This window comes from Coffea arabica, chromosome 7c, assembly GCF_036785885.1.
Source record: "Coffea arabica cultivar ET-39 chromosome 7c, Coffea Arabica ET-39 HiFi, whole genome shotgun sequence".
Classification (NCBI taxonomy): Eukaryota; Viridiplantae; Streptophyta; class Magnoliopsida; order Gentianales; family Rubiaceae; genus Coffea; species Coffea arabica.
Genome location: NC_092322.1, coordinates 110,105 through 392,981, shown reverse-complemented (window position 1 = coordinate 392,981; position 282,877 = coordinate 110,105). Strand labels below are relative to the sequence as shown.

At 35.5% G+C, this 282,877-nt stretch overlaps 28 protein-coding genes, 7 long non-coding RNA genes and 1 other non-coding gene across 51 annotated transcripts; 21 read left to right on the top strand and 15 right to left on the bottom strand.

Moving 5' to 3' along the window:
* Window positions 1-14,190: 14,190 nt before the first annotated feature.
* Window positions 14,191-17,053, top strand: LOC113714657 (protein CutA, chloroplastic-like). The gene is made up of 6 exons (XM_072056878.1): window positions 14,191-14,482; window positions 14,589-14,698; window positions 15,400-15,462; window positions 16,275-16,306; window positions 16,447-16,541; window positions 16,809-17,053. The coding sequence occupies exons 1-6, from the start codon at window positions 14,313-14,315 to the stop codon at window positions 16,888-16,890; spliced, it is 552 nt and encodes a 183-aa protein (XP_071912979.1). The 5' UTR covers window positions 14,191-14,312; the 3' UTR covers window positions 16,891-17,053.
* Window positions 17,054-17,861: 808 nt separating this feature from the next.
* Window positions 17,862-21,127, bottom strand: LOC113714656 (14-3-3 protein 10). Its single transcript, XM_072056877.1, has 4 exons — window positions 20,530-21,127; window positions 19,114-19,236; window positions 18,293-18,409; window positions 17,862-18,177 (listed from the first exon to the last, which is right to left on the bottom strand). Exons 1-4 carry the CDS (start codon window positions 21,037-21,039, stop codon window positions 18,157-18,159), a joined length of 771 nt encoding a protein of 256 aa, XP_071912978.1. The 5' UTR covers window positions 21,040-21,127; the 3' UTR covers window positions 17,862-18,156.
* Window positions 21,128-21,851: 724 nt separating this feature from the next.
* On the top strand, window positions 21,852-25,069 carry LOC113713440 (uncharacterized). Its single transcript, XM_027237166.2, has 2 exons — window positions 21,852-22,007; window positions 22,638-25,069. The coding sequence occupies exon 2, from the start codon at window positions 22,711-22,713 to the stop codon at window positions 24,250-24,252; it is 1,542 nt and encodes a 513-aa protein (XP_027092967.2). The 5' UTR covers window positions 21,852-22,007; window positions 22,638-22,710; the 3' UTR covers window positions 24,253-25,069.
* Window positions 25,070-26,200: 1,131 nt separating this feature from the next.
* On the bottom strand, window positions 26,201-30,880 carry LOC113714280 (uncharacterized). Its single transcript, XM_072057229.1, has 5 exons — window positions 30,269-30,880; window positions 30,107-30,184; window positions 29,824-29,899; window positions 26,666-26,739; window positions 26,201-26,573 (listed from the first exon to the last, which is right to left on the bottom strand). The coding sequence occupies exons 1-5, from the start codon at window positions 30,455-30,457 to the stop codon at window positions 26,502-26,504; spliced, it is 489 nt and encodes a 162-aa protein (XP_071913330.1). The 5' UTR covers window positions 30,458-30,880; the 3' UTR covers window positions 26,201-26,501.
* A 3,807-nt stretch (window positions 30,881-34,687) lies between these two features.
* On the top strand, window positions 34,688-41,163 carry LOC113714593 (glucose-6-phosphate isomerase 1, chloroplastic). Of its 2 annotated transcripts, none has more exons than XM_027238514.2 (14): window positions 34,688-35,413; window positions 36,188-36,307; window positions 36,783-36,881; window positions 36,974-37,057; window positions 37,346-37,489; window positions 37,589-37,654; window positions 37,818-37,886; window positions 37,987-38,094; window positions 39,352-39,404; window positions 39,500-39,638; window positions 39,796-39,952; window positions 40,126-40,204; window positions 40,669-40,735; window positions 40,849-41,163. In XM_027238514.2, exons 1-14 carry the CDS (start codon window positions 34,856-34,858, stop codon window positions 40,981-40,983), a joined length of 1,878 nt encoding a protein of 625 aa, XP_027094315.2. In that variant the 5' UTR covers window positions 34,688-34,855; the 3' UTR covers window positions 40,984-41,163. The 2 variants fall into 2 exon arrangements, with proteins under 2 accessions (XP_027094315.2, XP_071912977.1); XM_072056876.1 differs by having other exon boundaries at window positions 35,243-35,408.
* Window positions 41,164-49,437: 8,274 nt separating this feature from the next.
* On the top strand, window positions 49,438-51,505 carry LOC140004411 (uncharacterized). The gene is made up of 3 exons (XM_072056840.1): window positions 49,438-49,737; window positions 49,850-49,922; window positions 50,780-51,505. Exons 2-3 carry the CDS (start codon window positions 49,875-49,877, stop codon window positions 51,503-51,505), a joined length of 774 nt encoding a protein of 257 aa, XP_071912941.1. The 5' UTR covers window positions 49,438-49,737; window positions 49,850-49,874.
* A 1,593-nt stretch (window positions 51,506-53,098) lies between these two features.
* On the top strand, window positions 53,099-56,253 carry LOC113713605 (transcription factor bHLH25-like). The gene is made up of 5 exons (XM_027237361.2): window positions 53,099-53,360; window positions 53,559-53,883; window positions 53,985-54,130; window positions 54,755-55,120; window positions 55,717-56,253. Exons 2-5 carry the CDS (start codon window positions 53,565-53,567, stop codon window positions 55,792-55,794), a joined length of 909 nt encoding a protein of 302 aa, XP_027093162.1. The 5' UTR covers window positions 53,099-53,360; window positions 53,559-53,564; the 3' UTR covers window positions 55,795-56,253.
* A 1,246-nt stretch (window positions 56,254-57,499) lies between these two features.
* Window positions 57,500-68,151, top strand: LOC113714916 (uncharacterized). Of its 3 annotated transcripts, XM_072056872.1 has the most exons (14): window positions 57,501-57,848; window positions 59,401-59,485; window positions 59,574-59,644; window positions 61,485-61,599; window positions 61,751-61,830; window positions 63,370-63,454; window positions 63,537-63,617; window positions 64,988-65,082; window positions 65,253-65,303; window positions 66,221-66,301; window positions 66,381-66,440; window positions 67,154-67,226; window positions 67,313-67,390; window positions 67,798-68,151. In XM_072056872.1, exons 1-14 carry the CDS (start codon window positions 57,685-57,687, stop codon window positions 67,825-67,827), a joined length of 1,149 nt encoding a protein of 382 aa, XP_071912973.1. In that variant the 5' UTR covers window positions 57,501-57,684; the 3' UTR covers window positions 67,828-68,151. The 3 variants fall into 3 exon arrangements, with proteins under 3 accessions (XP_071912974.1, XP_071912973.1, XP_027094860.1); XM_027239059.2 differs by lacking the exon at window positions 66,381-66,440 and having other exon boundaries at window positions 57,502-57,848; XM_072056873.1 differs by lacking the exons at window positions 67,154-67,226; window positions 67,313-67,390; window positions 67,798-68,151 and adding an exon at window positions 66,556-66,814 and having other exon boundaries at window positions 57,500-57,848.
* Window positions 68,152-85,721: 17,570 nt separating this feature from the next.
* On the bottom strand, window positions 85,722-88,603 carry LOC113713885 (pentatricopeptide repeat-containing protein At3g12770-like). The gene has a single exon (XM_027237691.2). The coding sequence runs from the start codon at window positions 88,008-88,010 to the stop codon at window positions 85,980-85,982; it is 2,031 nt and encodes a 676-aa protein (XP_027093492.1). The 5' UTR covers window positions 88,011-88,603; the 3' UTR covers window positions 85,722-85,979.
* A 13,172-nt stretch (window positions 88,604-101,775) lies between these two features.
* LOC113697568 (uncharacterized) lies at window positions 101,776-103,066 on the top strand. The gene is made up of 2 exons (XR_011817787.1): window positions 101,776-102,739; window positions 102,827-103,066. It is a non-coding gene; the product is annotated as an uncharacterized lncRNA (long non-coding RNA).
* Window positions 103,067-108,973: 5,907 nt separating this feature from the next.
* On the top strand, window positions 108,974-111,567 carry LOC113697530 (uncharacterized). Its single transcript, XM_027217195.2, has one exon. It carries the CDS (start codon window positions 109,610-109,612, stop codon window positions 111,269-111,271), a length of 1,662 nt encoding a protein of 553 aa, XP_027072996.1. The 5' UTR covers window positions 108,974-109,609; the 3' UTR covers window positions 111,272-111,567.
* A 730-nt stretch (window positions 111,568-112,297) lies between these two features.
* Window positions 112,298-120,274, bottom strand: LOC113697539 (probable cytokinin riboside 5'-monophosphate phosphoribohydrolase LOGL1). The gene is made up of 7 exons (XM_027217206.2): window positions 119,769-120,274; window positions 119,540-119,637; window positions 119,350-119,380; window positions 119,107-119,206; window positions 118,680-118,750; window positions 113,256-113,399; window positions 112,298-112,491 (listed from the first exon to the last, which is right to left on the bottom strand). The coding sequence occupies exons 1-7, from the start codon at window positions 119,862-119,864 to the stop codon at window positions 112,414-112,416; spliced, it is 618 nt and encodes a 205-aa protein (XP_027073007.1). The 5' UTR covers window positions 119,865-120,274; the 3' UTR covers window positions 112,298-112,413.
* A 5,708-nt stretch (window positions 120,275-125,982) lies between these two features.
* Window positions 125,983-131,627, bottom strand: LOC113697546 (probable cytokinin riboside 5'-monophosphate phosphoribohydrolase LOGL1). 2 transcript variants are annotated; one of them, XM_027217218.2, is made up of 6 exons: window positions 131,115-131,625; window positions 130,886-130,983; window positions 130,696-130,726; window positions 130,453-130,552; window positions 130,026-130,096; window positions 125,983-126,755 (listed from the first exon to the last, which is right to left on the bottom strand). In XM_027217218.2, exons 1-6 carry the CDS (start codon window positions 131,208-131,210, stop codon window positions 126,687-126,689), a joined length of 465 nt encoding a protein of 154 aa, XP_027073019.1. In that variant the 5' UTR covers window positions 131,211-131,625; the 3' UTR covers window positions 125,983-126,686. The 2 variants fall into 2 exon arrangements, with proteins under 2 accessions (XP_027073019.1, XP_071913865.1); XM_072057764.1 differs by lacking the exon at window positions 125,983-126,755 and adding an exon at window positions 126,784-126,852 and having other exon boundaries at window positions 131,115-131,627.
* LOC113697562 (uncharacterized) lies at window positions 126,558-132,328 on the top strand. Of its 2 annotated transcripts, none has more exons than XR_003449895.2 (2): window positions 126,558-126,698; window positions 132,063-132,328. It is a non-coding gene; the product is annotated as an uncharacterized lncRNA (long non-coding RNA). The 2 variants fall into 2 exon arrangements; XR_011817789.1 differs by having other exon boundaries at window positions 126,559-126,698; window positions 132,033-132,328.
* A 4,708-nt stretch (window positions 132,329-137,036) lies between these two features.
* LOC140010279 (uncharacterized) lies at window positions 137,037-137,638 on the bottom strand. The gene is made up of 2 exons (XR_011817583.1): window positions 137,563-137,638; window positions 137,037-137,329 (listed from the first exon to the last, which is right to left on the bottom strand). It is a non-coding gene; the product is annotated as an uncharacterized lncRNA (long non-coding RNA).
* A 3,052-nt stretch (window positions 137,639-140,690) lies between these two features.
* Window positions 140,691-149,989, top strand: LOC140010314 (uncharacterized). Of its 2 annotated transcripts, none has more exons than XR_011817602.1 (3): window positions 140,691-141,115; window positions 144,534-148,868; window positions 149,415-149,989. It is a non-coding gene; the product is annotated as an uncharacterized lncRNA (long non-coding RNA). The 2 variants fall into 2 exon arrangements; XR_011817601.1 differs by having other exon boundaries at window positions 140,745-141,115; window positions 148,237-148,868.
* On the bottom strand, window positions 147,968-149,717 carry LOC113697518 (transcription repressor MYB5-like). The gene is made up of 2 exons (XM_027217185.2): window positions 149,401-149,717; window positions 147,968-148,938 (listed from the first exon to the last, which is right to left on the bottom strand). The coding sequence occupies exons 1-2, from the start codon at window positions 149,715-149,717 to the stop codon at window positions 148,233-148,235; spliced, it is 1,023 nt and encodes a 340-aa protein (XP_027072986.1). The 3' UTR covers window positions 147,968-148,232.
* Window positions 149,990-151,768: 1,779 nt separating the features above from the next.
* LOC140010313 (uncharacterized) lies at window positions 151,769-153,707 on the top strand. 2 transcript variants are annotated; one of them, XR_011817600.1, is made up of 4 exons: window positions 151,769-151,945; window positions 152,364-152,507; window positions 152,817-152,887; window positions 153,124-153,707. It is a non-coding gene; the product is annotated as an uncharacterized lncRNA (long non-coding RNA). The 2 variants fall into 2 exon arrangements; XR_011817599.1 differs by lacking the exon at window positions 151,769-151,945 and having other exon boundaries at window positions 151,976-152,507.
* A 1,084-nt stretch (window positions 153,708-154,791) lies between these two features.
* On the bottom strand, window positions 154,792-155,753 carry LOC113706728 (copper transporter 5-like). Its single transcript, XM_027228681.2, has one exon. The coding sequence runs from the start codon at window positions 155,395-155,397 to the stop codon at window positions 154,930-154,932; it is 468 nt and encodes a 155-aa protein (XP_027084482.2). The 5' UTR covers window positions 155,398-155,753; the 3' UTR covers window positions 154,792-154,929.
* Window positions 155,754-161,750: 5,997 nt separating this feature from the next.
* On the bottom strand, window positions 161,751-162,756 carry LOC113706924 (uncharacterized). The gene is made up of 2 exons (XR_011817598.1): window positions 162,011-162,756; window positions 161,751-161,881 (listed from the first exon to the last, which is right to left on the bottom strand). It is a non-coding gene; the product is annotated as an uncharacterized lncRNA (long non-coding RNA).
* A 15,129-nt stretch (window positions 162,757-177,885) lies between these two features.
* LOC113706826 (polyadenylate-binding protein-interacting protein 7) lies at window positions 177,886-184,130 on the top strand. The gene is made up of 6 exons (XM_027228852.2): window positions 177,886-178,205; window positions 179,050-179,946; window positions 180,893-181,343; window positions 181,438-181,508; window positions 182,607-182,731; window positions 183,411-184,130. Exons 2-6 carry the CDS (start codon window positions 179,164-179,166, stop codon window positions 183,700-183,702), a joined length of 1,722 nt encoding a protein of 573 aa, XP_027084653.2. The 5' UTR covers window positions 177,886-178,205; window positions 179,050-179,163; the 3' UTR covers window positions 183,703-184,130.
* Window positions 184,131-185,462: 1,332 nt separating this feature from the next.
* Window positions 185,463-186,755, top strand: LOC113706464 (uncharacterized). The gene has a single exon (XM_027228368.2). The coding sequence runs from the start codon at window positions 185,463-185,465 to the stop codon at window positions 186,753-186,755; it is 1,293 nt and encodes a 430-aa protein (XP_027084169.2).
* Window positions 186,756-187,803: 1,048 nt separating this feature from the next.
* LOC113707491 (uncharacterized) lies at window positions 187,804-190,824 on the bottom strand. The gene is made up of 3 exons (XM_027229853.2): window positions 190,519-190,824; window positions 189,286-189,517; window positions 187,804-188,365 (listed from the first exon to the last, which is right to left on the bottom strand). Exons 1-3 carry the CDS (start codon window positions 190,674-190,676, stop codon window positions 188,063-188,065), a joined length of 693 nt encoding a protein of 230 aa, XP_027085654.1. The 5' UTR covers window positions 190,677-190,824; the 3' UTR covers window positions 187,804-188,062.
* Window positions 190,825-191,665: 841 nt separating this feature from the next.
* Window positions 191,666-198,094, top strand: LOC113705482 (protein OVEREXPRESSOR OF CATIONIC PEROXIDASE 3-like). 4 transcript variants are annotated; one of them, XM_027227346.2, is made up of 6 exons: window positions 191,666-192,061; window positions 193,064-193,474; window positions 193,873-194,181; window positions 195,315-195,424; window positions 195,830-195,871; window positions 195,992-198,094. In XM_027227346.2, the coding sequence occupies exons 1-5, from the start codon at window positions 191,681-191,683 to the stop codon at window positions 195,831-195,833; spliced, it is 1,215 nt and encodes a 404-aa protein (XP_027083147.2). In that variant the 5' UTR covers window positions 191,666-191,680; the 3' UTR covers window positions 195,834-195,871; window positions 195,992-198,094. The 4 variants fall into 4 exon arrangements, with proteins under 4 accessions (XP_027083147.2, XP_027083145.2, XP_027083146.2 ...); XM_027227344.2 differs by having other exon boundaries at window positions 195,749-195,871; XM_027227345.2 differs by having other exon boundaries at window positions 195,830-198,094.
* Window positions 198,095-202,006: 3,912 nt separating this feature from the next.
* LOC140010311 (rRNA biogenesis protein RRP5-like) lies at window positions 202,007-207,038 on the top strand. The gene is made up of 7 exons (XM_072056870.1): window positions 202,007-202,400; window positions 202,545-202,721; window positions 205,210-205,306; window positions 205,383-205,538; window positions 205,633-205,863; window positions 206,009-206,092; window positions 206,211-207,038. The coding sequence occupies exons 1-7, from the start codon at window positions 202,063-202,065 to the stop codon at window positions 206,316-206,318; spliced, it is 1,191 nt and encodes a 396-aa protein (XP_071912971.1). The 5' UTR covers window positions 202,007-202,062; the 3' UTR covers window positions 206,319-207,038.
* LOC113697589 (strigolactone esterase D14-like) lies at window positions 207,032-208,346 on the bottom strand. The gene is made up of 2 exons (XM_027217268.2): window positions 207,791-208,346; window positions 207,032-207,613 (listed from the first exon to the last, which is right to left on the bottom strand). Exons 1-2 carry the CDS (start codon window positions 208,180-208,182, stop codon window positions 207,181-207,183), a joined length of 825 nt encoding a protein of 274 aa, XP_027073069.1. The 5' UTR covers window positions 208,183-208,346; the 3' UTR covers window positions 207,032-207,180.
* A 1,881-nt stretch (window positions 208,347-210,227) lies between these two features.
* LOC113694549 (uncharacterized) lies at window positions 210,228-223,216 on the bottom strand. Of its 3 annotated transcripts, XM_027213383.2 has the most exons (15): window positions 222,497-223,216; window positions 221,626-221,763; window positions 221,458-221,537; window positions 221,210-221,293; window positions 221,037-221,124; window positions 220,776-220,921; window positions 218,595-220,605; window positions 217,462-217,772; window positions 216,714-217,029; window positions 216,463-216,618; window positions 215,283-215,424; window positions 214,868-214,944; window positions 212,941-213,080; window positions 211,326-211,434; window positions 210,228-210,865 (listed from the first exon to the last, which is right to left on the bottom strand). In XM_027213383.2, the coding sequence occupies exons 1-15, from the start codon at window positions 222,695-222,697 to the stop codon at window positions 210,668-210,670; spliced, it is 4,197 nt and encodes a 1,398-aa protein (XP_027069184.1). In that variant the 5' UTR covers window positions 222,698-223,216; the 3' UTR covers window positions 210,228-210,667. The 3 variants fall into 3 exon arrangements, 2 of the variants coding, with proteins under 2 accessions (XP_027069184.1, XP_071912970.1); XR_003449416.2 differs by lacking the exons at window positions 210,228-210,865; window positions 211,326-211,434 and having other exon boundaries at window positions 212,942-213,080; window positions 215,252-215,424; window positions 222,497-223,117; XM_072056869.1 differs by lacking the exons at window positions 210,228-210,865; window positions 211,326-211,434; window positions 214,868-214,944 and having other exon boundaries at window positions 212,942-213,080; window positions 222,497-223,117.
* A 1,373-nt stretch (window positions 223,217-224,589) lies between these two features.
* LOC113694668 (uncharacterized) lies at window positions 224,590-226,639 on the top strand. Of its 4 annotated transcripts, none has more exons than XR_011817922.1 (3): window positions 224,590-225,242; window positions 225,591-225,609; window positions 226,094-226,639. XR_011817922.1 is itself a non-coding variant. In XM_027213522.2 (3 exons), the coding sequence occupies exons 1-3, from the start codon at window positions 225,122-225,124 to the stop codon at window positions 226,349-226,351; spliced, it is 378 nt and encodes a 125-aa protein (XP_027069323.1). In that variant the 5' UTR covers window positions 224,648-225,121; the 3' UTR covers window positions 226,352-226,639. The 4 variants fall into 4 exon arrangements, 1 of the variants encoding a protein (XP_027069323.1); XR_011817920.1 differs by having other exon boundaries at window positions 225,997-226,639; XR_011817921.1 differs by having other exon boundaries at window positions 225,992-226,639.
* Window positions 226,640-239,310: 12,671 nt separating this feature from the next.
* On the top strand, window positions 239,311-243,468 carry LOC113695390 (IQ domain-containing protein IQM6). The gene is made up of 9 exons (XM_027214471.2): window positions 239,311-239,655; window positions 240,260-240,787; window positions 241,099-241,210; window positions 241,295-241,360; window positions 241,450-241,538; window positions 241,624-241,711; window positions 241,892-242,131; window positions 242,213-242,314; window positions 242,519-243,468. The coding sequence occupies exons 2-9, from the start codon at window positions 240,315-240,317 to the stop codon at window positions 243,185-243,187; spliced, it is 1,839 nt and encodes a 612-aa protein (XP_027070272.1). The 5' UTR covers window positions 239,311-239,655; window positions 240,260-240,314; the 3' UTR covers window positions 243,188-243,468.
* Window positions 243,469-244,564: 1,096 nt separating this feature from the next.
* Window positions 244,565-250,158, bottom strand: LOC113694749 (homogentisate solanesyltransferase, chloroplastic). Its single transcript, XM_027213614.2, has 10 exons — window positions 249,659-250,158; window positions 249,026-249,150; window positions 248,796-248,942; window positions 248,341-248,566; window positions 247,866-247,939; window positions 247,484-247,576; window positions 247,008-247,125; window positions 246,765-246,827; window positions 245,842-245,874; window positions 244,565-245,038 (listed from the first exon to the last, which is right to left on the bottom strand). The coding sequence occupies exons 1-10, from the start codon at window positions 249,908-249,910 to the stop codon at window positions 244,964-244,966; spliced, it is 1,206 nt and encodes a 401-aa protein (XP_027069415.1). The 5' UTR covers window positions 249,911-250,158; the 3' UTR covers window positions 244,565-244,963.
* A 1,291-nt stretch (window positions 250,159-251,449) lies between these two features.
* Window positions 251,450-252,844, top strand: LOC113695077 (small ribosomal subunit protein eS28x). The gene is made up of 2 exons (XM_027214037.2): window positions 251,450-251,586; window positions 252,415-252,844. Exon 2 carries the CDS (start codon window positions 252,416-252,418, stop codon window positions 252,611-252,613), a length of 198 nt encoding a protein of 65 aa, XP_027069838.1. The 5' UTR covers window positions 251,450-251,586; window position 252,415; the 3' UTR covers window positions 252,614-252,844.
* A 4,606-nt stretch (window positions 252,845-257,450) lies between these two features.
* Window positions 257,451-260,123, top strand: LOC113697242 (small ribosomal subunit protein uS7-like). Its single transcript, XM_027216783.2, has 5 exons — window positions 257,451-257,702; window positions 257,823-257,957; window positions 259,127-259,398; window positions 259,627-259,830; window positions 259,924-260,123. Exons 2-5 carry the CDS (start codon window positions 257,853-257,855, stop codon window positions 259,976-259,978), a joined length of 636 nt encoding a protein of 211 aa, XP_027072584.1. The 5' UTR covers window positions 257,451-257,702; window positions 257,823-257,852; the 3' UTR covers window positions 259,979-260,123.
* Window positions 260,124-264,899: 4,776 nt separating this feature from the next.
* Window positions 264,900-266,003, top strand: LOC113697244 (ethylene-responsive transcription factor ERN1-like). Its single transcript, XM_027216786.2, has one exon. It carries the CDS (start codon window positions 265,033-265,035, stop codon window positions 265,948-265,950), a length of 918 nt encoding a protein of 305 aa, XP_027072587.1. The 5' UTR covers window positions 264,900-265,032; the 3' UTR covers window positions 265,951-266,003.
* A 426-nt stretch (window positions 266,004-266,429) lies between these two features.
* Window positions 266,430-270,045, bottom strand: LOC113697243 (tubulin alpha-5 chain). The gene is made up of 5 exons (XM_027216785.2): window positions 269,815-270,045; window positions 268,664-268,878; window positions 268,371-268,570; window positions 267,359-267,867; window positions 266,430-266,990 (listed from the first exon to the last, which is right to left on the bottom strand). The coding sequence occupies exons 1-5, from the start codon at window positions 269,925-269,927 to the stop codon at window positions 266,675-266,677; spliced, it is 1,353 nt and encodes a 450-aa protein (XP_027072586.1). The 5' UTR covers window positions 269,928-270,045; the 3' UTR covers window positions 266,430-266,674.
* Window positions 270,046-274,314: 4,269 nt separating this feature from the next.
* LOC140010310 (uncharacterized) lies at window positions 274,315-276,557 on the bottom strand. Its single transcript, XR_011817597.1, has 2 exons — window positions 276,434-276,557; window positions 274,315-274,860 (listed from the first exon to the last, which is right to left on the bottom strand). It is a non-coding gene; the product is annotated as an uncharacterized lncRNA (long non-coding RNA).
* On the top strand, window positions 274,481-274,552 carry TRNAT-GGU (transfer RNA threonine (anticodon GGU)). The gene has a single exon. It is a non-coding gene; the product is annotated as a tRNA-Thr (tRNA).
* Window positions 276,558-282,877: the final 6,320 nt, after the last annotated feature.

Below are 282,877 nucleotides of genomic sequence, written 5' to 3'. Positions count from 1 at the left end.
AATAAAATAATTGAGGGAAGGAGATTGCGATAATCAAAGTGGCAAAACAAGACAGAAATTGGCTAGTTATCATTATTAAGAAATCTAATTGTTATTTTTGTATTGGTCATTAAGGAACGCAAAAGAAAGGAGAAAAAAACGTCGATTGACAAAAAAAATAATTTATAAAATAGGATTTATCTGTATCAATTCCAACTAAATATTGAACTTAAAAAGAAGATTAATTTCTTTATACCGAAATAGTTTGATATATGAGATGAATATATTATTTCGATTTGTTACTTGTTTAATTTTAGTTGCGTGGATTTGCACACGTATAAAAAATCACGAAAAAAGTTTCCGTTTATGGTTGTTCCGCCCGCTTTAGCTTGAATAAACCTTCTGATGAAACTTCACACTTAAGTTATGTTATAGGAAAAAAGATTCTTGCATTTTTCCCTCTTGTTGAAAAAGCATCTATTTTTCCACGCATTTCTCAAAATACTTCAATTGGTACACGCAAGAAATAGGCCAATTCAGCAGCCTTTTGTTCAATTTCTCGTGGAGTCAAATTTTCATCAGTACGAGTTAAGGGAATGGTCCCCTGGCCTCGAATTTCCATATAAAGGACACGGCGTGCAAAAATACCCTCTTTAACTTCTATTCGAATGGACTGAATATCTTTTATAAGGAATCGGAGGAATATGCGACGATTTTTTCCAGGAAATCCCCAACGAAAAATACACACTATGCCTTCCTTTCTATCGAATCGATCATAACCATTGCCTACATTCCAGGAAATTGTGCACCACAAATAGGAGCTAATAAAGAGACCCGCGATTCCGTAGAAAGACATGACGATCCCTTGTGGAAAAAAAACGATTTGCTGAGAGGGAAAAAAAGATATCAAATTTCTACCAAGATAACTGGAAATTCCAACCAATAAGAATCCTACTGAACCTACAAAAAGGATAAAGGCCCAGCAGAAATTACTTATTTTTCGAGACCCCTTTATAAGTTCTATCCATATATGCTCTGATCGCAAACTCATACTTGATCCGATTACATTTTATTAGAATTGAGAGAATACTTCAAATTTTTTTGACTTTACTTTTTTTGTTTCCGAAGTAACTCTCATCAACTAGCACTAGTTTGGTGTGAACCTTTAGGAGTAATTCATCAAATTGATTAAATCTAAAATAATAGCATACTCTTCATATGATCCCACTATACATACAGATCCGCTGACTTTCTATTTCAGCCATCCGGCGATCCTGATCGATTTGAAAACAGCTAGAATTCATTTAACCATATATCGTGTTTATGCAGACATAAGAGTTCTTTCCTTTATGTTCGGCAAAAATTACATGTTATACCATATTCTACTAAATATATGTCCGTGCTATGATACAAATCTAAGTTTTGAAAAAATGGAAGATATTGGGTCCCATCGGATCTAAATAATCTTATTTTTTTGAACATGAAGAGATAAAGAAGCCATTGCAATTGCCGGAAATACTAGGCCTACTAAAGGCACAAAAATAGAGGGAAAGCTGAAAGTTATCATAGAATGGGTGCCTCGATTTATTATTTGTACCTGTTATTATTATTTATAAATAAAGATATCTTATAATAATTATAATTAAGAATTTGAATTCTTATGAATTTTAAATTTATATTTTATTATTAATTTAATTCAATTTTAAATTCTTAGTATAGATCTAAGTATCTATATATCTATATTTAAATATCTAAGTAAATATATAGAATAAACGCAAGGAGTGTAGAAGGAAATAAATGAATTTATTTATCTTTTTTATCTTTTGAATCTTTTCTTTTTATTCTACACGAAAGGGAAAGGTATGTATGATAATCTATTTTTTCTTTTCTTTGTCTTTTATTCTTGTATTCTAATTTAATAAAGAAAGAGTTTGTTACACATTATCGAAAGATTCGTTAGAATCCGAACCAACAGAGATTTTTAGCTAAATAAGGGATTTTGGGGAAATGGAAATAGAGAAAAATAAAAAAAAAACTCTTTTTTTTTTATATTTTATTTGATACGTAAGATAAAAATAAGAAATTCGTTTTGTTTGCCTAATTTGAAGAATTCAATCTTTTTTTTTAATATAGACTTCTTAATAAAAAATTGAATTAAGAATCAGAAATAAGAAATATAAGTAAAAAAGAATTATCCACAACTTTTGATTCGTTCTACAATTTGAACTTATGCCACCAAAGAAAATTCCATTCTTATTTCCTTTGATTCCGATAAACTAACTACTCGTTTATTACAAATAACAAATAATTGTTGAACTTAGTGCTCTGTTTCATTTTGATTCAAAGGAACGAAAGCATGGAACTTAAATAACTCACTAAGAACGCTTTTTAAAAGATTACGCGGTACGATTAGGTCGAATAAACCCTTCTGGAATAAATATTCAGCGGCTTGTGAACCTTCAGGTACTGTTGTATTCAATGTTTGTTCAATTACTCTTTTACCTGCAAATGCAATATAGGCGTTGGGTTCGGCAATAATGATATCACCCAACATACCAAAACTGGCTGTTACTCCGCCAGTAGTAGGAGATGTAAGGATTGATACATAAAATAACTTTTTATTTGATTGATAATCATATAAAGCAGACGAAATTTTAGCCATTTGCATCAAGCTCAAACTTCCTTCTTGCATGCGTGCCCCCCCCGAAGCACATACTATAATAAGAGGTAGCAACTCTTTGGTAGCGTATTCAATCAAACGGGTTATTTTTTCCCCAACTACGGATCCCATACTACCCCCCATAAACTGAAAATCCATAACCCCAACTGCTACGGGAATGCCGTTTAGTTGGCCTATGCCTGTTTGAACAGCCTCGGTTAATCCTGTCTTCTTTTGATAAGAATCAATACGATCTTTATAAGGTTCCTCCTCCGAATGAAATTCAATGGGATCCAGAGAGGCCATGTCTTCATCCATAGGATCCCAAGTACCAGGATCGATCGAAAGTTCGATTCTTTCTGAACTATTCATTTTCAAATGATATCCACATTGTTCACAAATATTCATTTTTGATTTCAAAAATTTCTTATAATTTAATCCATAACAATTTTCACATTGAACCCACAAATGCCTATATTTTTGAGTTACATCGAGATCATTAGAACTTTCTATTATAGTAAAATCGCTCCCCTTCACGTGGGTTTGTATATCCGAAACCTCTCCTTCACTATTATTTCTACTTTCACCACAAATGGAACTATAGATGTAACTATCGCTGTAATTATCCCCTCCACTTACAATGGAAGTCTCAATCCAAATTTGAGACTGAAGATAACTGTCAATGCAACTATTAATATGATTATTCCAACTATATTGAGTATCATACATGTAATGATTATAGTAGGTATCTTCGCTCGTAGATCCATTATTCAGATAACTAGAATTCCAATAAGTATTTTTTAGTTCACTCCGAAACGAATGATTGTTGTCAATCTCAAAAATTTGATTTTCAATATCAAAATATATGGAAAAATTGTCTCCATTACTATCCTTAACTTAAAAAGATTGGGCCGAGTTTAATTGAAATTTAACTAAGAGAAAAAAGGTAATTACAAATCTTTCTCTTTATCCAATTTATCCATCGCTTCAAAATTAAATCGGATTTCCTTCCATACCTCACAAGCAGCAGCTAGTTCAGGACTCCATTTACTAGCCTCGCGGATAATTTCATTACCCTCAGCAGCAAGATCACGCCCTTCATTACGAGCTTTTACACATGCTTCTAGAGCTACTCGATTCGCTACAGCACCTGGCGCATTACCCCAAGGGTGTCCTAAAGTTCCTCCACCGAACTGTAGTACAGAATCATCCCCAAAAATCTCGGTCAGAGCAGGCATATGCCAAACGTGAATACCTCCTGAAGCCACGGGTATAACACATAGAACAATCAAAACTTGGTGCCATTTTCCTCAAAAAACTTGTCTTTTTTCTAATGATGAAAAAAATAATATTAGTTTTTTATTTTTATTTTTTTATCACTTCTTATATATGCCCTTTGGTCACCTGTCCACAAAAGACTCAATCTTGATTTTCTCAAGCTTGGATAGCTACAACCAGAAAAAGGGATGGAACAGTTTTCTGTTTTACAAACAATGTACAGTGTATCAAGAAGAAATGAATGAAGAATGTAATCAAGAAATGAACATTTGATAACAAAATACTTGGACAGTAACAGAAGGGCCGCTTTCTTTGGGTTGGAGAGGAAGGAGGAGGGGGGCTGCTGGTGGTGATGGTTTTGGAGGAGGAGGAGGAGGGACAGGGAGGGATGAAGGGAGAAAACAGAGGCTGGGTTTTGGCCGGATCACAATGAAATGAGGCTAGCAAAATATAGGCAAATTGGGGCGGAAAGTTAGTAAGATTTGGAGAGAAGTGTCGAGCTTAAAAAAAAAAAGAAAAAGAAAAAGAAAAAAGCAAAGAAAATGAAAACAGAGTGACAGCCAGAGAGGAGTGATCAGTGCTGTGATGTTGTCCTAATAAAATGTGTGTAACAGTAGAGGGTGTACGCGTGTATATATGATGATGCCTAAAATGCATGGAATGCTTTTTACACAATTATCAATTAAGGGAAAATGATGGAGATAAAGGGAAAATACTTATGGGATTTTATATATTTCTTTTCTAATAATTGCTACGTGAGTATAATTGAATGGTTACGTTGGGACACCCTCTTATCCAATGTGTTACATTGAGACACACACACACACCTTGGGTCCAAAGGCAAAATACTCGCGAGAATTTTGAACTTGTTTATTAATAACTGTGGCGCGATAATAATTGATCGATTACGTTGAGACACACCTTCGTCAAAAACCCTAAACCTAACGCTTATTTTTTTTGAAATGAATTGGAGCAGCGTGATTGCACTTAATTAATTATCTTTCTCTTTACGAGTTATATATATACACGTAAAACTCTCTATATTGAGAAAGCTGTATTATCTTTTATTTTACACTTTTTTATTATTTTTTTGGCAACTTTTATTTTACACTTTCAGGAATGCTATCTATTGCGCATTTCATTAGCAAAACAATGCAACATAAAAATAAAAAAATAAAAAAAAATTTCGTGTACATGCATCCTAGATTAGATTTGTGCCTGTTAATTTGCAATGAATTTCAGAGAATGTTGCTTCCTTGGTTGCTTTTTGAGTGTATATACATTATTGAATTTGGTAAAGAAAGTGAGTACTTGGGGTACAAAAAATTCTAATGGCTAGATAGACCACTAAATTTTTGACTAAAAGAAGCAAGGACAAATGAGCGAATTTACAACCAGAAAATTGGCTTTCTTTGAATGAGGATATTATTCACTTAATAGTTCGTTAGAATGTAGGAAAAATTCTTTGGATCCCCAAGAAGGCAAGGATGAAAATGACGTGTGTTTATTATTATTATTTATATATATATATTTTTTGTTTTTACTGCTGATTGATAAAGGACTTTTTTTGGCATTTGATTGTGGTCCAGGGATAATTTTGTGAATTCGGGAAGAAAGAGAGCGACCAATCGGGAATGATTTTGTCTTTTGCTCCTGGGGTACTGACACGTGGGCTCTCTGAGTCTCCTTAGTTGTGTGCTTTCACTTAGACAACGCAATTATGAGCGTACAATGTACTACAATTAGTCCTTTCCCTCTGCTCTTCATTACTCGCTACTGCTAGTAGGTATTTCCCGCTATTTTTGACAAAAAGTAATAAATAATGAAAAGAACAAAAGTCAATTGCAAAAACTACTAATGCTTATGTCTAGAAGTATGCCTTCAAGAATTATTTCTCACGTAAGAGTCGGAAAAATTGTTCAAAGCGTGTCTTATATTTCGTTAAATAAATTTTTTTATCGTTCATTTTTAAAATTATACTAACTTTACATTTTTTTACAAAATTAAGGCAATAAATTTTAGTTTCAATCTAGATTTTCAATTACATTTTATCCTGCATTCATCACGTGACCGATATATGATTATTTTTTTAGTGGTAAAAATGTTAGATCCCATTTGTAATTAAACAAATAATTTGATTTATATTCAATTTTGTCCTTAAAAAAGGATAATTTGACCTAAAATATATTCATTTTTTGCCAATAAAAAAAATGGGACCTGAATATACTAAAGTGATTGTACGTGGATTATGTGGTGATTTTTAGGATAAATAGTGATCGAAAATTTAGGTAAGAACCAAATTTCGCAAACTTAAATTTGTAAAAGATGCAAAGTTAACACTTTAAAAGTGAATGATAAAAAAAATTTGTTTGACAAATTGTGAAGGAAGTTTTAAACGATTTTCTCATAAAAATATGTGAATGCCTGTGAATACATATTTTTGTGTTTATACAACTCTTTTATTCTCAATTTATTTTTGATGAATACATGCTCATTGACGACTTTTCAAGTAATGAGACCAATGTAATCTTTTTCTCATTTAGCAAGGAAGAAAACCAAGTTGGCCTCGAGAGTTACCCTCATGGCTTTTGAGGTTAATTTGGAATTAGGTTTAACTACTAATTCTTAAAATTTCTAATAAAAAGAAAAAAGATGCAGGGGAGGTATCCGGGGTTTGTGGGTATTAGTTAACATCTAGTAGCAGCTTCCCTGCTAGCTTTTCCGTAGTCCCACATCGATGTAAGGGGGGGGGGGGGGGTTTGGGGGTTGGATAGATAAGTTCCCAAGTTGACCTCAGGAGTTACCATCGTGGCTTTTGAGGTTAATTTGGAATTAAGTTTAGCTACTAATTCTTAAAATTTCTAATAAAAAAAGAAGAAAAGTTTTACAACGTGAATTAAAAAGCACGGATGTTCCCATTTATGAAAATCCTTTTCACATAAAATGGTAGTAATTAATATCCTCATAACCAACAAAAATTTCAATGGCCTAACATTCTTGACTAGAATAGAATCGACTGCATTTTCTTGTTTCACAAGTGACAACGTTCATCATGATACCATTAATTTGACACCAATGTTACTGGTCCAATGTACTCTCATACTTGGCTATCTCCATCTCCAAATATTGTCATTGCATTTATAATTCTAATCTTTTATATTTGTGAATGTATCATTTCATGGCGGAAGAACAGCTATTTACCATGGATGAAAATACACATGGAATCAGACTAAAAAGTGTCTGGCTTACCTAATTCTACTGCCACATAAAGTCTCATCCTTGACCTCATCATGATTGAATGTAACATCTTTTAGCTGAACCAAATCAACTCGCAACTCTAGTTGTTGAAATTGGTAGACTAGCATATTGATTAACATCAAGTAGCATTTTTGTACTTTTCCCTCCTCTATTCTTCACATTTGATTGTAACTTTGCTAGGTGGTCAGTCAGCGGACTCAATCTAAAGTTAGTGAGAGATAACACATAAGTTAACAGGGAAAAGAAAAAAAAAACTAGATAGAACCGTAAGAAATTTTTTCTCAATATTATTAATAAACTATAGTTAGAAATAATTCAGGACGATTTACTTGACAAAAAAAAGCTACGCTAGTAACAGAAAATATATAGAATATCTGACAGATATATGATATACTCTATCCCAGAAAAAAAAGAAGAAAAAGATCCTTTTTTTCTTTTCTCTCTTTTCATTCTTTTGGAGCTTTGAAAAAAAATTATGGAATATCAACTAGATAATAATGTGTTTATATGGTCATATCTAAAGATATATCATTGCCGATGACCCCAAAGCTTCAAGTTAATGATGAAACATGAGAAAATCTCCAGAGTGTCATCTGCAGCATTGGATGAAATTAAAGGGTTACTGACCAAGGCATCACAAAAAGAAATGGCCTTTTGCTTTTGATTGCTTTTGGGAGCGTCTGAGTTGGGCCTCTGCCAATGTGATATCAAAAAGTACAAATTTTTTCCTATTATTCAGCGATGACTGTTTGATTAGGACAGTTTTGATTCCAAACTCGGTGTAAATTCTGGATTATGTGGGATAACAGTAATTAGTTAGAGGAATAATGATGGATGTATTATTGAAGTTTTAAATGTGGAATACTACTGCTTCTTGATATGTATATATATATATATATATATATATATATATATATATGTAGAGTTTTAATTAGAAACCAGTAGTAATAATTTCCCGTAATGTTGAATCTATATATTACTACATAGATAGGTAATCTAACTTCGATTGTATCTGATAGCAAGTAATTGGGGAAATTTTTGAGAGATTAAAGTAAACTGATACCCCTATTAATTAATTAAAGCTACAATTTTGGAGTAGGATAGACGGTAAGAAGAAGATGGCTCCCCCTCCTTAGGTTACCTTCTTGAACTTAAACCTCCTTAGGTTGACAGATTGTAATCCCTTTTAATTTTATGTATAGGCCCTTAATTTTTATTACATTTTTTGTCTTAATGATTTTTTAAAAAGAAGGCAAGTTGGACTGCTGCATGACTTAAATTAGACGCACAAGAAGGGCAAGAATTCTTGAGCATTTAATTCTTGTTTTGATGATCGAGCTGATTAATGTGCTTTGGCTGTTGGCTAGAGGAGGGCCGGGCCATCACAAGTCATTTCATGAAATGCAACACGACAGACTCCAAAAATCAATGCCCCTGATCAAGAAGTCGGTTGATTCCGTATTTCCAGACAAAAATTTGGTCCAAGACCATCTTGTTGATAATCGGTCACTCAATTTTCCAGCAGCAGCAATCATAATGATCTCAATGCAGTACTACACGTTAATTTAATCTGATTTAATTTTGATCAACACCAGTTCATATGATGATAAGTTGTTGCTTACTTTGAATTGACCAAAATTTTTTTTTGTTTTCTAGCAGCATTGTTCATGGTAATAATTGGTTAATTCAACGGTAAAATTGCATGATTTGGACCACAATCTCACTGGGCAATGCGTTATTAACTTAGGATGCTTCATGTTTTTGAACAAACAACGCATTCTCTCTCAGACATGCTTACAAGGGATTCCCTAAAGAGACTTTAGGACACAAATTTCAAACCCTTTTTCCTCAAATTCTTTGAAACTGTCTCTTTTTTCCACACTTTTGAATTCACCTTTTCGTATCTCTCTCTTTTTTTCTTTCACAGTTTTCTCACCTGATGAAATTCTTCGCTGTCCCTTTTGTCTTTGAACCAAGTCGAGTATTAAGGTCATATGGGATCATGTCAGGTTTTGCATGCAGCAATGGGAGTCTCAATCTCAATGCCAAATTGCCAATGGCTGATGGGTTTTTTTTTTTTTTTTTTTTTTTAAATTATAAGAGGAATAAAGAGAGAGAGAGAGAAGCAGGAGTGAGTAAGAGAGGGGCCTGAAAGATGGTCTCTCTCTATCTGTTGAAGACTTTTTTAACTTTGGTCTAAAAGATGGTCTATTCTTACTGTTTGAGATCCGAGCTCTCCAGAGTGTCATTCGCACCCCCATGACTTATTTTTTTTTAACCTATCCTCATGCTTCAAATTGTCTTCCTTTATTCTACTAATCTTTCTTTCTTCCTTTCTTTTTTTTTTTTTTACTGCTCCAAAACCCAAGAAGTAATGTCATAGTTTATTATAGCATTGAATAGACGAGTCTCTATGTCTATGGCCATCTTCCTCTCTTTCTCATCAGCCTTGGTGTGTGCCTATCTAGTGTGGGGTTTCTGGGGATAAGGGGACGGTGCATGTGTTTTTGTTCTTGTCTCAAGTATGATCCCATCCGTATGATTTATCTCTGTGTCGTTGCTTGAGCATTTATATGTGCAAAAATGATTTTTTCCTAACGTATGTCTCATTTTACAATGGATTACATGAATACACTGTGGACCACATGGTTAGCTTTTGATTTTATTCTAAACGAGTCAAGTCAAGTCGTGTTAAATTTTAGCCAAATCAAACTGAATTCAATTCAATTTTCAATCTATTCTCAGACTCGACTCAATAGCTTGACTTAAATCGACTTGAGTTCGACTTAATTGGCTTGACTTCTACACAAGCTTTTATTGAGTTTGCTCGTGAGCGCCTTAGAACTAACTTGGTTCGTTTGTACGTAGTTTTAGTTCTAGTGCAGTTATCTGATAGATACCATTGTATCCTAGCAGCATCTTTTAGAACTCCGGTTTTAGATGTAGAGGAAAAATCACAAAGCTAGCTAACATTTGAAGAAACCAAAGGTTTTATCCATATCAATCTATCAACTTGCAGGGAATAAGAAATTGTTTTCCATTCAATTGTGAGTAGACATCAGCTGGGACTTGTTTTTTAATAAATTAACCATCAGATTACTTTTTCGAAAATTCAATATAGATGTAAAGGGCTGATATAAGCAGCATGTAATCTCCCTATACATGTTGCAAGGTTACGTTATGAAAAAAAAAAATGCACCATTGGTAATTAAGGCATAGCGTCGAAGTCTTTAAAAGCTAGCGTTTAGGTGAGTAGAAGTGATGAGGATTATTCAAGAATCGAAGTCAATTTGTTTAATAAAAAGAAGATAACAATGAACTTCTATGAAATGGTTCAACCAATTGTTTTGATCGTGGAATATCATTGAGAAATAGAAATCCGTGTTATCAAAGGATTTCCCGTGATTATTTCTAGTAATATGTAATGAGTCGGCCATCCACTTTGGTATCTTATTGAACAAAAATGATGATATTGTTCCTTCATGGATCCTTAAAATGATAATCGATACAACCGAACTACGGGCAATTAGTTCTTTTTGCAAATTGGAATCCCTAAAAGAAGTCTACGGGATCATATGAATACTTATCCCCATCGCATTTTCAATATCATTTAGATCAGAGAAGAGCGCCTGTGGTGGGAGCTAAAGAATTTCTTGCTGTTTACTGGCAACTAATTTATCAAGGGTAGGAACGAAGACAATTTTGAGTTATTAACAATGAGGAAAAGGCTGCTTGTTTCTTAGGCCAATAAAAGAGAGAGCTGGGAGACAGACTATATACATATATGAACAAAAACTAGTACGTGCCTATAGTGTAGAATTTCTCCTTTTGATTTTTGCTTAAATCACAAGAAACAAAGTAGAGTCACTCGTCATTTAACAAGATTAATGTAAAGATTCTGCTGTGCTAATATATATAGCTGCTGCAACAAGGAAGCCAACCAGATGAAAACACGGATGTATTCTTCATTACTGGAAAAAGCTAACTACTATTGCTTAACGTACGTGCATTCAGTCGTGTCGTGTATGCAGAAACAAGCAGATGCTGTATTTTCTTCTCTCAATTTTCACTCATTTTGCTGTATCATATATATGGTCAGAAGTCAGAACCACTACTGAAGAATTACATACTAAAAAGGCAAGAGCTGGGTGCAGATCATCAGCATTTGAGAGAGATTAATTTACTTAGTTGGAGTCTAATGCCAACACTGCCTGCAGGTTGTGGCTAGTAGGCCATTTTGGCCCTGTATTTCCAGGCATGTGCAGCTAGTCCAACACTGTGGTCCGCCACCACAACCGTCCCGAACATCCGCCGTATCTCCTGTGTCTCCACCACTGGGTTCCCCTCCAAACCCCAACCCCAAAAAAATTACTATAGTTTGCAGTGCCCATGTCATCTAATCTTACCACCTCATTGGTGCTCACATTCAAGTTTTTGCGTTGTATATTAGTCAATTGGGATGGGGTTGGCAAAAATTTTGTCTTACACCAACTAAAATCAATCTCTACATGCCTATAGTGTATGTATATAAGCATTTTGTATTTTCTATATCAATATACAGAGAGATTTTACATGACTAGATTTTTTTCTTACATTCTAAAACCATAAGCACTATTGCATTTTTTTAGTTTCTTGGCTAGTGATTGTGATTTAAAATAGCAGTGGCAAAAAGGTGGAAATACTAGCATTAGAATTACAAAAGTATTTTGCCTTTTTTTTTTGGTGGGGTGGGTGGGGAAGGGGGTACTAAGGGACCACAGGCCCTTTGGGGAAGACTGGAGGGAAAAGAAAGAGAGATGAGCAATGTGCAAAAAATTAAGGAACCGTTGTCCCTGTTGGAAGTGTTGATGCTGAAGGCTACAAAAATTTGCGATGGTCAAATCATCGAAATCAAAATGCTCTGCTCTCTCTCTCTCTGATAATCAAAGTACCAATCAGTACAGATTAATTATTTTAAAGGGGAGTTGCTTTGGCTGGGAGTATTCAGCCCCTTGCTAAGAATTAGGGATGTGTGTACACGTGAGTTCAGAATCTTCAGATTCTGAAGGGTGGTCCAACTACCTCTCTCTCTTTTTTTCTTCTTCTTCTTTTTTTTTTTGTCTCTCTTATTTTTTATTGAATAAAAATTACAATTCCGTTTAGATGCATAACAATTACAAATAGTACCTACCGATCTAGAATTATAATATCTAAATGAAATAATATTTAAGGTAATTCTGCAAGATTGAACTGTATCCTTATTGGGAGATTGTTTCGATCCATTTGATGAGATCACAAAGGCTCAAAATTAATTAAGTATTTACATTAGTCCCTAATGAGAACGCTTGCTTAGCTTGAGACTAGGGTTGTAATCAATTCGAGTCGAGCTCGAGTATCGCCATACTCGAACTTGACTCGACATACAGATAGGGTGCTTGAGCTCGAGCTCGAATGAGTAGTATTATTGGAGCTCGAGCTCGAGCTCGAGTTTGAAGCTTGCTCGCTGTACTTGAACTCGACTCGCATGGGCTCGAATCCATGCGAGCCTTATCGAGCTTGGTCGAGCTCGATTTATTAAATTTCATTTTCTCGATAATTTTTGAGCAAAAAGACATTATTACCCTTTTCAAATTTTTGTATGACGTGAAACATTTCGTAAATTCGACAATTCTTTTGGGTATAAGGGTAATTTTATAATAATAATATATTAAATAATTAAAATTTAAATGCTCGATAAGGCTCGTCGAGCCTTCAAGCATCACTTCTGGATGCTCGAACTCGACTCGATAGCCTTATCGAACTGCTTGAACTCGGTCAAACCGAGTTCGAGTCAAGTTTTTGACCGAGCTCGCGAGCAGTCCGGTTCGATTACAGCCCTACTTGAGAGTTTCTCTCTTAAATTGATTGATTTAGCCAGTTGAAATTTATTTTATATCTCAAGATTTACTAGCACCACAAAAAATATTAACAAATAGAGGGCCCAACGCAACAAAATTTAGCCCATATGGATAGCCAGTGATTCAGCATCAGCCAGTTGACTGCTGGGCTGCTGGCATTGCTCAAAGGCCCATTAGTCATCTCAACTTCAAACTATCCAATTAATTACAAGAGTGGAATTTGCAATTTATAGAGCTATAGTTATGAGTGCTGTAGATGGTCTAACAAGAAGAACGGAAGTGAGATGAATTTTCAACTTGCTTGGACTGGAGAACTTGTTAATAATTTTCAACGTGCTGTAAATATTTGTACAACATCTCTTATTCATAGAATTGAGCCCCGCCTTTACAAAAATTGCTACAAAATTATTTATCTTTGAAACGGGATCCACAAAATTGCGTCCGCCTTCGTACAAATAGAGTCCAAATTATTTATCTTCGAAACTTGAATTCAACACTTCTCACTTATAAAAAAAAATGTAGGAAAAAAATATTTGAAGCGAGATTTAAGATAGTAGATACTTTAGCCCCTCATAGCCATGGAGAAAAAGAAAAAAAATTGGACTCTTAGTATCTACATTTTATGGGCTTAGAGCCCATGCCTCTTCCGGTATGGCTCTAAAGGCTGGACCCTATCATTGATGCAAAGCGTAGTGTGTATCATCTTTAAGCCTAGAGGCTAATTTGGGAGTGAGAAAGAAAAGAAAGTTGAATTTTCTTTGTTTGGCAGATTTTTTAGGAAAGAAGAGAAAGGATATGGACAAATGAAATGCAGGGTTACAGTTAAAGAAAAAACTGTGTCTATATTCTTATTGCAGAAAACAGCTTTGATGTTTCTGTAATAAAAGTATTGATATAAGATAGAATGATTTTGAATCCAAATTTTTTTTTCTCATTAGCGACTTCTTAAATCTCATTCCTTCCTAGTTAAAAGGAAAAAAAAAAAGCTTTCAATTTGAGCTTGAAGAAAAATTACATTCTCATTTTTGTATTTCAGCCCAAATGCTGAATCATGCGAAAACAAGCCAGAGCACTAAGGTACCTTCTTCAAGAAGGCCCAAAACCCATTTTCCTCAGCAAAGCAACATACCTTTCTTTCATTTTTAGCCTGAATAATGGAACAAATTCCTTTCCACCCCCAACCTCGTCGGTTGGGAATAAATCATCCACTAAGGAAACAGTAGTTGGTGGTACTATAAAGCCCCACCAAATTCCAATCTTAAATGGCATTAAAGCTCTCATCTTTAGTATCACCTTCAGTAGTTCGTCGCCGATTACCACTAGTAGGTGCTTTCTGTGTCCTAAGCTTCGGTCTTTCCAATCTCTGCCCCTCTTTTAATCCCTCCTCTAAAACGGGTTGTGCTCAATCCCTCCACTTTCTCCCAATCTTGGGGTAATTTCTCTATTGTACATTTTTATGTATATTCTTGCTCAATTTTGATTTCTTGGCACTTTTGGGTGAAATTAATTACCGTTTTTTTTTAAAACTATATTTGCAGATCAAAAGTTGATAGTAGTGTTCATAGTACAAATAGGATAAGGATGGAAGCAAGCAGCAAAACTGTTCCCAGCATTGTTGTCTATGTCACTGTTCCAAATAAAGAAGCTGGTAAGTGGGGTTATTGTTGTTTTGCTGTATTGGTTTTTTATCCATATGTTTGTGATATTATGTATTTGTTAAATAGTTGACTGTATCTAAAGTTTTGGACTAGTGAGCCTGAATGTGGCTATCTTAATAAATTCTGCTATTAGTTCATACTTTTGGGTTTTGTTGATTTTGTACCGTATGGATGCATGATTCGGTTTGTACATCAGTTCGAACATATAAATTAATCGATGTTTTAAGTGTTGATACAAATTTTCAGGGCATCATCCTGTTGATAAGCTTTGTGATTGCTTAAACGAAACATGTTTATGCCTTTCTGGTTGTGTTCGGGAACTGGTAAGGCTGATCAGAGGAGAAGATTTTGATGTGGGATTTTTTTTTTTTTTTAAACAAAATTATGGGTTAGGACTAGGGGAATCAAATAGCAATGAAGGGCACAAACTTTAAGTAGTATAGATCTTGAATAACAGCTGTTTGAAATTTGTACATTCTTCTCTCCTGATTTTCTTAGGCGCTTGCGAGGATAAATACCATAATATTTAGAAAAATTGCTCTATCATACTTGAATGTGGACATATGACCATTTCCTCACCATTTGCTGCTCATCATGCTGTATCCTGGTTTGCAGGCTTCTGCGAGTAATGCATTAGAGTACCAAAACAACTTGTTAAATGGTAAATCTGTGCCTGTGCTTATTGATGCAGGTAAGAAACTGGCAGAAAGCATAGTTAAAGAAAAGCTTGCAGCCTGTGTAAACCGAGTTCCAGGTATGCGCTTTTCCCTCTTGCTTTAGATGTTGAACTTATTATTCTTTTTTCTCTTCGCCCTTTTTTGGTGTTCAACTAGGTTGCTGAATTACCTACCCTTCTAATCATTTACAAGTATGCAGACAGTGTGATATTTGATGGTAAAAGCCTACGATTGATGTTCTTGGCAAGTACTTTGATTTTTTCAATTGCAGCCTTCTAAGCTCAATAGGTTCTGCTATAAAATTGCTAGAAAGAATTTGAAAAATTAATTGAAGCATTCCTCGTGTCAAAATAAGTTTTGAACATCTATCTCATCTTTTTTTGTTTTTTGGTTATTAATTTCTATCTCATTTGATCTGTCAAATCTGTTCATTGCATTCTTTTATGACGTTACACATTATTTTACAATGTCAGGCTCCTGTGCTCCTCAGTTAACGTCACAGGGGTTGTCAAAATTTTCACTGCTTCGAGAATTCTTAATCTTGTCTGGGTCTGGTGTTCTTTGTTGAAGGATTGAGCAAAACCTGTTGCTCTTTCACAAATTTCTTTGATAGCGGTTGCATGTCATAGTTGCACTAGTATATTTCTAATATGTCATTCGTACGTTATTTAGTGGCATTGGCATATCAATGATAATCTGGGGCAAAGCATGTCACAGATGGAGTCTGAAATTAAGGGAATGGCCTCCTTGGCTACCAAAATATGAAAGTAAATTGCACCTGATGCCTGAGTGAAATAAATTGAGCACTTCAATTAACTCCTCAACATAAATAGTGAATTAACTCTTCAAAAGTTCCTGCCCCTAAATATCATTTCTCTGTGGTTTGCAGGAATAGAGTCTGTTTATGAGTGGAAAGGGGAGGTAAGATCTCTAATTGTCAAATACTTTAAAAAAATGATAAACATTGATACATAAGTTTCAGCTATCGAAAATCTTTTTGGTTCTTAATATATGTGAAGAGATTTTCTTTCAAGTTTTGCCCTTTGTACTGTTGATTGCAGGTGCAGACAGATCCTGAAGAGTTGCTAATAATTAAGACTAGGGAGTCACTTTTGGATGCTCTGACACAGCATGTCAAGGCGAATCACGAATACGAGTAAGAGTTGCTTCTTCAAATTTTTTGTATATTTTAACATGCAATGACACTTAAATAGTTTAATTGATCAAGAACTTGTAGTTACTGATATGCTGCAAGACGTGTGTGTTGGTTACCAAATGCGGTAAAAGTAAAGGCTATTCTAGTTTTAACAGTATATACTATCATTGAGATGGCAACATGCAAGCAAGTTTATGGCTTCATAAGAACTGGGATTTTTTAAATTTTATTTTAGCTTCTGTTCTTTGTCTGCATGTGTTCTGGTAGGTTGCCAGAAGTGATCGCCTTGCCCATAACCGGTGGCAACCTCCAATATCTTGAATGGATAAAGAATAGCACAAGGGACTGAACTGGTGAAAGCCAAGACTATATACAGGAATATGCATCGTTTCTTGGAATAAATAAATTCCCTTTTGGTTGTATATATAGCACTTTGTGCATACTGTCGCATGAGCAGTGGATGTTTATGTTGCCTTTTACTAATAGATTGGATTGGATATTGTTTGCCTGAACCACTGTACGTTTGACGCATCCATGACCTGTTTTTCAACTCCAGGAAAAAGGGAAGGATAACAAAAAAACATGACACGAGCAGCAGCCAATATTCTCTCTCTCTCTGCTGTTTTAGCACTAGAAAGTAGATTTATTCTGATAAAACTTACAAGTAAATTAGCAATGTAGCTGTGGTTTTCTGCTTCGAGGGTGAGTGATTTAACTACTGGATTCTGGCAACGCTTTCCCGAAACTAGCAGCCCAGCCCTACTTCCCCAATTTATAATGCTGAGATTAGCAACTATTGCTTTCAATAGGACTGGAATTACTTTGATTTGAATTTCACAGATATAGTTTAACCCAAAAAACCAAAAAATCCTCCCTCCAAACAACAAAAAACCAAAAAAAAAAAGAAAAAGAAAACGAAGAAAAAACCACATAACCGCCGCGCCCAACCCCAATCCAGATGGGAAAAGGAAAAAAAACCGGAAGTCACGTAGAGAAACAATCAGGTTACTTTGAAACAAATTCATTTACTAGACATAGACATGAAAATGATTAAACATGGAGAAAAGAATATGAACCAAAGGAAGACGAGAAAGTCATCCAACTATGGGCATCAAGGGGAAGTCATCCAAAACAAATGGCAAGCGTGCATCCGTGGGATAGGAAAGCAAATGCCGGGTGGCTCTTGATCACTACGTGTTAATTGATAAACAAAAGATCCCAGGAATGATGATATGTTAAATCTGGATGCCAAGCTCAACCTAATTGCAGAGTTCATTCAGTTTCATCAAACTGCAGACTACTTTAGTCGTGTTCATTCAGTTCCATCAACCACCTGATGATATTTGTATAGCAAAACCGTAGAAGCCAAAGGAAGACATGCAAGAGCCAAGACTGACCCCAAAAAATTTAAAGACAGCAGCAGTATTGGCAACTATCACTGGCATTAGTTCCATCACAAATCATTCTATAATCAACTAGGATTGGTCTGAATTAAAAGATATCATGTCATAGCTTGACACCCTGCTTCTTAGACAACACTCCATTAGTCAGCACAAACAAATGACACTTGAAGCCCACCTCCTTGAGGGGAGGTTGACGAACTGTTGCATAAAGATCAGGGCTCATCCAACTGATCCTGCATGAAGACCAGCACACATGTAAGTACCATTTTTAAAAGAGGATACAAAGGTGATCAATTATTCACTCTGGGCCCATGCAATGGGGAACCTACAGCGATACTCGTACAATACCTGAGCATCTGACGTCCAGAGAGTTAGGTTATCCCTCAGTAGTTGCATGATCAGGGTGCTGTCCTTGTAAGATTCTTCACCCAACGTGTCCAGCTCAGCTATGGCTTCCTCAAATGCCTTTACGGGAGCATGTAGAAGGACCGGATTAATAAATTCTACCAAACTTAAAAAAGATCACTAATCATGCAGGCAGCTCCGTTTTATAAATGGAAAAATGTACAACATGGTATAACATGCAGCAAAAATTCCAAAGGAAATTTTAATCCAATGCCTCACCCAATTAGCCAACCAAAGGTTTTCCTCTAAAAGGAAGTTCGGTCAATAAACCATCTACTTATTATACTCTCCTTCCTAAACTTTAGGGACTTCTAGACACTGGACCTTGCAATTTGCAGTCTACACATGCTTAAGTGGAAGCATGTCCACTCATCTAGATCTAGAAAGGTTGTTTCCTTCAAAAGCTATTTTCCTTTTTCCCTTTGTGTATCCATATTTAATCAAGAATACTCACAACATCAAAAGAATCAATCAAAACCAACAAAACATACACTCATATCTGATCAAATAGCAGTACAAATGGCAATTGCAGCGCAAACCAGAAAAGCATTTAAATCTATCACGAGCAATTCCAATAACCAAGTTCATCGATATTTAGCATCTTTTCCAGAAGACATCGTCAATCTAGCTTCTAACCAGTCATGTACATGAAATCAAAATTTCACATACCATGCAGTTGCAGATTACAACTGGACACAAGTGATACATGGGAAGCACGTGTCAATCAAATATACTTTTTCCAGGAAGAAGATGCAGGAGATTACCTGTTTCGCCATACTACAAGCTTTGTCTGATGAGTTAAGAATTTCATAGTAGAACACTGAGAAATTGAGTGCTAGCCCCAGCCTAATAGGATGAGTGGGGGGAAGATCTGCCAGTGCAATTTCCTTCAAATGCAAGAGAAAGAATAACATGTTACAGAATTGAAACAGCACCCTCATCACAGCACTCAAAATGCAGCCATTCAATAAACGACAGGTACGCCTACTCAAGCAAGCTTTCATCTTGTCATTCAAACTACAGCACTCATTGTTGTCAAACCAAAATATTTAACACATCACAAAGTAGTTCTTTAATACAAAAATCCACAGTCTATTAGCCACCATTCCAAATGCATACCTCTTACACACATATATATATATATATATAAATAGATATCACAAAAATAACCATTTATCTGCATTCATTACCAACTTCAATATTTACAAACTGTATTCCATTTAAAACTTCCAAAAGAAGAACAAGTATCCTCACTTAGAAGAATGCATGATGTAAGAGACTGCTAGACATGGAAAGCACTCAAATTAAAAGTGAGTCCAGCACTCCTCTTGGAAATGGTTAATCAGTACCAACACAGACAATGACTTCTGCATGTATTTTCCATATGCTCACAAAGGAGAAAATCAAAGCAATACAAGAAAAAACGAAACAGTAGCTATACTTGTATTGAGAAATATCCTGGTGAATTCCCTAGCCTATTTGACTACCCAACAACTTGTCCTATACCACTTTCCTTGGCAGTTCTAAAATTCTTTTCCATTTGCTTTTTATCTCTTTAAAATTAACCTGGGCTAACTAACCGACTCAACAGCCAAAATCAGTCTCTTCTAGAAGAGTAACTGGATATACATGGTAAAGCATGCAAAAAGCCAACGGCGTCATAAGCATCCATGGGCTATTCTAACATCGCAAACACAACCACAAATTACCAAGCTACTTGCTCAAACTCTTATTTTAAACGACTCAAATAGAGCTCTCCAAAATGCAATATACATTTTGAAATGGGAAATCCAACAATATTCCACCTCAACGTACTGTAATGAAGGAGACTCAACAACCTTGTATCACTACTAAATTTATCAGGCACTAAAAGTACATAGTCGCAGCCAGTAATTCCAGCACAGAACCTTAGTAACAAAGCCAACAGCTAACTCTCCAAATAGCTAAAGGACAAAATTAGAAGTGATACATGTACCGTGCATATAGATCGACATAGGTGCCTTAATATCAAACTGTCTGGCAAATCTGAGCTCAAAATCCTAAAGATGATTGCAAAAGATTAAACTAAGTAGTCATAGCCAGAAATATATCGAATTTCAGTCAAACTCTAAAATTACTTACCACTTGAGAATTAAATACAACTGTATACGAAAAAAGAATGTACAAACGTTCAAGTATACCTGAGCAGCCTTGTAAGCATTCATAGTATCATCAGCAGCCTCCTTACGCTCATCTCCAACCTTAAACTCGGCCAAGTAGCGATGATAATCCCCCTTCATCTTCAAGTAAAACACCTTAGACTCACTAGAGGAAGCGGAAGGCACCAGATTTGAGTCCAGAAGCTTCAAAATCCCGGCACAAATTTGACTCAGCTCATTCTCAACCTTAGATCTGTACTCCTTGACCAAAACAACGTGGTCTTCGTTCTTCCTGGATTCTTCCTTCTGCTCAATCGACGAAACGATCCTCCACGCGGCGCGGAGGGAGCCGATCACGTTCTTGTACGCCACCGACAGCAGGTTGCGCTCCTCCACCGTGAGTTCGGCGCTAGGGGTGGCGCTGAGAACTAGCTTGTCCATGAACTGTACCATCTCCTCGTAGCGTTCAGCTTGCTCCGCTAGCTTCGCCATGTAGACGTACTGCTCTCGCGTGAGGTTGTCCGGGACGCCGGCGGCGAGTAAGGTGGCCATTTCCAGTTAGAGAGAGAATTTAGAGCAAGGAAGTGTGTGGGGGTAGTGAGAGAAAGTGCGGAAATTAATGTGCAGTGTATTCCGAGTCTGCGGTGAATATTTGGATATTTATCATGTTGTTGACAACGTGGAAATAGGATGGCTGCCGGGTGGCGGGCTGTTTAGGGCGTGTTTGTTTTTCACGTAATATAAGGTTTTTCAATTCTTTTTTATAATACTACTAATTTATTACTAGTAAGTTTTTTATAATACAAAATTTGGTTAAGCAAATAATTATCCTAACACTGACAATAACAGTCAAACAAGACTTAATGTTGTGTTGTGTTCTATAATATACAAATAAATAGATTAAATTTGACTTTTTTTATTGTCTAATTCAGCTTTGATGAGTTTAAACAACTAGACGATTTATAATTAAAATTTATAGTTCACAATAAACTCAATAACACGTTGGAACAAAATTAAATATCTTATATGTACCATTATCAATATCTGCAATAGTAAAAATATTTCTTCTTCAAAATTGATATGTACTACATTCTTTTAAAGTTCTAAGCTTCCAACATATTAGGCTTCCCTAATTAGTAATGCTATATGAGTTCCATTTTGCCTTAAAAAGATTTGAGTAAATCTTATATATATTGAACGTGTATACATTATCACTGTTGAAGTCATGACATGTGCGTAAAAGTTGAATTTCAAATTCAAATTACGCACAGTTATTATTCAGTCAATGAAGACGAGTTTATTCACTGACTGTCAGTGCAGGAAAAGATTAATCCTGTAAACTTTCTGCAGTAATAAACAGTAAAACCTAAATAGTATGCATTTGACAAACGCTGCCTTTCTGGTTGCTACGTTGGAAGCACATAGCAGTTCCAGCTTTCCACCAGGCGCCGTCGTTTACGCTTGTAAACAAAATCAGACGCCTTGGGGCCTCCATCATCCAGCCATGTCTCTGCTTTATGGTACCGTTTTCTTCGTAGCCTTCTTTTTTTTGAATATAAGTTAAGTTAATTTATCAGATTTGGTGTCAAATAATCTGCATAGGGTTTTGGCGTATGGTTCAGTTGATATGGGCCATGAATTTGCTGGCAACAATAAATAATTAGGCATTGATAGTTCATTATGTCTTAGAATTATGGTGTTTCATTGTTTACATCGTATTAGCTGGCTGGAGATTGAAAGAAGAATAATTTAAGATCAATGATTTATTTTACCCCTCTGGCAATTGTTCAGATAATAGTACTAGTTATTGTTGATTGGCTAGAGTTATGCAACTTAAAAGAGATTCAAAGAAGAATAATTTAAGATCAATAATTCATGTTACCTCTCTGGCAATTGTTCAGATAATAATGGTTGTTTGGAATAGGCTAGAATTCTGCAATTTAAATAGGAAAAACAGTGGCAAGCAAATACTGGTTGTGCAGTATTTAGATTGTAATTTTTTTTTTGTTGGGGTGATTTTTTGGTACTTGATATTTCTGAGGAGAAAGAAATTGAATCCGAGGAACGATAAGAGTAATGGAAATAAGAAAGAGAATTGATTATTAGCTACTTTGGCACTGTGTTCGCCTAATTAGCAATTTCTCATACAGGTGGTGTGCAAATGGATGTTTGATTCTCAGCAACTATGAACTTCTGCAAGACATTTAAAACTTTGTGGATTCAATGAAACTTGTTCAAAAGGGTCGTTCTTTTTCCTCTACTTCCGAGTCATTATCATCTCCAATTCGATGGATCTCTCCTCTCCAATCTGTCAAAAACACTACCGAGAAACTGGATTCTCCTGTCGAGGCCTCAGACACTGTTGTAGGAGTGTCAAGAAAAAGCAAGTTCATATCACACGCGTCTACCGTTGACTTGATAAAACGTCAGAAAGATCCAGAACATGCTCTAGAAATTTTTAATAGGGCAGCAGAGCAGAAGGGTTTTAGTCACAACAATTCCACTTATGCTGTTATTCTCCATAAGCTTGCACAGTGCAAGAGATTCAGGGCTGTTGACAGAGTGCTTCATCAAATGACTTATGAAACTTGCAAGTTCAATGAGGGCATATTCATTAATCTCATGAAGCATTTTTCAAAGTCCTCTATGCCTGATAAGGTACTACATATGTTCTATGCAATTGAACCAATTGCTCGTGAAAAGCCTTCTTTGAAAGCCATCAGTACATGTCTTAATTTACTGGTTGACGAGAACCAGATTGATCTGGCAAGGACATTTCTCTTGGATGCTCAGAAGAACCTCCACTTAGAGCCCAACTCGTGCATTTTCAACATCCTGGTTAAATATCACTGCAAGAAGGGGGACATTGAATCTGCATTTGAAGTGGTGAAACAGATGAGGTCGGCTGAAATATCTTATCCTGACTTGATCACCTATTCAACTCTTATGGATGGTCTTTGTAGTTGTGGAAGGTTGGAAGAAGCTGTTCAATTGTTTGAGGAAATGGTTTCGAAAGATCAGATATTACCGGATGCTTTAACTTACAATGTTTTGATAAATGGCTTCTCTCGTGCAGGAAAAGCTGATAGAGCTAAGAAGATAATGGACTTCATGAAGAAAAATGGGTGCAACCCAAATGTATTTAATTACTCCTCTCTCATGAATGGTTTTTGTAAGGAAGGAAGGTTGGACGATGCCAAGGAGGTATTTAATGAGATGAAGGCTGCTGAGCTGAAGCCTGATACGGTTGGCTATACAACCTTAATAGATTGTTTATGTAGGGCTGATAGAGTTGATGAAGCTGTTGAGTTACTCAAAGAGATGAAAGGAACTGAGTCCAAAGCTGATGCAGTGACATATAATATTATACTTGGAGGACTTTGCCGAGGAAACAGATTTGATGAGGGGCTCGATCTGATTGAGAGGTTGCCTTATCAGGGTGTCAGTCTAAACAAGGCAAGTTATAGGATTGTGTTGAACTCCTTATGCAAGGAAAGTGAACTGGATAGGGCAACAGAACTTGTTGGCTTGATGCTTGTCAGGGGGTTTCTGCCACATTTTGCCACCTCAAATGAGTTTCTGGTTTCTCTGTGCGAGGCTGGAAAAGCAGCCAATGCTGTTGTTGTATTATTTGGGTTGGTTGAGATGGGCTTCAAACCAGAGCCTCATACATGGGCTCTGTTAGTTGATGTGTTTTGCAGGGAGAGAAAACTATTGCCTACATTTCAATTACTTGATGAATTAGTCAGCAAGGTTGGCCATTGAAGTGCATCTGGGTCTTGAGGCAAAAAAAATGGTGCAGATGGGGGTTAAAATGAAAAAGAAGAGGATAGGGTACTATACCAGCATAACATTGTGAATTCAGCGTATCATTTTTGAATCCCAAGATGTTGCAACTTCAGCTTCAAATAATAATAACATCTTGGTAATTTCATGGTAAAAGTGCTGGTACTTCCATGCTTGTACTGCTTTGGGGAAAAAATGCAAGAATATCAGTCTTTTGCTAGAATTTGAGAAAGAATCAAGTATTCATTTTACTGCAGGAATTGAAGGATCAACATATTCTTATTTATGTCTGGCAGAGGCAGATTTTGGAAAGAATAGAGAGTGATGAAGAGTATAACATTGCAACTTCCAAGTCAAAAGCATATGCCGTTTGCTTCTCAACAACGACGCTACTACTATGTTTGAGTTGCTTGGTTGGACAGTGTTCTTTGCCTTTTGACGTCCATATTTGCTTTTTGAAGTGACTGAGATTCTCAGGATAGAACATCTGGTTCTCTGATAGACAAGCCACATTTTATATGTTAACCTCAAGCTGGTCATTCCATATTTGTGGGGCTCCTGGCCTTAGAATTTCTAACGAGATTACAACCGCAATAGTTTCCCTGGCTAAGAATGCAGGACTAGGATTCATCAAACCACTTGATGGAGATAGTGCAACTCTGAACCAGATGTTGCAGCTGTCTTGGTTTATTAAAATGAAAGCTGTTTTTGTAGTACTTCATAACATTTGGCTACAGACTATGGTTGATAAGATTTTGTTTGTCTTGCTCGTAACTGAGTGAGCTTGTTTTTTTAACGCTTCCTATTGCTCTTAACCTATACACCTATTTGCTTTCTCAAGACCCTGAAAAGGTTTTCCCAAAATGGATAGATGAAAACTAAGATCGATTTCTCTTTTTCGGTCATGTTTCCATCCTGTGATCAACGAAGTTAGTTGTTAATTAATCCAATGCCTTCAGGTGTTTCCGAGTGTTGATGATTCAAACGGGACAAGTGCAGCTTTCAGAAGAAATTGCGGGGCAGTTTGAAGGAATAATTCCTTGAATTTGAATCCCGAAAGGGGGGTATTGGCAAAGGTCTCTGGTAGCCTGTCAAAATTCTAAAAACGCACAATGGACATGGTTCCATCAAAGAACAAAAAGTTTTGTTGTGTCTTTGGAAAGACATGCTAAGTTCTCTGTGCTGAAGTTATTCCCTACTCTTCTCGATGGTAAAAACCACTGAATAAAGGTTTAATCACGACATAAAATCACCCCAGACGGGAGACTCCTTGAAAAATGAATATTTGCCTCCTACTTGTGGTCTTCTCGCTGCAGTCCACAGCATAAACGAAGTGTTGAAAATGAGAAGAACGAAAATAAAACTAGAATATAGGAGGACAAACAGGAATGAGAAATGTCATTAATGCACAGCGTCAAATACACCAAATCACTTTCCATCAGTCTTCAATACCTCGGTTAGAGGTGTAAACGAACTTAGTTAAGAATGAATTTGAAATTTTGTTTAATTTTAGTTTGTTTATTTGTCGAACCGAATTTGAACGACTTTTTTTAATCAAATTTGAATATTATTGAACATAAAGCGCTGTTCATGTTTGGCTTGACTAGTTGGTGAACCAAACTCAAACTGACTGTTACCAAGCCGAATTCAATTTGAATATCAAATAATTTGATTCATTTTTCAACTCCCCAACCTCAACTCCCCATCATATATGCTGTCCCCGATAATTGACAAAGCTTGTTCGCGTTTTTTTCTCCTTCTCTCTTTTCTTCTCTTCTTTTTTGTGCTGGGGTTGGGAGGGGGAGGGGGAGGGGTGGTGGTGTGTTGGTGGTGTTGGAGGAGGGATTATAATAAAGCAACAGCTCTTGGCAAAGATAATTCATAAGATTTTTCTGAACAATATTTTCAGACAAGGCAATCATCAGACTGGCAAAATGAGAGACCAAATATGCCCCATTTTTCATTTTCAATCAGCCAGCCAAGAATATTGATATTTATAATACACCGCAATATCTTGGCAGTTACAGGGCTACTGAAATTTTGCACCAGAACCACCGAAGGCATGAAAGATTCTGAAGGAATCTGTACATAAGAGCACAAGATATTCAATCATCCTAGTTGGTTTAAGCAGCAATATCCAACAGCAGGCCTTCAGCAGCCCCACTGGCATCCTGCTGGATTAAAAAGGATCGCCTGATGCATCTCTATGCATATTACTGAATTCAGTTTCACCACATTGAACACTTCATGCCAAGCCCATTGCATGTCAAAATCAGACCCTTGTAACGATTAAGATACTCCTGCATTCATTTCGAATAAAGGATAAGCACGGAATAAATTGAACATATATCAGAACAAGAAAAAACCTCAAAAACAAAATTCAGATACTTACTACTATGTTGTAGTCATAGGCACGTAGCATTCCCTTCTGATCATATTCTTGACGTTTGACAGGATCACTCAAAACTGTATCACATAAAGCGACCACTCAACATCCATGATAAAATTATTGTAAGACTGGCCTAGATTACAGAAAGCTTTACTTTTCAGAGATAGAAGTCCATAGTTACATAAGCAGATACTGAATAACTGACGCTAGACAATAGAATCATATATCTATAACACTGCTACAATATAATATCATGCAGTGAAGATTCAGAATGGGGTAGAGCTTAGAGATGCATGAGAAATATGAGAGCAGCGCTATTCTGGTTGCACTTCTTTTCCCTCTTCTGAAGGAGTAAAAGACATTCATCGTTGATGTAAATAGGCCAGAAGCCACGCATTGTTGAGAGTGGGCAATTACCACCCCTCAACTTAGTGAAAATTGTTTTTAGGCTTGCAAGTTTAGAAATTTTTAAAATTGCTTGCCATCCCCCCCCCCCTCTCCTTTTTTTCTAAAATCTATAGAATTCTCTTTCCTAAGTGCATCGCCCCCCAAATCTATAAAATTCTCTTTCTAGTGCATTTGCCCCCTTCCCCTAAAAACAAAATAATTACAAATTTCATAATTGTTACCCTTCATTTGAGCACAAGTTAAATTCGACAACATATTTTTCATAGGGAAAAAATATTTGTTTTATGTGGACTTTCATTGACTTTAACTCATAATTGCTACATTCCATGTGCTGCTGGAGATTGACCCCTAACCCTCGGGCCGTGACTCCGCCATTGCCAAGAGCAATAATAAAATCTCATTTATCTGGATATACTTGTTTAAATAACATATCCAAAATCCTTTTCTCAACTCCTCAAGGATGACATCTCAATGCAGTTTCTCCAGTTAGCTTGATAGTAGGATTACACATTTTTAGCAGTAGTTGTTGCACCTCACTTTGCCTAATTTTTCCTCCTCTCATATGCTTGTAACTAGTAAATGAGGAATGAAGTTCCTTACATGCTCTAACTGTTTTCCATTTGGGTCATACACACTCTAAACCTGACATATTATTCATATATTGCCTAATTTCTAAATGTTTTCTGTGCATTTTTCTAATCTCGTCTTCTGATATTTCACTGAAAAGTCTTAACTTGTCAAACAGAAGCACAGCTACATCACTACATTAGGTTATAGTCCCACAAAAGCTAAATCAAACTCATTCAGTCCAACAGGTACGCAGCTCTTATGTGATACATGAGACGCAGGCCTCTTAGTAATGTCATCTCAACTTGATCATTTGAGGTGCATCATTCTTTTATCATCAAAAAGATACACAAGGGTACAGCACTTGCATCAACTCCTCATGACATAAGACAAGTACCCCCCCCCCCCCCCCCCAAAAAAAAAAAGGGGAAAACCCATAAAAAATCCACCAAAAAACAAAAAAGTGCACATCGTTGGCTTGTTGCAGGAGAGGAAAGGTGGAAGAAGCTCAGAGTATATCTCTATCTTGATTTGACTAGATGCGAACACAATCATTGTCAACAGTGAACTGCTGGAAATACATAGATCTCTAGAGAACCCTAAATCGAGATGAATTCTTCTCAACTAACACAAAAGTACATTAACTGGTCATGGCATCTACTAATGATCCTTAGCACAAACTAAATTTGAAAAGAGAACTCAAAACTCAGCAACTAAGAAACTGTAAGAGAGAAATATGCTGCCACCACTCCTCAATAATTCAAAAGCTATTAGAAAGAAAAAATTCAAGAGATAAAAAGGAGGAGAAGAACAACATGATATGCATAATTTTAGCCATCTCAGTCACAGAAAAGGACCATGATTTTGCAGCAAGCCCAGGCAATACAAAACTTTCAATGGTTGCCAAGAGGCAGCATCCGAAATTTCATGCAGATAAAAAAAAAACTCCAAGTCAAGGAGTCAAACAGGAAAATATTACAGTCACAAACTATAAGCAGAAAGATCTTGTCTAATTCAGAAATTAATGGCCCCTGGTGTTCTTCTTTTAATTACAGCCTCTGGCCCTGTGTCAAATACATAATTGCTCTACAGCTCCTTAAATATCAAAATTTTGTTTCAGATTTGCATGTCACTAACGCATCAACATAGACATCTCCAAAAATAATTGCACATGGATGAGCTGAAATTTATATATGCTTTCCTGCATCTATGTTGAAACTATCAGGAAAAAAAAAAAAAGATAGATAAATTGTCTCCACAGCAGGTAAGTTTCGAGAGGTTCCACAATTCTCAACACATTCCTACAGCACTCAGCTCATAGCTATGACATCATATGCCACAACAATGTAGCTCTCTCTTGCTCTTTTTCACAATCTTGGTGTTACTACTGCATTAAAGGAATGGTTTCTTGGTTAAATGCATAAAAGATATTAAACAGCCTAACAATTATTTCCGCACTGAGGAAACATTAGGTAGTACTTTCCATGGATTCACTGATAGATTTTTCTAATACTGTATTTCTTAGTTCTGTTCATGTGTTCAATGTTCAGAACCACGAGCATTGTATCCAATTTTGTCATATCAAACCAAAATACCCAAGCCTGCGTACAGCCTTCATCCAAAAGATACCTCATTATAAAATGAATACTTGTAGTGTTAATGCCAATCAAACTTGGCATGAAGCAAGGAAATTTTCAGATACGATCTGACTTCTCTACTAGTAAACATAAATGATCATCTCGCATGCAAGTTACGCCTTGAGGAAGCCAGAATCTGGCCTCACCAACTTCTGCATCAACCATTAATTGCATTCGCAAGCAACACTTTTAGCAAAATGTCATCCCAAAATGAACTGATATCCATGTGTGGAAAGCACCATATGAACAGCCATAACGTTTCCATCTCAAAAAAATCAAATTAACAGAGCATCACTCGAGCTCGTTAGTAAATTGTAATTAAGAAAACTGACAAAGTAAAGTATTTCAACCAAAATTGTGGCCGTTGTAAGGGCTAAATTGATGAAATTACAATGCATTAACGAAACAACAAACCACACAAAACTGGAAACTGAAAATTTTATCTGCACTACAAGAAACAAATACCAAAAAAGAACCACAAGACGTCAAATTTAAACCAAACTAAAATAAAAGAAAATTCAAACCATAAGAAAAAGAATAAAATTTTACCTTGATAAGCCTCATTTATCTCCTGAAATATAGAAGTAGCACAATCCTGGTCTTTTTGCTTATCCGGATGCCATTTCTGTCCGCATAAAAATTAAAATAAATAAATAAAATAATAACAATAATGAAAAAGCAAAACCCACCTCAAAATCAAGAACAATAAACATCACAACAGAAAAGCTGGACCTCTTTTAATTAGCTGGAGGGAAAATTGTTCCTGGTAAAGGGAAAATTTTTTCCAAAAGAAAATGACAAGGTAACGCAAAAAAAAAAAAAAAGTGCTAACCAAAGCTAAACGGATATAATTGGATCGAATAGCTTCTTCCGTGGCATCATAATCAACTTCCAATATCCTATAATAATCCTGCAACATATACCATTCTGTAAGATTAAAAACATAGACCCAAATCAAGTAGGAATTTTGAATAATGTTGGTCGTGCAACAAACCTTAGGCTTAGCTAAAACTGACAAAAAATCGAAATTGAGATGGGATTGTTTTTCCTCCCGTTGTTGTTGCTCCTCGGATTCCGATGATGTCGATTCTGCTTCTTCAGCAGTTTGCTGCTGGGGCTGGGATTGTTGCTGTTGCTGTTGTCGTTGCAAATAGTTATGGTTATCCCACTCGTCCCACATCATTTCTTCCTTTTTTTCCCCTAACCCAATGGCAAGAAGTTCTCTTTTTTGGATAATAAAGGGAGGAAAGGTTTATACTAACTATATAACTTTCTTTATTATAGTAGTCTATAGCAGAGGAGAAGGGAGGTGATGAAGAAGGAATGACCTGTTGTCTATCGTTGCTGCAGGTTAAAGCAATGGTGGTGGGATTTACCTGATACGGTTTCAAGTCAATTTTGAAGAAAAAGGGAATTTTTTTTTTTTTTTTGGAGGAAAAGGGAATTGATGTGGGCTAGGATTTGATTATATTCACGAAACTTTAGCCGCCATCGTTTAGTATTGTCTTTCATTTTCTGTGAAACAAAACTGAGAAATTCATCGTCATTCTTCTTTGTACCCAGTTGCCAACATCTATGCTGTAATTTGTCTCATTCCACCGACCATAGAAAGAAAAGAAATTTGACAAACCTTTTTCAAGCAAATGTTTCACAATAAAAATAAAAATAAAAATCTAGTAGTACTACTTCTCTTTGTGGTGGAAAAGTAGGGGAAGAAAAAAATCTACTACTTGACTAAATATATGGTGGCACCTTACTTGGTACTCCCTCCGTTCCATTGTTGATGTCATATTTCCACTTTTTACTAGTCCCAAAATTTGAGTCACTTTGAAAAAGTCAAATCACTTTTACAATTATTTTTCAGTTATACCCTTCTATTGACAAGTCAAGATTGCACTAAATAATTCTGGTGGACCCAACCACAACACATCATCGGAAGCTATACTCGTCTGATTGTCTTTGCCTAGAGCTGTAAACGAACCGAATCGAACCGAGTATCTCATGTTTGAGCTCTGTTCGTTAAGCAGTTCGAACAACGTTCGTGTTCGTTCGTTAATTTTCGAACTCCAAACCTGTATTCGTGTTCGGTTCATTAAGTAAAATTCGTGTTCGAGTTCGAGTTCGAGTTCGGCTCGTTTAACATAAACGAGCCGTTCGCAAACATGTTCGAAATGCTCGAATCCAATTTATTTTATGCCGTAAATATGCCGTGCAAATTATTAATCATTCTCAAAAATAATTAAAGCACTAAGTGACTAAATTCTATTATTCAGTAACTATATAACTAACATTAACATAAAAGCAACAAATAAAACAAAGAAATTTGCTCTCCAAATATAAAAGTCCAGCCATAAAATTAATTCTAAAATTTGTCAAATGATAATTATGTCTATGTTCGCGAACGTTCGTTGAAACTCGCAAACATGTTCGTGTTCGCAAACGTTCGTTTAGCATGTTCGCGAACGTTCATTAAAACTCGCGAACATGCTCATGTTCGCTCGATTATTAATCGAACAAAAAAATTCGTTCGAACTCGATTCGTTTAAAATTTCGAACGAGCCTTTCACGAACACGAACGAGCAAACAGCTCGGTTTGTTTAACAGCTCTATTTGCCTTTTAGTCAAAGTGACTTAATGGCAAGTGGTCCCACCAATTTGTTGTTTCACTCCACAAACTGCAAAGGGTACGCTTAGAAGAGTCAGATAAGCCTGTCCCGTAATGCTACTGTACATAAAAAGTGCGTTTCCCAAAAAGGTGGGACGGAGGGAGTATTTAACAAAGATAGTTAATTGGATAGTTACTTGGTAGCAGTATTTACCAAAGATAGTTAATTGGATAAGTTTTATTGTCCAAAAAAAAAAAATTACTACTCCTGTTGAGTATGAGTAAATCTTGTATGCACTGATAGTATATATAATATTATCGTTAAATTCATCACATCTATACAAATATTGAATTTTAAATTTAAATTTTATATAATTATCATTTATCCAACACTGACAGTGTACACTGTTAGTATAAGAAAAGATTAATCCATTGACTGTAGACCTACTAATAAAAATATGACTTCCAAGAATTTTTGTTGGATGATTTCAAACATTTTCAACTTCAATAATTCCCCATACTCTACCCTTTCAATAACATATCATTGTTGGAATATCCAAAAAAAAAAGAATAAAAGAAAATTTAAAATAAAGTGGACGACAAACTAGTAAAGTTTTCAATTCTACACTTCACCTGGGAAAAAAAAAAAAAAAAGCTCTACAATTCAACTGAACATTTTATTGGATAATTGTGGGATTTTTTTATATGCATACGCTACAATTTGATAGGGCAATTTGAGACGTGCGCAGAAGTGCTGCGTGTATGAATTTTAAGCCTCTCACGTGGCAAAAGGACAAGAAAAAGATCCCAAAAAAGGGCGAAAAATGACTAAACAAAGCAACGTTGGTTGGGCTGGATTTCCAACTTCCCTGCTTTAAATCCTTTGGAAAAACCTATGATGAATGGGCTCAGTCGAGATTGCTTGCTAATGGGATGAAAGCCTTTTCGCATAAATCCATGACACTGAACAGAGGGCTAGTTTGGGATCGTCCGATGAAGCCTTTTTTTATTCTTTGGGTTAGGTACACTTTCATGTTGAGGGAAGATATCTACCATTCCATCTATATTTTTGTGGCTTAATTGTAAGGGTGCAAACGAATCGAGCGGCTCGATTCGAGCTCGATCAATATCGAGCTCGAGTCGAGCTCGAGCTCAAAACATTAAGCTCGTGAGTATATATATATATTTTTTTTATTTTTATTTTTAATAGTAAAATTACATAAATATCCTTAATATTTTATTATTTATTAAGAAAAAATATTATTTTATTTATTTTTTTAAAAATAAAATAATTATTTTTTATTTTTTTCGAGCTCGAGCTTGAAAATTACCAGCTCGTCGAGTTCGAGCTCGAGTTCGAGTTCGATGAAATTAAGTTAAGGCTCGACTCGATAAGGCCAAAGTTCGACTCGGCTCGACTCGTTTGCACCCCTACTTAATTGCCAATTAATCCACTTTTTTTACACCTTATTTACACACACTGATTTGTTTGCATCATCAACACATTTTTCAATCACTTTTTTATTTCACATACGTCATATTAAAAAAATATTACAGTACTTTTTCATAAAATTATCTCAAAGAATTTACAATCCAAACAAACACCTCATTGTAAGCATCAGACAACTTCTTCGTGTCCTTTTTTTTGTCAGAAAGAGCCATGTGACTTGATTTGATAGTATGCAAGTCTCTCATGACATGAACTACTGAAAGTAGTAATAGTTTCTTTCCATAAAAAAGGATTCATTTCACATCTTTTTCCAATGAGATTGGAATGAGATGTATATAGCATGCTTTCAATTATGCCTTTTTAACCACACAAGTTATCTGGAGGAAGTTTGTAATCGCTTTGCCATGCGCAAATAGAAATAGTAGCAAATATCAATGCAGACATCAATAATATGCCCAACCACCGAGTGGGTGCTTCACTTTCTTCTTGGCCACTTTTCCCCTACAAAATCAACTCACAAGTCTCAAAGCACTCATCTTAGCATGAAACGATTGCACAATGTGCCCAATTTTAAACAACTTTCTGTTCAATTGCTGCTTTTCACAAAATTTTTGGGTAAGTATGACCAGAATGCAAAGCAAAGGGCCAAACTTGAAAGAGTATCCTTCTCAGAAGCTTTACATCATTTGAGCTGTACAAAAGGAAAAAAGAGCATGAGATTCCTCATGTTCTTGACTGTTGCCAAGCCTATTGCTTGTAAGCGTTTTTTAACATCCAGAATTTCGAGTACTGTTCTCTGTCCTTTCGAATAATTTTACGTAAAAATGCAAACGAATCAAATCGCTCGCGAATGCTCGCAATATGCTTGAATCAAATATATGCCAGGGCAACTCCCACCACAACTCCTTGTAGAACACAGACATTCCTCGTAAAAGACAAAACCCAAAATTAAGAATAACTCCAAATCCTTCAGAAACAAAAAAAGGAAAAAAAAAATCCACCTACCTTATTTTGAATTTCACAAAAAAGAAAACTGAAAAAAGTCGATAAATTTCCACCGTTTGTGTATCCTTGAAAAGGTCGCACCACACATGCTGTCAAGCCATAACTTAAATATCTCTGCCATAGCCAGCCTAAAATATGGCAAAAATCCGAAAAAAAAATCGAAGTTTTGTGAGATGTGAGAAGGAACTGTGACGACCGAGTATCAAGAAATATTCAAATCCTGCCTGCCTGCTGTGTTTGTGTCACCCTCCTCCAGGTTAAAAAATCAGCCCACGAGCCCCACGAGAAGCACCAACCAATCAAAGCCCCAAACTTCAATTGCTGATGCTCTTTGATGGTCAAATACCGTAAAAAAAGCAGGCAACATAACACAGAAGAAAAATCTACTACTTTCTACTGCCATTGTACTGTACTGCTTTTCTCCTCTCAAATTCAACTCTTTCCAATGTCCTAAAAGCTCGCCGAGCCATACTTTGGTTTTCATCCTATTTCTTCCAAAACCTTTGATCAATCAATCAATCATGGCTTCCTCACTCTCGGGCATCTGTTTCAACCCGCCAAAACCCACTCAAAACCCACCTTCTCAAACCCCTTCCCCATTCCAAAAATTCAATCTTTCCTTCCAAAACAAGCCCGCAACTACCAGATTCTCAGTCCAGGCGGTGGCGCGTGAAGTCCAACCGCCAATCGCGAACTCCAATAATGACGCCGTTCCGAAGTCCTCTTCCTCATCTTTATCTTCAAAATCAGCAGTTTCTCTGGAGAAAGATCAGAGGGCCTTGTGGAAGAGGTACGTAGACTGGATGTACCAGCACAAGGAGCTCGGGCTGTACTTGGACATCAGTCGGGTCGCTTTTACTGATGAATTTGTGGAAGAAATGGAGCCCAGAATGCAGAAGGCGTTTAAGGATATGCAGGAGCTGGAAAAAGGGGCGATTGCTAACCCTGATGAAGGGAGGATGGTGGGTCATTATTGGTTGAGGAGCCCTAAGCTTGCACCTAATAGTTTTCTGAGGCTGCAGATTGAGAATACTCTGGAAGCTGTTTTCCAGTTTGCAAATGATGTCATCAGCGGTAAGGTCAGTTTATAAAGTTTCGTGCTTTTCTCAATCTTTCCTTCCTTTTCCAGTGATCTTGATTTGGGTTTGAGGTGAATTTTTTGCACATTTTCATTTTGGAAAGTTATGATTTTTAAATGATTGCAGAAAATAGCATAACCTTCATTTAAGGCCTGTCTGATGATGGGGCATGAATGCAAAAGCTGCAAACATTATGTGCTGATTTCGTTTGTAATGTGCGTATTCTTATTATATTTTGTGCTAAATAAGTACATAAAAGAAGTATGATATTCTGTTTAAACTCTGGATATCTAGAGGTTAGGCATCTTAAACCCCATCAACACCTTTCTTTAGAAACTCCGGTGGTAACAAATAAACTTAATGCTATAGAGGCAATACCGGAGTTTTCGGATTTCTGACGTTGTACTGGACTCTTATAAAAATGATCTTTTATTTCTCCCTCTTTTAAATGTTGGGAGAATTTGACGTACCTTACTGCTTGTGCATTTCAGGAAAACGGCAGAAGTTAACGGTTGGGAGTTTATTGTAACATGTAAATTATCCCTCAAACAGATGGTGCTTTTTATTTTCTAATTCTTGATGTGTTTCTGCATGTGGGTAACTCATGCTAAAAATATTTTAATTAAGATTATTTTGATCCTATTCTGGCTTTTAGGTATGAGATATGTATGTAGTAACTTTTATACTGATCATATGATAATCCCCAAACAAAGTTGAATGTTACTACACTTAAATTTTTTTTTTTCATCTAATAGTTTAAAGTTTAAACTGCAGATAAAGCCTCCTGCTCCAGCTGAAAGATTTACACAAATACTTTCTGTGGGAATTGGTGGTTCGGCTCTTGGACCTCAATTTGTTGCTGAGGCTCTGGCACCGGATAATCCTCCACTCAAGGTATTTGATAAAATGTGTTTTAAACATTTGAGAGTGATTCCCCCTGGCCCATCTTTGTTGGGTGTTTTTTTTTGTTGTCTGTGTGTGTGAGACAGAAAGGGGGGAGGTGGATCTAATTAATAGCGATTTTTGTAAATTGAGCATTCGTTTTATTCAATCAATATAAACTAATTATAAACATGTACATTTGTTGCTTCTCCAAATGATTCTTTCTCACAAGGAAAGCATCTTCATTTAGTTTGAGTTTTGTTAATGTCGTAGGAGATTCCAGTCAAATTTCTATGTATTTGGTGATTGGTCACGAAATTATCCTGTTTTGGTAGAGGACCTTATGATCCTTTATTGTAGAAACCTTCCTTTAAGTGCCTGGTGGTACCTGTTAAAGAACTTACTTGTTAAGTCCTAGCTAGATGATACTTTATCTTCGACTCTACTCTTTTGTGGACCTGATCAATTTTTTTCATCCTTCTGGCAGATAAGGTTCATAGACAATACAGATCCAGCTGGCATTGATCACCAGATTGCGCAGCTTGGTCCTGAGCTAGCAACCACACTTGTTATTGTGATCTCAAAGGTGCTCACTGACGTCATCCTTTAGCTTTCTGGATTAGTTTTATATTCTGTATGACTTAGATGATTTATTTTCTTTCCTTTATTTTACTCAAGAGTGGTGGCACTCCAGAAACAAGAAATGGATTGCTGGAAGTACAGAAGGCTTTCCGTGAAGCTGGCCTGGAGTTTGCGAAACAGGTCTTGATCTCAGGTTCTTGTTTCTACTTCTATTCGTTTTATGTCCTGGAGCACTTCTCTACCTCATTGGCAAAAAGCCAAAATTAAGAACAATTATGTGCATGAAGCACCAGCTACGAGTTTCTTGGCTGATTCTCTAAGCATGTTGCTGCTATGATCGAATGGTTTCCTTGTGCATGGTGAAATTTTTATCTGATAACTTCTGCACAACAATTCCATGGAGCAGTGTATAGCTTCAAAATTGTTCCACAACATAATGATACTTTGCTTTCTAACTTTTGGTTACAGGGTGTTGCAATTACTCAAGAGAATTCATTACTTGACAATACTGCAAGAATTGAGGGTTGGTTGGCTAGATTCCCCATGTTTGACTGGGTTGGTGGTCGAACTTCTGAGATGTCTGCTGTTGGATTGCTTCCAGCTGCACTACAGGTTTATACTTTTTCTCCATTTTAATTTTAAATATTGCAGCTTTACAAAGTAGTGCTTTTATATTTCAGAAAGAATTAATTACTGTTGTTATCACTCCAGGGAATTGACATTAAGGAAATGCTTGCTGGTGCTGCATTGATGGATGAAGCAAATAGGACCACTGTGGTAAGTTCTACTGCTAAGCCTGAATGAGGTTGTCTTCTCATGTTTCTTTGCCAAACTAATACTGTGACAGTCATATTCAAAAAATTATTGAAGCTTAGAATTCTGAGTTCTAGGTATATGTTCTTTAATATACACTTGATGCTCACAACTGTATGTTTTATAGGTAAAAAATAACCCAGCTGCATTGCTAGCTTTGTGTTGGTATTGGGCTACTGATGGCATTGGGTCAAAGGTTTGACTGGCTTTGGCTTCATTAGTTAGCATTAGACCTCAAGTTGGTTGTGTTTTTCATGAACTTGTCTGATGTTTTCCACGTGTTATAATGCCTACAGGACATGGTTGTCCTTCCTTACAAGGACAGTCTATTATTGTTTAGTAGATATCTGCAGCAGCTGGTCATGGAATCTCTTGGAAAAGAGTTTGATCTTGATGGAAATCGGGTAGGTGTGAAGCTACTAGTTTGGTATCCTGTATGTAGAGGACTCTTGTTTTATTGGTGATGCAGCTGCTTATTCAAGTTCATTTACTGATTGCCTAAAGAAATATTTGAATATACTGGATCCTATTATTTTTTAGTGGTTTTCTCTGTGTTAAGGTTTAGAGGAAATTTGTGTTTTAGGATCTGTTGGCTGACCTTGAAAGTTATGAAGGTCACTTGAAAAGGAGTGGATCTTTGACTATTTTAACATTAACCAACACCAACTGCTCGCTCCCCACCCCCAACAAAAGGGAAAAAAATTTGTGCTACCCATCAACTCAAGTATTTATGTTGAAAATCAAAATATTGTTAGAATACATAGACTAGCTAGTGGGATCTGTTGGCTGACCTTGAAAGTTATGAATGTCACTTGAAAGGGAGTAGATCTTTGACTATTTTAACATTAACCAAACAAAAAAAAAAAGGCAAAAGGGAGGAAAAATTTATTTGTGCCACCCATCAACTCAAGAATTTATGCTGAAAAGTAAAATATTGTTAGAATACATAGACTAGCTAGTGGGATATAAATATTACCTTGATTACCCTTTGGCTCATCATTTTTTGGTTATCTCCTTGCTCTTTTTTGCTTCGCTCAAAGACAATGTAGAGATCTCTTTAATTAGCAAAACTGTTGAGTTCTTTTCCCTTGCCTCTTTCTGTATATAAGATTTGAGATAAATCTCATACTTCATAGTGGGAGCAATCCTTATCCCCCACCACCACCACCACCAACAACAACAAAAGAAGAAGGAAAAAAAATGGAAAAAAGAAAAACCAAGCTAGTTTTTTCTCTTAGGACATATTGTCTGAACAAAGTTTTAACCTTTTTCTGTTTGATATAAAACTTTTGATTTCCTTGTGATCATGGTGCTTTGATTAATTGCCACGAAAAAGCTAGAAAATGAGTGTATAGCATGGTCCAGAGGCCTTGTAAACTTGACACCTGATCACTCACCTTATGAACCATTCTGAAGAGAGAGATACATGGGTAATCATCTCAATATGGGGAATTGTCATCTCAAATTTTATGTTCCTTAGACAAATCAATCTGCAAATGAAGTCAAAAGTAGGTGGGCTCGAGCTTTATATTATGTTTCCCACGAAGTATTTCCTTTGTTTGGGTGCATTCATTCATCATGTCAAGTTTCCTACAAATTGGAAGTTCTAAGTCTTGACATGCTCTTCCTTGAAAGTTGCTTTTTGCTTCTTGATTGCTCAGGTGAATCAAGGGATCAGTGTCTATGGAAACAAAGGGAGCACAGATCAGCACGCGTAGGTTTCATCCTAGCATTGGTGATTTATAGTTTAAGACTTTTTAAGATTTCTTCCACTTGGTCATGATAAATCCATCATATTTTCATTTGCAGCTACATTCAACAGCTGAGGGAGGGTGTACATAACTTCTTTGTGACTTTCATTGAAGTGTTACGTGACAGACCCCCTGGTCATGATTGGGAACTCGAACCAGGGGTTACCTGTGGTGACTACCTGTTTGGGATGTTGCATGTTGGTTCTCTTTCCCTTCTACATGCTTTGTGCTGTATGAGATTAGTGCCGATAAGTTTTCTGTATTGGAAAGTAATTGATGGAGGCTTCTTAAAATTGTTGAGATGCTTTATGTTCTTGTTATAATGCAAATCGAAACTGGATCTCACTCTTACAGGGAACAAGGTCAGCTCTGTATGCAAATGATAGGGAGTCTATTAGTGTTACTGTTCAAGAAGTGACGCCTAGATCTGTTGGGGCTTTAGTAGCGCTTTATGAAAGAGCTGTTGGGATATACGCCTCACTTGTCAACATCAATGCTTACCATCAACCCGGTAACATATTTTTCTTTGAAAAGAATAGAAGCAACTTCAGATTCTCTTTTGACTGAACTGTAGATTTTCTTCCAACTTTAGTCTTGTATATGGGATCAAACTTTCACTGTTTGCTCCTTATCCTGTCTTTTTTTATTTTTTGTGGTTACTGACAGTTCTTCTATGAATATTAGGTGTCGAAGCAGGCAAAAAAGCAGCAGGAGAAGTTCTAGCTCTTCAAAAGCGTGTCCTTGCTGTACTTAATGAAGCAAGGTACGCTTAAACATTCTCATATGATGAAGCCCCAAAGCATTATACTTGCAGTTTCAGAGATTAAGGTTCTCTAATTTTGTTGTGGACACATTTTTGGGAAAGAATGCAGAATTGGTTAGCTACAAACATCCTTTCCATCTTGTGTCTGGAACGTAAGGTCTGGCTTTTTTGATATAACAATGTGCAATATAACATTACAAAATACAGCTGAGTTCAAAGATCTGCAGAAATCCTAATGTTCCAGGGTTGAGTGAATTATTGTGGTAGAAAAATAAGTGACAATTGCCAGAAAAAAAGGACCCTATCCCACCAGGTTTTTGTGGGCGTGGCATATGGTGTCTGAATAATACATTGACGCATAAAATTGCCAGAGTTTTGTGAAGGCTAATGAACATCTTCCATTTGACTGTTGTATTTATGTTCGCTGAATTACTTTGGTCACTAACTAGGCTAATATTTTTCAGCTGTAAAGAGCCCGTTGAACCTTTAACACTTGAAGAAGTTGCAGACCGTTGTCATGCTTCAGAAGATGTACTCCCCTTTATCTCCCTCATCAGTTTCTTCCCATGGAGGCTAATATGTTATTGGTTTATCTTTGCATTTACATTTTCTTTGACTGTTTTCTCCGTCCCTGTTGTCTGCAGATTGAAATGATCTTCAAGATAATTGCTCATATGGCTGCCAACGACAGAGCCATCATTGCTGAAGGCAGTTGTGGTTCACCTCGGAGCATCAAAGTATTCTTGGGCGAGTGTAATGTCGATGAGTTGTACGCATAAACACACAAATAAAAGCCTCATGTTTTCTTGTCTGTTGAGTCTCACATAAAATAGGTCCCATCAAATTGGTTCTGACCACAGTTTTTTTGATGGTTTTTGATTACTGAAGATGCTCTACTGGCTTTGTCAACAAATAAAAATATCTGTCAATGGAAACTAGGATTGAAAAATCTGCTCAGAGACCCTCGTGTTTGTAGTTGTATTTTTTTTTTTTTTTTTTTGTATTCATAACTGGGGAAAAGATTCTGGTGGCCGTTTATAGCACTGCCAAGGCATGGAATGTTGAAATTGGAACAAGAAGTGACTGAAGTTGGTGAATGTACTAGTGATCAGGGTTGTCCAAGTAAGGTTGTTGGTTGTTTTGTGTACAGAAGCTGCATTAACGCTTACCCTGGATAGTTCCAAATTTACATTCCAGAGGGCAACGGAGCAAAATCAAGAGCCAATTCTTGATAGTGAAAAAGGAAAAAAAGAAAAGGATTCGAGATAATGACGAAAATGTTGTTATAGCGCCGGTGTTTGGCGATGTCTCAACTAGCTAAAATGGCCCTTAAATTTCTTAGGCTTGGCAAAAAATTGCCCTTAAATTTCTTGGATTTGGTAATTTGTGAGGACAAGGTGTCAGCTAGTTGACTAAAACCAGAAGAAAAGGCAGGGAACTGAAGGAAGTAAGGCAAGAAGCGAGTGCAATGGCCAAGCTTGCTCTTGTGAAGGCAGAATCAAACTTTGCCACCCTTTCCATTTTCTAGCTCAATAAAGAGAATAAAACAGAATGCCAACATCAATCCTCAGTTTATCTTATCAAATTTGGGTCGCCATATTTGATGAAAATGACAGATTAAAAGAAAGCAACCCCAGCTCTGGAGCACTTTGTGGTCACAATCTTGAAATTTTTCTGTAGTCTGTCTGATAGTAGTCACATGGGCCTTTGAACGACTAAATATCAAATCTGACAGACAGCTGCTGCCAAGCCATCCATGCTAAGTTCAAATTTGTTGGTAGTATTTCGTTGGCAACATGTACCACCTACCTTGTTGGTGACAGATTTTTAGTAATCAAACTGAACCATAGCCAACCCCATTGATGAACGAATCTCGCTCACTCGCCATGGATGTGAGGGTTATGCTCGTGGACGATTCCTAAGAATTCTCACACGCAATTTATGATTTTAGAGACATGTCTTGACTCGTAAATGCGAGTAGCAAATTTCCCAAAATGGAAAACCAATTATGCCAAACGGTTGGACTTGTCTGATGCTGCGATGATGATGGCCGTGTTCCTAGTTTGAAGCTCAAATTTTGTAATGATGATTGAGAAAGCTTTAATTTGAAAACCATCAAACAAAAACACATCATTCTCCAGTCTTTTCTTAGCTAAAGTGATGGCCACCTTAAACATTCGACCTTGCAGGTATTTTAGCTTTATAGGTTTTGATTGAATATAACTACAACAGTGAGAGTTGGAGATTGTGGGGCTTCTAAGTCGATCGGGTAGCATATAAAAGTCGATCGATCATGGAGTCGTGTGATTGATCTTCATTATAATAATAATAATAATAATAATTATTATTATTATTCTTCTTCTTCTTTAGAAAACTAGGGTATTTGGTGTCTGTGGAGAAGGAGGTTTTTTGGTTGAACAAACAATAATAGTACATTATGAGAAGAAATAAAACTTAGTAAAAAAATATAAACGATATAATCAATCAATTCACACAGCGTTACAATAAAACTGTGTCAAATTGAAGATCGTTGATAATGCAGAAAGGCAAAACAACACAGAAAACTAACCTTATTTCAGAATTCCCATCGAGAGCTCTTACTTGCTGTTGCTCCAAACTTATAAGATTATAACTAACCCAAACCAATTGGAGTTAGGTAACGCAATAAGAGTCGCTAATTGTAGGTACTAAGAACACACCGACAAAATTAAGGGAGGAACTAAAAAATTGGGGGGGGGTAAAATCTAACCTCACACTGAACCACCAGGAGTAGCTGGGACTGAAGAGCATTCTGAGCTGATTAGCATGAAGTCAAGTAGAATTATCCTAATCCTAGAATGCGAACAGGGAGAAATTGATAATCAAACGCTTAGGCATTGACATACCAACGGTTCAACAATTGAGTTGAGTGTAATTAATGACGAAATAATAGGTAATTTCAGAGTTGAGTTCGAATGGAAGAAAAAACGATAAGACAAATCGTTGTAAACAAAGGCAAAAAGGGAAAACTTAACTCTTGAAAGTGAAAGGGTATTAAACTGACCAATGTTTGTGGCTCATAAATGCAGATTATAAATGATAGAAAAATGGGTTCTTACCATTGATAGAGAAATCGTTGGCTCATTTCCTAAATCCAATTGCCATTCAAACGTTTCAGACAAAGCAACATTTGAAACGGTTATCTGTGGCTGAAAAGGGAAATTATTGGTAGCAAAGGGATATTCCGGTAATTACACCAACACACAAGCATATATGGGTTGTACAAAATGCAAAAACAGTTGCACACTAATTACACATTCCATCAATAACCAGATGACTCATCAATGACAATTTTAAATGTATTAAAATGGGGTTATTTCAGTAAACATACTCAAATACATGCTTCCTTAACTTGAATCTAAAGTTTTTAAACTAATACACAACATTTCATATTCCCAGAAAGCGTCCACCTATGCGATGAAATTCAACCTACTTTTTGACCAAAACTCAATCTTATATAGTATAAGGATGCAAAATATTTATAGAGTTAGCTTAGATGCAAATATCCAAAAATACAAAATTTATTACTGGACTACGTAGCGATGAATCCAAATTGGCGGAGGAGAATTAGTACTCCGCTCCACTCCACATGTATAATTTGGCTTCTGGTAGATTTGTTCCTTAAATTTATTGCCAGGAACCTAATCTCTGATTCGTTACACCAACCATGTCACCCACCTCTCGGATCTTATATAATTTAATATGTTGTGTATGGATAGCGGATTATTTGAAAAAAAATTATTTGAAAGAATACTGAAATACTTTTTATGATGTAATATATGTGAGACAAAAATATAATTGGACATTATATTTATAATGCAAGCGGAATAATATTTTTTAAAAAATTTTGTTTTTTGCAAGTCATGCTTACCCAACAGATGGTATTAAGTTTTGATGCCCCAAGTGTTACTAGTACAGAGTATTACTCAATCACCAACTGCACTATATATTTTGTGTCTATTATTCTCTCTCGCAATTACACACATATGTTTCTTTCTTTTTTCTTTTTTCTTTTTTTATAACCAAGTAACTCCAACTGCAAAAACTTCCCTTCTTTTTCAAGCGATTGATACCTTTAAATCCATATTATCTCTACTGCAAGCAAGATTGTAAAAGCTGCATTCATGTTTGGGCATTATATTTACTGCATTTATCTTATTTCAAGCGAGTTTTTTTTTTTTTTTGTATTTTATTCCATTAGTAGACGGATATATAAGTCACTTTAATTGTCATAAATTTCATTTATTTCTAGTTAGATTTAAATTTGTTTTTTTTTTGGTACACGTGCAACAGTAGTTTCAAATTGCAATGGATTTACTTCGAGTTTCTAACTCTTGTTAACAGTTTCTTATTTACTAAGGTTCCGTTTGATAAAACTGAATCTAAATTCTGAATTCTGAAATCTGAATACTGAAACAATTAATTTGCTGAATTTTAAACACTAAAAAGAAATATAAAATGTCTGAATATTAATGTTAAACCTGTTTGATAAACCTTTATAACTGAATGATTAACAAGTTAAATTTGACAATTTTGCCCTTATATCTTTTCATCTAAAAAAAGAATAGAACCTATGATTTAATTAGTTTAAAATTGTCAGGTATGAAAATGCCAAACTTCGAGTTTTTTTTTTTGTTTTATTCCATTACTAGACCGAGATATAAGTCACTTTAATTGTCATAAATTTTATTTATTTCTAGTTATATTTTAAAAAAAAATTTGTACACGTGCAACAGTATCAAATTGCAATGGATTTACTTCGAGTTTCTAACTCTTGTTAACAGTCTCTTACTTACTAACTAACTAAATAAAGTTCTCTATATGATTCAAACAAAAAAAATATATTCCTCAATTTTTTGGGCAAATCTTTCTCAGGTTGTATAATTAGTGAACCTTTAATTGAGCATTTGACAAATTTTGACCAAAGTTAACAAAAGCAACTTTAATTTGAATACACTCGTACGTTCATCGTCCAGTTTAATCTCAGAGCTAATCTGTCCCATCTGGACATACATAATTATAAGCTGAACAGCTTATGAGCACCATAGATGAGACCATTTATTTTTGTTAGTTGATGTAACTCTCTATCTTTGGTACCTTATTTATTTATTTTATCTTTTTGGATACTTGAAGTTTTATTTTATTGGGTTTGCCTTCTGCAAAAAAAAAAAAAAAAAAAGAACTTAGTTTTGAAGTTTTTAGTAAAATCAGTAGTAGTTTTGTAAAAGGAGTGGATCATCCAATGATGAAGAGAGAATAGAACAACCATACCCTCCCTCCCTCCCTATTCAACTATTGGATTACTTGAACAAATATTCGTTCTTGTTCTTTTGTTCACAACGTCACGTCGACAAGGACAACATGCAATACTATTTTAGGCCCAGGCATCAATCTATCGAGCTGAAGCAGCCTCTTCTGACTACGTAGAGCTGTATCGTTTGGAAGGATCATACATACATATTTCTTTTCTGGTCTCAGCAATTGAATTTGGTACTTACAAAGTTTGCATGATCTATGAAACATCACGAAGCACCTGATTCAGATTGAAAACATCTGATGTTATGCGTATTTGTAGTCAATTACAGTGCAAGAAAATATGCCATAGCAGCAATGCCTTAGGCTGGGCTTGTACAACATTCTTGACTTCTCAAAAACCATTAACAACTTTGGTTAGACACCAAAAGCACATTCTACACAGAGTCTCTATATGTTGACAGGAAATACTGAAGTACTTTCCGGTTTCGATTGCAATTTTCTGGAGGTTTTGTAAAAAAAAAAAAAAAAAGTATTATTTGATATATGTAACGTAAAAGATGATTGAAAAATTTATTCATGGAAAACGTAGAAATTTTGTGATGGAAAATGGCTTTCTGTCAATCATAGGGTTTCATCATTAATTGATAATGATGATTGACACAATCTCGTGTTATTTTCTTCCTGCTGATTACTAGTTCTGTATATAGTGTGAAATCATCCTAAAAAATCCTACTTTCATTCCCGATAATTTAACTAAATGGGCTTCTTATTTGTGTCGAACGAGAAAAAAATGAAGCTGAGCAGCAAAACACGGGTACATATTAATAACGCAGAGTAATCCTAATAGGGTAGGGAATGACCTCGCCCGTCTGATGACGTTTAAGGACTTTGCCTGTTTCACTCCATAAATAAAGAACAGAGAGTAGTAATCCTAGCTATTACAGTCCATCAGGGTGCTGTCTTATATTCTATGAGGAAGACAAATCCCTCTCGAACATTCGAACATGAGGAAAGATAGGACCATGGCATGCTTGTAGACGAATCTTTTATCCTACTTTTGCAGTCTCTCCTGCATTTAATTCTGAAACTTTTTAGGGCCGCTTGAATGTGATATGCCCTGTCATTGCAAATTTGAGCTGAGTTTTGATCTTATCTTCACTTAGACATGGCATCTACCTAAGATACAGCGAGTGATTTCGTGGAAAGCACAGGCATCATAAGCTAAGCTAACTTACAAGTACAACTCTCTTGGACTCTAGCAGCTAGCTTGGTTTTCAATGGCAGCGGAAGAAAAGGATATACAGTATACAGTGGCAGCGGCCTTGCATGACTCACTAAAACTTATCCATCTTGGACTCTAGCAAGGGAACAGAGGTGGGACAGCAGAGTGGAATCAGATCGCAAGACCTTGATAGAGCAGTTGCAAACAAAGATTAAAAAGCGTGCGGTCCTGGAGAACGTGCTCAAGGATATCTTCATTCTCAGTTCTTTCTTTGTTTCGTGTTCTTTCACTTTTTTTGTATCTAAAAAAATGTAAATGGGTGGCTGGGTGTGTTTTTGTGTAGGCAATAACCAAAAGATTAGCAAATTTTGCAACAGATCTGAGGGCTGACTTAGCAAGGAAAATCCATTTCCCTGTTTGCCTAACTAGGAAGGACTGATACTTGGGATGGTTATCCCACTTTTGTAAAACTCAGTACTTTTGTGAATCAATGCAGTGTGCTATCTTTCCCTGTTTGATGCTTATTTGATTCCTAACTCAGAATTTTTTTTTTAAAAAAAAAAAAAAAGAAGAAAAGAGCACTTTGTCAATCTTGGATATATGGTGCACTTCAAACAAATCGGAGATGTAGACCAATTAGTGGCTTTCTTCCATTTTTATTGCGGTTTAATAGTTAATTTTTTTTTTCCAAACGATAAAAGACGGTTTAATAGTTAATTGGTTGTCATCTTTGTGAAAAGCACCTCTTATATTATTGCCTTGTTTGGCAGACAAGTTTTTTGCCAAGTTTATCTGTTACACAAGTTTTTTAAAAATTTTAGCTACAGCAACCTCAAAAAACTTTTCAAAATTTTTAAACTATACACTTCAAAATATTAAAAAAAAAAACACATTTCAAAAATTTTTTTAAAAAACTTCTACAGTAAGTTACAGTAAAATTTTAGATAAACATCTAAAAAACTCACGTGCCAAACAGAGACGTTAACTTTCTAGGCAGCCTTGTTGATACGGAATGATGGATTGAAGAACCTAGGTTCCTCATTCCATATCAGTTTTACACCCAAAATATCCTATAAAATCATCTGGAATGATTTTTCCTTTCACCATTAATCAAACTTAGACAAACGACAATCTCACTTAATTATGCTTATTTTGCTCCAAATTAACGCATTCAATTATGCACTATTTCAAAAAAAAAAAAAATATATATATATGTATATATATGCTCATCAAATCTTGTTAATTTCTCATATTGGTTTATATAAAAAAAAGGTTTTCCTTTTCTTTGTTGAAAAGGTTTCTTGATTTTGACGGAATTCGAAGGGCCAGACCTATGAAGAGTGGCTAATTTGTATGGGACCATGTCACTAGAGTTAGCAAATTTCTAAATGGCAATCTATTAGACAAGACAAACATTAAAGGTCGGTCCAGTCTCACTTACAACCAAAACATTTACGGATAACTTTTTTTTTAATACACCCTATCAATGTATAATTTTCTTTTACACTAGTAGGTTTAAATCATGGCACGTAACATGAATTCAAATTTAAACATGCACATTTTCTTGGGTTACGATTTCTCTCCGTTTATTTATATCTAAATTTATATAAAATCATGTAATTGTTTCATTAATTTTTTTTAATCTCTAGATCAACATACTAAAAAATAATATTTTTTTTTGAAAACATTTTGATATTAAATTTACACGAAACATTTGAACGGTGAAAACGGGTTAAAATTATGAAAAATTTGCAATGATTAATCAGGTGACAAAACTTGGTCAATTCAATACCATATTTTATGCATAACTAATACAAGTAATGAAATGTATTATAAATGGCGTTGATTTTCAAAAACAATTTTTAAATTAAATTTATTGGGGTGTAATGGAGAGGAGTCTTGTCATATTTTCTTTGCGCTAATAAGTTTATATCAATGTCACGTAACATAAGTTCAAATTTAAATATGCACACATGATATACATACATAGCTACCAGTATAAAAAATTACTAAACTGTCAATGTATAAAAATTAATTCAGTTTCTATTACATAACAATCACCATTAAATTTATTGGGGTGTAATGTACCTTTTTTATTTGAAGGTAAGTAGAAGGTTTTAAATTCAGAATTTTCTACTTATAAATCTCTCTCCAAAATCTTAACTTATGTAGAATGGGGTAAAAATTCAAGAATTAAAAAGGGGCTCAAAAAATAAAAGAATATAATAGCCAAATGCAGCAAAAGTGCCAAATAGCAAGGGCCCACCAACCCATGTGACCGAGACTCTTGTACTAACTACTAAGCAAGCAAAGATGTCCCTTCCCACTACAACGTTCGACTCCTTTCTGTTTTCACTTAATACTATAAAAATAATAAAAAACAACATATTGTTTTGAATTTAGGCTTAAAACCCGGACCCCACTTCCCCCCCCCCCCCACATCCGCCACGTCGGTCCTCGTACTGTTACTTTTTCGTTAATTACGTGCTCTTAATTCGCGGAAGAATTCTCAGTTGCCTGACCTCTTTAATTTTTCTGATAAAATAATCAAACATCGGTTATTCTCGGCGGTCCACGTTATTACAAACCAATTAAACGACATCGTACACGACAAAACTCCCTAATAAACAAATAAAAAAAAAAAAAATATTTCCCTTTTTTTTTTTTTTTTTTTTTTCTCTCTCAAGTATTCTATTTAAACGCAGGGAAGAAGCAGAATTCACTACTATTACTAATTAGCAGCAGCAGAAAACCAGGAGTCTTCCCGGACTCAGAGCTTTTGGACTTTTCTTCTTTCTTTATAAGTAAGTGAAGAAGTGAAGAGTGAGTGATATCCGGAATAGGGCCATTTTTGGGAAGTTCACTCAGCTTCCAAATCTTCTCTTCGATCCACATTTCCCTTTCTTCAAGTAGATTTTTCAGTCTCTGGATTCAAATTTTCTTGAGTTCATACATATAAATCTAGTAGTGTCTCTGTGTGTGTGTGTGATTTGTGAGAGAGACTTGTGTTGTTTATGTAAGTAAAGCTTTGTTCGTAAGTACTGATGTTTCTTCATGTTTTATAAGGACACATGGTTGATTTGATGTTTTTTTTCTTTTCTTTTATTTTTTCCCCTTTTTTGGTTCAGTCCAGGTGAGGAGGAGGAAGTGAAGATGTTTACAGAAGGACTTGACGACCATGCCGTGAAGTGGGTTAGAGAGGTTAGCTTCCTTCAAAACAATCTGGCATTTTGTTTCGACAAATTTAATGATCATCAAAAATTTACTTTTTTTTTTTTTTTCTGGTAATGAGTTTGTTGGCTTTTCCCTTTGTACTCTAATGGTTATCTGGGCTTTTGAGGCATCAACACAATGGTTTTGATTGTTTCTTATGGGTAATGTGAAGTGGAATAATTATTATTTGTTGGAACTTTTACGATTCTGGATTTTTTCAGAATTCGAATTCAAATTCAAAATATCAGGGTCTGTGGGAATATCTTTTTTGACTAAAGTGTACTTGTTATTGTTTTTTAGCTGGAAACCGAGTGCCTCATTACACTGTTTGATGAATTATTTGTAAAACAAAAGCAATGAATTATTTGTAAAGCTGAAAATTGGAGAAGAAGCAAGTACCTGCATTTTTGTTATCATTAGTAAAATTCTTCTATTTCTTTCTTTCTTTTCCTTTTTTTTTTGGGAGTAATTTTTGGGGAACACGAAGTGATTCTCAAAGTTTTGTTGCATTTCTGAATTTTCTGAAATTCAAATCCAAAGTTAGTCTCTTTGTAATTCTTTCACCTGTGTGGTTATAATTCACAGTCACATGAAAAAAAGTGCCTTATTATGACAATTTATGCATTCTAATTGTCGAGAAAACAAAAGCAACAGAGTCTAACTGGAAATTTAAGGAAGAAACAATGTGAGAGAATAGCGTATTGGATTAAAACTTGCAAGAATGTTGATTTTCATTAGCTGTTCTGCACAAAGAAAGTAAATGTGGATGGAAATGAATAAGATTGTTGAGCCAATTGTTGAATAAGTAATGTTGGTTTTGAAGCATCTGTCTCTTTAAATTTCAGGGTTCTGGTAATCATAGGGCTGAAGTCCCTTTATCAGTCACAAACCAAAGGCCCAAAATAGATCCTCTCTCGAGTATAAGAAATGGAGGCAGGGGTGTTGGGTTACCTCCACCGGCTTTCCGGAGTGGTCAACTATCCGGAGTCATTCCAACTTCCAGAGTTATCCCTGGGGATATAGATGACAGTAGGTCAGCTTCTGATAATGACATGAGCACGGATTCGGAAGAGGAGATCTATGGTGGAAGATATTCCCTTGACTCATCACCACAGGATGATAGAGTTCCCAGAAGCACCACAGCTCCAAAGTATTACAATCCTGTGTCAAGGCGTGCCCCTCAGTATGCCAGTGATGCCCTCTATTCGGATGATCTTACTTCATCAAGAGATTCCCTAGGGAGAGGGCAGGGATATGTGGGTGATAGATTGATGAGGGGTGCTAATAGATATTCTGTTGGAAACGGTCTTTATACAGAGGATGAATCTTCTGATTCTGCTGCAAGCTCTGAATTCTCCACCACTCAATTAGGGAGCAATAATGGGACTGTCCCACCCACTAGGACTTATGTGTCACAAGGCTACGGGTCCAGTGCTTCTTCAAAAGTGAAGATGGATAGTACGAGACAGAAGGTACTTAACGTGAATTTTATCTCTTTGCAATATTTTCATATTCCTGCCACATTTTGGAACTTTAGGTTATTAGCTTGGTCAATAAAGAATAAGAGGTGAAAAGTGTATGCAGATCATTTTGCTTCATCTTAACCTTTCCTTGTTTGTATTGGTTATCTTCCTCAGTTGATGGGGAGGAAACATTTTAGAGCTGTGATCTCCATGTCTTTTACATTTTATTTTGGAAAAAATTTCTGAAAGCATTAAGAGGAAAATTTATTAATCGATCTTGGAATTAGGGAAACATGTCATGGCAACAAAGTAGATCTAAATTTCTGTTGTCTCTACTGACCTATCATGTCCTAAGAAACTATAAAAGATCTCATGTTGTCCATGGTTATTCTTGATTATAGTTTTTCAATCAGCAAGATGTGGATTATTGAGCTTCAAGCTAAAATGCATAGTTTTGGAACCTGAGAATCAGTCTGCTGTCAATGACCGTGGCATAAACTTGAGTTTCTTCCTTGATTATGTGAGATTCATCCTTTGACTTAGTTGGAGCAATTGGCTTATACTTGTTTTTTTTTTTTTTTCATTTTTTATATCAAATATGAACTTTGGAACCTGGTCATGTCCACCACGCTATCACACAACTTTCATTCCTGTGATTCTATAATTCTTGCCTACACATTCCATTATTTTTTCGAGTAATTTTACAAACCTCTCCTAAGGTTTATAACAATTTCAGGCAGCACCCCCTAAATTTAGAAAATTACACATAACCTCCCCTCATTGTGTAAAATGACAAAATAACCTTCATTCATTATTGAATTTAAAGTCTCCATGAAGAGAACTGATGTATTTTAAATTAACTTTAATAAATCCGTCGAAAAAAAAGAAAAGATAAAGAAGAATAAGAGTAATAAAATTTTGTGTTATCATAGACACCCATAACACCCAAACCCGATCTTACTCCATATAGTAGTAAATTGAGAGTAAATAGAAACTTTAGTTTCCTCTGTATGTAGATTCTTATTGAATTAGTAGCCTTTTTTTCGTTGGTCATGCAAGTATCAACATTTTTTTTATGGGATAGGAACAAACTTCTAAAAGAACTTTTTAAAAGCGTGTGAGTAATATTTTGAGTTTAACATCACCAAGGAAATTTGTTTTTGTGGAGGATAATCACCTAATGGCATTTTAGAATTATCAATGGGGATTTTTCACTTACATCAGCAAAGTGAGTCCTCAAGTATTTTTTAAGGGAAGTTTCTATAATTGTTTAAACCTAAAGGGTACTGTCTGTAATCATATAGTTGGTACAAATTCTATAAAGGGTGCATGATCATCAAATGCTGAAGATCTAGAGAATCCACATTATTCCCATTTGAACACCAGAAAATGGGAGGCAAAAGTACTGAAAGGTACAAAATATATATATTGGTACATAAAACTTCTGTAGTTCAAAAAGAAGTGGTAGACTAACAAATTGAAAGTGCAATAATAAAAGTTTGTGAGAATGGAAGAAAGAATTGATTGTTCTGTTGAATGAACTTTCTTTGATAAAGAAAGATTGAAATTATACACAACTCTTAGGTGATCAATGGAAGCAATTCCTGCATTCTTGCATTAAAAAAATTCCAATTTGCTCACGTGTGGGTGCATAAAGAGGAGCCTCCATATTAACAGTGCCTCAAAAAGGAGGACCTGCAGTTGAAGTCCCTACGTCCACACCTGCAAGAAAGTAAAGATTTCGAACCCCTTTCTGGACCAGTTGACAAAAGGCAAAAATTCTTTTGACAAAAGATATCGAACCCCTTTCATAGTCTTCCATGGAGGTAAGTTTCCAAGCAGCATCTTTTCCACTTCTTTCTAAATAGACCTGCTAGGGGGAGTTGAGCGAGGAGAGTCGTTGACTGTTTTCCATTAGTTTGCTAAACTGAGAAGCAAAAGCATTAGTTGATCTTCATTACTGGTAAGCTCCCAATTACCTGACCTAAGGTGGCTGTTTCTTCATTATGGTTGCAAAATTGTTTCCTATATCATTTATTTCTCAAAAATTTCGGTCAAAAAAATGAAAACAATTTTTTTTTTGTGTGTTAATTATAAGTACATCCTTATATTAACCTGCTGTTTCTTGATCAATTTTTTCTTGTAATTTGATAATTCATAGGGCAGCATGGACATGGCCGGCTTCAACAATCAATATATAATCAACTCATGGCCAGATGAACAAGTCGATGATGGATTTTTCGGCATCAAACCTTTTCTTTCCGAGGTTTTCCCCGCAATACCATATTGTAATTCAGAAAGTATTCCGATTCAGATGCCTCAGACTTGCATGAAACAGAAATTCAAGCAGCTTAACGACACCAATTTGAGCCCTTCACACCCTACTGTTGAATCAAGCCAAAAGGGCTCATCTCCATTCTCTACAACTCAATTTATTTCTTTTGGAAAATCAAGTCCATACTCATCAGATGGTGAGAAATTATACGGTAATTATCCTTGTACAACTACAATGAGTTATCGTGAAGTGTTGTATGAAAGTATGAACTCGACGAATAACCCCTCTGATGAGAACCCTGTCATGTCTCAGAAGATGATATTGTTTACAATAGCAGAAGCCCCATAAGGAGAACGCCAATTCAAGCTCAATATCATGTTGCGGCAGAAAGGAAGCGAAGAGAAAAGTTGAGTGACCTCTTCATAGCTCTTTCAAAACTTGTTCCAGGCCTCAAAAAGGTATTCTTAGCTTAAATTTGGTGCATGAAATTTGTCAGTTTGTACATCTGCTCTTTTTTTTTTTGTCCTTCAGTTTACTCAAGAGTGGCTTGATAGATGATCAAACCAGTAAATTTAGCCGCCATCAGAAATACTAAAATTTCAAAACCCCATGAACATGGTATTATCCTGTCAATTGTCATGACTGATGACTGTTACCTTGATAAGGCCATGTAAGTAAAGTGGAACAGACATAAGGCCTTGTTTTGCCTCTACTACTGGAGCTGTAATTCTTCCTCATGTTTTATCTCAACAAATTTCCAGGCCTCAACCTTAGCTAAACAGCCGGTGGGGGATACCATTAGCACATGCATCTTGTATGAATCTTGTATGAACCTTTGTGTTAAGATTTGTAGATTGTTTTGTATGCTTCAAGAAGCTGAAGCCACATTTTAATCATTTGAAAACAGCATATATGGCTAAATTTGATTTTTGAAAGTTAATCTAGTAAATTGATCCCCTGATGGCATGAACTACTGATAACATTTTGACGATATCGAACAAGAAGTTTATTAGCAAATGTTAGTTTATTTGGTGAAATAACATCATTTTATGCATCAAATTCATTTTGTTTCAATTCATCAGCTGGACAAAACTTCTGTCCTTGAAGATGCAACCAAGCACATTGAAGAGCTTCAAGAACGTTTAAAGACTCTAGAGGAAGGGGAAAAGAACAACTCCACAGCACCTAATACCATGGTAGAAAGATGTATCATCTCTACATGCAGTGATAATACTTCTTCCTTCAAAGGCACCACGCTTGAACAAATCCCCGAGATCAAGGTCAAGATCCAAGGCAAAAGCGTGCTTATAAAAATCCTATGCGAGAAAAAATACTATGGATCCATATCAAGTATGTCAACCGAACTCGAGAAGCTACATCTTACCATCCTGGATACCAGAATCTTAAGATTTGGTTCTTGTACACTTGACATCACTCTTAAGGCTCAGGTACTTTCTACATCCTTACTTGAATCCTTTTATGGAACTAATTCTTCGAGGAATTCTAAACTACATGGTTTGCATGCTAGTGTTCTTTCTTCTTTAGTCCTTAATATCCTTGGTTTTCAAGTGAAACATACATTGGATTTAATCCAATCAATCTCTTCTCCTCATCCCCATCCCCCCCCCCCCCCCCCCCGCGGCGCGGGGGGAGGTATTATGAGATGTTTCACTTTAATCATGCAAAGATTTATATGGTAGCATACTTTTTCTCATTTTTTGTTGATAAATAAATAGTTTGCTGCTCATATTATTTTGGATTGTCTAGTTTTCCATCCGTGGTTTGTAATAATTGTCAATTAGCTATGTCTGCATTGGAAACGGAGTGTGATAGCCAATTGGTCCTCCAAAATTGCCAAAGCTAAAAGTTTGAAAATTTATTATTCAAATTTCTTTGGAAAATGAGTCTTTGTTGCTATAAACTTTTCAGGAATTTTATTATCAATTCATTACTTGCAGAAATTAACCTACCAAATAAAATCCTGTTTTCTGCGATACCATGCAATAACCTCATGCATGAATCATCTCTACTTTCATTTTTGCAGATGGACAGTGCATTCTCCGTAACAGTGGAGGACATCATAGAGCATCTTCAACTTGGCATATTCCAGTTGCAATCGTGACGCTAAACAGGACCATTCATGAAGAATATATTCACTTTAAATTCTCCTAATATTTTTTTTTAATTTCACCATATAGTCTGTCTATAGATCAAGGCCATTTTGCTCATCAGTCACTTGATATTCATGGTGCTTGCAGATGGGTTTTTCAGTTTCTTAAACTTGTTAATTACCATCCCTTTTTGCATGGTTGATCTTAATTTGACCATGTTCAATTTCCCACATGTTCTAAATCTATGGATTAGACCGAGTGAAAATGAGCCTTTTTGGACGTTATAGCGAGTGCTTGACCTTTTTGAAAATTTCCTCCCTCGTGTGTCGTGATTCATGCCTTACCATTAGATTAGACAAAACAATACGTGTTTTCAAATGACTTCTAGAAGGCTTCTTCAGCTGTCGCTGTAATATACTAGCATTTTCTGCAGCTTATTATCTACAATTGATGTAGTGGAATTCTTCCAATTTGATATGATATTCACTGTAACAATTATTACACTTGCACGTATACATATCTCACACATATTGATACCTTAAAGAATTGCGCAGCATTCAGAATTTATTATTGTGAAAATTGTTGAAAACGTCTCTCACGTTTCGTCAAAATAAATTTTTTCGTTCTTCACTTTTAAAATATTAATTTTATGTCCTTTACAAATTTAACTTAGCAAAATTTGGCCCACAATTTAAATTTTCGACCAATTTTTAAACTGAAATCATCACGTGACCCATATGCAATCTTTTTTTTTTTTTAAATACAACTGCCAAATTCCATATTTTTAGTAGTAAAAATGAATATGGATTGGATCATATCCCATTTTTTAAGAAAAAATGAATATAATTCACATCAGATTCTACTTTTTTAGGTGTAAAAATGAATATGGATTGGGTCACTTGCTTGCTTAACAAAAAATGGGATCTAATATTTTTTTCTCCTAAAAAAAACGACCATGTGGGATCACGTGATAAATTCAAGCTAAAAGATGATTGAAAATCTATGTTGGGATCAAAATTTAATCACTTGATTTTATAAGGGACGTAAAGTTACCATTTTAGAAGTGAAAAATGAAAAAATTAATTTGACAAATTGTGATGAACGTTTCGAATGATTTTTCTCTTTATTATTCAATACACATGCATTAGTCCAACCCTTTAGAAATGATGGAAAATGCTACCTATTGGGAACTATAATTGAAAAAAGAAAGACACAAGTGTTGTATATACAATTTCATTTCTTTATTGTGCTACTATATATGACAAGATTTTCACATCCAACTATTTATAATAACAATTTATGGGAAGACATATTGATGGAATGTGAATCTATTGTCAGACGAAGCTGGACTTTAGGTTCTAGATTGGCTGTTTTCACAAGATAATTTTCAAACCATTTTCACATTCTTTCATTTGAAATTCGAGAGTATTTCTTAATCTATTCACTAAATCACAAAAATATGAGAGAGTTTCTTTGGATTGGAGATTATTTAAAAGAAAGATTCATTTACTGATATATTTTTTTGATGTAATGTATTTGAAATAAAAAGTTTCTTGATAAAAAAATATGGTGAAAAATGTACTTAGAAAATCATTAGAAACATTTTTCTTTGAATAATTCCTATCAAACAAACCTCTGCACCCTCAACCAGTTTAGCCCACCGAAATCCATGCTTGTATTTTATAAATAAATTAATCCCGGTCTGGGCTGAGACCTTCTTGAAAAATCTAGAACCGTATTGGGCCTTAACTCCACGACAAATCCATAAATGAACCGACCAACTCAAACACACTGGTGAATTTTTGTGGCCTTTTCCTGTTCTTTCCTTCCAAATAATACTTAGTAACTGAAAAATCAAAAAAAAAAAAAAAAGTGAAAAAGTGATCAGTCTTGACATTTTGATGATGGAGTCATCGGCGCCGTCCAACTTAGCTCCCTTGTCGGAGGAGTCGCCGCCGGCAGAAACCTCCGCCAGAGATTGCAGCAATAATCCTCCTGATCATAACAATATTAACGATGAAGTTCCTTCCGCGTTCTCTTCCGTTCCTGCTCGTCCTCCAATTCAGTCAGTTCTCTCGCTCTATTTTCATTTCAGTTTATTCTAGTCTTACGCATGCAAATTTGCTGTCTTACATGCTTTTCTAAATTCGTTCAGGCTGGATTATGATTTTGATTGAGGATTTTGTTAGTTTAGTTTAAATGCTTGATCATGATTTTAAAATTGAGCTTTCTGTTTTTTCATTTTGAAAATTTTTTGAATTGTTAGGTTTCTGCGTTGTGATCAGTATAGTTTAGATTTCTATTTTTATGCTAGTTCTGAAGAAAGTTTGATATATTTTTGGCTACAGAGACTTCAAATTTGTTTTCGACTGGTTTGAGGTTTCTCTTGGCAATAATCTTTGCTGCCGCGGTAGTTGAACATAGTTTTCGGGGAAGGAAGACGAGATAAAACATATTTGTGATTGAATAATATTTTCTGCTTTAAAGACTTGATTTTGTGACAAAAGTAGACATAATAACTTGTTAATTAAGGACTGGCTTGAAAAGCCTTAAAATCTTGCAAACTTCATAAACATGTTGCTGATCGAGTTAGACTAGATTGCCATCTCTGTTATAACACTTATGTGGCAATGATGAATTAATAACTACAGATGATTGAGTGTTAATTGAAGAAAAAGTTGAGAAGTTTATGTTAAGGGGGATGATGAAGATAGGATATAGGGTGACATTAGGAGAAAAACACCAAAAATTTCTTATTTACTAATTTTAAATATTCTAGTTATGTGCCTAAGAAGATTGGACTGACAGTATTTAGTTGCCATGTATTAAAATCTACTCCCTCTATCAAATTGTTAATTTAATGGTTTGATTTCTGGGATATCTGGGAGTTTGTTCATTTCCTAAAATGGCAATATAATTAATTCCACCTCTTATTGCTAGCCTACTGTTTCACTATATTTTCTGTGACTTGTGGACCAGTCAACTGTGAAATGTTGAAGCATTAACAATCTGATTACCTCTATGTGAGATAAACTACTCTGTGTTTATTACATTATGAAGTTCTACTTATGGTTATATTGTGCAGAAGCTCTCTCTCTCTCTCTCTCCCTCTCGATGGATGTTCTTGTGATCTGCAAATCTGCAGTTGTCCAAGATATTAAGAAGTTTGAAGGGAACAAAGAGAAAGAGGAAACAGTTTAAGTGGATTGTCTATGAGAAGAAGAATGAATTTCTTTTCCTGAAGAAACAAATGACATTTTTGGGCTTTGTTAAAAGTTAAATCATTCCATTTTATTTTAGAAGGTGGGTAACCAGAGATGATGGTGCCTACTTCAACAGGTAATGGTTTCTTGGGGTTGGACGACCTAAAAGTAGTCGACCTAAAAGTGAGTAGTGACTATTGCCATAGAGGTGTACAAACAAAATATATGCTTGAGAGAACCTAAAACCGATTGATGAGTCCCAAAACTTATGAACCAAATGAGCGGTAGCTGTTGAGTTTGTTAATGAGTTTGTAATGGCAAGAATGTCGAATAGATTTGCATAATGTTTCTCTTTCCTGCCCAGCATTTGAACATCCAATTCTGGATCCAAAGTTTTTTGATCTTTTGCTGCAGGACATCTTCTCAAAAATATGCACCTCTAGATTGGGCTGGATATTTTGACCGTGAGGATGACGTTTCCATTCCTGGTTCCAATGATGTCAGTGGTTTTGCTAAACTGTTCTTTAGCTGTTCATTCTCTTTTTTAATTTTGTGAGATCATCATCTGTGTCTTTATGTTTTTTCAGGTCTTTCATGTCTACTTGGCAGGAACACAAGGACCAGTTATCTTTTGTTTGCATGGAGGTGGTTATACTGGGTATGTTTGATTTGATTTTTGTCCAGAATGTTGCCTTTTGCTCTCTCTCTCTGGTGCCTTATTGCTTTTCTGTTAATGTTTTCACTTCTTGATACTATTGCTTTGTTACAAGGGTTCTTCGCTGATATGTGACCCAAATTAGTACATATATGATTTAGCGTGTTGTAGTGGCAAAAACTGCTCAAAATATGAATGGACATGCTGTCTCGAAAAAGCAATACCAGAATTACTCAAGTCTTTTGGTGGAGTAAGAAGTCTCTACAGTTAAAACACAATTTTTAAAAAAATAAAAATAAAAAATAGTGAAATCTGGTCGATCATGTGAAGTAACAGAACATTATGCAGCATTGGTATTATAAGGGACAGAATATCTATGGCTATAGGTTTCCCAACTTCTTCCAAACTGATTCATTAATAGGTTGCTTTATTCATAGAAAATAAAGAAGTAACAGACAACTTTTAGTCCTTTAGATTAGCAGTAATTTTTACCAATGCTGTGTGGAGTTTAGTAATCATTATTAGAGTAAATCAAGAGAGAAAGCCAATTCACAGCTCATTCACTTTTGTCGTCCCTGGCGGATCGAGCCAACTGATGGATGGTTCACCTCTGCCCCCAATGCTTGTTTGGATGCTTCTCCCACATAATAAGCACAGAGCTTGGAGTTTTCCAAGAGGTTATCTTGTATGGCAAACATTTCCTGGTTGATATTTGAGTCTGATGCTGAATGCCATTTAATTTCTGAAGAAAAAGGCTTAAGGAAACACCATTGCTGTAATTGAATAAGAGATTGAGATCCCTTGAAAGGAATACAAATAGATCAGTCAAGTCAATAAGTGCAGATTTAAATCCAAACAATTCACAGTATTCAACAAGAAAATGACTTGGAATCAAGACATCAAACAACAGGAATCTCTTGGTAATTGGATTTAAATTAAATGTTTGTTCATAGGTGCATTTGAGAAGCAACATTTTAGATTGTAATGCTAGATTTCCATCTGCTTTTTATGGTGTTTCTTATTGAGGCAAAATCTTTGGAATTAGATTGTATTTCCATTTCATTGTTTACTAATACCCATATAATAGATGTGAAACATATGGACAAATAACTGCAATGAATTACTTCCGGTCTAAAGCTCTTTGCACTCTATTTAATTAAGCAGATTATCCCAGCCATGGGGATATGCATCCTTTACCCAATATGTGTTGGTTCATGTAAAGCGTTTGAATATTATGTTGTGATGATCCTATTTTGATCATGTCCAATCTCCATTTGACAAAAGGTCCAGTTCTGGCTTACATTGTGGAGTGTGTAATTCAGTGGAAAAAGTTTTGACTATCTCCTTTACCTTATTGTGTATCAATCTTACATCAATAACCGTACATATGTATTGCCTAAATGGCAATTTAAGACATGTTTCTTGAACTACATATGTGAATGCTATGTTTGTCATTAAACATTTGCAAAGATTGATCTAAGATTTTGTGCTGTTAAGTTACCTAATTAAATGTCTCACCTTTAGCCACTAATTTAGAGAAGATTCTCTAATCTTAGGCAATGCATAAATTGAAAAATGTCAATTGTATGAGAATTTAGTTTCATTACATGCTATTGGCTGACTTTTCTATGTTCTAAAAACTTTATACAAGTGGTATGCCAACAAATCAAAAATTGGAAGTTGAAAGACCTAAAGTTCTCCAAAACGTCCCTGTAATTGTAATTGCTGGAATTTTTTGTTAGCGTGGTTACTGACAACAGTATTTCCTTTACCTTGTTTAACTTTTTTCCTGTGTTTCCATTGCGAGAGTATATAGATATATTTTTTTATTTTATTTTCCCAGGCTTTCATTTGCACTGTCTGCAAGTAAAATTAAGGAGAAAGTTCGTGTTGTAGCTATGGACTTCAGAGGACATGGAAAGTCATCCACAGAAAATGAGTTAGATTTGTCTATTGAGGTATAGTCACATGCTTTCAGAAACCAGGATTGAGGATTTTCTCCTTCATCAATGCACGTTATGTTTATAATGAGTTAGGGGGAAATACTGTTTCCAGGCAAATTGTTGGGTCCTTGATTGCTTGCATTGAAGTTGTTTATAATGATTACAGACTCTGTGCAGTGATGTATTAGCTGTGTTGAAGACAATGTATGGAGATTCTCCTCCCGCAATTGTGCTTGTTGGCCACAGGTTATGACCTCTCTCACTAAATTAGTAACTCTATGAATTTGCGTTCTCCTATTAATGTGCCTATGTCTATCTGCTTGGTGTGGAGAGATTGATTGGAAGAAGTTGAATTTATAAACGGGGGTACTAAATAAGGGTATTTATTTACTTATTACGGGGAAAGAAATTTGAAGGAATCTAATCATCAAAAAGAGTGATCAATAAAGAAAAAAAGAAAATGTGTACAGTCTAAATTGATAGCTCTATTTGACTTTCTGATATTCTTATGTCTAACTTAACCAGCCCTTCTATTCCATTTGATTCTTGAATGAGTATTCTCATTTGCAATAAAAGATTCTCTACAAATCTAAGTACCCCCAGCAAAGGCATTTTCTACGCTTTTTTAGCTTCCTAGGAACAGAAAAGCTGATACAATCCATCCAGTTTGAACTTCTTTAGGGGCTACCATCTTGGTCGAGACTGCACAGTGTCTATGATCCCCCTCTCATCCATTTCTATTTTACTTAGCTAACAAAAGGAAGGCAAGAAGGTATTATAGGCGAATTCTTTGTTGTCTCTTAAGAATCGAAGGCAAAAGATTATTCTATTCATGTATAATGAGATTAAAGATAGCAGTAAAAGTATTTTATATTGTTTTTGTTGGATATTGTTGTGAATTGAAACTCATGTTTCTTAAGACCCTCTTTTATTGAAAAAAATTCATCCCTCCCTCATTTGTGTTTTAGGAAGCGTTGTCTGTTATTAATCTGCTGAGGATTTGGCTTTGAATGCCTCGTACAATCTGTTGAAAGCTTAACTTCTTATTAGGAATTGGCATTATGAGAACTACTTGAGCTCTTATTGAAGTTTGTGGGTGCAAAAGCCTGGGGGTATGTGAACCTGCCTTGTCAGGCAATTTCATGAGGTCTTTCTTCTCTTTCTCTTGTGGATGAAGTGCTTTTTATACCTAGAGATTATTACTCGTGCAATTATTGGACAAGGAAAGTATATGTGCCATGAGATAACGTGCAGAGGGGATGAATTGATTTTCTTATGATGAAATAGTTACCACTATTTGGCTCGTGGAGAAGAGGAAATGTTGGTGCAGGGGAGACCTTGATTTTTTGGCTCGATAACAAATTTAGATATAGTTAACAGGTTTGTGAAATTAAGAAAAAATATATGCCACAAGGTCACATGCAGAGAGTGGTAGGTGTTGGATTTATTGCTCTCGTTGCAGGGTCTTAAGTGTTTGAGTAGTTTCAGTGTGTGAAGAGGTATTACCACTTAGGGCAGGTCTAGAAATGAAGTTCTAAGTTTGTGGAGGACATTTTCTTTTGTCATTTGGCTTAGATCAGAAAATTTGCTTCTAGCAGCTGAACTCTGTGGTGGATTGATGTTGCAGATTTTTATCTTAATTATTTTTTATTGTTTAGAGTTGATAACTTTTTACATGTTCAAAGATGCATATGTAGGCATGTGAACTGTTTTTAAGATGAATTTCCCAACCCTATTGGGATCCTCAAGTTTTGAAATGTTTTTTCCTCTTGAAATATGGTACAGCATGGGAGGGTCCGTTGCGGTTCATGTTGCTGCAAGGAAACAGCTACCTACCTTGTGTGGACTTGTTGTAGTGGATGTTGTTGAGGTTGTTTTTTGTGATGCATATTTTTCATCCAAGACACCAAGTTTTAATCTACTCTTTTCACAAAAGTTTCCTACAATCCCAGGGTACAGCAATGGCCTCATTGATTCATATGCAGAAAATTCTTACAAACAGAATGCAGCATTTTCCTACCATTGAGAAAGCGGTACCTGATCCCTTGCTTTTCCTGTCTTCTTTTATCTTCCAATTGTTTCCAGTACATAATAAAAGTTTTTGCTGGTCAATAACTCCTTGCGTTTCCATGTTGATTTACTCTTTTGGGCATTTGTGCACCAACTTCATCAGATGGAATATGATGCTATATGAATTTTTCTTTTTTAGTACAGTTAAGAAAGGTTGAAAACTTAAAAACTACATAATAATCTATAATAGTAAAAGTTGTTCTTCTCATGGTGGCGAAGGGAATTAGGAGATGCTATCATGTGATTGACTTCTTCATGAGCTCTGTTTCCAGACAAAGTATAGGATTTTTTGTTTTGTCTCCAACCCGAAAATAAAATAAGATAAAGTAAAATAAAAAGAAGAAGAAAACAAAATTTTTTTTAAAAATTAGAAGAAAAGGAAAGAAATCAGTAAATTTATGTATTATTCTTCATTCAAGTCAGACTAGAATCCTGATTTGGAGAGAATGGTGAATGAAAAATGTAATTTCCTCATGGATCCACTTTATTTTGTAATTCTGGGGTGAAGAAGATATTCTGCTGATGGATCATCAACTGCTCTGTTATTTCATGAACTGATAAAGAAAAAGCATTATAGATGAGTACATTAGAAGTTGTAGATTTAATCAGTTACATCTTATTGATCAGCAGGGCTCATATAGATCAAGGATGTTGTTTGTTATGTATAACCTAATACAATGGCATGCAATTAGATATTCTGTTGCTATACCAATTTCCTGAATCAATGTATAAGATATGGAGGTTTAAAGTTGCTTGAGGCCAAATCCTTTTATAATGGCAATGAATACTTTAAGTGCGGCCATCTGGGTTTTGCAAAATTTCTCTTTGCATATTGGGTCTTTAAAGTTGAATATCAGTGCGAATTCTTGTTTGCTGCTTGTTTTTCCACTATTTGCTCTTTTGTTAAAGAGAGAGTTTTGATTGCTTGTTGTGAGTATATGGTATGAGGAGCTAAATCATGTAATGTCCACCATTGTTTGATGACAGATGGTCTGTTTTTTCCATATGCATATGGTTTATCTAAACTAATTTCAGGTGCTGGGTCACAATATTCTCCTTACTTTGATTGACATATTCTTGATGGTCTTGTTTCACCACCATTTTCAACTTCGTAATGAAAGCTCTTAGCATCAAGTGTGTGCTTCTAATTTGTCTGTACAATTTTATTTGATAGAATCATGTTGCTTATGTTGTCCTTAAATAGTTAAATTTGTTAACTGCCTGCATCTCCAGTACAGCATTTTGGTTTGGTTCAGATGATTATCTTGTATATCAACTTGTGACTTTTATAGTTTGGTTGTTGTAATGACTAGAAGTTTGAACTTCTTGATAGATTGAATGGAGTGTCAAAGGAGGCTCTTTAAGAAATATAGAGTCAGCACGAGTATCAATTCCTAGTACTCTAATTTACGATGATTCAAAGAGATGGTAAGTGTGCTTGTCATAGTTAGGGTTTTCCCACTTGTTTTCCATTTGATTTGCCTATTCGTTGACAACTAGAATAGGCATTTGTCTACTGAAATGAATGTGTTGTGTACTACTCTATGTTGCTTTTTGTTGTTTCACTTAAAATCTTTTGAACATCTGTTGTGGTGCAGTTATACCTACAGGGCGAAACTGGAGGAAACAGAACAACATTGGAGAGGCTGGTACGTTATTGCTTAGAGGATTTAAGGGGGCTATGTGTGAGAAGAAAAGTCATTCAATTACAGAAAGTGACACTAGGAACTAACTGATATCTTTTTTTTTCTCTCTTTTTTCTTTTTCTCCTCTTTTTTTTAGCATGTGAAAGCAATTTTTAGTTACATATTACATACTTTTCTTTCTCTTAATAGTTTGCTGCTTGGTGATATTTGTATGCTGTGTGAATCACATATCATCCTCTATGAGCATCATTTTGCGACTGCTCTTCCACATTGTTAGGGCTATTTCTTCTGTTGATTTATGCCATCATACTCTTACATTTCTGCTTTTCCTTTTTCCCTGATCTTAGATTTTGAAGTCAGCTATCATGTTAAGGTCATGCTTAAGTTAGTTATTTCATGCATCTTTTTGCAATTAAATTATTGTTATTCCATAAGGAAATATTTAAAGAGTTCTTTTTATGGCTCATTGTGTGATTTTCTATATCACCAGATTGCCAATGCTAGTGTACATGATGGCTTCAAATTTTAATGCTAGAGCGGCTTATTTGCAGATTGTTTGTAGCCTCATAACAATGGGCTAATAGAACATATAGGCACCACATTCTATTATTCTAGATCAGTAATTCTAGATGCATGACCTTCACGTTCTTGTATAAAGAATAAGATCACTATGGAAATCCTAAGCCTGCAGCCCCTATGCTAACCTTTTCAGCTGTTTAATTTCATTTCAGAACAAAAAATGTGATGTAAGGATCTTGGTTTTTGCAATTTTTAATTTCCTGTATAATTTTTCACAGCTCTCTCTCTCTCTCTCTCTCTCTCTCTCTCTCTCTTTATACTTTGTTTATCTATTTATTTTTGTCTTAGTATCGAATAGAAAGGCTACATGAACGACAAACTGTATCGTCCTTATGTTTCAGGTATGAAGGCCTTTCAGAAAAATTTTTATCAAGCCCTGTACCAAAACTCTTGCTTCTGGCTGGGACAGATAGGCTGGACAGGTTTTTTCTGTTTAAGTCAACAACATTTACAAGATTTAGAGCTGTGCATGATGTTTTGACTTGGGTTACTTCCAAACAGCTCTTTAGAGTTGCATTGTTACGTTCTACTGCCCAAATTCAGAATATCATTCTCCAAAATGTAGGTTTCTAAGAATCTATGGTTGTTTTGTGTCAACTAGCTCTCTGCTTGTTGACTTCCCTGTCTTCTTGCTATTATTTAATATTCCATCTCTCTCTTTGATTTTGGACTGTAGCAAGAAGAAAAGGCAACTGGTTTCCAGTTCAATAAAGGATGGCCTTGTGCGCCCGAATGTCAACTAAATTTTTGATAAGTTGAATTTTTTCGTGGACCACATAAGATTTACCAAATATTGCTTGCCTGTTTACCCATTCCTGAATGCTGTTAACTGTGACCAAGAATATTGGCACTTTTCTTATCCAACAGTGCAACAACCAACCTTGTCTTGCTTGCTCATTCAGCATTCAGTGTGCAAACTGTCAATTTTAGTAAAATTCAGCTTTATTTGAAGAGTCTCTATTCACTTCTTTTCTTCTTAATTGAGGAAAATTGGACATTGCGTGCTAGGATAATTAGTCTTCACTTTAATTGAGATAAAAAGAGATGTATTAAATAGAACAAAGTACATTGCACAAGAAACTTTATATGCATATGGACTATGACCTTAAGCTTGGGTGCCAGGTTGCAGTGTCTTAAATTCTCCATTCCTGCAGAGTATGAAATATACTCCAACTATGCCTTTCATAGCTGTAGACTGTAATCCGAACTGTCTAATGGTAAATCAAAAGCATAAACTTGTTCAGTGTGCTGATACGTTTCGTGTCTCATGTCAGAGCTCTCACAATAGGCCAAATGCAAGGCAAGTTTCAGATGGTGGTAGTTAGACATACAGGCCATGCTATACAGGTATGCTAACTATTTGTGGGAATCTTTTCATTATCTTTCAATTTAATTCTAGATAATCATGGATATTAGTACTTTGAATGCTGCAGGAAGATGTACCTGATGAATTTGCTGATTTTATACTTAATTTTGTTTCTCGGAATCGGATAGGTCCTCGAGGAATTGAGGTTGGTATTCTTATGGAGATGATTCATTAGGAGTTGCATAGAATTTACAAACTGAAGCATGTTAAGTGTTTCTTTGTTAATGTCATTTTTACTTGCAAGAGTACATCCTTATTTCCTGTTATTGTCCAAAAAGATTTGTGATATGCTCAAAGAAGGCGTGGACAAATAGCAAGCAAAGCAGCTCATTCATTCTTTTGTGTTATATATTATATCACTTATTACGGCTCATTTTATCCGGTGAATGACATGCCAACATGATCACGTGTCAGAAGGATAGAGAAAACTTGGAAACAAACCTACATTAGTGATACCAGCAAATAGACGAAGTAGCATGCATCTTTTCTTTGTAGACATTTTCTTGCTTCGGTGGATAGCATACTAACGGTTTGTCAAATCTTTTATTGCAGATTCCAGGAATAAAAAGTTGGAGATCGTAGTCAAATGCAATAAACAACCAAAGCATTTTAGGAGAAGCGCCACCATGATGGTGCTACGGCTGTCAGGTTGCGATTGTACTGGTTGTGTATGTAATGCTTTTGCTAAAAATTTCCAAGAGTCATGTCATGAAGACTTGCTGAAAGTGATTTTAGCTTCCTGAGGTATCACATTGTTAGATTACTGGAAAACAAAGTAGGGTAATGTTAAACTTGCAGGATTATATCCATTGCTGCTTGTTCACTTTAATGACCAAAAAGTTCAAACTCGAATGAAATATCAGTTGAGATTTTTTTGCTCAACTGGTGAGAACATCGTTTTCTTTATTTTGTATTAGTGTGAAATAACCCGTTGTCCCATTTTTTTTTTTTTTTATCAGAATCTTAATATCTTGAGGCCTTCCTCGGAATTTGAACCCTAAGTATAATCCGATGGTAATTGTCAAAACCCTACTTCTGAACCAGAGCCACTTCCACCATTCTTCTTTATTTCGGACCATACTCTTCAAGAAGGCATTACTATTTCTAGATCATCGCTACAGATAGAAGACTACATCAATTTGTTGCTCTCGATTTCTCCGCGAAACTGCCATGGATACTCTTAACAGCCCTGCATTGTTTCAATCACCTCTCACCATTCAGCATATTGCGGCTTAACCAGCTCCGGAACGGTCTTGAGTCTCTTGACTGATTGATGTTAGGATCTAAGCACAGAACAAATAACTATTGACATATTAAGTATAGATTAATTTAATGACGAACAAGTCACAAGTATGAAAGATAACAAAACATACAATATTTAACGTTGTTCGGTTCTATCATTGAACCTACGTTCATGGAGAGAAATTTGTTCTTTATTATAAGAGGAAAACTCTAAATAAGAATACAACTTGAATTAAAAATCGATTCTTGTATACCATCTCTCATCTCCTAAGAACCCTCTCTCACCACCCATGTATAAGGTTACATCTCACCTTTTGTGTGCTCTTATGTGTCTCTTGTATGGTATGTCAACCCACTTATTTATATATAATATTATTTGGCCAAAAAATCAAATAACAACGGGAAACCAATTCTAATTTCTAAACTTACACATAATAGTAAATAGGGATAATTTCGGAAGCCTCCCCTGAGGTCTTGGATAATTTCAAACAGCTCCCCTTTGGTTTCAGAAATTACACCAACATCCCTTACATTCACTGTTTGTGCTTCAAAATAGGCCCAATAGGCTATCATTTCTCTCAAATACCCTAAACTATCCTTTTTACCCAAAAAATTAAAAAGAAAAGAACAAGAGCTTTGCTGAATGTTGATTGCATCCGTTGATTGCCTTCTTCCAAATTAGACTATCATGAAAGTCATGAAATCTTTTCTACCAAAAAAATAAAAGACAAAAATAAGGAATTTTGAAGATTGTGTTCTTTTAAGCAACACTATTAGGAAAATCAAGCAACCACCCCAATTTGAATCAAAACAAATTACAACAACTGTGGGAACCCAAAAAATCATAATCCAATTTATTTCTCGCAACCTGAACAAATCCCGCCACTTGTTGCCAAATTTGATAAAACTCAACCTCAAATTTTACCCAAAACAACAATTCATCAACAATCAACCCCACATTCAAATCCCCTTGCCTCTTTCTCTCATTGCAGCCATTTTTTTTCAGCAAATCATTGTCTAAAACCCAATATCCATCTCTCAAACTTTTGATATTTGACATCACCAAGTTTTTTCACCCATAATCAACCAAACTCGAATAAAATAGATGCAAAATAATCAAACCCACTACACTTAGAATAGGAGAAAAAAGAGAGATGAGCCTAGTCACATTTGCAAAAGACAAGGGGAGATGTAGGGGAAATCAAAAAAGGAGAAGGGAAGGGAATGGAACAAAGCACAAGTAAGGGGTTGATGGACACAAATTGGTCTTGAAGTATAGGGGAAAAGTTGGGGGAGAAAGTGGTTATAGGAAGATGGGCATGGGGAAAGTGAGCAAAGGTAGAATGCAGAAGTATAAAAGCCTAAAACAGAAAATTAGTTGATTTTTTTGTCTTCACTTGGATTTTTGAGCTTCTTTTTTCCCAAAAAAAAAAAAGTCTTTTAAGTATCCTATTAGGGGTAGTAGAGTACTTTTGCACCAATAGAGGAGATATGTGTAATTTTAAAATATTGAGGGGAGCATCCTAAGATTATTAAGAACCTCAAGGGAGGTTTCTGAAATTATCCCTAGTAAATAACTTCTAATTCTAAACTAAATAGGAAATTCCTTGGTTATTACTTCAAGTAACTAAAATCAATTAGAAAACTAGTTACTTTTATACAAAATAAGAAATCTAACTAAAAGAAATTAAGTCAATTTTCTAACAAATCTCCACCTTAGTGAATTTTTTTTTTTAGCAATCATTTGCCTTCAATTACCAAATAATATGGTACCGAACTATACACCCGAATCAATACAGTTCTGATACCAAATTGATTCAATCGGCAAATGAACATGTGTAGTTATTCCAAATCTAACCTCCAATTGACTCGTGAGAAAATGCCTTAATTCACCATCTCCCTTTACAGGATTTTTTCTCACCACCACTTGCAATTCGGAATCCCCTTCTGCGAGCTCTAACCCTAATCATTGACGCAATCAAGTGGTAAAATTACCATACTTTTTCGCATTCTCAAGATTGTCTCGCCACGTGTGGTTTCCAAGACTCCACCTAAAACAAAAATCTCGTAACTGTCAGAGTTTTCTGGCACATGAAAATTAGATCTCTTTGTTTCTTTGGAATGCGTATCACATCACTCAAAGAATATAACCAAAATCTAAAATCTACCCGGATGAAATATCAACCATATGAGAAAGTCTCCACTGATTCACGTTCAAAATCAACATTGGACTCCACCTTTTCCTAACCCTTGAATCATCTGCCTAGATTCACCGATAAGTGTCTCCATGCTTTTTGACTTTCCATCCTTCACCATCAATGCTTTTTGTCAAACCATTAAAATAAGAATACCACTCATTAAATTGTTTAATTAGTAATAGTTACCAATCCACTTGATCTCAATGGTTAACTAGGATCCAATTTTGAACAACTAAATTCCTGATCCAACCATTCAGTTTGTTGGGATCCAAGTGCTTGTGAGCAGTCTAATCTAGCAACCAAACTCTGATATCACTTGTTAGGATTCAAGCACGGAACAAACAACTATTGAGATATCAAGTATACAACAATTTAATGACAAACAAGCCACAAGCATGAAAGATAAACAACACACAATATTTAACGTGGTTCGACTCCACCATTGAGCCTACGTTCACGGAGAGAAACCCGTTCTTTATTATGAGAGGAAAATCCCATACAAGAATACAATTTAAATTCAAATCCAACCCTTGTATACCATCTCTCATCTCCCAAAAACCGTCTCTCACCGCCCATGTATAAAGCTACATGTCACCCTTGTGTTCCTTTGTGTGTTTCTTATACATTATGCCAATCCACCTATTTATAAATAATATTATTTGGCCAAAAAATCAAATAATAACAGGAAATCAATTCTAATTTCTAGACTTACACATAATAGGAATAACTTCTAATTATAAACTAAATAGAAAATTTTTTGACTACTATTTCAAGTAACTAAAATCAATTAGGAAATTAGTTATTTCCACACAAAATAAGAAATATGTCTAAAAAAAATTAAACTAATTTTCTAACAGTTGATATACAGTCATGTTAAAGCACCGATTGGTGGTCTGCTGCCAATTGTCAAGGTCTAGTTACGAGATTCTCGAATAATTGAATTAATATATTATCCGCCATATCGAGCTTAATACTAACCATGTTTTGTAGAAATGAAATCAGAGAAGAATAAGGGCAATTGAGAAGAATTATAGTACATGGATAAGAAAAGTGATATCCTTGCATCCTGATAAGTGCATAGTTTACGTGTTTTTAGTGTGTTTTATTAGTTAGTTTTGGTGTGTTTTAATTAGTTTTATAGTTAATTAACTAAAATTCTAGTGAAAATATGCATTTAGGGGTTTAAGTGTTAAAAATTGCATTTCTATGGATTTTTATGGTGAAAACTTCATATTTTTGTACATTTAATGATTCAATCATCAAATGACATAAATTGAGACAAGAATTGGATGATTGATGATGGTTTTAAGTGATAAAAAGATAATATGAAGTGCAAGAGATGAAATGCAATCAAGTTCTAAAGAAAAGGAGTTTCACAGCTTTGATATCTTGTGGTATTTTGGCAATATCTTGAGCGACAATGATCGGATTGAGGTGATTCTTATACCATTTTGAAGCTAAGAGATAGATCTACATTTGGTTTGGAGACATTGAAGTCCATTTCGGTGGTTTTCATAGTCAAAAGGTCGAAATACTGAAGTACATTTTCTATGGTCAAAGCTGAAACAAGTTTCTGACCAGTCAAGGGTAATTTAGTCATTTATCAGTCCACGGATCTCCAAATTAGGTGATTCTTGATGCATTGGAAAGCTAACTCAAAGAGCTACAACTTTTATGTTTTACATAAGAGCTAGTTCAGCTTCTAACATCGAGAAACTATTAGTTGAAGTGGATCAAAAACAGAGCAAGTGATCCGAATCCGAATCCAATATGATCCGAGCCCTCATCTGATCTTCTGGACAAGTGGATCCGAGACCAGAGGATCCGAGCTCGGATCCACTGTAGCAGGTCTCGGATCCCAACGAACAGTGAAGGTAAAAAATGAAGAAAAATGCGATCCGATGGGTAATTTGAGCGATCCGAGCTCGGATTTAGCCCTCGGATCACTACTTTCGGCGTACCAACTTGTGTTCTGTTCACACAAGATTTTTGACCAACCTTTCCTGCAAGATTATCGGTGGAAACAGCCCAAGACAGCTTCAAAAGAAGCTTTACAACTCCATTTTAGCTTGTTTATGGGATCAATACATGATTAAACACTTCTCCATTACAAGAAATTCCTCTATAAATATAAGCCTTGAAGAACATATTCATAACTTTAGGAGACTAGAAAAACTCCACAAAAATGTAGTTCTCACTAGTTTTTCTTAGTTCAATTAGTTTAGTAGTTGAGTATAGAGTAGTATAGTTCATCCTACTTGTTTATTAGCTAGGCAAAGATGAAGATGGAGATGAAGAAGGCAAGGGAAGAGCTCATGTGACAAGGGTTATTTTTCTTTCCAACTCTTTATCTTTTGTACTTGATTTTAAGTTTAGTTAATATACAAGTACTGGATTTTGTGTTTATGATGTGTTTTTAAAGTTTATGCCTTGGGTTTGGTTGAACTTCCTATAATTGTTAGTGTTTATTATTTGGCTATTTGATTGCTAGTATTTGGCAAGTTATTTAGCACTTTAGCTTTTTAAATCATGATTAATCTGGTACCATTAATCTTGATTATCTAAGGTATTGTTTTTGCAATGAAAATTGAAATTCAACATTGGTTCAAGAGGTGCTAAACATAGGTAATACACTCACGAGAGTAGAGGTACACCTATGTGGTTTTGGTGATTAATTTCATGTAATTTCAATGAAGCAATGAACTTGTACCTAATTTTATAACCATGAGAATAGGTATGGATTAGTTATGAATATAATTGATTCACTGCGAAAGTAGGATTTAGTGCTCTTTCCAGGTTCCAAAGCAATAACCCATTAGATTTAACAATCCCATTCTTTTGACAGATTTGAACTTGCCCACTGAACCCTTGAAAAAATGATCTTTAAGAACTGGATTTTATATCCACAACATCCAGAATGTTCTTTTACAAGTAATGCCCAAAATCTATAGTCAAATCTTGGGTAAAAGTTGCCTTAAATTCGTTGCTTAAACCCATAAGAATCAAGTTTCCAAATCTGCTTAGAAACCAGACAGATTAGGAAATCAGTTTTTTTTCTTCTTCCAACTTAGAGAAAACTCAAGAAATGTTTTCAAAAATTACCCAAACTTTTATAGTCTGATCTTTTACATGTTAGGAGGATTTTGGTTCAAAAATCTTGCAAAATTATGTTTAAGAAAACATTTTCTTGACATACAAGCTAGCCTCATGCAAAAACTGCCAACACATGACTAGTTCTGATTCAGAAATCAAAAGATTCTCCTAAACTTTGAATTTTGGTCTGAAATGTTATACACAAATCCTACACATATGGCCCCATAACATATCAAAATTTCATCAAAAACCACAGCCTCTAAGGCCATGAACGAATTTTATATTTTTGCCACTACAATCTGTCAAAACTTGACGACTATTCCTGTTTAGTTTAAATACTCAAATCTTTTCAATTGAACTCCTTACAACCACGTATTAAATCACAAGTCATGATAGCTGGAATGAGACTCATAGTCCACACATTTTCTCCTCCGACAAAGTACTCAAATTACGTAACTATTTACTAAGTTCATAAAACAAGTGTTTTACCTCTTCAGCACACATGTACCTTCTTGGTATGTGCACCTCCTTTGCTTTCAAGTTTTCTTGAACTCCAGCTGTCTCTCTTACTCCTTTTTCCTCTCAGTTGGTTGCCGAAAAATGCAAGAAGGACGGCTCCTCATTACTCTAGGTGTACTTATATAGGCAAATCCTAATCACAATCCCCTTTTTTTCCATAGATATTTACATGAAATACTCCCTTCGTACCTATTTCAAATTATCCTGTTCATAAATTAATTTTCAAATAGTCACAAAATACCGTAACTAAAAAGGTTCGGATTCCCTTTCTATGAATTTCAAAAGAAATCCGTTGAGTCCCAGATTTTATAGTTGATGGACTTTTAATTCAATTAAACAAAATTTTTCCTTAATTCCAAGAATTACTTTATGGAAGGAAAAAAATTACGGGATATTATATTCTACCCCCCTTATACAAAATTTTGTTCTCAAAACTTAAGTACCTTATGTGAACAGAAAGGGATAATCCCTCCTTATCTCATCCTCAAGTTCCCACGTAGCTTTCATTTCATCATGATTTGACCACTGCATCTTAACAAATGAAATTGTCTTGTTTCTCATGATCCACTCCTTATGGTCTACAATTCTTATGGGACATTCCTTAGAAGTTAAGTCTGAATCCACAATTATCTCCGGTTGGTCTTTTAACACGTGTCCTGAATCCGCTACTTACCTCCTTAACTGCGCTACGTGAAACACATTATGCACATGCAACAGTGAAGGTGGCAAGGCCAACCTGTAAGCCAAATCTCTAACCTTATCTAAGATTTCATATGGTCCAATGAATCTAGGGCTTAATTTCCCACATTTATGAAATCTCACTACTCCTTTCATAGGAGATACACAAAGATATACCTTATCATCATTCTCAAAGTCCAAGAGACATCTCTTAGAGTCTGCCCAACTTTTACTACGGTGTTGCATAACCTTTAACCTTTGCTGAATAATCTTAATTTTTTTAACTGTTTGCTATATTAACTCCGGGCAAACTACCAACTTTTTCCCAATTTCATCCCAATACAATGGTGATCTACATTTTCTCACGTATAAGGCTTCAAATGGGGCTATTCCGATACTACTATGGTAACTATTGTTATAGAAAAATTTCATGAATTTAACCAATTTATCCCAATTCTCCTTAAAATCCAATACACAGGCCTTTAATATATCCTCCAAGGTCTGTATGGTACGCTCCGATTGCCCATCAATCTAAGGATGAAATGCTGTACTTAAATGTAATTTTGTCCCTATCGTTTATTGATAAGCGGTCCAGAATCGGGAAGTAAATCTTAGATCACGGTCTGATACTATGCTCACAGGTACTCCATGAAAACACGTTATATTCTTCACGTACATTTCTATCAATCTTTCCATAGTTGCCGTATTCTTCATAGGTAAGAAATGTGCGGATTTCATCAGCCTATCCATTGTAACCTATATAGTGTCATTTTCAAGTTTAGTTTTAGGCAATCCCACGATGAAATCCATGGTTATATGTTCTCATTTCCATTGAGGAATTTCTAACAGTTTCAACAATCTTGCGGGACATTGATGCTTCACTTTTACTTGTTGACAAACTAGACACTTAGCCACAAACTCCGCAATATTTCTCTTCATGCCTTTCTACCAGAAGTTCTTTTTAAGATCCTTATATATCTTATTTCCTCAAGGACGAATGGAGTACTTGCTATTATGAGCCTACTTCATTATCTCATATTTTAACTTCTCATTTTGAGGCAGACATAACCTCCCTCTTATTCTCAAACTCCCGTCCTCGTACACTTAGAAGTCTAAAGGTAATTTTTCTCTCATCTTCCGAAATCCATCATCCTCCTTTTGTGCATCCTTAATTTGACTTAGCAATATCGGTTGTGCCATTAGAACTGACAAAGCCTTCTTAGTTGAGTCTTCCACTTCCAAATTCAGCTCATCTAGTTGTTTGTTCAAAACAGAGATCCTCGTAGTCATAGGCTTCCTACTCAAAGCATTGGCTACCCTATTAGCCTTTCGAGGATGATAGTTTATGGTAAGATCATAATCTTTAATCAGTTTTAACCACCTTTGTTATCTTATATTGAACTCTTTTTGAGTAAATAACTACTTTGAACTCTTATGATTTGTGAAAATTTCACAACGTTCGTCATACAGGTAGTGTCTCCAAATCTTCAATGCAAATACTATGGCTGCTAATTCTAAGTTGTGTGTACGATAATTCTGCTTATAGGGTTTCAATTGCCTTGAAACATAGGCAATCACTCTCCCGTTTTGCATTAATACACAACCTAATTCATTCTTAGAAGCATCACTATAAATCATCAAACCATGCCTTCTCGAGAGTAATGCCAGAACAAGTGCACATACTAATCTTCTCTTGAGCTCTTGGAAACTCTCCTCACATTCAAGTGTCCAAGTAAACTTGGCTCTCTTTTGTGTCAATCTACTCAAAGGAGTTGCTATTGTAGAAAATTCTTCCATAAATTTTCTATAATAGCAAGCAAGGCCTAAAAAGCTCCTCACTTCTGTCACATTAGTAGGCCTTGGCCAATCCATAACTGCTTCCACCTTCTTAGGATCGACCGATACCTCTTGTTCTGAAATCACATATCCTAAAAGCCAAAACTTACGTTTGTTGAACTTAGCATAGAGTTTTTTCTTCTTTAAGATGTCTAAAACTTCCCTCAGGTGCTGTTCATGAACATTTTCTGTTGCAGAGTAGATCAATATATTGTCAATAAACACCACTGTAAATCAATCCAATTGGGACCTAAAACTCTATTCATTAGGTCCACGAAAGCAGCTGTAGTATTGGTCAACCCAAAAGGCATGACAAAAAACTCATAGTGTCCATATCTTGTTCTAAAGACAGTTTTCGCTATGTCTTCTTCCTTAATTTTCAATTGATGGTATCCAGATCTCAAATCAACCTTTGAAAAAACTCTAACACCCTTTAACTGGTCAAATAGGTCATCAATTCTAGAGAGAGAGTATTTATTCTTAATAGTCAATACACAACCATAAGGTCCCATCCTTTTTCTTTATGAACAATGCTGGTGCCCCTCAAAGTGATACAATTGGCCGAATAAACTTCTTATCTAATAACTCTTATAATTGTTCCTTTAATTCCTTCAATTTTGCTGGGGCTATCCTATATGGAGTTTTTAAGATTGACTCAGCTTCAAGTATCAAATCAATTTCAGATTCAATCTCTCAATCAGGTGGGATCTTAGGTAAATCTTCATGAAACATGTCGTGAAATTCTCTCACTATAGGGATTTTATCCAAAGGTAGTACTTCACTAATGCTATCAATCACATATGCTAAGTATCCCTTTGCCCCTTTCCTTAAGACTCTAATTGCTTGTATGGATGTTAATAAGTATTCATTGGGCTTATTTTTATCCTTCCTAACATTCCCTTCATAGACAAATTCTTCTTCTCCCGGTAGTGTGAATTCACCCTCTTATGTCCACAATCTATTTGTGCGAAATTCTTTGCTAACCAATCCATACTAAGAATTACATTAAAGTCATTCATACCAATTTTTACTAGGTCAACGTCAAACTTCTTACCTCCCATGTCAATCTGACATCTCTTATATCTTATATGAGAAACTAAAATTTTATCCCCAGGTGTAGAGACACGATAGGGGTCATCCAACCACTCCGGTACCATATTAAGCAACTTCACAAATTTTTTTTACACAAAAGAATGAGATACACCACAATCAAACAGTACGTAAGTAGGTACAAAGTTTATAGAAAGCGCACTTGTGACCACATCATCAATCCCATCGATATCCATGTCAATCATTGCATGTACTCTCGCATTAGGTTTTGGTCTATCATCACTGGCTTTAGATCCTTTTGTCACATCCCTTGGGGGGTTTTGAACAATCCTTAGTACGATAACCCAGTTGTTCGCAATTGAAGCAGGCTCCTGTCTTCCAACGACACTCGCTTGGGTGACATCTATGATAGTAGACACATTCCGGAGCTAGAGGAGGGTTATTTCTAGCAACCTTGCCCATTGCCTTGTCCGATCCAGAAGTATCTTTGGTATTCACCTTAACCCTCTTGACAAGTTTAAACACTCTTTTTTGTCTTGGATTGTTTGGATTTTCCATGAAATCAATAGGTCTTGGGCGTTTAGCCTTCTCCACCTCCTTAATTCTTGCTATCTCAGTTTCAACTCTCAAACTAGCCGCATACATAGCACTATAACTTGGAGTAGCTGCATTCACCATCCCCATCTGAACTTCACTCAGTAAGCCATTTTCATATCTCAATATCTTCAACGATTTGTTAGCTATAATGGTAGGAGAGAATCTACCTAGAGTCGCAAATTTATGGGCATACTCCACTACTGACATTCCAAGGGTTTGTCTTAAATTTTCAAATTGCTGCATCCTCTGCATCCTAATCGCAAGTGGAAAGAAATGTGCCATAAATTGGTCCCTAAAGTGAGTCTAAGTGATGGGTGAGATAATAGTTGGCTCTATTGCGGTTCACCATTTGCTCGCATCTCCTACTAGGAAAGGCTTAATCATCAAATGTTTCACTCCTTCTGACACATTAAGAAGTGTAAAATTGTTTTCAACTTCCTCTATCCATTATTCAGCCTTATCTAGGTCCAGTGCTCCATCAAAAGTAGGCACATGAACCTTTTTCATGCGCTCATAATAGACATGGGTGTCCATAGGTCCCTGAGCATTAAAGCTTCCTTGCCGGTTACCGTTCCCTTGCAAGTTGACATTCACATTCACTTGGTTTTGAACTATGGTAGTATAGTTAGTTATAACTTGCACGAGCTCCGGGGGCATGTTTAATTGCACATTTGTTATGGCATTACCTGTTGAATTGGAGCCTTGACCCTGAGGGGACGTTTGTTGATTATTGTTGTTCTGATTTTGCGATCTTCTTCTAGGCGGCATATTCCTACACACATACTTTTGTTACGTACTCTTAAATTTTATAGTAAAAGAATATTATTATTATTATTGTTGTTGTTGTTGTTGATTTTTTTTTTATAAAGCTTAATCAAGAGGAGAAAAGGAAAGAAGAAAAAAAATATAGCATTACAACCATTCAACAATAAAGAAATCAAAATTACAGTTAAATTAATCAAATGAAATTTATCTCAATTTAACCAAGAGATCGGGTGGCAATAAGCCTTATTCACAACTAAGTAAGGGTCAAACTAATACTCTTCGATTAGGGTTAAAATTCACCACTAAACATATAAACTAGCAAGGATGTTTGCTCAACTTAAAAAAAAAAATCACTACTAGTATTTATTCCTCTTCATCTTGCACCACTAGCTCTTTCTTAGAATCCCTTTCCGCTTCATCATCATTTTCATTCTTATGACCCTGAGCTACATTGACTGGAGGGGATGAAATGCACTCCAAAAGCATCCGCAACATTCTCTCCACATGAATCCATCGCTTTTCTTGAGCTGCCATATTTGGGTCAATCTCATCCTGAAATCCTCTCATCTCCCTTCTCACCATTTGCTTAACCTTCATAACCTCTAGGCAGCCCCTTTTCCACAAATTCCTTCATCCTCTACTTCCACCAACTTGCGTTTCAAATCCTTGTTTTCATCTTGAAGCTGGCAGTGAATCTCCACTTGCCTATTGTATTCATTTGCTAGCCTTTGAATCTCCTCCCTTTCACAAACTCTTTGTTCCACCATTTCACTGAGAAATTCCACCGAAATCGACATCTTCTTATCTTCCTATACCAAAAAGTTGCTAATTAATGGCTTACACTTATTGGCTTAATTTGTAGTAGTAACTAATACGATAACATTGTAGATCTTGAACCTAGGGTTTTGATACCACTTAATGTCATACCCCAAATCGACCACTTGATTTGGAATGCAACGCGCCATGAATCTCAAAGAGTAAACCCCCCCTCAAGTCTCATACTTTACTATTTAACCTTGCAAACAACACCTGAGATAGATGATTTAAAAAAAAAATCCAATAAAACTACGCTCAACATCAACTAGCATAAGGAGTAAACGTATCATGAAAATAAAAGTAAAAATTGTCCACTTGTAGACTAATGCCACATATTAAAATCCCTCAGACATGACTAGAAAATAAAAAAAAATCTCCACTTCTAAACTTATAAGCTTAACCACTATATCAACATCCAACCATTGATCATCTATTCTTCCTCTTTTTCCACAAACACTAACTCATATTCTCCATCGTTGTCTGCAAAATAGGGTGAGAAGGAGGGGTGAGCTTTTGCATGCTTAGCAAGTACTACCTCTTATCCCTGCCGGATCATACACGTTACATATACATATAATTTAGCACACACACAACACAATTCATACTTTATATTCATAACTCCAACTGTTACAAAAGAACTATAGGGTCGTATTCAAATTTGCAAACACGGTTATGCATCAAATTCAAATTCATAACAATCACCAAATAAAAGCTTTAACTTAATTAGAGGATCATTCCTTTATCGGTTTCTGTGTACGCAGCCTAGTATTTAACCTGCACTAGAGAAAGGTCATAGTTTGAATTTGAATTCATAATCATAATGGTTGGATTTGGTCCTGCTGAGTGTAGTCATGATTATAATTAAGTGGGTCCATTACATTAGTATCATTTTATTTCATAACACATTTCATAATGAGCATATCACGATAAAGGTTCCATTCAAAATAGCACATATGATCCGAATTTTTGTATAGTAAAATAACATTCCAATTCATAAAATGTTTGTTGTCACAACTATAAGGATAGTGTGAAGTACTCACCTCAAATTCGAACTAATTTCTTTTACTCTTCCATCCCTTGAGTTAGCTCTTATGTGTGACCCTAATAGTATACAAAAGTATCATCCAACTATTTATAAATAAACATTCTTAATTTGTGTGGACTGAATTGGTCTTATTCGGCGATACTTATAGCTTCTACTTCATCTTATGAAAAATTTCAGATTTAACTAGTTGCTAGTGTCTTGGTCCTAACTTCAGATATACGCATTGTAATCAGAAACCAAAAACACCTCTGTAAACTAGATTCGAAACCCTACCACTTCTGTGAAGACCGCTTCCCTAAATTCGCTAATTTGCCTTGGTAAAATTCGCTCGTCATCTCCGGTTACTCCACCTGACAGATTTTCTGTTCATAATCTATCCCTGGAAAAATTCCTAATCTTTAAGTTAAACAATTAAAACCTCTGCCTTATTACTTGTGATGTTTAAACCAGCCTTTACCTGATATAAGTCTTCCCAAGAGTTAAAGTTTTAGTGCTCTTTCTAGGTTCCAAAGCAATAACCCATTAGATTTAACAATCCCATTCTTTTGACAGATTTGAACTTGCCCACTGAACCCTTGCAAAAATGATCTTTAAGAACTGGATTTTATGTCCACAACATCCAGAATGTTCTTTTACAAGTAATGCCCAAAATCTATAGTCAAATCTTGGGTGAAAGTTGCCTTAAATTCGTTGCTTAAACCCATAAGAATCAAGTTTCCAAATCTGTTTAGAAACCTAACAGATTAGGAAACCAGTTTTTTTTTCTTCTTCCAACTTAGAGAAAACTCAAGAAACGTTTTCAAAAATTACCCAAACTTTTATAGTCTGATCTTTTACATGTTAGGAGGATTCTGGTTCAAGATTCTTGCAAAAAATTATGCTTATGAAAACGTTTTCTTGACATACAACCCAACCTCATGCAAAAACTGCCAAAGCATGACCAACTCTGATTCAGAAATCAAAAGACCCTCCTAAACTTCGAATTTTGGTCTGAAATTTTATATACAAACCCTAAACATATAGGCCCATAACATATCAAAATTCTATCAAAAAGCACAGCCTCTAAGGCCACGAACAAATTCCATATTATTGCCACTACAATCTGTCAAAACCTGACGGCTATTCCTGTTTAGTTTAGACACTCAAATCGTTTCAATTTAACTCCTTACAACCACGTATTAAATCACAAGTCATGATAGCTGGAATGAGACTCATAGTCCACACGTTTTCTTCCTCCAACAAAGTATTCAAATCACGTAACTATTTACTAAGTTCATTAGACAAGTGTTTTACCTCTTCAGCACACGTACATCCTCCTGATATGTGCACCTCCTTTGTTCCCAAGTTTTCTTGAACTCCAGCCATCTCTCTCACTCCCTTTTCCTTTCTATTGGTTGCTTAAAAATGCAAGAAGGACGGCTCCTCATTACCCTAGATGTACTTATATAGGCAAACCCTAATCACAATCCCCTTTGAACTAGGTTTCCTCTCCCCCCCTTTTTTCCACAGAATTATTTATATGAAATACTCCATTCCTACCTATTCCAAATTATCTTGTTCATAAATTAATTTTCAGATAGTCACAAAATACCGTAACTAATAAGGTTCGGATTGCCTTCCTACGAATTTCGAAAGAAATCCGCTAAGTCCCGGATTTTATAGTTGATGGACTTTTAATTTAATTAAACAAATTTTTCCCTTAATCCCAAGAATTACTTTATGGAAGGAAAAAAAATTACGGGATATTATATTTTTAGTCAGATTTCTAGTCCCTCAAACTCCTTTCCAAAACTTTCCTTTTAATTTGTCTAAAATATACCAAATCCAAAGCAGTCCCTTTTGGATCGCCATAACCAAGAGTCTTTAGAATCCAGATTCCATCACATGCGATGTTGTTTCAAACTAAATCCCTATCCTCTAACCAATCCCCTTGCCTTTCCACAACTCAAATTGATCTCATGCTGCACATTGTAAAATTGCCTCCAACCAAAGTTTGTCCAACCACAAAGACTGATGCATGTATATAGCGGCTATTGTGTGGGAATTGGGTTTGGTTCTAAAAAATAGGCAGCATCTGTGAGATGGGTTTCTTAGGATTTGGGGCAAGGACGGTCATCAGGCGAACCGTCCCTGAGCAGTTCACGGCCAAGATTTAACAAAAAAAAATGTGTACGGCTTAGATCTCATCTTTTACTTCATTTTTAACAACATGTGTGGGATCCACAAATTTTTTTTTTAAATTACACGTTGTTGAAAGTAAGTTATACCATGTACAAATAGATACGCCGTATGCAAAATGCACATAACCTTCAGGAACCGTTGCATCTATAACCGTTCCTGCCCCTGGTCCAGTTTCTTACTTCACTGGTTTGCAATTGGTAGTTGCCAAAAAAAAAATCTATTGAATTCTGTAATTCATTGACATAGATATGTTTATATGCAAAGGCAGTACATTTCTGAAATAGGTTGGGGGAAGGGAACAGGTAGATAAGGGTTTTTTTTTTTTGGCCATCGATATTTCAATATTGCCCTTTTTTCTTTTTATTTCCTAAATGAGTTTTTTTGCTCCTTCCCTTTTTTTTTTTTTTTTTAAGAAATGCGATTCAAATTCAGATAGCACATCAAAGCTGGAGGGGGCATGTTGAGCTTTTGTACTACTTTTTTAATAATTGGAATTAACAGTCGTTTGTCAACTAACGGGAGAGTGTTGTTTGTTACTTATAAATTGTGAAGTCAAAGGGGAGAAGTGTTATTTCTCAAAGTTCAGGGGATCTATTTGTAGTTTGGTCAAACTACAAGGGAGGTAGATGTAATTAACCCTTATTAGAAATTTCAAATTATAAAGCATTTTTGTCGAAACACTTTACGCACAAAGGTCCGCACAAATATCGCTGTTAAGAATTGTAACTTAAAACGTCAAAAAACTCCTTGAGCAAAGTTCCATTTACTAATCTAACTTTGTCACGTAAGCAAAGTTCCATTTGCTCTCTATCTCATAAATGCCTTCCAAGGCCATTCCCAAGTCTAACTCTGCTTTATTTTTCAGTTTTCTTGTTACTCTCCAAATGTTGGATCCTTTCTTACTTTTCTTTTCCTCCAAATCTTTATCTTCTTGTTTTTGTTTTCTTGTCCTTTTTACAAACTCTTAAAACAACCAAACCGGCTAATTCAACATCACCTTAAGAGACTCTAATTTTAGACTAATAATAAACTACCTATCACACTTTTGATTTATGTTAATTTATACCCAAAATTTTTATTTTTGATCTTTTTTGTATATTTTGGATAATTAACTACCCAGTTTTAATAAGTGTACAAAAAGATAGCAAAATTAAAAACTTAAGTATAAATCAACATAAATAAAAAATGTGAGAGGTAGTCTATTATTAGTCTGAAATTGGAATCTTTTAAGGTGATAATGAATTTTAGCCAGTTAGGTTGTTTTAAGAACTTGTAAACAAAAAAAAAAGAAAAAAAAGAAAGAGACATAAAAACAGAAAAAAGGAAATAAGGAGCGTTTAACTGAAAATAAAAGAACGGTAGGGAGAATTAAGAAACTAGGAGTTTTAAGGAATTAATGAGATACAAATTAAGTGAGACTTTGCTCATGTGGTGAGACTATATTGGTAAATCCTATTTAATGGGTTGTCAGGATCATCCTCTCCCTTTCCAATATGAAGTGAGCTAATTATGCACGATAAAGTAATGGGGTTATCAAACACCCTTTTGTTTTTTTTTTTTTTTTTTTTTTGCCGACAGAGAGGTATCCTGACCTGGCCAAAATCATTTGAACCGGCTAGACTACTCTTTCCAGGTTGTGAGAGTCTGCCCTAAGGATCACAGCACTAAAACACCCGAGAGTCGAACCTGAGACCCACTCCTAAAGAGGAGACTACGGAAACCGTCTGAGCTGCCGGGGGGCTTGGGGTTATCAAACACCCGGAAATAGCATATTTAATAAAAAAAAATGAAAACAAAAGCATCATTTCCATACAGGATTTCTTTTTTGTCATCAACGAGAATTGTACAATTTGAACCATTAAAACCCTTCCTCTACTTATTTGATGGTTTCAACTTTCAAACAAACAAAACTGAGGACTGGTCGAATCGAAGGAATGTGCTTAGAACAAATCATAGGACTGAAGTATTTACGAAGAACACAGGGATGAGTTTAAACCAATCAAGAAACTTTATTCCTAAAACTATTACTAGGATATATTAGGATCGAGTTCTTTGTCATATTTTATTTTCAGTTTTCTTATCCCGAAAGACCCAGATCAGTCTCAAGGCTGCAACTTATAAATTCCACCCCATTCTTTTTTTACTTATCTTTTCACTTGATCTTGCGACGTATGCACCATACTTATTTATCTTTCCCTTGATCTTGCAATGTGCAACCTGCGGAAGAGTCATCTTTATGTATTTTAACAGCAGCCTTATTGGTGAGACTCAGTCGTTAGGGGTTTTTGTTCGTATAATCATCAGAACTCCTTAAAAATCTGACGCACAACTTCAGAAGTTTCTCTGTTCTTTGTCTAGATATATAGTCGTTCAAGTTTCTTGTGTTTTTCTTTTGATCTCTACGTTGCAAAATATCAAATTTATCCTAAGAACTTAATTAGACCAGTACACAAATGGAAAAAAAATGGACTTTATAACCTCCAGTCATCTATTTGTTTACAGATAAAAATTAAATTATGTACTCTTTTCAGGTGAAGCATCTTTGGAGCTGTGATCTGGTTTGCGTCAATCAATTAGACTTTGCCTGGTAAACTGTCTAATTTGAGTATGGTCTAAGTCCTTTAGGACCATCAATGCCTTAGCTCATGACCATTTAGGTGCATTCTGACCCTCAAGGATCCTAAACTACAAGAGTTGTAAAATCCGTCAACGAATCACCAACAGTCCATACAAGAACAACATCCATCCTTGAAATGATGAAAGCAACCTGGATCTCTTAATACAATTTCAACCCCCGCTTCTTTTGAAATAGCCTTGACAAAACTATGGCAATTTTGACAGACGCGCCCATTTTTATTCACGCGAATTGTTTGCCCTGCTACTCTATTGATAAGACCAAATGAGACAGCCAAGAGTTCACTATGTCCAATGGGATCACATTCTCTTTCTCCGTACACATCATGGAGACTAAAATCTGCACTCTGAAATCCTTCTGCTTTTACCCTCTTCTGTAAATTCTGTAGTTCAGAGTACACACTTTCTGATCGTGGGTGAGATGCATCCCCTGTCCTGAAGACATGAATCTTGTTTTTGAACTCAATCCAACTATACGCTTTTCTAGGCCTCAAATCCATATCCTTAATTGTCTCAGTATATTTATCTGCCATGTCCCAATTTTTGTGATGTGTGTACCAGTTCGATAACAGAACATAATTCTCTGCATTAAGAGGCTCCAAGTCACAAAGCTGCTCAATAACTGCTTTTCCTCTAATGGGGTTCCGCTGTACCCTGCACCCATCAAGTAATGCTCTTAACACTTCCCCTTGCCTTGAGATTTTCCTCTCCTCAATAAACGCCTTCACATCATCAAAGAGACCAGCACGGGCTAGAAGTGCAACGATCAAGGCACAATGTGCAACCTTAGGCGATCTAATGCAGTTAAAGTAATACCGACCTTCTTCAACCATGCGGGCAGAGTAACAAGCATAGAGGACTGCAGCCAAAGTCATCTGATCTGCTTCTAGTCTTGAGTTCTCCACCATTTCGTGATACAAATCCATCCCAACCTTTCCTTGTCCATGTAAACTATGACCCAAGATCATAATGGTCCATGAAATAACATCCCGGTCTTTCATTGCAGCAAATACTCTTGAAGCATACTCAATGGACCCTGATTTGACGTACATGTCCATCAGAGCATTCAGGACAGTTACGTTCATGTCAATCCCATTCCTTATCAGATGGCCATGAATTTCCTTACCATTCTTATTTGCAGCCACTCGAGCACAACCTGGAAGAACACTAGAAATTGCAAAGGCATCAGCTTTTATCCCATCACCAATCATTAACCGAAACAACTTGAGGCCCTCATTGAACCCTCCCTTTTTCACATACCCATTAATCATCGCAGTCCAAGAAATGGCATCTTTGCACCTCAGCCCATCAAACACTGCCCGCGCATCTCTGATACTACCACATTCAATGTACATTTTCACTAGAGCATTCCCTACCAAAATATCGATATCCAACCCAAAATCCTTAGCAATCTGATGAATACGCCTCCCATCACGCAACGATTTCAACATCCCACAAGCAGTAATAACAGTAACCAGTGCAACAGCATCAACAATTTTACCACCATGATCTATCATTTCGTTAAACAAGTCAATCGCCAGTTCAGGCTTATTCCTTTTCACATACATGCCAGCCAGCAAAGTCCACGCTACAGCATTATTTCTGTCGAAATTGGCAGTCTTAAAATACCATTTTGCAGCGTGGACGCCCTCCAGCTGACCATACAAATCAACTATGGCCGATGTGACATATGCATCAGAAACGAACCCAAACTTTATAACATGGCAATGAAGCTGTTTGCCCAATGACAAGTTACCTAAAAGCCGCGAAGCTGCAAGAACCCGAGGCAGAGTATGGCGGTCAGGCCCGACGCCAAGCAAAAGCATTCGCTGGTAAGTGGAAGTGACTTGTCTTGGGTCCCCATTCGTTAAATGAGTCTGGATAACGTTGTTCCATGCGAAAGTATCCCACAGAGGAATTTCATCAAACAGTTTGTGGGTCTGAGTTTTGGTAAGCTTAGAACAAGCAACTGAGCTGCATTTGCAGCGACTGACATGCGTTTCGTTTGGAATGATGGGAAAAAGCTGGTTTAGGGGTGGATTCGCAGGTGATGTTGAGGAGAAGAGATAGTTTGTTCGGGTTGATGTTGATGGAAATGCGATCACATCCATTATTGAATGTTATCTCAGCTGCAGGACTCAAATTTTGTGGGTTACATGTGTAAAGTGAAGTCCCTTTGGGACATCCGATAAAATTGGAACGATTCAAATTGCATAAGGTTATCTGAATACAAAGGCTCGGTCGATGCATCTTATGTGGCTTAGCAAATTGTCCGGTTACGGGATGTTATAACTTGTAACTGCCTAGAAGGGTTTGCTTGGCATCAAGCCAAGTGCAACCCATTACTATTAGTTTTTTTTTTTTTTTTTTTTTCCGGCTTGAGATATCTCAACCTTTCGGCCAAACTAATCCTCTGAAATTGTGTAGAATCTTATTCTAAAAATACACAATGAGATAACATACGAGAGTCGATCCTGTGACCTGCTAGTAAAGATTAGACTACGAAATCAGTCAGACTACCCGCAAGAAGTCATTACTATTAGTTTCTTACTAGTGTTACATGTAAAATTTAGAAATAAATAAATCTTTACATGAATTTTCTACCCTTGTTTCATTAATTTCATCGGTATCTTGGTTATTATGCGGTATAGCTATGGCTGATTATATTGGCAACATATTTTTAAGGTAGCTGGAGAGAAAATCGGTGTTTGCTATATAAGAAGAAACTAGTAGTCGAGTGATATGAGTGGTACGGGATTAACAGAGTAGAACGTGTGATTGTTAGATTGAGGTTGTTAGTTTGTCATGATCAATGGAGCAGTTATAGTAGATGTATTAATCACAACCCAATCATGTTGAGCTGTCCAAATCCACCCATTATTAATAAGTGAATTTAGCTATGCAATGAATTTTGAATGAGTTTAAATGAATATCTAATTAGACCCATTTAATTGATGGATAGTAGCAGGTTGATTTGGCTCATTTATTTATATCTACTAGGGAGGGATAGCCCGCGCGACGCGCGGGAATTTGGTGCTTGTGATTCAAGATAATTAATAATTATTGTTTAATATTTTGTAGTATCGGAACTAAAGTATAATGATTTTATCATGTAATTTTAATAGAAAAATCACAAGTTACATAGTGAGTCAATAAAAATAATGTGCAATAAGACATTCTTATCGTTATACTATTTAAGAATCCGTTGTGATCAAAGGCTATGTTTGAATTTCAACTGCAAAGATAAGGGTAGTTTGAAAATGTAAGAATGTTTGAAATGCAATTGAACAGTATCCAAAGGTCTCTTCTAAAACTTATCTAAGATGATAAAACATTTTAAAGTATCAATTGGACCCTTCATCTCTCAAATCTATATATGTTCGTGAAAGATCCCTCAAGCAATGTTTCTGATTTCTCCCTCGACTTAATCTCAACCTGAATTATCAAGTCAAGTTTATCCATCAATCACTTTGCGTCCAATCTAATCTAAAATAATTTTATTTTTTACTAACTATTTATATAATTTGGTGCGTATAATACGATTTAATCACATGTTTCTTACAGAGATAATAATGCCCAAAAATGATAGATAGATAAAAAACTTAAGTGGTCTTTTTCAAAGTTTTGTAGAAACTATTCAGATTTGGTGTTTTTGGCTAGGGGCATTTTTTGTAATCTTATAAATAAGTTCAAATATGCATAAATTATTAAAGATCTGAATTGAAACTATCTTAATTATAAAAAATTGGTGCAAATAATATTTTCTAAATTTGAAATTGTAGAAAATGGTAAGTAAAATCAGAAGAAATTCCTCATATGAATGTTTGAAGTGCAATTGAAAAGTATCCAAATGTCTCTTCTTATCCAAGATGATAAAACATTTTAAAGTATCAATTGGACCTTTCATCTCTCGAATCTATATCTGTTCGTGAAATATCTTTCAAGCAATGTTTCTGATTTCTCCCTCGACTTAAGCTCAATCTAAATTATCAAGTCAAGTTTATCCATCAATTACTTTGCGTCCAATCTAATTTAAAATAATTTTATTTTTTACTAACTATTTATATAATTTGGTGGGTATGATACGACTTAATTACATGTTTCTTACAGAGATAATAATGCCCAAAAATGATAGATAGATAAGAAACTTAAGTGATCTTTTTCAAAGTTTTATAGAAACTATTCAGATTTGGTATTTTTGGCTAGGGTCATTTCTTTATAATCTCATAAATAAGTTCAAATCTGCATAATTGTTAAAGATCTGAATTGAAACTATCTTGATTATAAAAAATTGGTGCAAATAATATTTTCTAAATTTGAAATTATAGAAAATGGTAAGTAAAATCATAAGAAATTCCTCATATGAATTCGAATTGCAAACTATAGGTAGAAACTGCTTAATGATATTTTCCATTGTTTACTTGTATAAGTATTCAATATTACATCTCTACTTAATTGACTCGTTTGAACTATGGATAATAGTTGCTTCAATCAAATCAAGAAACATTATTTATCATTGTACAACATACAATTATGAGTAAATGAATTAATACAATGCAATCAAAATGGTGCTGTACCTAAAGCATTTAAACTCATCAAGTTCCACTACAAATTCTTTTACATAGCATAAAAAAGCAAATTTTTTGTATTTGAAACTATATAAACAATATAATACAAGAACGAGGTCATAACATGGAAAGCAAATAGAGTGCAAATGACATCTTAGTACTATGTAGCATGATTAATTTTCTTTTTTAGTTTCAATGAAGTACAAAATTCTAAGTTAATAAATTTTACAATCATAAAATTTCCAATTAAAATAAACACAAGTTGAATTCCAAATCATATTACATGAAAAAATAACTACTTGAACCATAACTATTGGAATGTAGTCAACAGATCCCTGAAGTCAAGAATAATAGGAGAAAGTTCATGAGAAATAAGGTTATTTGACTTAAATAAAGATATAATACCTTGGGTGAGGAGGAGAAGATGATAAAATTACTTTTCTGATTATTTTAGAAAGTGACAACATTATCTCAAATTGTACTTTGACCAGAGACAGAATCTCTGGAATCTACTAAGAAAAACAATACAATTAGTCAGTTTTTGGAATTAGAAGTATCAAAAGGCAAACTATATGAAATTCTTGAATAAATCAATCATCATGAAAAAAAAAAACTACAATCGAAGAAGACAAACCCAAATAACTCATCTCAATTTAAAGGAAAAACTATGCATTCCACGAAATATTTAATAGCCATAATAAAATCAAAGAGGTGAAATCGAAAAAGAAGAAAGGGTATCAGCTAAACATGAGGACATAAATATGATAATAATTGTTCAAATAATAATTAAGTTAATTAATTGTAATTAAAATCCAATTATGTAAACATCCAATTAATTCCTTAACGGATGAGAAAGGTTTCAGGAAATTGGAAGGCTTAAATGTTAGTATAATAAATGATTAAAAGGACTTTTATGTAATTCTATCAAAATACAAGTTTTATTCAGTTGTACTTGATACTCAACTTGGCACCAAACATTGTAACATACCAAACCTGCCCCTAACCTTAAATGTCTGAAAGGTTATATAAGTAATTATAGTGAAATTAAAGTTATAATGACTTGTACTCAATGTTCCAATTACTCTTTAAACACTCTCACATTCCCAAAATAGCCTCACCCCTGCGGTTGAAATCTAGTCCTAAACTCGTTCTTATATAGTATAAGGATTTAGAAATAATTATACATTTAAACTTAATTTTCAGTGGGTATTAAGCAAATAAGTTTGAATTTTCAGTGGGTATTAAGCAAATAAGTTTGAATTAAGCAAATAAGTATCAATAAAATGACCCAATCATGACTCGCTGAAACCCATATGACTCACCTATTTTGACATCTTTAACTTTTATAACAAGGGTATATTTGAAAGTACATAAAAAAGTAATAAGGAAATGTAAAATGGGTACAGTAACTTTATTATTATAGGGATAACTACTCTAAATCAATTATAATTAGGAAAACAACACTACAAGAAGTATATGAAAATTTGTAAATTATATCATCAAAAGTTCATTAATATAAATCTTGGCTTCTTCTATCAACCAAAAGAGAAAAAGAAGAAAAAACCTGCAACTTGTGATGTTTCGAACAGAGTAAGCATGATAATATTCAATGACAGCATAACACTAAGCATTTAGTTTAAGAGCTTAAAACCATTAAAAATGTAAACGACTATATGTAAATTAAATTAACTGAACAATAATTTTTCTTTTTCTTTTCTTTGGACCTTCAATTGGTTATCAATTATGTTTCGAATGAAATAGATATTTTACAAAATTGTCTGAATTATTCAATAAAATTATCAATGTAGATGAACATAAATATAAATATATTAAAACTTTATTAGCAAAATATTTGATTTAATATGAATGAAAGATGAGAAAAAAAATTAAAAAACGTGAAGTTTTTTGAAAAATCCATATGAATATCTTTTTGTTAATAACCTCCACTTGTTAATTTAATCATAATTCCTAACAATAATTGGTTGAAGTCTACATCGAAAGTTATGTAGCAATTTGTGGAATAGTGAAATTATCCCAAATAATATTTCGCTTGTGTGGCGACCCCACTTCCCCCTAAGGCGAACCAAAGGATTGGCGGGCCGTCTGTCCAACTCTCACCAGGACTCACGCAAGCATTTAACCCAAATCCTTTCGAAGAATAACCTAATCTATTACAAAACAATTCTCCCGAAGAAAGCCGTCACTACAACCACATTAACTTCAGAGATAGTAGTAATTTAACGTAGCCAATCGACGGCTTCTAAAAATCTCACGCGTTACGAACTGCGCAATAGAATCGTACCGTCCTGACTAAGTAAAAATTCATACAACAAAATACAACAATCAAGCCAAGCATCCAAATTAAGTTTTACACATTTTCCAGCTTCAAGTGACAATCCAAAATAAAAAGTACATTATCCAAATTAACGCATTACAGCCCACAAATGTAGTCATAGTATTCATATACATTCCAAAAGGAAAACATGAGCAAGTTTCAAAACTTTCAACTTCCAGAACCTGTTAAGGAAAACAAATAAACGTGGGGTGAGCTAAATCTCAGTGGTGCCCCAAAACATGCATCTAAATAAACAAATAGCAAGAATCAATATTGACTAAGGTAAACAAGTAGGAAAGCGGATAACAACACAAGGTAGGATACAGGGGCTCTCAGGAGCCATTTTCCTCGCTTGATCACCATTCATCGTAGTTGACCCTCCGTCAACTCTCACTACTTATAGTCCATGTAGATCCTCTCATTTTTACTCCTAACCCGTCACCGTACGTACCCCTGTCCCGGGCCCGGACACCAACTAAGGAAGCAGTATACTCGAGATATACCCTTAGAAAATTTGGAGCAGTATACTTGAGTATACTCTCAGGAAATTAGTCGAGGGATTCACCCAACGACGTTATTGCAGTTGGATTCAGGAGTCGAGGATTCACCCAACGACGCAACTACATTTAGATTCGATGATTCACGAGAAAAATTGTTTCACGTAAGTCACCATTTGAACGGCTAGTGCGATAAAGTACACACTGCTCACTTCGATGGATCAAAAACCATTTTTTTGCTAATATCACATATCAAGTCAAGAAAGCACTTAAATCAGGTAGGAATAGAACAAGCAGGGACACTCACCAAGAGTGAAGTTACTGATCAAGCTGGGAATCAAAATCTGCGTCCTCGCTAAATCCTAAAATACCAAATTTTAACTATAAGTGGGCTATACTAGTTCTAGGATTACATAGGAAAAATTATTCGTAGTATAGCTAGTTTATTTTCTTGGAATAATTCAACAAACCATGTAGTATTAAAACTAGTAAAATACTTAGTAAAATTTCTTTAATATTACTTTTCTTGCAAAAGTGTTACTAAAACTAATTTTTTTACGTGAAATAATGTTTCTTGCTGAACAAGTTTTCTGAACGTTTAGTTAAAATCGCTAAAATCTCGTATTTTGGAAATTTCCTCTAGAAAACTAGCAAGGAACAGGTCTTAAAGAAAGGAAAGGAAATGAAACAAGACTTAGGGTTTTAAAAGCTAGAAAAATTATTTTCTATAACTATCAAGGCTAGTTTAAGCTAAAGAAAAATTGTCGGTTGGCAAAATTTAAGGCAAAATACTAATTACTGAATTTTATCGTTTGATACTAGCGGAAAATTTTTTTTTTTGATTAACTTGATCAAAATTGCTCTAGTTCACAGGGTCGAAACGATTTTCACAATTTCGATCCCATTTCGAAATCCCATTATGGTTCAAATTTGCCAGCAAATCAAAATCACATTTTAATAGTTAGGGATTCGTCAATCATTAGCCTTGGGTTTTCAATAGATTCACTTCTGATCAAAATTGAATAAATGACCAAGGTTTCGTCAATCATTAGCTCTTGGTTTTGGCAAGTTCATATCACCTCACAGTTGAAGCAAAATAAATATAAAGTCTTCAAGTAATTCTAGCAATTAATTTCATCACACTTTGACACTTGTATAAAATCATTCAAATGGCCAAGGGTTTCATCAATCATTAGCCCTGAGCATCCAGCAATCCAAGTGTTTCACATCCGTGTATCTTATAAAACTTTAAAACAACATATTCCAGGTATTTCCAACCATTATGTTTCAAAGAAATTTTCAAAACCAAGCTAAAATTCCAACTCAACCTTCGGCTATCGTAAAGAAAAATTCCAGCATTTATATTCCAACATTCTTGGTTCAGTCTTCCAATATATTGAATATTTCATCGCTAAGCAACTTACACAGTTTAAAATACACATCTCCCACGCATTTCTAAACCATTACATTCCAAGGAAGAAATAAAATAAAATTCCAGAACCCATTAAAATTTCCAAAAACAACTGAAAATTCCTGCTCAAACCTCTCGGCTATCAAGACTTTTCCAGCACTTCGAGGTTTATAAATCCAACTTTTCCTTGGCTAAAACATGGTTTTAGGTTCTCAAATTTGCCATGCATCAACTTATCTAACCAATTAACATTTCCAGTTCAGAATTGAGTTCAAACAACAGTCATAAACCTCAAAATTTGCCAGTTCAAAGCTTGCGGCAGTTCACAAAGTTTTCCAGCAATTAGATGTTCTTAATCCAGTTTTTTCCTCGGCTAAATCAAAGTGTTAAGGCTCCAATTCAACATGCCATCACTTAACTAGTTAATTAACATATCTAGCTCAGTAATTAAATTCGATTAACAACAAAAGTCATCCAAAATTTCCAGAAATCTTCCAACAAGCCTCGGATGATCATATATGTAGCATATTTCTATTTCATTTTATTTTTCTAATTTAAACCCATTAATTAACTACATGCAGAGCTTAGTTATATTGTAATTAACTAGTTAATCACAGTTAGAGGCTCAAAACAGCAAAATTATACCAAATGAAGCTGCATTATTCAAGTCAAGCTCTCGGCAGTCTCAAATTCTTACGCATAACAGATTTTTCTTTCCTAAACTACTCATCCGGCTGTCTAAACTCAACATGCAAGGTTATATCTAGCTTAAACCTCTTGTTTTTGGTTGGTTAAACACATAATTAAGCTAAGATTGTCACAGGGAAGGAAAAATAAAGCTGCATCTTCAACTCAGCTTCTCGGCAGAAACATTTACTTCCAAAACAGATTTTTCTAAACTTTGATTTCATCATCTGACTGCACAAACAACACATGCATGCCCCTAGATGGCTCAATCTACCTCTGATCAACCCAAATAGTCCAGAAAATTACCTCAGAACAACTCAGCTCACGCACAAGAAACCTGAAAAAATTTCTGTTCTCCATCTCAGCTCTCGGCTCGCTCGTGACTGGAGATTGGTTTGGATTTCAGTGGCCGCGACTAGTGGAGATTGAAGCTGGATTGCAGCTGGTTGATGATGCAGAAATGGATGGAGTTCCCACGGTATCTCTCCCTCTCTTCCTCCTAGCTCGCGGGCAGAAATGGAAGATGTTGCAGCTCGCGGATTGCAGTTCTCAAGGTTTTTTTTTTTTTTGCTCTCGGATGAAGCTGTTTCCTCACTCTCTCTGTCAATACTCACGATGAAGGTGGAGTGCGGTGGTGGTCTGTGATACAGAAATGAAGAGGAAGAAAGATGGGTGCCTCGGTTTTGAGAAGGAGGTTGAGTGTTTAGATGGTAGAAAATTCTATTGGCCGGATGGTGCGGTGCTTATGATGCTGTCCGAGGGATTGTTTGGTTTTGCATGGAAATGTTGTGGTTGTATGGGGCATTTTAGTATTTTCACTTTCTTCCTAACCTCTACTTAAATTCTCAATTCTAACTTAATTCCAAAAATCATCCCCAAGTGTGATTTGAACGCCTAATTATATACCAATCTTGCAGGACTTCAACTATCGTAATGAAAACTAAAAACTTTAACATTTTATGCTAAGGCGATAAAATTATTCTAACTCCAAAGGTATTAATTTAGTCAAGCAAAACCAAGAAATTTCATAACTTAGAAAAATTATATTATTTCTCACATAAAATTGTTTTTACGTACTTATTTGTAAACAAGTAAAAGTAATGTTAGAAATTATTAAGGAATAAAAGAAATGCAAATGAAATATGCACTGGCTTATATATATTTTCAGGGTTCTCACATCCTCCCCTCCTTACAAAGAATTTTGTTCTCAAAATTCACACTTTCTAAGGAAATATATTAGGGTACTTTTTCTGCATTTCTTCTTCTAATTCCCAAGTTGCTTCCTCAAGTCCATGATTTCTCCATAGAATCTTCACCAGAGGAATTTTCTTATTTCTCAACTCCTTTACTTTTCTTTCCAAAATCTTGACTGGTCCTTCTTCATACGTTAATGTCTCATCCACCTCAATTCCCTCCAGTGGCAACACATGACTTGGGTCGGAATAATATTTCTTAAGCATGGAAACGTAAAATACATCGTGAACCTTAGCCATGCTTGCAGGTAACTTCAGCTGATATGCTATATTTCCAACTCGCTTCAAAATTTCAAAAGGTCCGATATACCTTGGCTTTAGCTTCTTACCTTTCTTAGACACTACTCCGCCAAGGGTTTAATTCTTAAGAAGATCTTGTCTCCTACTTCGAATTCCAAATCTTTCCTCCTTGTGTCGGCGTAGCTCTTTTGTCTACTCTGAGCGGTTTGAAGCTTTTCTCTAATTAGTTTCACTTTCTCCTGGGCTTCTTCTATCCAAGGTATCGCTGTTGGATCTACAATCTTTTTCTCTCCTATTTCATCCCAATGAATCGGAGAACTACACCTTCTCCCATACAAAGTTTCATAAGGTGCCATTTGAATCGAAGCCTGATAACTGTTATTATATGCGAATTCTACTAAGGCCATATATTGAATCCATTTACCTCCAAAATCCAATATACACGATCTCAGCAGATCCTCCAAAGTTTGAATTGTCCTTTCCGACTGCCCGTCGGTTTGGGAATGGTACGCAGTACTAAATTTCAACTTGGTCCCCAACGATTTTTGAAATTTCTGCCAGAAACGAGAAACAAACCTTGGATCTCGATCAGATACGATACTTACAGGGATACCATGTAATCTTAGGATCTCTTTTGTGTACAACTTGACCAGTTTTTCAAAGAAAAACTCATGCTTACGGGTAGGAAATGTGCAGATTTAGTGAGTCGGTCAACTATTACCCAAATTGCATCAAACCCTTTTTGACTTCTAGACAATCCCGTTACAAAATCCATTGTTATATGTTCCCATTTCCATTCAGGGATTTCTAACGGTTGCAATAAACTAGAGGGTTTCTGATGCTCAGCTTTTACTTGTTAGCAGATTAGACATTTCTGTACAAACTCTGCCACGTCCTTTTTCAATCCGTCCCACCAGTATAACCCTTTTACATCATGATACATCTTGTTTACTCTTGGGTAGATAGTATACCTCGATCGATGTGATTTTTCTAAAATTTCCTTCCTAAGTTTTTCGTCTGCCGGAACTACAATTCGATCTCGAAACCTCAACACGCCTTCAGACCCTAACTTAAAATCTAGGTTTTCCCCTTTTTGCACTTTCTCCAAATTCTTCTGAATCATAGGGTCCGTTTTCTGGGCCTCCTTAATATGCTCTAGTACTGGTGATTTCAAAGACAAATTTCCAAATAATATCTTTAGTTTCTCCAAGCGAGGGTTTCACCCACTTACTTCTTCTAACATGTCCCATTCTTTAACCATTAACCCTACTACTTGGGCCTTCCTACTTAGAGCGTCAGCTACCACGTTAGCTTTTCCTGGGTGGTAGTTAATCGAACAGTCATAATCTTCCAAAAATTCTACCCATCGCCTTTGTCTCAAATTCAGTTTCTTTTGGGAGAACAAGTACTTGAGGCTCTTATGGTCCGTATAAACCTCAAAAGTCACGCCATACAAGTAATGTCTCCATTTCTTTAAGGTGAAAATCACTGCTGCTAACTCTAGGTCATGAGTTGGGTAGTTTTGTTCGTGAGGCTTCAGTCTCCTGGAAGCGTAGGCAACCACTTTACCATTTTGCATTAAAACACATCCTAGACCTTCTCCAGAAGCATCGGAGTACACGGCATAACCTTCTCCTCCGTCAGGTAACACCAAAACAGGAGCGGATGTTAAACGCTTCTTTCATTCCTGAAAACTTAACTCGCACTTCGGAGTCCAAATGAACCTATTCCCTTTCTTGGTTAGCTCGGTCATGGGTCCAGCAATTTTCGAAAAATCCTTAATAAATCGCCTATAATAACCTGCTAATCCCAAGAAACTTCTAACTTCAGTTGGGGTTTCTGGCTGTTTCCAATTCATAACGGCCTCAACTTTTGCCGGATCCACGGCAATTCCCTCCTTAGAAACTTTATGCCCTAGAAAAGATATTTCCTCCAATCAAAATTCGCACTTACTGAACTTGGCATATAACTTATGCTCTCTTAGAATCTGCAAAACTATCTCCAAGTGCTTAACATGTTCCTCTCGTGTCTTAGAGTATATCAAGATATCATCGATGAACACTACTACAAACTGATCCAGGTACTTCTTAAAGACTCTCTGCATAAGATCCATGAATGCCGCTAGTGCATTAGTTAATCCAAAAGGCATGACTGCGAACTCAAAGTATCCATATCTTGTGCTAAAAGCAGTTTTGGGTATATCCTCCTTCTTAATCTTCAACTGATAATACCCTTGCCTCAAATCCAGTTTAGAGAAAACTACTGACCCTTGTAGTTGGTCGAACAAACTATCTATCAACGGTAGAGGGTATTTATTCTTAATTGTAACCTCATTTAACCCTCGGTAATCAATACAAAGTTTCAAATTCCCGTCCTTCTTCTTGACAAATAGAACGGGTGCTCCCCAGGGTGAGACACTCTCTTTCACAAAACCTTTTTCCAACAAATCCTGCAGTAGAATTTTCAACTTCTTTAGCTCGACAGGAGCTATTCGTTACGGAGTCTTAGAAATCGGAGCCGTTCCTGGCACCAAATCAATTTTGAACTCCACTTCTCTCTCTAGCGGTAAAATCTTTAGTTCTTCGGGAAAACATCCGGAAATTCTCGCACCACTGGTACCTCTTCTAACTTCACTTGATCGCTGGGAGCATTAATCAAGAAGGCTAAGAAACCTTGCGCTCCTTTAGACAAAATTTTCCTCGCCCGTATTCCTGAAATCATAGCAGAGGATGCTAACCTACCTTTAACATCTAACCTCAGGGTTGTTTCTCCAGGTATACAGAATTCTACCACTTTCGCTCGGCAATCAAGCTTAGCATGATACTGGCCTAGGAAATCCATTCCTATGATAACATCGTACCCTTTTATGTCCAGACTTATTAGATCCACCAGCATTTTACGCTCTCCAATCCAGAATTCACAATTCTTATAGGCTAAGTTAGTGATTATCTTCTTATTACCCATTGGTGTCCTAACTTCAAGGTCAAAGGGTAATCTAACGGGTTTCACGTCAATTCCGGACATAAATGTTGGATTCACAAATGAATGAGTTGCACCGGGGTCAATTAACACTTTAGCTAATCGATGAAAAATGGGGAGAGTACCTTCCACGACTTCCGAGGAATCAAGTACAGGTTGGTCATCTATAGCATACACTCTGACAGGAACAGTTGGCCGGCTCCCTCCAGAAGTGTTTGGTCTAACGTTCGGATTAGTCCCTTCCTGCACTTTTGGACATCCAGAAATCTGGTGCTCATTACTTCCGCACCTCAAGCACTTTCCTTGCTTCTTCCAGCGACCGTCTATAGTATGGCCAGGTTTCTTACAATAGGCACAAGTCACCTGAGAAATTATTGCTCGACCTCCTTGCGAGATATTCCTAAGTTGTCCCCTTCCATTCGATCCTCCTCTAGCTCCATTATTTTTTTCCCTGCATTCCTTGTCCCGGTTCCTCTTGCTGGTGCGCCTCGTGGTGCTCCAGGACTAGTCATTCCGCTGGTTCCTCGGCCCACTTTGGCCGGTGGAGCATTTCCATACGTCGGCTCTCGACTACTACTAGGAGCAAATCTTTTCTTGACCTGAAAAGATTTCACTTGGGCTCTAGCTATTTCAACTCTCTGGACTCTCTCTACGGCATCTGCAAAAGTGTCTATCTTCACGGCAGCTAAACCTTCCTGTATTTCCACATTCAGTCCTTGCACAAACCTTCTGACATGCCTAAGCTCTGTAGCTATCAATTTCTGAGCAAAACGGGATAATTTTGTGAACTGGACTTCATATTCGGCGACACTCAGCGCCCCTTGCTTATATTTTATGAAGTCATCCTCTTTTTTCTCTTGAATGAAAGGTGGAAGAAATTTGGCATTGAACTCCCTTGTGAAGTTCGCCTAAGTTCTTGGAGTATGATTCCTGTCCCAGTTACCCCTCACCAGGTTCCACCAGGAGCGAGCGGCTCCCTCAAACTGGAATGCGGCAAAAGTCACTTGTCGCTCTTCTGTATAGTTTAAAACTGCGAAGATGTCGGAGATTCTCTCCCACCATTCCTTAGCTACCTCCGGTTCGGGTCCTCCGTAGAATTTAGGAGGTCCAAACTTCAGAAACCTCTCCAGTGCCCGATCCTCGGAATCGGCTGGGCCTCCTTGGCGGTGCACTGGTCCAAAGGCTTGGTGTTCAGTCAAACGCTCTAAGACGTCAGTGATACGGTTAATTGCGGTGGCCACTCGATCTCCGGCCACACCCTCTTACCCTTGGTCTTGGTTGACCTCGGGTTCTCTATCACCACCCGCTTCCGGGTGTTGTCTAGTGGGTCTCCCACGGCTCCTTCCTATCACTTGGCGATCCATTGCCTAATTACGCCCATTACGGAAGGATAAGACAATTGGGCGAAGATGTTATTTATTTATGATTAGTATTATTCTTTTTGTGATTAAAATCATTATGAAATGGAGGAAAAGGAAAATAAAACATTTAAAATATATTTCTACGGAAAAGTCATACAAATAACGGGTTGGGACATTCCCAAAAGTAAGACACATAAGCTAGCAAAAATACATACAGATAATCCCTTAAACAAAAATTAGGGATATGGTGCCTCGAAAGCAAGTCATCCACCTAAACAAAATTTGATGACTCAACAAATGTCCCACTATCCTAACCCTGCATATCTAATATAATTAAGTCGATCCTAGCCTAACCCTCAGCAGGGCTATCAGGTGCAACGTCCTCAGCCGGATCCTCCTCCGGTTCCTCCTCCGGATCTTTCTCTGCGCCTGCCTGCTCGTTACCCTGAAGGTAACTAGTGGCTTCGTCCATTAGCATATCGGCATCAGCCCTGATGCCGGCACTCCTATCACGGAGAAATGTGAGACGATTACTGATCACTTGTTGTTGGCAATGATTACATGACTATGGATAGAGGCTTGGACCACTTGCACTATTGGCAATGATTACATGGCTACTGAATAGGGTAGATTGCAAGTACCTTGTATTCTGCTTGAATGAGGAAATAAATAGTCAACCTTTCCATTCTGAAATACATGGTGCAGTTTTTTGTCGGTGCATTGCTTTCAAGATATGGACCTATTAGTTTCATCCACAGGTTGTTGTCTTGCCCTTTCCTATTCAAAACTCTGATTACTTCTCTTTGTTTAATGTTCCTGTCAAATGCTTCGCTTGGGGTCATACCTGGTTGTGATGCAAATTTCGATAGGCATTTATACTACTCTGATCAGAGATGTTTTCATCTTTAATTTTTGTATTTATTTATTTTTTTTGTTTTATTATGTAAATTGGATTAACTGATTGTGAGCAGAGAATGTCTGGTGCTTTAATGGTCCCACAATTAGGATTTAGAATTGGACCTAGAGATGGTACAGGACAAGTGTATTATGCGAAGCAGTTAGTAGGTAGCAAGCGTGTTCATTTTGGTTTTGGCTCCCGAGCAAGAATTTGCTTGAATAATGTGTGTTATGGAAGTTAATAACTGAGTGTAGTGGTCTAGATGTTGAAAATGAAGAAATGTCAGACATGTAACTCCTTGGCATATATTGTTGATTGGACGTGTTTATTTGATTACCATACAGAAACAGATTAATGTCTTAACAACTTGGCTGAATCTTTTCTTTTTGAACAGGTTAAAGTGCTTACCATCTGCGAATCGAGAAACAAGGATAAACTGGATGGTAATCCTAAGATGATTTTGCTTCTTTTGTTTTTTTTTATTTCAAATTTTTTGTTTGAGTTACCATGTTTGGTCCCTTCAAATTTACTGTGCAATGCTCTGTCAATGGGTTCAAGAAGTGGACTAAGACATGCGAGAGGCACACAAACTACACTGAAGATCAGCTTTTGTAAGTGGTTCCTTATGCTTTTCACACATTAATGAATTTTATTGCTAGCTATGATGATCTAATGATCCCAACAAACTTTGTGCACAGGTGGAACCAGCTGAAGATTGATGGGGTGTTCGTGGCTATGATTGAAGGGTCTAATTTCATTGGAAAGTTTGGCAGCTACTGCAAGTTCTTTCTACTTGTTAGGGAAGAGAATCTTTTAGTTTGTGCACATGAGGATCTTTTAGTTTGTCCACAAGAGAATCTTTCAAGTTTGTACTTGTTAGGAATTTGCTATGTTAGTACTTGTTACTGACTTTTAGTTCAATAAATTATATTTGAGCATTGATTTTTGCTTTTAGATTACTATATGCATTCTGTTCTTTGGGATAATTTTACAAGTCCTTTGGGTTTCTGATTGACGGAATGTATAGCAGGGAGCACTACCTGCAGGTTGCTTCTATATCAAAAAAAAGAAAAAAAAATCCTGACAATTAAAAGTGTCAGCATAGAATTTGATATTGTAATGTTGTACTATAGCTATCCTGACACTTTCGATTATCAAGAAAAGGAATTTTCGTTGGCAGATGAGATGTTATAACAACACAGTTTTCCTGACACATTTGAATATTACATACCTATCCCTACATTGGAAGGGACGACACTCGTCCTAGGTGTGAGGAAAAGTAAAGTGTCAGGTTAAATTATCTATACTGACACCTTTAAATACCGTTAAAGGGCATTTTTGTTGTAGTGCTAGCGGGAACCACAGAGGTAATTGATTGGTAATATTGAAGTTAGTCATTGTTTCTTAATTATTTCTTTTCTATAATATCTACCTATCGTTGTCTAATTGTCCATTTATAGCACTCATATAAGGGATAACTATATGCAGAATCCATCCACAAGTAAGCCAGTGAAGAAGGTACTTTTGGTGTTCCTATGTATTCCAGTTAGCCCGGGCAATAGCAGATTGATATTTACCTCACCAAGGAATTTTGACGTCTGGATAGATCGTATTGTTCCGCACTGGATATTTCATGTGAACCAAAATCTAATTATAGATTCAGATTTATCTCTTCTCCATGTGGAGGTACTCCCTGGAACCTTTCCTCTTCTCTTTTCTACAACAGGGGTCCTTGTGCGTGTCCAAATCTTCAGTCATGGTAATTTGAACATCAGAATGTCAAGGTTGCAACTCTATATTGAAACTAGTTTTGTATCCATTCGTTGAATGGGAATTGTCTAAAAATAATAAATTATTCAGTGTAGTTTATAAAAATATTTGCATAAAATACAAACTTATTGTATAATCTATTATAACTTTTCTTAAATACATTTTTACTCAAAAAAAGTCTTATAATGTAAATTTAAACATCTAATTCAGTGATTAATAATTCAAAAAAAAAAAATTCGACAGTATGATGACATTCAAAAACTTGAAAATAGGGAAGATCAAATCTTGGTTGATCTTCTGTAAACAAAAGAATGGCCAACCCGTTACCAAAACATCAATTTTGGTACTTAATATAAATGGCTTAAAAGTTAATGTGAAAAGAAAAGAAACTGAATGAAATATTAATAAAAGATAAGAATTCAGAATCAATCAAGTCATAGGAACACAGCAACCTTCTAAATCTGTTCATGGCTAATAGAAACCAAAACGAAAACATAAGATGTATTTTGCTATTAAGTCAAAAACATAAAAAATCTAAATAGTCTGATATATATTGCATGACGTGAACTGCTGTATGACAATGAACTTGATGCCTTGCCATTTATGTAATCAGTGACACCTTCTTGTTCTTTAGAAGCTTTCTACCAAAATCTAAAAAAAAAAAAAAAAACATTGAAAACTGCACAAAATTTTTTTAACCCCAGAAACCTAGAAAATAAAAAAAAATTTAATACGTTGTTGAAGATAATTAATAAATTGTCAAAGGCAATTAAAAAATCGTGTGAAAACACATAGTTTAAAAGGCCACTTTTAAATCACTAACCAAAAAAGCAATATGTGTTCTACTTGAATTAAAGAGTGAATCCATAAATTGAAATAACAAATTAATTACAAAAACCTTGCCAGAAATAAAAAACAAACTGTAACTTTTGAAGACTTAGAAAATTCAAATTCAATGACCTAACTATGAAGAAGGTGTAGGAAATTACAGACCACATACAGCGAACATAAACAAAGTCCAACTGCGGTCCTTGCATTGAAGAAAAAAAAAACTTTCCAAAAAAATTGTGGAAAAGTGTAAACATCTGCACTGCTTGATAAAGTGATGAGTAATAGATCAAGAACCATTTATATGAGTAAAAATGTAGAGCATCTTCAATAGCGATAATCTGATAAAGATAATCTAATATTTGAATTGATATTTCGAACTTTTGAGTTGAAAATGAAAGAGAGTTAAAAACATAATTCAAAATTATTTATACTAATCCCCAGGAAATTTAGGCTTGACGATTAGGGTTAAGGAAAAAAAAGGTGAGAGAATGGAAGAGAATTATGGAAGGATTATCTAGAATTGTAAAGTCAAGAGAAAAAAGAGGGATAGAATAGCGTAGGTTATTAGGGGATTAACTCATAAAGCGCGTTGCACCTACTTGTTATGTCGATAAACCACGTAGGAAAGAGATAAAGTAAAAGGATAAGGATGAGAATACGAATTTATATATATATATATATATATATATATATATATATATATATATATATATATATATGATTTTCAATTCTCCAAAGAAAATCTAGAGCATAAGGGCCATTATGATGAAATGAGAACGTGCATGGTGGCAAATACATATGAGTTGTGTATTCTGGAGTACATGATTACTAGAATATTACGTTTTAGCCATATTGGAAGATTTTGGAGGCTGCATAGCACTATCAGAAGCTTTTAGGACCAATGATCCTACTTTTGACACATTATGCTGAACAGTCTTAACAATTATGCCGGACAATATTAACAACTAAAGGAACTCAGTCTCTAGAAAATTACCTTTGTGTTCAATGTGAACTTTTAAATGCACACCAACTTAACCAGTTTAAGCACCAAAAACAAAAAATTAAATTATCATTTTGGTGTTAGCGTATTCAAAGAACTGTAATTAAGAGATGATAGCCACACACAAATTTTGATCAAGCAACTGTAGTGTGATACTGCATAATATTCACTTGGTGTTTTTTTTTTTCAAGCATGAGGCTGCAAGGCCAGAACTGCAGGACTTGAACGGTGACAATAAATTGGATGGCCACAAACATTATCCTTTGCATTGACACAAATAAAACATATCCAGAATTGAAAAGAAAAGGAAAATATGATAGAGTTCATAGCTAGGGTTTCTGTGCAGACCATCCACCATTTAAGGTTTCCTTAGCTTGGGTATCATGACCTCTACCATATTTCTATCTGGAAACATGTCAAACTTTGTAAATCTTCACGAAAAGTAGTAGCCTGATTTACTAATTATTTTGTTCATTATATTCTTTAGGAGCGGAAATTAAAGGAATTTGGGTCCTTAAACTGGCATAAAGCTTACTTTGTTCCTACAAAGGCAGATGCCCTTGTGGTGGGCTTCAGAAGGTGGTTAAACAAGTATAGCAACGGTGAAATTGACTGGGGAACAAAGTACACTGGAGCTCTCCCACCCACTCCACCAAGGGAGCAGCTTATGGACAGGTACATCACTTCCATTTTGAGTGAAATATTGGCCTTTGCTTCTTTTTATTTGTGTTGATAGAAACAGTAGAGATGATCACTCTTCCATACAGAAACTTCAAAATAAGTTTCTGTAACCCCAACGTTCCATGTCATGCTACATGCAAAATACAAGAAGCTTATATAGGTAAAAAGCTCTAACAAATTCTTAAATTTCAACTTTATTTCATTCCTAATCCAGTCTTTGATCTGTTCCCCCCCCCCCCCCCCCCCCCCCCAAAAAAAAAAAAAAAAAAAAAAAAAACCGCTGTACTGTCTCTCTGGAGGACCAAAGTTTGGCAGCTAGGATGGTTGTAAGACAGAAAGAAACTATATGTTGAAAGGAACTATGGAGCCAATCCTAAGACCAATTGGTCAGGAATCAAGAATGCTTTCGATTGCTTGGTTGAAAGACCAAGTGTTCTTTCTTTCTTTATTTACTAGATAACATACATGTTCTTATCTTCAGAATACGTGACGTACAATAGACTTAAAAAAGTTAACGCGACAGGGCATATTTTTCATGATTACATGTTGGCCTATTCCTTCAGGTACTGGAGTCACACAGTCAGCTGCAGGAGTTGCAATCTAGCATATAAAGGGCTCAATGCACTAGAGATTGTGTTGCAAGTATTCTCTCTTGCTTCAATTGGAATTGTTGCTGCTGCAAGACAGGGTGCACTATCCGCAGCAGCAACAAGCACTCTGGTCTCAGTGGCTATTATCAGCTTTTTGGTTTCCAAGTGGTTATCCCACTTTGTTTACAAAAACTTCCATTTTCATGACTATGATCACGCATCGCGCTGAGATACATGTGTCAGCCACTTAACCAGAGTTTTAGATGAAACAGATGACAGGAAAAATATTCATCAGTGTCTTTGTACGTGTATCACTAAGAAGCAGTTAAAAAATGTGGGAAAATGCAGAAAGTTATGTATGCACTCTTTTATACTATATGTTAAAAACCAAAAACAATTTACTTTAAAACTCTGGGAGACTAAAAATGTATAAGTTACAAATGCTATAAGTTACAATTTACTTTAAAATGCCATAAGTTACTAAAAGGTGTATTTTATACTACTATAAGTTACAATTTACTTTAAAATTATGGGACCATTTCTACATGTTTTCCTAAAATGGGAAAGAAGCCGCTAATAAGTTCTAACAATACTGAGACAAAAGCATAGTCATAAATTAAATTAAATGCCCAATTCACATTAAAGTGCAATGGAAAGATTGAAAAATATTCACCACCTATTGTTCCTGGTCATTTCATCATGTTACTTAAAATTATGGGATAATTGCATAAACCTCCTTTGAGGTTTTTTACACTAGCATTCACCTTCTCTATGATTTTTGCACTAACCTCCCCTAGGAGAAAATTGGACCTATTACTAACAATAAATTGTATAATTTTACTTTTATACCCTAACTAATTGCAGAAACTTAATGAAAGGATTTTAGAAAAGAAATTTTATTTTTTGTCAACAAATTGAGTGACTAATTAAACTAAATTAATTGTGAGTTTTAGCATTATTAGCCATTGTAAGCAAACCTAAGGAATGGTGCCAATTGAGGGAAGAAAACGACGTAAATGTTTCTATATTATGCTCTTTAAACCAATCAATTTAAGTCTAATTTTATACAACTGCATAGAGGAAGGCCAGTAAGCAATTCTAGAACTTTTACTAAAGTAAGTATAAAGAGAACTTGCACAAATATATCTGCTCAAGTCATTTCTATTTCAAAACCTCCTCTAGTTCAGCCTACTACTACTTCTCAAGTTGCTACATCTCTTTCCATTAATACAGTTATAACATTATAATTTGGAAATATCAGCAGCAGCAGCAGTTTTAATACGTGGTTCTAATGCACTTACTGCAATTTTCATTTACTAAAAACGACTTCATCTTATTAGTATGCACTTCTAATTACTTGTAACTAGACTTATCTCATGCTCAATAACTTTTAGTGATGCTTAAGTATGTTGTTAATTAGCTAATTATTCAGCGATATATATATTTTTTATATATGATTGGTGCTGACAACATAAGCAGGTGTGTTACTCCTAGAAATAGCTATTCATATTACTAATAGAGAGTTTTAAAAGTAATATGTATTCTTTATAAACTTTGCTGCAAGAATTTGGATATATAATCATTTAACTAGCTGCGTAGTATCCACCGTTGCTTCATGTATTGTTGGTAAATTTTATTCAATTGCACTTAGACCCCTTGAATTTTGTTAATTCTTAATAGTTTTTCATATTTTGTCATTCCTCTATTAATATAACTTGGAAAGCAGCATGAAAGGCAAATCTGGTATAAATTTCTCATCTCACTCCTTAAAAAAAATTTTTAATGGTAACTTTTCTGTTATGGACTGAATTTGCAACACAAACCTTAAGTTTAAGGGTGGTAAGTGCTATTTTCTAAACTATAAGGGAGGTGAGTGCTAATATCAGAAATCTCAGGGGAGGTTTCTGCAATTATCCCTAAAATTATATCATAAGAGGGCGCCCACAAAAATGTTTGTCTAGTTTTGACACCTGTGCCTGACAGTTCTACACTTTTCCTACTAGTTACTTATACTCTTTACTGAAGGAAAGGTCCCACTGCCATAAAACCTTTTTGAAGTATTCTCCAGGTTAGATCAGAGAAGGTTATTGTTAATTTAATTTTCAAGATCCTATCTTCTCACCAACGATTCTGGAAGTTTAGTTCCTGATTAGTGCTAATCACACCTCAATCTAGCTTCCTCTGTTTTCCTTCACATCTCGTCCTCTCTCAGTGCCCATCACAGAGCTCGCTCTCAACTTCAAGATCCCAATCCTTTCCTTCATGTTACTCAAATCTCCAAAAAAAAGAGCTTGAAATATCAGATTAACAGAAAACCTTGCCGTTTCTCCCTCACTTCCTCAGTTCCTGCATTCTGCAAAATTATTCATCTTGTTGCTCACTATAATTGTCAAGATTCATTACTTGTTAATTCAGTGTCTGCAGTAAGAATCATTCTCAGATCAGAGGTTAGTTAAGCTAATTATTTAATTTTTTCCGTAGCCTCTTTCCTCTGTTTTTGCAGACCCTTTGTCTATTTTCTGTCAAGATCTAGTCTTTTGTTGAATTTTGCTGCCTTTTTTGATTTATGACTTCAATTTGATTCATTTTGGAAAAAGGGTTTTGCTCCAATGAAGGAATTAAACTCAGCAAGTGACCCAATTGGGCAAAACCTAATAAAATTCATAAGCAATGTGTGTTTTTCAGTTTTTGTATTCTCAGTTCTCATAGTTACCGTAATTGCAATAACATACCAGCCCCCTGATCCATGGGAGTCCTCCAGAGCCCTCACTAAGGTTTTTACACAAGTTGAAAACGCCACTTTTAAAACTGATACTTCTGTACTTAAAACTGGTGAGGATATTGCTGAGTCTCCAAGATTAGCTCCTGCGGGGGCAAGTTTATCTATTACTGATGATGTGATTGAGAGAACTGAAGCGGATCTTAAAAATGTGAGCTTGAAATCTGGTTGTGAAGATACAGGTGTCATAAATTGCTCAGATCCTAGGGTGTTGATAACTATAGAGAGGTTCAACTTGAGGGCCTTTAGGTCCCTTGCATTTTTAGATTATCAACATCCTGTTAACGGTTCGGCGCCTAATGAGTGTGATGTAGCGTGGAGGTTTAGAAATAAGAAGGAGAAATCTTGGAGGAAGTATAGGGATTTCAGAAGGTTTACCATTGGGTTCAAGGATGATTGCAGTTATAAGGTGATCCATGCAGGGCGTTGGCACTCAGGTTTGAATGCCCGCCGTCCTAGGATTCGAACAAATGCCACTAGAAATGGTCCGAGAAACAAAACTGCTCCTGTTGTTAGAGATGATGAAATAAATGATACGCTTCCGGTGTTAGGATCAGATTTGGCATTTAGAAATGGGAGATACCTGTATTATTCACATGGTGGGGATTATTGTAAAGGAATGAATCATTACCTATGGAGCTTTTTGTGCGCTTTAGGTGAGGCTCAGTATCTGAATAGGACATTTGTGATGGATTTGAGTATTTGTTTGTCCTCCTCTTACACTCAGAGTCATAGGGATGAGGAGGGAAAAGATTTTAGGTTCTACTTTGATTTTGAGCATTTGAAGGAGACGGCATCAGTTGTGGATGAGGAGGAGTTCCATAAAGATTGGAAGAGATGGGATAAAACACATAAAAAGAAAATCCCTGTGAGAAAGGTTGCAGATTATAAAGTTACACCAATGCAGTTGAAAAAAGATAAGAGCACTATTATATTGCGGCAATTTGATGCTCCTGAGCCGGACAACTACTGGTATCGGGTCTGTGAAGGTCCAGCAGCTAAATACATCCAGAGGCCCTGGCATGCACTTTGGAAATCAAAGAGACTAATGAATATAGTTACGGCAATTAGTGGGAGCATGGACTGGGACTATGATGCTGTTCATGTTATTCGAGGAGAGAAGGCACAGAATAAGGAACTATGGCCTCATCTTGATGCTGACACATCTCCGGAGGCGCTTGTTCAAAAACTGCAAACACCAGTTATGCCTTGGAGGCATTTGTATGTTGCTACTAATGAACCATTTTACAGTTACTTTGATAAGCTGAGATCTCATTACAAGGTTCATTTGCTTGATGACTACAAGGAAATGTGGGGAAATACCAGTGAATGGTACAATGACACAAGGCTTTTGAATGGTGGGCGCCCAGTTGAGTTTGATGGATATATGAGAGTTGAGGTGGACACTGAAGTCCTTTACAGGGCAAAGACAAGGGTTGAAACGTTCTATAACTTGACAAAAGATTGCAAGGATGGAATTAATACTTGCTGAACCAGTTGGAAATCTCTGCCATCGCAGAATCCTGAACAGGTTGGATAGAATCTTTATTTTTTTCTAGACTTCAGCTCAAAACATCTTTTGCCTGTATCACCTTTTGTATTTTGTCTTGAAAGAGTATACTGAGTTTATTTCAGGGTGCTGTTGATTCTACTCATTCATGGTACATTATTGTATTGATTGACCGTCACTTGGTCTTATCATGTATCTGTATGATAGATAGGTTTATTTCACAGCTGTCATTCTCGTGTAATCTGCTTCAATCCACAACTCGTTTTTTGTTTGCTTTACTAGTCTCATAATCTAACATTGGCTGTATCTAATGATGAACTGTGTGGTTAGTCAAATATGTCTTAAATAGTTGGTAGTTGCTTATATTTTTCTTGGACTTTTTGCAAATCCTTGGGGTTTTAGAAAATTGGTCCTAATAGCATAGATCCTGAATGGAAGATAATTTCTTTTATTGACAGTTCTGAACCTAATAGCATTGCGCATTTGAACTCAGTTATTTGCCATTGAATGAAAAGTTTCTTGATTAACAACACTTTCTTTTTAGTTTTCTAAACAGCCTAAAAGTGTCCCTGCATTTCACTGCATTGATTTAAACAGAAGAACATCTATGCATTTCCAGACCTGGTATTAGTTGGTGTTAGCACATGTTTCTGTGAGCATCCTATTGGTAGTTGGTGTAAGCACAAGTTTCTATAAGCATCTCTACTTGCTCCACGGTGGATGGCAAAGATAAAATGTTTTTCTCCCCTCTGCAGAAATTTGAATTCTGTATGTGTACATGTTGGTATGAGGAGTGTGATGATAATGGTAAAAGTACTTTAAACTTCTCCATTTGCACATGGCAGGACTTTTATATCTGACATTGAATTTTCAGTTCCTTTTTGAATTACTTGTGGTGTCTTTTACTTGAATCGAGCGTCTTGTTGAAAACCACTAGAGGGACCAATGCAATTTTTAGGTGTCAAGCTTAGGAATGACAGCCGAAACCTCTCAAGATTGCTTTCTGACTTTATCTTGATTATAAAAAATGACATTTCTATTTATGTAGATTTTCATTACAAAAGATATCAAATAGAAAGTTACATAGAGTATAAACCCATTCTTGGGCAAAAGCATTCAAATGACTACGACTTTGCAAGTTTACAGTCCTTAACATCCCAACTTTGGCTTGGTGCAACTTTGTCATGCAATGGTTCATATTCCTGCAAATGCAAATAAAGCACATGATATTAGCAGTAAGTCAGCACAAAGTAATCTTTGCTCAGAAACGCCAATTTGATGACACCTTTGTTTAAGTATGATTTATGAGTACGACGATATCTAGCATTCTACTTTGCCTGGAACGCTTCCTTGTCAAACTTTTTGCGCCTCCTCCCCTTGAGTTGTGTGTTTGTTCTTCTGTGTTCTCTTTCTTTTCCATTACTCGAAGGTTATCTTTCCTTCTTTGTCCCTCCCCCACTCTTTGTAAAAGCTAGTGGCCGTACATGACAAGGGGTCTGAACCAAGAGGAACCTGGACAGCATAGGTTGCTTGGAAATGCAATGCAGTTTAGATGGTATGACATGACTAAGCTCAGAGTGTTCCAATGTTGCTGAGCTTGAACATGATGTTTTGGTCCAATGATTGTTTTATGGGATGTTTACATCTATCAAAACGTAGTCTTCATTTTGCTTTGGCAAAGAAGATGCTATTGTCAAACTTTGGGCCCCTGCTGCACCGCACTAGTAATGTATCTTCTTGGTTTGAAGGACCATTCTAACTACTGATATCCTAACTTCAAGTTGAAACATTCCAACACCACCCCCCCCCCCCCCCCCCCCACAACAACAACACCAATTCCACTTTCTCCTCATTAAATTAGTTAATGTTTCACTTTCTTTCATTCCAGTGTCTTTTCTGTGTTATAGAGAAATTGATGATGACTTTGATTGAACACAAAAGACTAAACAAAAACAGCAGATTGTACCTCCATCTTCTCTATAAGCTCTCCAGCAGTTTGTGCAGATATGACAATATGCCTAGCCGAGTGCCTAATAAATCCCTCTTCAACCCCTTTGTCAAATAATCCAAGCAAGCAATCATAATATCCATCAATGTTTAAGAGGCCAACCTGTTTCAGGCATTTCATTCATCATGTAATTTATAACATCATCTTAAACTCGAGATTTGTTCATTTCGATTTTTGACCACTTGAAGTTTTATAAGCTCAACTGCAGAAATTTTGGTTTAAATACTTTTCAGCAAACCGCAGGAAAGCTCCTTAGTCATGAAAGAAGTTGTCATATTTGAAAACAAATAATGCATCCATTTCGCCAAAGAAAAAAAAAAGGGTCATCAGTATCTACCTAAAAAACCAAATGATCGGGAGAGGGGCCAGTGCGGTTGGGATTTGGTATGGTTCGATTCAATTGTTGTACTTTTTTTTTATATTATTTGATGTATAATTATTTACATCATTATATTCAAGATAAAAGTGATGTACTTATATAAAATATTTGACGTTTATTTAATATAACATTATGATGTTTTTATATGTCAAAAATTTAAACACGTACAATGATTGGACGGAATCTCACAAAACAAATCCAAAAAAGACCGGATAAAACTAATCACAACATTTTGTCTATCCCACCAAACATTCAATTTTAATATGGTCCTACATAGGACTGGATATGATCTCGAGTGGATGGACATGATTATGTTGCAAGTATATAATTACATAAAAAAACTGGTGTGAAGTCCACTTCAAGGCTATCTCCATCGAGTTTGGACAAATGTCAATTGAGTGGCCTTACATCATCTTAGTACAAAGGACCTGTGCAGGTCTGTCATTTTGGCCAATTTGCTCAAATCGCAATACACCACTCGTGGCTATATGTTTACTAAGGAAGAAGCTACCTTCCAAAGAGTTAGTTGGCTACGATCAATTTAGAGGGCTATTAGCCTATTACTAGTAGAGATTCAAAGCTCGAAGACACCCTTTGTTAAAAATTCTTAAAAAAATATGCAAATATTTATGATACTGATTTTGTTAACGAGTGTCTAATAAACACGCTTTAGTTTTAACTATTGTATTTATTTTAGAGTTAGATGCAGAAGTAGATTCTGTATCGATCTAATTTCATTGCACCGCATGGTGGTGTATAAATTTAATAGAGTGTAGAAGGCAATTTATCTGCTTTCCATGGTAGAACAAGAAGTCTCATCATCTTATAGATGATTTGAAAAGTAAATTAGGAGATTTCCAACCTAGTTAACTTAATACATTATTCTTTGGATATGTTAATAGCAAAAAATATTCATTAGGTGTTCAAGTGAGGGGCTAAAGACCATTAGACTAGGAGTGTCATGTACATTGAGAGTTGATGTTTTGCAATAGTAAGTTATTTTGGTGAGAATATTGTGTTGGAGCTTTACTAAAATATTTAAGAGCTCATTCGGATTGCAATTTTTTTGAAAATTTTGTCAAAAATATACTACAGGGATTTGATATATGTGAGGTAAAAAAGTTAGGGTTAATTCCATTTTGTCCCCCTAAACTTTGGACGATTATCCACTTAAATCCCTAAACTTCAAAATGTGACACTTAAGTCCCTAAACTTATAAATACATCCCACTTAAGGAAAATTGTTAACAAATCCTGAATGCCGTTGGTGGTCGAAATGTCCCATTTTATAATGGTTTAGGGATTTAAGTGTCCCATTTTATAAGTTCAGGGACTTAAGTGGGATGTATTTATAAGTTTAGGGACTTAAGTGTCCCATTTTGAAGTTTAGGGACTTAAGTGGATAGTCGTCTAAAGTTTGGGGGGACAAAGTGGAATTAACCCAAAAAGTTATCGATAAAATACTGAATCCATCGATGCATATAATTGATGCAAATGACCAAATCAAACTAGACGTGAAGTGCAATAATGCGTATCTCGAGGACCATAAATGACAAACTATTTCAAAGAAAGGCATGGCTAAAACCCAATTTTTGGGGAATATTGGTTGCAAAATCATCTCTCTTCCTTTTGGCCTTAATTATATCACAATCTTATTAATGACTGCATTAATCCCCTTCTGTTTTAAACGAGAAAAAAGTCTTTTAGTAGACGTTCCACTTTGAGCCTCATATTAACATTGCACCATTAAAGCTGAAAATTTGACCTCCATACTTTTAGTTATTATAATGCGGTCCCTGAGTTTTTATTTATATTCACTCCCCCCCCACACCAATTGTTACCAAACTTTAAACTATGGACAAAAAATCAGCTATTTGAACTGCATAAAAGCAGTTAACTTCTGAAACTATAGCAACAAAAAGGAGGGTTCCCCTTTTTTTTTTTTTAAGTCTAAAAGATTCTATTTCAACAATACTCAGTCCTTTGCTTGACTAAATGAAGTACTGTTGTGAGTAATAATTGCATAAGAGTGTATTAGTTACTCATAATGACTCTTAATTTGATTGTCATTCTCATTCCTTTGCCCCATTTTTATCCAATAATCAAATTCAAAGAGACAAAAAGGGGAGGGGGGGGGGGGGGAGAATCAATTGATTTGACTGGAAATTTAGGTATGGAAAGTGTCTTAAGCTTAACATTTTGAAGTCACAAAGAGAATTAGCATAAAAAGGGATATTAGAAAATATATTGTGTTCAATCTCGAAATTAGTTCTATACAGATATTTGGCAATGAGAAAAAAAATAAATGCAGTAGCTAAATGATGATGAGCAATATTAGCATTAATACCAACATAATTAGAAAATAAAAAAGATAAATATAGGGCTTCATTCATACCATACCATTGTATAGTATTTCAGGAAAAAAAGACTCAATCAATTTATAAACATATATAAAAAAAAATTAGTACCTTTACGTCTCAATAACTCAATGGAAACTAAGTGAAAACTTTTCCTTCTTCTAACCTTAATCTCCAAAATAGTTTCATTTTAATAAAAAATTCAAAATTGCAACAAAAATTATTTCCGGTGACTGGCGTCATTCCAAGATTTCTTTCTTCTTATAGCAAAATATTTGATATAAAATCTACAAACTAGGTGCTTGAAAGGATACTCCTGGTACCATTTAAACACAACCTTATGTAGTAGACTAATAAGAATAAGCTAGTTATTTTAAAAATATCATTTAGGGCCAAAAATGGAAATCGCTCCAAAAAAAAAAAAGGGAAACCACCTTCTCATTCTATTATAGTTTTAGGGCATGTTCTCAACTGATTTTAGTTTTTGATTTTCAAAAAACAATTTTGATGCGTTCTCAACTGATTTAAAAAATCTAATTTTAGATTTTTCGAGTCCAAAAAATCTGAAAGTCAGAAGCTGTCGTAAGTTGCTTTTAGATGTTGATTCTGACCTACTTTTTCATATAAACAAAAAATATCTTCTTTTTTTGCCACATCTCTCACCATTTCTTCCTATTCACAATCGCAGCTCTAGATTCATATTATTAGTTTGTCCCTATTCTCCGTTTTTTTGCCCAACTTTTAATCTTCATAAGAAAATAATTAATTATATAAAAAATTATTTAATTAACATAAAAGTCACTTGTGTAGTTTATAAGGGTCATTTGGTCTTCTTTTTTTTTGTCAAAATGAGCTTTACAACTTTGTTTAAGAACGTCTATGCTTTTAGAAAAATAGATTTTCTAACTATAGATGAGAACACATGACTTACTCTAAATAATTTGATTTTTAAAAATCAATTCTAGAAAATCAACTTTTACAGAATTAGAATTAGTTGGGAACAAGCCCTTAGGCTTTTAGGTACTTGGACCAATAAACGGAATTGATTAAGAAGCATGCATGATACTCTCTCCGTCACACTTTGATAATCATGTTTTCCTTTTTTGTCTGTTCCAAATTATAGTCCACTTTCCAATTGAAAAATATAGTTATTTTTTAATTTCTCTAAAATACCCTTATTCAATGTAGGTTGTTATTAGTATAAACTACCTTATTTAATATAGATTGTTAATCTACCCCATTTAATACATTTAGATTTTCCAAAACATATTGATATATGAAAAGCCAGCTTTGTTGTTCTTTCAAGCCAAAATGTGAAATAATGTAAAATGAGGATTAATTCTTTCTTAATCATCAATTCAAGTTTCCATGAATAGTTAATATAAAGTTGTACTTTATTTAATGTAAGGGTATTTTAGAAAAATAACAAGATAAATTTATTATTCTAACAAAATTAACTATTTTTTCTTAAACTGTTATAAAAAAAAATTAAGACTATCAAAATGGGCTAACGGGAGTATTACCGAAACGAAATCGTAGTACGAGGTTTCTTTGCTAAAACGCGCGAATTTTGATGCTTGATTGCACTGTTCCCCAGTGTTGGAAGAGTCAATTTTACTTTACACCCTCCAACTATACTCAAATTTCTATTTGGTCTTCAAATTTCGAAACGAGATACTTTAGTCCATAAACTATTAAATCCGTTTTACTTTAGTCCTTAAAATATAACACATATCCAATTTTAGTCCCTAAATTATAAAAGTTATCTCACTTTAGTCCCTGAAATATTTTGACTTAAGTATAAAATCTATCCCACTTCCTCAAACATCTTACTTAAAGTGGAATAGACTTTATAGTTAACGGATTAAAGTGTCCAATTTTGAAATTCAAAGATCAAAGTGGGAATTTGATAATTGAAGAGTGCAAAGTGAAATTAACCAGGTTGGAATGAAGAATTGATGCACTATTTCTAAAGCATTACAAACTTTGTTAATTACTCTAAGTTAAAGAACTAAGGAGCTAAAACTTGAAATATCCATTCAACTTTACAAGTTACATCATTTTAAGCATTAATCCTCCATGAGGCCCTAGAGTTATATTATATAGCCGGCAACACCAAGCAAACATTATTTACAAATTTCTACAAAACATTAGAAAAAAGCCAAATATGAATCTTAAACTAAAATTTTGACCATTGATTTTTTTTTTTTTTGGACTCTTGTGAGAAATTGTTCATTGTTTGGTTACTAATAAAAGGAAGTTGGAAGCAATGAAGATTAATCTAAATGTCATAGAAGTTATTCCCTTTCTTTTTTAAAAAAAAAAAAAAAAAAAGGCTATAGAAGCTGTTAGTTGTAAATAATAAGCATCAAAATGAATCACTTAAAAAGTCCTAAAAGACAAAAATAGCAAATTGACACTATTAGAATGGAATTACTCTATATTCCTCCTTCCCATATATAGAGACATTCTACGTTTATCAAATGCATTTTCTCCAATTTTTCTATGCATTGGAGGAGGGTAGGTTGGATTGTAAAGTGATGTGGTCCAATTAATCATTAATCTCAGATGAAAGATTAGCAGAAATATTAGCTCAAAATGGCCCTCAAGAATGATGCCAAAGTGTTGGAACATGAAACATGCGTACCGGTTTATCATGAATTCCAAGCTGCGACCATGATATTATCTCAAGCAGCTCCTCCATTGTTCCGTACCCTCCTTCATTAGTATCACCCAAAACAGAAAATCAGCAATTTTTTTTTATCAAGTTATTAATACTATATAGCATATGCATATGCTTATAAAGTAGGTTTTTTTTTATTTTTTATTTTTATTGTTCCAAGCTAGTTAAGTTAACAAATAAGTTTGATCAATTCACTCGTTCAAAAAAAAATTCCGAAATTCTCAATCAATTTAGGATCATAACGGGAATTGGAAATGACACCCTCAATCGCAAACCGTTTAATTTTTTCTTAAAGAAAAGGGCTTGAAAAATATTGAAATTTTTTTTAAAAAAAAATTGGGATGAGCATGAAACATTAACAGGAAGTGGGATGAGGATGAAAGATGAATACCAGGAAGAGCTATGAAAGCATCGGCCCTACGAGCCATTTCAGCTTTCCTTTCATGCATGTCAGAAACTATGGTCACTTCTCCAACTGCCTCGCCTGATATCTGCTCATCATGCCTCATTAATCAATTGCTTACCAATTATCTCCAAGAAAACCCAAGAGATGGAGGTGTATATATATATATAGGGAGGTGGGAAAGGGTTGGAGAGACTTGGCATGGCAATGAAATCAGATATACATACATACCTCTACCGAAACGAGAGCCTTTGGAATCACTCTTTATATATATATGGAGAAAGAATAGACACAAAGGAGACATAAAGGCAGAGTTAGTATTGACGAGTTGTATCAAAGAAGTTAAATAGTCCATGACAAATACAATTGATTTGATTCAAGTTTAAACTCTGAATGAATTGAGTAAATTTGGCATGTATACCCTAGAACATTGCATCCACCATCATATACTGTTTGGGAAACCAATCCCATCAGACCAATGCTCCCTCCTCCGTAGATTAGGTCTACCTTTCTTTGCACCTATTTTGTACCATCTCCATCAGTTGATGTTGAATGACTAAACCAAAGCCAGCTCCTCTATCCATATATCTTTGTAAAAGAGCAGAAACAAAAAAAGAGCAAGGGAGGAGAGAGAGAGAGAGGCAACAAACCAATTCTTTTCCAAGATCAAGGGCTGCATCGCTGAATATCTTTCTGTACCCTGAATTACTTCCGCAGAAGACGCAAACCTTCTTGAACTTGCCCATGTCGGACGTCTCCCCAGAAAACAAAAAAAAAAAAAAAAGCACTAAGAAATCTTGATTCTGAAAGAAACTTGTCGCTCAATGGTCAATATCCATGTATTGTTTGGTTACTTTACCACAATGTACATAGTATTTTATAGGGACCATGTTATGCAGCTAGGGACAGTGGTCTAAATCGAGCCACATTAGGCTTGATTCTTGCCTAACGAGAATCATAATAGGGTTAATGATTGTGCTCAGTCATGACCTTATGTAATTAACCAGCTTCAGCCTCCATTTGACCAAACAAGAAAACAGAAAGAAATAAAAACGAACATGATGATGCAGGGAAAAGGTGTCTTTATATACAATTGTCCCTCATCTCATTTTAGCCATAGATATAATAGTGTGGTTTCGCATCTCATTTTGTTACTTTGATATGACAATTAATTAATTCTGATAGTGCATAATCATGATTAGTACACTCAGTTGTTTAAGAAGGACATCAAATTTTAGCAGTTCAAATAATTAAATTTGGAAATTAGGCACATCCCAAAAAAGGGGGGAAAACACACATTTCCACTGTCTAGTTGCCGCTAAAGAAACTCCTTAGGTCAGGTCACAAATGCCTTTCTTATAATTGATGGCTACTGTTAAGAAAGACTTTGCATGACAAGTGACAATTACTGAAGTTCGTGGCGCATTTGTGAATAATAATGCCTTTTGCTGTGATTAATTATCATTTTTTTTTCAAGTCAAAGAAGAAGAAGATTCTCACTTTTCCTGTTCAATCTTTGCTTTCCTTTCTGCGTGGCCAATTGGTTTGGTGGGTGCACCCAAAACCAGTACTGCTCACCTTCTTGGATTTTGGAACAGATTCGTATCCCCTCAAGAATTCCAAGTCCTTTTGTACAATAAAGCATATAGAAAGGGAGGACTTTGCCAATGTATCCAGCAGCCATTCAACCAGCAGAAGAGGGTAGCTACATTGAACCTATATATGCAGTCAATTTGTGGAGAACAATGATTTTTTGTCCACTTCATCCCCTATATTTCTAATGTTTCATAAGGAAAAAATTGGTATATTTTGTGTTAACATCACATATTTGTTCAAAACCAACTTGATTTTCTCTGCTCCTGAATCCTACCTTCTTTCCATATGAAAACTTCAAAAAGAAAAAAACAACATCTATATAAGCAGACTTGTTCTGCATGTACAAGGTATTAAAAGTTTTGACATTCCTTATCTTATATACCAGATCGAAAAGCTTAAATCATTATGGAACTTAAAAACATCCCACCCAAATTTTTGAAAGGTGTCGACTGACTCAGACGGGATCTTCTGTCCATTATATCTGTTCACTTTCTTGTCTAATATAAAACTACGTAGTTTCACATACTAATACTGCTGATGTAGCACATATCATTGAATGCATATTTAGGGGGTATTTGGTAAATGGGTTTTAAATTCAATTATATCCATAAATGATGTTTGTTTATGCCCAATTGTACTCATAGTCTTCTACTTTAAAATTCCACACCGCATGATTCAGATGAGATTAGGCAAACATTTGAGGACGAATCCTTGAACTTGTTAGAGTTGCAGTTACATGCGGTCATGTTGATTCAGAAAGTAGGTCGTACATGTTAAAATTGAATTTGAAACCCATTTATCAAACATTCCCTAAATATGCATCCAATATTATGTGCCACATTAGCAGTATTAGTAAGTGGAACTATGTAATTTTCTATTAGATAGGAAAGTGGACAAACATAATGGATAGAGGATTCCGTCTGCGATTGACTACATACATAATCGCCAAGGCACCCTCAAATTGGCAGTAAAGAAGCCACAAATATGGAAACAATGATAACTACGAATATTTTCTTATGCTTTTGTAATAGTCAGCTCTAATCATTGAAAATGAAGATACAAGTTACCATAATATAAGTGTCTAATCGAATCATATACCATATAATATTTGTCCTGAATATTAGAATCAGATAAGAAAAGGGCTCACATTTCATATAATATTAATGCAATAACATCCAAGAATTTAGCCTTTTCTCCATTAAAAAAATGGTGCCGACTTTCTCAATTATGATATGAGAATAAGGCAATGCACTAAGAAATATTAAAATTTAAGTCCCACGCGTGCATTGGAGATCATGATGTTACCATGGCCAAACAAGCTTGATGATCAATCTCATTCGTTTGCAATATATATATATTTTATTTTATAGTAGTTGTCCACTTGGTTGCACATAATGGAACAACAATTAACATTGATCCGTATCTTCCAAACTCCAATTGATGGTCGACACTCAATTTTGGATCCTAATTGATGCAAAGAAACACCTATGACATAATTATTCTTTGCAAAGTAGTTTACCAGCTACTGCAAGCCTCTAATTGCTACCCTAAAACAAGAAGTCCTATGATTGCTTTCTCTTCTCAGAAGAATGTGGCAGTGCAACATTACACGGTAGTCATGTCCTTGACAAGAGACTGAAACTTGCTGCCCATCAAGACGCGGAGCAAGAACGGTCGTCAGTGAGAATGACCGGTCTTGAATAGTTAACGTCAAAGATTGATCAAAAAGAGTGTAAGGTTCATATCATCATATGTACATCATTTTTAACGTTACATATGGAATTCATAAAAATTTATTCTATATTTAATTTATGTTAAAAGTGAATTACATCTTATGGTTTTTGACAAAATTGCTGAAGGATGTAGCTAACGTGTTACACTGATGGACGGTGTGCCAAATGACAATGCACCAATGGTGACAAGTGACTGATTTCTGATGCAATAGATGGTTCTGTGAAGCCATTATTATTATTATTATTATTTTTTGTGAAAGTGAAGCCATTCTTTTTTTTTTTCGAAACGATGTTTGATTATATTACTTCCAAAACATATACAAGTACGAGCAAAGGCTCGAGTTAATTTTACAAATTAGTGAGCTTGATACCGAGGAAACAAGAGTTCCTCATCAATTGTGATGCCTAAGGCATATATGCTAATCCTAGAGTTTAGATGATTCTTATCACTATTAACTAGACAAAAGGAGCACATATGAGACAACTCTTTCAATTGAACAATATCTTCCACCAGCGTAACTACTCTAATATCACTTGCCTTCTGAGTTCGGATGTGGTTGAGGAGTTACTTGGAATTGCACTTTCCTTAGTTGCAAAGTGGTTGCTTTGCTCACAGCCAGCTTTAGTGCTACTGCTTCGTCCGTCAAAGTGAAGCCATTCAATAAGGACAAAATGGTACATCCAATCGTCACACCTCCAACTAAAAGGACAAATTGCTGTAGCTCACGGCAACGAATAGAAGCACTTGGAGTGTTAGTTGTCACACCTCAAACCCAGAAAAGTCAAATTGAGGTGGACAATACTAGAATGCAGATCACTGTTCCTACGCACCAAGTTTTGTTCCTGGATTTTCAAACCCAAAAAGGAACGGGAAAAAAAAAATTTCTTGTATCAAAACACTTTTAAAGTCGAATTACTGATTGACCATATCTAGATGGTTCCTTCTTGTAGGCAAAATAATTGTAGTTAAATTGAGTACGTAATCTCTTTCTCATTTCTACTGCTTAATTTCGTTGATCACATGCCATAGCATGATTGATCGATTAGGGATCGCCATGTGTACCTGTTCAAGTGTGTGCCAAGTTTCCTTTACTTTCATCTTTCATTTCTTTAATCCATGAGTGTACATATTGAGTGTCACTATGAAAGATGAACAGGATTGATTCTAGATACAATAACATTATGGAGCTTCTTTTTTTTTAACAAGAGAACCCGCGTTACATTCCGTCCCGTGCAATAATCCACCAATTACAAAGAGCAATAGTCCACCAACCACCAATCACACGGAGAATAAGACATGCTAGACAAACTCTGTGTGACGGGCAGATGTCACAGGTAAGATTCGAATCAAGATTAATAAGAAGGCGTAATATCAAATCTACCATCTTGATCAACTCAAAAACACCTACAGAGCTTATTCAGCGAAAGAACCTGGAATGAGAGTTCAACACACACATGTGTGTGTGTAGCACATTGAGTTCACTATGCTAAAGCCTAAAAAAAAATAAGAGATTCACAAACAGGCAAATAAAAACATTCTATCAATAAAATGCTAATCGACAGAATGACTTCTAACCATAAAACTGCGACATGCTTTTTGGTTGGGGATCTATTAGGAGAACACTCAACAATAAATGCATCAACTGTAGGAAGGTGTAGAAGAAGATGGATCATGGAATGAGGAATCCCTCAAACCAAATTACGAAATGATGTGAAATAACATGCAGCAACACGTTTTTTCTTGAAACTGATATGAAATATCATTAAGTACAAATGTCGCAGGATCGGTTTGCCAGAGTGAAAAAAAAAAAAAAAAAAGTAGAGGCAAAAGGATAAAGCAATCCCATCATCACTGTATAAAATTTATTCGTGCACAATATGATTATGAGCATTCTTCAATCTTACAGTACAAGTTTCTGGAACCTTTACATCTGAATGGTTCAAGGGCTATTGAATCTTTTTTTTTTTCTTTTTTGAACAATTGTTTTGCTATATCATTGATTGGCATAATTGGGTTTACAATACAAGCTTTAGCAGTGGTGGAGGCAAAACATTTTAGGTGAAGTAGTTATATTAGTAGTTCATCGATCCTTCTCTATGGAGTAATTATTTTCAGATGTTATGTCATATTGAACGGGCTCAATTTTCAATCTTGCCTACTATCATTCCTCAAATACATATTTGTATAGTTTGATGAAAAATTCTATGGTCTCTTCAAGGAATCATTTTCTCAATTTCTATTTTTCAACGTCGATCGTTGTAAAAATTTTAAATAATTATTTCAAAATAATATAAGGGTCTAAAATAATTATTTCACCATCCAACGGAGAATTTATGCTGAAGGTGTGATTCTTAAAAGGGTGTTAGAATTTCTCTATTTTGTAATGTCAACTAAAATGGTAAAATCGAATTGTGCATTTTATTTATTTTTAATAGAATCCCATCTCTTCGTTTAGCTAACATGGCCGAAGTTGATTTTTTTGGTCAACTGATCATCCAACTTTGCGAGTTTCTGCATGTTTTTTTTTTAAACTTTTTGGCTCTGAAATTAATGTCAAGTTTCTATGTAATAATTTGGTAACTAAGAAATTCAATACCTGAAAATTTGTTCAAAATTCTATATCCTTATGCCCACTATTCACAACAAAAGTTTTGACAAAATGTAAAAGACATTTGGGATTCATTCTCTTTTTGGTTGCCTTTTTTTTTTTTTTTGGATGATTAGTGATAACATTAATTTTCTGTGCATAAAACCCGTTGTTAGGAGAAAAAGAATTTTCAAAACCATCTCTAATTCTTTTTTTTTTCCATCAATGGCACACATGAATATTTCATTCACAACTTGATATTCATTTGGGCTTCTTGACTTCATTGAGAAAATATTGAAAGACAAATAAATGTATGTCAATGGGGTTTTTTGGAATTAAAACCTTAAGATATGGAATCTGTCAATTTCTTTTTACAGCTAAAATACTCTTGTTTTTATAACTCTTTAATTGAATTTGCGCCCCCTCCCCTTTCCTCCCCAGACAAAAAAGGAAAAAGAAATGAGCTCGTTGTTTAGAATACTAAAGACAATGACTAAGAAGCATGATATGAACGTTTTTCGTATTCAATGTATATCATTATCAGCGACTTATAAAAACCCAAGGAAAATTCTCAATGCTTGAAGGGAAATTTTCATCCACTAGAAGTAATGAGTATCGGATGTTGTTTTGTTGGGTACCATACGTATATTCCTAGTACTGTTTAGTACCACAAGTATACCGATGTAGCTTGTTGAACGCGTCGAATGTCGTTCATACATTTTTGCACGACCGAAAGGTAAATCAAACTATTCCGTATTCGAATCGAATTCGAATTGATAAGAGTTTCAAGTCAGCATTGAACTCTTTATTTTTTTGTGTTCGATAACTTTCAAACTCAAAAAAGAACTCGTTCAAACTCGATTCAACAACTAAACAAGTAAAACTTAACAAAATTTCAATCTTGTTAAAATAATCAAATAAGTTTAAATACTAGGGTATTCGAGTTGATTAGATTCGTTTACTCCTCTATCTTTGTATAGTCACAAAATGGAAGAATTAGCATACATCTCAAAGTATTTTGTGTACAATGATGATAATTTAATTAGAAGTCTAGATTTTTTTTTTTTTTTTGACAAACTAGAAGTCTAGATATTGAACAGAGATAGACTACAATTTCCACCATCAATTCTCCACAAGAGTTAATGCTTTGAAACTAATTGGAAGACCTGTTCCGATAGGGCATGCATATGTACATCAAAGACAGGTTGGTAACTTATTTGTCGTATGGATCGGTAGCCTTGGGGGTTAGAACGTTCGGTTAGTCCACCTTTGCCATACTAATTTCTTCAACAGCAATCCGGTAAAGATACTGGGAAACTACCGGTCAATCAAAAGCCAAAACAAAAAATCATGCAATGCAATTGGAAGTAGATATATATACTCCTGCTACATATAAATGCTCCGTGCTTTTATGGGTAGTTAGACAAATCTTCAAACTTTTTAGGTATAAGCCCACCATATATTTCTTGTGCAGGGACAAACGTAGCTGCTTCCGGTGGTGGAAAAATTTTCTGAAGCTCCAAGTTTGGATTCTAGACTCGAAAATATTGTCAGCAGCCAAGCCTATTAACCATTTGATCGTGTTAAAGGTGATGATGCCATTGGCAAGAGAGCTGGACCCAGGGATCAGTAGCTGTATATGTCTCAATGATCATGTTTCCAGGTGAGTCTGCAATCTGTATACACCACTTGATGATTTCTTGCTTTCATTGTCCCATTTCTAATACATGAATGCAATAGTGCTTGGTTAATTACCATTGATATCATTTCCCTTGAGCAACTTTGATGGAAAATTTCAGAAGTAAACGTTTTATGCACTGTCAGTAAATATATCAACGGGTTCAGATGCATGTTATATATGTAAAATTTGATGCTTAAATTCGAATTGAGATAATGTAGCATGCATATCAGATACCATTGCATTCCCAGTTAGTGGTTAGATCATAAGCATTATGTGAAGTGGCAAACTAATGAGTTTAAGTTTCCATCTAAACTTTCTTGATTACTTTAGATTCAATACGACCAATTCTATTAATCCCTCTTATTAGATGGTATACGTTAATTAGTTATTGCTACTATACCCAAATAGTAGTATAAACTATAAAATACTCGCCATACCAAAACATAAATATAATGGTAGAAGAAAAGTCAAGGACAGCTACCTGAGTTTTTTACATCAAAATTCTCAACTGACCTCATGAATTAAAGCACACAACATCATGGCCTCATGAATGCCATCATAAAATTCTTCATCAAGTTTTACATTGGATTATTGAAGAAGCAGAATCGTTTAGTTTGTTTCAACTAACATGTTAGGTCATGGGCAATTACTTAAACCTCAATCTCTTGTGACCATTTGGTACACACATGCCTAGGCCATATGTCTAAACTACTAACTAAACATGAAGCCTTCTGACCTCAATTTTTCTTGTTATATTGCAAATATGCATACTTTTGTATGTGATTGTGTGTGCATATATAATGAGTCAATAGAGTCAAGAGGGCCTAACAAAATCAACTGTCACGCTCACTTAAGCTGTAAAATGACAAACATATATATATGTATGTATGTATCTACGTACGTATGTATCATATCATACCGAAGATTATTATTTTCAAGACTCACTTCGATATGAAATAAGTTTTACAAAATTAATAGCAATCGAACAGGACTACTGTTATGGGAATTACGTAATACTTGCCACTTTGGAAGATGCTTATCAACCAAAAAGAGTAAAGTTAATACTTGAAGGATAGGTTTGCATTGGGAGGCAAAAACCCTGCTGGAGATTTGGTCACGTCTATTATAGTTTTAGGGCATGTTCTCAACTGATTTTAGTTTTTGATTTTCAAAAAACAATTTTGATGCGTTCTCAACTGATTTAAAAAATCTAATTTTAGATTTTTCGAGTCCAAAAAATCTGAAAATCAGAAGCATGTCGTAAGTTGCTTTTAGATGTTGATTCTGGCCTACTTTTTCATATAAACAAAAATATCTTTTAAATTTTGACATAACTACTAATCTACTTGAAGATTACTATATAATTCTTTTTTTGCCACATGTCTCTCACCATTTCTTCCTATTCACAATCGCAGCTCTAGATTCATATTATTAATTTGTCCCTATTCTCCATTTTCTTGCCCAATTATATAAAAAATTATTTAATTAACATAAAAGTCACTTGTGTAGTTTATAAGTGTCATTTGGTCTTCTTTTTTTGTCAAAATGAGCTTTACAACTTTGTTTAAGAACGTCTATGCTTTTAGAAAAATACATTTTCTAACTATAGACGAGAACACATGACTTACTCTAAACAATTTGATTTTTAAAAATCAGTTCTAGAAAATCAACTTTTACAGAATTAGAATTAGTTGGAAACAAGCCCTTAGGCTTTTAGGTACTTGGACCAATAAAAGGAATGCATGGTACTCTCTCCGATCCCACTTTGATAGTCATGTTTTCCTTTTTCGTCTGTTCCAAATTGTAGTCCACTTTCCAATTGAAAAATGTAGTTATTTTTTAATTTCTCTAAAATACCCTTATTCAATGTACGTAGGTTGTTATTAGTATAAACTACCTTATTTAATATAGATTGTTAATCTACCCCATTTAATACATTTAGATTTTCCAAAACATATTGATATATGAAAAGCCAGCTTTGTTGTTCTTTCAAGCCAAAATGTGAAATAATGTAAAATGAGATTAATTCTTTCTTAATCATCAATTCAAGTTTCCATGAATAGTTAATATAAAGTTGTACTTTATTTAATGTAAGAGTATTTTAGAAAAATAACAAACTAAATTTATTGTTCCAACAAAATTAACTACTTTTTCTTAAATTGTATAAAAAAAATTAAGACTATCAAAATGGGCTAGCGGAGTATTACCGAAACGAAATCGTAGTACCAGGTTTCTTTGCTAAAACGCGCGAATTTTGATGCTTGATTGCACTGTTCCCCAGTGTTGGAAGAATCAATTTTACTTTACACCCTCCAACTATACTCGAATTTCTATTTGGTCTTCAAATTTCGAAACGAGATACTTTAGTCCATAAACTATTAAATCCGTTTTACTTTAGTCCTTAAAATATAACACATATCCAATTTTAGTCCCAAAATTATAAAAGTTATCTCACTTTAGTCCCTAAAATATTTTGACTTAAGTATAAAATCTATCCCACTTCCCCAAAGGTCTTACTTAAGTGGAATGGATTTTATAGTTAATAGACTAAAGTGTCCAATTTTGAAATTCAAAGATCAAAGTGGGAATTTGATAATTGAAGAGTGTTAACCAGGTTGGAATGAAGAATTGATGCACTATTTCTAAAGCATTACAAACTTTGTTAATTACTCTAGTTAAAGAACTAAGGAGCTAAAACTTGAAATATCCATTCAACTTGACAAGTTACATCATTTTAAGCATTAATCCTCCATAAGGCCCTAGAGTTATATTATATAGCCGGCAACACCAAGCAAACATTATTTACAAAATTCTACAAAACATTAGAAAAAAGCCAAATATGAATCTTAAACTAAAATTTTGACCTTTGATTTTTTTTTTTTGACTCTTGGGAGAAATTGTTCATTGTTTTGTTCTAATAAAAGGAAGTTGGAAGCAATGAAGATTAATTTAAATGTCATAGAAGTTATTCCCTTTCTTTTTTTTTTTTAAAAAAAAAAGGCTATAGAAGCTGTTAGTTGTAAATAATAAGCATCAAAATGAATCACTAAAAAAGTCCTAAAAGACAAAAATAGCAAATTGACACTATTAGAATGGAATTACTCTATATTCCTCCTTCCCATATATAGAGACATTCTACGTTTATCAAATGCATTTTCTCCAATTTTTCTATGCATTGGAGGGTAGGTTGGATTATAAAGTGATGTGGTCCAATTAATCATTAATCTCAAATGAAAGATTAGCAGAAATATTAGCTCAAAATGGCCCTCAAGAATGATGCCAAAGTGTTGGAACATGAAACATGCGTACCGGTTTATCATGAATTCCAAGCTGCGACCATGATATTATCTCAAGCAGCTCCTCCATTGTTCCGTACCCTCCTTCATTAGTATCACCCAAAACAGAAAATCAGCAATTTTTTTTTATCAAGTTATTAATACTATATAGCATATGCATATGCTTATAAAGTAGGTTTTTTTTCTTTTTTTTTTTATTGTTCCAAGCTAGTTAAGTTAACAAATAAGTTTGATCAATTCACTCGTTCAAAAAAAAATTCCGAAATTCTCAATCAATTTAGGATCATAACGGGAATTAGATATGACACCCTCAATCGCAAACCGTTTAACTTTTTCGTAAAGAAAAGGGCTTGAAAAATATTGAAAATTTTTTTAAAAAAAAAAATTGGGATGAGCATGAAACATTAACAGGAAGTGGGATGAGGATGAAAGATGAATACCAGGAAGAGCTATGAAAGCATCGGCCCTACGAGCCATTTCAGCTTTCCTTTCATGCATGTCAGAAACTATGGTCACTTCTCCAACTGCCTCGCCTGATATCTGCTCATCATGCCTCATTAATCAATTGCTTACCAATTATCTCCAAGAAAACCCAAGAGATGGAGGTGTATATATATATATAGGGAGGTGGGAAAGGGTTGGAGAGACTTGGCATGGCAATGAAATCAGATATACATACATACCTCTACCGAAACGAGAGCCTTTGGAATCACTCTTTATATATATATGGAGAAAGAATAGACACAAAGGAGACATAAAGGCAGAGTTAGTATTGACGAGTTGTATCAAAGAAGTTAAATAGTCCATGACAAATACAATTGATTTGATTCAAGTTTAAACTCTGAATGAATTGAGTAAATTTGGCATGTATACCCTAGAACATTGCATCCACCATCATATACTGTTTGGGAAACCAATCCCATCAGACCAATGCTCCCTCCTCCGTAGATTAGGTCTACCTTTCTTTGCACCTATTTTGTACCATCTCCATCAGTTGATGTTGAATGACTAAACCAAAGCCAGCTCCTCTATCCATATATCTTTGTAAAAGAGCAGAAACAAAAAAAGAGCAAGGGAGGAGAGAGAGAGAGAGGCAACAAACCAATTCTTTTCCAAGATCAAGGGCTGCATCGCTGAATATCTTTCTGTACCCTGAATTACTTCCGCAGAAGACGCAAACCTTCTTGAACTTGCCCATGTCGGACGTCTCCCCAGAAAACAAAAAAAAAAAAAAAAGCACTAAGAAATCTTGATTCTGAAAGAAACTTGTCGCTCAATGGTCAATATCCATGTATTGTTTGGTTACTTTACCACAATGTACATAGTATTTTATAGGGACCATGTTATGCAGCTAGGGACAGTGGTCTAAATCGAGCCACATTAGGCTTGATTCTTGCCTAACGAGAATCATAATAGGGTTAATGATTGTGCTCAGTCATGACCTTATGTAATTAACCAGCTTCAGCCTCCATTTGACCAAACAAGAAAACAGAAAGAAATAAAAACGAACATGATGATGCAGGGAAAAGGTGTCTTTATATACAATTGTCCCTCATCTCATTTTAGCCATAGATATAATAGTGTGGTTTCGCATCTCATTTTGTTACTTTGATATGACAATTAATTAATTCTGATAGTGCATAATCATGATTAGTACACTCAGTTGTTTAAGAAGGACATCAAATTTTAGCAGTTCAAATAATTAAATTTGGAAATTAGGCACATCCCAAAAAAGGGGGGAAAACACACATTTCCACTGTCTAGTTGCCGCTAAAGAAACTCCTTAGGTCAGGTCACAAATGCCTTTCTTATAATTGATGGCTACTGTTAAGAAAGACTTTGCATGACAAGTGACAATTACTGAAGTTCGTGGCGCATTTGTGAATAATAATGCCTTTTGCTGTGATTAATTATCATTTTTTTTTCAAGTCAAAGAAGAAGAAGATTCTCACTTTTCCTGTTCAATCTTTGCTTTCCTTTCTGCGTGGCCAATTGGTTTGGTGGGTGCACCCAAAACCAGTACTGCTCACCTTCTTGGATTTTGGAACAGATTCGTATCCCCTCAAGAATTCCAAGTCCTTTTGTACAATAAAGCATATAGAAAGGGAGGACTTTGCCAATGTATCCAGCAGCCATTCAACCAGCAGAAGAGGGTAGCTACATTGAACCTATATATGCAGTCAATTTGTGGAGAACAATGATTTTTTGTCCACTTCATCCCCTATATTTCTAATGTTTCATAAGGAAAAAATTGGTATATTTTGTGTTAACATCACATATTTGTTCAAAACCAACTTGATTTTCTCTGCTCCTGAATCCTACCTTCTTTCTATATGAAAACTTCAAAAAGAAAAAAACAACATCTATATAAGCAGACTTGTTCTGCATGTACAAGGTATTAAAAGTTTTGACATTCCTTATCTTATATACCAGATCGAAAGCTTAAATCATTATGGAACTTAAAAACATCCCACCCAAATTTTTGAAAGGTGTCGACTGACTCAGATAGGATCTTCTGTCCATTATATCTGTTTACTTTCTTGTCTAATATAAAACTACACGTAGTTTCACATACTAATACTGCTGATGTAGCACATATTATTGAATGCATATTTAGGGGGTATTTGGTAAATGGGTTTTAAATTCAATTATATCCATAAATGATGTTTGTTTATGCCCAATGGTACTCATAGTCTTCTACTTTGAAATTCCACACCGCATGATTCAGATGAGATTAGGCAAACATTTGAGGACGAATCCTTGAACTTGTTAGAGTTGCAGTTACATGCGGTCATGTTGATTCAAAAAGTAGGTCGTACATATTAAAATTGAATTTGAAACTCATTTATCAAACATTCCCTAAATATGCATCCAATATTATGTGCCACATTAGCAGTATTAGTAAGTGGAACTACGTAATTTTCTATTAGATAGGAAAATGGACAAACATAATAGATAGAGGATTCCGTCTGCGATTGACTACATACATAATCACCAAGGCACCCTCAAATTGGCAGTAAAGAAGCCACAAATATGGAAACAATGATAACTACGAATATTTTCTTATGCTTTTGTAATAGTCAGCTCTAATCATTGAAAATGAAGATACAAGTTACCATAATATAAGTGTCTAATCGAATCATATACCATATAATATTTGTCCTGAATATTAGAATCAGATAAGAAAAGGGCTCACATTTCATATAATATTAATGCAATAACATCCAAGAATTTAGCCTTTTCTCCATTAAAAAAATGGTGCCGACTTTCTCAATTATGATATGAGAATAAGGCAATGCACTAAGAAATATTAAAATTTAAGTCCCACGCGTGCATTGGAGATCATGATGTTACCATGGCCAAACAAGCTTGATGATCAATCTCATTCGTTTGCAATATATATATATTTTATTTTATAGTAGTTGTCCACTTGGTTGCACATAATGGAACAACAATTAACATTGATCCGTATCTTCCAAACTCCAATTGATGGTCGACACTCAATTTTGGATCCTAATTGATGCAAAGAAACACCTATGACATAATTATTCTTTGCAAAGTAGTTTACCAGCTACTGCAAGCCTCTAATTGCTACCCTAAAACAAGAAGTCCTATGATTGCTTTCTCTTCTCAGAAGAATGTGGCAGTGCAACATTACACGGTAGTCATGTCCTTGACAAGAGACTGAAACTTGCTGCCCATCAAGACGCGGAGCAAGAACGGTCGTCAGTGAGAATGACCGGTCTTGAATAGTTAACGTCAAAGATTGATCAAAAAGAGTGTAAGGTTCATATCATCATATGTACATCATTTTTAACGTTACATATGGAATTCATAAAAATTTATTCTATATTTAATTTATGTTAAAAGTGAATTACATCTTATGGTTTTTGACAAAATTGCTGAAGGATGTAGCTAACGTGTTACACTGATGGACGGTGTGCCAAATGACAATGCACCAATGGTGACAAGTGACTGATTTCTGATGCAATAGATGGTTCTGTGAAGCCATTATTATTATTATTATTATTTTTTGTGAAAGTGAAGCCATTCTTTTTTTTTTTCGAAACGATGTTTGATTATATTACTTCCAAAACATATACAAGTACGAGCAAAGGCTCGAGTTAATTTTACAAATTAGTGAGCTTGATACCGAGGAAACAAGAGTTCCTCATCAATTGTGATGCCTAAGGCATATATGCTAATCCTAGAGTTTAGATGATTCTTATCACTATTAACTAGACAAAAGGAGCACATATGAGACAACTCTTTCAATTGAACAATATCTTCCACCAGCGTAACTACTCTAATATCACTTGCCTTCTGAGTTCGGATGTGGTTGAGGAGTTACTTGGAATTGCACTTTCCTTAGTTGCAAAGTGGTTGCTTTGCTCACAGCCAGCTTTAGTGCTACTGCTTCGTCCGTCAAAGTGAAGCCATTCAATAAGGACAAAATGGTACATCCAATCGTCACACCTCCAACTAAAAGGACAAATTGCTGTAGCTCACGGCAACGAATAGAAGCACTTGGAGTGTTAGTTGTCACACCTCAAACCCAGAAAAGTCAAATTGAGGTGGACAATACTAGAATGCAGATCACTGTTCCTACGCACCAAGTTTTGTTCCTGGATTTTCAAACCCAAAAAGGAACGGGAAAAAAAAAATTTCTTGTATCAAAACACTTTTAAAGTCGAATTACTGATTGACCATATCTAGATGGTTCCTTCTTGTAGGCAAAATAATTGTAGTTAAATTGAGTACGTAATCTCTTTCTCATTTCTACTGCTTAATTTCGTTGATCACATGCCATAGCATGATTGATCGATTAGGGATCGCCATGTGTACCTGTTCAAGTGTGTGCCAAGTTTCCTTTACTTTCATCTTTCATTTCTTTAATCCATGAGTGTACATATTGAGTGTCACTATGAAAGATGAACAGGATTGATTCTAGATACAACATTATGGAACTTATTTTCTTGTTGACAAGAAAATCCCCCGTCACTACTCAAGAGTGCATATTGGATAAATCTCGCTCCGTGCAATAACCGGTCAACCGCATGGAATGATAAGACGCACTAGAGAAATCTTGTGGATGGATAGATGTCCCAAGAGAGGAATTGACAAGAAAACATGACACCAACTCTATCATTTTGAACATATGAAGCTTATTCCACAAAAGAACATGGAATGAGAGTTTGACACAAACACATGTATGTGTGTGTGTGTAGCATATTGAGTTAACTATGCTAAAGCCTAAAAAAAATAAGAGATTCACAGACAGGCAAATAAAAACATTCTATCAATAAAATGCTAATCGACAGAATGACTTCTAACCATAAAACTGCGACATGCTTTTTGGTTGGGGATCTATTAGGAGAACACTCAACAATAAATGCATCAACTGTAGGGAGGTGTAGAAGAAGATGGATCATGGAATGAGGAATCCCTCAAACCAAATTACGGAATGATGTGAAATAACATGCAGCAACACGTTTTTTCTTGAAACTGATATGAAATATCATTAAGTACAAATGTCGCAGGATCGGTTTGCCAGAGTGAAAAAAAAAAAAAAGTAGAGGCAAAAGGATAAAGCAATCCCATCATCACCGTATAAAATTTATTCGTGCACAATATGATTATGAGCATTCTTCAATCTTACAGTACAAGTTTCTGGAACCTTTACATCTGAATGGTTCAAGGGCTATTGAATCTTTTTTTTTTTTCTTTTTTGAACAATTGTTTTGCTATATCATTGATTGGCATAATTGGGTTTACAATACAAGCTTTAGCAGTGGTGGAGGCAAAACATTTTAGGTGAAGTAGTTATATTAGTAGTTCATCGATCCTTCTCTATGGAGTAATTATTTTCAGATGTTATGCCATATTAAACGGGCTCAATTTTCAATCTTGCCTACTATCATTCCTCAAACACATATTTATATAGTTTGTTGAAAAATTCTATGGTCTCTTCAAGGAATCATTTTCCCAATTTCTATTTTTCAATGTCGATCGTTGTTACAATTTTAAATAATTATTTCAAAATAATATAAGGGTCCAAAATAATTATTTCACCATCCAACGGAGAATTTATGCAGAAGGTGTGATTCTTAAAAGGGTGTTAGAATTTCTCTATTTTGTAATGTCAACTAAAATGGTAAAATCGAAATTGTGCATTTTATTTTTTTTACTAGAATCCCATCGCTTCGTTTAGCTAACATGGCCGAAGTTGATTTTTGTGGTCAACCGATCATCCAACTTTGCGAGTTTCTGCACTTTTTTTCTTCGCCTTTTGGCTCTGAAATTAATGTCAAGTATCTATGTAATAATTTGGTAACTAAGAAATTCAATACCTGAAAATTTGTTCAAAATTCTATATCCTTATGCCCACTATTCACAACAAAAGTTTTGACAAAATGTAAAAGACATTTGGGATTCATTCTCTTTTTGGTTGCCTTTTTTTTTTTTTGGATGATTAGTGATAACATTAATTTTCTGTGCATAAAACCCGTTGTTAGGAGAAAAAGAATTTTCAAAACCATCTCTAATTCTTTTTTTTTTTCATCAATGGCACACACACTACAACAAAAATGACTTTTAACGGCATTTAAAGGTGTCAGTATAGATAATCTAACCTGACACTTTACTTTTCCTCACACCTCAGACGAGTGTTGTCCCTTCCAATGTGGGGATAGGCTCATATATTCAAACGTGTCAGGAAAACTATGATGTTATAACATCCCATCTGTCAACAAAAATCCCTTTTCTTGATAATTCAAAGTGTCAGGATAGCTATAGTACAACATTAGGATTTCGAATTCTATGCTGACACTTTTAATTGCCAGGAGTTTTTTTTTTTTTGATATAGAAGCAACCTGCAGGTAGTGCTCCATGCTATACATTCTGTCAATCAGAAACCCAAAGGACTTGTAAAATTATCCCAAAGAACAAAATGCATATAAGAAAATATGCTATGATGCAAAAATCTAGAAACATCAAACTTGAGCAGCACCGTGACTATGAGAACTGAAAATGCCAACTCCCATAAGCGAGAGTAGATTTGTCATCATGTTTCATACATGAAAAGATTCACAGGAATGATTCATAAATAACAGAAGAGCACATGACTAGTAAGGTTAATGGCCACAAGAAGTCCGTACAGATGTCCAGACATACCTGACAAATGGTAAGCTAATGAGAAGGAGCTAAAAGCGTAACTAGCGTTCATTTACACGACATGAATTACACATCAAGAAAGTCAATCGACTCTCAACAGCTCACTTGTATCTTGTAGGCTGAAAGTTCTTCTATCAAATGCTACTGTAAAACAGAGGAAGAACAAGGTATAAGCATGATTTTGACAACAAAAGACTGCAGAACCAAGGAAATGGAAAGATAAAGGAGTATATACGGAACAATCAATAATGTTTTCATGGTTTTTAATGCAAATAGTCTCAAGGACCCTATCAGGAAAGAAATTTTTCTTCTAATAATCTACTGTCATTTACACAAATGTTGAGCACTAGCAAGAAAACACAAACCAGAATGCTTACCCGGAACCAAGGAAGTACATTATTGTAGAATCAGTTATGAATCTGTCACAAGAAAGAGAAGTATCACGGTTTTAGAAGCTGATAGACAGGCTGTGAGTGGCCTAGTAACTATCAACACAAGTTCATAAGGCATAGTGGTTTTTACCCATTACATGCTATTTACTGATAAGAAGATTAATTGCATACGGCATAACAGCAATACGCATCATAGTAAGACTTACATTTAGCAAGTGGCTATGTAACCATTTTCTGGTCCTCATGTGTTGCAGCCTGATGATGGTACCACCTTTGATTGTATCCCCTTGTTGGGCATTGGTATCTGATACAGGTCTAACAATCTGCAAGCCAAGCTTAATCATACCTAACCTTAGAAAATTATGATGATCTAGAAAAAAATAGATACTAGAAAAAGAAACATACCCAATAGCTGTTTGAGTCATCAACGTTGGGAAAACCAGTGACGGACTGCTGCCCACTACCAGAGCCATATGGTACATCATGCGAATGCAGCCTAAACTTTGTTCTCTCATGCATCAACTTGATCACTGACCCATAAGTAATCTATCAAAATCACAGATGCCGAACAAAATAAGAATGACTTAGTACAAAGCCCCATTATACAACAATTAGAACTCAAAGCATCATACACCATTTTTTATTTTCGCCACACAACAGAAACGTCAAACTATAAAACAGGAAAAAAATCAAATTTAATTCATAAATCAGCTCTTTAAAAAATCCAAATTGCAATTTTTAACTGACACCCAGCTAGATTTTTAACAAAGATTATCGAGGCATTTCATCAAACATGTCGAAGGCTATTACTAATTCTACACAAACAACTCCATTTCCTCTTTCCCTGTCCTCTTTTAGCTTAGAAACCTCTGAAGCGCTAGAATTTATAACCATCACATGCCTATAATAGCACAAACTTGGTCAAAATTTTGAACCAAAAATAACTATAAAACAACTTTTTCGCGTACAGTTTCAACAAATAGGGGGAAAAGCACACACACAAAGATGCACCGCATATCTGTGCAACTACAGGAACACAAAAACCACAAATTTGAAGTAGTAAGTGGGCTTTCGGTTTACCTAGACGCCTTCGGAAGCTGCAGAGACGGGGGAAGAGGTGAAATCGGAGTCAAGGGTAAGAAAAAGGAAAATGGCGAGACCGAAAAACGAGATTGCCATTAGTAAAAGTAAGCCAATGAACCAGGTAGTTTGCCAAAAGAGCAAACTGAGATCGGACTTGGAAGACGATTCTCGATAAACTATTCGAGTCGGGGGAGAAATTTGTTGAGCCGAATTCGAAGAAGAAGAAGATGATGACCCGGAAGTGGGTTTCCTTCGAGAGAGATTTTGTTGCTGATGCTGCCGTCAGCTGCCTGAGGGAGCCACGGTTGAAGCTTTATGGAAATCGGAACTCCAATCACAGGCTCCGATGCTTGGAAGATCCTAATGATGAAGATGAAGGTGGGGCTAATCGTAATCGGAATCGTGTGGGGACGGGTACGGATGTCAAAGATGAAGGGCTTCTGGAGCCAGGGGATGAGGAAGTGAGTACCCTCTCCAATGGTGTCATCGATGACACCGTGGAACCGGTCGAAGAGGACAGCCCGCTGCCCTCCGTCGACAATGTAGAGGGAGGAGTTGAGGACGGTGGCGCCGATACCCAAACCAACTACGTCGGAACGAAACTGCTGCCTGGCTGCTACCCATTTTTCCCACCAACTATGTTGGAATCTGACAACAGAGACAGAGAGAGGGGGAAGGGGGGCTGGAAATGGTGGAGCCGGAAAATGAAAATTTTGAGCAAGTGTTTTGACTAAGTGTTTTGGCTGGTAGAATGAAAATTTTGAGTATTTTAAGAAAATGAATCTTCTGCCAAAATCAAACGATGCCGTTTTGTGTCTTTTTTTTTTTTTTTGTACATCTCACATTTTCTTAAGTGTCATGTTAGGTAGTCTAAAGGCACATTATTATTTTTATATCTGATAAAATAAAAAAAATTAGAGTATATATTATTGAGTTGGTAATAAGTATCATGATAGGAGTGCTATAATGACACAAACCAGCAAGTGTCCTTATAGGAATGTGAGGAAAGACCATTTTTGTTGTAGTGACATGAATATTTCATTCACAACTTGATATTCATTTGGGCTTCTTGACTTCATTGAGAAAATATTGAAAGACAAATAAATGTATGTCAATGGGGTATTTTGGAATTAAAACCTTAAGATATGGAATCTGTCAATTTCTTTTTACAACTAGAATACTCTTGTTTTTATAACCCTTTAATTGAATTTGCGCCCCCTCCCCTTTCCTCCCCAGACAAAAAAGGAAAAAAAAATGAGCTCGTTGTTTAGAATACTAAAGACAATGACTAAGAAGCATGATATGAACGTTTTTCGTATTCAATGTATATCATTATCAGCGACTTATAAAAACCCAAGGAAAATTCTCAATGCTTGAAGGGAAATTTTCATCCACTAGAAGTAATGAGTATCGGATGTAGTTTTGTTGGGTACCATACGTATATTCCTAGTACTGTTTAGTACCACAAATATACCGATGTAGCTTGTTGAACGCGTCGAATGTCGTTCATACATTTTTGCACGACCGAAAGGTAAATCAAACTATTCCGTATTCGAATCGAATTCGAATTGATAAGAGTTTCAAGTCAGCATTGAACTCTTTTTTTTGTGTTCGATAACTTTCAAACTCGAAAAAAACTCGTTCAAACTCGATTCAACAACTAAACAAGTAAAACTTAATAAAATTTCAATCTTGTTAAAATAATCAAATAAGTTTAAATACTAGGGTATTCGAGTTGATTAGATTCGTTTACTCCTCTATCTTTGTATAGTCACAAAATAGAAGAATTAGCATACATCTCAAAGTATTTTGTGTACAATGATGATAATTTAATTAGAAGTCTAGATTTTTTTTTTTTTTTTTTACAAACTAGAAGTCTAGATATTGAACAGAGATAGACTACAATTTCCACCATCAATTCTCCACAAGAGTTAATGCTTTGAAACTAATTGGAAGACCTGTTCCGATAGGGCATGCATATGTACATCAAAGACAGGTTGGTAACTTATTTGTCGTATGGATCGGTAGCCTTGTGGGTTAGAACGTTCGGTTAGTCCACCTTTGCCATACTAATTTCTTCAACAGCAATCCGGTAAAGATATTGGGAAACTACCGGTCAATCAAAAGCCAAAAAAAAAAATCATGCAATGCAATTGGAAGTAGATATATATACTCCTTCTACATATAAATGCTCCGTGCTTTTATGGGTAGTTAGACAAATCTTCAAACTTTTTAGGTATAAGCCCACCATATATTTCTTGTTCAGGGATAAACGTAGCTGCTTGTGGTGGTAGAAAAATTTTCTGAAGCTCCAAGTTTGGATTCTAGACTCGAAAATATTGTCAGCAGCCAAGCCCATTAACCATTTGATCGTGTTAAAGGTGATGATGCCATTGGCAAGAGAGCTGGACGCAGGGATCAGTAGCTGTATATGTCTCAATGATCATGTTTCCAGGTGAGTCTGCAATCTGTATACACCACTTGATGATTTCTTGCTTTCATTGTCCCATTTCTAATACATGAATGCAATAGTGCTTGGTTAATTACCATTGATATCATTTCCCTTGAGCAACTTTGATGGAAAATTTCAGAATTAAACGTTTTATGCACTATCAGTATATATATCAACGGGTTTAGATGCATGTTATATATGTAAAATTTGATGTTTAAATTCGAATTGAGATAATGTAGCATGCATATCGGATACCATTGCATTCCCAGATAATGGTTAGATCATAAGCATTATGTGAAGTGGCAAACTAATGAGTTTAATTTTCCATCTAAACTTTCTTGATTACTTTAGATTCAATACGACCAATTCTATTAATCCCTCTTATTAGATGGTATACGTTAATTAGTTGTTGCTACTATACCCAAATAGTAGTATAAACTATAAAATACTCGCCATACCAAAACATAAATATAATGGTAGAAGAAAAGTCAAGGACAGCTACTTGAGTTTTTTACATCAAAATTCTCAACTGACCTCATGAATTAAAGCACACAACATCATGGCCTCATGAATGCCATCACATAATTCTTCAACAAGTTTTACATTGGATTATTGAAGAAGCAGAATCGTTTAGTTTGTTTCAACTAACATGTTAGGTCATGGGCAATTACTTAAACCTCAATCTCTTGTGACCATTTGGTTCACACATGCCTAGGCCATATGTCTAAACTACTAACTAAACATGAAGCCTCCTGACCTCAATTTTTCTTGTTATATTGCAAATATGTATACTTGTGTATGTGATTGTGTGTCCATATATAATGAGTCAAGAGGGCCTAACAAAATCAACTGTCACACTCACTTAAGCTGTAAATGACAAACATATATATATAAATATATATTTCTGTATGTATGTATATACGTACGTATATAAAAGGTGATTAGTCTTTTAACAGAATCGTAATACTACTTTAGAAGATGCTTATCAACCAAAAGAAGTGAAGTTAATATTAATCCTTGAAGGATAGGTTTGCATTGGGAGGCAAAAACCCTGCTGGAGATTTGGTCACGTCTTCCTGAAAAGTGTTACAGATATGAATCTCCTGCAAACTGTCTAATCTGATACGCATATTAGAATTAAATCCCACCATCCTAAGAAAATCAAGAACAGTTTTTTTTTAAACTAAATATGGAAGACACAATGGCCACCAACTAGCCTGCCTGATCCAATCCACAACTATCAACTCCAAAATATGTTGTTTGTCAACAACTGTCAAGTTAAGATTAGCAGATTGATTAATCCATTTGTTTTGGAAAGGTGACAAAATTTGCATAAATGTGGTACACTTATTTACTTTTCTCTGTCCTCTAAATTGTTGATTATGCCAAAAGAATTGTTTGTTCTAAATTGGTAGTCTTTCCTTTCCTCCCTAAGTAAAACTGTCACCCTTTTGGAGAATCTAACTCAACTAAACCATTAGAATGAGTCAGAAGTTGAAGTCAACCATGTGTCTACCTACCATTCCTGCACACTGCAATTTTTTACTGGTAGCTTTTGAGTTGAAGGGCGGACACATTTTTGGGACCATATGATTTTCCAAATTTCAACCTCATAAGTGCTCCCCAAACTACAAGTTTCCAAACAAATCAAAATTCAAGCTCATCCAAGGAAAAAAGAACAAAGAAATTAATGGTGCCAATATCTCATTATATGCTAGTCTTAGGCATTTCACTAACTTAACACATTCTAACTCCTGAGATTTTTACTCAACTCACACACTAATACAAATACTAATTATTCCTTAATTAGTACATTCTAGTTGGTTTTTTTCCCTTTTTGGCATTTATTGTTACATATTTTCCTCTTTCTTTTCTATCAGCTTAACTAACCTCTTGTCTAGAAAGAGCAAGTAGTTGAGTGCTACTAGCTCTAGTCTAATCCATATATAGGAACTCCCAGCTGAGAAGCAGAAGAAAAACTGGTATTGTTTGGTTTGTGCTAATCTAGCCCAGTAAAAGAAACTGATTTTTATATGCAACCCTTTTTTGATTAGCCGTATGCATCTCAAATTAGATGATTCAAATTTTGATATGTAAACATTCATTAAGATCATAATAGAACATTTAACTTCCTATTATTCTTCAAAAAAAAAAGAAAAAAATTGATGGAGACACCAAAACTTAATTAGACATAAATAGGCAAAATTAGAAAACCATAAATACTTATTTGGTGTAAAAATTAGGGTTATTATCCCTTTATCCCCTCTTAACGTTTAGTGCCACCATCAATTTCTCCCTTAACGTTACATTTTAGTCATTTTATCTCCAAAACTAACGGTTAAACTTTACGGAATTTGTTAATTAAAGTAAAAAGACATGTTTAACCCTTAAAATTATTATCACTTTATCCCCATAAACTATAGGCTCATTATCAATTTACTCCATTGAGTTATTTTTTAAGCAATTTATCCACCGTTAAACCAATTTAGCAAGTTAAAAAACTTTAGAAGAAAGTACCTTCCTCTTTGTATAATAAAAACAATAAAAAATTTAGAGTGGCTCTTCTCCTTTTTAGTATCAAAAAAAAAGTCAAAATATTAATCTCTTTCTTCTTGACAATCTTAATAATATTGAAAAAAAAATAGAAAGATGGGGAGAGGGAGAGGGAGGGAGAGAGATAGAGAGTGAGAGAGAACTCAATTCTTTTTCTAAAAATTACAAATAAGAAAGAATTAAATATTTTTATTATTTTAAAATTATTTTACTTTTTTGTTTACTACTCAATTCCAATCCTAATCTCGACAATTTTAAAGTAATATGACCATGTTAGACTCTTCTTTATTTTCTTTCTTTGCAAAATATAATTTTGTGTTTCTTTCTTTCCTATCTCTTTTTCTTTTCGCAGTATTAATAAGTGTGAAAAAAGAAATTTGAGAAATCCTTTTATTTTTATATTTTTTAATCTCTTAAAGTGAAAAAAAGGAAGAATAACTATTCCAACTCTTTATTTTTAATTATATATAAAAAAAAGGTAAATATATTTAAAAAATTTTTACCACACTAGTTAGATTAACGATGAGGTAAAATGCCTAGAAAATAATGTTAGGGATTAAAGTGATTGTATTATTATAATTTAAAGGGATAAAGTGATAATAATAATATAGTAATGCAATAGAATAAAAGGGTATTTTTGTCCAAAATTTCTTAATATGTTGAGTTGAATTACTTATGGGGATGAAGTGACTAAAAAATAATGTTAAGGCGTAAGCTAATAGTAGTGATATAATTTAAGGGGGTAAAGTGATAATAACCCTAAAAATTAAACTTAAGCTAAAAGCAAACTAGGTAAGATCCAATTTGTGATTAGGTTCAACTAAAATTCGTTTAGAACAGGCATTCATTAATCTTCTTCCATTATCAGGTCCAAACAAGACTTGGGCATCCAAGGTGGGGGTCACGTTAACTAGCCCATTGGACATGGGATAGCCACACTCCCTTGTAGACAGTTCTCGTTGGCCCAAAAACAAGACCACTTATTTAATCAGGCCATGACCAGTTGACCACATAATTTTTTCTTTTTTTTTTTCATTTTTGCCCTTTTGGAGGTGATTCAGTGCATTATAAAATTGGACCATGCTGCACAACTGGGTATGGAAATCTTCAAAAAAAAAAAAGGCTGGTGAACAATTACTAATTTTTCACATGTAAACCTAATAAACTCCACCTTAAGAAGAATCTTATGTTTTAGTTTTTTCACAATGCTATGGATGGATTCTTCTATTTGTACCTAAAAGACACAAGATAAAAGGTGTTTTATTACCTCGTTCACAAAAAGTTAATTTTATATATCAAAATGTATGTCATCATTTTTGAGTGAATCCATCCGTTCTTTTTGGTATGTTGGGCATGAAATAGAAAAAAAAAATTGATATGAATAACATAAACTGTCCGCACTGGGGTAGCTCAACTGGTTTTTGCTCAGGGTTTTTACTGCAAGGTCTCTAGTTTGAGATCCAGTTGTTATCGTCCTGGGCATCGGTCGGACTTGCTCTACCTGGGCACTGTGAGATTAGTCGGGTGTAGAGCCGGATATCCACAATGTTGAATAAAAAAGAATAACATAAACTAGTTGTTAGTATAAAATGAGATAGTAGTACTTATGTTATCAATAGTCAGTAGCCACTAACCTTAGTGTAACAAAAATGAATTAGATTTGTTGAGGCAGAGGACATAATTGTCGATGGTGAGTGTAGTACCTGAATATTTGATTTTGGAATCAATCTTAACATAGTTCTGAACCGAGGGCGAAAGTAGCCAGATTGGGGCTATGCTTATCAACTGATTTGGCATGGTTCAAAATGCTTCTTAATGACCTTTACATATCCAAGATCATACAAGTTTGACCAAAATCACGTTTGATTTTTTTTTTCCCCTAAGATCCATCCAGCTGATAGAGATATTGAGTTAGATAACCATGAAAACTCTGATTTAACGCTCAATTTCTTGCCTTGTTCCTTCTCCATTGTAATGAATAAGGATTGAGTCTTCTTTGAACCCAAAAACAAAAGAAAAAAAACTGATTATATCATGTTTAATCCTTTTTCTATTTGAATTAGACCACCTTCTTTTTCAAGTCAAGTTCTTAAACTTTTTGCATCATGGATTATGCAGTTAGCTCCCACATGCATTACAAATTTTTTATGTCTCGCGGTATAGAGTGAGACTATGAATGGTGGGGAATGGGTGGTAGGCAATCGACTAAACTAGCTTTTTTCTAAGATTTGCCTCATTATATAGCAATTATTTCTCAATGCACACCAAAATATGACTGTTTCTGCAGTTGAAAAGAGTATTGTGAATTTTGAAGAGATTAATCATCAAAAGTTATGTCCAATGAGTTATCGAAATTAATGTGATAGGAACAAATAATAGCTAGTTGCTTTTAGTTACTATGTCATTGGGGATAAAAGTCTCAAGAAGCAATTATCTTTTCAAATAAGGATCAAAAGGACCAGATGCCATAGACTAAAGGATGCTCTACCTTTACACATTAACTTCAAGTTTTGCAAGCTATTTTCTCCTCTTTATAAAAAAATAGTCCTAAAAGTCTTACACCTACACATATATATACACACATTTGCTGTGAAACTAATAAAATATATTGCTAAAATAGGGATTGGAATATCAGAAAAAGAAATAGAGAGAAAATAAAGAACTATTTTCTTATTATTTCAACTGATCAAAAGTTGTTACAAAAGATGTTAGAATACTTCTATATATAGGTAATATAAAATCAAAAGTACATGAATTCTATTAAACACTCATTAGTACTTCAAGTGCGTCAATTGAATAACTCCACAAATGGACTAATGAATAATAAAAGGAATCATCCAATATATCTTCTTCATTCAATGTACCAATGAATCTGGAGGATGATTATGAATCAATCTTAACAACATATATATATATACATATACATACATACATATATATATATATATATATACAATAACAACCATTCACAGTTGAAAGTCATCACTCAAACAAGTCAAACAACAGCCTATGCATGGAAATTCACTCTGGGGGACATACTTGAGGAATTTAAGCCTATGACTAACTCGTTGGTAATTTGTTTTTCTTCATTTTGTTTTCCTGTAAGCAATTCATTGGCAATTTAACTTTTGTAAGTACTGCAAACCTTTGATGTTTTCGTTACAGCTTTACTGCACAAAGCACACGAGTATACTGCCTCTTGCATTATGTATACGCATAATCATAATGCCAAAACTTCTAAAAAGTCCCTGAAACTTTTGCATAAATGACAATATTTATTTACTGCAAGTAAGTGTTTCTTTCTTTTTTCTTCCCCACACAAACTTTCTTAACTTTTGCATAAACTTTTACTCTGTTAAGTTGCATGACCTGGTAACCTTTGCTTAATTTGTTGTCCGTATATCATATAGAATGTAGCCATCTATTCTACACTTTTCTTCTGAATAATCTTCTATATATTGTCAGGTTTAGATGAATGACAATTAATTTAAATATGAATTTGTATCTAATTTTTTATGCATCTAATTGTGGTAACGTATATACTATCAGTATATACAAAATTTAATTTTTTTTCTTAATACCTAGGGCTTGGCCATGCCATTGATATTAATTGGACTGACCTGGCTTTTAACCTATTTATCATATGTTACGTGGGTTACAAAACATGATGGCCAAGAAACAAGGGTTAAAAATGCTGCAGGTTTAAAAGTTTTTAGAGTTTAATGCCACGGGCGACTCATTATCTTTTGTGGCTTATGCAGTATTCAAGATTAAAATTATAACAAGTGACAGTCCACACAATTCGAACTCCATAATACTGAAGAAATAATTAAGAATCTTTGCCTAAACCTTTTAAGTTCTTTAGAAGATTTTCACTCCAAATGTAAATGCTAAGGAGCAACAAAAACCTGAATGATGGAGGGCGGAAGCTGAAGCTTTATCAACCTCTGATTCATGTCTAGTGTTCAAGAATCAAGGAAATGTGTGTTCATTGATTTATCTCCGGTTACAAAAAAACATGATGATGCAATCATCCAAGCAACAAATGGTATTGATATCCAGATAAATTATTGTATTACTAGTCTGCTAGTATTAAACCTATCAATTAGTCATACAAATTATTTTCCTCCGTGGTTTATCTTGATTCCTGTTGTTGACAAATTAATTGAATGTTCAGCACTTTTACTACTCGATAGTGGAACTTTTCTTGAACACCAGTTACCGAATCGAAACAGTAAAAGGACCAAAGAAAGGTCATTAAAATAGCAGTACGAATCTCGAAGTTTTGCCAGGTTTATCAAATATCAAGTAAAAGAAAAATTAACATTCAGGTACTTATAATACATGTCGTGAATGTTTGCAATATATGTAATTAACGCACACAGCATTACAGCATACCACAATCACACCACACCAATAACAGGAAAAGATGATTATCGACTACAAGAAACAAACCTCCATCACACGCAGTGATGCAACCACTTATACATGATACATATATAAAATAGAAAGACAAAAACCCTAGAAATCTTATCAGCCGTATAATAAACTTTTTATATGTTGTAATTCAGAACTGCTTTTCAACTTTTTCATTCGTGAGCTTGGGATCATTGTGATCAGAAGAAGAAGTGGAAGCCACCGACGGAGCATCCCATCCAGGACCAAATGTGAATGCAGTTGTGGAAGATATCAAAGCATCACAATCTGTAGCAGTGCTCGTGCTATTGGGCTGCAGCTGCTGTTGTTGAAGTAGGTTTGGGCTGTTGAAAGCATCCTCGTTGATTAATGAATTTAAGAATGATGAGAAAATATCATCAGTGCAATAGTTGGTATCATCATCGTCTTCATTGCTAAATCCTTCATGACTGCTCCTCAAATCCATCCCATAAGTAACATCCCCCTCATGATCAGCATTCTGCATGTTCACATGAACTTCTCCAGCTGTTGTTTCAGGGTTTTGGTACTGATCGTCAGAATTAAATTCAATCCCATCGATAGGGATGTTGCTAGTACTTGCATCTCTCGAGTCTTTGATAACTACTGCTGCAGAAGGCTCGTAGCTACTGGAACTGGGATGATCAGCTACTGCGTGATGCAGTTTGGAGGATGAAGCTTTGTTTTCATTGTTGGAGTCGGAGTAATTAGGTTCCAGAGGCTTGTGAGTTCTTGGATCAATTCCTTGGCTAATCAACTTCTTACTCAGGTGAGTGTTCCAGTAGTTCTTGATTTCATTATCCGTTCGTCCTGGAATTCTCCCAGCGATCAAAGACCACCTGCAACCATAACATATACAACTTAGGAGAGTACTAAATGAATTAGTGAAAGCACACTAGTATTGTAAGACAAATTCTCGTCCACTGTATTGCTCCTCGTACGTTTGTCTTTCAACCTAAATGTTCGAGAAGAATCTGGTGTGCATTTGTTGCTCGATGCATATTACCTACATTTGTTGGTCTCAAAAAGTTTAGATCAGAAGAATCTACCGGAATTCGTCTCCCAAGAACAAAAGAAATCCCGCATCAAATAGGGAAAAACAACGCTTTTTCAACGAGTGGAACAGTGAAACCCTAGACCTAATGGTAAAAAAAATAAAAATGTAAAACAAACCCTAGTCAAGAAAGGCACGAGAATGACGACATGGAATTCTCTGATCAAAACCCTCCGAAGATATTCGCTTTTTTTTTTGGGTTTTGTTTTGTTAGTCTGATGAGTATATAATAATATATGTGATGGACCTGTTGCCAAGTAGGCGATGGAGGCGGAGGATGAGATCTTCTTCATCCCAGGCGATGTGGCCTCGCTTAACGGAAGGACGGAGGTAATTCATCCACCGGAGACGGCAGCTCTTGCCGCAGCGGAGGAGACCTGCCTTCTTAGGCAGAGTCCTCCACCGGCCTTCGCCTTCTCTCTTGATGTAATCGCTTAATAGCTCGTCTTCTTCGGGTGTCCACGGACCTCTCTTTAAACCCACCTTCGTCTTGTTTGAAGAAGCTCCAGCTCCTGTACTATTTGCTGCTGCTGCTGCTTGTGGTTTTGATGAAGGGTTCCTCATTTCGGCCACTCTCCAGTAGTTTTTGCCCTTGTTCTTGTGGTTGTTGTCTGGTAGATTTTGAAGACGGAATGGATAGCTGAAAATCGAAATGTATGCTTAGGAGCTAAGGATGGAGATAGAATTGTACCACACGCGTACCCCATGCGAGCGTGATGGCACGCGCTGTCGTTGGTGGATTACGATTATTTGGTTAAGAAAGTTCTACTACAGTTTTTTTAAAATACATTATTTCAAATATTCCTTTCAAAGAATGATGAATTTTGTTCGTTTAACATCATCCATCTTTAATTGATCTATTTGTGCGGTTTTCACTTGTCACCTATTCAGAAAAAATATTGAACTTGTATGCTCTTATATTTGCCAAGATTTATTCATTGCTTTTCTTTGAGCCCAATTCCTTAGATTATAGTTGAAAAAAAAAAAACAGTGACATGCATCTAAAAATATTAATATATACACTATCAATGCACTAACATGTATGCCTTTACATACATGCTACCTTATTCTAATTTTGAATTTGAATTTTATTTTCTGCACATATGACATGCATTTAAAGATATTAATATATACACTATCAATGCATACAAAATTAAGGATAAACTACAAAAAAGTCGCATGTGGTAAATCTAATATACAAAAAAATTCTCCATAGTTTTAAAATATACAACACGACTCCGTACTTTGAACTAAATTGTAAAGGTGATGGAATCCGTTAAACTTAACGGAAATGACTTATTGGAATCTAAAAAAAAAAATTATACCTAATTTTTAACAAATATACTTATTCTACCCCTGAACCCTCAATTCTCTCTATCTAAAAAATAAAACAAATGATTTTTTTATCTGTATTTTGCTTAATTATATCAGGGCATTCTGGTCATTTCATTTATTTCCGTTAAATTTAACGGATTCTATTACATTTATAATTTAGTTCAAAGTACGGAGTGTCGTGTTGTATATTTTGAAATTACGGAAAATTTTTCTGTATATTAGATTTACCTAATGGAGTTGTTTTATTTTTTATCCCAAGATTAATCATAAATAGAAAGAGAAAGAGACAAAGACAGAAAAAGACAGCGAGGGGTAAAAAAGACACGTGACAGAGAGTGAACAGCACGCGCAAAGAATGCACTTGGGAAGACACACAATGCCTATCCACTCAACGTGATGTACGTAATTTGGTCTGCATCTGGGGCCAATTGGGATCCTTGTTGGCCCCTACAAATTTCCGCTTTCCAATATTGGAGAAGGAAAAGGCTCGTGGTTGGCGCCAGCCCCCACGCGAATGGCCGGTGGTTGGCGTCTCTTCCTCAGCATCGTCAGGTTCTGGGTCGAATCTCGCAGCAACATCGATTTGTCCGAAAAAATATTGGAGAAGGAAAAGGCGCTACGCGTCCCCTTGTACCAGTCGGCGCTTTCTTCTTCTGCTTCTTCTTCTTTTAGTTTTTTTTTTTCTTTTTTTTGGTGCAAATGCTAAATCTTCAATTCAGACAACAGCAGGCAAAGTTGCCAGATTTCACGTTAGGGATCAAATTCACCTTTCAAAAGATATTAGCAAACCTTGTAAAACAAAAAATGGAATACATATTGAAAATCTAACCGAGTTTAATTGTCAGTAGTTAAAAGGGATTTCAAACGTTAATTAGAAGTAAAATTAAATTAATGAAAGTGTCTAAATGCACAAGGGAGCAATAGATTATGAGTTTGTGCTCTCTTTTTCCGTTCTTAATTATCATTTTGGGTTTTTATAAAAGAAAAAGGATGGTTTATTGATGAAAAGATGAGTCTGCATTTTTAGGGGGCAAAAAATGGTTGGAAACTAGTATCATTTTGGTTTCTTGTTAACGAGGCTACTTCCTATGTTGGAAAACTTTGGAGAAGAACTGATATTATAATCGATCGGTGTGGAAGAAAACACAGTTCCCACTGGACATCTAACTACAAAAATTAATCTGAAAGAATTTTGATAGTAAAAGATTAGAAAAGTAGAATTGGAGGGAGTCACAGAAGGTATTATGCCAAGCTCAAAGGGTTGACTGTGTCACTGGAGACAGAAACCCTTTGTCAAGCATAATGGCTTTAAGAGATTTAATTCAATTTGGGCTAATTACATATACCTTCCTTCATTTAAGGATCAAGCTAAATCTATTTTGGGATTTTAGTGCAGGACAAGGCTTGTGCTTTTGTGGGGTTTTGCAAGAAGAGGAGGAAGGTTAGGGATATGATAGGTATCATATATATTCTAAAATTTTTGCTGACATCATCACTTTTAGGAGGTCAATATGTGTTGCCAAACATAGGGGTGTTCGATATGAAGTCATGAGTTTGAGGGATCTTTTATAGTTTGGCCAAACCCAAGTATCTGACTTGTAATTTGGCCTAACCTCAAGGGAGGTGAGTGTTATTAATGCAATGGTGATATTTGATTGATCAGAACAAGTTGCAGATTTGTGGAATCCTGAACCATCCTGAGCATTAAAAACTACATAGCATTTCTTCATTCTGTGTGAATGCAAATTGTAAGCGTGGAGATAATTGTTGAGTTGACTTTGTGAAGCAACATGTTGCACAGATGCGGAATAGTTCAGAACTGGTCATTGCTTCTCTTGACTCCTTTATTTCTTCTCCTTTCCCTGTCCTGTGCAGGTACTGAACCGCTGGGGCTATTATCCTCTCATTCTAATAGGATCATGGTTCTTTGGCACAATCAACCGCATCCACGATTTTATTGAACCAGGACACAAGATATTTTGGCTCTCTCTTCTTGATGTAGGAATGGCTGCACTCATGGTAAATCTCTCCCTCGATAGCTTTTCATTTGATGTTCCTTGTTACTTTGTCGATCTATTATTTTAAAAGAATGTGTTGTTTGCTCTCATGATAATTGTGTGTGTTGGGTTAGTCATGCATCATGTACATAATGTGCTTATGTTGCATGGGTCAGGTTTTGGTAGACATTCTTGATGTGTAGTTCTAGAAGATGGGAACCTTGCCTAGTACAGCTTTACAGTATTTATTAGTCAAACTATCATATCATCGTGCTGTACACAGGTTTATTTCAATAATTTGGATTCAATTATTTGTTAAACCATTTTGCAGGGGCTGTTCAACTCAATTGCATATGGCCTTAACTCTTCAGTACGCAGGGCAATATATGAAAGAATGGATCTGTAAGTGCTGATTTCACCTGTACATTCTGATTCTATTTTGACTGCCAGAGTTCGTAAGAGCAAGTGTTCTTCTATCTACTATTGGCTGTCTTTTTCCTAGTTCTGCATTGACATATTTCCTTTCCTTTTCATGATGTTTAGTGAAGACAGCTTTATTACCACTTGGCTGTTGCATGTTATTACTTAAGAAATACTTCTATCTCTGTATGGCATTGTGATTGGTTAGTTTCTTCCAGGTTGCCAGAGCGGCTGAGAAAATGGTTTCCAAAAAGTTTGAGGTCAAGAGGTCAACAACAGGAAAGTGAATTAGTGTCCTTAAAAATTCAGGACCAGCAATAGCAATTACATGATTTTCTTGTACATTTAGCTGGATGAGGTTGTCTCTGCTAAGTGAAACACCTACAAGTTCCACTGGGGTTAGTTGTGTTTCAAAACAGCTACAGCGTACAGATTATCTGAAGCATTCTGGTTCACTCTCGTCATGGAAGGAGGGCAGTTCTTTTTTCTCTGGTTGGCCTTCTTCTAGTCTATTTTGCTGCAAATTTCCACTGCCGATGCTCATATTCAATCTGGCCTACATGGAGGGTACCAAGTAGAAGATACCAGTGGATGGGCTCAGACATATAGACAAACGTTGCATCACTTTGGATTTGGGGGAACTTGGGAATGCATTACTGTGATAGCTGTTAAGATTGGGTTTTAGATTTTTTTTAAAGTCTAACTCGTGCTCAGAAGATTAAATTGATCATTCTTTCTTGCGTGCAGCAACTGGTGATTATGGAATTTTTAAACTCCTAATTGATTGAGTTTGTTGACACCATTTTGGTTTTGGGTCATATGTCCATTCAGCTTCCTCCAATGTTATTTTCCCGTGTGGTGTCTGTACTGTGTCCTACCCTGCAGGAACAACTTGGATATTCTTTAATCGGTGCAACAACTGGTCAATGAGGCTTCTGCCGGTCTCCGTGGTGTAAATTTATTCTAGGCCAGAATTCCTGCACATGCACGTATCTTCTGCACAAATATTTTATGCTTGGTGGCATCATCCTGTTCCCTTAATCTCACGCTTGGAGGAATCACCCTGTTCCTTCTTTTGTTAATCAGCCTGGCCTGATCCTCGACGGGTCTTTAGAGACTGACGTAAAGGCTTTTCTGTCTGGATTGTGCAGCTTCTGGACCGTCCCAAATCGGTATTCTATTTGCTATACCTACTAGTACCTAATTTGTTAGAATGAGTTGTCAAGCTAATTATCTATTCAGTTCTCCTGTCTCAACCAAATCAGAATGAGAAAGCAAGTCAACGGCTAAATGGCTATATGGGTACCACATTGTTTAAGAAAACCAATTAGGTGCTTGTGAAGCTTCTGTGCAAAAATCAAGGCATGCGTCAGGTCAGAACTCGGAAGAACTTGTTTAGTTTATTACTAGTTGCTAGCTTTTCTTCCATTTTTTCCACGCAAAAGCGAGAGATGAGGATGGAAGAAAATATTTGGATTTTGCAATAACTGCTACATTCCATTCCAGTTGACAATGCAAAAGCTCAAACAGAAATATCCTTCCATGTACAATACCTGATCTATAATAATTCACGAGAAGCTATCACTACTGCTGTGCATTTTGTGATTTCCCCAAACGTGTCAAGACTGGGTGGGACGTCAATATTTGGCTCTGAATGAGCCAGCAAATCCCTTGTCCTGTCTTTGTTGAACCAACAGGCTTCAGATTTCGCCCACCACAGCAAAGAAGATCAACCTTCTATTGTTACCAAAACGATCAAGAACAGTAACAGAAGGTTTATAACAGAAGAAGAAACAATAATAGGAAACACAGATCAGGTCAGAAAATAAAATTAAAAAAAAAAAAAAACAGATCTAATCAGAAAATCAGCTAAACAATCCAGGAAATGACGGGAAAAAAAAACTGTGCATATAGTTGAAGCAACCATAGAAGATTGACCTTTTCTTGATTTAAGATTTACAGGACACAAACACAAAATAGGATCAGTAGAGATTCAATAGGAACTGCAAGAGTAAAGCTCAAGCTCAAGCACAAGCGCAAGGATTATCTACAACGACCAGGCCCTCATCAGAAGCCCTGAAAAGAAAATAGCCCAAAGCCAGACCTAAAACAACGGCGACAAACACCCCTCCATTGAAGGTCATGATGGCCAGCATCAAGAGATATCCGATGGCAGAGTTGACTCCAAACAAAACAGCCCCAGCAAATCTTGCAACGCTTAGTTTCCCGGCATTAGGGGTCAAAAGCCTGGAGTAGAGAAGAGGGGTGGTGGTTGAATTGGCAGCAAAACCATCTTGAGGAGGCGGGGCGACGGTTGTTTTGTTGGTGGAGAGAAGCCTGAACCGAAGGCGACGGTCTTCCATGTATTGGTAGAAGATCGAGACAATTAGGCAGGCCAATAAGGTGAATGCATAGCTGGTCCAAGAATCGGTATTCCAGAAATCGAACAAAAGGGTCACCTTTTTACCCCAGTAAAAGGTCATGTGCATCATCTTGATTTTCTTGTTGGTTTTTCTGAAGAAGTTTGCTTGATTTGAAGACTCTGATCGATTATCCACTAGTCTGGAACTAGATAGATAATCCGATCTGATGGGGGATGAGGATCCAAGGATTGATTGATGCGGTTCAAGGGACTTTGGTATGTAAGTCTGTTTTTTGTTTTTGTTTTTGTTTGGATTGGTTGAAGGGTTGAATGGTTGGTGGGAGGATGGTTTTGGCCTGTTGCTTGGCCCTTGGCTTTGGCAGAATTGGATTTGTTGCAAGAAGATGAAAAAGTCAGTTGCCGCTGATGGATTATGGAATAATTTGAGTACAAAGAGACACAAGGGTGCCTTGTGCTTTTGTGCTGCGTTTGCTTTCATCAGAATTTGACTTGTACTACACTCTTGAGCCTTCAATTGTCTTTAGACACCTTTTTTTTTCTTTTTTCTTTTTTTTTTCCTTTTTTCCCTAAGTTAAGGACTGAGTACTTGAATACTTTTTTTTTTTTAGACGATAATTATTGTATAATGTAATCTATTCTATATTTAGGGAAGGAGGCGGACCTAAGGAAATCCAAAAATAATTCGAAAGGGATTGAACCATCACCGAACCAAACAGATGCACAACACACTCGTCTAAATTTTTTTGAAACAAACCACTTAAATGTGGTATTTTGGTGGGTGGCAAGGGTTCAAGCTAGGTGGTGGCCACTGACTCAAAGGCTGGTGGTTGACTGAGTACTTGAATACTCGTCCATAAAAGAAGTTCATTCTCGTACGAGTTCTTTATTATTTTTGTAGCAAAAAAAAATGTTTGTGTAGAGGATTTTTTTTTTTGTTATATGATGTAATATCTTTAACAAAAAATAGAATCTTATTTATTCTATGACCAAGATAAATTTTATAGAAGATTGGATAGGATATGCAAATAAACCTATACATATATTTACTATACAGTTAGACATGTGATGACATAGTTTGAAATCATTACTGATTCATCCACCTAATCCTTAATCATGTGTACATATATTAGCATTGTTCTGCCAAAAATAAAGGAAATGGTCAATCATGATAACCAAATATGTATACTTTGAACATGTGCAAATTTTCTTTTTCATTTTTCATGCTTTAATTGAAAGGAATCTCAGATTCTTCATCTTTAGAATCTCCACCTATTTCTCTCTTTTTTTTTCCTTTAGAAAAGAAAAACTTTAGGCCTTACCTCATGTACATCCATCCATGGTGATTGATAATCTTGCTTTTCCAAGGTTTTTTGTATGAGTTAATTTATATACACTGAAAATGTATACACTATCACATTTAAATTTGTCAATATATACACTACTTTTATGATTAGATTTAAAATCCACCAATGATAGTACACATACTGTCAGGGTTAGATTTAAATCTGAATTTAAATTTAAAATTTAAATTTTACATATAATTCTGCATTTAATCGAGATAGTAGTATGCGTGCAATGTCATAGAAATTAATCCTTCTTTTATCCATGTTTTTTGGCTTGCTCAATGACCTCACGTTTTTTGTTTACATTTCTACACTTTTTTTATTGAATAAATCTTATATACACTATTGCTGTTGGATTCATGATATGCGTACAAAATTTAAATTCCAAATTCAAAATTTGCACGATTGTGATTCATCCAAAGTTGATATTGTATACACTGTCAGTGTTAAAAAGATTAATCCTTTTTTATTTTTTATTCCTCTCTATTCCTGAGAGGACCGCTCCCATTATGAGACTTGTCTCATTTTGTATTTATTTATTTATTTTTATCGAGTTCACGAGCAATTTTTTTTTTTTAATACGACTAGGGTTGCATATGAGTCGAGCCGCTCGCGAGCAATTCGAGTTGAGGTTGAGCTTGAATTCAAGTCCAAAGACTTGTTAGCTTGCGTAATATTTTATTATCTGTTAAAAAAAATTATTTTTTTATTTATTTTTTAAAAATAAAAAATAAAAAAATTGCTTTCTATTTTTTTAAACTCGAACTTGACTCCAATAGATTCGAATTTGAGATCAAACTCGCTCATCGAGCTCAAATTTAGTTCGAATTTGAGATCAAACTCGCTCATCGAGCTCAAATTTAGTAAAACTAAATCGAGATTTGGCTTAATTGGATCAAAACTCAGACTTGATTCACCTCGTTTGTTTCTAGTCCCAGACTCCTAGGCACGACCCAGTTCACGAGCAGCAGGGAGGGGACAGGATCATGTGATAAATAAATGGCTTTCTTCCTGCAGGAAAGTAGAGTGTTCCTTCATTTCCGTCGCCTAATTCATTAACATGCGAGTTGTGACTTAGGCATGAGTATTTTAGGTGAAAAGTGGGCAGAAATAAAAAATTTGAACTAAAACGTTGCATTTGAATACTAATATTTTAGCCCTGTGGGGTTTTCTATCCCACATCGGTATTGGGGGGTTGGGGTTTAGGTTTACAAGTCCCTCATAGGACTCCCAAAGTTACCGGCTTTTGAAGTTACTGTGGGGAGTTAGATTTATTTGCCGAAAATTCTTACTTTCGTAAGAAAATGTCAGAAAAAAAAGAATACTAATATTTTAGGTATCTAAAATACACCATTCTAAAAGTGGGGGAACAGAAAAAGGTAGCAAGAAAGTGGAAAAGGCTATAAGTACTGCTTGACAAGTTTTTCTTAGCATTATTTGCGGTGCATTTCATGCAAAGATTTCAAATTAATCAGCACCGAAATAATTCAATTTTGTCCATTTTCTTCCTTTTTTTTTTGGTGGGGTTATTTCTGATTGTGGTCAGAACAGCAAAGACTCCTAAAAACAACAGCAAGAAATGCAGTACAGGCCTGAAAATGGCCAGCAATGTACAACATAGTCACGGTACTACACTTCTCCTCCTCCTCACGTAAGCAGACAAACATGTGGACAAGAAAGCAAAATGGATCAAAGTCCAAAAATACAACAGATAGTGACTTGCTTACTCAGCCTCCCTATCCAGTCCTTCAGGGTTAAACTACAGGCCTATGACAGAGCGTTATTTCCAGTTTGTTCGGCCATATCAGTGCTTGATATTGCACGTTTCAAATATCTCGAAATTGTCAATTTATAGCTTGTCTCGACAGTAGTATTGTCTAAATTCAAGCATTCATTTCTCGTAGGGTAGTAATTAAACAAGTTTCTCTTGACCCTAAAGAGAGATTGGATTCACGTAAAAGCTGCCAAACATTATATATTCTGTGGATGTTAAAATACTTTGGGGGGGGAAATCTGATGCTAGCCCAATTTTCTGGATTCCTCTCTTTGTCTCGCTCATTCGAAGGGGCAACAAGAAATGAGGTCTCTGTCTTTTTCTTCTTTCCTGTAGCGGTGGATTGCTATGCCAAGTAGACATGATAAGTTCTTCTTTATCTCTCAAAAGCCATGCACTTAACCAGTCCAACTTGTATTATTATGTGGACTGATAATACTTCCCTTTTGAGTATTATATAATAACCAGTTTGAGCAATTCTTGAAGTTTCTTGCAAATTGTTTATGCACTGCTTCATTTTGTCGGGTCTGTCCTCTCACCATCAAATCTGTTTTTCTTATGTAGTAAGTTTTTTCTGGGCATAGTGTGGATGGTGACTTGTTTTACTTTTCTATTGTTATAAAGGCCTTATCGGTTGTGATGATCTGATTTTTTTGTAGCGTTCTTTTTGCTCTTTTTGTTAGGTTTGACATAGTTGTTTTTGTTTCAGGACTTTGGGAGGGCTCGGATGGCAAATTAGTTATATTAATTTTACGAGAAAATGATCGGTTTCATTCTTCACATTTCACAAAAAACATTCTTTTCGTCCTTCACTTTTAAAATGAAGCAATTTCGTCCTTGACATTTGAAAACTGAAATTATTACATACTTGAACCCAAATTTCAATCTGAATCAAACCACCAATCAACCTGATTACAAATTTTGGGGGTGTAATTGGTAGATCACTTGGTTAACTCAACTTGATATTCATGTGAAATTTAATGAACCTACAAAGAAAAAATAAAAAATTATAACATTAAAAAGAAAGATTAATCTTTTCTACGTTACTAAATTTTATATTTATGATACACATTTAGATTCGCAAGCAGATATACTAACGGTGCATGAAAAGATTTATCAAAAAAAAAAAAAACTCTACTATTCCAAGATAAAGAATGGCCTTTTATATTATAATTTTTATTTTTTTGGTTTAATAAATGTCATGTGAATATGATGAAGTTGACCGAATGGTCTATCAATTCTATTTTCGAAATTTATTACTAGGTTATTGGATGGTTTGATTCAGATTGAAAATTAGGTTCAGGAATGTAATAGTTTTAATTTTTAAATGTCAGGGACGAATTTGCTTCATTTTACAAGTGAGGGACGAAAAGAATATTTTTGCGAAATGTGAGGATGAAACAGGTCATTTTCCCTAATTTTATTGCAGAGAATTTCAGATGGCTAAGCGTCCACATATGCTGCAATAACTTAATGCAGGTTTTTGCTCTTGGACCACTTATCAAAAAAAAAAAAACATTTGCTCTGGCAATTATTTGGTGGGTAGGTGGACCATCAACTAACTCTCCATACGTAATCAATAAGAACAAAAACAAAGTGGACTGTGGAGGCTTGAAGGAAAGAAAGAAGAAGAAGAAGAAGAGGAAGAAGGAAGGAAGGAAGGGCTGAAGCGTATGCAATAATTGAATTCCCTTCGCCTTAGTTTGGTGGACATATTTTATTAAAGCAGTTAACTGAGAATGGGATCTTTTTCATACTCTCGTTGAATATGCCATTGCACCACATTTCCACCAAATCTAGCAGACAAAAGCCACTTCAACTGAACTGTATATTCTACTGGTTGGTTGAGAGTTGGTTTGCTAATCATATGCTCAGATTATGCTAATGGTTGTTTTGATATTACAAAAAATTGCGTAAACCAATCATGATCTTTTAAGAGCATATCAGAGAGTTGACGAAAGTTCTTGTTTTAAGCTTCATATTTGAAGGAAAAAAGTGAAAACAAAGATGAAACGAACTGTACTCCAACCACTTTAGAGCTTGACATGGAATCTTTGCTCTTGAGAAAGAACATTTGTTAAGTTTACTTACAACTAGAGAATTGTTGCATGTTTTTTTAAGAGGAAGAGGACCACCAAAGGGGAGTACAAGATGTGCATTAATCTTCTTCTGTCCCATCCCACAACCATCGGCAAGATATTTACCCTGAGATTCATTAACTCTGGTCATTTTCACCAACTTTGTTCAAGCAAATCAGTGGCAATTGCATTTAATAGTATGGCTCATGTGTCGTCTCCTAGAGCAGATTCTCGAGGTGCTAAGCAGAAAATACAGACTTGAGAAAACCCTACTGCAAATCCATTGACTGTCATCTCAGCACTAGTAAATGGCTGCTTAATTCCAAGCATATTCTTCTATGCACCACCTGGCCCCCAAAATCACCTTTTAAGCATTGCCACAGAAAGTACTGTTCCCCAAAGGAAGCCAACAAGAATATTACTTCTTCTGATGAATCTGTCAACATTTCTTTATGATTATGAAAAGCAAATATTACTAGGACGTGTGTGACAAAGGCAAAAGCTGCAAAACCAGAGTCTCGTCCTTATCCAATAGGACTGCAAAAGCAATCTTGAACAGAATTAATAGGATACACAGAGCGAATGAGAGTGGAGACATGCAGGAAGATGAGAATTACTATGCAAAACTAAAATCTTGAATGAAATTTTCATAAAGGTTTGAACACATCTTTAACAAGTACGTAGGCAATGCAACAGTTTTTGACAGGCGAACTGCAGTCACCTAATGATTATTAACATTACTAAACAGGCCATTATTCATTAATATCGGACAACTGAAAAAACTATCAATGCTGAATTGCTGATAGTCTAATTCCTGAACTTCCGCTAACTTATTCTGCATCATCAATAACTACTGAAGCAACCTTGTCGCAATTATTTTAAGATCGAGAATCAAGACTAATTGACTTGTATAAAGTAGTACTGGAGTTTCTCAACGATCCAGAGCTGAAAAACAACTTCTTGATCGAACCAAAGCTTCCTTCTTGGGGGAAGGAGAATCCAAGCTCCTCAACAGAAGCTGCTTGACAGCAGAGATGAGTTGATCATGAGTTGGATTGGGGGGTGGCCGCAACGATCTGAACTTCTTGCAGAAACTCATGTGGGAATTCAGGGCTTCTTCTTCATCTCCAGTTCTCCTCTGGGATCTGACCACCTCGTCCTTGACTGCCTCGGCACACAGCCCACAAATCCAGCGCCCCCGAAACCTCTCACGGACCCTTTTGATGTATGCCTCGGTACATTCCTCAGTCAATCCGCAGCACTCGCATTTGGCAAACTCCAAATCACTATTAGGGCTGCTGCTGCTGCTTGATGATGACATCTTTGCCATGTTCAAGCTGCTGGCCTCAGGGGATGTTTGAGTATCAATTGCAGTCATTTTCGGGATACTTTCCCGATCTTGCATCCAAATTTATATAACAAAAATCAAAATTAAAAAAGGAATCCCATTTAAATTTCAAAACTTTCTAACGAATTGTAAAACATTAAATAATGGTAATCGATAGACTATTATACCAAGGAGCTTACCTTGAGGCTTGAATCCCGCAGATAAACAAACGAGGGAAATTGGGGATGAGATATTATTGTGAGTTTGGCAGGGTTTTTTCAGCTGACAAATCTGAGGGTTTTTTTTTTTTCCTAAACTTGAATCTCTGAAAGGAAGATTCTATCTTTCTTTCTCCCACTCTCCTTCTTCTTCTACAATCTCACCACCGATGATCAAGAGCTTGAATACCATATACATTTCAGAGCCTTGTTTGGCTCTTTGAGATTGGATTTTTCACTGTTGAAAGCGGGGGGAATTGGTTAATTCTCGTCGAGGGATTGTTTGGAAGGAGACGAAGAGAAGGTTCAAGAATCTGAATTCTTCTTCATCTTCCTTTTTTCCTTCCCTGATGAGCAAGAGAGATCGGAGGGGAGATTGAGTTTTCAGATGGGGTTCTGAGCCAAAGGTATTGTGGTGGGCGGTTCTTTTTATCCTACGTAGGAGGCAATGTATAGACAAAAAGATGCGACCCCAATCATTGGCGGTACTGAGGCCCACAGTAAATTTGTGCACGTCAGATTTTTCACGACCTGTCTGGGAGGGCTATTATTCAGTGCTCTATGGAACATGTGTGCCTTGCTGCTCTTGGACAATCAGCACCGCTTATCTTGATCGTTGTAGAATTCTTTGATCTGTGATCGTCGGAAGTTACAGGTGTCTTTCTTAGGCGGTGATTAAATTCTTTGGACAGATATGGTTATCTGCGGAATGAACGGTCCTGTCATGTCAAATTGTTTCAACTTTCCAAATAAATCGATGAAGTTTGGACCTTCAAGGAAATATTTTTGAATATCTTTTTGACGCACTTTTTAATTACTTTTTTACTTACAAACATTAGATTCTTATAGTATATTTTTTAATAACTTTTTTATACACTGTCATCGTATTTTTTTTATACTAACAAATTTAAATTATATTATATAATATAAATTTAAATTTAAAATTTAAATCATGCACGTGTAATATATATATATATATATATATATATATATATATCCAAAACTGCTAGTATAAAAAGCATATTATACTTTCAGAGTGTTGTTTTTATGATTTGCAGTTTTTAAAAGGAAAAAAATCCTACTGTACACAAAAAAACAAGAGAATAAGGTCTACCATTCAACCTTGATCTTATCTTCATTTGAGTTGCATTTACTTTTGCATCGTAATTTCAAATTCTTTTCTAAATAAAATATATATAGATCTATCCAGTATACACAGGGATACATAATAAAACATTGAGCTTATCTCCATTTGCATTGCATTTATTTTTGCATCATGAATTTAATTTTTTTTTTTCAAATAAGAATATATAGACCTATCTAGTGTACACAAAGACACATAATAAGACAGCCTTATATATTTTTTATGATAGCTATGATCGTCAACGAGTTACTACAACTATGTATAGATGTTGAATCAAAATATTAGAAACATGAGAGGGAGAGTTTACTAATATAAATATATTCTTTTTGCTTTGACAAAAAAAAAAATACACACAGTCACATTTATTTCACTCTTATATTTATACACTTTCTTAAATTATAGTTAGTTTTGTTGAAAAAAACAAACACTCTTAACAAGTACCTAATGACAGCGTTGAGATCCTCTCCATTATTTTTCTTTCCATTTATGTATCTATTTTTCTTATCTCTATACAAATAAATTTTTACAAAATAATATATTTATGCCAATAGTCTTATTTCCACGAGTAGATTAACACACTTAAAAAATCAAACTCATCTACGAACGCTTTGTTATTAAATTTGCACCAACATTTGGACGGTACAAGATGAGTTGAAATTATGATAAAAGTTATAAAGTTTGACGTAACGGTAAACTTTAATCAATTTAATTTCAATTTACTAGTATATATGTTAAACAAGCGGAGAAACATATTACGGATGATTTTGATTTTCAAAAATAATATTATAATTATAATTATAATTATTTAGGTGTAATAGAGAGAAAATCTGTACAATACATGAAGAAAGAGCAACATTGCATGGTATAAACATACAGTGTCACTTTTTAAAGTTTCTAATATACTCTTAGTTATAAGAAGAGTAAATTGGTCTCAATATATTTTCAGAAAAAAAAATTTCCATAATAAGTAAAAAGTTATTCCACATGGATAAAGTGTTACAGTATTTTTTTTAAAAGAAAAAAATTATCCCGAATAATCCAAAATCCAAACAAACTCATTTATACTTGGAGTAGGGACACAGCCAAAAGTGACATCAAATCGAAAGGAGACTACAACTGCAAGGGCCCATCCTCCTGATTTCACATCTCATGGAATCGTGCACAAGTGGAATTCTCAACCGCGAGGATGTAAGGCTGATAATGTGGTGGGCGGAACAGGTGATAGAATTGCGTCGCTGGCTTAGCCAGCTGTCACGACAGTTTAGCGAGTCGCCGGAGCCAACATGCAGGACCCCCACGTGCTAATCGGAACGCGTGGGTCACCACCGCGGCCAATACGGCCACGACCAGAGTCAGAGTCCCTTTCTTCTTGCTCGGCTGCTATTGGTTCTCTCTCGCATTGCTAGTATCCTCAGACACATTAATGACCTTTGCTTATTCATGATCATCCTTGATGATAAATATATACGCCCGATAGCCATATCGCTGTTCTTTTTCCCAGTACCCCCCGGGACTTTTAGACCTGACAATGTGAGAAGAATTAGCATGTCTTTCTTGCTTTCAATCAACACTCAACAGGGTCTGCACTTACTTCCGGAATAAATTAACACCATTGGCTAGTTTGGATAGAAATGAAAGGATGAGAAAGCTGTGTAGATCTGATAAGTAGAGAAGAGAAAAAGATTATTACAACATCCTTTCATATTATAAGGATACCGCAGATGCTACTCGAGAGTGCGCGTTCCATTAACACGTGACTAGGGTTGCAAACGAGCCGAGTCGAGTCGAGTTTTGAGCTAATCGAGCCGAGTCTCGACTAAATTTTACCAACTCGAGTTCGAACTCGAGCTCGACGAGCTGGCAATTTTCAAGCTCGAGCTCGACTCGAATCAAGTCGAGCCGAGCTCGAGCTCGAAAAAAATAAAAAAAAATTATTTTATTTTAAAAAAAAATAAAAAAAATAAATTTTTTTCTGAATAAATAATAAAATATTAAGGATATATACGTAATTTCACTATGAAAATAAAAAATAAAAAATATATATATAATATACGTAATTTTATTATTAAATAAAAATAAAAATATATATATATAGCTCGCGAGCTAACGAGCTTAATATTCTGAGCTCGAGTTCGAGCTCGAGCTCGACTCGACTCGAACTTGACTCGAGCCGCTCGCGAGCGGCTCGATTCGTTTGCAGTCCTACACGTGACAAGTGGTCTCGTGATAAGTATACTATTATTTGGAAGTTTTGAGAGAGGGAAAGAAAGGAAAAATTTTTTATCTTACAGCAGTATTCTTGAATTTAGAGTTCTTTTTTTTTTTTGGTGGGATTTCAATGAAACGGTAGAGAATTTTGTTGCTGTATATAATTCCTCTATATATGGTTTATAGAAATGTGTTTTTTTTTTTTTCAAGGGTTGTATTTCGAATGTTCAATTTTGCACGTAAATGACTTAAACATTTTATGATCAACCAATAAACTTTGTCACGTATCCAAGTTGCCTTTCTTAATCAAAATAGGAGGAGAGTAGATTAGAACATAAGTTCATCTGGCTAATTAAGACTGAAATTGATGGCCCAAGTTGGGATTAAGACTAGACAATTAGGATTAGAGTTGTCTTCAAGCATGCGAACAAAGCACTAACCATCATTCATTTTTAAGGAAAGCCAGGCCACCTTCCTCATTCTGAAAAGATCACTGAGAGGTTGAGCTGACACCAGGACAAGGTACGCCTGGATTCTTCCCAAGCTAAAGACAAATTAGACCATGTTCTTCCCCTCTAATACGACATCCACAATTCCCACACTTTGCACCCTGAGCCAGATGACTCAAAATCTTTTGGGGTCCCAAACTGTTCACGAATTAATGATTTAGTGAGCAGCCTTGCAGGCGCCATAGCTCAAATTGCAGATACTACTGCTCATTCATCCAGAGGACTTGATCAACAATCAATGCTTGTCTCTCCTTTGTTAGAGTAATTACTACATGCATGCATGCAAAAGAAGATCATGATGAACATATGGAACTGTCACAAATTTGCAGAATTTATTTATTTTGTTCCATTTAAACAGATGATTTCCAGCAGTTGGTACTGTTTAATGCATGTAACAATCAGAGAACTGAAACTGCGACTTGATTCGATTCAGGAAATAACAAGTTGCATGGAGAAAGAAATGGACGAGAGTCGGGATAAGAAAGGAGGAGAAACAAACAAATATAAATACTGCTGCTGCGTGATAGAAAACGAGGATCCCTCGTTGAACGGATAAATGGAATGTATTGTGAAGGGACCTCCTTGATAATCCGTGGTCCTTATCACTTTGTATATACGTATATCCTGCGTGTACGATACTAATTCTGTACTGGCCTTTCTCTTGACAGCCACATGTTAATTGAGGATAAATCGGGGGTGTATCCCTCGCTGGATGATCTATTTAAATCAGTACCATATCAAAACTAGACAACAAGCATATATAGAATTCTTGAAATCGCTTGTACGGTCTTGAAGGTGGCATTATATAATTAACTTAGTAGAGATCTTAGGATCTTGGGTAAAAAAATAAAAAAATCCCCCGTGATATAATCATCCTATAGAAAAGTCCCTTGTATTTTCAAATCATACGCGTCGGTGTCTCATGATTTGAAATATTGACAGAAATCGTTAAAACAAGCGGTTTTGAGTGAAATAATAGAAATACCCTAATAATATAAGCAAAACAGAGCCTAAAACAAACGGTTTTTGATTCATCACTTTCATTCACTAATAATATAAGCAAAAATCGTCGGTTTCCACACGTTTGGAGCGAAATTGAGGAAGAGTCATGGTAGTTTTATTAAGGTCTGAAGGGCAAAACAGGTATTTCATGTCAAAATTTGCCTTAAAAAACTCTTTTTCAGAAGAATCGCGCGCAGTTCCAAATTTACTTGAGAGTCACACATAATAATTTATTGCACAATAGGCTGCGAGCTGTCAAAGATCATTGACAATCATGACTATGGCTCAATTATGCTTTATGTCTAAGAATGGTCCAAGTTCTTGTAATTGCTCAAAATGATAAGTGGCGTATAGGTTCTAACTTCTAAGGGACAGATGATCATCTAGTCTCAATTGACGGCTATTACAAATTCTTATGTTTATGCATTGGTAAAATGCTACTCCCTCCGTCCCACTTTAATAGTCTTGTTTTCCTTTTTCGTCTGTCCCAAATTATAGTCCACTTTCCCATTAAAAAATATAGTAATCTTTCAAATTGTCTAAAATACCCTTATTAAATATCTTGTTATTAATACTCCCTCCGTCCCACTTTGATAGTCCTGTTTTCCTTTTTTGTCTGTCCCAAATTGCAGTCCACTTTCCAATTGAAGAATGTAGTTGTATTTTTATTTTCCTAAAATACCCTTATTCAATACAAGTTGTTGTTGCTATAAACCTATCCCATTTAATGAGAGTTGATTCTTTTTTTACCATCAATTCAAGTTCCCATAAAGTTGTACTCTATTTAATGTGAGGGTATTTTAGGAAAATAGCAATCTAAATTTACTTTTCCAACAAAGTTAACTATTTTTTTTTAAACTGTGTGAAAAAAGAAACAGGACTATCAAAGTGGGACGGAGGGAGTATAATAAATGTTGCAGGCCTCGTATGCCTGGCTGTTTTATACAATTCAAAGTCAAATTCATAAGAATAAGAACGAAAACTGGTAAATGTTCCAACTTGTAATCTTCTTGTGATTGCGATTGAGAAATAAACTAACAATATGGTACCAAATTTTGACACAACTTAGGCCCATTTATGAGTTTGCAAAAGTATGGTACCCGAAAGAAAGCTCGGTCAGCAAGTCTCAAGCAGCATAAATGCTAGTATTAAGTGGCAATCATTTATGTGTCTGGTGAGGAATCTTCTTACAGCATTACTGAGATTGGAAACCAAGCAACAAATATATGAATGTGTGTGTGGCTTCGATTATCAAAGATAAGCTCATACATATATAACAGTTGATTCTCAGTCCTGAGTAAGTCCGGTGATATCCGACATAACTTATTTCCAAACGGCCCCATCTTGATAGGCTTAGGTTGTGTTTGAATTGTATTTTTCATGATTTTTTATGCAAAAATTACTGTAGCGATTTGATGTATGTGAGGGAAAAAAAAGAATAGGAAAATGTGATTACGGAAAACGATGTAATTTTTCGACGAAAAACAACATAATGTTAAAAGGGTCATCTAGAACAGTGCGTTAATCTGACTTTTTAAATCCATACTCACTAGAAGAGAGATATTTTAGAAGATTTTTAATACTCTACATATGTTTTGTAATGTTATTGAATTATTTTATTCTCTAATAAATTTGATTTGGAATAATTTCAGAAGCCTCCCCGAGGTTTCTAACGCCTGTACTGACCTCTCCTAAGATTTCTAAAATTACGCTAACCTCCCCTAAGCTTAATGTTTTGCTAATATATAGATCCAGCCCGTGCCAGAGAAAGTGGCGCTAGAAAAAGTATTTTGAAGAGTGAGATGATGATATTTTTATTGCACATATGGCCTTTTTGCTTTTTCTGAAGTTGTATTAGCAAAAGAAAGGAATGTTATCCCACAACAAAATTGTGGGGTCATGTTGGGTGTCTCGGTTGATAGTAGTTGTTTAATTATGTACCAACAGTGCCTTAAACAATTAAGTAGTGAATATTAGAATATTAATTGTTGGGTGATTGCAAATAAAATCAGATAAAAGAGTACAAAGTTAGAAATACAATTTCATAGTATGCCATCACATAATACAGCCCTTTTATAATTATAATCAAATAAAGTGTAATTTTTGTTAAAATTATGTACCATCAACAGTAAGAATAATGTACACTACATTGCCTATAATTATAATCACATAATATATTGACTATAATCTAAAAACTTTTTGCGAATAGTGGTACAAAGAGTTCAAAAATATGAGACTAAAATCTTAATAAAATAGAAAAAAGTAAGGATTTATATTGAGGCTCTTGCATCCAACTTAGAATGAGAAATGGTTCATGAATAAATTTTATCTTCATTGTCTATTATAATTCAAAATATTTAAGAAGGGGTCAAATCCTTTAAACTCAAAGTCAAAAGTTGCACAAAATATGCATTTTATAGATGAAAATTGGATACTAATACTATATTTGTTCCTTATTTTACTGACAATTATGAATGATTTTGATTGGTCAATATTTCTCTTTTTAATGCATTTTTTTCCTACTTATTAAAATATTTACCTTAACAAAGATTTCTCACTCTTCAGTGTCAAAGTTGAACTTTTCTCTTAGTAGAAAAAAACTAATGTTATAGATTATGAAATTTGTACAATACTTTGTTATAAATTTCTCTCAAAACAGAAGTTTTTATTGTCATCTTTTGAAAGCATAATTTCTTTGGATCTAAGATTTTTGAGCATTAACTAAAGAAATATTTCACAATTTTGGGTAGCATCCACAAAGGCGAGGACAGAATTAGTATCACAAACAACATTATGTTCAAGTTTAATTAGTTGCTCTCGAGTTTGCTAGCCTAATCTTATTTTATCCCTAAATTCATTTGTTAACAACCTTAATGGCTTAGTATACACAAGTAAATTCATGATATCTTAGGTCAACAATAGGTCCCAAAACACTACTAGGGGAGGTCAACGTAATTATAGAAACCCTGGGATAGGTCAATGCAAGTTTCAGAAATCTAAGGCGAAGCTTTTGAAATTATCCCATTTGATTTATGCTTAATGGTTATATGTTAGTTAAATTCAAATGTTTAATTCCCTACGGGGCATTCATTAAGTTGTCCGTACTTTATGTTCAAGAACCCTAGACGTCACTAGCTAAGGTTTTTGGAATATTTATTCTTTATTGAGTTTGCTTAAAGTTATCCAATATTTTTTCCTAGATCTAGTTGCGTTGAGGGAAAGGGAGGGAAGGGAGAGGAGACGGTGGGAGAGAGGGAAGGACCAACTAGATTTAGTCGTGTTGGGGAGAGAGAGTGGGAAAAGGGAAGGAGAGGAGAGGGAGATCTGGTCACGCTAGGGGAAGGGAAGAGGAAGGACGTAAAAGGGAAGTAGAAGAAAGAGATGAAGGAGAGAGAAAAAACATGTTTCTAGCGTCGGTCAACTGCAAAGATGCCGGCAAGAGTGGTTGATTAGTGGGGAGGGAGGGAGAAGAAGAGTAATGGGGTGGGGGAGAATAAGAGGAATGGAGAGAAAGGGGAAAAGAAAAAAAAAGAAAGGAAAAAAAAAAGGGAAAAAATGAAGGTTTTTTTCTCAAAAAAATTTTTACACAGCTTAAAAGGATTTCTACAAAATTTACAGTAAGTTATAGTAAAATTTTGGACAAATACCCAATAATCTCATTTACCAAATAGGGCAATTTTCTATTTTCACATTTCCTTTAGTTGCAAATGACACATGAAGAATATTGTGATTTGCCAAATCTATATCTATATGTATTGCAGAAAGGGTTTTTAGTAGAAACCCTCTCAATGGCTTCCAAATTTCTCATTCTTTTTTCTAGATTTTTGTATTTATTTTAATACATAAAAAGTAGTGGGTTATAACCAATCCTATCACCAATCAAATTTAAAATTTAAAACATTCCCACTATCTACTTCATAAACCGTTTATAGTTTGTTATTTATACTTTAAATTTTTTTTACTCCTTAATTAAAGATAAATGCTCGTTCATATGCTATTTTAATATAATGTTACATTTTTATAATTAAGAAATATTTGTCACCACACTAACCCTATAATCACCCCTACAAATGAGCTTTGCAAATTACAATTACGTTTCAAAAAAATCACAAATGTGCAACAAATGTCAAGTTGATGGGGTAAAATGGAGCTAAATGAAAAGTTAAGGAGTTTACTATATTTAACCCTAAAAAAACCTCAAGACGAAAACAAGTAATGGGTTATAGATTTTTGTATTTATTTTAATACATAAAAAGTAGTGGATTATAACCAATCCTATCACCAGTCAAATTTAAAATTTAAAACTTTCCCATAATTTACTTCATAAACCGTTTATAGTTTATTATTTATAAATTAAATCATTTTTACTCCTTAATTAAAGACAAATGCTTATTCACATGCTATTTTAATACAATTTTAATTTGAAAACATACAACATGATCAAGAAACAGCAGAACCAATTAGAACTAGATTTTGACCCAAAAAAAATTAGGCTTAGATGCCACTGGCACGTTGCCATAACTTGTGATGCGAATTAGGCTTATTTAGCGCCTTTTTTTTTGCAAGGAGTTAGGACACTGTAAAGTTTATTTAGACAAACTTTGCCTCATCGGTGATTTGAGTATCAAGTTATTGAATACACTACAAATCCTATAATATCAGTCTGCTACAAAAAATAATATTTTACTAGCATATGGTATTTGCATATGAAATTTCATAGGTAAATCAAATGCTTTTACTTATACTCTACATAATTTGAATAGTTTTTTAGCGAATATAACCATACTATGCAGGATCATCACTTTGTACAATTGGAGCTAGCAAATTGTATATCAATCACAATTTAGATTTTGCTCGATACCTGCGCAGTTGGTGAGTTCCATCACTAACACTACATCAAACTTTTAATGTTGTTTCATACTCTTATCAACATGTATTTCAAAAAATTGTAGATTTGAAAATGATACATGTACTCAAAAGTTAGTTATGTGGTTGAGGTCAAACAATTTTATAACATCACAAGCATTGTTGATAGCAAATTTAAAGAGAATATGGATATCCGAATATACAATCATGCATACGGTAAACTTACTCTATTTAATTTTATTACTGTACAAATTTTTAAAATTTATAATCATAACCTATACCTTCTTTCATTCTTACTAGATCAAATATTTTCGAATATTTGCTTATATTCAGAGTATTAATATAGAAAATATGTTCTATGAGTTATGCAAAAATTGTGAACAACTATGTGAAAGTCACTTTTCACAAATAATGTGTATGCATTGTAATGACGTGGTCGATACTGTTGTTAGGTAATTAATTTCACGTACCTTTAATTTCAACAACTTTTTCTGTATTGCATATAACATTTTATTTGTCAAACAGGTACAATGTTAACATACAAATCAAAAATTCCAGTGGTAACATGCAACTTAATTTACATGACAGATATGCACGATTCATATTTAGTTGTGATATTTCTTATCTCAAAAAATTACAAAGAAATGTAAAATTTCTTGATATATGTTTATTTTTTATAATACTGTTTATAAACTATGTAAAAAAAATACACTAATTTTGAATTTCGCACGTACTTAATTCTTAGGACAAGGGTGATAGGTTGTTCAACAAACGAATCAATTCATGCAAAGATCGTGCATTTTCATTTGTAGTACACATTCCACAAAATTCAACAGAATTAATTAAATCACCAATTTTGGCTTTCATACTAAAAAGGTATCAAATTCAACAGTATGAAGAGTGTTCGCACCTTCATGCAAGATTATCAAATCAAATGCATAATATTTATAAGTATTTCATTTTAACAACATTTAATTATATTTCTTTTTATTCATATATCATTCATTTTTAATATAAATTTATATTATTTTTTCAGGATTTATCTTCCGAAAAAGGTAATTTTTGAATAATATACACATTCTATCATATTTCAAATTATTGTTAGACAGATATTATATTTTAATTGTGTTGGTACAATTTTTTAAGTTTTTTTAATTCACCATTTTATTTTTATTTTTTTAATAATGTCAGCACCGTGCGTAGCACGAGTATTCACACTAGTGTTTTAGTACATAGGATATTGTAATTTTAAATAAGTGATTTAACAAATTGAAAAGCATCAATACGTAACTACTTTATATAGATAAAAGCAATATACTTTTTCCCTCAAACATATTATACAGGTAAAGAGTTTTACTAATTGTCTTGTCATTTTAAGCAAGGATACAAATGCTTTTATATTATATCTCATCTTTTAAGGAAAATTAATATTTTTTTAGATTAGTACGAAAGATGCTTACACATTTTAAACATTAGTATTTACATACCGCACCTCCTTAAAACTATATCTCCTTACAAGGATTTTAGATGATTTTGTATAATATAAGTTAAATAATTTATTCTAAAGTTTTAAATTGATTTTGAAAATTTGTAATTCCCATATGGCACGGAATATAAACTTAGTTATACACTATTCACCAATTAAGAAATTCTAGAAGTTTTGCTTGTAAATTTGCTAGAAACTTCTTAAATTTGGTATGCCTAGAAAGCTAAACAAAAGTCTAAGTGTAATTTCAAATCCAAAAAAATAGAATAAAAAGGTCCCAATGGGTTTGGTAAATGGGTGTGGAAGGCATGGATGGTTATCAAAGTTAATGATACACACACTTATGGTATGGTATTTTGGTAAACTAATTTGTGTATCATTTCATGGGAATTCAAGTGTACTATTTTGCTACCTATGGTCCTCTACTTATAATTTGGGATTAATCTGGTTAACAAAATAAAATCCTTCCACTCGTTTGAAAACTTTAGTTCGATATGATAGTTTGGTTAGTTCAATATGAGAAATGCAACAGCCAAAAAATGGTTTGAATTTGGTTCCCTATATCATGACATCTCAAGCTGTAGTGAATACATATGAATTGTATTATAAGTAACAAATTATTACTAGCAAAGATCACTGGTCGAAAACTTTAATTCGACTTTAGTTGAATATGATATTTTCGTCCGTAGTTAGCATATTAATGATCAAGTACATTGTGATGATGATCATAACTAAGGTAATCCAATTCAGCGACTTAATAGATTCAAATCTTAATATATTCATATACGATGGATAACTAAAAAGAGAATATTTAAATAAATTAATTGGCACTAAATGGGTTCAAATCAATATGATATTTTCATCCGTACTTAGCATATTAATGATCAAGTACGTTATGATGATAATCATCTAAGGTAACCCAATTCAATGACTTAATGGATTCAGATCTTAATATGTTCAGATATGTTTGATAACTAAAAATAGAACATTTAAGTAAATTAATTGGCACTAAATTTTTTAGGCAAAACTTACTTAAAAAAAGTGCTATAAGCTATTCACTTATCTTAATGTGATGTACGTTCAAATGTATTAGATTTAATACTTAACAGTTTAGTAACTTAATGGAACTAAACTTCAAATTTGATATTTCAGTTCAAACTTTAATTTTATCAAACACACCCTGGGTTTCTAATAAATTATGAATAGCATTATACAAATGTTGATTACCATAAAAAGATGGATTTTATTGGGTACTTGTTAACATATTTAAATTATAATTAACTTACATATTAATACCATTTAGACACTTTTCTAAATTAACTACACTGTTACATCACAACCTTTTTTAGGAACGAATATTTATGTTCTTTTTAAAGAAGGAATATTTATGTAAAAATACAAAAAAAGAAATACTCTTGGCTACACATTATGGAAAGGGACAATTTCAGAAACCTCTCTTGAGGTTTCTGACAATTTCACTCGGCTCCCCTCAGGTTTAAGAAAGTACACTTACCTCTCTTGACATAGTAAAATACCTATAATGCCCTCCACTTAGTAGACAATTTTAACTTTAAGGCAATAAATTTTAAAAATCTAAAAAAATATATTTTTCTGTCTATTGTCTATTTTTCAATTAATATAACCTTTTTTTATTATCTTCTTAGTTTTGTGAATATTATCAAATTAAAATTATAAAATTTACAAAGGAATTAGATTATGTATCAAATTAGAAGAAAATGAAGAGATTCGCAGTGATAGAGAAATAAATAATGAAATTGATGATTGAAATAGGAAGCAGGACTAAAGATGTGGAATTTATCATGTTTTGTTTGTTATCAAGAAAAACTTTTATAAAATGTCAATAATTACATAAGGATTTCTTTCATTGGATTAGAAATATTTTATTATGATTTTATTGTGGGGATAGAATTTATTCTCCACTTTTGGGATATTAATACTTTTAAGACCGTAGGAGAATTGTAATGGTGGTTCTAGGTCAGATTATATTCTATTGAAAAGGTATTTGAGCATTGATATTTAATTTGGGATATAAAATTAGATGTCAATGGGGTCTTCTGTGTGTTTTTTTTATCATAGTAAGTATTGATAATGCATATGTAATTTGAGATCTTTTGGACGGTTACTCGAGTTTATAATTTATACTTGGATGGTTATTAAGAATTAGACTTATTGATTTATGCAAAGTGTGGAAGAAAATGATTGGATATACTATATTTTTCTTTCTTAGTTTTGTATAAAGGGCAATTTAGGAGTTTTGAAAGTAAATTTAACTTGTTGGATCTACATTGTTACTAAATAATAAAAGTAGGGGGGTATATGTAATTTTTAAAACTTGAGGGAAGCTCTCTGTAATTGTTAGAAACCTCAGGGGAGGTTTGTGAAATTATCCCTTATGGAAAAATGGAGAGAGAATTCATTGGAGAGGAACCACATCCTAAGCTATAGACCTGTAGATACTAAGTATATACTCCCTCCGTCCCGTTTTGTTAGTCTTTGTTTTTTTTTTTTCACACAGATTAAGAAAGTGTAATTAATTTGGTTGGAAACATAAATTTAGATTAATGATTTCCTAAAATACCCTTATGCTAATCACGAAGAGTGCCAATTAATATCAGTTACAGCTAATGGGTTAGTATTGGAAAAGCTCAATGTATTCAATGTAGTGGGTTAGTATTTAATAATAATGTATTAATAACAAGATATTTAATAAGGGTATTTTGACAATTTGAAAGATTACTACATTTCTTAATGGGAGAGTGGACTACAATTTGGGACAAACGAAAAAGGAAAACAAAACTATCAAAGTAGGACGGAGAGAGTATTATTTTGAAATACCCAATGATTGAAACTAATAGCTTAAGATGATTTCTTCACTCAGTAGTAGGTACTACTTTGAACAAGTACAATTCCAATAAATGCTCATTCTAATTTCTAATGACACACAAATTTAAAAGAATAAATTACTTTTTACCCTCTTATGATTTAGTATTTTATTACATAACTCTGCTGTGGTTTAAAAATTTACATATAACTCTCTCATAGTTGGGGTTAAAGTGTCATTGTTAATTTTGCCATTAAAGCCAACAGTCAATAGTAAAAAGTTCAAAGCAAACTAATAAATTCACAAGTTCACCCTTTCACTATTTTTTTTCTCTTTTTCCTTTTTTCTTTTCTTTCCCTCATTTTTTTTGAAAGAGAAGAGATGATTTTGAAAACCTATATGTTGTCTTACAAAATCTTAATTTTCTCCAAATATAAAAGAGATGGAAGGAAATAAAAAATTAATAAATAAGAAACAAAAAGATGGAAGGGAAATATAAAACAAATAAATAAGAAACAAAAAATCATAAATCTTTTTTGACTACAAATATCATTATAGGGTTTTAAACTAATTTTTAATGGTATTTTCTAATTCTTATTTATCTTTTTCTTAGTTTCAATTTCTTCTTTTTATGTTTGGAAGGAAAAAAAAGTAATGAAACTTTTTACTATTGAACCTTAGTTTCAACGGAAAAATTAATGTTGACACTTTACTCAAATTATGAGAAGGTTATGTATATGTTTTTAAACCATAGGAGATTTGTAATGGGCTTGTGTATGGCAATAGAAACTCTAAATTTGGACAGTGACTATAAAAGACATTCAATAACAAACTATTATATGATCCGAATGCCCAAAAAGGGAGTTCATTGATTTGGTGTTTTTAAAATTTTTTTTTTCATAAGCTAGATGTCTTAAATCCAAAGCCTCCTACTTATAATCCCTTCATTTTACCATCCAACCCAACCTTCCTCCATTGATTTGGTGTTCATTTGTTTTTCTCCATATTATGGTTTTTATTTAGATTTAAAAAAAGTGGCTTGAATTTATACTACCAACCTTCACCATAAAAATTCCTAGAAGCAAATTATTAGTGGGAAAAACAGATTTATGTGTGTGCAAATTAAAATACTGTTAATGAGTCTGTCTAACAAGTGCCGAGCATCTGTCAAGATGTACTTCAGGTGTCAAATTTTTGAAAAGGTGATTAATTATGAAAAGTGTATAAATATAAGGAAGGATAATAATTATTAATATATGTATATATATGGTGAGTTGAGTGGAATTTATATGTGTTGATTGGACACTTTGTTGAAAAAGTCACTGTTAATTATGGCTTTGAAAATTCTAAAACATGAAAATGATTAGTAAATATGAATCGAAGAGATTTTTTTTTATAAAATGGTGTCTTTTTGTTCTTGATTGTGAGGGTAAAGATGGTAATTAAAAATACAAAAAATTAACATGAAAAGATATTTATAAATCCTTGCAGTTAATCAAATAGAGGGTATTAGAATCTCTTCCTCTGTAGAAAATAAAAAGAAAATCCATCAGCAATAAAGAAAAATGTATAAGAGAAATAAAGAAAAGGGAAATATGTAAGACTCTAGTTGGACTCTTACATATTTTTGTGGTAAGGGTAAAGGCCTAAAGGGTTTGAAGCCTTAAATTCTGTGGTCTAAATTCTCAAAAGTGGGTTCCAAAAGTAAAAGCCACAGAACCCAAAAGAAAGAATTAAAGAAGGAAAAAAAATGGCAAATTGTCAGACAAAGAGAAAAGGCTGAAGCTGAGGTAGTAGTGTGGAATAGAAGAACAGATAGATAGACAAACGGGGAAAATAGGAATAAAAAAGAAAACCACAGGCCACCCTTAGCACAACCCCCTCAGCCCTTTGAAGCTCAGACATCGAAGAGCGAAGAACGAAGAAGACAACTGTGGAAAATATAAATAAAAATTGTCTCTTTTTGCGCGTAAAAACACAAAATTTTATGCACTCCCTCTCTTTCTTGGCGTATATATAATATCTCGTTTGATTTTTGAGAAGAAAATTCATTATCTTGTTATATCTGCTGCCTATGGATCCCTTTGATTTGGTCTCTTCAATCTCAGTCCTCCGCGAAGGTATATCCTTTTCAGATCTTATGTTTTTTGTTTTTGTGCATTTTTTCTAATTTTGTTTTTGAGCTGGGTTTAGATTTGTAGAGATCTGTGCAGGTGGGTTTCTTGAGAAAGTTCAAGAGTCAACTTTTAGACCCATTGGTTTATTTATTTATTTATTTATTTCTTTTGAAGTTTCTAGTGATAAAAGGTTCAACTTATTACTTACAAGTAATTGACATCGAGCTACTGTTTGCTAATTTTTTCTTTCTTCTTTCCTTTTTTTTTTTTCCGGATGTCGGTTTTGATGATAAACTTCATTGTTTTGTTCATCCGAGACTCTGTTTGCGTTTGTTAATAATGGGTTTGTCTTAAATCAAGGAAGTTAAGGAGTCTGTTTTTGGGTTTTAGAACTGATTGGCTCAACATAATGTGGAATTGAGGTGGATATTGTTTGGGCTTTGGATTTGTTTTCCTTTTATGTACAATTGACATGCAGAAATGTACTACTTAGTTGTTTCTATCACTGATGAATAATAACGACTTGTGTTTCCAATTGTGACTTTTATGTTTAGAAGTACGGCAACTTTCTAGTGATTGTACATTTTAGATTGTTAGCTATTTGTTCGCTATTGTTACGAAAGCCTTCTGCCCATATCTTTATGGGCGCGATGCATAATTCTGTGCTACTGTTGTGCTTACATCGGGGTTTCAATCTTGTGAATTTGATAACTTTCTGATTAGCAATTTTTTACTTGAAGAATCTTGATTTTCAGTTTTCAGAAAAGTCATAGTGATGAATTCTCGAGTAACTGGCATGTTGACTTATCATTCTAACTTTTCTGATGCTACAAAGTTTGTTTTGCAGGTTTTGGCTGATTGGTGACGATATTTGAAGCTTTCTCCTTTCAAATTTCTTTTTATGCATGTAGAGACCCTTTTTTTCTTTTTTAAATTTGGAAAAGATCTGGAAACTTGAAGAATGAACTTTTCGGGAAAAGGGGCTCTTATTAGTGACAAAAAACTATCCTCCACGAAGATAACAACTTTGAATCCAAATGCTGCAGAATTTGTTCCTTCTTCTCTTAGATCAGTGACTGGAAGCACTAGTACTGCAGAAGCATCTTCAAAGTTCGCTGCCTCTGCCACTGCAACATTAGGAAAATCTGTACTTGATAGGTCTGAGTCTTCTGTCTCGAATAACTCAGATGAAGAGGCCCACCAGTATTGGCGTCATCAGCTACCTGATGACATCACTCCTGACTTTAAGGTTATGGGGGAGGATGATCCTCAAGGATTCAATAGCCTATCATTATCAAGTTTGTCACTAACTGAAGTCAATGAAGCATCTAGGTTTCCTGCTTCAATAGGCAGTGGGTTTATGCTGAAAGATCAGAATGAATTATCTCCTCATTGTGTCAATGGAAATAGCTTTAATGAGAAGATGAGATTTCCTGTTTCATCCTATGGCGAAAATCTGTCCTCAGGCAGTTTCAATAGCATGTCAACTAAACCTTGGGACAAACATATTTTTAACAATGACCGACTTCTTTCGAGTGTTAGGGAGGGAGCTCCGTACAATGCGAATTCAAGGCACAGTTTGCTGTCTGACTTGATGAATGAGCAGCAGTATGTGGACAATGCAGATCCTCTTGACTTTTTGGCTTCACAATTCCCTGGTTTTGCTGCTGAAAGTGTTGCAGAGGTTTACTTTGCCAATGGGGGTGACTTGAACCTGACAATTGAAATGCTCACTCAGCTTGAAGTATACTTTTGCTTCTTAACTAAGAACAATTTCTGAGCTCTCCCCTGTGTCATTATTTGTTTATTTATTCTCCTTTAACTACTAATTTGATAAGTAGACATTCTTCTTCTTCTTTGTTTTATTTTAGCAATTATGCTACTGTTAAAATTAAAAAAGAGGTAATTTTGGGGCTGAATTGTTTCCTGTGCTTCTAATCACCAGTTTAATTCTCCTCAGTAGTTAATGTCTAGACTTCAAATGCACATTTTTTCAGAGCCCCTATCTGATTTTCGGCAACCTTGAAGATGTTTCAAATTGGCAGCCCTGTTTCAGTTCCCGGTTGCATGTGTTGCTTATTCCCTGTTTATCATTGCTTGGCATCTCAATCTTCTCTTTTCTCTCATGCTTTTTTCTGACAGATTTTTACTCACTTTGTGAGAATATTTGTTGTGGATATGTATCTGTGGCATGTCTGGTTGCACTGATATGCTTCTTTTTGGCTTTTGATTTGTTATGTAGAATAAAATTAAAATCTCATGAATTGGAGATAATGTCTGATCGATCATCATTGAAGTTTTGATCTAGAATTCTAGGTGCTGCTTTTGTTTGATAGTTGAATGACAGCTTTTGTAGAGCATGAGATGTGGATGCGATCTTATTTAAGGACAAGTCATAATTCTGATGATATATAAGAGGTCTACTTACTAACTGGTATTCTGGTTCATATTTTTGTTAGTGTGTTATTACTTCAAGATTGATGATACGGGATCACTCATTTTTTGGGTTGGAAAAGTGAATGCCGCCTACATGTGATTGGAAGACACATTTCACTAGGCTCAGTAATATATACACAAATGAACTAGCTTTCTTATATCTGGCATCTTTCATATATATTTATGTTACAAATGACATCTCCTGATATTATTTTATGGTGAGGTTTTTACAGTACCATTTATCTTATTTGTAGCTTCAAGTGGATGGTGGTTTGAATCAAAGTATAAATTCAAAAGCCTTGTCAACTCCAAATCTTAGTGCAATGGATTTCCCTGCTCTTTCAACAATAGAAGGTCAAAATGGCATGACAAAGTTTGCTGGTGATGATCTCCAACAGAACATCAGCCCTTATAGATCTTCTGAGAAAGACAATGTACTTTTGTTCAAGTCTGGGTCTTCCTTTCCCTCTAGAGGAGCTATAGATTTTGCCGCAGCAGTTAGGAAAATGACGCCTCAAGATTCTGGCATATGGAAGTATGACAGAAATGGTTCTGCAGATGCAAATGCTGGATCAAGTAGAGGTTCACATGTCTTAGCAAGCTCATACAACACTGGCCAGGTAAGGGGGATTTACAATGATAGGTTACAGAGTCGGGGATCAGCTCGTGCAGCTCCTATCTGGCTTGAAACTGGAGAAGCAGTTGGTAATAATTTTGTGGAACAATTTTAATTTACTTTTTAGCTGTCTGAGAAAAGCTTTTTCACCTGTATAAGGCTTTAACTTTGTTGAGATGGCAGCAAATATGTATTCTGAAATGCGGGAGGAAGCTCGTGACCATGCACGTGTCCGCAATGCATACTTTGAACAGGTAAGAATTACTGAAACGAAGATGAAGGACAATCTAAACAGATATACTCTGAACTAACAGTGTGACACTCATCTTATGTATTTGTTTGCTGACATTCTTATAAACAAACACAAACAACATTGCAAGCTCAGATTCAAGTACAAGACTCTTCTAGACCCTCTCCCTCAAGAATTTATCGCTTCCAATGGGAAACTGTAATTGCATCTACTGTATGGCCTCTCTTCTCCATCAACTTTTTCCCAGCCCTTGACTGGAGGAACAACCCAATTTCTTTCAAAATTGGCAGTGTTCAAGGACTGCTTCTTTACTTTTAAGATGAATTATGTAACTATATAAACATTGGTTTACTGTTTTGAATTTGAAGACTTTTGTCTGCTTGGTTTCTCAATACACCTGGTCAGAAGGATGTTTTGTCACCTTCTAGTTGAGTGATCTACTAGGTGCTGGCATGTATTAACTTTTCCAATTAAGTTTCTGTCTTTCCGCAAGGGGGACAAACTAAATATTTACCATGAGTTTGCCTTTCGCTGTGAAACCTGACTCGTTGGTCTTTACATTTTCTAGGAGGTTGATATTGTGCTCTTGTTGTACTCTTGTAAACTGACAGCAGTTGGTAGTGTCTCTTTATGTAAAGGTTATGTTTTCATTCTACATTGCAAGGGGCGAGCAAGAAATGCAAGAAACCCATTTTGAGAGAAGGAATCAAAAGGTTTCTATGCTGTACATAGTTGTTAGGTATAGGTTGATTTATTACCTAATCTTACTGTTGGTGATGCTACAATGGCTGAAAGGTGAATAGTGATAACTGTTCTACATATTTGAAGCGTAACATGCTGAAATCAATGTGAACTATACATGCATGATGGTCTATAGTGTTGAAGCTTCATTCGATCATTGCTTGCAAGCCTCACCTTTTGATGGCTAAATGATAGAATGAGGGTTGACATGGTCAATGGTATCTTTTGGAATATGTCCAGTATCGTCACTGCTGGCTAACAGTTCAGTTAATTCTTTTTGAAAGTACAAGTTTTGTTTACCAAATTGCAGTATTCTTTGGAGCTAATTGATTTCCTTTATAATTTCTGTATGCACGAGTAGGCTAGACAGGCATACCTCGTTGGTAACAAGGCATTAGCTAAAGAATTGAGTTTAAAGGGGCAGCTCCACAACATGCAGATGAAGGCAGCTCATGGAAAAGCTCAAGATTCTATCTACCGTCAGAGGTTTGTTATCCGACTCTGCTGCTTAATGTATGCTGATCTCAAATTTGAGCAGATGCTTAGCGTCTGTTTATCATGTTTTGTAATTTTTGCTAGCCTCGACCAACACCAGGCCAGGCAGGATTAGTGGCTGAATTAAACTGTCTGAATGGAATAGAATTAACACGGTTTCCCCTAGTGATGGCTAGCAAACCATGAAGAGCCCAATAGCACCCATTTTGTCATGTTTCTTGCATCTTGAAGTTTTCTATAATTTTAAGTTTGCAGAATGTAAAAGAGGGGATAAAAATGGGAACCCATGATACCAAAAACCTTAAGCACCATCTTGGCCAAGGATTTATCCATCTGTTGAGTGGACAAGCTTTTTACCATGTACGAGGCAGCGTTAGTTGCTGGTTTAGTGGGATGACACTACCATGTATGTAGGAAAAAAGGATGCATGAATGCATCATTAATTAAACAGCTGCAAGCGAGGTGCTGTTTTACCCACACACACTTTGAATGTGTTCCATTTTCTGGTTATGATTCTGTTATAAGGTAGCGCTGGAGGTGTATAGGTTTCTGACTGGCCACGAAGATGATGGTGCTTTTTGCTGCTAGTTTGAGTTCTCTATTCATATATTCTGATACAGCTGGCAATGACGAGGATCTGATCTCTGTTTCGGTCTGCTTTAATGTACAGAAATCCAGGTAATCCGGACGGGAGGGGGCAAGAGAGGATAATAGATCTGCACGGGCTTCATGTGACTGAAGCTCTTCATATCCTTAAACGTGAGCTGTCTATCTTGAGAAACGCAGCCCGATCAGCTGAGCAACGGCTGCAGGTATACATATGCGTGGGAACCGGCCACCACACCAGGGGTTCACGTACGCCTGCTAGACTTCCAGTTGCTGTTCAGCGGTACCTGTTGGAGGAGGAAGGCCTTGATTACTCTGAGCCGCAGCCTGGGCTCCTTAGGGTTGTGATATACTAAGTCAGGAAGGTATAGGAAAGTTTTTTGACACGTAGCATAACCCATGGTATCAATCAATCAAAAAGGAAAAAAAAAGTACAAATGAAAAAACTTTACTGCATTTGTAAATGGGAAGAAATGGAAAAAGTAGATCAGCTGTGCCCAATAGAAAAGGGGAAAAAAAGTCTAAGAAAAAAAATGGTAAATGGAAGGAGAAAAGGGAGGAATGTGTATCATTAAGCTTTAGTTGGCCAACTTTAGAAGTAAATTTTTGTAGTTGCCACAGGATCTTGTGTTAGTCTTCCCCCCTCCGCCCCCCCCCCCCCCCCCCCCCCCCCACTTTTTGTAACTCGTACCCTGTATTTTTGGTTCCCTGATCAATTCCTGTAACTGATAGTATTCATTCACATGATAGTTCAAATTCACAAAATTGCGCAAAGTTATCCTCATTAAGGTTCCCATTCTTTTGCTTATGGGACGAATGTTTCCAGAGTTGTGCTATATCATTGGCAGTCTGGCAGTGTATTTTGTGTTCTTTTGTCTGAAGAGAACTGCAAAAAGAAACTAGAGCAGGTTATTCCGAATTCTTTGTCTTGTAGCGCAAATTGATTCATTTCTCCACGGAACAAATCTGGCATAACAAACAAATCGTGCATATATATATATTTTTTTGTTGTCAAGAAGTCAATTGACTTTTACTGATTAAACAAACTTTAATCCCAGATCATACTCCAAAAGCCGGCAAATCGTGGTTATAGTAATAGGGTCTAAAAAATCCACCAAATGTTGTTGTTTAGAATGGTTCCACCCCAAGGTTGTGTCGACACAATTCTTACATTCACAGCAGGATTTGAATACAGTTCTTACAGGATTCAAATACAGTTCTTACATTATCCAGTTCTTACATTCACAGCGGGCGGGATTTGAATACTTTTTTACATTTACGGCGGGCGGGTGGTATTCGAATATAGTTCTTATATTTATGACGGGCAGGTGATATTCGAATACAGTATTGGTAATAGGAAGATTCGAATACAGTTCTTACATTTACGGTGGGATTCGACTGTAGTATTGGTGATAGGAAAGTGGTGAACCCTTTCGAATTAACAACTTACCTTGTGAATGTTGTAAGTTTAAGAAAAATGACCCTTCATTGGAAGTGAGGTATGAGAAAAAATTTATCATGTGATGCATGTTTTATATATTGGGCTTGTCTAAAATTTGTTAAACTATATTTCAAGTGTCATATTTTTTGAAATATAAAATTGATTAGTGTAAATTTGTGTATATACACGTGTGTGTGTTAAAGGAGTATCTGATGAGCACTGGTTAGAAAAATTCATACGTAGTTTCCGACAATTATTACAAGCATTCATATATCAGGATTTAGGGACGGGAAAATCCTGAACAAAACGACGGAGCATAGCTCCTGAAGGCGTAATTTTGCCAAATAACGCATTTACCTTCATCTTTTCGTTGTTCAAATGTTGTAAAAAACAATCAGAAATAAAGATGAATTTTCATTCACCCTGCTGCCTAACCCTCTCTTGTTTGTTCGAAAAATACCAAATACACAATCCAACGTTTTGTTCTGTTTGATGAATCTTTCAAATATCCGTTTCTTGATTGTAGGAAACACTTGCTAACTACTGCCCCCATTCAATTGCTTCTTTGTCCCATGTCACTGCTGTTGTCGTTGGTCCAGGATGTGCACATCACTTGTTTGATAAAATGCCCAAAAGAATCTTGAACTTGGGAATTAGTTTTGCACGGGTTTTATGATGGCCTATAAGCAAGCAGAAAACCTTCTATACAAGTCATCAAAGTTTTTGAGAACCAAGCAAAACAGAATAACGCACCTGAGATTCTTGTCCTATAGCTGCTCAGAAGAATCCCATGAGCAAGAGCTTTTTCCTGCTGAATGGTATGAGAATACCTTTCTGAGGCTAAAGAAATTAGCCCAGTCATTAAAACATGTGGACTTGATTGATGGCAGGCTGGTTAAAGTTAATGAGGATGCAAGAGTGTTTGATAGGAAACTTGAAGAAAAGATGCTTGCTTTCAAGTCGCTAGCAAGAGATTATATTGGTTGTCCAGCTATGCAGGAGACAATGAGGACGAATGTGGTGAAAACATTTGGAGATTCACAATGTGCATTACCTATGTACTTTGGTAAATCAAGTGAAAGAGGACCACTCACTCTGAATTCCCTAACCAAAATTTCAGACATTTTGAATGTTTCAGCTCAGCAAAGGAAGTTGGTGAGGCTTACAGTATGCCCACAAGTGACTCAACATCAGATATGGGCAGGTGCATTGGAGGGGACACTGAATGAGTTGAGATCTGAGATTGATTATCGAATTCAGGAGTGCCCAAGAAAGGAAATCAAAATGGCGCAGCAAATAGTTGCCAGTTGCCTGAAGCTTTTAACCGCTGCCATCTCTTACGATCCTGAGTCCACTTCATGGATGCGTATTGCTCCCACAAAAGTTGCAAAGTCGAGCGATCACCACAAATGGGAAGATGTCCTGGAGATGGTCATTGATCTTGTTAATTGCTTGAATGATCAGGAGGAATTTGTTTTACATGTGAAAAAGCTTGAGTCGATGAAGGAAGGTCTTTATCAAATCAGGGATATTTTGATAGATAAGAGTATTGGGTACAAAGAAAGTCGGCATCAAGAAAGCCTAGTGCAGAAGAAACTAACCAAGACATTGGGTCATCCATCTCGATGCCTATTTACACTTCTATTGTATTATCTGTACGGAAGCGTGCTAGATATTGAAGTAGAAGTTAGAGGAGGGTGTTACCCTATTGAAGGCCAAAACCAGTTTTGCTTGTTTATGGGGAAAATTTTGACTTCCAATGAGGAAAATATGGTTTGGGGTGGCGTGAAGCAGCTTGACAGGGCTCTTGGGCTGTTTAAGTTTGTGTGGGAGACGGCAGGGATGAAAGGAGATTTGAAGCTGCAAGGCCATTTATGGTGTATTGGAGCTGAGAGCAGGACAGTTACGTACAAAGGGAATACATTCTTACTTCATGGCATTAATTACCTTCCCAATGGACTTGATTAGGAGATGCAGTTAATGATGTAGCCTCACAGGTGTTGTCAAAAAGATGATTTAAGAATTGGGAAAGGAGCTTTTTATTGCTGCAGGAGCTGATTCTGGGAATGAGAACAATCATAATATCCATATTCTGTTGGGACAATGCAAACTGGTGATACGGGATAGCCTCGGATGCTTTAAATGTAACCTGCAATTCAATAAGAGTTTCTTGAAGAGGATTATGTGGCAAAATATTCACCATTGAGTCAGGAAATTTCCCAGCAATCTGAAGGCATATTGTTTGGGAAATTTTCTCTATAATTCCGTAAACACGTATTTCAACCTCATTTTTATGTTTCATCAACTTTTTTTCTCACATATTTCGTACCAGAAAAATGGTACAGTAAATAATGCCAATAATAATAATAAAGTAAGTTCCAATCCAAACATGCCACTTTGCCTTGAAACTATACTTAAATCTTTTGACTCTTATCACTTTGGCCTCTATCTGCGAGTACAAACTTGTTTATGTCAAAGTCAACATTCAAAACTAGTTTATGTAGATTCCAGTGTAAAAGTAAACATCAATTTGTGGAAATTCGGCCTGGTTTCTTCGTGCAAGTTTTGGCCAAAGGATATGTTTGATGAGTGGATTGTTTTTGACATAAACCAGAATAGCAATGCTACTTGTCTTGCATATGGAAATCTAAGGGAATGCTAATTGCTGCACATTATAAATAGCGAATATCCAATGTGATTCCTATGTTGGCATTCTAAATTGACATCACAATTGCGATTGTTCTTCTCCATTTTTTATCCTAAAAGGATTTAAGAGTTGTTTTAGTTACAAGATTAAACTAGCTACGCAGGCTTTTCTGCTGTTTCGTGTTTGTTTTCTTTGTCATTTCTTGAGTTAGCATCTCCATGGCTACCTCCAGCAATGGGGAAACCCCAGTTGGTGCCACCACCAAATCCCATCTTTCTTGCATCCAGAAAGGCAAATCACAGCGAAACCATTTGCTACGTAGCACTAGTTACTTTCTGTACCAAGAACAGGCAGAAAAATAAAATCGAATGCGCAAGCCGTTTGGAGATGACGTTTATAAAATATGAAGCTTCAAAACATTCATGCTCAATTCTCCAAATGCAAAAAAAAAGAAACAGCTCAGTTCATTCACCAAGAAACTTTGCTTTCGTGAAGTAAAGAATTTGCAGCTTCGATGAGTTTGCTCCAAAAGGTAATCAACCCCAGTGGTAGCAGAATTTGTCTGAGAACTAGTTAAGGAAAAGGAAATGGTGAAATTCATTTTTCGTCAGCAGTACCATAACGTAACTCACTTCAACTTTGACTTGACGGAGCTCTGCAGAGGCTTTGCAACTGGTCGACTTGGAGTGCTTCGCATAACCTTCTTTACATCATACTTAACAGACAGGAAGGCACAAATCAGGGCTATCAACATTGTTGGGTAGACAAATACTTGATTTGCACTTGTAGGGTCGGTGTTCACTGGCTTCTTGAGAATCCCTTCTTTGACTAGGCCCCAGATAACAAGAAGGGTTCCGAACATGCTCATTCTCCCAGGTCTAATAATGCCAATAAGTCCTCCGGCCACAGAGAAGTAGCTTCCAGCAAGAACCTGGTGCAAATTAAATATATAAGATTGACAACAGGAGGGCAAACGCTCATTAGATGAAATTTTCTGATGGCTCAACTCAGAATAATTTGCACTATATATGAATCAGTGCAAAAACATCTACTCACACGCTGTGCAGGAATTTTCTCCAACAAGGAAAATCAAGTCTCCAAAAGCTGTTCAGGCCGCTAAACCTGAATTCCAAGTGCTTCTAAGGGATTTAGGACAGCTCAATTTTTTCTTTCATTTGCTTGGCCAGTTGCAGACTATTCATTAAAAGATCAGATTATGGTAAAAACTAATTACTACCAGCACATTAGACATTGGTCAAAATTTCGATGATTGATTTAAATCAATCCATTCGGTCTTACTACAAAGTATCAAACTGTTCAGTTATTCCAAAAGTATCTCTGCTCATAAAAGAGTGAAACTGTTTCAAACAAACTATTCAGAACATTCTGGTGAAAAGAAGTTATGTTTTCTTTCCTGCTCTGTTTATTGGCAAGTTGATCAAGATGAAAGTAGAACATGTGAAAACGGCAATAGTTTTCATATTAAGTTAAAACTGTAACAGTTGAACAACACACCACCAAAATTCAGCTCTCTGAACTTTCAACACTGTCAGCAAATCAACAATGACCTTATGGCCAAAAACAACCCCCGAGAATCAGAGAAACAGAAATTTGCAGAAACTAGTTAACATAGGTTGCAATTGGAATTTAAGAAAGCTTCATTTTTTATTCATCATTACACCTGTAAATACCTACTAAGATCTTCGGCAAAGGACTCTAACACAATAAAGAAACTCAGGCAAAAAGGACTGAACATCAACACCACAATTTTACAAAACAGATTGATATGACCTGCTAAACATTATTTAGACACCATAACTAATACAGATAGAAGAAGTTAGTGAGCCGAACCTCCAATCGTTGCAAGTCAGTTACAGCAGAAGCCTCCTTCACTCCAGTCAAGTTATAAATATTCAGAATATTGTCCCAGCTTGGAACAGTCTGGTTACTGATCAAACCATCCAAAACAGCACCAGGGTAGAGTAGGGCCTTCACTACAGGAAGGGGAAAGATTTCACTAGATATCAACTGGCAAGACGTGACCTGTAGTGGTGTTGTACACAGCCCAGATCTACATGGAACCCTGACCAAAAAACAGCAGAGGGAAAGGGAGAAAAATCAAATGCTTAATTTGCACAGGCAACAACTTGGCTGCATTTAGAGTTTCGCATTTTGCCCCAAAATAATCCCTAAATACTGGTTATTCCTTTAATACTTGCTAGGAAAACTTGGTAGCTTTCACTTTTCAAAATAATAAATGAAATAAGCAATAAACAGTTGGAAATGAAAAGAAATGCTGAAAGAAATAACACGTAAAATGAGAAAAATTGAAAGGAGCCAGGTAGGCAATATTCTCACAGCAAATTCAGTCGGAAACAACCGATCTAGAGGCCAGTGTCTATTTCCTCTATCATGTACAATGAACTACAGCAGAGCCACCACCTCCTATTTGCTTTCATTAGTGAACAACTTTCAACTCTCTCTCTTTCTTCATGGTAATATACACATCAAACATTTAAAAAGGGGGAACAGAAAATGATAAAAATATTTCACCGTTTAAGAGTAATGTGAAAAAATATCCAAGCCTCAGCGATCAAAAACCACCAACCAAGATCAAAGAAACAGCCAACAATTGTAGAGAGGTAAAGAACCTAAAATTTTCAGCTGCCCAACTCTTTTTTTTTTAACGTCAATGCTGGTAAATTTAACAGTCATGGAGCGGACAACAATTAGCATACAATCAAATAAAGTTCCATTTTCAAATACAGATCATAAGACCAGACGGCCAAAAAAATCTGTGATATAATTGCACCAAAGGAAAATGACTTAACCAACTAGAAACACTTCCCAAAAAGCATGAGCAAGTCAAAACTTAAAAAATCCAACCAAATATGCATCTCCAGCCAAAGAAAACTCCAACCCAGATGCCAAAAAGAAACCTAAAACTACTGAATTTCAATTATTATCCATTTTTTGAAGATGGGCCACCGCTCACGATTCTTTTGCGCGGGAAAGGGTGCCGGAAGAGTGATTGCAGGAAAATGAAACGCGTCCAGTACTTGTTTTTCTTTTCATGTATATTACCTGAAAAGAGGGATTTGCAGAAAAATGAGGAGGAAATAAAACCGAGCAGCGTGGGTTGAGAGATGGCTCCATCTTCCTCTCTTTGAAGATGAAGAATAAGATACTGACGATAATGATGTGGATGTGGATGTGGACGTTGAGCTCGATCGCCCCGCCATTGCACTTACTCCACCTTCCACTGTGTTCTTTTTTTTCTTCTTTCTGCAGTTGAATTTGTTGACTTTTGTTACGGGTTTTCTTCTCCTTTACAGAATTACAGCCCAAACCAGCCTGCTTTCTCTACAGTTTTTCTTTTATATATATACTAATGGTGAGTGGTGGTGCTGTGGATTTGACGGGATGAGAAGAGGAGGGAGGAGGGGATCGAGGGAGGAGCTCCGCTGGGCTGGGGCGAGAGGATTGTTGGCAACAAACTTTTTAGTCCAATTATTATGCCTAGCACGTTTTCTTATTGTATTCAGTGAAGGCGTGGTTCAGTTGGTGAAATGAAAGCCGGCCATCTGTAGACAAATATTTGCTACTTGTGAGAAAGACTAAAGACCCATTATGTATGGGAATGCATTTTTTAAAGAAACATATAATTTTCTTTTGGTACATTATGTGTATGTATATATATATATATATATATATATATATATATATATATATATATATATAGGAACGGTGCGTTTGGATAAGAGATTATTTGAAATAATTTTTAAAAAATATTATAATATTTTTTTAATGTAATATATATGAAATAAAAAATATTTTAATGATGCAAATAAGTCAAAATATATAAATAAAATATAAATAATGTGCAATCCAAACAAATAACGCATTCTCTTCCAAAAAATTTCACCACTTCTGGAGGAAGAAGAGAAGAGGATTTTTTTGAGAAAAATGTTATTTTTATTCTTGAAAGTTTGATCTTTTTTTTTTTTTTTTGGTCACTTGTCATCATCTACATCTACACCTACTCCTAAGCCTAATCTAGCCTATACTAGGGGAGGGACCCAACAGGGTCACGGGACTTGAAAGTTTGATCAGGTGACTAGAATTTGCATTTTTTGCGAGAATTTTTTTTTATTTTCGAGGAAGTAGAAATTTGTTTGAAAATGTTCTGGAATCAAATTAATAGTACTGGTACATTTATTTGGGACTGTTTTGTGCCATTCTATATATGAGGGACCAAAAAGGATTTCTTTGGAAATGTGAGGGGGCTCTTTTTGATCATTTATATACTACCACAGTACCACCAGAAACACTTGTAGTAGCAGAAAGAAACACCATTGAGACTGTAGAAGAAGAAAGAAGATTGGCAAAAAAGAAAATGGGTACTTCCACTGCAGCATGGCTCCCTCACATGTCCTCTTTTGTTGCTCTTAAACCTCATTGCTGTCTCAACAAAAAACCCTTGTTTGTCGACACAAAAAGCATTAGAACCAGTTTCATCCTGCCACGTCAATCCTTCTCTTCCTCCTCAATCCTCACTTTCGCCCGCCGCCGAGGAGGCCATCAGGCCTCCAGCTCCCCTGTCAAGTCTAAGAAGCAAAAGAAAAAGGTCTAATTTTTAGTTTTTTTTTTCACTTTTTCCATGCTTATGACTCAGAATTTTGTTGATAAATTCGTGGGTTTTGTTTGAATTTATTGGATTGTGACTGGCCTTGGAAGCAATTATGTTGATTATCAGTGTAGCTGTGACTCTGCGTGTCCACATGTGCCTCTGAATGAAATATCCTTCAATTGTGCTGTCCTCGAAATATCTGATGCTCAAGAATACTGGTAATTTTGAAGAAGGAATACTTTTCTTAATGCCCAGTGGCATATTCGTAGCAGCATTTGCGTTACCAAGAAAAGTTTTTGCACTAAAAATGGCAGTGTCAAAAAGAAGAAGAAGAAGAAGAATTGTTAGTGGCATAGAGACTTTACGATAACAATCTTACCCTGAATATTTGTAGACAAGCGTAGAAGTTAAAGGAACCCAACTTCAGCTAGCTAGATGCTTAAACTGATATGGGATTGTGGAATGCTGATTAGGGATGTCAAGGAGCCTAGCTTCTCCAAAGGCGTTGTGTTCATGTTTGATTTGATGTGGTTGATGAGCATAAATCTTTGTTTAAGCTCGCCTTCGTTATTATGTGAGCCAAGTTTGTTGAGGTTTGCTTTATTTGTATGTAGTTTCAAGTATCTTGTTTAGTGAGCTGAGCTTAAAGAACCAAGATTAGGGGCTTGGTTTATTTAGTTGATAAACCAATTTGAACGAGCTCTTACTTAGATTAGAGTATCAAGTAGCTTAGTTCATCTTTCATTTGTGAATGTGATGCTCATATGAATGCATTAACATGGCAAGTTTATTTCTTTAGAAGGCTTTGCTTTTCTGAATTGCTCACTATACGTGTGAGGATACTAGCTTCATCATCTGACAATTGCTTTTCCATTCCTTGTGAGCATTTTCAAAAGTATTATCCATTCCCTAAATTAATTTACCTGTACAAATCATAATCAACTTGTAGGAGTGATGATTGGAAAAATTTACAATTTTTCTTCTGCTTTTTGTTTCCAGGAGCAAACTTTCGGCAGTAAAAGTACTCAAGAAGATGAAGATGATGATGCCTTTGAGGCCCTCTTTCGCCAGCTGGAAGAAGACTTGAAAAATGATAATCTATCTTCAGAAAATGGTGATGATGATGATGAAATAAGTGAAGAGGACCTTGCAAAGCTTGAACGTGAGTTAGAAGAGGCACTGAAGGATGATGAACTTTTTGGGGCTCTGGACTTGGTTGGGGATGGCAAAACAGAGGATGAATCTGATGAAGACGAGAAAGAAGAAGATAATGAGGACGATAATACTGCTAATTATCACGTCGAGGATCTTGAAGATGATGATAACGATGAAGAAATGCCAGTGAAATTAAAAAATTGGCAGCTTAAGAGACTGGCTTATGCTTTAAAAAATGGTCGGCGTAAGACCAATGTAAGTTGTACTTCAGAATGTTTGCAATTGCAGCCTTAACCACTAATTGAGCAAATTTTGGTTGGGTTAAGTTAAAATCCATGAATTTATGTCTTAGTACACCATTTTTCAACCCATTGACTTCTATCTGGATCTTGATCTGATAGAACCCTCTGCCATTTCTGCCAACCACTTCTGGTATAGCAAAAATAACTTTTATCATGTTTAAAGTTAATGCCGTGGACTTTCCCCTTCCCTTTTCAAAAGAAAGCATGATTATTTTGATCTCGAAGCAAAGTAACATGATGGTGTGAGTGTAAGGTGTCCATGGAAAACAATAATAAAGTGGAATGGAGCAGTCAGTCATCATGCCTGGCCCATTTCGAAGTCTCTAATACTGGTCTATTCTTGGCTGGCAGATTAAAAGTCTTGCAGCTGATTTATGTCTTGATAGAGCTGTTGTCCTTGAACTGCTTCGTGATCCTCCTCCAGATCTTCTGATGATGAGTGCTGCTTTGCCTGATAAACCTGTTTCAACAGTAGTAGAGCCAGTAAACAAACTGAAAGAAGCATGTCCTTTGGAGATGACACCAGTAACCACGAAGGCTGAGGCTGAGGTGAAAGTGCCGGTTCATGTGATGCAAAGCAACTGGTCTGCTAAAAAGAGAATTAAAAAAGCTCAACTTGATACTCTTGAACGTGTATATAACCGAACAAAGCGTCCCTCGGTGAGTGTGCTAGAATGAGTGCTTATCTGACATCAAACAAATTTAGTCCATTACATGCTTTTGCATTAGAATCAGACTTCCTTTTGTGAAAATGTGGGAATATTTATTGGCAGAACTAATCTGAAGAAGGAAATGTTGGTTAGGTAAACTAGCAAATATATGGAATAAAACATGCTGGCTTTAGAATTGTCAAGTTAATGCCTTTACAAGGTCCAAAGAAAATCCTAAACTTTAGGGATCTAAAATTATTGGAATTGGCTTATTTGTGTAGTTGATGCAATTCTGGCTAAGAAAAAGGAAAAACTCGATCGTCGATGGGGTTTATAGCAGTGGTCAAATATGCAATTTCTATGTGCTGATATGATGCTGAAATGTTAAGATAGTGTGTAAAGGTTCATTGCTTCTGGTTTCTAGAAAATATTAGACACAAACTGGGGTAATTTGGGTATGTTGAGAATAAACAAGTACATCCAGAAGTTCAGGTTTGATGGTTTATAATTAATAGAATTTGACTTGCATTAGGCCTGATATGCCACATTAGGATTCTAAAACGTCAATGCAACTATTTGGTTGCTGAAGTTTAGGAAAGAAAATAGATGCGAGAACAATAAACGAATATTGTTTCTACTTAAAACTTGAAACAAAGCCCGTAAGCAGCTGATAGCAAGCTCAAGAAGAGAAACTTGAGCTGTAGGTTCAACAAGTCACCTAATACTTTTTAGACATCCTAGGAGTAAAACCTGTAGAGGGTCTTTCAATCCACCATGAGACAATTTTTTGTTTCTTTGTGAAATCTGGATTCTGTTGAATTTTCCTGCATGCCCGCATTATCTGGCAAGTGCGGTTAATATCTTGTAATTAGGTAATTCGGAATAATAATTTGACATTTCAAATAATATATGTGGTGTGCTGTGATTAAAAATTTGATTTGTTACTGCAGTCATATTATATTATTGTGGATCTATTTTCCACATCCCCCGCTAACTAGTAATAATAATCCCATCAAAGTTATATGGCTTCAGATACAATTCCTCCAATATTTATGCAATTTACATGAAAATTCTTCAGAAAACACTTTCTTATGATGCTATCTTATCATACTCTGGAATCTAACTGTTCTAAAACATGTTCAGAATGCCATGATCAGCAACATTGTGCATCTGACAAACCTGCCTAAGAAAAGGGTGGTGAAATGGTTCGAGGACAAACGAGCTGAAGATGGGATTCCTGAACACCGCCTTCCGTATGAACGTTCTGCTTCTACTTTTACATAATGGCTGCTCTTTTCAGTTTTCCATGTAAATACACCTATTGGAAAGCTCCACACGCTGCATAATTCACATGGTAGCTTACTCTTTATGTGAGGAAAAACTGTATGCTCCTCATTGTAATTTTTCTTGGCTGTTACGTGGCATGTAGCATGTTGCTGTTATAGAGCTGGTCAAACTTGGGAGAAGCTGGTTTTTTTTTTTTTTATAAGACTTTTAAACCACAAGGAGGAGAATATAAATAGGTGAAGTTGCAGTCATTTGGGATGTCTTCTTGCTGAGTACTGATAATTTTATAGGGCTAGTCAAACTTGGCAGAAGCTGGTGTTCTTAAAGAATTTATGGCCTTGTTTTAACCACACTGAGGACCATATGAACAGGTGAAGGAGCAGTCATTTGGGATGTCTTCTTGCTGACTACTGGTAATTTTATACTATTGCGTTCGTGCAGCATATGACTTGTGAATTATGATCGAGGGGAAATGACATCAACCAAGAAGAAAAGCTTTTTCTTTTCCTTTCTTTTCTTTTTTTTGTTTGCAGGAAATCAGGAAGAAAAGTTCAAAGGAATAGGTTCCGGCTTGGCCTGCTGCAGTCCAAATAAGGACATGTATTCAACAGTTATGGGGGTTGACCGTATGAGTTGTGCTCAAGGAATCAACCAAAAAGAAATATTCAAAAGAATAAGTTCGGTCTTGGTCTACTTCAACCGAAATACAAGATGGGATAATTTCACAAACCTCCTCCGAGGTTTGCCTTAATATCGCTTGACACTTTCGTAGTTTCAAAAATATCTCTTACCTCCCCGGCTAGATTGACAAGACAGGATGTCTCCATTATTATGAGTGGTAAATTGACAATATTACCTTACTGGATACTCCTAATTGATTAACTAAAATTCCCACACAAAAAACCACTTAGTTGTAAAACCACTTAATTGCTCCAAACTCCTCTTTATTATACTTATACTTAATCTCTCCTAATTTGTCTTTCACCTACGAGGTTTATTTAGTTCTTAATTGTTGCTCTAATATTTACATATGGACGACAAAAGGATACAAAAGGAAGTAAATTGTTATCTTTCCTCTCGTATTAAATTTTTAACGCACAAGAGGTGACAATGTTGAGTGTGTTTGGATTGTAAGTTATTTGAAATATTTTTACTATAGCACTTTTTGTGATGTGATGTATGTGAGATAAAAAGGTAATTGGGAAGATAAAAAGGTGTATTGGAAATTGTAATGGTGATGTCAACAAATATATTTGGCCAAATAATTGGCTGTCCAAACACACTCGTTGTAAAACATGTCAATCAAGGAGAGCTAAGAGAAATTTTTGAAATCATGAGGATGCTAAGCGATATTAAGATAAGCTTCAAGGGAGATTTGTGAAATTATCCCAAAACAAAATATCTATTCCACGGAAAGCAGAATTTCTGAGGTCGAAGTAAACTAGTCCCTGGTCAGTACTTTTTTTTTTTTGACATAAGACCGATGTCAAAAGTTCCACATATCTACCAATTTGTGGTGCCAAGCTGCTGGCATGCTAGTCCAAAAGCAGAAACTTCGTAAGAAAGAAACTAGTAAGAAAAATGGGCGACGATTTGCATGAAGTAACACACAAGGCCGGAGACTCTGATCCTGGATTTTAACTAGGAACAGACAGAAGAGCTTGGAAAATTTTGCTTTTGCTCAATCAATCAGCTCTGAAATATTGCCGCAGTATATGGTTGCAATTGGCAGAGGATAGGATCATAAAGACCAAAAGGAAAAAAAATAAATTTAATGTTTGCTGAAAAGTTCCCAGAGAAAAAAAAAATAATTAAAACAGTAGTTTTATTTTTTGGTGGGCGTACTCCGTAGTCTGGTCGCAGGTAGGACCTTGAAGATGTGGAAAATACTGTACGAGTAAACAAGAATTGATCAGATTCCCATGCATGACCGCTTCAATTGTTTTTTCGTACTGACTTTCCTTGCCATTCTTCTTTTTTTTTTTTTTCCTTTCAAACGATAACAAAAGACTTTCCTTGCCATCCATCACTTGTGTATATAGATGTATATATATATCAGTGTACTGAGACAAAAGCAGACAAGTAACTTGGCAGAGAATCCCCTCCCCTCCAAAAACAAAGAAAAAAAAAGAGCTTTCCAAAGAAGAGCAGCAGTATTATTGGGATGATGGCTGCTCTGCAAAGGTCTACAATATCATTCAGGAGAGAAGGGTCTTCAGGTACGGTTTGGGACGACAGAAAACTCATAGCAGAAATGGATGAACAAGGGAAGAGGGATCTTAGCGGGCTAAGGCATAGTTACAGCATAGGATGTCCATCAATAGTGGCGTCCTCGTCAGGTGCAGCGGATGCTGATCCAGTTTACATTCGCAGCCGCTCAGCACCTGCTGTGAAGATCATGCTAATACCTAAATCGGTTGGGCGGAAGTTTAAGGGAGTTCTTGCCAAACCTAAGTCCAAGCTTTCTGAAGCTGAACCTGAAAGGCGGGGTTGAAACTTGAAACCTCCATTCCCATTTCATTTCCTGCATCCCTTTAAATTCTTTGATTCAGTGCTTCGTTTAAATAATAGCAGCACTAGTCTTTCTTCTTCATGTTCATACAAAGTACGTACTTATTAAGCAGGCTTCTTTACCATCCTGATTTATTTACCTGTATATGTGAGCAATTCTGGCAAACGTAGTACGCAGTTTTTACTACCTACCTAGATCTGTACCTTCCCTGGCTGATCCATCCTATATTCACAGACATCAGTTAATTTCCACTGATTCAGCACGAGTAGAAATCTGCCTCGGTCGCTATGCAAATTCTTTTGTTTTTGGAAAAGAAGTTGTTCGGTTCGGTTGGTTTTCCTCCTTGGACTCCACCCTTTTCCATCAAGAAATTTAACGACCTGCAAACATTTGGCCCTTAAAATAAAAGGATCATTCGTGCAGCGTTGAAGGTGAAAATAAAAGACGATCTACTTCTTAGATTTTAACTGTCCCCATTCATCCAACTTTGAAGAACCATATGCCACGCATTGGTTAAAAATCATATTCTTTTGTTGTCCGCTACAAAGTTTGCTAAACATATGCTTAATGGATAATAATATTAGAAACCTCTTTCTGAGGTTCTTCTAATGTCACTTGGCACCTTTAACATTTTAAAAATATCACTTACTTTTTCAAGTAACTACAAAAAGACTATATTAGGCCTTATTAGGGACATAATAATTCACATAAATTTTTAAAATAATTTAGTACAACTTAAAGGTTCATACCACATGTTGAGAAGTGTTGGAAATTAAAAACAAAGGTTCATAAGAAACTGATTTTGAGCATGTATGTAAACTTGAATTGGTGCTAGTGTATTTCTTTGCAAATATCTTTTTTGTTTTTCAAATTTATATTTTTATGGACTATAGCTTTGTGATGTGGTAGTGCTATTAGCGATTGGTTTTTAAGTTGTGATTTTTTTTGGAGTACAGGTTTGTTTGGATTGTGTTTTATTTGGAATATTTTTACTGTAGCACTTTTTGTGATGTGATGTGTGTGAGATAAAAAGGTAATTGAGAAGATAAAAAGGTGTATTGAAAATTGTAATGATGATGTAAGCAGATAAAATTGGAGAAATAAAACACAATCCAAACAAATTTAGGAGTATTTTTATTCAGTAAAATGAGCAAAGGGATAGCTTAGGGTTTTTTAAAATTTTAATGGAGATAAGCGACATTTTTTAAACTTTAGGAATGCTAAGTGATATTGGGAGAAACCTCAGGGGAGGTTTTTCATATTATCCCAAATCTTTGATAGCATAAAATAGGCATGATTCGAATCTTACTCAAATCTAATTCACGTCCAATATATTTGGAAAGGATTTGAATTTAATTTCTTAGACCCAAACTCTACCCAGACCCAAATTTGGTAAAAGAGTCATGGATTTGGGGTAGGGTTTAGTTTCTTATGATTCATACCCAAATTCAAACTCATACCATACTCTATCCAAACCCATGTATATACAATTAAATAATATATATGTATTTATATATATATTAATAAATTTATAAAATTAATCTTATATTTTATAGCCGTTGGTTCGAATACAGTGCGACTTTATGATTTTTTAAAAACTTAATTCTAATTAATTGATAGAAACTTTTTAGAAAAAGTAAAGGCGAAGAAATGAAATATTAGACGTGAATACAATTAAAACTTTGAAAATAAATAGAGGTAGTCGATAATAGTTCTTTTTTTTAAGTTCATCATATTACATTCAACTTCTTGAATAATAATTTTATTATTTAAAAATAAAAATTAAATAATATTTATATTATTTTTGAACTCTATATAGTTTCGTATATTTTTTACTTTAGTATGTGCATGGAGGTTTGGATTTTACTTTTCAATGCAAGCGTTCCTAGCAATTATGTATATTTTGTACCGCGTAACTTTGTTTTCACACGACGTAATTTTATTTGCACAACGTGTAATTTTAAAATAAATTTTTATAAATTTCACACACATTATTAAAAACGAAGTACAAGAAGTGATCTCGTCTATAATAGGGGTGCAGAGAATTCGAGTAGCTTGAATCGAGCTCGCGAGTAGCTTGGTTAGCTACTCGAATCGAGCTCGAGCAAATTCGAGCTCGAGGCGATTTCGAGCTACTTGCTACAGTAAAACGAGTCGAGTTCGAGTAATTAATGGCAAGAAATTTTAACTCGTCGAGTAGCTCGAGCTTGGTGGCCTATTTGTATATTTTATATATCAATTTACTCTTTTAGGTTTGTTAGTTAGAATATTTACGGGCTTAACCAGTTATGTTGTAATAATAATGAAGGGTGAATAAGTAATTTTGGCTCGTAAACTAAAAACGATGAAATGCATTGCAAACTCTGTCCTTCATTCGCCTTCTTCGTTCCTCTTCAGTCTTCAGAGTTCAGCTTACCTCTCAAATCCCAATCTCAGTCTTTGGCTCATCTTCTCAAATCTCAATTGTCACAACTCAAAAAAATTGGGGGGCTGCTGCTGCTGCAATACTTGTAATGGTTTCTGAGCTCTTGAGTCTTGACTTAGAGGAAGCTCTTGAGTCTTGCGCGCTGCTAGCGCACGCCGTGGAGGAGAGGGCGTCGCGCGCTGGCGGATGACTGCGCACCGTGCGCAGCTGCTGCTGGACTGCTGCGGCTGAGTTGCTGCTCGATCTGCCTGGAGGTGAACTGGAGCGCAAGGGGCAGGCTGCTCGCAAGGGGGCGACTACGGTTGAGTCGCGCAGGGGTTGCGTGAGAAGGAGCTGCTGGTGGCGAGGCGCGGCTGGGCAACAGGCGCGATGGGCGGCAGTGTGGCGTGCGGCGATCTGGCGAGGTGCAAAGTGGCGGCGGTGAACAAGGAGAAAAGAAGGAAGAAGAAGGAGAAAAAGAAAGAAAAGGAAGAAGAAAGAAAAGAAAGAAGAAGAAAAAGAGAGAAAGAGAGGAAGTAGGGCTGATGTTGTTGTTGTTGCTGTTGTTGCTTCGATCGGATGCATGTCAAGTTCGAGTACTCGACTCGAGCTCGAGCTCGATATGCATTCAAGCTCGATCGAGTCGAGTACGATCTTACTCGTGCTTGTCTCGAGTCAATCTCGATCTTCATTACTCGAGCTCGATTCCTGGTGGATGTTGTCGAGTTCGAGCTCGAGTAGGCTACTACTCGAGCCTACTTGAGCTCGACTCGACTCGATTTCACTCCTAGTCTATAAACAGGTCAGGACCGTCCCTGCCCGGTATCCTAAGATTTTGAATGTGAATATGAATCAATCTACCCATTGACGTGCAGAGTATGGTACAGAATTAGGTAAGTATACGATATTTTCATTTCACCAAAGAAAAGAAGAAAACCCACTGACACTTTTTTTCTCCATCAATAACTCCTCAAGGGGACACCTGCCTATGCTTTTGGTTTTGGACCCAATTCAACGTACCTCTCCCTAAGCTCATTCACATCCAACCATCCATCCAAACCCAATCTAACGAATTGTATTCGTCCACGCTCCTTTCCCGCTAGCCTTTGATTAGTTCTACACTTTATGGCTCCTAAAACTTCCACGCTCATCACTCCAAAGCCATCAGATTCTAGCTCATCCAACGGTCGAAACCTTACCACCTCCCCCAACTCTTTCTCGCTCTCTTTCTCTGCATCCCTCCCTCCCCTAAAACAAGATCAATGGACATGCAGAAACACATTTTTAGTTTTGAGGGTGTCTTCTTTTAGAATGGTAAAGAGGACATCTTTTATGATGGTAAAGAGGACAGTTAAAAAAAATACAAATCTGAAATCTGCTTGTCAATGGTCAGCCATTATCATAGTTTCTATAATTTAACTTTTACAAACGTCAAACTATCAAAATGATGGGTTTGCAGATATTGAAATCTGGCTAGCTAGCCAAAATGGTGTACTTATTCCAAGCATTATATTTTCCATTCATTGCCTATCGGGAGATGCATAGTAGTCCTTGTATGCAACATGTGGGTGGCTTGGGTAGAAGATCATGTTCATCAAGGAATGTGCACGCAATACAAGCTGCGACGTTGATGCTATGTTTTCCAACTTTTTCAGGTCGATAAGGAAAGACACCGCATTGCTCTTGGAATGAAAAATTCATATTTCACTGGTGATACAAATGATCAAAAACTTTCAGAACATGGGACTAATTCTGCTATTGAGGAAAATCATGTTTTTGAAGGCACTGGGGCAATAAGTTTTCCAGGGATTGATGATTTTGATATCAAGTCCGACAATGAAAAGCTTTCGGTTCTTGGTAAACTGGAATCGAGGGCTTCAATACGACCTCTTGATGTTCCATTGGATGAAATTGAAAACTCAGATGTGGATAATGTAGTTAATCAAGATCATGAGAATCCCAATGCTGCAGATATTATGGATGAAAAAAGCAAGAAACGTGAAAAGAAGAAAGCAAAGGTGGAGAGGTAAGGTGTCACCCAGCAGTCTATATTTTCAAAATGCATTCCTGTTTTGAGTTGTTTGATGAGTAACACCAGCTGGTAGTTGTTAGTTTTGCTTTCATAGTGCCCTGTTGTTAGAGTTTTCTTTTGGTAAATCTGTCTATTCAGGGAACAAGAAATTCAAGCTGCTGAGGAGAGACTTCTAGAAAAAGGTATTCCAAGAAATGCTGATGAATTTGAGAAGCTTATTAGGACCTCCCCAAATAGCAGCTTTGTATGGATAAAGTACATGGCATTCATGCTCTCTTTGGCAGATGTTGAAAAGGCACGTTCCATTGCTGAGAGGTGAGAAGGATTAACCCAATCATCTTGCTTTACTTCTATGCTTTTCTTCGAACCTCTGTGTATTTAGATGGTCAATTTACTTCCAAATGTAGTTAGATGGTTAGACTTACATTTGATTTTAAAATTGTATGCTATGGATCCTCTGACAACTAAATGAAATTCAGTGTACAAGAAATATGGATAGAGAAAAACTTGGAAAAATACTATTTTTGATGTTGAGCTCCTGAAATAAATTATTTACATGGATTTTCTTGTGTTTTTTTTTTTGGCTTTTTTCTGTACTTGGTAATCAAAACCTGTCATCTTAATAAGTACGTTAAGGATGCTTTTATTGGCTCAAAATCCTAGAAAAATGGTCGATATGATTATGGCATTCGGCTCAAAATCCTTCGACTTAACAGCAGATGTGGGATGTGTACCCATGGGAAGAGACTTGAAATGAAATTCTTTCAGAATTTTGGATGCGGTATTAGATTTTATGATGTTACTGGGAACTTGACTTGTTATTAATTTGAATCTACTCAAGAGCTGTTGTTGCTATACATGGGACTTGTAGTAATTAAAGTTTTCCTGTAACTGTGTGAGAAATTAGGTTTCCAATATTTCTCCAATCTGCACCAAATTTGTAAATATTCTGTAAGAACTAGAAACACATGGAGGCAATATGCGTTGTCAATCTTGCAGCAATTTAGAATGAGAAGTATAGCTTGCTTAAAAAGTGACAAGAAAAATGGCAAAATATGAAAACTACAGCTCTCTGAAAACTTCAGTCTTGTTTGTGTGCTGTATTTGCATAGAAAATTTTGATACAATTTGTCCGTAAAGTCAATGAAACTTTTTCCATGATTTGCATGTTTTACGATTGGCATTTATTAACTGGTTCGTGACATATCGTCACTAATTTAGAACTGTGTAAATTTGCTTAGGTTTACTCTGTAGTTGCGAAAACGTATATGATTTATCCTTGTCCAAACAAAAGTCTGGAGGTGTGGCTGAATAAATAACAAAATTTGATGCCAGCACTACAGTTTACCTTTTTTGGTTCCACTCAGGCAGAACGTTGAAACTTGTTAGTTTTCTTTTTGACATAATTGAATCATTAAATAAAATGAAGGGCTTAACAATTAAAGGGTGAAGGTTTCTAATTTTCATTTGTTCAATATCACATCTGGAGACATGGCAGAATAAACTGGCTCTAAAAGAAAGATTACAGCGTAGGTTTATCGTCTCTGTTATGACAGGACATTTACATGTTTAATCCTCTTTTTTTTTTGCACTCTATATTAAGATGTAATAAATCACTTTATTACCATTAAAATCGATATCCGCCTAGTGCTTTGAACTATTTGTCGCATATGAAATATATAAAGAGCACTTTTCTCTGTGGTCGGTTGACAGACTTCTTTTGGAAGTTTTTAGAAGGGGAGGGATGGGAATGAAGAGGGAGGGTTGGAGAGGGAAGTGGACATGGTGAAAATAGAATTCTCTAAGATGAGGAACAAAGTCCCTAACCTGCATCCGCCTTTCAATTTTGACAGATGTGTGTTACGGATATTTTCAGCCTATCACGCGCATATCCAAGAGTCGAGTATCTGACTTGGGTACTTGGATATTCTAGAAAAGAGCATGTAAGAGAGAGATACAGTTTGATACAACTAAACCTCTGCGTGCTAAATTCAGATGCTGCTAAACTCGTTGAAACTACACAGCTTGTGGAACTAAATGATGGGGTAATTTGGTTCAGGGGAGACAGAGTTTAGGTTGTGATGCTATGAAGATATGATATGTGATACAGGAAATGTTTTTAGGAAGTTTGCATGAACTTCCCATTGACGATATGTAGTTGTTCTAACCACTGGGGTTGGCCCAGTGGCCAAGGAAGGACACTTAGAGTTCTCTCCACTGCCTGGTTCAGAATTTGAATCTTCGGCCTGGCAGTTGGAAATGGGATGTGGGAAGGGGGAGAGGTTAAAAAAAAAAAGGCTGTTTAAAAGACTATGTAGTTGTTCTGGTAAATTTAGCTTTGAAGCAGGTGCAAAAGAAATCAGAATCAAATATATTGTGTGGACTACGAGTCTGTACTCAATGACACAAACTCTTAAGGTTTTGAGGTATTTGCTGGTAATATTTGTTGCATTTTCTTTTGCATCCCTTAATCAGAATGGGCTCTTACAGATAATTGATTGCACCTGTTTAAGGCCTGTTGTTCCTTTCTTTTTACTATGACCACTACTTTCTGGTTCTCCAATTTGTATACTCTTTTAGCTCATGCTGTGGCTTCTTTATTCTCTCAATTATTCCATCCAGAAGTTTAGAATGCCTAATTTTTCTGTAAATTTAAGTTAGACCATCAATTTCTTGTTCTTCAATTTGCCGTGTTCTTTTGGTCAGGCTTTAGTTTATTCTCTCATATGTGATATCATGAAGTTTATGATCCAGAAGCCCGTGATAATAACTTTGTAATCTATTTCTTCTTTTTTTTCTCCAGGGCTTTGAGAACTATAAACATCCGAGAGGAGTCTGAGAAGCTGAACATCTGGGTTGCATACTTCAACTTAGAAAATGAATATGGAAATCCTCCTGAGGTACTCCAAGTAAAATTGCCATACATTTTGGTGATAAGCCATGCCAAAGGATTCTGATTTAAAGTTCTTTTCCCAGGAAGCTGTTAAGAAACTATTTTATAGAGCATTACAGTACTGCGATCCCAAAAAGCTGTACCTGGCCCTTCTGGGAATGTATGAAAGGACCGAGCAACATAAGTTGGCTGATGACCTTCTCGGCAAAATGATCAAGAAATTCAAGAGTTCATGCAAAGTATTGAGATAAAGGACTTTAACTGATTAGCTTCCAGATTCCCTATTTGTGTAATATTCCAAGTTATGTTACGAAAGTTTCAACTCTTGTTCAGGTTTGGCTAAGACGGGTTCAAAGACTCTTGCAGCAAAACCATGATGGAATACAGTCAAATATAAATCGGGCTCTTTTATGTCTACCTCGCCATAAGCATATCAAATTTATTTCACAGACTGCGATTCTTGAGTTCAAATGTGGGGTACCTGACAGGGGGCGATCATTGTTTGAGGGAATGCTGCGCGAGTATCCTAAAAGGATGGACTTGTGGAGCATTTATCTTGACCAGGTAACAACCTGCATCCCTCCCCCCCTCCTCCCATAGAGATAGATAGATAGATAGAGAGGGAGAAAGCAGCGCATCCTTTTTTTTTTTTTTGGTTGAAATATTTTTTTCACTCTAGTTACCTTAAACATTTTGTCTATCTGAACAGGAGATTCGACTAGGTGATGTAGATGTGATCCGTTCGTTGTTTGAGAGGGCAATAAGTTTGAGCCTTCCCCCTAAGAAAATGAAGGTATGTATTACAATATAGTTGTATATGGATAAGTTGATCTGGTTCTTGTCTCTAAAGATTTCCTCCTTCAAACTCTGCATTGATTTTATCTCTGGTTGCCTTGCTATCCTCTTGGTAGTTCTTATTCACGAAGTATCTGGAGTATGAAAAATCTCTTGGTGACGAAGAAAGAGCAAGTACTGTGAGAGAAAAAGCAAGAGAGTATGTTGAGAGCAACGTCAAATGAAAATTAATTTCATCCTCAGTTTGGTGGTATGGGATATCGATATGGTGGGAAGCATACCTGAAGATTGTGCTGGCTGTTTGTAAAGAGATCAATTTAAACCTTTGTATTTGGAGATAGCATACCACTGAATCTACAGGAATATTATCTTTCTAGGGCTTGGGGATGGGTCAATTGGCAAATATTTGGCTTGCAAATAGCTGCTTATATACTCCAAGGGCACGGATCTGGCCATCCATGAAGAATTGAAAGAGGATGCGGCGTAAGGATTATGTTGCTTACAGGGGTTGTGAAAATCTTTGCGTACACTTTCAAATGGGGACAGATGAGACTTTTTCTAAATGCCATATGGCATAGAATATGAACGATGAAGATTGGATACCTGAGATATTTCAGCGTACCGTCATCCTGGCGATGATGATCACTGTAATAGTTGAACCTTAGTCTATGCTGTAAGAGTAAATTATGTCTACCAAAAGCGGCTGAAAATTTTTTTTTGAGTGGCGAGAATTAATTAGCAATTCTTTTCTGCGGGTCAGTCTATTCATATTATGATTTAGCAAAAACCCCAGTTTTAAGGGTTTAAACGGTACACTACTAGGAATTTTACAGATGATGAGGGTAGAGCGTCTGTTCTTATTCTTAACCTCTTCCATGTTGCTTAGACTGTATTCCTTGGAGCTTGAGTTCATAAAATAGCAGCAGTTGCTAGCATATTGAAAAGACTAGAGGTGCATTTTTATTAACAGTGAGAACTTGAAAAAAGTTGTATTGATCTTGTCTGACTTCTCCTTAAGTGAAGCTAATAACACCTGTGGATGATACACATTTGCATCTGGTGCAAATTGTTGCAACTCTGCTTCGTTTAATTGGAGTTCAAAAGGAGAAGATTCTTTATAACACGTAAAAGCAGAGCATAAGCTGTGAGCTGAGGAAAATGTCCACTGATTCCAAGGGTTATGAGCTGAGCGTGCAGTTTCTTCTTCATGTAACGCGGAACTGACAGCGGGACAAAGATATCCTTCTCAGGCTGAATGATGGTGCTGCGCATGCGTACATGTTGCAGAAAACGTCTATTGTCGCCCAGAAACACAGTTTTTGCAACATCAAGTGCAATTTCTGGTTTCATCCTTGCTAGGCTGCCTTCAAACTTAGCTATAGCTTCACTATTGTTCACGCCAATGGCACTAGGGGCCAGATCATGAGCCCAGGCTGAAAAATTGCGTTGCAAATTTGTTAGAATGGCGTTTAGGTCTTGTTCACTGAAACCACCTTTGTAGTTCTGTGCATCGAGATACCTGGAATCATGATAGGATCAGAATGTCAAGGAAGGAAGGTTGTGATCAAGAATGGTCTATTAGATCATTCATCATATGCTGCAAGTTGCACTTTAGTCATTCTTGATAGTTAAAAATACGAACCCAAAGAAAGAAAAGAAAAAATGGGTAGACAACAAACATTATTTGTGCGTGTACCTGGGTGATCCATTGAGCAGAATGAGGTGTTGAAAGAGTTGAGGCCTCTTTGTGGCCGCTATGCAACCAATCATAGCAGACATGGAGTGCCCAATAAAGACAGTTTCCTTGACATGGAGCTGATCAAGAATGCAAATCAAATCTTCGGCATAGGCACTGAAGTTGTGGGAGTACCTCTTGGGGTCATAGAGTTTGGGACTGACGTTTGGTGAGAACACCAAATCATAGACAACCACTTTAAAATAGCATGCTAGGACTGGTATGATGAACTGCCAAACTGTCTGATCTACACCAAAACCGTGCGAGAGAACTAAAGTGTTTGTGGCATTTCCATAAACCCTAGTGTTTAGAGCTTCCAGAATGCCACTTCCACACTTGCTAAGTTCATCCATGTTTTCCTTGCCAACCAGCCTGTGTTTGCTTTTCGGATTTCAGAAGAATAAAAGGGCATGTAGAGATTGACAAGTTATTTATTTATGCACTGATGGAGCTGCTCCGCTTGATTTGTAGACTTTTATAAGAAGGTTTTGCGCGTTTGTGTGAGTATTTTATCAGTACACAACTTCTATAAATATATATATATATATATATATATGTATGTATATGTATATTTGAATATGATCCTATCTCCTTGCAAGTTTCCCCCCACCTTCCTGGCCATATCATTTGCAATGTTTTTAGGCGTGATTAGACAAAATTTTAGAAGCATGTTGAGTACGTAATGTATCTCAATAACATGCATGCTTCTTCAATACCATTACCGGACATCAAGTTTCATAAACGTAGTGAAATTTGTTTCTAGAGATTAAGTTGGAAAGTTGAAGCTATTTATTTATCTCCATTTTGCACCCCATTTCCAGTATATGTATGCGGCTTTTACGAGAACTCTTTCAGACTACAGCTATGTTAGGGAGGTTGGTTACTACAAGTTTACATGTATAACATTCTTTTCTTTTAATCTGGGTATAAAAGTATCATGTTCAATTGTCTGTTAAATTCTATCCTATGCATGGTTCGCAGCGGCAGGTGGTGGTTGCGTCGCATTAGAAAATATCAAAAAAGACAAAATTTGAAAAAACATCCGAGTTAAATCCGAGTTGATTCGGATATATCAGCCAATACCATGCACCATGGATTTGAACCGCCAATATCGACCGAGTCAGAGCGGGCTGTCGCGGATATTATCATATCTGCGATTCGGGAATCGATATCATACAGGTCGTATCCGTTATGGTTATAACTCGGCCGATACCGATACGTATAGGTATCGGCCGATATTGCTAACCATGATCCTATGCATTGAGTCTGAAGATATTGTTCTTTCATGGATTTCATTTGGAACTAATCGTCCATGTTCGAAGTTCACAAAATCGAGTAGAAAGAATAACCACTTAAATGAGGGAGTAACCTAAAGTAAGGAAAAGGGAAAATAAAACTGTAGATTGTGCTTCAAAAAATTATGATGATTAATCCTCATCAACTACCAACAGCCGGCTTAAGGATAAAAATGAGTTAGATGGTGACCAGAAGAAATTTTTATACTTCAGATATGATTAAAAAAGGAGGGTAGTTGACAACATAGTTTTGTCTTTGGTTTTTTTGTTTGGCGGTTGACATCTGACAACATAGTTTCACTGTTTGCAGTTTGATTTATTCCCCCTTGTGTGAATCAAGTTTGCAGAAACTAATTGAACTCAAGACCTTCTTTCACTGTTTTATACATTAGGACAAAACCGAGGATGTCTTGTCCTGATGATAATCTTTTCAAAGGGATCTCCAACGATCCAACCGGCCTTCCTTTTTCTATGTTTGTGTCAGATTCCTTTTGTGGAACTTCATTTTGTCCCATTGAAAGTAGCACAGGAGAGACTAGAGAGAGAAAGGATTTGGACATTAATACTTTTTATTTCCTTGCAAATTAAGAAGTTTGCCGGCAATTATTATCCTTTTCTAACTAGTCAATTTCCAGCTATTACTACAATTGTTTAAGATCAAGTTGGCAAATTAAGATGGTGAATGTGTACATCTGTAAAACTTTGATAAATTAAATTGTCTTCTGAATTTAAACATTGGGACCAAAAGTACCCATGGCCCAAAACAAAGGACTGTTGCTCCTCGTTATGATATTGAAAGACAATTTTATTAGCATATGAAGAAGGCGGAAACTGGGAAAGTTGGAATCAAAGAGACACTCGTGGACATCACAAAGAGACTAGTTCTCATACACGTATTCAATCATGGGCATCTGTGCTTTCTTCAAAATATACAACTGGTAATTTACATCCAAGTGGAACATTTTCAGATATCATCACTCCAACTACATAGACAGACAATATTTAGCTGGAAAAAAACTTGTGCAAAATTTGGTCTACATTCAATTACATTGAGATTACTGCAAACAAAAGCCACAACCCATGAGTTGGAAAGCAACATTCACTACCTTTAACCACCATTTTATCTATTTACAATTAATCAACTATGCACAAGTGTGCAAGTTCTTTACAAACAAGTGATGCTACATTGATCTGGAAAAGAGAAAAGGAAGCACGAGAGCCGTTTTGGAAAAAAAATTCCTATGCATGTACCCTGCAAATTCAGTCCGTGAGGACGTTTCCCTAGATACTTCTTATTTTACTGTCGTCTTACCTATTCATCAAGCAAAACATCCGAGTCAAGGCCTAGGAAGAAGTATTTGACCATTGACAGTCCGCATTTCCTAAAAATAGGCATTTGACAACACCAACAAACCATTGCAACAATGTCGACAGAATTTGCACCGAGTATAAAAACCTCAAGTGGCCATTCAACGCTGCAACCAGCACTCATCCCTCCGTCAGCAACCTTTGCAAGAATACTTGTCCAGCACAACCTTAGGGATCAGTTTAGGGCATAATGAACTCTTTCAAGTAGTCGGACGACCTGATTAACGGTGATCCTTGGAGGTGATTGTTTTGTACTCAGCATTACTTTATTCAGTGAGGAGAGAGGTAATGCTAATACGGCTTCCTGTTGCATGCTAGTCAGTTCCAAGAACTGAGCCAGCATATCACCGTCGAGAATCTTCCGTGTCCCAACCTATTAACCATCTATTATTAAAATTTACTACGATATTTAACACCGAGGAAAATGAAAAATAAACAACATAGTTCACAACAATTGGATCACACCCACAGACCAAACATACACTCGCAAATCCTTGCAGTGAGTGTTATGAACAACCATAATTGTCCTCGAGAGCTTGTGACAAACAGATTGTCAATTTTAACATATTCACAAAAACCAAAGCAGAGTCAACTGTTTCGACAGACAACTATAAAACTGGTTAAGACAAAAATCATCAGTTTTCACATTTTGATTCCTAAAAGTTAAATATCTCCTTCCGCTGCATGCAGAACCAGCTATATCCCCATTATTTTGCAAAAATGGAAATCATAGAGTACTCACAAGAATATGGTAGAACTATCATACCAGATGTTAAATAAATAAATAATTTGAGAGACAGAGAGAGCGCGCGTTAACTAAGTGCTTCTCTTACCGAACTTTCACGGCCACGGAAGTCATTATGATCATTGCCTAGGATTGGCGCAGTCAACGGGTGAATCACAAGCCTAGCTTGTACAGCTTCTAAGAGCTCATATTCTCTCCTGAACCACCAGGCTAGCTTGTTCAGTAATAAAAACAGAGACTTTGTTCAACCAGAAAAAGTAAATATTAACATTTATAGAATCTCATCTTGAATTTACAACACATTGAGGATTAACATTTCTCAGCAAAGAATGTTCATTGAGTTATGCTGAAATCTTGTGTATTACCTTCATTCTCCAGCATGAACTGCTAGGGAGCACTACCATCACAAGCAGTTCACTAGAGAAGCTAGAGATAGTTACAACAAAACCACCTACATATATAGCATAAAAATGGATCTTCCACTTCCTATGTTGCTGCAAGTGAATAAATAAGATTTGGCTTCTTACATGGTGCCAGATAGGATAGGTTTTATACCAGAAAGGGTCTGGACATGTGAGAAGGGAATAAACAGAGAGGGCAGTCACTTGATATAATAAAAAGAAATACTATAATTTGTTTTCAGGACAAAAATGTCAGAGAAAGATATAGTAAATCCACTATCAATTGCCAAGTTCAGTGAGAAGAATCCTGTCAAGCTTCTGCTACTGCAATTTCAAACTTATTCCATCTTCAAAACACAATCATTTGAAAAACATTTAACAAGTATACTCATTTTCAGATCTGACATGGTTATTAAAAAACCCCTAATATAATCATTCTAATGCCCCATCAGATAACCTGCTTGTAGCCCTTTAAAGCATTATCTCATGTCAAAGTTCAGCAAAGGAAATTTTTTTAAGATCAGCATAATGCAGACGTCAAACAATCATGGAGCAAAATACATGACTGAAAACCTGGAATATCACTCAACAATAGCTATTCAATAAGCTACCTGAAAGCTATGCAGCAGACATGCATGCTATCACAAGCAAAGAAAATCGGAAGAAATTGCAGTGACCAAATGCTTGACAGTTTCAGTGGGAATCAACCAAGAAATTAAAGTACTTTATTCTTTATACTTTGAATTTCAAGCATGTCAGGCAAAAATTTTCAAGTTCATGGTTCCCCAATTAACAAAATTTTAGGGAACCAAATACAATGCAGCACTTAAGCAGTATCTACTGATAATTAACCAACACGACAAATAAAAAGAGTTTAAAAAAATGTTGTAAAAAATCCCAAGTTTCACTACAAGGAATTTGTATTAGAAAAAAGGTTAGTAAAATCGACAGATTTGATGATAGAAATTCCTTTTGTCAATAGGTGAATAGGTTGGGTGTTGGTGATGCTTAAAAGAGGATGGACAGAACTGGCACCAACACTAAGGCAAGGATCCAAGCACAAACTGCTGCAGAACCTTGAGGAATCAATGCTACACTATATAAGGAAAAGAGACAAGGGCAAGAAGAAACTGAGTGCTCAAGTATCTCTTCTCAATTTAATGTATTCAACAGCAAATGAAAGCTAAGTTCACAAACAAAAGACAGCAAACTTGTATTCTGATGTGGTAATGACAGTTCATCCCAATTCACATCCAAAAGAATACATGAAGCACGAATGAGGAAAAGGAATGGATTTAATACCTTGTGACAGGAATGAAGATCACAACACCCCCTAATAATGTACTGGCCATAATACTATTATGTGAGAGGTCAGAGATAGTATTAGCTACAGCATATCCCCTTAACACATCATCCGCTGGAAGTTTGTATGAGAATGATCCCTACAAGATAAAAGTAAAAGTGATAAGACAATATGTTTAAAAGGTAACAATGTCAATACCTTGTACAAAAGTTTACAACATATAGAGGTGAATAAAGCAAAGCCCAAATTGCAAAAACATTGTCTTATGGTGTAAGCCAACCAACCCCCAATTGTCTGGATGCCTAGATGCAGGAAGAGGATTACACAAACGACCTACAACAAGAAGCATCAACCCAAAACACCAATAAACAGCCATCAAAATGATTCAAACTGCCTGTTATCAACACATCCATCATCATCAGCCTTTTAGAAAGATGGCAGTATAGTTTCCCTGCCACCAACATGGATACAAAAGTTGTGGACTATTAAAGGTATTCCAACATTTGTTCCCAAAGTGACATGGTTATTGAGACAAGCATATTAAGGAAGCATTGAATAATCTTCACCCTTCCCTCTCCCCATACAGTTTGCAACACACACTGTTCAACTCTCGAAATGTTTGTATGCTTCAAAGACTATATCCCAACAAGTTCTTAAGGGTTATTCAAACCAAGGAAAATACATAGGAAGATACAATACATGTGTAGACACAACTAAATGAGGGTGGGTGAGTGGGGCCACTGCCCCCCGACTTCCAGAGAATCAAGTTTTCCCCCATATGATTTTGAAAATTTTCATTTATATCATTTATAAATTAAATGTTTATCACCCCCACAAAAAAACTCATATTACACAAATAAGTTTAGAAGCATACAGAAAATGCCCCCTCAAAATAAATGTTCCCGGGTCTGTCTATGAGTGCACACATACAGAGGCAGATATCAGATCAACTAGCAAGAAAACAATATGGAATAAACCTATATCAACTTTCTTGTTAGCAAGGATTTATGCCCTACCACAATTGACAACCTTAAAGATGAGAGGTTACGTTCAGTACCAAACTCAGCTTCACTCGTGTTTACAACATAAGATATCCCAACAAGTCAAGCATTGTTCTTGTCAAGAAACTCTTTTTTTTTTTTCTTTTGAAGCTTCTAGATTCTACTTCTTGGTTCAAGGTCCTCAAACTAACAGGAATCAAAATAGTAAATTCATTCCACCCGAATCCAAATGGGGCCAAAGGGCTGTGGTTACAAACAATACGCTTGGACGATACACTGTCCCATCATAAGTTTATTACAGAGAGTCCACTCCACCGTATCATTAATACATAACATACAATTTTCCTAGCAGTGGCCACAGAAAATTTTAGATGATATTTTCTGCTTTAGTTTACCATGCACAGCTGACATCTTCAACCATCGGAAAGACATTAAATATAACATGCAACATAAAACTGCCCAAACTGAACTTCATGGTTGCCTACTCACCATAACAGCCTAGTTGCAAGTGCATTGATATGGTAACAAATTATAATAAACACTTGTAGATCATGTTACTTTTGTAAGAATAACAGATTATCCACATCAACTCTCATCAACCCCTGGCAAGCCTCAGCACCTTTCTTTGGCTGCTATATCTGCTGCTCTTAACAAATTTAGCTTGTGAAGACAACTAATAACAAATTTCTAATTGGTATTAGCACTCCTATACCTTCAGCCAGTTCTCCCTTCTACCTGCAACAATTTACAGTCCAAGAACTTCCCCAGTGTATCAATTTGTTTCTACTAAACACACAGTAATCACTATAAAAGCAATTTCTAAATGTAACATTCTTCAGGACATGTCACTCTCTTTCCGAAATTTATTAAGCAAGACTTTTTTTTTTTTGGCATCCGCAAATTACTTGATTCGACATGAACTTACCTTCCTGATGCTCATGGCTATTTCACCCATATAATATGAGCAATTCAATGTTAAGTTGCATTCTGGACTTGCATTATCTGGAACATGAAGCAAGTACCACAGATTATTAAAACAATAAACCAGTGCAGAAGCAAAGAGGAAGAGAAACAATTACAGAAACAAAACATCTCATCTCAGGAAGTAACCACCAACTCCAGGAAAAACACATATATTTGCAAGAAAAAATATTATGAATACACAGAGTCAATTTTATGAATATTTGATGATTCAAAGACAAATAGAGGAGAAAAGGCTAGAGAATACTACAGAATCTTAGACAGTAAACAATGTCCATATCCTAGTAAAATCTACCACTAAGTAACCCAAATAATTACGTTGACCTACACCGCAGAAGCTCTCCAAGAGAAACCTTTACCCTCTAAATGGTCTGAAGAAGACAAGACTGCAATGCTCCCCTTCCGATCCGATACAACAGCAGTATCAACATCCATAAGAATACAATCAGCAACTAGCCTCTGAACTGGATCACAATAGACTTGTTCGAGTTTCCTTGCATCCTGCACCAAAAACAAATAGGTGGTGATCACCAGAAATAATTGGTTTACCATACCATGTCATAAAACAAAATTCATAATTCAATAGTAGTAAAATGGACAATATCTCTTGAGCATCAAAGCAAATATAAGCATGTGTCAAAGATATGACCATATATTAGAAAACAATGTAGAGGATTAAAAGAATCTCCAGCTTAGCCCTGCAGGAGCAACTCAATAAAAGTTCTCCTTTTGCAGACCAAATAGGCGAACATTGTCTACAAATTAGTGGAGGATTATTTTTCTTGGTTCTGCGAGTTTTCATCCATTTCCAGATAAAATTCCCGTCCTAAAAAACGCTAAATCAAGTATGTTAACCAAAATGTCATCTTCTAAACTTCTGGTCAAAGAACTTTTGCAAACTTAACATCCGTCACAATTCAGCTTACACTTGACATGGGAGACTTGTTTTTTTGTATTCAGAAGGATATGCTAGCTCTTGATTTGGTTCATCCTGATGAGTTTTTTCAGTCTTTTCTTTCTTCGCACTTTGACATGAGACCTCATGACCAAGTGATGCAATAGCAACATAGCAAGTGTTAAGGTCAAGGAAGCAACCTTTATGTAAGTACAAGATTTTGGTGCATTCTTCTTTAAAAAATTCTTCAATATGACACAAAAAACTCACTTCAAATGTTATATAAAGATTATATCGATGGAATATCAATAACAGCAATTCATCATTGATTTGTATCTAGGAAACTCTACATCATTGATTAGCATCTTGGAAATGGTATAGGATGGCCATCTTTACTTATTTCCAATTCCTAAATATAAGCAGTTTCCTGTCATTTGTTTTCATTTCAACATCTTAATTTGCCTATCTTTCAGAAGTAAACTGCAAAGCGCCTTGGAATTCGCGTAACAGGCTAGTAAGGTACCACAAAACACTCCGAAACTCTTGTTCAATGGAATTTATGGCTTAGCAAACATAAGCAAAACTTCGAAAAGAAGAGTACAATTACCAAGCTAGAAAAGCAGAACCAAATAGCAATCACTTACTTCATGATAGGAATAGAAGAGAATGCCATCACGGCAATCACCAACAGCAATTCTGGTAAAGTGTGCAGTTAACGTCATAATCACAAAGCGTGTTCTTCCTACAGCCAATCTCCGCACCCTTTGGAGGTTATCATTTGGAAAACTACAGACATAGAACTGCAGAAAAGGCCAGAAATCTCACCTTATGATCTGTAGAACAGTCACTTTTGACTTGTAACAAAGTAGATAGATAAAAGGATTATTTGACTTACAGAATTACCAGCAGAAGCCAAGAAATATCGATCAAGATATGGGCATACAGCAAGTACCATTCCAGGCCAAATGGTAGAATAAGTTAATCGTAAGTGCCATGCTTCAGATTCTTCCAGTTTGATACCATCAGAACTATCATCATCTGGGCTGCTACAAATACTACCACTAGAGAGCTGTTCAGCAGAGCACCCACCAATTTCACGAAATGGTGAACTTCGCTGAGAATATGAAAAGGTCCTTGAACTGAATGTAGCGGATCCAGTATCTGAATTTTGTGTGTGTTCAAGGCATAGGACTATCAGACGGCCACTTGTGCTGTTAAACATAGCTTCAGTTAACACCAGACATCATAAAAAACAAAAATAAATAAATAACAAATAAATAAAAACAAGGGGTAGCATTAATGCAGATCCATGTATCCATAATCTTAGGGGAAAAAACGTATTGGTGAGATATAGACTAAGACCAAGCTGATTATAATGCAAGCACCACAGCATCAACACATCAAAGCCACAAGGATTACAACGGTCAAGCCAGTTCATCGACAATAGACACTTAAATATTGTAGGAGACAAGTAAACCAATTAAAAGACATAAACAACCAAAAGAAAATTTCAAATATGTATCAGTACAGTGGTGATAACAAGTGTTTCAATTTCTAATAAAAATTCATAACAACAATAAACACTACACTGAATCACTGGAGAAGAAACCTAGAAGAAAATGTGAGCACAGATGATAGCTAACCTTTCAGCTTCACCACTAGGCATTATAGCAGGGCCAGCAGATAGGCTAGTTCCAACCACCAAAACATGTTCATGTCCAACCTTTACCAATTCCATGCATTTACCTGTCTCCCCAGGTTCAAACTTAAAGGATGACAATAATGACCCACTGAGAGGATCTACACAGCATACATCAGATGAATATGAATCATTTTGCAATTCAGTCCTCAAGACAAGTAATAATCTGCTTTCACTGTGGTATAAAACCTTCCTTGGTGTGCCTCCAAGATGAAACTTCTGCACATTAAGCCTCTTACTTGACACCATCTCCACCTAAAACATTTTAATCATATATCACCTCAGCAGAATAAAAAAGAAATGGCTACAAGTCTACTAACAATATCAAGCATCAATATCTTCTCTATTTCAACCGAAGTGTAATAGGTTCGGCGTAAAAATCAATAGAAAAACTACATGAGCAAGACATTTGTCCCCTTTCCCACGGAAAATGACAAAACAAAAAGAAAAGAATGAGATAAGAGATACCATTACTTTGCGAAATGGGAATTACAGAATTGTTGACATGAACATATTTCTCTATAGGGAAACCCAGAGCTGAAAAGAAAGCCTTCAAATTTCTCTCAATCAACTGTAAGCTCAGAAACTAGATATATCTTAGGTCGGGCATATGTTACTTGTATTACATAATTTAACACTGATCCAACCACAAGAAAGATACCCTTCCGCTAATCCACTACAAATACTCAGTGCCAGAGTCACTGAATCGGTAGTTGCCAATCCCTGGACTATTTAATGTACTTTATCTGCTGGGTTACATTACAGGCGGGCATTTTACCAGAGGTTTCAAATCTATGATTCCTGTTGAAGCATATACTCGGGGGTGGGTTATCGAGATCTTTCCGCAAGGCACAAACGAATAGAAACTGGGAAAATAGATTCACAAACATACTACAGAAACATTTAACATAGACCAGCAAAATAGAAAACCTCAAAGGACATAATACAGGACCAGAAGTATTCCTTTTGCAAATTATAGTATAGATTGTTGTAGTATAAAACCCCCAGAAAGAAAAAGTTACTAAGAGGATCATTAAGTATTTCTGATTAATAACGTAAATTCATAATATTCCTCACCAAATGAAGACTATTCTCTGCAACAAATAAAATTCCCCTAGGACATTCTCCTGAGCAAACTGGAGTGACATGTGTAGAAGGTTGAAAAGAGATGGATGTATATGACAAGCTGTGCCTTGCAGTCTGCAGTAACCATGGCCTATCGCTCAAAACAATTATGTCAGCATCAAGGTAATCGCTTAATGGAACCAGAAAAACAGGAGTAATGCCGATGCGGCGAACGGCAATAAGCTGAAGGTGAACAGGAAAGCTGTCTCTTGTCTTCTCCAAGAAACTGGAAAAGGACCTCAAGGACCCTCTGTTGCTTGGAGGAGTAGACATTGCTGAACCCAATGAATTTACCAAGCAGGAACCCATAACTGTGTAATCAGAGGGGGAGATAGCCGAATCAGGAGGCCATTCAAATCTAAGAAGCATACCATTCCTCAACCCTGAAAGAATGTAAAGCCGATCAACTAGTACAAGCCGTACATCTTGAGGAACACAGCCACTGATAATCGTTCCCATGGTGTTTGTTAAAGAGATGGTCCCTATAGCAAGAATTTGCAGACCCGTATCAGGGGAAAATGACAAAACCTCAACTGAAGGTTTGTGTGTGCCGATGATAATGGCATTATTGATGTCCACTCCAGACGGCAACCCAACAGCAGGGCTAGTATCTCTGAAGTTCATTTGGGATGGTAATGATCTGTGCTCTAGATGTCTTGAAGGTATTGAGATGCAGGACAACTCATTCTGCAGCCTCACTTGTTGCATTTGGATTATTTCATAACAATAAGTTGATAAGGACCTGATACCAAGAATAAACAAGACACAGGGACTAGAGGTTGCCACAGCTATCACATTATGCCCAACTGCTCCTAAGCTTATGCTCATATTATCAGGACCCCACGACGAACAACTTGGAGAAGACATGGGAACACCTTCAGATTGGGCTACATTAATAGGCACGCAGAGTCTGACCGCATTTTGGTGGATTTGCACCAGCAAACCATCAGCCACCAGACCACATGCCAGTGTGCAGACATCTGGTTGGAAACCAACTGAATCTGTCACATCAGAAAAGCTTACACCAACAGAAAGCACCCTGGTCTCCTCAACAAATGATAGCACTAGGAAAGAATGACACGTATCAGTAACATTCATTTTAAGTGCCCAAGTGCCAGTTATACCATGATAAATAGGGGCAGTTTTCAACAATTTGTCCACACTGATACCACTTCTGATAATCCGCAATGAACCCTCTGGTGCCATCCCACAACAGGCAAACATTTGGTCATGTTTCTCACCATGATAATCAACAACTGACATGTCCAAAATTGGTGCAATATTTTGAATTGGGCTTCTGTAATATAGCCCTCCATCTTCCAGCTTTAAAACCATTCCATCACCCATCTCAACAATTGCAGCCAAAAACCCACCCTCAACCCACAATAATGCCTTTGAAGGTAAACTTTTGTAAAGACCATCAGATAGATTTACTTTCAGGCCATGAGAATCAGAAGAAATTTCAATCATAAAAAGATCTCCAGAGTCTGCACTGAAAATCATCCTCGGATTGTCCACATTCCCTGGCTCCCAGCTCCAGGAGCAAATATAGTTAGAACCTGGCTTTATGCTAGTGTCAGCATCAATATCCATTGAATCACTCTTACGCATGTCACTCAGCTCCAGCAATGCAGAGGCTGCAACACTGTACATTCCTTCTTCATCAATAATATCGGGAATTCTAATTGTAGCAGTATCTTCCGCAAAATTCTGCTCTTCCACTGAAGCCGGTATAAAATCCAAGCTAGTTCTAAAAATTACAGAAGGGTTGTGAGCATCCCTAAAATCCATTAATAGTGCATCACCAGCCCTGAACAGAAAAGCTAATCCATAAGAATTAGGAACTTCAACTACGTGATGTGCTAGAGGTCCAGCTTCATCATAACGGAATATTACATGGACAGCCTGCTCCCTGAGATTCCACTCTAATAGAAGAAGTTCATTCCGATAATATGACATCCTCCTGCAGCAGCACAACCAAACCTTATCAGGATCTCAAATGCAAATGATTCAGATGATAGGAGTATTCCAGCAACCAAAAAAAGACCAAGGAACTGACAGGCGTAGGCACAGGCATTAAGTACTCAGAAATACAGTTCTCAATCTCTCTTGCAGATGTATTAATCATCCTACCTATTCAGAATAACTGCTAATAGAGGGCTGCGCTCCTTACTTTGTTGACGAAGATCTTTTGAGATAAAGCACATGCTCCATATAGTACCACAAACACTTGGAAAACCTTTGTCATTGCATTGATTTTCAGGGGGCAAAAAGATTTTCTAACAAAAGAAAAGAGTCATGAAAGAATTACACATCAGAAGCATCGATCACCATATCCAACCACATTCGACCAAATACAACTTTAGAATAGATTCCTGAATATAATTTTCTAACCTTATCGATGACATCACTGCCAGAAGAAAGTGACACTGAAAAAAGAGCCAATTTGTCCTCATATGCACTTGCAGCAATGAAACAACCACTGCACAGAAAAATAGTAAAAAAAAAATCACAAATTAAACTCCCAGAAAATCCAGTCTCAAGTCGAAATCAACACAAGAACTCACTTGGAATCAACAGCCAACATCCTTCCAATTTGATCCCTTCCATTTCCTGGGGACGAAAGTTGCACGTGCGTTAAGGGGAAAAACCTACAATAATAAGAAGTACAAAAGTAAGCCTTCTGTGGGAAGATAAAATGTGTTAAGTGAATGAAAGATAGTAAAATGAAGTACTAAAAAAAGTACGAGCATTTGAGCCTTCAGGAAGTACTAGAGCAAAAGCTACAGAAAGAATTCTTAAGCACAAAGACAACCTGTGCATTTCACTGCTAAAACTGAGAAAGGAAAGCTTCCCTGAATCAGAAATTACAACCAGAACGTCTTTCCCCCGAATCTGTAAAAGAACCAGAGGGAGACATAAAATTCCAAGATGAGGAAAGCAAAAAAAAAAATTCAATATGAAAATTTGATGAATTAATTACCTGAGGGTTTTGCGAATGGTGAAACCTCTCATTCCAAGGGAGGATAGCAAGATCTTTTATTGTGCCAAAAACAGGCTGCTCACAAACAGATTGCAATGCTCCATCGTCATCAATAATTACCAGCTCTACAGATGTTTCCTGAACCAAATGCCCATATTTGTGTTAAAACTCATGCATTGAAAAAGGAGTTTAGCTCAACCAACATGGTATACTCAGTTTTCAAATCAATGATATATGACTTCAGTTCAGTATTGAATTTCACTAATCTTCTTGCAAGCACGACGTTGGGGTCTAGAACCCCCACAAGGAATTAAAAAAACACACACACACACAAATTTCTCTTTCTTTTTTTTAAGTGTTTTTTAAGTGTAGAACCTAGTATATGGCCACTTATTGCTTTTTCATTATCTGCTCAACTACCGTTCCAACTGAAAGAGTCCTATCGTCCAACTAATGCTTCTCTTTGATTTTACATGATAAAGCTGTTCCAACAGCCCTAGTACATGACAGGGCTTTTACATTAGCCTTTCTAAATGTCTCGATTTGGCAATTCGCCCTAACACATATAGGCGCAAACCATCATATAGAATACACTTGAACTTAAAATAAATAAACAATACTAATAATAATAATAATAAATGAAATTTACTTGTCTGACACACAGAGTAATGTGATTTCTTGATGACAATGCAAAACATAAATGAATATCTAGCATTTGATTCAGTTTCTACAGCCTAAATGAAGCACCCTGGACGACTAGAGATGTGTACATAGAAAGCAGAGAATTTCCAACAAAGAAAAAAGTGGATGGAAGCAATCATCAAAAAAGTAAGAGCAATAACGATAGAGGGATAGGGAGCGGGGGCGGAACCTTGCCAAGGACGACGTCGTTGGAGAAAGGGGAGCGGATGTGGCCGCGGACAAGCTGAAGAACAACGCTGCTACGGAGCACAGACTTGGCGAGATAATAGGAGTGGTGAGAGGCAGAGGAGCGTAATTTAGAGTTGGCTCCAGGCCAGGACGACGACGACGAGGAAGACGGCGATGACGATTCTTCCTCCGTAACCGCCATGTTTGCTCCTCCAATTCGAAACTTCCCTTTTGATTTTTTTTTTTTTTTTTTTTTTGGGGTTACGAAACTTAGATTCAGTTTCTTCTCATTATGCGACAAGCTCGGTCATCAGTAGAATGTTCAACATCGCCATTAAAATTAAAAAGAAAAGGTGGGAAATGAAAAGGGGGGAATAGGGTTTTAGAAGAAGATGAAAGGAGAGGAAATGAGGATCATCAACTGACAGACAAAAAAGAAAAGGGAAGAAGGAGGAGTTGCAGGGGGAATATCAAGTAGCCAATTAATTGTTCCCATATGGATTAACTTAAGGAAGCACAGGTGTCCCACCTGACTTCACTGATTGATCCAGCTGATGTACTTTTTTTAGTACTATTACTGCTACTACCACTGTAACAACAAGTGATGAATCCAGATGATGATGATGATGAGGGATCAAGGTTAAGGACTGAAAAGGGCTGGCAGGGCCTGTATTCTTGATTCATGTTCAACCAGACTCCTCCTTTTCTCTTTCTTGATTCTTCCAAATTGTAAAATATTGCATCAACCAACCCAAAAAAAATAAATAAATATAAGAAAGAGTATGTAAGATTAAACAGAGAATGTATATAAATACAATGGAGGATAATAATTGTTAGATAAATTTTAGATATATTAACGAGTAGTCAATGGACACCCGTTACAAAACTTAGAAAGTAAATACTTATAAAAATAACAATAGTAATTCCCTCCGGGTTTTTTTTTTAATGGGATAATTTTAAAAACCTCCCCTGAGGTTTTTTTAATAATTTTATTATGTTTCTTGAGAATTTTGAAATTACACCTACCTTCCTTATCTAATTAAAATGACAATATTAACCTTATTATTTTAATAAAACTCCCTTGTTATAATGTTATGTATGGATATAGAAAAAATGGAATTTATAATTACTTTTTCTTTTCCTTTTCTCTTCTAATTCCTTCTTTTTCTTACCTACTAGATAAGAGAACAACTCAATTTCTCCCTTGAATGCCAAGTGTCAATATATTGTTAGAGGAAGGAGTTAGGAAGGAGTTTGTTTTCTGATTTTTGAGATTTAAAGAGTGAGAAATGCCTATTTGAGCCTTGGTCTTGAAATTAAAGGTCTTAATAGTTCCTTACTATTTAGGGGCTAATTGGTAACAATGGTTTAATTATTTTTATTTGTTCATTTTGTTTTGTTTTTAATTGGTTTGAAGGTCAATTGAATTCCTTTATGAAAACTACCTCATTAAATAGTTGCTAACTATTTAGGGTTATTTTTGTATATTTGAAAATATATCTTTTATAATTTTCTGGTCAGATGTAAATAATTGTAGACTATTTGGACCTTTTTATCACATGGGTTGTTTTGAATTACATTATATAATACATTATATAATTATTTTCATTTGTTCCTTCTGATTGGTTTTTAATTGATTTGAAAGGTTAATTAAATATTTTTATCAAAACTAGCTCATTAAATAGTTGCTAACTATTTAGTGTTATTTTTGTATATTTGAAAATATCTCTTTTATAATTTTCTGGTCAAATGCAAATAATTGTAGACTATTTGTGGGTTTTTTTATCACATGGGTTGTTTTGAATTACATTATGGGTTGTTTTGAATTACATTATATAATTATTTTTATTTGTTCCTTTTGATTGGTTTGAAAGGTCAATTGAATCTTTTTATGAAAACTAGCTCATTAAATAGTTGCTAACTATTTAGTGTTATTTTTGTATATTTGAAAATATCTCTTTGATAATTTTCTGGTCAAATGCAATAATTGTAGACTATTTGTGGATTTTTTTATCACATGGGCTGTTTTGAATTACATTATATTATTAATTATATAATTATACAAATTAATGCAGTCATACCCGTTAGAAGTAATGTTCCTGCCTGTTAGCATGATTAGTATGACTGATGACTCATGATGTAAGTTAGTCAACAGTAGCTTAATGGTCTTATTAGTCATCGAGCTTCCTTCTTCTTCATTTACCAGAATTTCCTTCCCCCTTTTGCCCTTTCCCTTTTTTCCCGTCGAATAGCCTCTTTCTTTCTCTCAAATAGCCGCTTTCTTCCCGTCGAATCAGCCTGCAAAATTTTCAGTTTTCTACCAATTCCTTCAACAACCAATTGTCCTTCCTTTTGATTGCAACCCACAAAATCCTCCACACGCACGTGAATTTTTGTCCTGCCCCAAAAATTAGGTCAGTAAAATTTTTTCCCCCCAAATCTAGAAGCCTGCAAAATCTTCAATTTTCTGTCAATTCCTCGAGCAACTAATTGTACTTCCACGAACTAATTGTACTTCCTTTCGATTACCTCTCAAAAAATCATCCACATTCGCGTGAATTCTTCTTTTTCCCCAAAAAACAGCTCACTCAAATCTCTTTTTCCCCAAAATCATCTCATTTTAGGGATGGCTGTTCTATCGCCTTATCATCTATGCTATAGCTTTCAGAACTTACTATTTCCAGCTCTATATATACCTCTGTTTCCCAGTTTTGCCGGTATTCAGCAGACGAGCGAAGAAAATCTAGGTAATTCATATTCTCTTTCCTTCTATTTCGAGTTGCAATTTTTTAGTTTTAGTTTGATGACTGAGTTGCAAATTTTAGTTTGAGCAACTAATTTTAGTTTCTGTCAATTTTTCAGTCAGCATATTAAGTTGCAATTTTTTAGTTTGATGAATGTTCTTACCTTCTGTTTATTTATTATTTATATTTATTGCCATGTTCTTACCTTCCGTTAATTAAAGACTGCCATGTGTTTGATATTATAAATAAAAGAATAATTATGATGCTATTTTTTCGATTAGCTTACGTTTACTTTTTTTTCTCTGTTTTTATATTATTTTCAAATGCTGCCGGACTTTTGCCAACATTCAGGCGAGCAAAGAAAATATAGGTATGTTTCTATTTTATCACCTTCTATTTTGAACTGCAAGTTTTTTTTCACTGTTGTTGCCTCTGTTTATTGCTTTCTCTTAATTAAGGAATGCGATGTGTTTGATGTTATGCTATGATAGTTTACTTTTCCCTCTGTTTTTTATTTCAAATGTTGCATGATGCTGTTAGCTGCTTATCTATTCAATAATTACATCATTTAGTATCATTGTCCTTTGGCTTATTAAGGTTGTCATTTTATATATATTACTTAGTTTTAGCTATTCTAGGATGCTTTGATTCTGTCATTTTGTGTGCCTTTGGATTAGCATTTTGCTTTGTTTATAGTAAAATTAGATTTTGATTTTTTGTGTTTCAAAATGAAAAAAAAAAAAAAAATTTAGTACAGGTTTTAGATTGATAGATGAAATGTTTGACGATTCCCCTGATCTAAGAATGTTGGAAAGAAACAAAAAGACAGACTTAAATATGCTGACTTAAATAAGCTTCAATTGTTCACACCAAGCACAAAGTTGGTACTTGAAGAAATTGCTGGAGCCAGTTCTTACAAAGACAGCCAGACATCTGCAACCAGTGGAGCAAAACGAAGCCTTGAGTTTCCAGAAGATTTACCAGCAGACACACATGCTAAACATCCAACAAAGGCTCCTGAAGAGTTTGCCAAAGAACCTGCAAAACTGTATGGTCCACCTGCAAATATCAAAGACAGTCCAACCAAGAAAGCTAAAGCAAAGGAAGACTAATATGGCCTATTTCTGTACTTTTGTTAAATCTTTTATTCATTGCCTTTCCTCCATTGCTTAGACAATATCTTTTGAATTATATTATGATCCATTATTCTTTTGACTTAAAAAGTAATGGATTGTAATATACTTAGTAATAGTTTAACCATCAATGCTGTACTTCATTAGGCAATGAAGCTTATTTAAGCCTCCTAATATGTAACTGTGGCTGGCATCCAAGTATCTATTCTACTAAGACATGAATGATTGAGTTTATGTAATGCATTATTGTGATTTGCATAGTATTTATCTCTTGAGCCTATATATACATGATGATGTTTTAGGAAATTATCCTCATTGTTACGGATTAAGCTGTTCATACCAGTGGGTAGGCCGCTGCATAGCGCGGCCAGAACCATGCTAGTTTTATATATTTTAAGCTATAAGTACTAACTCTAGTCGCTATCATTACCAGATGTTGAAGTAGTGATCTTTTTCTTTTGACAACTTTGAATGTGATCCAATGTTTTTGTTAATCTATTTTTTTCTTTGTATCAAAAGCAACAATAACTTAGAAAGAAAATGTTCAAGACTACTGCTAAACTATGATAATTCCAACAAATCGGAATTTCACAAACTCTAAAAGAATCATAACATTATTATTTTCTTGTCTAATTTAGAATGAATATGTTTCACAAGTAAAGCACCATGTATGATAGCACATCATGGTGATAAAACTATTGTAATAATTGCTTATTAAATAATAAATATATAGTTACTGAAAACTTGATCTTTTTATCATATTTTGCTATATATTTTACAATTGCATAGGAAATTAATATAAACTTTGTAAACTGAGGGCATTTAGGGTGTTCGTTTATTGTAAACCTTAAATGTACAGGAACCAAGGGAAGAATGAGGTGCAGCGGCTGGCCGAAAACAACGTGAATCAAGGGTCGAAGTAGGAGATCAGGTAGCAATGCAATCCAGGAAATGATTAATATTTTAGCACGATTAGTAGAACAGCAGAGTCAAGCCCCTGTTAACCAGTCTAGAGACCCTGAAATATGAGAAGATATGGCCCTAGAGCGCTTTAAGAAATTCCTCCGGGCGGTCCCGACAATCTCACACCACTGGTCCCTTTTTTATTATATGTCTAAAACTTGTCAAGTTACGTATATTACAAAGCCTCATGCAGATCGCCCAAGTAGTTGAAATGTCATGACACTAGTTACATGTTACAATCAACACGATTGGACTCTCTGTTTCATGGAAATGCTTATAAAGTGCTGTTCTACTAATTATTGTTGGAAGGCAACAAATAACTTTTGCTTCCAAAACATATAAATCCGGAAAACATTTTTTCATTTTTTTAATTTACAAAACAAACAAGTTTTTTCAAGGTTCAAGTTGTTACTACAAGTTTTGGGAAATAGTCTAGCAGCGGTAAATTATATATTGGTCTCATCATTTGTTTCATAAACTACTATAAGTAATTTGCATCTTTAAGGAATTGACAGAAGATACGAGTTAAATCACTCTCAGGGTCTGTTTGGTTGGAAGTAAAATGTTTTCCTTGGGAAAATATTTTCCGTGGAAGTAATTTTCCATGAAAATCATTTCCCTTTCATCATTTTCAGGTGTTTGGTTAGCTTATTGAAAATATTTTCTTACTTCATTTTTCTGGTGTTTGTTTAACTTTTGAAATATTTTCACTTTTATCTCTATCTTTACTTTTTACACATTATAACTACATACTTCTTTCCATGCAAAATAAGAAAATTTATCTCATTGTTTAACTTTAAAAAATCTTGGAGAAATGTATATATGAATAAAAAATATCTCCTTAAGCAATAAACAAATTGCTGGCCATTTAGTGTCAAAAATCAATCATACGCAATGCTTATTGTGACATATATCTTGCACTCTCACTGCTGAAAGTTTCTCTAGAAAAGAATGTTCCTATTATACATAATTAATTACTAGCATAGGATGAGCAGAATGAGGTTTTTTTTTTTTTTTGAATATACTAGGGGGAGGGTTGGGTTGGGTTGGGTGGTACGGGAGAGGGAGTGTAAGGAAGAGGTCTTGGGTTCGAATCCTCCTGTTTACACTAAAAAAAAAAAGAACATACTACAGATGTTTTCAGTAAGTTTGGAACATACTACAGGCGGGATGCATGCATTTCGGAAAACAACTTCAGTAAGTTTGGAAGGGAAGTTGTTTTCCATAAGATGAGTGAAAATATTTTACATAGGAAAATGTTTTCAGTAACTTTTGTGCAACCAAACACGGGAAATTAGGAAAATATTTTCCTGGAAAACATTTTCACCCGAAACAAACGGACCCTCAATGAGTAATATTTTCCATTTCATTTAGAAGAGACGATACACTACAAATTATAAAACTTCCCCTATGTGTTTATCTAGCATGACCTTATAAAATTCCTTCCAATTACAATCTCAGGCTTCCTCCATTTTGTTATGTTTTGGTCAGAACTTTGAAGTCCAGATGCTTTAGTTTGCAATGTTTAATATCAGGATCATTAATGTTTAGGCACAAAGGAAAATCCGGGTTGGGTCAAAGAGCCTTGGTGGAGATTTCTAATATTTGAATTTTGTATGAATTGAATTATTTGCTAGATAAACCGCATAAAAAAAAATACATAGGTTTGTAGATGAGCAGTATATATTATTATACACAGGAAAATCGTTCAAATATCTTTCACATTTTGTCAAATAAATTTTTTTATTATTCAAAAAAATTTTTTGTCAAATGTTAATAATCTACACCTACACATACGGGGACAGACCCATTGAGAATCGGAGAGGACTAAACCACCTCTGCACCAGATAGGACATCCATTAGATTTGGAAAAGCCACATAGTGTTGTAATTGATGGGAGTCAAGTTTCGAAATCTTGACCTCCCACCTCACAAAGATCTTAAGTGCCTTTGTGATGGCCAATAACTCAAGGAGTTGTTGGTTTTATCATTCATTTTTAAAATTGTAACTTTATATCCCTTAAATAATCAAATCGATAAATTTTGATTCCAATCTAAATTGTCAATCACTTTTTACCTTGAATTCATCATGTGACCTCACATGGTCATTTTTTTAGGAACAAAAAGATTAAATTTAATTTGTAATTAAATAAATGACGCAAACCACATTCATTTTTTGCCACTAAAAAAAAGAATACAACCCAAACCATATTCATTTTTTTGTAAAAAAAAAAAGGGATTTGACCCGGTTCATATTCATTTTTATCACTAAAAATATGGGATCTGACATTTTTTATATATATAAAAAAATGACTGCATGTGAATCACGTGATGATTTTAGGCTACAAAGTGGTAAAAAACATTGGTTGGAATCAAATTTTGCTATCTTGAATGTATAAGAGACGTAAAATTAACATTTTAAAAGTGAAAGATGAAAAATTAATATAACAAAAAAGTAAGAAACATTTTAAATGATTTTCCCTTTCATGTATGCATTTACATGTTTAGTTTCTATATTTATTGTTTTAGCTTTCACAGTTCAATTAATACAATTTTCCTTTTAAGGATGCGAGGCACTTTCATGATCTGTAACGTGAGAACTGTTCTTTTGGGCCCAATCACTTGATCCACCAGCGGCATCTCGCGCCCGTCGCTCGGCCGGGCCGGGGGGGTTGGGGAGATTACGAGAAACAAATAACTAGCATATTTTTGGGCCTATCGCTATGGTGACTGCCGGACTATGCAAGATCGATTGAAGTCTGTGAAATGATTGACCCAAATTGAACTATATTGAGCTTGTCCAAACTGAGTCTCTTTCTGCATTCTGTAATGACACTAGCAACAAGAAATCGGATCCCTTCACAGCCCTTTTTGGGCTTTGTTTTTGGATTCATTCCAACCATTCCACTTTTTTTTTTTTTTTTTAGTATAGCATTTTATAAATGGTCCTATACCAAGGGGTGTGGGAAGGGGATGGGGATGAACCTAATTAACCTATTAAGAAGTTGGAGAGAACTGAACCATCTCCGGAAGGAAAGCTTGGATTCATTCCGACCATTCCACTTTTTTTTTTTATAGCATTTTATAAATGGTCCTATACGAAGGGGTGTGAGAACGGGATGGGGATGAACCCAATTAACCTATTAAGAAGTTGGAAAGAACTGAACCATCTTCGGAAGGAAAGCTTGGATTCATTCCTACCATTACACATTCTAAAGTCCTCTGTAAACAATATAATATTATAGAAATAGTCCTCAAGACTCAATTTAGCTATTAAAGGACGTTAGTCAAGTAATCATTAGATTTTTTTTTTTTATTCAGCTCAAATCCTGTTCTTTCTCCCTGCTTCCTCTTTGTAAATTTAGAGTTTTCCGTTGGACCTATACATATATATATAGACACACACATGTACATCACAGAAATATTCCACGGTAATAATTATTCCTCCTTTCACTTCAAAGAATGGGCATGAAGAATTTTATTTCTTTAGCGTTTCTACTAATTTCCATGCACGGCCAATTTAGTTATCAAGGATTGTCTAGTGGCTCAAACGTGCATGGTATCAAAAGGGCAATAACATTAATGGATAGAGCACTCTCATATATATCCATCCTAATAATTCCTTGTATTGCCAATTAATCCCATCAATATTTTTAATATCATGGTTTACAACATATATTTAGCTTGTACATTTAAACATGCATGATAAGAATGGCATTTATCAAAGCTAACTCACAAACTCGAAATCTTGAGCTGATGATGAATGGATATAGTTACTGGATAAGTCACTCAAATCGGTCCAACCATATTTTTTCCATATTTTCTCCAAGTCATGAAGCTTGCTTGGTTCACATGACTTGCTTCTCGTCCAAGTTCCAGCGGGTAACTATATAGAGGACCACGGCACGTAACGGTTGTAATCGTTCTTGGCGATTTTTTTCATTTTGCACACCGTATAATTTTATTTACACATCGCGTAACTTTGTTTGCACAACGTGTAACTTTAGAATAAAATTTTATGAACTCCACATACATTGTAAAAATCAAGATACAAGACATGATCTGAACCATATAATTTTTTGTGACCAAATCCTGGCCATAAACTATGCAGGACGATCGTTCTGATGACTGTCCCTGCCCCTTATCCCTGTATAGACCTCTGTTTTCAAACTCGGACCGGACCGGCCGGTCGAACCGGGAACCGGCCAGGTAGCCGGTCCGAGTCACATTAAAAAACCGAAAATTTAAAATCCGGTCAAAAACCGGGTTTGACCGGGAAAAAACCGATTTTTCCGGTTCAACAGTAATTTTTTTAAAAAAAATTCAAACTTTTTAATATTATGTTTTGACCCCCTAAATTGTTAAAACTTATTGATATACCTCAAATATTTGATACTTTATAAATATTGTCCTAAAATTTGATGTTATTTTTCAATTAAATTCATAATTTTAATTCTAAACTTGTTAATATTTATTAAATAATATAAATTGCTACTTGATTGTTCTAATTTCTTTGTATTTTCTTGTTAAATATATTTGAAACATCAAATATATATGGATATACCTTTATTAATATCAATATATTATTAGATATTATATATATAATATTTTAATTTTTAAATAATTTTTATTTATGACGTCATCCGGTTCGACCCCTATCGACCCCCGGTCGAATCCATTGACCCCTGATCCCTGACCTCGGCCAAGTCGCTATCCGGTCCGGTTCTGAAAACATTGGTATAGACGTTCTTAATTCGAAGTCAAAAGTTTATGATTAGATGGCAGAAGTTGTTCAAGAGTTACTACTACTATTTGTCTAGCTAGCTAGCAGTCTGATCGGAGGAAACTGTATCATCGAGCTCTTTAGATTTCTGCGTTTGGTGAATCCAATCCAAAAAGTCAATAGTTGGAATGCCAACCGACTTGGGCAGCTTGGGGGAATGGGCATGAAGAGGGAAGAGTAATGACTATACAGCGCAGCTACCAGAGCAGATAGGATGGGACTATAAAAAGTGAATATTGCAGCAGCAGCCGACTGTATATGTCGGTGCTTTCTGCTAGTTACTACTACTACAAAAGCGCGTTTGAGGTGTCCGTCGGTTTCATCCGTCGTAGTTTTAATTAATGATGATAATAATAATGGAGTACTCCATCTCCATGCATGGAATAACGCAGCTGTCCCCCGTACACGAAATCCTACTTGAACTTGAAACACTTACTGCTCTCTTATTATTTTATCGACGTATCTATTATTCTTCTCCGGCCGGATCACGCCATAGATAGATTAATGTTAAGCAGCTAAGGATATATATATATATATATATATATATAACCACTAGTATTTGGGTTGCCGGTCATCACTAATGCATTTGGTAAAATAGGAGATAAGGGTTCAAACTTTTTATCTCTCACCAATTTATCACATTAAAATAGCTCTGTTCAAAAAATTCAGACAGGTGCGTAATATACCTAGGGATGGCATATACCCCCGCCCCGCCACCCGCAAAAAAATTATATATATAATATGTAATTTAATTAGTTATAAACTTATGATAATGATATTTTATTAGTTAGATGTATTATATAATGTATATTAGTGTATGTAATATAATTGATATTATCAATTATACGAATAATTAGATATGTCTACTAATAGAATTTATTAATTAGTTATACTAAATTTACTAATACATTTATACTAAATTTTTAATTACACTTAATAGAATAACATTTTTTTCTAAAAAAAAAAAGCACAAACACAATAATGAATTAGTGATTGTATTTGTACCAAAAGTGAAAACTTAACTATTTTAGTTGTATTTATTTCATCATGTTGGATTGTATTCAAATAACTTTTGTTTGATTGTTTTTATGAGTTTCAATTGTAAAATTAAAATGAATAATAACTTGATGATGTGTTGATATTTTAGTACTTGATTATTTATTAAAATTTAACTATAATAAAATTTTATTAACCCCGCGGGGAAAATTTTATTAACCCCGCGGGGGAAGCGGGGCGGGACGGGGGGAGTGGGAGGCGGGGGACGGGGCGGGGGCGGGGGCGGGGGATGGGTGAGGGGGCCCCCGCCCCGTTGCCATCCCTAAGTATACCCTTTGGTCTAGTAGTGGTTCAGTTCCTTTCGAATTACCCAGAAACCTCTTCTGGGGCGGGACGGGGGGAGTGGGAGGTGGGGGACGGGGCGGGGGCGGGGGCGGGGGATGGATGAGGGGGCCCCCGCCCCGTTGCCATCCCTAAGTATACCCTTTGGTCTAGTAGTGGTTCAGTTCCTTTCGAATTACCCTGAAACCTCTTCTGGTCCTCTTCTCTCCCTAATGTAGGATAATTTTTCGTATCGATAATATACTTCAATTTCAAATGGTATATATATATATATATATATATATATATACACACCTTCTAGCTTAGATTTCTCCGTGGCCAACGGCCATCAGGCCGTGACAATATCATCTATCAACTCAACTTTTGCCTCGTCTATTTTCAGCTTTACTCGCATCCTTCTACGCAGAGTACTGTAAAGTACTGAAAATCTGGAATTGCAGAATGATATTAATTGAAGAATGGTTTGGCAACTCGGGTAGATAGATAGTAGATACGATATACAGCAAACATTTGAATGCTTATGTGTGCTTGTTTAACCTAATTTTACACTGCTATTAAATTAGCTAGTCAATATAGTTACTGATATTATCAAGAAAATTAAATGGACAGTACTAGTAGTGCTTCTTAGGCTCTATTTGATAACTTAATTCAACACTTAAATTTAATAGATTCATATCTTAATATATTCAAGTAGTTTGATAACAAAAAATTGAATAACTGAATTAATTAAATAGCACTGAATTTCCTAGACAGAACTTGTTCCCAAAATTCAGTGATAAGCTATTCATTTATCACTGAATGTGATATGCACTTAAATGTATTAGATTTAACGCTTAAAAATTTAAAAATTTAATATATTCAGATTTCAATTTTATCGAAGGTATACTTAATTTGAAATCAACTTGTCTTGTTTTGCATGTAAGCGTAGTGCATGTATTCCGCGTTAAGAGTTTCTACGTGCAACCTGCTGCTACTTGTCCATTTTTTGTTTGGTAATTGATGAGTTTGCCTGTAGTATGTATAAGTGAACAAGTATCGAGAGTTCCCCCCAAAGTATATCAGAATCACATCTGCATCTGGTTATTCCAATTGCAAGATTTATTAACTTTGATACAAAGTACTAATAAATTATTCATGTATAAAAGAGATTGCTATATATATATATATATATATATATATATGGGTCTTGAATCAAGAACGAGTATGAATAGGTGTACAATCATGTTGATGAATAAATCTACCATATCAAAGAATACCTATTATTTATTATTTTAAGTATTGAACTATTTAATGAATATTATCATAATGTAATAAATTTATGTATAAAAGCTTCTGAATAGTAGGTGAAAGCATTAAACTTGTTTGGATTGTAGTTTTTTTTTTAGAAATTTTTTTACATTTTCGTGAACATATTTTTCAATTATCTTTTTACCTTATATATATCAAATCAGTACAGTTTATTTTTCTATAAAAAAAATCTTAAAAATAGCAATCCAAACAGCCGTATTGTCCCTTACATCAATTCATAACTAAACTCTAAGAAGTAACTTATCCTTATTATAATAATTCCAATTTATTGAACAAACGTTTAACTTTATAACTATTATATATAAAAAAAAAACTATAACTCAATATAAAAATACTTTATTATCTCGTTAGTTACTTTTGTATTACAAACAAATGTTAATAATAAATATCTCTACTCTTTCCTTCAAATATGAATAGTACAATTGAAAAGTGGATTGACTTTTTAAAATTTGTTTTAAAAAAAATCCATAAATGGAGAAAGGGGAATTCCTCGAAGCATCATCAAGACGGAGTTGATGGACAAAGATTCTTTGTGCCACGTGGACATTGATTAAATGTTCGTACGGTTGAAGTACAGTACTCTGGCTGTCAACCAATAGCCCATGGGATAGCTGTCTGTGACTGTGGGAAATTTTTTTTTTGTTTGTTATTAAGATTTGACTTTGGAAAAATATATCATGCCTTCTTCTTCTTCTCTTAATAAAAGCGCCTGACTCCAACACCCCCCCTTTTTTTTTTTAATAAATTTGAGCGTGTTGTAAACTCGCCTTTTGTGCTTGTAACTTGTAATAATTAATTAGTACTCCCTCCCTTTTTTTATAACTGACGTTTAACAAATTTACTCTTAAGTACTTTTATCTGTCGTTTTACTATCTCCATGTAGCATTAATTATTTTTTCACAATTTTATCCTTTTATCTCTCTTTTCCATTTAGTACTCTAGTGAGAGAAAACATTGGTGAATTGGACAATTAATGAGGGTACAAAAGGAAAGTAGTGTATAGATTTAAACAATGAAAAACTTTTCTTAATTGGTGTGCAAAATCTTAAACGTCAGTTATAAAAAAATGGAGGGAGTACTAATTAAGAATGGACATTTTTAATTTGTTTTTATTTTTTTTGGGGTGTCGGAGCAAAGGTGAGAGAGAGTATTTACTTTTATTTATTTTGTGTCGGAGAACAGTTAGACCATCAAGTCAAGTATCGGATCACCGATTCATATTTGTTCCCGAAAATACCATTCAATCCGATGCGAAAGTAGAGGCTTGCTATTGGACCAAATGCCGGTGAGTTTTCCGCCCAAACCGAACTTTGGATCACTGGTCTACCTAAAGGATAGAATCAACACTACTGCTTTTTGTACGTTGAAACTTGTACTATGGCTGGCTAATAGCCTAATAGCAAGTTGACTTGACTTACCCATTTCGAAAGGTTATCGTCCATCCGGATTAGGGGTTCATGGATCAAGTAATCAGTTCATTTTTAATTTCGCTAACTCTAATTGCATGTATAATGAAATGTATAGTGGTTTACGGAATGGGTTAATAAGAGAAAAAGAAGTCGCGTTCCCATGAGATGTAATTTCCCTCAAGTTGCTTTGAAGAGAATAGACAAGCGTTTGTGTTATGGTCAATATTGTGGACGGCAGACCATGGTCCATGCTTATTTAGTAGTGAAAGTATTTGGCACTTTTTCTTTGTGTGTGTGTGTTTCTTCCCCACTTTGGGTCAGCAGATCGGTTGGCAATGTTTTTAAACCCAGACCGAAGAGTGAATCCGAAAAGGTTCATGGTTTGATCAGTTCGATTTCGGTTTAAATGTTTAATAATTTTTTTTATTTATTTTAATATTAAGAATTTTGAATAAAACTAAAATAATTATTTTTAAAAATAAGTACATAATAAAAATAGGTTGAACCTCCCAATTTTTATCGGTTCAATTTAATCTTTGATTTTTTAATTGAATCGGACCGGAAATATAGTCGATTTGTGGTTCAACCAGTTGAACCGACCGATCCGATCTGATTTTCAAAACATACTTGGTTGTTTGGGGTGAAATATACTTTTTCTGATCCTAATTCAGCACGGTGGCAAAAAGACTTGAGAAGAGACTTTCCTTATTCACAATTAATATAGTCCTAAAAGAAAGGAATAAAATGGCATTCAATTATTACTTGCGTCGAATTTTGACTATCAAATAATTTTTCATTACAAATTAGTCACTAAACTAACTAATCAGCACATTCGTAGCCATTTTATTAATTATTGCTCTTAATCTACAAAAGAATCAAAACACATGTCAAAATGCAATGGCATATTTGTCAATCATGGGTATTTTTTTTTTGTCAAAATACGATTCTGATTATTTTGTAAATTAAGAGCAATAATTGATAAAATACCCATGATTATGCTGATTAATTAGTTTAATGGCTAATTTGTAACAAAAAATTGATGCGAGTAATAGTTTAATCGCTAATGATATTTTTCGCCCTAAAAGAAAATTATGGGGTAAAAGCATTATCCAAAAGCCTTGCGAGCTGAAAAGAATAATGGAATTAGCAAGTGTGGCTTAAATTCTGGAGTCAGAATCATAGGCTCCACTTCCGCTATGAGTATGGTTTTTTGTATCATTCTCCTGCACCTGTTTCATTAGGATCTTGACCGGGTTTCACTACAAATACGAGTGAAGAATGACAGGGATAAGATCTAACACTTTCATTTTCATTAAATGATTCCTATTCTGATCTACCCAATAATAGTAAATATGAATATTACTAACTTGATACTCATTCCTACCGCTCGACTCGTTTACCAAACGCCTCCTTAATAGTAGTATTTCTTGCGCAATGTAAGGAATAAAAAAAAAAGACAAGTCAAAAGTAAAAGATATCTCAATTTGTTTGACAACGCCTATAATTGTAACTTGCTCCATCAAAACGTCTTGAAATGTTTCTCCAAAAAAAAAAAGGAAAAAAATTGAAGGTCCTCGTTCTGAAGTACAAAAAGTGAAAAAGCAAGAAAAGCAAGAAGCATATGAAGAATGATTCCATGGAGTACTGAGGAGGGAGATTGTCTACCAATTCAAGATAGAATGTCTAAAAGTAAGATTGAACCATTCAAACTTGACCTCTATAAACTTTTTGTGATTCTCCAGTGCAAGTAAAATTTTATCTTTCTAACAAATTTTAAATCACTAATTAAAATCATTAATTAGAGAAATTTATTAAGAGCACTAGAGAATTTAGTGAGTGCTCTAGTCATATTACAATATCTATCCAAACTAGCTATAATGGTCGGTCAAAGAGTAAGGTTGAATTTCTTCTTCTTCTTCTTCTAAAGGGATAATTTCATATACACTTCCCTTAAGGTTTCTGACCATTTCAGTCACCTTTCTCAAGATTTAAAAAATTATATTTACCTTCCTTGATGTTATGAAAATTGACAACTCTATAAATTCTAAATGAAAAGTGGGTGTAAAGGAAAAGAAAATCTGCACTATTTGAATTGTTATTTTTAGGAGTTTTTGTAAAAAAATGTGTTATAACGATTTGATGTATATAAAATAAAATAGTGATTGTGCAATGTGCTTATGAAAAATGTAAAAATTTTTCTGTACGAAATCACATTCCTTGCTTAGTTTTATAAATAACCAACTAGTAGGGATGCATTTGTTAAAAGTAGTTTCTTCACAACGTACTTAGCAAAGGGAAAAAAAAAAGGAAGTCCAAAAATTAAAAAAATGATATGCCTTGAAATATGGTCTAAATTTTGCTGCAAAGAATTACCTTAAAATTTTTTTGCTCAGCAACTAATGATGATATTTGATTTCTTTGTCATTTAATTTGTTTTGTAAGTCAAATAGGGGCAATATATGACATTCATTAGACTTTTTGTGCTTACATCATCATTTGTCACCAAAATATATTTTCTAGGGGAGGTTTCTACAAATTTTCTAACCTTAAGGGAGGTGGTTGCAATCGCTGCAAATCTCAAGGGAGGTTTCTAAAATTATCCTTTTTTATAATTGTCAAGTAAATAAACTCTGTTAAATTCTAAAGAACCTTTAAAAGCATTAGAAATAAAAAAAAAAAAAAACAAATAAGAGAACCGAAGCATCCATGATCCTGATATCCTGTTGCGATAATATACTTATTTGATCTTTGCCACCTCATTTGTGCCGAAGAAAACAAAAGAGTAACAGCAAGGCCAGATTGAAATCAACCACAAGAAACATTTATTTAATTGTAGTAGCATTTTGGTTAGATGGTATTGTCATAAATAATGACCATGGCCATGAATGCAACCCACGAAACCTCAAAATATATCATATATGATGACTGTATATCCAAATCCCGAGGCCACCATTTCCAGTACTAAACTAGTATTTTTCTAGCTTATGTAATTCACTTGAAACTTCCTGAGGCAGTCAAGGAGTAGAACACGTGGTTGGAAAATTGTGCATCCATGCGTTGCAGAACAAGCCCCAGTAGCTCTCTTTTCCTATAAATTGAGCAGAAATGAGATAAGAGTTTGTTAGATAAGCAAGGACAGCCAATGTACCTTGCCTTACAACTCTTTCTAAAATTCAGTCGAGTCCTTTGGCTTCATCCCGTTTTGGACACGGAGAGAAAAGAGGGGAAGAGAAGTGGGACTAACGAATACCAAATTTTCTCCTTTTGATGACCAAAACCGATAAAGCTTCTTCCTTTTGATTACCTCGTCACCCCCACATTACACGCTCTCTCTCACATTCCTGTCATCTGTTTATCTTCCTTAAACTTGCCTTCTAATTCTCTTTTCACCATCCCTTTCTGGGATCGTCCCAGTTCCCTATCTTATTTGCATTTTTTGAATATACCGTCGTAACATTTTCAGGCAGGCGCTAATCATACGAGGTAAAGAAAAACTCCAACTTTCTGCAATCTTTATGGCTGTTGTACTTAGATTGGTACGTCTATGTTTGTCGCAGAAAAAGGGTTGTAATGGTCTTTCTGATCGTGATAACATATGGTCAAATGGGGTGGCAAAGAGATTCTTAAATGCAGACATTTCTTTAGTGATTGATTGATTAAACTTGAGTTTTTGGACTGATATTCTTATTTTGCTACGGTTCTGATGCTCTACCGTTGTGAGATTTGAATCTCATTGTACGGATTTGAATTGCATTCTTTTGAAGAATATGGAACGTTTCTTGATTTGTGGGATGTAACTGTAAAGAAATACTAACTTTTACTGGCTATTGGGCATCATTCTAGTTGACGAATTCTTCTTTCTTGTATACGGTTATTTGTTATATTAGATTTTTTTTTTTTGGGGAATGGCGGGTTGGACTTTTATTTCCTCGTACTGTGTTTCGCATTAGCTACTCAAGAGTTGGTGATACATTGTTGTCTGACAGCTGTATCTGAGCTGTTGTTTGTACGTAAATTTGATTACATGAATTATCACTTTGATGCAGTCCTTAGGTGAACTAATTTCATTCCCTTTCCCTTGGTGCAGATCAAAGTACATATCTGTTGGTTTGGAATCGGACATCCCTGCATTCTGGAGAGAAATGGGGATGTCTTTTTCATGCCCTTTATCGCATGATTTGGATGGTCAATTGGAATCCCTTTTAGTTAGACAAATAAGTTTTGAACGTGGTGATGTAAAAGCTGTAATACGTTCTGTTAGTTTTAACGGTAGAGATTCTGATTCTAAAGCAGCGATGAAGTCTTTCGATTCTGGAAAAATGATCCTTGAAGGGTCTCTCAGCTTTAAAGGCCGGGAATTAGAGATATCACTGAAAGCTCCTGCCTTTGATGTAGAAAACACAGGAATTATTGCATCAATCAACAATGCCAAGAGCAAGCAAGTCCCTCCAACGTCACCTGCCCCAGATAGTGTGTTTGAGAAATCTATAGCAATGCCCTCGCCAGGTCCTGCAAATGATAGAGATATGGCTGCTCTAAAGCTGCAGAAAACATATAAAAGTTTCCGAACCAGAAGGCAACTAGCAGATTGTGCGGTTCTAGTGGAACAAAGATGGTTAGTATCAACTAGTATTAAGTATGGTATTAAAAGAATCATGGGCTGCAGTTCTGTTTTGATTCTGTTTTTTCGCTGCATATCATTTAATCATAGTCATGCATCCATCAGAAAGTAATTGATAAAGTTTGAAGGTCTCGTTTAGAGACTGGCAGCATACTCAACTTGCATGACTTTGTTCCAAAATGCAGTAGCATGTAAATACAAACACAAAGGAAATATTCCCATTGTGAAAGAATGGTATCTTGGGAATCTCTTTCTTCTTTATACTCTTTAAATTTCCAGTCTTAGCTTAATCGTGTCGTCTCCAGGTGGAAGTTATTGGATTTTGCTGAACTCAAGCGCACTTCTGTGTCATTCTTTGACGAGAAACCTGAAACAGCAATTTCACGTTGGTCGAGGGCAAGAACAAGAGCGGCTAAGGTAGTATGTTTGAAATAGTATATGCATAGTTCATTGTTGCATCTTGTTTGAGTACTTAATTGGCATCTTTCTCACCATTATCAGGTAGGGAAAGGTTTGTCAAAGGATAAAAAGGCACGCAAACTTGCTTTGCAACATTGGCTTGAGGCTGTGAGTACTCTTTCAAATGAAGGTTCAAGTGATAAATCCTCTTTACTCTTTTCAAGTCATTTGTTAACTCCTTTGCATAACTCTGATAGATTGATCCCCGTCATCGATATGGCCATAATCTTCAATTTTATTATGTCAACTGGCTTCAGTGTGAGAGTAAACAGCCCTTCTTCTACTGGTAAGCTTTATTTTACTCGTAAAACAAGTATGAGATAAGAAGGAATTTCTTCAGCTTCGTAATCGCTTTCAAACTTCATTTGCAGGCTTGATATTGGAGAAGGTAAAGAAGTAAATCTTGAGAAATGCCCTCGATCAAAACTTCATCAACAATGCATAAAGTATCTTGGGCCGGTGAGCTTCATCTCATCCTTGACTTCGGTTTTTTTTTTTTTTTAGAAAGAATGCTTATCTTGTTTGAGAGCTGTTAATGGTTAATCTCATGTAGACAACTGGGAAATCAATCCTTAACTTTGGCTATTATTGAGCCCAATTCAAGAGTTCAAGAGTTAATAAATTTGTTTATTGCCACAGATAGAAAGAATGGCGTATGAAGTTGTAATAGAGGACGGAAAGTTTAAGTACAAAGAAAGCGGACAGCTTCTAGATACAAGAGGCGGTCCTGAGGATGCGAAGTGGATTTTCGTTCTCAGCGTCTCCAAGGTCTTGTATGTTGGGCTGAAAAAGAAAGGCACATTTCAGCATTCAAGTTTCTTGGCAGGTGGTGCTACATTATCTGCTGGGAGATTAGTAGTGGAAGATGGCATTCTAAAGGTAGAGAACTAGTATTGTGCCTTTCAATTGTTTACTTGCTGCAGTTTCATCGTTTCTAATGCAAATCATTTGGTTTCATAGGCTGTCTGGCCTCACAGTGGCCATTACCTCCCAACAGAAGAAAATTTTGAAGAACTTATGTCATTCCTTAAGCAAAAAAATGTCGACCTCAGTGTTGTCCAGGTAGAGTTGCTAATCTTGCCTTTGCACGATAAGATATGAACATAAATGAAAATGTCAATGAATAGATTGCGCCTGTGTAATTTTCATAGTCTTGTCACTTCATCGATCAAATGGTTCTTTCAATAATTTTCTATGTCCCAGTAAGGTACAATATTTCTGAAATGATTGAGTGATATGTCGATTAATTTTCTGTCCTTTGTGCAGAGAGCCCCAACTGGTGAGGAGGAAGAAGTCTTTGTTAGGAAACAAAGTCTTCGAAAAACCATATCAGAACCAGACTTCAGTCGAGCTGGTGATGATGCTGATGCTAAAATCTCCGAAAGAGAGAAAGTTGATTCGATCAAGAAATATTGCAAGGGCACCGAGAATTTACCGCCGCAAATATCGAGGTGGTCTCGAGGACTTCACTCGAAGATTTCTGTACTTGAAATACCCAAAAAGGAGGATGTGTTGGAGCTGTTCAAGAATCAAGAGGAACAAGAGCATCAAATTGGTGGTGAAACTCCGGCGGATGGATATGAAACAGCGGAAGAGAACTTGTCCGACTCTGATTTCTCAGTTTCCAAGGAAAATCTGTTCGATGAGGATGTTGAAGAAGATGAAGAAGAAGCCATTCCAAAAGGAGAGATTATTAGGAGAATATTTTCGCATAAAGGAATGAAATCTTATCAGTTAGCTAAGCAATTGTCTTGTAAATGGACAACAGGAGCTGGTCCACGGATTGGATGTGTCAGGGACTATCCTTCGGAGCTTCAAGTTCGTGGCTTGGAGCTGGTGAATCTATCTCCAAGGACCAGTTTTTCGTCTCCCAGGAAATCTCTAACTCCAAACTTTAGCAGGGAAACCCCGGGCAGAAGTCCACTTGGTTCTTAACAGCATAGATATTAGCTAGAAATTTCAGATTAACAGGTGTATAGACGAAACTGCAGAAAAGAAGGCTTTTCCATTCTACATTCTGCTCCTTCTAGTGTAGGGATGATTTTTTTTTTTCCTTTGTAAGTCGTTTTGCATTCTTTGAATCATTCTTTGATACAATCTTTCTGTACATCATGAAGGGAGGAGATGGATTGTAGATTGTCAGTATCCTTCATGTGTACCTAATTCATTCTTTTTCTGATCATATATACAAGATCAAGAGAGAATTATAGTTATCATATCATTTTCTTTTCCGTTTCTCGGCTTCAAAACTTTCCACTTACTTATGGGGATTTGGTTATTGCCGACGAACTTTTGGGCATGTGCAAGTTCTTGGATCTTCCAGTCAATTTAATAAGCCAAAAAAGTAGTACTATTAAACTAAACCAAATTGCATAATTTGCATAAAATGTAAAACTAACTTACTTAACCAGAAATGTTTTCTATCCCTACTTGCTTTTAGTGGGAAACAAGGGCAAACTACTGAACTGTCCATGGGAAATGAACCAAACAGTATGAGCCAAGAAACGCCAAATTTCATTTTTATCTAAAGCGAAAAAGAGAAAATAAAAGAAAAGTTAAGAGCCCATTGGAATACACTACTCTATTTTGAAGAGTTTTTGCAAAAGAATATACTACTGTAGCGACCTGATGTATGTGAAGTAAAAGGGTGATTGAAAAATGCGTTCACGAAAAACGTAAAAAAATTTCTGCGAAAGACTACAATCCAAACAAGATATTGGCTTGGAAGTTGCAAGTCCAGAGCCTTGGTAGACAAGGGTCAAGGATTCAGTTTTGCTCCGGATTTGGACCCTCTTCAGCTTGCGACCCACGGAGGAAGTTGGACGTCAACTTGGCAACTCTGTCTTTGACGTTTGAGGGCGGTGACCGCCCTACAGAATGATGTTACACACGCTGACCTGATCTTCCAAAAGGGAGTTGAGATGGACTTCAACTTGGAATTCAGGGACTTTTCACTCCTTTCTGTGGTCTCGCAATTTCACAGAAATGGCAGGCGTGGACTAGCCATTTTCTTTGTTCCTTTTTTTCCACATTTTGGGGTTGATATGGACGTGAAAAGATAAGAAATGCTCGTTTACTGAGTCCTTAAAGGCCTGGACAAAGGTATGCTTTATTTCTTCTGCCTTGCCCGCTAGACTAAGTTATTTCTTGTTGGTTTTCTGCTTCCACGCGCACTTGGAATTTTGGACGAAGTCTGAAGTTGGTAATCCCGTTCTTTAGCAAGTGAATAAGAAGCATTAGTCATCAGATTCTGACTGAGACTTCTAACCAACTCTAATACTATTATTACTCTTTATTTAGGGGAGCCCTGGAAGTCCAAATGCTGATTCAGAAATCATAAATCTGTACAGCTTTATCCTATTCTTCATAGATACAAAAATGTTTAGATTTTCTGTTCTTTATAGGCAATTGGTACAAGGTCTAACTTTCAATATTATGCGTAAGTTGACCAGAGATGTACAAGAAATTTCCCTCATTCTACCATCTTTTTGCTCTTTCTTCCTGACTCAAAGACTTGTTCAAAACAGAAGCCAAATTATACATTATTCCACCTCAGGGCAGGGCAGCCAAAGACACAAGCAAGAGAGCTGAAAAGCTCCACCAGAAGCCTGTCGATGCCATCCTGAGGTGATGGGAGAAGTAACCTACAGCCGCTTGAAAACCCTTCTGGACACATGTTGAGCTATATCTTCAGGTTAAAATACCAAACGGCTAAATGAAAGGAAAGATTATGTACTCCGAGTAAAAGAGATTCCATATGAAACGATAGAATGCTAAGATTGCTTCCTGCAAGATCAGATCATCATTAGAATATCTCTATGCTGAATCACGCATACTGGAGTTATTAGAAAAGTGCTAGTTATTTATCTAGAACCTAAGTTCCAACAGCAAAAGCAAAATGAAAAATGGGAAACAAGAATGATTACCCAGAAATTTAAGAGAACATCAAATTGAGATAAGAGATTTGCAATACCCAAGTCATTCCCGCCCGCCCTTATTATCCCTATCTAAGGTGATTCATTTGGGCACGCACAACTTTCCTAATCGTAGTATTAATTTCCTTGATCTACTAGTATGCCATTAGAGCTAACGATGCCACTGAAGAAAACAATATAAAGACTAGGGATGCCTGCATAATTGTTTCAGTAACTAATTTTCTCTTTCTAATTTCTTTCCTGTCAGGGCAATAAAGCCACCATTCATGGATGTCGCTTCAGTTCCAAATCACAGGTTCACCTTGAGAAGTAATTTTATTCCATACTTAGTAGGTAAAGTAGAGTGGTTTATGTCACACACACAGACCTGCTAAAAGTCGAGACTAAAAGTCGAGAGAGAGAACAATTTCCAATTGGATGGAAGCAGAGTGGCACTACGCATAAGGTGTAAATTTGGTAAAAAGCAAAATTTGTTAGAAGGTTCCATTTTTGTGCAACTTATAGCATTCACAGCCATATCAAACTAATGAAGAATTATTGGCTGATGGGTTAAAAGAACACTTCAATATGCACTATTCACCAATTTTTTACTGCTAAAATTGAATTACAGTAAAAAACTTACGAGCGAAACACGTATGTTACATATGTGATTACCTTGGTATAGTTTGCTCTTTCCAGTAGCCACGCCTGAAAATAGATAAAACAAAATGACAGTGTAATAGAAGTGCAGCTGGATAGCAAAGAATATATACAGAAGTAGTTTACTTGAAGTATCACATTAAGTACTTTTACTTCACTTTCCTTTATCAGTAAGTTTCAGCTAACTATAGAGATGCTAGAAATTTCAAGGCCTTCACTTGGGATTCATGTCTACACATTGAGAACTGTAGGGGAAAAGGAGGAGAGACCATAACCCCCCTCTGTTATGTGCTCTGCCTCTTGAACTCAATACAACTGACTGATTTAACGTCATGAGTTTTGAGCTTCAATTAGTATCACTCAACTTCTCTTTGCGTTTTACCCCTATCTCTCCCCCTCCCTCCCTCCCTCTCTCTCTCCACACAATTGCGTGCACACACAGCCACACATATTTGTTAGCTGCTCTCTGCCAGTGTGAAATGCCAGGATGACTTGTCCGATTCCATTTGCAGCACATACAACAAATAACGGTAATCTCTCAATTCCATAAGAATTAACGGTCACTAGAAACCTGGACCCAATTATGAACGAATCAAGTGGCAAGAAACTGTGCAAGCTCAACTTATATCACCTATTTTGATAGGACTTTTATGTTAAATCCACCATAGGATTGACTGACTTGCCACACATGTAAAGACAGCTCAACATGTGCAGTTGTGGAACTTGGGCGCCATTTAGTTACTTTTTGTAACATAAATATCCCAACAGCAATCAAACAAAGCCGAAGTCATTCCTATCCTCACCATGCTACCCAAATTTGGCTTCAAATTATGAAAATAGGGAACCCTATTGTGCACCTTTTTAAGTAAGATGTGGAAAGAATTAAACATCAGCAATCAAGGGACACTAAACTTGCAAATATGTGATAAAAGTGGTACCTGGAAAACTAAACTCAAAGCCAATACAACATGTACGGGTATCATTAAACCACCTTTGAAAGCCTGAAAGAATGACACATGGAAGAAATACACTCAGGATAGACACTTATCAGGAGAAAATCAAGGTTCCTGATCTCTACGTCATTGATATTAAAAATTAACATGATCACAACACTGCTCTAGTAAATATTGAAAATAGTGCAAAGGCAATCATTATAAGATATGTAAAATTGCAGCATTTACCTGAGGCAAGTAAATGGCTGCTAAAACAGCACCAACGTAATTTATTAATAGAAGCGCAGAACCAAGAAATGCTATATTTCTTACACCAAGCTTTGTTGCCAAAGTAGATATCTGAAACCTGAAGAATGTTGCAAAAGAAAAGGAGAATAGTCAGGAGTAAAAGAAAAGGAGAATAGTCAGGAGTAAAGTAACAGAAGTTAATAACTTCATTCTGAAAAATGAAAAGAAGACAAAGGAAGTGCAAATAGGAGGCAGCTCATTTTGGGGCAAAGAACAGCGTAATGGCAGCAAATGATGGATTGAGCACGTAAAACTTGAAAAAATGAGCTGTTTTACCCAACATGGTAAAGCATCCATCACAATAATGAGAAATAAAGAGAAAATGTTGTGCATACAAAGAATGTAAATATGTTTGTCCAGTAAAAGTTTGACATCATACATCCAATTAGTGCTGATATCATACAATAGTGACTTACTTGCGATCCCCCTCCACATCTGGAAGATCCTTAGTGATGGCAATAACCAGTGCAAATAACGTTACAAAAGTTGTAATGAAAGCCACAGGCGAGCTGCAGGCAAAAGTTTCATGTAGAAGCATTGGTCAATTGAAACGGCCTACTAAATCATTCAAACTTCAATTAATAATTATCCTTACTAATGAGGTGTACTGACTGAAATACAAGATTTGAGACCATTCCAAAACTATGACTTGATCTATTCCAGTGATCAGTGTGAAGCCCCAATTCTTGTTTTCTGTTGTCCTTTGCTTTATCAGAGATTGGGGAGGGAGGAAGGTAACATAGGGTATACAATATGTTTTTGACTATATATTGCTTACAGCATTGAATGAGAACTCACCTCCACTCAAATGGTAGACCAAGAGCAGCTCTTGTCGCATAATACACACCATAATTAAGAAGAAAACCACGTACCTGCAAAAATCAGCCCATTTATAACCAATTCATGGGAAATGAATAACAAGGGAAAACAAAACTTAAACTAATCAAAAACTAATCGAACAGTTATACATGTTTTAACTGAATTTTTGGCTTTGAGAGGGGTAACAGGGTTAGGAAATAGAGTAACAATAAGTTATGATCCAGTAAAATGCATCTGTAACTGTATTTTCCTTCCATCTTGTGCACATTCATTATGGGACAAATTCAAAGACAAATATCTTTATATCACCATAAACTATTGCCTAGGATAAGAAGTCGCTATAGCCAAAAGTTCTTTATCTTGGAATGAAAATTAGTCTCTCTCCCCAGTCGATAAAGCTTTGGTCTGACAAATGTAAAGGAAAGTTTTCATGGAGAAAAGGCAAAAATTGTACCGTGGCAATTATAAGAAATGCTACAACTGGATATCTCTTCATGCGGAATGGGGGAACAGAATAAATAGTGCCAAGAAAAAGACCAAGGCAGTACAGCGCTGAGATGAATGGACCAAAATTCAGTCCAACAATCAAAACCCCAGCCACTGCAAGAAAAAGCACCAAAAACCATGCAGATTTTACAGAAAGATCTCCCGCAGCTATGGGCAAATAAGGTTTGTTCACCCTGAAATCAAGAGAACAGCAGATGAAACAGCAATAAGCAAATGATTTCATCGCAGCATATTACACTGTAAGCAGCTATTCATTGAGTTTGCCCCTCCTATTTATTTTTCAGGGACAAACCTAGTTTACAAGGGTCCCTCCACATACATGTATATATGTGTTGCTTAGAGATATATGCTTGTGGTTTCTATATCAAACTTTGACATTTGGTAGCAGTGATGTTCGCTTACTTGTCAATTCCAATGTCATATATCTGATTTATCCCCACTATGTAACCATTTCCGCATATGAGAGCAAGAAGACCAGATAGAGCCTTCAACAACAATGACCACCTTATCAAATTTGGGTTCTCAATCAGAGCTCTTGCCACTAATGAGCTGTCAAAGAAAGAGAACGTGAACTTCAGTAAACTGTAAGTGGAGACGCATTTAAGAACACATTGAGAGTAACCACTACTTACACTGATCCTAATGCTGTTCCTCGAATAGTATGAGGCCTCAGAAATCTCCAGAAGGCATCTTTGAACTGCGATACTTTGCTTAAGAAGGGATCGGAGGATCCAGCAGTACCAACTTCAGAGCAAGCCTAGAAGAATTAATTCTATACAATAAATCAAACCAGCGTTCCAGTTATGCCATGTTTAAGGAGATCAAACATATTATTTCCACAATATGCAAATACAACTGGCAGTCAAGAATTGCTCTGCAGATTGAGTCAGCAATTCAACAACAGCATGATTCAGTTTATAATCTCGTCGTCCCAATTAAATTGGAGTGAAACACTCGAGGCACTTAGATGTATGAGTAAGTTATAACTTTGTCAGTAGAAAGTTGCTTTCTTTATGGTGGTGGTTATCAGGAAACTGCAAGCAATTTAGAATGTAAATGGGAAATGAGGGGTCAAATTTGCTGCCTGCAATCAGCTAAAAAGAATAACTTATTATTGTTTTCATTAATAGTGGAGCCCGACTAATAATTAAGACCAAAATCTCATATATTACTTATGCGGATGTTATTCCTTAATTACCAATCATCATGTCGTAGTAGAAGGTAATGAGTAGCAAGGAAGCAAGGGAGGGAAAGTTGGAAGATACCCAGATGGAAAAGCGCCTGCGGTGCTTAGTTGTGGAAGTAGTCGATGAGAGCGCAATTGGACTCAGAATAAACCCATTTGAAGAAGACAAAAGATGGGAAGATTTGAGCGCACCCAACTCTGCAACTTTGTAAGCGGGCAGTCTGAACTGCTGGGGCGCATTTCTTGAACAGTAGGGAGCAGCTTCTGGACGAATGGAAACAGCTGAAATTCGAAGGGAAGAGGAAGATGGTAATGCAATTGCAAGCTCCATAAAAATGTTTGGATGGAAGCTGGGCAGCACTGGAAGACGGGGAGGGAACTGGCGGGCTTGGTGAGCTGGGGCTGACTGGTGACTGGTGAGCAAGAAATTCGGTATCCGAACCACTACTGCAAAGTAGCTTTAATCAACCAGCCAGCAGTCCTGAAATTTTTTTGGTTTAGCTTTTGATTCTCTTCTATTTCCCTTCTTGCTTTCCTTTTTTCACTTTTACCCCTCTTCCTCTTCTTCTTTCAGTTGAATGTGTTGTATTTGCCTTCGAAAAATCACAATGTACAGTACAATAAGCGATGCATGTGTAGCAGATGTTAAATATATTCATATGAATCCCTTCAAAACCAAAAACTACCTGCTACATTACCATGTGGATCGATAATCTATTAATCTAAAATTCGTCATTTTTAAACAAAATATGCTGTTTGTCATAAGTAGCTGGCACAATTTAGACCTTCAAGAAGTTGAGCGATACATCATGGGCAAGTCAATGAAAATATTAACGAATTGCTAGTGTTAATAAGGCTCAAAAAAAATTCACAAGAGGTTTATGTTGTAAATAAACAATAAGACATCTCACACACACACTTATTAGTAATTCTCCCCGAAGTTGAGTTTTCATTTGAGATTAGGGGTAATGGCGAGTCAAACTGCTCGCAAGTAGCTCGCAAACAGTTTGGTCAAAAGTTCGGGTCGGATTTGAGGAGTGTTTGGACAGCACTATTATCTCAAATAATATTTCGCTTGCATCATAAACATATTTCCCAAAAAAACCTTTTTATATTTCCAACCATCTTTTTATCTCACATACATCATATTACAAAAAGTGCTACAGTAATTATTCCAAATAATATTTCAAATAATACCCTATCCAAACAAACCTGTCACCTAATTCGAACTCGATCTCGAGCTATTTGATTAGGCTGGCGAGTCGAGTTTGAACACTAAGTATATTATTCGAGTGTTCGACGAGCCTAATCAAGTAGCATGCATATATAAAAATTATATTTTTATCAATTATGAAATTATAAACTCGAATGAAGTTGAGTTTTCATTTGAGAATTGAGATTTGGATGCTTCTTTAAGCATAGTTTGAGTGAGCTTTTGTACCAAGCTCCTAATTTGATCATGCAAATCTTTAAAATTCCGTTTGGATGGATCTACTTAATTAAAAACTTTTAAATAACACCATCCAACTTTTTTTTTTAGTATTACATGCATAATTATTATAAAATAATTTGTTAGAATATTTGTAAGAAAATATGACCAAAAAACCACTATTTAAAAAAATGGAAGTTTGGCTTGGAGCACTCGGGTGAATTGGAAAAGCAACAAGCATGGATGACACATCATTTAGGCTTGGCCTTTATGATTAATTAACGCAAGACAAGATGGATTGTGAACAATTATTTTTTTCAAAAAAAAAAAAGAAAAGAAAAATTGGATTGTGAACAGTTATTAAAAAAAGAAAAAAGAAAAACATAGAACAAGCTACTGGTCTTCTATATAATTATACTAATAACTGAGTCCTCTAGGGTTTTGGTGTATCCTATTAAGGCTGAGTCCCATTGGCATCGGCAGCGAGCTTTGAGTTACTTGGGCCGTTGTCCCAGCACTTCCCTCCATCTCCGGTCTCCGATCTCCGATCTCCGACCTCCGCCTTTTGCCTTCAGCAGGTCTCCTTCCACATCTCTCGTCTGGTTATTCTGACTTTTCCTTTCTATAGGCATCTATCTCCGTTAGTTATGCCTGTTTATGCTGTTCGTAGGACTTGTATACAATTTATGTTGAATTTGACGGACAACATTTAGAATGTTGCGTAACAAAGTCAGTTCACTATGCCTCGTAGCTGATTCTTAATTACCTGAGAAATTGATTTTCTTATGAGGGAAAGATGATACTCTTGGAGTTGCGGTTGAAATAGCTGATTTACTACTATTTATTGCTTGGTTTATTTATTAGCTTTATTCTCTTGCTCGTTTGTAATGTTTCTGTGGAATTGGTGCAGTATGAATCACTTGGCAGCATAAGCTTATAATGTCTATGGCAGTGCAGCAAATTTCTTTCGTGTTTACTTTTACATTTTTATGCTGATTGCTCTTCTTTAATCTAGAGTTCAATAGGCTATGAGAAGCTTGCGTGGACATTGTTCATGAATAGGTTATTGAAAGCACTTGCATAGCTTCTGAATACCTTTCTTGGCTAGTGGTCGAGGTGAAGGATGTAGATAAATTTTAACAAGTTTACCTCTTTCTAGTCCTTCAACGCTATAGGTTTTATGTCTAAACTTGAGTGTTTTTTGGGGGTTGATAGCTTAAGTACAAGAATATTATTTTTCTTTTGTTTTTGATAATGCTAATGTTTTCTATTGCTATATGTTCACTGGATATGGCCATTTGATGTCCTTGATAATTGGCTTTATTCAAGATATTGTGTTTTATGTTTCTCTTCCGTTGTTTACTCTCTCCTAGTCTTCTCTAATTGTAGTTGTCCTGATTTTGCAGAATGGATTCTCAGATCAAACATGCTATTGTGGTGAAAGTGATGGGCCGCACTGGCTCTCGAGGACAGGTGACTCAGGTGAGAGTCAAGTTCCTTGATGACCAGAACCGTTTCATCATGAGGAACGTCAAGGGACCAGTCAGGGAAGGTGATGTTCTCACCCTGCTCGAGTCTGAGAGAGAAGCAAGGAGGTTGCGTTGAGGGCTCTAAATGTCTTCTTTTTTTCTGTTGAATGTCTGAAATCCTGCATATTAGTTTAGTTGTTCCAACGCAAGCTGCATGCAATTTTGTTACTCTAGAGAAATTTTGTCCAAGACTCTGTTTGGTATAGGCAAGGATTGGAACCTATTTATCATTGAGTGTAATTGAATACTTTTGGTCATATATTTTGGGGATCATGATCTATTCATTTACGGTTAGTTGTCTTGTTTATTGTGATACGATTGGCAAGTATTCCAGCTATCTAATGTCACTCCTGAAGTTTTTTCTGTAACAATCTTATTAGTTCTGAGGAATTGTGGGATACGATAGAATGTTAATTAGTATGAACATAAATCTGTTGACTTAACTAGCAAGCGTGCTATTTGCTAATGCTTTTGAGTACTCGAAAATCATGCTTCAACAATCCAGTCACGTTGCTTGTTTTTCAGTGTGTTGTTTTCACGTGTGCAAAAATGTTGCGAGGCTGAAGGTGTTTATTATTTTATCTCAAGTTCTCAGCCAAAAGCATGCCAGTGATATTGCCTAGCAATCTGGTGTTTTAACTTGCGAATTGCCTTTGAATTGCTCTATTGTGTATCCCTAAAGGCTGGTGGAATGTGTTTTATTGGCTTCATGTAATAATTTTACAGGTGGATCATTTAGTACTCTTGCGTTGTCTGGGTTCGTGGCCTTATGCCCTTATTAAAAAGGGTTTGACCTACAAGGGTTTCTTAAAATGTTTTTTGTGTATGTGCCCACTAACTCTTCCTTTTGGAGTTGGTTAGCTTTGTGGTGTAAGTTATTGCTAACCGCATATTTATAGCAGCACCTAGGGATAGACAAAAATATTCGCTGATCCAAAAATTCATTGTACTCGAATCAATCCGATTCAAAAATTAGGATATCTAACTTATATTATTTGATCGGGTCAAAAAAGAGTCAGGTACTCGTTTAGATGCGGGGCGAGTTAGGATCATATAATTAAAAATTCGTTTCGTGGGTACCCGACCAACTTCGTATATATATATTTTTAATTTTTTTAATTTTTATGCACATACTATAAAATAATATTTTTAGAGTTAAATAAGTAATTTTATTAAACAAATTGTATTATAAATATGGGAGATTATAGTTTGTTTATAAGATTTATTTGTAGAGGTCATAATCTTATTTTTTTTTTATGAAAGTGTTTAATTAATGTAGAATATATATTTAAAAAAAGGAACTGATTATCTTAAATTTTTATTGATTTTGAGTTCCTTTAATTTTTTTCTTTTTCTCAAATTCTTTTAGCATGCACGTTTGTTTCTTGGTGGGGAGGCTTTTTTTTTTTGGGCGCATCTGGAGCCAAGCAATTTAGGATTTCTAACTTAAAATGAAATAAACCGTTTTTGATCATTGTGACTTACCTAAACAAGTTGTAATTCCTTATTAATTGTTTGTACAACCTCACAATATAAGTGTGATAAATTTAGCAACTATTTCAGTAGGTTTCACGCACAATAATTGTATGTCTGTTATGTACTTATATAAATAATTGACATTTTCTTACAATCAGTTCAGATAATGTTATATTCATTCCTTGTCCTCTTTCAATAATTTGTAACAATTTTATATTTGTCTCTAAATTCTACACGGTTGATTTAGTGGTGTTTTGAACAACAATTTTGGCCGACATGTACCTAGTGGCCGAACTCCATTCCCATCGGATTGTTATCGATGAGTCGATTTCTAGTCTATCATACTAACTCATGGTTATATCTTATGCATATTTTCTACTACTGTAAACATGGTTAGACTCAGCATTCCTTAAATTCTATGGGGAGATGAGGACTGACAATCAATTTTTGTAATAGGTAATTACTCAATTTCAACTGCTTGTATGTCTTAGTGACGTAGATGATAGATGTTATATACAATAGAGCTGTTAAGTCAATCGAGTAGCTCGAAAGCTCGTTAAGGCTCGAGCTCGGCTCGTTAATTTTGGTTAACGAGTCGAGCTCGAGCTCGAAATATGCTCGTTTAGTTAACGAGCCGAGTAAACTCGGCTCGTTTGATACTCGAGTAGCTCGTTAGAGCTCGTTAATGAAGCGCATATTTGTCATTTTAGAAATCAAAATTATAAAAATTAAAAATTATAGGTTTTTATTAAGGTTAATTTGCACGAGCTCGAACTCGAGCTCGTGAAGCGATAAACGAGTCGAGCTCGAGTCACATGTACATTTAACGAGCCGAATTCGAACACATTTTAAAGCTCGTTTTTCTAACGAGCTCGAGTCGAGCTCGAGTCAAGCTCGGCTCGAATTAAACTCGAGTCGAACTCGGCAACCAAATACTCGGCTCGACTCGGCTCGATTAACAGCTCTATATACAACTACTACTTGTACATCTCACATTTCCTAGTTAGGAACCTCTTATGCATTGAGATGCTACCTAATTGAGGTGGCCAACTAGGGATAGTATGAAAACACAGGTTCAACGTCTGTAGAAAGAGGGATTATCTAAATTTTAAGGGACAGGACCCTACCTTATTCTCGAACTCTCTGCTGAGTTCTACTCTGACAGTTGAAATTATGGTTCTTATCTATACTGACAATTATATGGCTCATGATCACATCACACACTGGGAATTGGTTTTGCCTGAAGTATCGGAGGCCTCTGTCCTTCCATCTCTAAAAGATGAAGGGCAGAGCTTTTGATTTTTTCATGCTGTCAAAGAGTTGAACAAAGTTTTTTTTTTTTTTTGGTGTTGTCAAAAATTTGAAGAATGAAAATAGAACTGGTTGTTTGCTATTCAAAAATTCTTGTTTAGAAAGCTCATAGTACCGCAACAAGGATACTAATTAAGGCCGCTCTTGAATCAATAAGAAAAGAAGTGCTAAGTTTCAATAGGACTGTCATAGGACTATTTGGAAGTTTATTTTCGTTTCAGGTTAGTTATTATCGATACACGATAGAGGAGAATTACTTTTTGTTATTGCATTTTATTTGTTGCCTTATGTTACATAATGCTTTTGATTTGGTTTTCTACTAAATATAAATTTGGATACAACTTAATGTAGGAACATATGCAGAATGATTGAATCTTTAGAACAAAATAAATTTTATAAATTAGTAAAAGAATATAGTAATATAATAGATTCAACATGTTGGATATTGTGTCCAATCATATGTATGTTTTCTGAGGGGTGTGAATCGAAATTCAAATCGGTAATTCGGAACTTTGAAATCGGAATTTTTCGGAATTTTGATATCATAATTTTCGACTGATTTCGATTTCGAATTCACCAATTCGGAATTCGGTAAATTCTGATTTCACTGAATTCATGAATATAAAAATTATTATTATAATATAAATGTTATATTATATGTATTATATATATATATATGAAAAATAGATTTGAAATCGAAATAGGAATTCCGATTTCCGATTTCAATTTCGATTTCGAATTGTGAATTCGAAATCGGAATTTCCGATTTGAAAAATCTCATTACCGAATTCGACCAATTCGAAATCGGATATTCCGATTTCCATTCCGAATTACCAAATTCCAAATTCCAAATTCAATTTGAATTCGGTCGGTAAATCGGAATTTTTCGATTTTGCGTACCCCTATGTTTTCTTGTAGCCAAAATAAACAAGATGCGAAGAAATTAAGATGAGCAGATGAATACTATGTTTGAGAAATGGAAAATTAGCAACGTTTCCTGTAAATTAATGTATCTTCGTATTTAAATTGTTATATGTCTAATCAAGTTTTTTTTTAAATTCGTATCTAATCAAGTTTGTTCTTTTTGGTTCTCAAGAATATAAAAGTCTAATTGATAACTTTTTTTGGTTTTTTTAAAATTTTTTAATTATAAGTAGGAGGGATTGAACCCGAAACCTTCATGTCAACTTGTACTTCCTTCCTCCAAATCATCCAACCCATCCCTCCCCCAACTTTTTTTACATTCATATGTGCTAAAATATATTTAAACTAATTTTATTATATTCTATTATCCAGTTCAACAATATAGAATTGAATATAAGTCTATACAAAAGCAACAAATAAATACACTACAAATTAAGCAGCAATAGGAAGAACTACACCATCCCCAGCAATGCACGGGTTAGCAACTAGTATTATACTAAAAATATTAATATGATTTTGGGGAGATTTTACAATCCTTTAGAGTATCATACCCACAAGTGAAACTCACCGTTAGATTGTGAAAAAACTGTTATTGGCCCTTAGATAGTTAAAGTATTTAGAACTTAAATTATTATCTTTAGTAAGAGATAAAAATTGAGTGAATTGTACTAAAAAAGAGACATGGAATTTTACTATGATTTGATGATTTAAGGGGTGTCTAGTAATAGGTTTCAACCCCTACTATAGGTTTCAAATTCAATTATATTCATACATAATGTTTGCTTGGGGCCAATGGGAATAAATCAATGGGAATGGTAGGCCTCTTCTATGGATTTTTGATTAATCACCTCTTACTAGAGAATCATCTTAACTCCCCATCTTATGCTCTTTAAATCATCTTAATTACCCATTTATTCTCATTAAATATAAAAAGAAAGAAAATAAAATGCCACCATTTTTGCTGGTTTCAACAAATGAAAACAAATGTAGAAGAAAGAAGAAATAACGAAAAATAAAAATAATAAATTATAAAACCCCTTCCACATAAACAAAGTTTTTTTTATTCTTAAAACTCATTATCATTGATCACCCTATGATATCGATAGTGATAGTAATTATGAAATTCAAGCCAAACGGCTCAGTTTTTCTTTCTATCATTACCCTCATTATTATTAAGAAAAAAAAAAAAAGAAGTGGTGACTACAGCAACAAAAACCCATTCCCTAGCAACAAAAACCTCGCCGGAGCCCAAAAGTAGCTAACAATTGAAAGTAAGTCATCTCACAATGTGGGCTCAGTGAATATAATAACTGTCCAAGCCAGGAAGCCCAAAACCCTATTAGTCATTTAAATAGCCCCCGATTGCAAAGCTAGGGTTTTGGTTATTTCCTGCTCCAGTCCTCCTGCTTCAGCTCCGCGGCCAACCTCCTCCGGCAATCAGTAGTTCCCCAAAGGTTTCTTCCACCCCTCGTATCTCCGTTCCGCCGCATCTTTTCTTCTTCTTCTTTTTCTTTTTCTTCTTTTTTTTTTAATTGTTTTTGCTAATGATGAAATGCATATATTTCTGGCGGTAGTGATTTGTGGGCAGAGCAGAGGAAGCAGCAATGGAGACTGGGGCCATTGTATCGGCGGCAGCGAATTCTCGTGACCAAGATAAGATTCACACCGATGTCTTGCTTTTCAACCGCTGGTCCTACGATGACGTTCAGGTCCTTTTTCCCCGCTTTCTTTCTCTTTATTTATATGTTTGTGTTTTTTTTACTCGGCTTCTTTATTTAATTTCTAGTTATTTATTTATTTTGCACTTCTAAAAAAAATCCCTTCTCGTCACTACTGAATGATCGACTTTTTTTTAACTGAAAGTCTTTTTGGTTGAGAATGCCAAATGCTGGAAGTTATCCTCTTCAAGAAATCGGTGTTGGAGATTTTAAACTTCTCATCCTGCAGGAAGTTTGTTTAATCCAAAATTTTTTGTGAAACGTAGTCAGTACTATGATAGGATGCATCCTCAAAGGATAGGGGGTCCTTCCCTCTATGCATTTGAAACCATGAAGCATGAGTTTTATGATTTTATGCATCTGAGCTTCTCAGTTATATATGTTATATGATTTTATGATTTTCGATTGTGCTCCAGAATTTTTTGTCTACTTTCTTTCTGTGGCTGTAGTTTGATCAATAGTGAGCCTGGTTAAACTTTTTTTAAAAAAATTATAATAATGGAAAATAAAAACTGTGGGGTGTCTGAAATTTTCCAGCTTTTCTGGAAAAAATGTGAGGCTAGCTTGCAAACTTTACTGATATATTTTGTGATACGGATTTGAAACAAGTGCTAATCCAACTTGAGTTTTGTTTTTGTTTTGATCTGTTCTTATTTTAAGTAATTTAAAGAAATTAGTGCAATCACAAGGTTTTGAGAGAGATTTATGTTATTTTGACATGCCTATCTTTATCCTTTTTTTTACTGCATTTGTCAAATTGGAAAAGTGACAATTAGAGGGTGTAATCTGTGTATACAACCCAGACACTGATGGTGCTTAATGGATGTCTATTTCCCTTTTTTCTTTCATGTGGATGTCTCATTTAGCTTTGTGCAGCTCATGTCTACTCACAGAGCCTTATACTTGCTTAATATTCGATTTTAGACTGATATTCGTACGTGACCTAGAATGTTAATTATCTAGCTACTCATATTTTCTGTCGTAAAGACTAAAGAGTCCTTTCTCCTATGTAGATTGCATGTTTTGCTTATGCTTTTCATAGGTGTCAATAGAGAAGCAGCCATTTTGTGGGATGCCTGTGACTCTTTGACTCTGTGTTGTTGATTTAGTCATGGCTCTAATTGCCCCATGGGTTTCTGGATATTATAATCGTCTTACAGGTCAGTGACATTTCAGTGGATGATTATATTACTGCAACAGCTGCCAAGCACCCAACATACATGCCTCACACTGCTGGTCGGTACCAAGTTAAGCGCTTCAGAAAGGCACAGTGCCCAATTGTGGAGAGGCTGACCAACTCTCTGATGATGCATGGCCGAAACAACGGGAAGAAGCTGATGGCTGTTCGCATCATCAAGCATGCCATGGAAATTATTCATTTGTTGACTGATTCAAACCCTATTCAAATCATTGTTGATGCTGTTATCAACAGGTATGAAATCCTAAATTTCGTTGTGCTATAGTTGAGAGCAAGGGTACCTACTTTTTGGTATCAGTTTGGAAGTTACATTGTATTATGGTTGCGCTGAAGTGCTATGTGAGCATTTGAAGTTGTGTTGAAGAGTCATCTTGGTTATATACTCAGGTACAGCCTTTTATATTTCCATTTGGTACCTCATTAATTCTTTCCTCCTGCCCGTATGTTTTTGTGCGTGCACAGTGGGCCGAGAGAAGATGCTACTCGAATTGGCTCAGCTGGTGTTGTGAGGCGCCAAGCTGTTGATATTTCTCCACTTCGCCGTGTCAATCAGGCTATCTATTTGCTAACAACTGGAGCCCGTGAGAGTGCTTTTAGAAACATCAAGACCATCGCTGAATGCCTTGCTGATGAACTTATCAATGCTGCCAAGGGATCTTCCAACAGGTATGGATTTAACTCATATTGAGCCTGTTCTATAGTGTATAAAGCTGGGTCTATACTGTATAGATGACTAATAACCACATTTTCACTGTGCAGCTATGCCATCAAAAAGAAGGATGAGATTGAGAGGGTTGCAAAGGCTAATCGTTGAGGGTGGATACTGGAAAATTCAAGAACAGTTTTGTTTTTCTGCTTTCAAATTGTCTCAAAACAGAACTTAAGATTCGACGTACTATTTATTTTTCATGTAGTGGATTGAGTTTTATGGCAAATGATATTTGAATGGTTCTTTATCATTTGAGGCATATTTATGTTAACTCTGTAAACTGTAGTGCATGGTGCCTTCCCTGTTTAGCAATTCTGGTAGTCAACACTATTATTATCATTATTATTTGGTTGGTGGTTTCAGAAAGGAAGATGGTCTTGTCAAATTCCTAGATGCTCATAAAGGGTTTTTACAGCACCATTTTGTTCGACCTGTGTTGAAGAACATTGCTCTGTGGAATTGATCCATCTGTAATCAAGCTGAAAGTAATAGACGGTAGATTGCAGATTAGTGGATCTCTTGGCGGGCATTTTAGTTTTGATATTGTTTTGATTTCAGGCAATGGCGGATCGGGATCGGTCGATGCCCAGAGATTGGCTCTACCCCGAGTCTTATTGGCTAAGATACGAGGCAATTTTGGAACTGGATCAGGCGTGCCCTGCAACTGACAATCGCAATCCATTAAAAAAAAACCCAAAAGAGTCTATTTCTGGTAAAGTCGAAGAGCAAACGTATGGCACGCATTATCTAATATGTCAATTGCGCTCTTCTTCTTTTGGCAGCTTACTAGCACCAGTAATTTATCAGTTGATGGAATTTTGCCCAACTATTTTCGACGTACCTAATTTAACGCCCATATTTGATCCTATAAGTTTGCCTTCCTTCATCAGGGATCAAATCGAGCGAACAAATGTCTTGCCCTTTAGGATGTAGTAACCACTGAAACTGATATTTTGATCATTGAGAAAAGAATCCAGCCAAATTTCTGTTAACTATTTATTTACTATATCTAGATCATTTTCTCTGGTGGTGTTATAGACCACAATCCAAATAATCCTTTGTCGAGACCATATGAAAAGATGGTGCTTATCCATCGCATGTGATTGATTACGAGGGGAAAAGTTGAAGGTATTCTCCAAAAAAATTGAATCACAATAATTAAGAAGAACTTGTGAATGCTAGAAAAGAAATGCCCAAGAATTTATTCTTCCTGTTCATGCATTATGAAGCTTCAACTGGCTTCACACTCACAGGCAGGCTTCATCGGGAGCATCAAAAATAGAAATAATGCTCTCTGCTTTTTCCATTTCCTGCTTATCCGTAAAAACAGCATACTAGCTTTACAGGCACATCTTACTATTGCTACAAAATTTGCTTGTTTTATTTTCATTTCAGACACATGTTGGATGGGATGTGAATCTGAGTAGGTTGTATCACACTCCCCAAATTTTGCCTCATCATATCATCTCCAAAGTATATTACAATCGGTTCGCTTAAATAAGTCAAATTGTACCAAGAATTTGTCAGCTACAGGCAGAACAAGTCACTTTCGATTACATCAGGTCTTAAGTAATGTTGTGATATTCTTTGGTATGATGTGACTTATAGTTGGAAAGTGATGTTCATGGATCATCATCACGCACAATGAATATTTAGAAAGCATTGTGCTTTTTTGTATTTTGTCCCTGGCAAGCTGCTTGTATTTAATACTAAAGTTAAACGACGGGTATCACTTGTGAATCTAGAATAAAGGCTGGTAGATCGATCATAAAGAGGAACAGATACATGTAATCATTTGTAGGCAATTTTGCAGCAGCTGTTTGACATTCCCTAGTTACATTGCTACTTAATTGATGCCAGATGCCCAGAAGAATGGTAGTATGGTACTATCAATAAGGAATCATCAGTTGGCATCCTTGGTTAGTCTGAAATGGAATCTCAGCTGATGTGGGAGTTTTTTTAGCTACTTATCAACAGTCTCTTGCCTGTTTCAGAACTTACAGAAACAAAGAAAAAAAAAGATTAATCTTTCCTACACTGTCAGCGTTGGATGAATGACAACTATGCAAAAATTAAATTTGTCATGAATCCAACGATGATAGTGTATACACAGTCAGTGTACATAAGATTTACTAAAAAAAAAAATAATCACAAGTTAATTTTGAGACTGGGAGATTACTTGAAAACATACTATTCTTTTAAAACTCTAAAAGAAAACGAAGAAATTTGGAGAACAGCAACAGAAATAGTATAGTATGATTGAGGGTTACTTTAATTTGCTTACTCAAGGCTGCTCGCCTAAATTAGATTCTAGCATCGAATCTGTTCTTTCTATCAGATACCCTTCTGGTGTTCTACCAAAAGAAAAAGATACCTTTCTGGTGCTGCAATCTTTTCAATCTGATCGACAAAAAAACCCGAAAGTCAAACATCTGTTTGTATCCCTTTAAACCTTTCTTTTAATCTTCGGTTGCCACGTTCTTAACCATATACTAGTAGTATTAGGTTACTGTTTCGATAAAATTAAGAAAGTCAAATTCATGATTGCTGCCCGAGCTGCGCTTGAAATAGGTATTAACAATATGGATGTTTTCATGTATCGAATGCAGAACACAAGAATGGCATCTTTCAGTTGAGATTACCTTATTCATTCATGGTAATATATAAATGTGCAAGCACCAAAACTGGTGAAAAGAACCAAGTAGTGCAATAATCCGAAAAAGACATAATTATTCTGTCTTCTCCATATATTTGCCTCGAACCCAAAATATATATAAATGTTGCATCCTAAAATCGACAAGACAGACATCACATCAGTGTTAAGCTTAGAGCAGCAGCATCTTCTTAGTTCAGGTTCGTTTATTCTTGCAATAACCACAGAGCATATTTTATGTTTTTCAGCGAACAACTGGTATCTGACATGGTAACTAGCACAAAACAAGCCACGCCCAGGATTAGAATTAATGAGGTAGTAGTAGTTGTACTGAAGTATAAACAGATAGGGCATGCATGATGCCTTTCTGCTTTTGGGGACTGAAAGCCAGGGCCAATAGCAGCCAGCATAGGCCATGAGATCGACGTTCTTGATTGTAGTCTGAATGGGTCTTTTTATCTGTTAAACCTTCTTGTTTTTGACTTCTAGTTTTTTGTGATGATCTAGAGAATTTCTGAGGTGTTTCCAAGTGGCAACATTTCGTGCCTTGACAACTATATTTGCCTAATTTCTCACCCTACTTTTGACCTGGTTACTTAATTAGACAAAGGAGGAGGCGACAAGGACTAGGATCCCTTTTGCCTTTTGCCTTTCATCACTCGAATGAAAACGATATCCATATTTGAAACAAGGGAATTCGATTGATTTCTTCGCATTAGTTGCAGTATTTGGCTCTTCTACTGCACTGGTACTAGGACGAGGAAGTTGTATTCTACAAAAAGGGGACAAAACAAAAAAAAAAAGAAAGTACTAGCAAGCTGTACTTCCACAAAATGCAAGAGAAGCTCAAACTCATTTGCTGTCCAGAGAGGTTTCAATACTAATGTGTGGACATTTCAAATCCTCGTAAAATTCATTAATTTTAACCATTTTCTCAAGCATGTCTGAAATTGATTTTTTGCTCGTATTATTTCACAGATATTGAGGAGGTAAAAAAAAAAAAAATTGTCTTCACGAGTAGTAATTGCATCATTTTTAGAATAAAGTAAGAAATTTTTTGTACATCTTATACTTTGAAAAATCCCCTTAGTGCAGCTGTTTATTACTGAAATTGATGAAGAAGAACAAGTCAATATCTTGCAAATTTGAAGGTTAATAATACTACATGGCAAAGTGGAGTGGCGGTTGCTCTCTCCAGCAGTATGACTAAATTGCTACATCATTTGGCTAAAAAGCAAGATGATGATTAGCAATTGAATCCAAGGGTACCATTTTCCTGGGCTTGTGGGTTTAGAATTGCATATTATGCCTCAGCATGATTGCAGTGCTGACTTTGGTCCACGTAGCTTTCTTTCCCTCTCCTTGGCTTGGCGTGGAGTTTGTAAACGGTAACTCCATTGAAATTTCTTTAACAAGAATCTGTCACACATGAAGACAACGTCATGAGTTGGAAAACCATTATAGAACGTAAGACGAGAAAAGAAAGTGTAGGGCAATCAAAAAGGTGTGTTTTGTCTTGATCCCAAACCGGACCTGGTCTTACTCTTACATTACAACACTCGAAAACGATCCCCGCACAACAAAAATACTACTCAAATAATAGTCTGCATTTTTCTCCCCTATTCTTGGTTGACAGAGTCCTAAACAATAAACTTGGCCAACTTGATGCTTTGAGGAGGTTGAGTTGAGGTCCCATCTTCCAAATTAATCAATTAATTAGATTGGCCCAAGTTTTCTTTCCTCATTCTGGAGAAAATTACCGACTGTATTTTATTATGTGTTCACAACTTGATATTGCAAGGTGCTTTCTAACTATTGTTCAACTGGCATTGGCTTTTCTGAGTCACCATCGCCCACCAAATCCTGGAACATCATTGAAGGCATTGGGAGGATAGAGACAAACACAAGCATGAAAGTTGTCCAGGCTGATCCAGCATTTTAGTAGTATCTTGTACCTGATAAAGGAAGAGATTTCACTGAGATATCAGATCAAAAAAAAAAAAAAAAGGCAGTCTGAATTAGTAAGAAGAAAAGGTCATGTGTGAATATAAAGATCACCAAGGGTTATTACTTCTTAATAATTGAGGAAGGCCACCAAGGGTTAAAACTGTAAGGGTCTAAAACCGTCCGGCATTCTCATTTCTAAAAGATAGAAATAGAGGGTACTCATCAAAGGTTAGTGTTTTTTTTTTGGGGGGGGGGAGGGGGGGAGGGGGGGTGTTGTTCTTTTATAATCAATCATCCTTCATTAAAGAAACAAGGTAGAAACGACAAGGGCAAATGAACCTAAATAGCGTCATAGGTAACATCATAACAAAGGTCCCTTGAGTAGATATATACAGGTAGCCTCTTAGAAAACAAGAACATGTAGACAAGTTGTTCTTGGCTAAGCATTGGGAGCCTGATAATACCTACTATTCTCGTCTTTCCTTTCAGCTCTCTTTGATTATTTGTCCTCGCCTTTTATCCCTTCTCTATCTCTCCCACTCCCACTCTTTTTTTATCAATGGAGATTCACTTCCAACAACCAGAGCAAGAGTTTGCCATCCCAGTTAGCAAAATGAGCAACAAATTGAAGGGCAGAAGCAGAAGCAGCGGCCAGAACAACAAGTACGTTGGGGTGAGACAGAGGCCTTCGGGAAGGTGGGTAGCTGAAATCAAAGACACAACTCAGAAGATAAGGATGTGGCTCGGAACCTTCGAAACTGCTGAAGAAGCTGCTCGCGCTTATGATGAGGCTGCTTGCCTATTGCGCGGATCCAATACTCGCACCAACTTTGTCCCTCAACATATTTCCCCTGATTCTCCTCTTGCTTCGAGGATTAAAAATCTTCTCAACAAGCGAAAAAATGATAAGGGGCCGCAGAGCAATACTGATGTGCATGAATCATCCGGTGCTGCTCCTAGTCCAGCCAACAGTATTAACGTTAATAATTGCATAACAAGTAGCAGCAATAGTGCTGCCTCTAGTCCTGCTAGCAGCAGTGGTGATAGCAGCAGCATTGACTCAGTAATTTCATTTGAGCAGAAAACACCAGAGGGGCATTTGTTTGATGATGCATACAAGCCTGATTTGAGCAACTGCTGTGCTAAAGGATTTGAGATGGAGATGGGGCCTTCTTATCATGACCAAACTCACATGCCTTCTTCGGGTCTCCAAGCACAAGGTTTTGATCACAGGTTCGCCTTCAGCACAACTCACGATCACCACCAGTTGTTAGAGTTGCCTAAATTGAATGAAAGTGGTTTGCCGGAGATAGCTAATCATCACATGGAGCTTTCAGAATTTGAGCGCATGAAAGTTGAAAGACAGATTTCAGCATCGCTTTATGCAATGAATGGCGTGCAAGAATACATGGAAACTGTCCTTGATCCCATCGAAGCTCTTTGGGATCTTCCTCCTTTATGTTCTTTGCTATGCTAATCTTAATTTATTTCTGTCCACAGCCATAAATATATAGTCTCCGGAGTCCTGAATTCTTTTGTTCTTTTCCCTTATCCTGGTTTTTTTTTTTTAATTTTATCTTTCTATGTTCTCTATATCTCATTTAGTTCAGCGCCTGGTGGCAAACAGGCAGCTCCGGTGCATGCATTTATCAACCCAACCGAAGCTTACTAAGTATCAACGTCCACAATGTCTAAGAAATCGTTCTGACTGACTTCGTAATTATCTAAGAGCTAGTAGATCAGTCATTATCATGCTGCAACTCAGCAAAAGAACCTTAATCTAACAAAACTTAGCTGGCTTTTCCTCTTTGTCTAGATGCAGAAACTCGTTGGCTCTGATTTGAGGACCAGCCAAGAAGCAAAATTCTGGCAGGCATCAATTTCAAATTCCAAACTTCGACAAAGATCAGAAGCCACTGAATAAGTTGGCAGATGAACCATTTCGGGAGAGCTACATGAATAACCATGGTCAATTTCATACTTGCAATAGAAGTGGTTCAGTAACAAAATGGGGTTTGATAATTTCTAATATATAAACAACACTCGCGTATTTTGGACATCTAATTGCCAAAACAACCCAAAACGAACATAAGTAGCATTTCAATTATTACAAATAATTGATTATATTTTGTGAATAAGCAAAAAAGGGCACAACAGGAGACTGGGCAGGTTGGGCCAATTGATCAAACTTTTAAGCAATGCTACTCGAAGTCTTCCCCTTCCTCTTCCTCATCAACTCCTTCTGCTCCAACTTCTTCATAGTCTTTTTCAAGAGTAGCGAGATCCTCACGAGCCTCAGAAAACTCGCCTTCCTCCATACCTTCACCTACATACCAGTGGACAAACGCTCGCTTGGAATACATAAGGTCAAATTTGAGGTCAATTCGCGAGAAGACCTCAGCCACAGCCGTATTGTTGCTTATCATACAGACTGCACGCTGCACCTTGGCAAGATCACCACCCGGCACCACAGTGGGAGGCTGGTAATTGATGCCACACTTGAAACCCGTAGGACACCTGAGAGTATTTACATGAGAAAATCTATTCAAAAGCCAAAATGAGTACCTTTTATATATTCATAAATTTAAAGCACAATGGAGCATCTGGAAATATAACTAGTTTATTAAATAATATAAGAACAGCAATAAGAAGTTTGCAGGTAACTTGACCAAAAAGTTCAATTTGGCTTGCACAAGTGACTAAATACAGTCAAGCAACAAGTACTCATTCACTATATCTGAACAAACAAGCATTAAAATTCAAATGTGCGATAATTAGCTTATCCCTTGTGATTTCAAACAGTGATGGCATGGTTAACAGCTCAGAGTAATTAACAAAATAGGCACATCTAATTCAGATTTAGACAGTGTATGAGATGAACTAACCAGTCAACAAACTGAACAGTTCGTTTGGTCTTGATGGTAGCAACGGCAGAATTCACATCCTTGGGCACCACATCCCCCCGATACATCAGGCAGCATGCCATATACTTCCCATGCCTTGGGTCACACTTGGCCATCATACTTGAGGGTTCAAACACAGAATTTGTGATTTCAGGCACAGAAAGCTGCTCATGATAAGCTTTGGCAGACGAGATAACCGGTGCATAGGATGAAAGCATAAAGTGAATACGTGGATATGGTACAAGGTTGGTTTGGAACTCAGTAATATCCACATTAATGGCTCCATCAAACCTCAATGAGGTGGTCAAAGATGAAATAGTTTGAGAGATCAAGCGGTTCAAGTTAGTGTAAGTTGGTCTTTCAATGTCTAGTGCTCTCCTGCAAATATCATATATTGCTTCATTATCCAAAAGCACTACAACATCTGTGTGTTCTAGGAGGGAATGTGTAGACAACACGCTGTTGTAAGGCTCAACAACAGCAGTTGAAACCTGCAAAAGAATTGTAAGCCAGTCATTGAAAACTGCTCAAAGAAAATGCTCCAAAGAAATGCAAAAGAAAGCCACTCCTGCACTCATATGTAGGTCTCTGTACTTTACCGCTGTAAAACTGTGACTAGACAGAAGAAAGCAACACACAGGTTGCAGGAAAACAGTTTAGCTATGACAGCGTTGAAGTTCAGTAACATGCAATTGTTTTTTGCCTGTGAAGCGGTATGCATTAAGATTCATTGCATGATTGTCCAAGCAAGGGATCACTTCCTGTAACCCTTATCCTTTCACACATACGCTCTCTTTCTCCTTAATTAACATGCTTCTTTTTTAAACATTTGTTTGATCAGTCAATTAACTAGCTTGTCTGCAAATTGAAAATTTCAGTTGAATAAAAGTTTAAAATCTAGTTCATTGGATCTAGTAAAGTACAGGTCCTGCCACCAAGAACACACTTCTAAATTGATGTATTGACTATAGGCAATTTCTGAGGGGTCAATTACCTGAGGTGAAGGAAAGATAGTGAAGCCAAGTTTTGATTTTTTTCCATAGTCAACAGACAAGCGCTCTAGAAGCAAGGAACCCAAACCGGAGCCAGTGCCACCACCAACAGCGTTAAAGATCAAAAAGCCTTGCAAGCCAGTGCAGTTGTCTGCCAGCTTTCTCACTCGATCGAGGCAAAGATCAATGATATCTCTCCCAACTGAAAGCATCAAGAGGAAGTTAGCCAAATTGGAAAATTACATAAAAACAATAGCAGCACAACTGACACAACCACTCATGTACAGCAGGAAACCTGTATAATGCCCTCTAGCAAAGTTATTGGCAGCATCCTCTTTGCCAGAAATCAGTTGTTCAGGATGAAAGAGCTGTCTGTAGGTGCCAGTCCTAACTTCGTCGACAACTGTGGGCTCCAGATCAACATATATAGCTCTAGGCACATGCTTCCCGGCACTGGTCTCACTGAAGAAGGTATTGAAGGAATCGTTTGCGATACCGACTGACTTGTCACTGCAAGTGAAAGTGATTTGTAATGTTAGATCAAGGAAGGAAAAGAGAAACAAAGAGAAGCAAAACCTTGTCACTAATTTCAGCTTAGTTTGTACAACCAGAGCGGCTAGACCACATCCTCAAAAAGCATGTTCACTGAAAGACATTCCTTCAAACTTCAAACAAACATTGATGAATAGATGCAAGAAACTTATTTATGAACCAAAGGTTGAGTTGAAAAAAGATTTTGTGAAAGGTGGAAGAACTACTACTCAAACAAATTAAAGAAATCGCACAATCAACTTACACAATTTTTGTATAGTGAACTAACCAAAAGACAGGAAAGAATGGTTTGTACCATCATCATTATGAAGAATACGGACGATATCAGACAAATGTATTGGTTAGCTTTATGCTCTGTTTCGTGGAGATCATGAATTAAGCCATTCCAACAACATCTAAGCAGTAGGGTGAAGTTTATCTTTGTTTTTAGCACACTAATAAGAGTCAAAGAGGAGATTCACTCGTAACCGAATCCAGGTTGAATCATTTGCTAAGAGAACAGAAATGTCATGTTAAACAACATCCAGTTTGAAAACTAAATCGACAGCAACACCAACTAAGAAATACGGTGATAGATCATGATTATATAGAAGCAAATCAATTCATCTGCACTTACTTATGTTCTCCCCTCCCTTCCAAAACCAAAAAATAGTATTCACACCATTTGCCATATCAAGAGTGAAAATGCTAACAATGTAGACAACGGTGCATCTTCAACGATCATCAGAAATTAAGAAATTAAACCGCATTTGCCATAACCGACAATTTGATGTCGGAGATAACAACATTGGAGCATAAACATACGACAATGATAATTTCTAGTGCAGAAATAAAAAAAAAAAGAAATGAAATGAAATTATAAGGAAAAAAGAAAGAAAGAAAGAAAGAACCAACCTAGGCATCATGCCATCAGGATGAATGCCATGTTCGAGGCAATAGAGTTCCCAGCATGCATTCCCCACCTGAATCCCGGCCTGTCCAATGTATATGCTAATGATCTCCCTCATCCTTCTTCTTCTTCACTATTAGGAAATTTCTCTCTCTAAAACTAAGTGGAAGTTATCGGAGAGAGAGAAACAGGGGACCGGGAGAGACAGGGTACCGGTAACTGAAGAAAGGGCGCTGGGTTGGGGGGCATTTAAGTGCTGCCGTCCAACAATTAAACTGGGTTTCATAAAAGTTTGGAATCCGCAATCATGAGCACCGGTGGGGCTGGGTTGACAGGTGACTCTCACAGCCTTCGCCACATGCCTCACAACCCAAATTGTGGGCCTTTCCAGCTAAACTTTCTTTTTGATGAGTTAATTATATGGGATAATTGCAGAAACCTTTCCTAAGGTTTCTTTGAGTAGCACTCGCCTCCCCTATGATTTATAAAATAGCACTGACCTATTCTAGAAACTAATTAGGGCCAATTGTTGTCAAAAGAGTGTGTGAATTTACCTAGCCACTCCCAATTATTTGTGGTTATGTGATGAACGAATTTTACAAAATAACGAATATTGCTTGTGAAGAGGGAGTAAATAAGCTAATTAATTACTAATTAAAGTATTACCCTTTAAAAAATGTTTAGTAACTTAAACAAATTGTTTGGTATTACCATTTCAAAAATGTAGACAAATCCAGGGCAGGGTTAGAACAAGTGTAACCGGGGGACAAAGTGTTCAATTCGTCGGCCGGTTACTGACCATGGAACCATGGAAAACCTACCAAGTAATTAACCAACATTCTGGTCCAAAACCGTTGGACAAATCTGGTGGACCAATCCGAACTAACCATGGAACGGATTGTAACCGATGGAGAAAATGCAGAATCCGTCCAACGGATTCATGTCAGACTTCATTCTTTTAATTTTAAACGATTTTTTGTATTTTAAGTTATTTTCTACTTTCTAATATCTATTTGGATCTTTTACGTAGACATGCGAGACAGTTGTACAAGTACTTGATACGCTTTGTAGCACAATGCTTTTTCAAGAGACGTACGTGTATGGGATCCACCAGCAGTTATGAGATAGAGTCATGAGCGAGCAACGAGTTTGTGATAAGTATGTAATTGGGAGATTCACTCTTGATGAACCTGTTATTCATGTCGGCCCTCCATGCTCTCATAGTTATCAGATCTAGGAGAGTAGTACGTGCTCGGATCAATCAATATAAATATCAACTCCATCAGACTACGTACAACACCACTTATTGTGAAAAATTTTGAACCTACGTACTAAAGTATTGGAGCTCCAGATCGAGGACGAGTAGAAATATATCTGTGAGCCTGATCGAGGTCAACAAAGAGGAATTCGTCTATGATCCCAACCAACTAGGAAGAAGAGCCCATATATGGTATTGGCTCCGCCAAATTCATCTCCTATCAAATTAGAGGTTTCGCAAGTTATCCTCCTAGGACGAGAAAATAATAAATTTGATGAGACTATTATTGTTGAAAATTTTTCCCCGTGAATATTTTTCGTCAATCTAGTCGCTTTTATTGTTTTTCCGCAGCAAGAAAATATTGAGTGTGTTTGGATAGCCAAATAATGGTCAGAAATTTTTTGCTTATATCACAAATACAATTTCCAACACACCTTTTTATCTTCCCAATTTGTATGGACAATGGAAGGTGGTGAAGTTGTAGGGTTTGACATCTCTATACAAGTCCCAGGATCGCAAGAAACTTCATATATTCATAATTGGGTGCTTGGGTTTTCTTCTCATGGCTCGTACATCACACTCCATCGTGGAACTCGAGGGTAAGTTCTTTTTAATGGGGAAATTTGATACAGAAAAAGGACTCCTGGGATTCTGATCATATTCCTCATCTACATCAATATTGGTTAATTTAGGGTTCTTAAGATATTTTCCATAGTTTTATTACTTTTTTTATTTGTTTTGTTAATTAGGATATTTATTATTATTGATAGTGTGATGGTGCGAAAAACAGTTGAAAAAGGCAGCAAGAGAGATTAAGGTTAATTGCCGAGTTGAAAGGTTGCATGGGCATGCCTTATAATGTAGAAGTCTTCTGTCCATGCAATGTTATATGGACTGTAGTGCTTTTGTTTCTTTTCAGATTAGGACTTGTCTCCTATATGTAGGGACATGATATGATAGGACTATTGTCATAAGACTTTTGACATTATTCTTGAAATTTAAAACACTTGATGTGTCTTGGATTCTATACCTAGATTGGATTCTTGTTGAATCTAGACAAGATTTGGGTTGAATTTTGGAATTTCTTTTGGAGTTTGGTTGTGAATCAACCCTTGCTTTTTTCTATGAATTTCGTACGTGAAACAAATCCTATTTTTACATTTTCACTGCCGTGTCATACATAGTGTGTTCACCAAGGCATAATTTGAGATTGAAGGAAATGAACGAAATACTCTAATGGAAAAGAAAATAAGAATCGGGTTTTCTGTCTATCATGTTTGGTTTAAATCTGGAAAGAAAATAAAAGATACACAAAACAAATTGTTTGATCGGGGAAATAATACAAAGGAAAGAATAGGATCATGTGTCAGATACATTTTTGTCCATAACTTAACAAAGTCAAATTGTGAACATATTTTAACAATTTAACTCTTTTTTTTCTTTTCTTTTGGCATTTATCCTTTGATTCTCATGAAAATTGTATCAAATAATGATATGCCAAAATGAATCAAACATTTTTTTATCTTTCTAATTAGACAAGATGAAGAACTAAAAAAACTATTAAAATTTTTAAAAAATCCTAGAATAACAAATATTTTATATCCAATAGTTTCATGTATTGCTTAGTAAGGTTTAGTGTAGTATGGAGATTGTGTTAAATAAAGTTACATGAATCATAAATAAAGAAAAAAGGAACTTCTAAGGAATCATAAATAATATTATTCGTCTCTGACTCTTTTCATTTCATTTTTGCTCATTATACATGGAAATACTATATAATTAAAGCTAATCCTTCTTTCCCAAATCCAATCGCTTCATTTTTCTCCTAAAAATTGAATTAAACAACAAACATCTTTTCTTTTCTTCTCTTCCTTTATAGTCAATTACAATTTATTAGCCTCCTACATAAAAGAAATCTTTTATTTGCTCAGACAACAAAGCATAAATCAATCATAACTACCGTAAAAAATTACGGCGGCTTACATTTTTGTACGCCGGTTTCGTTAGTTACCTCCTTGCATTTTCTTGCATGTTGACATTCACCGTCAATTTCGAACACATACATATACTGCTCTGAAATTTTGAAAGGTATAATAGGTAATCACTTGCAACCATATTTACAGCGTCCACTTTCTTAGAAATCACAAATTCTAATTAAGAAGAACCCAATTTTTGGCAGATATAACTAGGGCTGTCAACGGGCCGGGTCCGGGCCGGAATTCATTATTCTGGACCCGGACCCGAATTACTGTGCCGGATCCGGATCCGACCCGTTTACCCGACGGGTCTTTTATTCTATGTTCCGGATCCGGATCCGGCGGGTCCCGGATCCGGATCCGGGTTTATCCGAACAAATTTACCAAAATTTATAATTTCTAATAAAAATGAGAAAAAAATATATTTGTAAACTAATTTCTAACTAATGCAAAGAAAAAACCAAATAAGAAAAGAAATCAAATTAACTTTATTAAAATACATCACCCTAATCAAATTATATTTATAAATATATATATTTTAAATTATTAATTCATTTATATCCGGATCCGGGTCTAATACGGGTCGGAATACTATATTCCGTATCCGATCATTTTTTTGTTTGACAAAACGGATCCGGATCCGGATCCGGGAAACGGAATTAAATCCCTACCCATACCCACAATAATTTCACGGATCCGGTCCGGATCCGGGTCTAGACCCGACCCGTTGACAGGCCTAGATATAACTTTACATACAGCTAAGGATACATACATATATAATAATCTAGTATGTATAGGAATTCATAAACAAATGGTCTTAGAAATCACAACAGTCATTTCAAGAGTACAAAATGTGATTTTTTTTTTTGTTTGGAAGAAAAGCAACAAAAGTAGAAGAAGTTGGTTGGAGACCTACAATGACAATCTCTACCAAGATATAGAGACCAACAGCACAACTGGCCTGCACAGGGTGCTCATGAAGAACTATAAGCTCCAACGCATCAGAACCAGAATAAATCCATATGGATTCAACCACCACAACAAAATCCTCAGTGGTAGCAAAAAACCCCAGAAAACTCATCTCACAAAGTACGCAGCATGATAAAAAGGCAACAAGTTTCATTTAGTTCAGGGAACAAGACAAATAGAATCTCTTCATCATATGATTCGATGAAATATCTTGAAATTTATGTCGAATTGGTAGGTGTACATATAAGTGAACTTTTTTTTGGTGGGAATCGCTTCATTCAAAAAAAAGAAAAATAATGGGGTTCGGTCTTGAAACAATCCATTGCATTTTACCCTAGACTTGCTAAGTAAATACATTTTGTTATTCGAGAATGAGTCACTAACTAAGTCTCCTGCATGGACTTATATAATATATGGACATATAGACATTTTATCTACATAGTGACCTATTCAGGAATTCATCAAAAAGCCCTTTTAACTCAGCGGTAGAGTAACGCCATGGTAAGGCGTAAGTCATCGGTTCAAATCCGATAAGGGGCTCTGGTTTTTTCATAAAACTCCAGTTTCCAATTGTACACTCATCTTCACAAACAACAACAATACGGCCATAGGCAAACATAGCCACGTACCCTGCCTGACATGCTAACCTCGTCTAACGCAGCCAGCCAATGAAATGTATAAACACTCAACATAACAATCAAAACCAGGAACATCACAAATGGCACAATGATAGCTAGCAAAAGCAGCATGATCTGTGGATCAAGGCGAAGTACTAGCAGACATGGCCAAATGCAAACTGAGGAGAGGAACACAAAGGCAATAATATGTCTAATAACGTCCTGGAAAGCCTGCAAAAAGAGATGAAGAATAATTAAGGATAAAATAAAGAAGATAATATATATATATATATATATAGGATCACATAATACACCTTGTACTTCGAGAATATCCCTCCTTCGACCTTACCCAAAATTCAAGTTTCCAAAAAGACCAAAAAAAAAAAGGGCCCGGGATTTGCGCTTTCATTTCATCAGCAAAGTTTGATCTCAAGTATCCATACGCTTCTTAGGTACTTGTACATGCCTTCAAGCCAACACCCACAGCAATCTGAGCTTCCCAAAGTATTTATCCTAGCTAGTTCTTCTTTTGAAAGCCATCAAGTGTAATACTAGTTGCCCACGCTCTGGAATTGATTTTGCCACAACAAATACACTAGCATGCAAGTCAACAACTAAATTTCTCAGGACTAAATCTCTTATTGAGTCCAGAGGAGGATGTTAGGGGCCGCTTGGTTTGAGGGGTTTGGCGTGTGGAATGACGACAATTCCAATACTTAGTGCTTGGTACACTGTAATGGCAATTGAAATATTGGAATCATGTCCAATTCATGATTCCTGGCTAAATTGGAAGGTTTTGTGAAATCCCACGTTTGATTCCGAAGCTAATAGATAGTATTTTTTTTTAAATTTCATCTTACTCATTGTTTCACTATCTCTCTTCTATTTCCATCACATTCTCCTATTTGCTTCCTTCCCCATATCAAACCGCCCTTCCCCTTTCCTCTATCCCACTTATTCCAATCTTCTAATTTCTCTCCTACCGGTGTAGCAGGCCTCTTTTTTTTCCAATCTTCCACAGCTGACGACGGCTCTTGAAATGTGAGAGTAATTTTTGTTGGCCAAAGAATCTCATCTTGATTGGTTTTTCAAATTAAGACAAAATTGTTCTCTTTTCTAGTTATAATCTCCATATAACAGTTGTTGTTCATTTTTTTCTTTGGGGGTTGTATGGCTGCAATGGAGGACGAGTTAAGGTGGTGGAGTGAGGGGCTGCAAAAACCCACTCTCTCTTTCTTTCTTTCTTTCTTTTTTTTTTAAGTTGTTTAGAAACTAGATCTAATGATCTTCAAGTTACAAGTGGAGTTTATGAAAATAGATTTTGTGATCTTGAAGTCCAAGAAAAATACCAGTTGATCCATTAATGGTTACTATGAAGTTCTGCAATTCGGTTAAGAAGGATGTTCTGCAATTGGATTAAGAACAAAAAGGAGAGAACAAAAAGAAATTAAAAAATGATAAAATATTTAAATTTTAATGTAATATCCATTCCTGACAAATATCTACAAGCGCTTGTTATTGTATTGATACCTTGACCAAAACCCAATCAAAATTCATACTAATTTTTTATATATGATTCCAATTACAATTCCGATTCCTAAACATGAACCAAGCGGTCCCTTAGATTTGCTATTGATTCATACCCTCGTCAAAGTTCATTTTCATTAATTCATGAATATCATCTAAGAAACAATGAACCTGTATGTAATAAAGGATTATTATTATACTAAAAGTGTATATAAGATGTTATGAAGGAGTTAATGAAGCATTAATTAGAAGAAGAAGAGGAAGAAAGCAAAGGTACCATGGAAGTTGATGCTCTGTAAAATCTGCTGCGAAGGCGAGAGAGAGAGAGCGCGTGTCAGAGTATATGTGAGAGGAAAAGTGTGTGTGTTGGGGGTTAATAGAATATAACGAGAAGATTTAAGTGATGCAGAGGTATTTCCAAATAGTACGTGTGCGCGGCTCGAACGGTTAAAATGTTGGTTTAATAGCACTTTGCCCCCTGAAAATGGGGTAATAATAATTTAACCCTAAGTTCAGAGAAATGGGGATTATGCAGTTGCCGGGTACATAATTCATTATCAATAATAAATTATAATTGATACTAGATCTTCCCCATAGACTAGTTACTCAATCAATAATAAATTATCATTAATTGATTTTTCACTAATAATAAATTGGCATTACTTTATCTTTCCGGGTAAACTTATTCTACCATAGGTCTTTTGTAGAAAAATAGATTTAACTTCTTCTTCTTCTTTTTTCTTTCAATGTAAGTGGGAGGTCTTGAGTCTTGAAACCAGCAGGATCTGGATCTCTCATTTACACGTACTACTCAACTCATTCATTTCCTAAGAAAATAGATTTAACTTATTATAAATAAAAACATAAATATATTGACAATAAGTCTCCTTAATTCCTCTAATTATATATTTTCTTTAGAATTTTATAATTATTTATCCCTTTAATTAGTTAGAAAATATCTTAATATTAATGTTATGTGGTCATGTGGGCACATAGAATTCTAACATTCTCTCACTTGCATCATAGTACAAAATTAACTTTGTGGATAAATGATCACATAAACAATACTAAATTAATGAATAGTGTAAGGTGACAATAAATTATGTCTATCCTACACAGTCTCATTAGAATGGATCATAGAGCTTATGTATCAATTTGATGAGGATATTTCCTTTCATACCTCACAATTCTAAACACTTTAATGTAAATAAACGAGGAAAAAATGGACAGAACAAAAGTTACATATAGACCAAATAAATTTACTGTCGCCAATTTAGATGAAAATTGATTCACTAATATTTTTTTTTCTTCTGATCAAAATGTGATTAGTAAAAATATATTAATAAGATAACAAGCTGTTATACATCACCTTCAATTTGCAATCAATATGCTAATTTGATGTATGTTTTTTATTTGGAGTAGAAAAATGCTGGAACGGTGATTATGCCCTTGAAACATAACTAGGGGGCTCAAAGAGCATCCTACTATTTAGAACGGTGTCTGTGTTTAATCAAAAACTATTTACTCTTGACCATTAAATCATTATAAATCAGGGTAGGAAAAATGTACAAAACGTCTTCCACATTTTTATTGTTTGAATTTTTTGCTCCCCAGAATTAAGAACGATCCAATTTCTATCCTCCACAAAATTAAAACCCATCAAAACAGTCCTAAATCCAAATTTGCTCCACGCAAAAAAGGGTAAATACTAAATAGTAATAGAAGTACCAGAATCAAACGGACCCTACCTAGTATACGCAATTAGTCCTGCACTAGGAGGCGGTGTTAATGCCCAAGATTTGCTTAAGTCGAGAACTTGGTTTTAGGTGGGAATAATAATTAATACATCAGTTAAAATGGTCTTCCCAAATAATGTTTATTAAATACTATGAATTAGGAAACACATTATAGAATATATATAAATTACATTCCAAAGTACATGTAGTCCAATTTTACTAAAAATAGAAAAAGAACGAAAGAACTTAGTGCCAAGATTGGAACAAAATCAGCTTTCAAGGCTCCAATAACTAACTACTCAAAAGAAGAATAGGCTAAGCTGCATCCATATCTGCCAATCCTATTTGCAGCCTTCTCTCAATCATTGATCGCTTAACGTAGACATGCGAGACGGTTGTACAAGTACTTGATACGCTTTGTAGCACAATGCTTTTTCAAGAGACGTACGTGTTTGGGATCCACCAGTAGTTGTGAGATAGAGTCATGAGCGAGCAACGAGTTTGTGATAAGTATATAATTGGGAGATTCGCTCTTGATGAACCTGTTATTCATGTCGGCCCTCCATGCTCTCATAGTTATCAGATCTAGGAGAGTAGTACATGCTCGGATCTAGGGGTGCTGTCGAGTCGAGTCGAACTCGAGTAGTGCACTACTCGAGCTTGACTCGAGGCAAAATAACTAAGCTCGAGCTCGAGCTCGAGCTCGACATCAATTTATGGAACTCGAGCTCGAGCTCGACATCAATTTATGGAACTCGAGCTCGAGCTCGACATCAATTTATGGAACTCGAGCTCGAACTCGAGCTCGAGTTTAATTAAATGTAATTAATTCAAATCAAGCTCAATCGAGCTTATTCGAGCTCAATCAAGCCTAATCAAGCTCAAGTAATAAAAATTAATATTTTATATATAATTTTAAATAAAGGATATTATTGACATTTCACAATAATAAAAATTAAAATATATATTATAAAAAGCTCGATAGAGCTCGTCGAGCTCTCGAGTATTATATTTCCAAGATCGAGCTCGACTCGATAGTTCTAACGAGCAGCTTGAGATCGAGATTGGTCAACCGAGTTCGAGCTTGAGCTGCTGACCAAGTAGCTCGCGAGCTCGAGCCGAGCTACTTGGTTCAGCTCCAGCCCTACTCGGATCAATCAATATAAATATCAACTCCATCAGACTACGTACAACACCACTTATTGTGAAAAATTTTGAACCTACGTACTAAAGTATTGGAGCTCCAGATCGAGGACGAGTAGAAATATATCTGTGAGCCTGATCGAGGTCAACAAAGAGGAATTCGTCTATGATCCCAACCAACTAGGAAGAAGAGCCCATATATGGCATTGGCTCCGCCAAATTCATCTCCTATCAAATTAGAGGTTTCGCAAGTTATCCTCCTAGGACGAGAAATAATAATTTTGATGAGACTATTATTGTTGAAAATGTTTCCCCGTGAATATTTTTCATCAATTTAGTCGTTTTTGTTTGGACAGGAGATTATTTGCCCAAATTTATTTGCTTACATCATCATTACGATTTCCAATACACATTTTTATCTTTCCAATTACCTTTTTATCTCACATACATCACATCACAAAAAGTGCTACAGTAATTATTTCAAATAATATTTCAAATAATCTCCTATCCAAACAATTGTTTTTCTACAGCAAGAAAATATTATTATTAGTCTTCATGGGAAAATTATTTTTAATAAATTTTCTCACATTGACAATTTAATTTCCTGTGAAGACTGAGAAAGTTGAATACCTTATCAACCCGATTGGAAGAATTGTGCCTGTTTCTTCTCATCATGCATGACTCGTACATCACACTCCTTCGTGGAACTCGAGGGTAAGTTCTTTTTAATGGGGAAATTTGATACAGAAAAAGGACGTACTCCTGGGATTCTCATATTCCTCATCTACATCAATATTGGTTAATTTAGGGTTCTTAAGATATTTTCCATAGTTTTATTACTTTTTTTATTTGTTTTGTTAGGATATTTATTCTTATTGTAAGTGTGATGGTGCGAAAAATAGTTGAAAAAGGAAGCAAGAGAGATTGAGGTTAATTGCCGAGTTGAAAGGTTGCATGGGCATGTCTTATAATGTAGAAGTCTTCTGTCCATGCGATGTTATAGGGACTGTAGTGTGGCATAAGACATGGCCACGTTTTATGGAGCAAAGTTCTCTAATTAGAAGCAAAAGATCCTGTGACTGCTACAAAGTATTTTTATTTTTCTTTTAGGGTTTTGGTGTGCTTTTGTTTCCTTTCAGATTAGGACTTGTCTCCTATATGTAGGGATATGATAGGACTATTGTTATAAGACTTTGACATTATTCTTGAAATTTAAAACACTTGATGTGTCTTGGATTCTATACCTAGATTGGATTCTTGTTGAATCTAGACAAGATTTGGGTTGAATTTTGGAATTTCTTTTGGAGTTTGGTTGTGAATCAACCCTTGCTTTTTTCTATGAATTTCGTACGTGAAACAAATCCTATTTTTACATTTCCACTACCGTGTCATATATAGTGTGTTCACCAAGGCATAATTTGAGATTGAAGGAAATGAACGAAATACTCTAATGGAAAAGAAAATAAGAATAGGGTTTTCTGTCTATCATGTTTGGTTTAAATCTGGAAAGAAAATAAAAGATACACAAAACAAATTGTTTGATCGGGGAAACAATACAAAGGAAAGAATAGGATCATGTGTCAGATACATTTTTGTCCATAACTTAACAAAGTCAAATTGTGAACATATTTTAACAATTTAACTTTTTTTTTCTTTCTTTTGGTGTTTATCCTTTGATTCTCATGAAAATTGTATCAAATAATGATATGCCAAAATGAATCAAACATTTTTTTGTCTTTCTAATTAGACAAGACGAAGAACTAAAAAAACTATTAAAATTTTTAAAAAAATCCTAAAATAACAAATATTTTATATCCAATAGTTTCATGTATTGCTTAGTAAGGTTTAGTGTAGTATGGAGATTGTGTTAAATAAAGTTACATGAATCATAAATAAAGAAAAAAGGAACTTCTAAGGAAATCATAAATAATATTATTCGTCTCTGACTCCTTTCATTTCATTTTTGCTCATTATACATGGAAATACTATATAATTAAAGCTAATCCTTCCTTCCCAAATCCAATCGCTTCATTTTTCTCCTAAAAAATGAATTAAACAACAAACATCTTTTCTTTGCTTCTCTTCCTTTATAGTCAATTACAGTTTATTAGCCTCCTACATAAAAGAAATCTTTTATTTGCTCAGACAACAAAGCACAAATCAATCATAACTACCCTAAAAAATTACGGCTGCTTACATTTTTGTACGCCGGTTTCGTTAGTTACCTCCTTGCATTTTCTTGCATGTTGACATTCACCGTCAATTTCGAACACATACATATACTGCTCTGAAATTTCGAAAGGTATAATAGGTAATCACTTGCAAACATATTTACAGCGTCCACTTTCTTCTATGCATACCTATAAATAATATTGTATATTTATAATACATCAAAATTGTCGTTGCCTTCAGTCTGGTTCATATTTGTTTCAATCAGTTCTAGATCACTTGAAATTAAAAGATGAACTTAAGAAAGATCATTGAAAATAGTATAGGAAGACAGAGATTTGAAACAGCATTACATTCGGATTAAACTGATAAAGTTGTCATACTTTTGCAAACGGTTATCCATAGTATAATTGGATGCAACACTCGGTAACCAGCAGGTAAGAAATAAGAACAGATCAAGGTACTATTTGCTAGTCCAAAAAATAGTAGTAAACAGTTGACTATTATCCACCAACAGTAACCGGAGCAATTAACAGTTGAGTGCTAAAATATTCGGCAACTTTCCAGCCAGCCAAGGGTTTGGAATTAACCTCGCATCATCGCCATGCCGATCCACCAGTTGTCCTCCTTCTATCAGTAGCCGCCTCCAGTAGTTCACCAATGATGGGAGGGGTTGAGTAAAGGCCAAGCATCCACGAAACGCAGTGGGATCAGTACCAACACACTGCGAAAAGCCAACAATCTCACATTTAAAGTCAAATCACAAATTCTAATTAAGAAGAACCCAGTTTTTGGCAGATATAATTTTACATGCAGCTAAGGATACATACATGTATAATAACCTAGTATGTATAGGAATTCATAAACAAATGGTCTTAGAAATCACAACAGCCATTTCAAGAGTAGAAAATGTGATTTTTTTTTTGTTTGGGAGAAAAGCAACAAAAGTAGAAGAAGTTGGTTGGAGACCTACAATGACAGTCTCTACCAAGATATAGAGACCAGCAACACAACTGGCCTGCACAGGGTGCTCATGAAGAACTATAAGCTCCAACGCAACAGAACCAGAATAAATCCATATGGATTCAACCACAACACCAAAATCCTCAACAAGTTGCATGAATCATAAATAAAGAAAAAAGGAACTTCTAAGGATATCATAAATAATATTATTCGTCTTTGACTCCTTTCATTTTATTTTTGCTCATTATACATGGAAATACTATATAATTAAAGCTAATCCTTCCTTCCCAAATCCAATCGCTTCATTTTTCTCCTAAAAAATGAATTAAACAACAAACATCTTTTCTTTTCTTCTCTTCCTTTATAGTCAATTACAATTTATTAGCCTTCTACATAAATGAAATCTTTTATTTGCTCGGACAACAAAGCACAAATCAATCTTGAAGAGAGATACTATGAAAGTCAAGATGACTATGAGTACCATTAATAAGATAAGCCTAATCAAAATATTACAAGAGAACATGAAAGCAATTGAGTTTACGAGCATTGATAAAGCAATTGAGTTTAGATAAAGCAATTGATTGATGAATTATTAAAACTCAGTCTGACAGAGAAAACTGATTAAATGCCTCGATACATTGGCTGTGACATAGAAGAAGATGAAGAGAATAAATGCAAGCAGAGTTAGGAAAATCCAAAGCAAAAGCCAA

Bases quoted from the DNA above. Each gene is read 5' to 3' on its own strand.
- LOC113714657 (XM_072056878.1), top strand. From the start codon at position 14,313: ATGGCATTAAAGCTCTCATCTTTAGTATCACCTTCAGTAGTTCGTCGC. The intron at 15,463-16,274 runs GTATGCGCTTTT...TGTGGTTTGCAG, and splicing joins CTGTGTAAACCGAGTTCCAG to GAATAGAGTCTGTTTATGAG. The intron at 16,307-16,446 runs GTAAGATCTCTA...TGTTGATTGCAG, and splicing joins TTTATGAGTGGAAAGGGGAG to GTGCAGACAGATCCTGAAGA.
- LOC113714656 (XM_072056877.1), bottom strand. From the start codon at position 21,039: ATGGCCACCTTACTCGCCGCCGGCGTCCCGGACAACCTCACGCGAGAG. The intron at 19,237-20,529 runs GTATACTTGAAC...TTGCATTTGAAG, and splicing joins ATGCTTACAAGGCTGCTCAG to GAAATTGCACTGGCAGATCT. The intron at 18,178-18,292 runs GTATTGTACGAG...GTCTTCATGCAG, and splicing joins TCTGGACGTCAGATGCTCAG to GATCAGTTGGATGAGCCCTG.
- LOC113713440 (XM_027237166.2), top strand. From the start codon at position 22,711: ATGAAACTTGTTCAAAAGGGTCGTTCTTTTTCCTCTACTTCCGAGTCA.
- LOC113714280 (XM_072057229.1), bottom strand. From the start codon at position 30,457: ATGATGTGGGACGAGTGGGATAACCATAACTATTTGCAACGACAACAG. The intron at 29,900-30,106 runs GTTAGCACTTTT...TTATGCGGACAG, and splicing joins ATTATATCCGTTTAGCTTTG to AAATGGCATCCGGATAAGCA. The intron at 26,574-26,665 runs GTAAGTATCTGA...AAATGAATGCAG, and splicing joins CCTATGACTACAACATAGTA to GAGTATCTTAATCGTTACAA.
- LOC113714593 (XM_027238514.2), top strand. From the start codon at position 34,856: ATGGCTTCCTCACTCTCGGGCATCTGTTTCAACCCGCCAAAACCCACT. The intron at 37,655-37,817 runs GTAAGTTCTACT...TATGTTTTATAG, and splicing joins AAGCAAATAGGACCACTGTG to GTAAAAAATAACCCAGCTGC. The intron at 38,095-39,351 runs GTAGGTGTGAAG...TTGATTGCTCAG, and splicing joins TTGATCTTGATGGAAATCGG to GTGAATCAAGGGATCAGTGT.
- LOC140004411 (XM_072056840.1), top strand. From the start codon at position 49,875: ATGTTTACAGAAGGACTTGACGACCATGCCGTGAAGTGGGTTAGAGAG. The intron at 49,923-50,779 runs GTTAGCTTCCTT...TTTAAATTTCAG, and splicing joins CCGTGAAGTGGGTTAGAGAG to GGTTCTGGTAATCATAGGGC.
- LOC113713605 (XM_027237361.2), top strand. From the start codon at position 53,565: ATGGACATGGCCGGCTTCAACAATCAATATATAATCAACTCATGGCCA. The intron at 53,884-53,984 runs GTAATTATCCTT...GTCATGTCTCAG, and splicing joins AGATGGTGAGAAATTATACG to AAGATGATATTGTTTACAAT. The intron at 55,121-55,716 runs GTACTTTCTACA...TCATTTTTGCAG, and splicing joins ACATCACTCTTAAGGCTCAG to ATGGACAGTGCATTCTCCGT.
- LOC113714916 (XM_072056872.1), top strand. From the start codon at position 57,685: ATGATGGAGTCATCGGCGCCGTCCAACTTAGCTCCCTTGTCGGAGGAG. The intron at 65,304-66,220 runs GTACGTTATTGC...CTTATGTTTCAG, and splicing joins GAACAACATTGGAGAGGCTG to GTATGAAGGCCTTTCAGAAA. The intron at 66,441-67,153 runs GTAGGTTTCTAA...GTCTCATGTCAG, and splicing joins AGAATATCATTCTCCAAAAT to AGCTCTCACAATAGGCCAAA.
- LOC113713885 (XM_027237691.2), bottom strand. From the start codon at position 88,010: ATGGATGTGATCGCATTTCCATCAACATCAACCCGAACAAACTATCTC.
- LOC113697530 (XM_027217195.2), top strand. From the start codon at position 109,610: ATGAAGGAATTAAACTCAGCAAGTGACCCAATTGGGCAAAACCTAATA.
- LOC113697539 (XM_027217206.2), bottom strand. From the start codon at position 119,864: ATGGGCAAGTTCAAGAAGGTTTGCGTCTTCTGCGGAAGTAATTCAGGG. The intron at 118,751-119,106 runs GTATTCATCTTT...ATACTAATGAAG, and splicing joins TGCTTTCATAGCTCTTCCTG to GAGGGTACGGAACAATGGAG. The intron at 113,400-118,679 runs GTACGCATGTTT...TGCCTGAAACAG, and splicing joins TTGGAATTCATGATAAACCG to GTTGGCCTCTTAAACATTGA.
- LOC113697546 (XM_027217218.2), bottom strand. From the start codon at position 131,210: ATGGGCAAGTTCAAGAAGGTTTGCGTCTTCTGCGGAAGTAATTCAGGG. The intron at 130,553-130,695 runs GTATGTATGTAT...CATGATGAGCAG, and splicing joins AGGCTCTCGTTTCGGTAGAG to ATATCAGGCGAGGCAGTTGG. The intron at 126,756-130,025 runs GTACGCATGTTT...TTCATGTATTAG, and splicing joins TTGGAATTCATGATAAACCG to AAATGGGACAATGAAAGCAA.
- LOC113697518 (XM_027217185.2), bottom strand. From the start codon at position 149,717: ATGAGGAACCCTTCATCAAAACCACAAGCAGCAGCAGCAGCAAATAGT. The intron at 148,939-149,400 runs GTCCATCACATA...TTATGGTTGCAG, and splicing joins CATCGCCTACTTGGCAACAG to GTGGTCTTTGATCGCTGGGA.
- LOC113706728 (XM_027228681.2), bottom strand. From the start codon at position 155,397: ATGATGCACATGACCTTTTACTGGGGTAAAAAGGTGACCCTTTTGTTC.
- LOC113706826 (XM_027228852.2), top strand. From the start codon at position 179,164: ATGAACTTTTCGGGAAAAGGGGCTCTTATTAGTGACAAAAAACTATCC. The intron at 179,947-180,892 runs GTATACTTTTGC...TCTTATTTGTAG, and splicing joins AAATGCTCACTCAGCTTGAA to CTTCAAGTGGATGGTGGTTT. The intron at 181,509-182,606 runs GTAAGAATTACT...ATGCACGAGTAG, and splicing joins GCAATGCATACTTTGAACAG to GCTAGACAGGCATACCTCGT.
- LOC113706464 (XM_027228368.2), top strand. From the start codon at position 185,463: ATGGCCTATAAGCAAGCAGAAAACCTTCTATACAAGTCATCAAAGTTT.
- LOC113707491 (XM_027229853.2), bottom strand. From the start codon at position 190,676: ATGGCGGGGCGATCGAGCTCAACGTCCACATCCACATCCACATCATTA. The intron at 189,518-190,518 runs GTAATATACATG...TTTTTTGGTCAG, and splicing joins CTGCAAATCCCTCTTTTCAG to GGTTCCATGTAGATCTGGGC. The intron at 188,366-189,285 runs GTTCGGCTCACT...AATTTGCACCAG, and splicing joins CTGACTTGCAACGATTGGAG to GTTCTTGCTGGAAGCTACTT.
- LOC113705482 (XM_027227344.2), top strand. From the start codon at position 191,681: ATGAGGGACCAAAAAGGATTTCTTTGGAAATGTGAGGGGGCTCTTTTT. The intron at 192,062-193,063 runs GTCTAATTTTTA...TTTTGTTTCCAG, and splicing joins CTAAGAAGCAAAAGAAAAAG to GAGCAAACTTTCGGCAGTAA. The intron at 193,475-193,872 runs GTAAGTTGTACT...CTTGGCTGGCAG, and splicing joins ATGGTCGGCGTAAGACCAAT to ATTAAAAGTCTTGCAGCTGA.
- LOC140010311 (XM_072056870.1), top strand. From the start codon at position 202,063: ATGAAAAATTCATATTTCACTGGTGATACAAATGATCAAAAACTTTCA. The intron at 205,539-205,632 runs GTATTGAGATAA...ACTCTTGTTCAG, and splicing joins AATTCAAGAGTTCATGCAAA to GTTTGGCTAAGACGGGTTCA. The intron at 205,864-206,008 runs GTAACAACCTGC...CTATCTGAACAG, and splicing joins GGAGCATTTATCTTGACCAG to GAGATTCGACTAGGTGATGT.
- LOC113697589 (XM_027217268.2), bottom strand. From the start codon at position 208,182: ATGGATGAACTTAGCAAGTGTGGAAGTGGCATTCTGGAAGCTCTAAAC. The intron at 207,614-207,790 runs GTACACGCACAA...TCATGATTCCAG, and splicing joins CTGCTCAATGGATCACCCAG to GTATCTCGATGCACAGAACT.
- LOC113694549 (XM_027213383.2), bottom strand. From the start codon at position 222,697: ATGGCGGTTACGGAGGAAGAATCGTCATCGCCGTCTTCCTCGTCGTCG. The intron at 221,764-222,496 runs GTTCCGCCCCCG...CATTTGGTTCAG, and splicing joins ACGACGTCGTCCTTGGCAAG to GAAACATCTGTAGAGCTGGT. The intron at 220,606-220,775 runs GTAGGATGATTA...GTGCTGCTGCAG, and splicing joins TTAGCAGTTATTCTGAATAG to GAGGATGTCATATTATCGGA.
- LOC113694668 (XM_027213522.2), top strand. From the start codon at position 225,122: ATGGCTGTTCTATCGCCTTATCATCTATGCTATAGCTTTCAGAACTTA.
- LOC113695390 (XM_027214471.2), top strand. From the start codon at position 240,315: ATGGGGATGTCTTTTTCATGCCCTTTATCGCATGATTTGGATGGTCAA. The intron at 241,211-241,294 runs GTAGTATGTTTG...CACCATTATCAG, and splicing joins CAAGAACAAGAGCGGCTAAG to GTAGGGAAAGGTTTGTCAAA. The intron at 241,712-241,891 runs GTGAGCTTCATC...TTATTGCCACAG, and splicing joins GCATAAAGTATCTTGGGCCG to ATAGAAAGAATGGCGTATGA.
- LOC113694749 (XM_027213614.2), bottom strand. From the start codon at position 249,910: ATGGAGCTTGCAATTGCATTACCATCTTCCTCTTCCCTTCGAATTTCA. The intron at 246,828-247,007 runs GTAAATGCTGCA...TCATTCTTTCAG, and splicing joins CAGCCATTTACTTGCCTCAG to GCTTTCAAAGGTGGTTTAAT. The intron at 245,875-246,764 runs GTACCACTTTTA...ATCTATTTTCAG, and splicing joins CTTTGAGTTTAGTTTTCCAG to GCGTGGCTACTGGAAAGAGC.
- LOC113695077 (XM_027214037.2), top strand. From the start codon at position 252,416: ATGGATTCTCAGATCAAACATGCTATTGTGGTGAAAGTGATGGGCCGC.
- LOC113697242 (XM_027216783.2), top strand. From the start codon at position 257,853: ATGGAGACTGGGGCCATTGTATCGGCGGCAGCGAATTCTCGTGACCAA. The intron at 257,958-259,126 runs GTCCTTTTTCCC...ATCGTCTTACAG, and splicing joins GGTCCTACGATGACGTTCAG to GTCAGTGACATTTCAGTGGA. The intron at 259,399-259,626 runs GTATGAAATCCT...GTGCGTGCACAG, and splicing joins GTTGATGCTGTTATCAACAG to TGGGCCGAGAGAAGATGCTA.
- LOC113697244 (XM_027216786.2), top strand. From the start codon at position 265,033: ATGGAGATTCACTTCCAACAACCAGAGCAAGAGTTTGCCATCCCAGTT.
- LOC113697243 (XM_027216785.2), bottom strand. From the start codon at position 269,927: ATGAGGGAGATCATTAGCATATACATTGGACAGGCCGGGATTCAGGTG. The intron at 268,571-268,663 runs GTTTCCTGCTGT...TGATGCTTTCAG, and splicing joins TGCTAGAGGGCATTATACAG to TTGGGAGAGATATCATTGAT. The intron at 266,991-267,358 runs GTTAGTTCATCT...AAATACTCTCAG, and splicing joins ACTGTTCAGTTTGTTGACTG to GTGTCCTACGGGTTTCAAGT.